The following is a 218854-nucleotide window of genomic DNA, read 5'->3' as shown; positions in this document are numbered from 1 at the left end:
CAGCCTGGTCAGTACTTGGATGGGAGACCACCTTGGAATTCCAGGTGCTGTAGGCTTCTATTTAAAACTTTACAAAGGAACTATTAAATCTATAAAATGCAGATAATCTAGTGAAGTTTCTGCCTACAGCCAAACTGCTCCGGTTAAGCCTGTTCTCGTCCGATCACAGAAGCAAAACGGAGTCAGGCCTGGTCAGTACTTGGATGGGAGACCACCTTGGAATTCCAGGTGCTGTAGGCTTCTATTTAAAACTTTACAAAGGAACTATTAAGTCTGTAAAATGCAAATTCTATTGAGACATTTCTACCTACAGCCAAACTGCTCCGCTTAAGCCTGTTCTCGTCCGATCACAGAAGCAAAACGGAGTCAGGCCTGGTCAGTACTTGGATGGGAGACCACCTTGGAATTCCAGGTGCTGTAGGCTTCTATTTAAAACTTTACAAAGGAACTATTAAGTCTGTAAAATGCAAATTCTATTGAGACATTTCTACCTACAGCCAAACTGCTCCGCTTAAGCCTGTTCTCGTCCGATCACAGAAGCAAAACGGAGTCAGGCCTGGTCAGTACTTGGATGGGAGACCACCTTGGAATTCCAGGTGCTGTAGGCTTCTATTTAAAACTTTACAAAGGAACTATTAAGTCTGTAAAATGCAAATTCTATTGAGACATTTCTACCTACAGCCAAACTGCTCCGCTTAAGCCTGTTCTCGTCCGATCACAGAAGCAAAACGGAGTCAGGCCTGGTCAGTACTTGGATGGGAGACCACCTTGGAATTCCAGGTGCTGTAGGCTTCTATTTAAAACTTTACAATGGAACTATTAAGTCTGTAAAATGCAGATAATCTAGTGAATGTTTCTGCCTACAGCCAAACTACTCCGGTTAAGCCTGTTCTCGTCCGATCACAGAAGCAAAACGGAGTCAGGCCTGGTCAGTACTTGGATGGGAGACCACCTTGGAATGCCCGGTGCCATAGGCTTCTATTTAAAACTTTACAAAGGAACTATTAAGTCTGTAAAATGCAGATATTATTGAGACATTTCTGCCTACAGCCAAACTGCTCCGCTTAAGCCTGTTCTCGTCCGATCACAGAAGCAAAACGGAGTCAGGCCTGGTCAGTACTTGGATGGGAGACCACCTTGGAATTCCAGGTGCTGTAGGCTTCTATTTAAAACTTTACAAAGGAACCATTAAATCTATAAAATGCAGATAATCTAGTGAAGTTTCTGCCTACAGCCAAACTGCTCCGGTTAAGCCTGTTCTCGTCCGATCACAGAAGCAAAACGGAGTCAGGACTGGTCAGTACTTGGATGGGAGACCACCTTGGAATACCCGGTGCTGTAGGCTTCTATTTAAAACTTTACAAAGGAACTATTAAGTCTGTAAAATGCAAATTCTATTGAGACATTTCTACCTACAGCCAAACTGCTCCGCTTAAGCCTGTTCTCGTCCGATCACAGAAGCAAAACGGAGTCAGGCCTGGTCAGTACTTGGATGGGAGACCACCTTGGAATTCCAGGTGCTGTAGGCTTCTATTTAAAACTTTACAAAGGAACTATTAAGTCTGTAAAATGCAAATTCTATTGAGATATTTCTACCTACAGCCAAACTGCTCCGCTTAAGCCTGTTCTCGTCCGATCACAGAAGCAAAACGGAGTCAGGACTGGTCAGTACTTGGATGGGAGACCACCTTGGAATTCCAGGTGCTGTAGGCTTCTATTTAAAACTTTACAAAGGAACTATTAAGTCTGTAAAATGCAGATATTATTGAGATATTTCTGCCTACAGCCAATCTGCTCCGGTTAACGCCCAGCTGCTGTGGCCACGCCCACTGGTTTTTGTTTTTGGTGCAGCACAGAGGTAGTAGTGTGATCTGCAGTGCCTCTGTGATCGTTTGTGTTTAGTTTTTTGTTTTTTTTTCCCCCTTACTTAATTACTTTGTTTCTTTAGTATTTTTTTGGGGGGGGGTCTGTTTTTTTCCCTCCCCAACAATTTTTACTGTTGGGGAGTCGTTTTTTTTTACATTATGGACACTTTGAAAGCTCAAACGACGGCTTTAAGCCAAGGAGGAAAAATGGTGGGGGATGAAGCTGGACAAGACAAAGTAAAAGACAAGTTTGAAAGTGAAAATACAATGCACATAGAGATCAATGGAGAGGATAAGATTTCAGTCTTGGAATTAATGAAGAACATTAGATTTCTTTGTGGTGGACTTTTGGCGTGTAGACTGCTGACTGATAAGAAGTATGAAATCACTGTCAGCAATGACAAAGCGAAAAAACGGCTTCTGGATGGATTCAAAATAGGTTCATCCACCATACTGGCGAAGGAATTAACAAATGACGAACTGATTGTATCTTTTCTTGGATTACCGGCGTATATTACGGATGACGAGATAATCAAGAAACTTCAAGTCTGGGGAGTGAGAGCGGTGTCAGAAATCAAGCGTCGGGTGTGGCCGGGAACCAAGATTGCGGACGGAACAAGGTTTGTGAAAGTAAAATTCAATGAAACTGTGCAGTCTCTGCCATATTCTGTGAAATTCAATACAGCTTTAGGTCCGGAGTATTTCAGAGTAATCCATGATAGGCAAGTCAAAGTGTGCAGATTATGTTTACAGCCAGGTCACATTTTGAGAGATTGTACAGAGTTTTTCTGTCACTCCTGCAGAGTCCAAGGACATTACGCGAGGGAATGTTCTGGAAAAAAGAAAGAAAATAAATGTATAGTGTGCAACAATAAAATGGATAATTCCATTTGTAATAAAAGCGAGTCTGAGGATCAAGATCAGAGTCCTGATTTGTGTCTGGATGATAAAAGAACAGAAAGTGCTGAGGGGAGTGATATAGAGAGTGAGGAAGCAGAGGGAAAGAATGAGCAAGATGAAATGAGTGAGAATGAAGGATGTGAACAAGAGTTGGAGAGTGAGCAAGAGGCTGAGCTGTATTCAGACTCAGAGGTGTCTGGTGTGGCTCATACAATTGTTTCAACTCAAGCAAAATGTCGGACAAGTGCAACTAGCACAGATGCAGTTGAGGGGAAGCGGGAAGGAGTTGTCGCTCCCCCTCTCAACATGGACATAGCCTTGTCACAATCCCAAGATTCGTCACGCGATCATCTGCCGTCTTTTTAACCTCCATCTGACGCTTCACCTTATAAAGTGAAATTGGTCTCAGATATGGAAATGGACCCTGATCTTGATCTGGCTAAAATGGTTCATTCCAGAAAACGACTCAGCACTTTAGCGACGAAGAAACCCAAAAGAAAAAATAAAATACAATGATGAAAGAAATCTGTTTCTTCATAATAATACTCATGATATTTCTCTCGCTTGATGCCCGTGGGCTCCGCAGGGAACACAAAATAGAAGCAATTATTTTCCAAACACGGTTCGACATTCTTTGCTTACAAGAGACCAAGTGGGACAGTTCAAATGCCGAAGAAATATCCAACAAATGGAAAGGGAAAATGTTTTCATCCACATCTGTTGCACAAGCAGGGGGGGTAGCTACATTTTTTAAGGAAGGTTTGTTTCATAATTGTCATTTGGTTCACAAGGATAATGAAGGAAGACTGTTGATAATCGATTTTTTCATAATAACAAATTATGCAGGTTGATTAACTTACACACTCCTAACGTAAGCACACGAAGAAGAATTTTCTTTCAGACTTTAAGGAAATGGTTCACCAATAATTGTGTGATTATAGGAGATTTCAACATGACACTTACAAAGTCTGATGTTTCCAATAACTGTACTTTTTCTGAAGACACCAGTAGAAGTACACTGTTTGACATCATTACATACAATAATTTAGTGGACATCTGGAGACTCTTGTATCCGGGGAAAAAACAGTTCACTAGAAAACAAATAGTTTTAGAGAAACTGAAACAATCTAGAATTGACTTGTGCCTGATCTCGTCTTCTCTTGTCCCTGAGGTGTCGTCTTGTCTCATCCGAGACAACGTCTGGAGCGACCATTCCTTCCTGCAGGTTGAGATGGGACGAGGCATCAGAAATGGGGGTCTCTGGTGTCTAAATGCCGCTCTTCTCCGGGAGGAAGCATACAGAGGTGAGATTGGCACCCTGTTGCAGACCTTGAGTGAGGAGATGGATCACGCTGACAACCTGTTAGAGTGGTGGGATCGAGCCAAATTAATAATTAAGAATACCTCATTAAAATATAGCAGACAGAAAAGAAAGAGAGAGTTCCAAGAAGAGCGCATGTTAAGAAATGAACTAAATATTGAATTAGATAAATTTGAAGATGATAAGGATAGGGATACAACTAATTATTTGATAATCAAAAAACAACTTGATCAATTAGAAATAAATAAATGTAAGGGGGCTATAATTCGAAGTAAAGTGAAATATTTAACAGAAGGAGAAAAGTCCACAGCTTTTTTTCTCGCACAGGAAAAACGTAAACAAGTCAAAGCTATAATAAATGACTTAACAAATGAGAAAGGAGAAAAAGTGTCTGACATAACCAGTATTCTTGAAGCAGTCCAAACTTTTTATGAGAAACTTTTCCTTAGTGAGAAGATTTCGAAAGATAAAATAGAGGAGGTTGTTGGTGTGATTGATTCCTCACTCTCTCGGGAGGATAGTCTCTGCTGTGATGCTCCAATAACAGAGAAGGAGATTCTGCATGCCATAAACTCATTAAATGACAATAAAAGTCCTGGACAGGATGGAATCACAGCAGAGTTTTACAAACAGTTTAAAAATCTTCTTAGTAAGATATTACTAGGAGTCTTCTCTGTGATGGAGCAAACGAGGTGCACGTCCAGGACCTTCGCACAAGGGATTATAACCATTATTTATAAGAATAAAGGTGATAAGGACAATTTAGAAAACTATAGACCAATCAGCTTATTGAATACAGACTATAAAATATATTCCAAAATATTAGCAAATCGATTAAAATTAGTAATAGGTACAATAGTCAGTTCATCCCAAGCGTACGGCATTCCTCAAAGGAACATCTCAGACACTATATTATCGATCAATCAAACTATTCAAACCATGGTACAGACACAGGGGTTATTTCTAAATGTAGATTTTAGTAAAGCGTTTGACAGAGTAGAGCATAATTTTTTGTGGGCAGTTTTGGGAAAATTTGGATTTGGTCAATCATTCATCGGCAGAGTACAATTGTTGTATTTGAACGCAGAAAGTCAAGTGAAATGCAATGGTCATTTTACGGATCACTTTCATTTACACAGATCGATCAGACAGGGATGTCCTTTATCCTCCCTGCTCTACAGCCTGGTGGCCGAGCCCCTCGCCATCTTAATAAAACAGGATGAAACTGTTAAGGGCATCAAATCGTCACAGGGCAATATTAGTAAAATATTTCAGTTTGCAGATGACACAACGATAACAGTCGAAGATGAAGCCAGCATGGATCGTGTCATTGTACATTTACATAATTATGGATTAGCCTCAGGAGCTAAAATCAATGAGAACAAATCAGAAATCATGTATTGTGGCGTGGCGACTCGAACACCGGGTAGATGGGAGTTCAGGGAGGTGGTTGATGAGGTTAAGGTCCTGGGCGTGTACCTTGGCAAGCAGCAGGGGGAGGCGAGAGACAAGACCTGGGAAAATGTTATTTCGAAGGTGCAAAAACTACTCAACTTATGGAATCAGAGGAAACTAACCATCAAAGGGAAAACAGTCATCATAAATAGTCTCATTATTTCAAAGATCATTTATCCGCTCAGCGTCTACGATCTTCCGGATCGAATACTCAATAAATTCAATAGCCAAATAACAACTTTTATCTGGAGAAGAAACAGAAATTTAATTAATCACAAGTCTTTAATTGCACCGTACAAAGAAGGGGGACTCAAATTGGTGGATATTTTATCCAAGAAACAAGCAATAAGAATTAAGCTCGTTACGAAGTTTCTCACTTCGTCCACTAAACACATCTGGTTTGACTATTTTCGGTCCTACTTAGAGTCCTTTGGCACAAAAACCGTTTTCAATTTGTGCTCAATTTCTAATACAAAACAAATGCAAAAGGAAAATCTGTTCACTGAATGTTTAGAGGCTTGGAATAGGATCAGATGTCAATTAAGTACGCATGTTAATAACAGGTCTTGTCTCTTGCTGCCGATCTTCAATAATCCCGAGACGGTCTGTGGTGGGGAAATGCTGAATCTCCCGTCCTGGAGAAGAGCTGGTATTTACACCTTTGGGCAGGTTCTGAATGACCGGGGTGCTGTGGACATTAATAAAATTGCAAATCATTTCAGATCATCCAAAGTACTTTGGAGGAGAAACACTATTGTACAAAGTGCTAAAAAGATCCAGGAGGCTTTGCCTTTTCACAGCTCCTCGGTCATTGGCAGGAGGAGACGACATCAGGAGGTGCAGGATGACGCCCCGACCTTCTTTTTATCAGTTGGTATTCAAAAAGTAAAGATTAACTTGGTTACAACAAAAAAGTGGTATCACATTCTAATTGCACAAATTGTTAAAGAGCCTGCTTCTCATAAACATTGGATTAAACTTTTTCCCAGCATGCCAGTGTACAGTATATGGTCAAAATCACATTTTCAATTTAGTCATCATCAAGCTAGTAATACAGACTTCTTATTAAAACACAGGAAAATTTTTACGGGCGTCATCCTGCATCAAATGGACAAGCAGAGGTATGGTAGAGATTGCACAGTTTGTCTTGCAGACCCTGAGACGTTAGAACACTTGTTCCTCCGCTGTCCTGGACACACTGCTTTCTGGATGAAGATTTGGGAAGTCATAGCCTGCATAACAGACAAGATCCCATTAAGCGGCAAGGAATGGGATTGGATAAGACTTTTTGGTTTTCGCAACTCACATGGACAACTCACAAGGTGTCAACATCAACTCTGCAACATCATCCTTTCTTTAGCACGACATGTCATCTACATCACAAGGAATCTTCGACTGTATGAGAACAAAAACATTAATAACTGGATGCTTTTTCACGGACTGTTTAAAATTCATTGGGAGACGGTCAAACATGCCAATTCAGAAATGTGTAAAGATCTTTTTGGTATACTTTCAGAGTGTAAATATTTTGACAAGTAGATTTTCTTTAAAATTTTGGTTGGTTGATGTTTTCTTTTGGTTTGTTCATTCCTTTGTTATACAAAATGTCTTTTTGAACTGTAAATAATTGCACTTCATATGTTTTTTGAAGAAAAAATTAAAAGAATAAAATAAAATAAAAAGCCTGTTCTCGTCCGATCACGGAGTCAGGCCTGGTCAGTACTTGGATGGGAGACCACCTAGGAATTCCAGGTGCTGTAGGCTTCTATTTAAAACTTTACAAAGGAACTATTAAGTCTGTAAAATGCAGATAATCTAGTGAAGTTTCTGCCTACAGCCAAACTGCTCCGCTTAAGCCTGTTCTCGTCCGATCACAGAAGCAAAACGGAGTCAGGCCTGGTCAGTACTTGGATTTGAGACCACCTTGGAATTCCAGGTGCTGTAGGATTTTTTTTGTTTTTACTTCACTAAGGAGAAAGGTTACGATATAAAATACAGATGCTCTTCTGAAACGTCCACCTACAGCCAAACTTCTCCGGTTAACGCCCAGCAGCTTTGGCCACGCCCACCGGCTTTCGTTTGCGGTGTAGCACAGAGGTAGAGAGTAATCTGCAATGTCTCTTTGTTTGTTTTCTTTACTTAATTACTTTGTTTCTTTTGTCTTTTTTGGGGGGGTGTCTGTCATTTTTCCCTCCCCAACAGTTTTTACTGTTGTGGAGGTGTTTTTGTTTACATTATGGACACTTTGAAAGCTCAAACAATGGCTTTAAGCCAAGGAGGGAAAATGGTGGAAGATGCAGCTGGACAAGAAAAAACAAAAGACAAGTTTGAAAGGGAAAATACAATGCAAATAGAGATAAATGGAGAAGAGAAGATTTCTGTTTTGGAATTAATGAAGAACATTAGATTTCTTTGTGGAGGCCTTTTGGCATGCAGACTGTTAACAGACACAAAGTATGAGATCACTGTAAGCAATGAGAAAGCAAAAAAAAGTCTTCTGGATGGATTCAAAATAGGTTCATCCACCATACTGGCGAAGGAATTAACGAATGACAAACTGATTGTATCTTTTCTTGGATTACCGGCATATATTACGGATGACGAGATTATCAAGAAACTTCAAGTCTGGGGAGTGAGAGCGGTGTCAGAAATCAAGCGTCGGGTGTGGCCGGGAACCAAGATTGCGGACGGAACAAGGTTTGTGAAAGTAAAATTCAATGAAACTGTGCAGTCTCTGCCATATTCTGTGAAATTCAATACAGCTTTAGGTCCGGAGTATTTTAGAGTAATCCATGATAGGCAAGTCAAAGTGTGCAGATTATGTTTACAGCCAGGTCACATTTTGAGAGATTGTACAGAGTTTTTCTGTCACTCCTGCAGAGTCCAAGGACATTACGCGAGGGAATGTTCTGGAAAAAAGAAAGAAAATAAATGTATAGTGTGCAACAATAAAATGGATAATTCCATTTGTAATAAAAGCGAGTCTGAGGATCAAGATCAGGGTCCTGATTTGTGTCTGGATGATAAAAGAACGAGCAAGATGAAATGAGTGAGAATGAAGGATGTGAACAAGAGTTGGAGAGTGAGCAAGAGGCTGAGCTGTATTCAGACTCAGAGGTGTCTGGTGTGGCTCATACAATTGTTTCAACTCAAGCAAAATGTCGGACAAGTGCAACTAGCACAGATGCAGTTGAGGGGAAGCGGGAAGGAGTTGTCGCTCCCCCTCTCAACATGGACATAGCCTTGTCACAATCCCAAGTTTCGTCACGCGATCATCTGCCGTCTTTTCAGCCTCCATCTGAAGCTTCACCTTACAGAGTGAAATTGGTCTCAGATATGGAAATGGACCCTGATCTTGATCTGGCAAAAATGATACATTCAAGAAAACGGCTCAGCACTTTAGCAACGAAGAAACCCAAAAGAAAAAATAAAACACAGTTATGAAAGTAATCTACTCCTTTACAACAATACTCATGATATTTCTCTCGCTTAATGCCCGTGGGCTCCGCAGGAAACACAAAGCAGAAGCAATTATTTTCCAAACACGGTTTGACATTCTTTGCTTACAAGAGACCAAGTGGGACAGTTCAAATGCCGAAGAAATATCCAACAAATGGAAATGGAAATACAGCTCTAGGTCCGGAGTATTTCAGAGTTATTCATGATAGGCAAGTTAAGGTGTGTCGAATATGTTTACAACCGGGTCACATTCTGAGAGATTGTCCGGAGTTTTTTTTGCCACGCCTGTGGAGTCCAGAGGCATTACACTAGAGAATGTTCCGGAAAAAAGAAAGAAAGAAAAAAATGGTTACTGTGTCATAACGTAATGGAAAATTGCACTTGCAATAAAAGTGAGTCCGAGGATCAAGATGAGAGTCCTGATTTGTGTCTGGAGGGAACAGGGAATGAAAGTACTGAGGAAAGCGAGTTAGAGGGTGAGAAAGAAGAAGAAAAGAATGAGTAAGAGGAAATGAGTGAAGATGAAGGATGTGAACTTGAGCCGAATTGTGAGCAAGTTGCTGCACTACAGTCAGACTCGGAGGTGTCTGGTGTGGCTGATGCAGTTGTTTCATCTCAGGCAAAAGTCTAACAAATGCAGCTGGTTCATATGTGGTTGAGGAGGATTATCTCTCGCCGGATGGACAGCTGTGTGACTGTTGTCACAGAGACCTGGCTGGATGACAACATCCCGGACGCAGCGGTGGAGATAACGGGGCGCGCTCTGTTCCGGGCGGATCGGACTGCAGCTTCGGGTAAGGGCAGAGGCGGGTTTGGCATTGTATGTACACAATGCCTGGTGTACAGCCACACACTCTGTCGGCACATTCTGCTCTCCTGACTTGGAATATCTGGCGGTGAAATGCAGACCCTTCAAGTTGGTGAGAGAACTCTCGTCCATTGTGATCGTGGCCGTCTACATACCACCGAGAGCTAATGCTAAGTTAGCATTAGAGGAGCTGTACTGCCTGATCATCGTGCAGATGAACTCCAACCCGGAGGCGGCCGTGATTGTGGCGGGGGACTTCAATCACGTGGAACTGAAGGCTGTGTTTCCCAAATTCCACAAATCCATAAACTTTCCCACCAGAGACAATAACATTTTGGATCAGGTCTACTGCAATATCCCCGGAGCCTACAAGGCTGTAGCAGCTCCACATCTGGGCATGTCTGACCACATCTCAGTGGAGCTGATTCCTGTCTACAAGCCTCTGGCCTGCAGAACTAAGCCGACCACCAGAATAGTTCAGGTCTGGACTTCAGGACCAGACCTGAACTACTTCAGGACTGCTTTGAGCATACAGACTGGAGTGTGTTCAGGGACGGCGCAGACATGGAGGAATACTCATCGTCCGTTCTGTCCTATGTTCAGTTCTGCACTGACGCTGTGCTCCCTGTTAAGACCATAAAAGTGTTTCCAAACCAGAAACCATGGCTGGACAGCACAGTACGGGCCCTGCTGAAAGCCCAGGATGCTGCCTACAGGTCTGTAGACAGGTTGGCTTATATCAGGGCCCGGTCGGAACTGAAAAAAGGTATTAAGCAGGCCAAGCTCCAGTACAAACAGCAGATTGAGGAACACTTCATCAACAACAACCCCCGAAGCATGTGGAGAGGCATCAGAACCATGACGGACTACAAACACAGCACTCAGCTGACCAGCCGCGACCCCACCCTGCCTGACACCTTAAAACCTTTTGAGGTCGACGCCCGCCCTGTGGCGGGCATGACGTCATGCATTTAAAAGACTTCTGTATAAAAAAAAGACGCCATGAGAAGTGTGCATTTCATTTCTGTTGGACAGTAGAGACTTCAAACTTTGTAAAAGTAGTGTTTTTATATTGATTTTGTTTTATATTTACTTCCAAATAAAACCAGGAATATGATCGATCATTTTAGCCATAGCGTAGTGCGCATTTTACGCATGTTGAGTGCAATCAGTGGTTGTTTTATGACCAAAAAGTGAACGAATGCAACATGAAAGCCATTTTTCCGAGTTCCTCCAAGTGCACCACATTTCCGAAGCAACCAATCAGAAAGCATTTTCGGGCATTTTGACTTGAGATCGGAACAGCAGCGCGGGGAGAGAGTTTTGTGGCGGAAGAGAACGGTGCGCTGTTGAGATTTCAGATTTTACTAGTAGTGTTTTGTATTAGATTTTTTGGAAGTAGTGTTTTGTATTAGATTTTTAGATCATACGTGTGTTAGTTAGTGTGCATTAGTGTTTGTAGACGGTTTTTAGTGTTTAGTGTGTGTCAAAATGAGTCGCTACATGACTGCGCAGCAAGCCCTGAAGTACATGTACGAATGTGAAGAGGACGAAGGCGCGCTGCCAGAAGGTTCGGACTCGGAGTTTGAGCTTGACGATGAGGTTTGTTTTTGTTTTGTTTTTTCTCGTTTTATTTCTTTGTTTGGCATGGGATATGTACGGTAAATTATTATAATCGGAGTAGATGCACACTGAAACACATTATATGCTAATTTTCATCTCCAGCTTGGTGATCCCTCCATTCTATTCAGGGAGGAGGAGGAGGAAACTCCCACGTGCTCTGTCCAGTTGAGGCCCACACATCAGAGGACACCACGGAGAGCGCAGCGAACTCGGACAAGATCCAGATCTCCTCTGACTGAGGCAGCACCAGAAACACGGGCTGGACAGTGGAACACTGAAGAGGACGCAGATGCAGCCCCTGTTGTAAGCCGCTTTCAACCAAGGAGAACACCAGGACCACAGATGGATCTGATGTCCAACCACAGTCCAAGTGAGCTGTTTTTGTTGTTTTTTGCAGCTGATACAGTCAAAACCATCTGTGACAACACAAACAGATATGCTGCAAAAAATCAAGCAAATGGAAAAAAATATAAATGGGCTGAATTAGACACAGAGGAGCTGTATAGGTTCTTTGGTCTATTGATCTATATGTCCTTGGTGCAACTACCAAGTGTCCAGGACTACTGGAGACAAAATCATTTTTTGTCTGTTCCAACTCCAGCTAAGGTCATGACAAGGGACAGGTTCAGGACCATTATGTGGAACTTGCACCCAAGTAATCCTGAGGAGGATGTCAAAAATGACAAAAAGAAGGGAACACCAGGCTACGACAAATTATCAAGACTGCGGCCTGTTTATGATGACATCCTCAATGCCTGTCAGGCTTACTACCAACCAAAGAGGGAGCTGGCAGTTGACGAAAGGATGGTGCCAACAAAAGCAAAAACTGGCATGACCCAGTATAATATGAAAGACAAGCCAACTAAATGGGGAATAAAGCTTTTTGTGTTGGCCGAGTCAAGCAGTGGCTACACTGTGAGTTTTAGCTTATACACTGGCAAGACTCACACTGCAAGTGAGCATGGGCTGTCTTATGATATGGTAATGAAACTTATTCAGCCATCTTATCTTGGCACCGTCTACCATATTTACATGGACAATTTTTATACCAGTCCTACACTGTTCAAGGACCTGGCCAGCAAAAAGTTTGGAGCTTGTGGCACTTATAGGGAATCCAGGAAGGGATGCCCTAAAGGGAGGCCAAATGCTCTCACTAAAAAAAGTGGAAGAGGATCAGTGAGATGGATCAGAGAGGGCCCAGTGGTCTTTGTGAAGTGGATGGACACACGGGAGGTGTCTGTCTGCTCAACTATCCATCCTGCATTTTCAGGTGAGACGGTGCAAAGGAGGGAGAAGAATGAAGTGAAACGCTGGATTGTGAAAGACATTCCATGTCCTACACCAGTCATGGCGTACAATAAATACATGGGTGGGGTTGACCTGTCTGATCAACTCATCCAGTATTACTCTGCACAACGGAAAACTTATCGTTGGTACAAGACTGTGCTTATGCATTTGGTTGACATTGCCACAGCAAATGCCTACATCCTACACCAAGAGTTGTGCAAAGCCAAAGGAGTGAAGCCCATGACACACAAAGACTTCAATGTGGAGATGGCCAGTCAGCTTTGTAGTGTGGACATGGCAGGTCTTCCAAGGAGAAAGGCAGCTGAACACATTCCTGTGCCCATTAGTGCTCAGCAAAATGCCAGAAATGGCAGACTGCAGTGCAGACACTGCCTCCGGGTGAACAAAGTCAGGAAGGACACGCAATGGAAATGTGAGGGCTGTGATGTGCCATTGTGCCTTCTGATTGACAGAAACTGCTTTGCACAGTGGCACAAGTAATTTGTTTTGTCTTGTGGCACCCATTTTGCAAATATTGTAAATAGTTGAAAGTGTGTGTGGGGGGTGAGAGAGACATTGTGATGTTGGAGAAAATTTGTGATGGAGATATTGACATATTTTGTAAATAGTTGTAAAAAAAACGCCTGGGAAATTACCCACAATATGGTGAAAATATGACTAGTAATTTGTTTTTTACTAAGTTTGTACAAAAGTTCTTAAAATTTACCCAAAAACTTTTCATGTTAGGCTGTAAAAATGGTTTGTTCAACATTTTTGTGAATATTATAGTAAAAATATCTATTTTTTCTACTCGGATTTTGTTTCTGTGAGTGTTTTTTGCTCCAATGTGATAATAAATTTTGTCAAAATGAAACAAACACTGTAAAATCACAAAGTTTAGGATGTTCTGAAAATAATGATACCAAACAAGGTAAGGTAAATAGTTTTTATGGTGAAAATATAAGGGTAAATTCAAAATTAGACCAAAACGGCCATTTAGACCCAAAGACTCCAAAGACATTCTGCTGAATGTCTGAAGTCTAACAGATGATTTTATGATGTTTACCGGCAGCCTGTGTGAAGTTTTCTTCTTGTCAAAGCGGGCAGTTTCTTTGCCCGCTTTGACACGGCGGGCAGCAGAGAAGCTGTACATCTACCCCAACTGGAAGAGCAGTACCAGCCTCTCGTCCTGCAGAAGTATCAGGTGAGAATAGGTGGCTCAACATCGTCCCCACTGGTCCTCAACACAGGCACACCGCAGGGCTGTGTGCTCAGCCCAGCTCTCTTCACCCTGTTTACACACGACTGCGTGGCCATCCACCCCACCAACACAGTCGTGAAGTTCGCGGACGACACAACAGTAGTGGGTCTCATTTCAGACAACAACGAGACCCACTACAGAGAGGAGATTCTGCAGCTCACTCAGTGGTGTTCAGCCAACAACTTGGTGCTGAACACAGGGAAGACCAAGGAGGTCATTGTGCACTACAGAAGGTCCAGGAGGACGGATCACACTCCTCTTCTCATAGATGGAGAAGTGGTGGAACGTGTGGACAACATCAAGTTCCTGGGCCTCCACATCACGTCTGACCTCTCCTGGAATACAAACACCTCCCACCTGGTGAAGAAAGCACAACAAAGGCTCTTCTTCCTCAGGAAACTGAGACGGGCTGGACTTTCCTCACGGCTGCTCGTGAACTTTTACAGGGCGACGATCAAGAGCATCCTCTGCCTCAAAATGACTGTGTGGTATGGTAGCTGCACAGCACTGGAGAGGAAACAACTGACACGGGTGGTGAGAACAGCACAAGGCATTGTGGGATGCCCCCTCCCAGACCTGGACTCCATTTACACAGGCCGGGTCAAGAAGAGAGCTGGATCCATAGCTATGGATTCCAGCCACCCAGGCCACAGACTGTTTGTGCCGCTGCCATCAGGCAAGCGGTACAGAAATATACGGACTACAACAAATAGACTGAGAAACAGCTTCTTCTCCACAGCCGTCAGAGCCATTACTCCCTGCCGCGCCCCCCCCCTCCCACACATATCATAACCTTTGACCACGTTTTGCCTCTTGGATTCCTCTGCCTTTTCTAGCCCACGTCGGACACTCTACTGGTTTCTGTTTCCCGGACACGATCCTGTTTCGGCCTCTCGATTTTTGCCTTCTGCCTCGCCCTTGGATTTGTCTACTAAGATTGCTTTCACGTGCCTGACCTGTTTCTGTGCCTGGTCCTCAAATTCCAGCCTGACCCCGAGATAAGTTCATCTGTCTCTCTGGTTCTGATCTTGCCTTGGCCTATCAACATCTGAGCTACGTTTTTTCCCCTGGAGGCGATTTGTCATCACAGCTTCCCTGAAGAACCAAAGACCTATCTCAGCTCCCTGCAACTTTCTGAGAAGTGGTTCCTGGTCCGGCTGCTGGTCGTCCCATACCCCCATTCTCAATAACCATTCGTTGCTTCCATTTGTGTGCTGGCTGAAATTTCGGGTCTTTTGTTGTGAGCGTTACAGAAAAATCTGGCCAAAAACGGACCCTTTGTCAGCACAACAGTGGCGTAGTAATGTTGACAATTCTATTACTTGGCTTAATGCTGGCATGAATGAGATCCTTACCATGCTTCGTAACATGTCTCATTATGACAAGGCACCCCCACAGGCACCTCCACTGCCAGCTGCCCCTGCTGTCCCGCCCACTGCTGTTAAGGAGTCTTGTCTAACCCCTCCTGAGCTATTCAAGGGAGACCGTGACCAGTGTCATGCTTTTCTCACTCAGTGTGAGATTCACTTTGAGTTGCAGCCCTCCTCTTTCCCTACTGAACGTTCAAGGATAGCATTTGTGATCTTGCTTTTGGCCTGCAAGGCCAAACAGTGGGGTATAGCAGAGTGGCAAAATTAATCAGATTCCTGTTTGACCTACTCTGGGTTTTCTAAGGAACTTATAAGGGTCTTTGACCCCATCCTTCCTGAGCGAGAAGCAGCTAGAGAGCTGTTACCCTTGAGACAGGGAAGTAAGAGTGTGGCTTCTTATATCATTGACTTTCACCTGTTATCCGCTGACAGTAGTTGGAATCAGGAGGCATTAATGGATGTGTTCATGCAAGATCTTAATGAAAACATCAAGGATGAGTTGACTACTCGAGATTATCCAAACTCTTAAGAATCTTGAAGACTTGGCAACTGGGATAGAGCTTCGTCTCACTGAGAGGAGAAGGGAGAGACGTCACAGGGAGGGCTCATCTGCTCCATTCTGCCACTCAGGCCCTCGCTACAGAGCTACAAGCTACTCCCGCCCTTCAGGTGAAGTACCAGCTCCTGAGCCGATGCAGTTGGGAAGAACAAAGATCTCCATGGAGGAGCGTTCTTGCAGAAGGCATTTATGTAGTTTATGCTTTTACTGTGGAGGCAAGGGTCACATGGCTGCCAAGTGTCCACTAAAAGGTTAGCTCAGTAGATAAGAGGAGCTCTCTACTGAGCCATAGTATGTTGTCCATCTCCTCATCATTTTCTTTCTCTGCTAACATTGTGGTCTCCTCCATCCCCCAGCAGGTATCAGTCTTCGTTAACTCAGGAGCTGATACTGAGTTTATGGATGAGTCTTTCGCCAAGGGCCTCAGCATCAAACTCCTCCCTACACTATCGATCCATAACATTCTAACTTTGGCTGGCTTCTTTTTTGTAGGCAAGAAGGATGGGTCTCTAAGGCCATGTATAGATTACAGGGGTCTCAACAACATAACTGTAAAGAATCGGTATCCTCTTCCCCTCATGAATTCGGATTTTGATCAGATTCAAGGAGCCAAATTTTTCACAAAACTAGACTTGCACAATGCATACCATCTTGTTTGCATCAGAGAAGCAGATGAATGGAAAACCGCATTTAACACCCCCACTGGTCATTACCAGTATCTGGTCATGCCTTTTGGGTTAACCAATGCCCCAGCAGTCTTCCAAGCTCTGGTCAATGATGTCTTGAGGGACATGGTTGGGCACTTATTTGTTTACCTGGATCACATTCTTATCTATTCTGGGGATCTGAAGTCTCACGTCCGGTCTGTTCTTCTTCGTCTTCTTCAGAATCATCTTTCTTGTTAAGGCGGAGAAATGTGAGTTCCACACCACTACCACCGCTTTTCTTACTACCACCTCTTTTCTTGGCTACATAATCTCCCCCAACAAAGTGATTATGGACCCCTCTAAGAATTCAGCAGTCTCAGAATGGCCCACGGCAACTGAACACAGTTACAGAGATTTCTTAGATTTGCAAACTTTTACCATCGCTTCATTCGTCACTATAGCCAAGTAGCATCTCCCCTTCATGCCATTACCTCATCCAAGGTCCAGTTCGTGTGGAGCAAACAGGCAGATGAGGCCTTCACTAAACTCAAGACTCTGTTCACCTCTGCCCCAGTTCTTCGGTCCCCCGACCCTGCAAAGCCGTTTATTGTGGAAGTCGATGCCTCTAGCACTGGGGTAGGTGCTGTCCTAAGCCAGAGAACCTCTGATGACTGGATTTATCCTTATGCCTTCTTTCTTGGACTGGACTTTATCCAGTGCTGAACACAACTATGATGTTGGGGACAGAGGAATGATGGCTGTTAAGCTGGCCCTAGAACAGGGGTTGGCAACCAATGGCTCGGAGCCACGTGTGGCTCTTTCATCCTTCTGTTGTGGCTCCCAGTGACTTTGGGAAATAGAATATTTTATTCAAATTAAATCATTAAAAAATTATAAATTAAAATCATTTTAAAATAAATTTCTAAATCTGAAGATTATGGTAAACTTGTAACATTAAAACAAAAGTTTTGAACATTTTTAGCACCCAAAATATACGTCATGTCCGCCGATGCGCGACAGGCATTCCTGGCGAACCCCACATGTCTGGCAGACCGCATTTTTTTAGCGCACTGATTTATTGACTTTTTGACCCTTGCCTGGAAGATACATCATGAATAAATCCAAGAAAAGGAAACATTCTGAAGATGGCAGAACATTTAATGCTACGTGGACAGATCATTTTGCTTTCACCGCTGATGAAACTGGTTTACCTGTCTGCTTATTATGTGGCGAAAGACTGGCAAACAACAAGAAGTCAAATGTTGAAAGACATTTCGAGAACAAACACTCTGTCTTTGCTAAAAAATTTCCCGAGGGAGAGGAGAGAAAAAGGCCGTTTCGGAGCTGATGCGTTTGGCTGAAGCGAGCAGGAGTCACTTCAAGAAGTGGATTAAGACGCAAACTCCACTACATGTGCCAGTTTCGTGGCTACTCAGGAAATAATCAAGCATGGTAAGCCATTTACAGATGGAGATTATCTACAAATATAAATACATAACTATATATTGTTAAGTGAAATAGTCTTTTTTTTAATTCAGGAGGACAGGTGACCGCACACACGAGATGGGACACAGAAGCAGACTGCGCATTTTTTGGTTTGCATTGTTCGTTCAGTGCCGGTGGATAATATTTGGATAAGTTTTGATTTTTATCTCCTGAATAAGAGGAGGACAGGTGACTGTATTCTGTTTCTATTTTCAGTGCGGGTTGGGTGAATTTCTATTTTTATTTCTTAAATACAAAGACCCAAATAGACAGAGGGTATTTTGTCTGAAATTGAGCATCAACAAAGTGTAAAATGTGTCTTGTAACATGCAGAAATAAAATTTTGTGTTCTCTGCAGCAGTTCGTTGATTTCATAAACGCAACATAGTATTGATTTTTGTACATAGCATATAGGTTTTATATATATGACGTCAAAATGGGTTGTGGCTCCAAGTGCTTTCTTTTTATTGGGAGGCTGTCATCATGAGGTGGTGGTGTAGGTGGTGAGCAAAACGCAGCAGGCTCAGGATGAGATGAGATATGGCGGTCTAATAATAGTGAAATAAATGAAATAAACAGTCCAAAAACGGTCCCAAAGCCGGGCAGCACAGCCGAGCTGAAGCCAGGGCTCGACGCCGGTAGCAATCGGTAAACGAGGGACGAGAAAACGCCAAGAGCGGCAAATACCGACAAGGACCCAACAAAGACACAGGGACACAGGTGACATTAAATACACAAGAGGTAATCAGGGAACGAGAAACACCTGGGGAGTAATCAAAGGGAGACAGGACAACATGGAGACACAGGAAACTCAAAATAAACACACAGAAAAACACAGATCCTGACATAGGCGGTCCCAAATGGCTCTTTGAGTAGAAAAGGTTGCCGACCCCTGCCCTAGAGCAGTGGTTCTCAAATGGGGGTACGTGAAGCTTTTCAAAATATCTTTAAAAAATCAGTAGGCTCCTCATAATAAGTCTTGGGAAAAATTATTTTGTAAAAAGTTCGATAAAATATAAATGTGTGTTCATGCACTGAATTATTATTTATGTATATATTTAATTTTGTACCATTACAGAGACCAATATAAATTAGCAGCGTTTTGCATATTTCCGGTTTGACTGGTTTTATACCTTCCTGGTGGTCACCGTCTTCTGTTTTTCTTTTTCGTTTAACCATGCAATGTTTGCAATATGGATGTATTTGTCAGGTTCACTGATATAAGTTGTTTGGCTTTAATTAATCAGACAGTGATTTTACAGCACTGTACCTTTTTTTTATTCCAAAAATGTTTTGCCCGTGTCAGGGGGTACTTGACTAAAAATATATTTTTAAGGGGGTACATCACTGAAAAAAGTTTGAGAACCACTGCCCTAGAGGAACGGTGACACTGGTTGGCGGGGTCCAAGGAACCATTTCTTGTATGGGCGGACCATAAGAACCTTGAGTACTTGAAGTCAGCTGAATGACTCAACCCCAGACAAGCAGGGTGGGCATTGTTTTTTGGAAGGTTTAATTTTGCCCTCTCTTTCAGACCTGGGACCAAGAATACAAGGGCAGATGCCTTGTTAAAAATCCATGAATCCTCCTATTTGAGGATTCGTGGATTGAGGACAATACTGCCCCTTTAATTTGAAGCTTAAAAGGAAACGCAAGGCATCTTTGAAATAAGGGGTGTAAAACGCGAGTTGAGACTTTGTGTTTTACAGTATGGAGTTCCCATTGAGAGAAGAGAGGTCAACATTTGTGTCTTCCCTCATTGACCACCTGAGAGACGACACAATTAAGGTCTGTGTTGTTGACCACTTCCAGAGATTTTAAATATTAAGTCCCTATTCAACAGTGCGATTGGGAAAATCTCAAGCTATGAAATATCAGAACAGTGTTTACTAAGAAATTCCGGATCTATATTTTCAAAACTTTCTGAATATCTGGAGATTTAATGTAAAAAACCTTTTGTAGGTTTTCTTGAAAAAATGTGGGATACATGCTGAAGTTAAGTTAATGAAGTTCTTTCAGCTATCTTACAGGAGGATGCTGATGTCTGCATTCAGAAGACTTTGGTGGAAGATCTAATGAAGATTTATCTTCTGCATGACCAAGAGGGGTCAGCCAAACCTACAGGCAATTGTTATTGAGGGCATAACTGTATTCGGTAATCTTGGAGATCTCAGCAGAGACTGTTGACACTTTTGAAACTAGCCCAGGCTTTGGTTTTGAAAAACCCTTCGGTCAACGTTCAGAGACTGGCACATCACATCTGTGGATCGTAGATAACATTTGACCAAGATGCTTCTAAAGCTTGCGACTTCATTTTTTGTAGAGATATATTTATTGAGAATGTACAACCAACCAAAATCGACACACATGCACAATAGTAATTTTTTTTTTTTTGATTGAAAAAAAAACAAACCCACCCACCGCACCCTCTCTCCATGTAGCAACACATAGTAAAAATTACATTTAGCACTAGGAGTACTAGGTTTTTCTAGGTTTTCGATTTCTCCCCAGACTTGCTGAAACAGTGCCAAAAGACCCTGAGTCCAAACTGATGACTCTGATGGCTCAAATTAGCCTCCATTCATCCATTCTTCTATTCCTCTATTCTTCTATTGCACATGTGGTCGTTGCAGGCTAAAGTTCTTCAGGTCAGGTCAGACGACCCATCTCTGGGCTCCAAAATGTAGAAATGTAAAACGACCCTTATCTGGTCATTACCGGGGTTTTCGACCTCACCCCTGAAAGTCCTGATAGAGGGTCAAAAGACCCTGAATACAAAAACTGAGATTAGCATCCCTTCTTCAATTGTGAATGTGGCCATTGACCGTCAGGCCAGAAGGTGGGAGTGTGAATAGTCCATGTTGGGGGTGGGTATCTATGATACCTACAACTAGTCAGTTTAGTTTTGAAGCATACATGAAGTGTTTTTGGAGAGATGTGACCTTTTGCAGCTGATCCATGATGTTGTGCTGCATTATCCAGGTCATTTTGCCAAATGTACATAGAGTTTGCAAAACATACAATCCGTTTCAAGAAATGTGCAAAGGTTTTTCTAAAAGAAATTAGTAATGTTTTTCTTTGAAATAAAGCTAAGAGGGTATAAAATGACAGTTCAGAAATAAACTAACCAAATTAATTGTGTTGATCCACCTCAAAAAAACATGAAAAAAGTGTAAGCAAAAGAGATTTGGGTCTCAGGAGGTTATAATGAATTCATTGTGCTTTGGTGTCGCGTCAGAGACCGCGAAAGATGGCACAGTGTGGCGTGAACAGCAAGTGGGGACACATCTCCATTTCACTCCTATAGAGCCATACGCCACAGATGGAGAGCCAAGCGCTAAGGCCAGACGAAGTATCCGGAGTCGCCTTCAGAGCTTCCTCTGTTTCATCACCATTGACATGCTTCGTAGCATTCAAGAATGGACTACTCAACATGCACGTCACACGGAGCAGCAGGATTGGTTCATGGGTCTCCCGGAACTAATGGCATTTATTTCCGTCGTCATCTTGCGGGAGGTGAACAAAGTACCATCACTATGTGACAGCTGGTCAGCAAACCTGGGCAACCCAAGGATCATTGCAACTATGGCCCGATGCCGCTTCCAAAACATCATGCGACACCTACGTTTTGATGACATGCTTACACGCAGAGAGCGAGCGGAGACCGATAAGTTTGCTGCAATCTCCGATGTTTGGAGAGCGTTTGTCACCAACTGCATTGCATCCTTCAACCCTGGTCGACACATCACTATTGATGAACAGCTTTATCCATCAAAGACTCGCTGCTGTTTCCTGCAATACATAGCAACAAAACCGGACAAGTTTACCATCAAGTTTTGGGTGGCTTGCGACTTGAAGTCAAAGTATATCTGCAATGTCTTCCCATATCTCGGCAAGGACCCCAGTCGTCCCAGCGGGGAGAGACTGTCCGAGTCTGTAGTGACGAGGCTGATGGAACCGTTCATGGACAAGGGCAGAACTGTAACCATGGACAATTTCTTCACATCACTGTCACTTGCACAACGACTGCTTAGCCGGAAAACCACTATCCTCGGCACAGTCAACAAGAGACGCCGGGAAATTCCTCAATCCGCTTCACAGACGGATCGCACTGCATTCACCACTCAGGTGTTTTCAACCACTGGTGCCACGCTGACTGTGTATGCACCCAAAAGGAAGAAGGCCGTTTACATTCTCAGCAGCATGCACAGCGTGGTTGAGACTGAGGATACCACCAAAAGGAAGCCAAACACGGTCACGGAATACAACAAAACAAAGTGTGGTGTGGATGTGATGGACCAAATGGTGCGGGAGTACAGCGTGCGTGCAGGAACACGGAGATGGCCAGTTGCGGTGTTCTACAACATGATTGACATGGCAGCACTGAATGCACATGTGCTTTATCAGGCATGCATTGGGGTGAAGGAGAGACGGGTAGACTTCCTTGTTGAACTTGCTAAAGAGTTAGGTAACTTTCATGTGAATGAGAAGAAGGCACACAAGGAGAAACTGCTTCGGGAACAACCTTCCACACCCAGCCCAGGCAAAAGGGCGAAGTGTCAGGTCAACCATCGATGCAAGACCAATAATGCGACTGTGAGATGCGTTGACTGCTACAAATACACATGTGGCAAATGCACCAGGGTCATACCCTGGCAGTGCCAGGTATGTTCTGACAGTGCAGACGGACTGTGAGTGCTGAAATGCCAGTCACACAAGGACATGCCACTCAGCCCCCCATGTGCCTAGTGTAAATATGTGTGGAATTGTTTTATTTCTTGTATTTTTTGTGCCGTTTTTAATGACAAGAATAAAACGCATTTAACCAAATAACAGTTGTTCTTTTGTATATTTCTCATGCTGGAATTTCAGTCCTCTTGACTTAGACACAAATACTTCTGGTCATTGCTCACAGCTGTACCTGGCTGTAAAATTTCTTATTCTCCATTTAAAATATTATAATGAATTCATTGTGCTTGGGTGCGCCAGTAATGGCCTTATTTACAGAACAAAAGCGCCTGTTGAAAACAGCTAATAGGATGATAGCTTAAATCCTTCAGGCCAGTTGGACTATCTCCAGACTGAATATGTATATGTCACAATGGACTACCTTCAGCCTTTCTAGTGTTAGGATTACACATGATATATTTTTGAAAGGTCATAAAAATATTAAAGGAATTGAAACAAGACAAATCAGTCTCTCAGGTCTAATTTAGTTAGAATGTCCAGGCAGGGACTCCATATCCGGTCAAACTCTATTAATGTCCCACATATCGAATGGAGAATGTTTTCAGGGATGCAGAATGACAACCGTTCATTGATCCAATGTTTCTGGTTTGGAGATTCCACAGACTTCCGCTTTTTAAGTATACACTTTTTTGCTGCAGATGATGCTAACAATACAAAGTATTTCTCGCAAGTATATTATAATGTCTTTAGCTGCAGAGAACAAACAAGAGTCATTTACTTTTATCAAAACGTAAAGCTTTATTTATGTCTAAAATGTTTTAAGAGGGACTCAAAATGGTAACCACTAACAGCTGACATCCAAGGCCAGGTTTCTCCTCCAGAACCACTGCAAAAATGTAAACTCACACGTGTCATGGCACGGCACACCACTGCAACCCAAAAGGACCTGAAACTGTCTGAATCACTCCACAGCAAAATGCCACCAAGGGAGGAAGAAGACTGTCCTTAATTGCTGTACTGCAGCTCTCCACAGCTATCAGACTGGTCCCATAAGCTTAAAGCAGTCAACTACAGAAGAAGTTCATGAAGGTTTTGTTTTTAAAAGACCATTGAGCTACCAGTTTGATAACACGACTCCCCCAGACCCCCGTGTGGTTTCAAATGCAGGACACCCCCTCCTCCAGCAGATGGACGCCCCACTTCCCCAGGAAAGACAAACTTTGGTCACCCTGTGGGTGGAACACACCTCAATCGGGTAGGTTAACTCTGGCTTTAAGGGCACATCTAACCCCCAATCTCTAACTGTCTAAAAGAGGCAACAACCTTCTCCTCCTAACACAGGAACAGCTCCCCTGTTTATCTGTCTTCACCACCGGCAGTGCTAGTCACTGTGAACGGCACCCTCCCACCTGGTGCCCAGCCAAAAAGCTCAACAAGAAATGAGTTTGCCTTGTCTTCTTCTTCTATTGAGTTTTATGGCAGTTTACACACGTTGCGTATTGCCGCCATCAACTGGACAGAGATGTAATCAGTTTGCCTTGTCTCCACTCCTGTTCCCTTTTATCCCCTCCCACACAGGTGAACCCAATTACTGCTCATCATCTCCTCACAGCAGCATAGATTTAAAAGAGCATGTAACTGAAGTCATGCAATGTAAGTAGTTAAAATCAAAGGGTTTGATGTAATTGTAAAGAACTGCTTTTTTGAACCCAAGAAGAGGATAGTTGATAATGATATGGACTTTAATTCTTGTTGTTCTATTGAGTCCCACCTCACATCTTTGCCATTTGAATAAATCCACATCCACAAAATACAAAACTGGGAAGCTAAATAATATATTCTGAAATTCGGAAGGTTTATTCTGCCTTTATCATAGGGAGCCTGTAAAGTAAGAAGTTTAACTCTTCTTAAAATAGAGATATTGCTTAATCCAAATCTTTAAAAAAGTCATGGGAACTTATAAGGGGATACATTGAAATAAATAAATACATTTAGGTAAAATAGTCATTTTAATTGTGTTAACTATGTCAATCAAAGATAGTGGGAGATCCATCCATCTTTCCAGCTCTGCTTTAGTTTTATTAATTACTGATGTGTTAATTCTTTTGGTAAATTTGGTCATACTAGGAATGGATATTGATGCCAAGGCATGTAAAACCATCAGTGCACCATTTAAATGAGCCAGGCAACAATTGTGTTTCCTGTTCTGTCATATTAAGTGAAAACACTTCACTCTTGGAATAATTGATTTTGTAGCCCGAAACTGCACTGTTGAGAAGGATGAGGGGTCTATAGTTACCACATCTTTTCCAGGTCTGGAAAGTAATGTTACTGTTGCAAGTTCTAAAGATTGAGGAATTGCTGTCTTTTGGAATGCCTCCTAGATTGTGTTTGTAAGGGGGGTTAATAATTTATTTGAAAAGATTGAAGTATTCAACTGGAAAGCCATCAGACCCTGGGGCTTTATTATTTTGTAACGATTTCACAGCAAGGCGAACCTCCTCCTCACTTATTTCACCATCCAGTATGTCTTTTTCAGTGGTGTAAATCTTGGGTAAATGTAACTGATTCAAAAATTGTTTTATTTTTACATTGTCTTTATCAAGCTCAGATTTATATGAGGATTAATATTTTTAAATTCCAAATTTGTCTTTTGACTTTTGTATTTTCTAGATTATTGTCTACCGTCATTAAAGCTTGAGACTTCTTAAATGGATGGGCACATTTATTCAAGGGTCTAGTTAATGCATTGTATATACCTAAGTGTTTTAGGACCAACAAAGTCTGATAAAAGAATTCCACACGTCATTTGCACGAGGGACTATCTGACCTAGTTCATCTGTCATGTCAGTCAGATTGGAGGCTTCTGTATATTTATTTATGTACTTCACTACATGAGCATTATTCTCAAGATAATCCTGAAATGATTTCGATTTGGGTTTTTTTCCCCTATATACTTAAAATCAATTTCTAAAGGGTGAGTATTTGTGATCACTGTTATCAAAATGAGGCATTGGACATCTTGGTTATTTTTAGTGGTAGTTGTTGCCATGCCATGTTTTTGCACTTCTGTTTGCTGTCATATTAATTGACATAAAGTATCACAGTTAATTGGGGACGTTAGATGTTGAATTTAAAGCCACTCTAGATTTTGATGACTTTGATAGGTAATGCGATAGTCACCTGGCAACATAAACAAAATTTTATACACAAATTCCGAGGTAAAGGACATGTTTTAGTCTGATCATTTGTTTTACTTTTTTTAAAATTATTATTTCAAACATGTCATTTAGCGTGTGTTTTTCTGGGTTTTTTCTTGTAGAACAATGTTATTTTTATGTTTACTTTCTTGTTTGCTCAGTTTGCACTTTTTCCGAATTAGCAACAAAATGAGCTAACACAGGTCTACGTAGGTACATTTCCCTATGTTCATCTGCGACAGTTAATCAGTTTAAGAAGCCAAAAGTTTTATTGTGCATGCAGTAAAGATGGCTGTTCATACGTGGTGTAAAATTTATTTTCAATGCTTAGTCGTCTCTAGATGCGTTTAAAAAAAAATAGAGCTGGAAGTTGGAGATACTGCAAAGTGTATGAAAAACATTATTTTGCGGTCCTTCTTAATATTGGAAGTATGTACATGTAGAGAGAGAGGAAAGACTGCCCACTGCCATGCCCGTATGTACATAATTCAATGAGAAATTCATATATTTTCAACTTTTTATAATTTTAAAGATTAAACCTTTTTTTCTATTGTTCCTACTATATGCCACCCTCTTTGACATTTTTCTCCACCTCCACTTCCTCCATCTTTCCGTTTCTCCTCCCCTTGCTCACTTTCTCCCAGCAAGCCAGTGTCCCCTACATGTTAAAGCCTGTGTGTCCTGGTGTTTGATGTCAGTTAATTTGCTCCAGTGTTGACAGGTGGATGACAATTTGTGTGTGTGTGGTTACATATGCAGCTTCATAACTGTGCTTCTGTGCATGTCGGGGTGAGCATGTTGGAGAACCTCTGGTCATGTACAACACAGACAGAGTGTATTATGCTTTTGTTTGGTGCCATTTGTTCATCTGGTACCATTGTGAATTATGGCGCAAGGTGCCACTGCAACACGGCGCGCATGCACGTGTGTGTGCAGGTTTCTCAGGCCGTTCACGGAGGTATAATTGCTGTGTCTGAATTTGCTGCCCCGGATTACGGCAATTTACTCTCCCAGGAGCGCCGAGCTCTGTGGGAAAACCATAACCAAGAGTGTGTCTTTGTGTGTGTGCATATTTGCGTGTTTTTTTAGCTCTGTGGGAAAAGTGTTGGCTCAGGAGACGGACACAATATATCCTTTTCTTCAGCATGCAAATCCATGGAGTCATTTAACCTTACAGACCAGAGCTCCAAACGGCTTTAACAACTGGAAGTCTTTGGCTTGTTTTGAAGAGAGCAAAAGATGTCGAAATGGATTTTAACCTTTGGGATTCACCTGTTCCAGATTCGTAGAAAGACTAGGAACAGACACCATGCTCAGTTACTCACAGCTTTAGGCGATTTAAAATCTCAAATGACCCAAAAATGTTTATACTGTATTTGGCCTGTGGGTCAGTGATTACGGATTTTATGAGGAACAGGAATATGTCTAGCCTGCCCTTCATCTGTTCGATTTTCATCTCCCTTCAGTTATCCAGTTGGGATTTCTCCCATTGATTTTGAATTTGTCATAAGGCGCGGGTGTAGGTGGTGAGGCAGACGCTGTAGACCCAGGTTGAAGTGAGAAATGATGGTTTTTAATGATGAATATCCAGAATACACAGTCCAATAATGTCCAAAACAAACGGGCAGCACTGCCGAGCCCGACGCCGGTAGCAACCGTAAAACAATGGACGAGACGACGGACTGACAGACTAGACGCCAAAAGAGACAAGAACCCGACAAAGACACACAGGTGACACTAAATAAACACGAGGTAATTAGGGAAACAAGAAACACCTGGGAGTAATCGAGGGTAGAACAGGACAACACGGAGACACAGAAAACTCGAAATAAACACACAGAAAAACACAGATCATGACAGAATTCTCCCCTAGAATTTAAATCAATCAGCGAACAGAAGGAGAAGTTATGAACAATGACTAACCATTCATCAAAGAAACCTGGACAATATGAGTTACAATATTTAATTTTCCTTTGGGATTGATTAAGTATTTTCTGATTTTTAACATAATTGTGAAGTCAAAGGAAAACTAAATATACTATGGTATTTTACTCTGTCCTCTTTTCTTGGATGCTGTCTATAAAGTCCACTGCAAACAACTGCCCCAAGAAACCACTTGATGAGGAGATACTGTCATCTGTGTAATTTAAAACCAATCAGCTTTTCTGTTTTGACTGACGAGGCCTGAATACTTGGGAACGGTTATGCATGGGTGCTTTTTAGGAAAACTGTAGTCGGTTATTTTACAGAAGAGTTATGGATTCAACATGTTGTAATGACACACAGCCTTTTATGAACTGTGATGCTATGAGAGCTCTGTCTCTAGTCGATTTTATAACATTAATTTGATCAACTTATTTTCATCAAACTGCTTTGCAAATCATGAAAGTCGCATCATTTAGCTAGATTCTTGGTGTAGTTTTGGGAGTTCCTCCTCATTGCTCTTCCTACTGGAACCTTATTTCACCGCTGATCCCAAGCACTCATTCTGCTCAGCAGCCTGACAGGCCTGCTGGATCTGGATCTTCTTTACCTGTACAAAGCCAATCGTAGCTTGTGTCTGTTGTTGAACACTAGGCCAGGCCATCTGTGCAGCCATGCTGGGCAGTCTGACCCTTTGGCGCCTGGTTCTGGTGATTTGTTGAAAAGGCCATTAACAAACACTGGCGGACAAAAACCTACTGCTGTCTTGTGAGCACAAGTCTGAATGGTTTCCAAATCTCCTTGGACTCAGTTGGCGAAGGATTTCGACAGAGATGGACATTTGCAAATGTTTCTGAGTGTGTTTCCCAGGACATTTGCTTAAATCGTATATCTTGTTAATGTATTCAGGACTTCCTTTGCTGTCCAGGTAAACACACACATACACACACACATGCTGCTACACACTCTTCACATGCTACAATCAGCTGTTGCCATGCATGAGTGATGAGCTCATGTTAATGTGGCTAATAAGCCAACAATGCCAAAGGATGCGTAATCATGTAAAGTAATGCATCTTTTCCTCTTTTAGTGTTACCATAAATCAGTCCAGAGAGGTTCACAGGGGAACGGCAGAACTCCAGTACCTGCCACTGACCAACCAACTGACTCTGCCCTTAACTTTTTGCTCTTTATACAGAACCATTAGCCCAACCAATAAGGCAAACTGACAACATCTGAGGCATAAGCATTTCCAGTGATGTACACATCTAAAGAATTACGTCTATTCTGCACAAATGAAACCCCAGATAAACCTTTGTAATAAAAACTATAATGCTCGATGGAAGAACATTGAAGTGGCTTTTATTTCAGATCCTCCTATGCAGTATTGCTGTGTAATTTTATTGATTCTAAGACATTTATCAATATTTTTCCTCCTAAAGTATTGAATTTTCATCCGCTAGTATCGATACATTAAATCCTACTCAAATCCCTGGTGTTCCAAATGTCATTCTGTTCACTGCCCAACCCCCCTCCATTCGCTTTGCAGGGAGCGATTAGGTCATCCAGCTATTAGTTTCCTCTGTAGAGCATTTCTACCAAGTAATCCACCTAGATACTTGATTTACACAGAAGAAATGCGAGCAAAGAGATTCAATGTAATGGTGGCAAACATCACTCCAGCACCTTCTTGCTTAAAAGCAGATGTGTGGGAGCACATTGGCTTTAAAAACAAGAAGAAAAGCGACTTTCTGAATAAAACAGTCTGCAAGCTGTGTCACACAAGTGTTTAATACTCAGGAAATGCCACCAACCTACAAGCCCACCTGAAATGTCCCCACCCCGACAAGGTAACTCAAGCCGCTACACTATGACTCAAAACAAACCATGCTGGACAGCGATGGCGGGTGTTTCCATAAGTTGCCATCTACTTCTCCAAGGTCACAAAAGATTACCGAGACAATTGCCTACTTTATTTGTCAGGATTTGAGACACTACCCGGTGGTTGCAAACGCAGGCTTCAGGCGCATGGTGACCCGATGGAGCCCTGCTATCACATCTCGACCCATGAACACCTCACCCAAGTATGCGTTTCCAGGCTGTATGCCCAGACAAAGGCTCACCTCAAAGCCTCCCTTACCAGCGTGGAGAGGGTTGCCCTGACGTGTGACTGGTGGACCTCGCAACCAACAGAAGTCTATGTGACCATCACGGCTCACTTTATCAATGAGGAATGGGAGCTTGTTACCTAAGTCTTACAAACTCAGGACATACCTGCCAGAAACCTGAGGAAGGCTCTCACTCAGTGGGGAATAACAGAAAAGGATCCTGTAATTGTCACGGACAACGTGTCATATAAGAATATTGGATTGATAATTAGTAAAAAGAGAAGAATCTTCTTTCAATAAGTGTCTATTTGCTATATCATTTCAATTATGTAAGTAAAAGTAATGTCTTTTCAAAATGTCTCTTTTGTTGTCAACACAAAAATCCAGGATGTGTTTACCAGCTGTTACCAACCTTCTTAGATTTCATATTGCATACACCGACATGACATCCCTTGGAATGGAAAAGGGAATAATTAATAACCAGTAGGCTTATTGCCATGACACATAAAACAATGTTGTTGTACTCATGTAAATCATTTTCAATCTAGTGCTGTCAGCTGTCTATAAGAGCAGTTTTCCTCTGATGTCAAAGTCATGACAATGCCAACCAATTGTCCGAGGGAAGACAGCAGGATACTCTCTGATTCCTGTTTCCTGTTAGATAGAGCAAAAACAAAAACATAAGATTTTTTTCCTGGCTTCAAATTATTTACTTAGAGAATACATCACTTTCTTTGGGGAAAGCCTAAATACTGTATATTAGAGCTATAAATGTATCTATAAATGCCCCCCCAAAAATTACTATGTATTTTTTTCTTCTTTTTTTTTTTTTTGCTTGCTACATAATCCTACATGCAATGAAACCATAAGATTTATTTTTATTTGACTGTGTTCAAGGCTGGTAGAACAACACAGCACTGAATTCAATTTAAAATACTTTATCTTCCAGTTGTTGAAGTTTTTTCAAAAGGTTCCTTGAAGATACTGATGTGTGTGGACAGAAAGGATGTCCTCTGGTGATCAGCCGTCTGCTCTGTCCCAACTTAAAAATCTCTTCACTCACTCTCCAGTCTGGTGAAGATTGGCTTTTCAAACAGCCGATCTTATCAAAAGCCTTTTTGTATATTCCCAGTTACCTTAATTTATCCGAAGTGTGTTTATGTCTGTCCACAGAAAAGATCAGACCTCAAGTAGTATCCTCACAGAGGCTCTTTTATTTCATTAAGTGTATGATATTGTATCTATATTTTTGTGCACAAACTAGATCCATTTGTCTGGAAAAGTAGCTGTAGATTGCCTTTGTCCATTGCCCCGTCAACTGTGACTGTGTGGGTAATCTGACCTCTGCTCTGCTGCTGTTTAGCATTGAGATGCTTTTCTTTTCTAGTGTCCCATCAGATCAGGTTTTGCAGCAAAAATGCAGAAGGTGCTTTGTTGTCCATCACTCTTGCAAAAAACTGTTGTGCGCCAGAATTGTGAGCATATCAGAAACATGCGAATACAGTTTCAGGCCTGAGCTTTGTTATGTAAAAAAAAAAAGAAAAAGAAATTGGTTTAATTAATTAAAACCTTTATACTTTATCCCTGGCATCTCTGCTTTCTTTCTTGGTTTTTGTGATGCTTGTTCACGGAAGTGTAAAAAAAACACACAAAAAAAAAAACTCGGAGGCCTTCACAGAACCATTGGATTTGTACAGAGATTAAATCCACACAGTTGGTCTTCAACTACATATTATCTTTTGATTTATTTTGTGGTTGCTTTGGATTTTATTTAGAGAAATTACAGTAGAGACACGAATACAAATACATGCCAATGAAAAACGTTGAGTAGTAATGTGACAAATGGAAGAAAACTTCAGGGGTAATGAATGCTTTTGAAATCCATACTACACTCATTTCAGATCATAATGCTAATTCTAATTCAGTTACTTGAACTTTGTAAGTGTGTGTGTGTATGAATGTGTGACTTGGCTAGTTGTCCCTATCTCAGCCAGCTTCAGTACCATGTGGCAGGTTAATGGAAGCCATTCGGAGGCCGAGCTGCCTCTTTAGTTCTGATCCAGAGGGCTTTCCAACCTCCCAGCTGGATCCTATTGTTTCTGAAAGTCAGTGAGGAGAAGACAGGCAGTTAGAGCATGATGGACGAGGTGAAAGTAGAGACAGGAAAAGCAAAATCACATAAAGCTCCTTGGTTTCCCCCCTCTAGCCCGCAAGCCGTGCAACAAATCAAACTGAGGTGTGGCTTTTGAAAGTGCATGCTGGTCCATCACTGTTGCTGAACTAAGTGTGGAATTTCACACAGAAGTTAGGCCATGATAAACAACAAAGATTTTCTGGTTAAATCCAGAAAACTATCTGTTTGTTCTCTGATTTTTCTCTTTATAGTTTCACGTGGCGACTGAAGCTATGGCTTCAGTTTCAGTCTATTTTGTGAAATGGACTGAAAAGTCTATTTCAGTCTATTTCACAACAATTACAATTACAATGATACATTGTAATTACAATGATACCTTGTAATTGTTCCTTGGGGACAAATAAAGTTACATGGATTGAATTGATGTATGACACAAACCTGTCGTATCATGTGAAAATCATGCAGAAACATGTCAGTAGTTTAGAATGATAACATCGTGTTTGTCTTTTGCAAATTAAATACCTGAAGAAACAGAACTGAGCTCTACTTATCACTACTGATACAGCCGGTGGGAAAGGCATAACAACTAACATACTGATGAAGGAAAAGATTCAGTTTCTTTCACCTGGCACCTACAGAACATGACTTCTTACATCTGCTGTATAAACAGCTGTATTTTCATTGACCACATATTTGACATTTCGAAAATTATTTTGAAATTTCGAAAAAAAAAAAAAAACCCACCAATTTTGAAAAAAACCCTTCTGTTTTGTTGCTATGTGTTGTTTTTGGCTGTATCAAAATTGGTTTATTTCACAAAACTGCAATAGAAATACGTTGTTTTTTTTTAATCACACATGATCAATGGCCGGATGTTTCCACTGGCACAAACCATGAAGAAGAGGACAACAGGAAGTAGTTGGAGGATCATGGTGCAGCATGGCTATAATGCCTTATCGCATGCACAAACTTATTCACATATGATTTTAATTGTGTTTCTTATTTAATGGAAACACCACAATTGAAAAATTTAGATTTTTCGACATTACAGAAATATTGACAAAGTTTTGTGCACACAGCTAATGTCTGTTACTATGCTAAAAATAAAATATAAATCAGCATGATGACATGTAAAGATTATATGAGGCAGACCTTGAACTATACAGTGGCTAAGAAGGTATTCACCCTGTTCGATGTTTTAAATTTTTTGTTGCTTTTACAAATCAATTGTAAAAAAAAATGTAATGTATTGTAAATGTAATGTCAAAATGAAAACTGATGTAGTCATTTAGTACAAGTTTGACCACTTTAGATTTTTTTACAAGAGTGACCGAGGTTTGTTCAAATCCCTTGATTGATTTGTTTTCACACTTTACCTGTCTCATGCTACACTGTGACTGAAAGTGTTAGGAAATATGTAAAAGAAAAAAGAATTTAGATAAACATTCTACAAGAAGTGTGGCGTTCTTGGTTCAAATATTTGTGGAATATGACTCTTTTCTTTCTGTCTGCAAAAACACAAAATCTTACCAAGTATTTTGGTCGAGATGCTTGTGCAAATATCTTACTCAATTTCAAATAACACAAAACTAACTCACAAGTGACTTTTCAGCAAGATATAGGAGCTTGTTTTAAGCCAATAATTCCTTAATATTGATGGAAAAAGTAGAAGTAATAATCTGCCAGTGGAACCATTTAGGCAATAATAATAATAATAATAATAATAATAATAATAATAATAATAATAATAATAAGTCACCACTTCCTTCTTGCTAATATATTATTTAGGCAGATTAGTACACTTACAGCTAGTACTTTTCTGTAATGTAAAGGAATTATTGACATAAAACAAACTCTTGTATCTTGCTGAGATGTAAGTTGTTAGTTTTGTCTTATTTCTAGTGTACTAAGGTATTTGCACTAGAAACTAGACAAACATTTGGTAAGATTTTGTATTTTTGCAGTGTAGAAACTTAGCTTTTTAACAAAGATAGAGCAGTTTGTCTTTGTTTTACTGATGTGACGTGTGAAAAGCATAAGTTAGAGAGACTGTAACAGTAAATACAATGAAAAGACATATGAATTTAATATTATAGTGTAAACACAGAAAGAGTTGGATCCAGACCTAGAAACTGAGCTGCTCTATATAGAAGACATACACAAACTCCAAACAAGGTGGCAGAGTTGACTATTGGATTTTTGAGCAAATAATGACCTCAAATTCTACTGCTCAACACAAAAGGGGGAAGCTTTTCTTAATATTCTTCCCCTTTTAAAAGATCCTCCTCCTGACAGCGGACATAATGAGAGTTGCTGTGAACCTTAGTGTTCATAAAGGCCGTTCCCTACTTGAGTAAACCTTTCTCACACAGCCACAGTTTCCAAAATGTCAGACGTCCTGACTGATTTCTTCCCTGATAGTGTTGACTGTTTTATTGTATGCACTAAACTGTAATAGTTTCCCATACGGTAGGAGTCCGCATGTGTGTGTGTGTATTTGTAACACCTTGTGGGGACCATTTTCCTGACACATACTACGTTGTGGGGATCCACTGCTCCTTGTGGGGACCAAAGCCTGGTCCCCACAATGGAAAACTGTGTTTTTGGGTTAGATTTATTACTAAGGTGTGAATTGAGTTTTGGTTAGGGTTAGGTATGTAATGGTAAGGGTAAGGTTTAGGCTGTAGAAGTGAATGGAAGTCAATGGAAGGTCTTCACAACGATGGCCATGCAAACTTGTGTGTGTGTGTAGTTTTATCACTGGGTTGGGTGGCTCTGGGTGTTGCCTTTGTGCCCATCTGAGGCTATTTATACAGCTTGTCATTCCCATTCCCAGGCTCTCAGCACAGGCTGGTTACTGGTTGATGCTAACATGGTGTCACAGAGGTCAGGGGCAGCACCACGCTCAGACCCCAAGACGGCTCTTCTTGCATGCATGGCAACACATTCATCAGGATAGCACAAATTGTACTATCTGTTGTAGTCTACAGCGAAATGATAGGATTCTGTCTAGACCACGTGTCGAACTCAAGACCCAGCGGCCAAATCCAGCGCATCTTTTAAATGTGGCTCTCTAGACTCTCGAGGGACACATACAAAAACCCTTCAAGATAACAGTTGTATTCTTAAATATTATTTTATCAATCAAACCATAGTAGTTTTTATTGGTGTAGTGCCAACTTACATTAGCCAGTCTATCCAGTTTTTTGTGATTTCACAAACTCCAAAGTTCGTACTAACTCACGCAGACTCAACAGATGCTTTTTTTTCTTTTGCGCTAATGCATAATTGTCAGTTTGTTGCAAATTTTCTGAAAAAACTGTCAAAAACGTCGGGTCTTCATGACTACTAATGCTCACCTGCAGGGGGCAGTGTTTCTTGCTTCTTCCACAGAGTTGTCTCAGCCTTACTTGTCCTTAGTTTAAATTTATAGCCTGACCAGAACCCGACCCAAAATTTGGATGCATTTAATAAGCCTGAAGTAGATAAAGCACAGAGAAAACCAAACGAGAATTTGCAAGATAAAGCTGTATTAATCTACTTAGTACTGTCTAAATAGAGGACTTGTCAGTTTACCTTGTTGAAGAAAGAAAGAAAAATAAGGTGTAGAATTTGCAACAAGGACAGCACACTGTTCATTAAATGCACACCCAGCCCCGCCCTGCTCCACTCCTATCAATCACACATCCCAGATGATATGCATCTGACTCATCCTGCGGTTACAACAAGCAGCATGATGGAGCAGAAAGATGTTAAATAAAAAGTAAAAATGGGTGAATAATTTCATAAAATTATTGCTTAAAAACAGAATCAGTAAACTCTATCTTAAAATATTATGTTGGGTTTATTTGGGCTTCTATGCACCACAAATTTGTAACAAGCTTCCAGAAAACAGCAAAACAGCTGAAACACTGACTGAGTTTCCAATAGAAATGTGTGCAGAACTTTGTCAATATTCTGGTAATGATGAAAAAAACTATTTTGCAATTGTGGTGTTTCAAGTAAGAAATGCAGTTAAAATCATATGTAAATAAGTTTGTTCATGATATAAGTCATGCCAAACATGACATGTTTGGCATGACTTAACTACTTCCTGTAGTTACTTCTTGGCAACTACAGGAAGTAGTTGCCATGCTTAATCAACTACTTCCTGTTGCCTTCTTCTTTGTGGTTTGCGCCAGTGGCAACATCCGGTTGCATTTATTTGATTGGTGTGTATTTGCTTGATGATTTTGATGATATTTGACAAAATGAACCATTTATCGCTTGTTTCATAATTGATGACTGTATGATGTTTTTATGATGTAAAGCACTTTGAATTGCTTTTTTTGCTGAAATGTGCCAGACTTGACTTTTTTGATGCATATATTTCTCAGAATTCTACACTGAAATCAAATTCAGCGTCATGCAAGCAGACGGCCTCATAGAGCTGGAGACTTCTGAATATGCAGACACATTTGAGAAAAAATTGGTGCAGAATAATAACTCAGGATAGTGGAGCTGTTTTCAAGATTGCACTGCACTCTCTAGTGCAGTGCAATCTTTGTGGTCATCTGCAGTGAGGAGGACAGTGTCTGCAGCCTGGGTGAGAGCAGAACTCCTGCTAATAAAACTGAGTAAAAGCAGTGTTTAGACAGTGGGAGAGTGATCTCTCTCTGGAACTGCTTCCTGTGATTTATGACCTCCTTAATGACTTTCTCTCCCCTGTTTGTGTGTGTGTGTCTGTGTAAGCTTATCACTGGCATTTATGTGACTGTGTTCAAGTACCTCCTTAAGTTTCACCTCTTTACTTTGACTAACACTTGCAGAAACACTTCAGGGACAGATTTTTTGTTCAAGTCCATGACATCTTAATCACACATTAATGTTCTGCGCGGGTGGCATTTTTTATTTTACAAACATATGCACATTTATACGATCAACAGCGTCTTTATATTTTTGTTTCCACGGCGGGGGGACTCTTCATGTGGTGGCTGGGCCACTGCAGTGGCCCTCCAATGTTTTCCTGCAGCTGACATGGACCTCGGCATCCTCTGGAGATGTGACCCGGCTGGCCACTTTTGAAGCCATACGTACAGTGGTCTGCCTTTCCATTGCTCTGGCAGGTTCTGCAGCCCCGCCTTCTCTGGGTACCGCCGGCGTCCAATGTCCTTTTTGCGTTCTGCCATTTACTGGTGTTCAGGGAAACGATGAACTTCCTCTAAATTTCATATATTTATACTTTGTGAGCTGTGAGCACTTCAAAACCAAAGTCAAATTTCTGTATTACAAGCATCATAAGCAATGATTTACACACTGCTTTCCCACAAAAAAAGACTATATTATTTGTCTAATTCAAATATTGCATGCTTGGTGTATTGTTATTCAGGTTAAAAAAAAAAATCCCATAATTGTTGGTCATTTATTTCTTTAAATATGTTTTGGCTCAAGTGTTTCTCAGTATACAATTTTGTCCCAAGTCAAAAAAAATGTTTGGACACCTGCCTGCACTATGCAGATGAAGTTGTAAATTATGTAGAATTAAGTAAATCTCTATTGTCTATTAAGTGACATCAGATAGCAGAATTAGCTTCTTTTTGCATGCGACACATTTTCTTCTTTTCCCACAATTACATGCATGACATAATCTGAATCTGAACTAGGACAAGTGGGAAAAAAATCATATACATATTGCTCCTGCTGGCACAAGTGTTTTTCTGCAGTAAAGGATCCACAGTCTTTGGGTGGAGGAATTACAACAGCTTTCGTTGCTACCTGAGAAGTTGAGCTGTGGTTTGGCACAACATACTGAAAACAAGCTCCTGAAAGCACTACGCCATCTAGCCTCATGTGGTGGAACTCCCACCCCAAACACACAGCTTCAGCAGGCACACTGCTTAATGATATATTATTTCCAAAGGCATATCCACAGATACTTCTTCTACTCTTAGTTATCATTCTTTATTATTTTGTTCATTCACAGGATTGATTCATGTCTCTCTCTTCTGTTTTGAGAGAAATTTAAAGCATGCAACTCAGGAACTGGTCATAAATTTAAAGGCTGAAAGAGCTTGGAGACCTCACACTATGTAGGGTGCAAAGGTCATGTGGGAGAGTCCTCAAATTAATGGCACAAAAATAACTGTCACAACACACAATTTTCAAATAAATTATTTGAACAAACAAGCTTAGTGGAGCTGTAAACATTGTTAGCATGCTTAATCATCCTGCTATCCGCATTCTAAAAGGAAGTGGAAGGTATTGAATATCAATACATTTACATTATGTAAAGTAAACTAAAAATCCTTGTTTGGAAATTAACTGAATATGTTGGTTCAGAAAGGTGGTAAAAAAGATGGAAAATCATTTCACATAATTTAAAGTTTAAATTAATTTAGCAACAGTGCTAATGCTAAGGTCAAGAGTGCTAGCGTAAAATCAACTTTTTTGAGTTTTATATCAACTCATGTCATTTCAAAAACATACCAAGAGTGTTTGCCTTCACTCATTCATGCATGTCTAAGAAATCATTGAATCTCCCATGGCAACCATTTGGAGATATTTTGACCCTTGTTACTTAACAATAAATCCCGAACACACAATCCATATCATTAGCTCATTTGTGGAAGCGCTATAAGAAATTCTTTTGTTATCACTAATATGTATTAATGATAGCAAGAATAAGATATTTATTTGATATTAGTCAAAATACTACTTGATATAGACAAAAATTATAATTTCCCTTGTGAATGTTTCTCTTAATTTAGTTGAAAGTTTTAACCTTAGTAGAAAATTGTGCATAGGACTTACTGGAAGTGAACGAAGCCATTCAGTCCGTTTTGGCCACACCTCCAAATGTAAAGCAATTGAAGTCTGAGCAAGAGGAATGATGAAGACATTTTATTGCTTATGGCGTTGTTGAACGTGCACACAATTTCCAGTAAACCTCATCAAACCGGCGCATTACATATGTCACGGCTAAACATTGGCAATTCGGTAAAATCTGTTGAAATAACTTAAAACTTAAACAGAGTAGAAGTTTTAAACAAGTGTTTTCAATAGCCGATGGTCCAGACCGTCTGTACGAAGCAAAGCGCAGAACAAGACACTGGTTTTTACCAGGCTGTGTTTATGGTACCAAACTCAGATATTTGAGTAGTTCCAAATGCTTTTGTTATCCTGGAGCACAATGTAGTGACTCATTGTTATTACAATATGTTTTTGTTATCACAGCATGTTTGAACATTTATTTCCTCAGTGAGTCAGTATGCTGTACCTTTTTATTTGGAACGAATGCATCTACTTATTCCCCATTGTTTTAAAAAACTACATTTGAGATCATCCTCTAAACTATCAGATGCACAACAGTCTTGCTTGTAATTAGGACCTCTCTCACACAATGAGCACTGCATCTTATAACTAAATGGAAATTAAGTCAGTGTGTCGCAACTGATAAAAGAACTACAAGTTTTAGTCATTAGATGTAAAAGTTGTCAAGGTTTCCGATTTCCCGTTGAACCTCTTTCCTCATTGAAAGTGTATTGTTTAAACTAGCAGTGGGACTTGATTAAAATTTTTAATCAAGTTTATTGTGGGGTCTGTAACTAATGACAATTTTAATCAAAACCCATACGTCAACAAAATTATTTCCAATTCAAAGACCCTTTTTACTGTTAAAATACTGAATAGACAGATGAGCTCAACAAAAAGATATTTGTTTTTAATCTGTTATTTAGATTCTTAAACCATCAGATTGGGACAAAGTGCTTCCCTTCCCATTCATCTCTCATCATTATTTTAAGTGTATTTGACAAGTTTACCAAAATATAAAAAATGTCATTCAAACTGCATTTGCTTTGTTTTACTTTTTACTTGTACTTTTCATTACATTACTTGAGTACATCCATTTTTACAGTAATTTCCATACTTAAGTACAAGAAGTTTCAGATACTTTAAGACTTTAACTCAAGTAACATTTCAGTCAGTGACTTCAACTTTTACCAAAGTCATATTTTGGAGAGGTACTTGTACTTTTACTTGACTCTGAGATTTCAGTACTTTATACAACACTGTTTACAGGTGTACCTGAGACACAACAGAAAGGTTCCAGATTGGGACTTTTGAATGTAAAAAAAAATATATATATATAAGTTCCAGCCCTACTATTTAAGAGATGAAAGTTTTAGCTAGCAGTCTGAACTGTCAGGTCACACAAGGTTCTGGTTTCATGTCCAGTTTCCATCTATTTTCTGTGATTTTTCTCATGTCTCTCTACCTTCCTTGCTTTGTTGCAGAATAAACCAATTTGCCCAGCTTGTGAAATTCAAGTGCCACCACACAGCACTGAGAGCAGTACACCTCATAAAAGGGTTCACTTCAAACAGCTTGGGATTAAAGGGCCATGTCTGTTTACTTACAACCCTTTCTGCTGCTCTTTACATTCCCACCACTTCCTAATTCAATTACAGAGGAAAGCTGTAGACAAGGCTAAATTATCAAGATGTGGACTTTCCCTGCATCGCACTGACTTAGAGCACTGGGTCACTGGTGTTTACATTGGAGTTATGAAAAGCCATGACAGGAAATAATGACATGAGTAAGTAGAATTTTGGATATTTTTATTATTCTTTCAAAATTGTGGGCCGCAGGTGGACATCAGTGTGAAAAGCACAGATGAGAAAATGTATGTCACGTGGTCGAGCCAACTGGGCGGTATGAATTACGTTTTTTGTGACTCAAAAAGACACAATGACTCATCTGTGCCAAAGAGTATACACTAGCATACCATTGGATTTCACCCAATTGCTAATCAAATTGCTAATCAAGCTTGGTCGTGACGTTTGTAGTGCGCATTCGTGATGGAGCTACGGGGGAGTAGGGCAACGCCATTTTTACCAGCAATAAAACGTCTTGAGCATTCCTCTTGCACTTACTTTAGTTGTTCAATGTTGACTGAACGGCTTCGTTCTTTTCCACCGCTGCCTTTGACAAGCTGCAGCCCTATATAGGCAGAATAATAATAATAAACTGCGCCGAAAATTGTCAGGAATCAGAAATCGACGTTAGTCAAGTTTAAATGTAAGAATTGAGTGGAACTGCATAGAAAGTAGGGTTGTCAACATTAACACTCATGATTAATCTAAAACCTTTAACTCGTTATTACATAATGTTTGTATTAGCTATTTTGACCTAAAAGCCTCTCTCCCACAGAGGGTTGCTTAGTTCAAACCAACACATTATACAGTCTTTTACTGCAGTCAACAATGCACAGTCACAAATGTGGCAAATTTAATTTTAAAAAACATTGAGATGGACACTGAGATGGATTAAATAATTAAATACTTATTGGTACAATGAATTATCCTTCCACCAAAGCACAACCAGTTTATAGTTAACATTTCTAAATTATGTTAGAAACAAAACGGCTTCTTTTAGATCTTCCTAAATATAAAAGCCTGGAAAATTAATTTGAGACAATAAAATAGTTTCTTTTGCATTTTTAGGACAATGTGTAGTTTTACATTTTAAGCTTCCAAAGTTAAGTATGGTGATTAATCACGTGCTGTAGGGTGATTAATCGGATTACTTTTTAAAAAATTGATTGACAGCACTAGTAGGAAGGAAGGTAATGGCATATGTAGATGCCTATTTGTAATGACAATAGATTTTTTATCTATCCATAATTTCTCCCAGTGATTGTTCCTCAGATAAAAGGAATTACATTTTGGTCAAAAACCAACAATACTGATCCACAGATTCCTTCAAAGAGCCATGGATACCATCTTTATACACAATCCGCTGAAAAAATGTTGACACTTTTGGTTTCAATGTTGCAATATGTCAACAGGTTAGGGTTACGAGTATTCTTGCAAGAAAACATTAGATTACAAAGTCCCTTGCTCACTGAGTTTAGTGAATCCAACAGCATTTTCAAGAATCACCTACAAAATGAATTTTATATTCCTTGTTATTGTTGGCTTCGTGTGCTTATAGACTGTGTTGCTGCTGTCAACAGATAATAAAAGAAATGAAGATAACTTCGTGAAGGTAATATTCATATGGGGAACTCCTAATGGGATTAATATCAGGTCTCTCACTCTGACATAAGACAGACCTCTGCTGACAGCTACAGCTAAAATATGGAAAGCAAGACTATAATGGGTATGAATTATAATCCTCAGGCTCACCCTAAAGAAATGGTTATCAGACACCAGCATATGTGCAGCACATATGTAGATGGAAGGGGGGGAAAAATGTGAAAACATGGACTGGTTTTCAGTAGCTCAGTGTTAATTTGACAGAAGCTTCCTTGACAATGTGGTATTTGTGGTCAGACATGAGGGTGTGTGTGTGTGTGGGTTTGTGAATGTGTGTTAATGAAACTGTAATTCCAAGTCCTATATTTTATCCTTTAGAAACAAAAAACAGAAGAAAACAAACACACACCTCTCTCTGGAAATCTACTTACATGCAATTAAATCATAATTTTTGGTCTGAGAGTAATGCAGAAATCCCACACATGGTCACACAGACACACAATCCCCTGTCCTACTCAGTTTCATTTTATTATGCAATTGCCCTCAAAATCTGGCTTTACTGTTAAACACTGTGGTGATTGTCTGTGTGTGTGTGCGTGTGCAGGGGTGTGTGTGGGGGTGTGTGGGCGTGTGCAGGGGTGTGTGTGGGGGTGTGTGGGCGTGTGCAGGGGTGTGCGTGTTTGTCAAAACCCAGAGATGGTTAAATGTAATTTCTTGTTGGTTTTAATCCAGAAGGTGTCAATCTTCATTCCTGGATAATTTTGACTGGAAACACATAAAGTCAGCACATTGCCTTTTCAGTAATCACCTTGGATTAGTGTGTGTGAGAGAGAGTGATTGCAAACACCACCGTTTCTTAAAACAATAAAACATTTCAGTGATTTGGTGTCTGAAATAGATTTGGCCAGCAGCTTCGCTTTCTGCTATGTGCAGTAAGATGCGACCATATTATATTTGCTAAATGTATTATTTTGCAACTTATTAAACTAATAAAGTGTGGCCTAGTGTAATCAATAATGTATATATTAACCCAGTCAAGAACTAATAAAACAATGGGCACCAGCTGAAACTAGCAATGATGTAGAAAGTAGATGTTAATGACTATGCAATAAATAACATTTATAAAACACATTTTTTAAATATCTAGCTATATAAAGATGCCCTGATCAAGTTTGTTTTGCTGTCGATCTCCAATACCGATCACATGGATTGACTGTTAATTTTTTTATTTAGGCATAAATGCTACTGGCTACATGAGCTGGCAAAACCATATTATCACTTTAATAAGGCAAGAACATTCAAAAAACCTGCAGGCTTGTATAACTTCTCTTCAAAACCCATCGAAACACGATTCTACGATTCTAACCCTACATTTAAAGGAATTTTATTTTACCAGATCCAGTAAAATATAATATTTAAAACAATATTTTCTCTTGAGGTCCTCAATATAGGCATCATGAAAGAACTGAGTTTTACGCTAAATTTTTGAAGGTGCACCACCTTTGAATCCATGACTGAGTGTTTAGATTGTAAAAGCTTCATATCCAAAACACTAAACGTCAGTCAACAGTTCCCATTAGGAAAATAAACCTGGAGGCACAATATGGAAAAAGATAACAAATATTTGTGCGTTCACTCTAGGGAACACAGGAACTTTGATTTATACCCTCAATTTATCATCTCAACCCTCATTACATTATGCATGGAGGGTTTTGTGTTTGTTACTTAGAGCACTTCTTGTCTCCAACTTATAAATAGAGAAGCTCTTAATAGAACAAAGTAAGTCTGAGAGGTGATTTATGGATGTGTGTGTGCAGTCTGAGTCTGGCTCTCTTGTGCCTCACTAAGACAAACAACATGATGTCACCCTGGATCTCCTGGAAGATCTGCTTTCTGATGAATGGAAACACTGATAGATATTTGGTTTTATGGGCTTTTCCGAATCATCCCTGTTTTGCGGCACACATTGTCCTGCAGGTTAGTGAAACGTGGGTTTGTCCAACAATACGACCCACAACATCCACGCAGAACTACAAAGGAATGTTTCCAGACAGGTGAGGGATATCCAGAGCGGTGCATGTTTTTAATGTGTTTCTGCTTTAGTGAATGACATGAAGTGGTCATTACCAGCCTCCTGTAGCATTGATGACACTGAGGTGTATTGGAGCAGCTAAATCAAGCTAGCTGTCGATGACCAGGAGTCCAGACCTAAAGCAAATCAGATTCTATGTAAAGTTTGACAAAAGAAATGTGATAAAAACGTCAGTTTCTTGATCTGTAAAACTGATGGACGTTTACCCTGAAAGAAAAGTACAAAGTTTTTATGCAAACAATATATCGAGTCATTTTCATCTAAAAAATCTTTTTACAAACAAGTAAACATGAAGTCCTACAAACTATGAGCACCATTGCCACTCTAAAGCAACTTAATAGTGAGTCAAACATGAACCGATTAGCAAGCTAAATATTTAGCTAATAATCTAATTATTTAGTCAGCAAACTAAATATTTATGTCCAAGCTTAATATTCAGTTTGGAAAGTAAATATTTAGTACAGCTAAATATTTGTAAAGTATACATTTAGTTTGTCAACTAAATATGTAGCTCAGATTTCACTAAACACTTAACTGAGCATTTAGTTCGAAACTAAATGTTTAGTTTGGAAATTAAACTAATTATATATTCTAATTCTGAATTAAATATTTAGTTTGGAACTCTGACATACATAAATGTATGAATAACATGGAGAAAATATAACTTTGAGAAATGACAACCATTTTTTTCCCCTATGACAGGATAAATAATAAAATACTGCTGTGTATTTCCTACTGTGTGACTTTACAAACTGCATTATATTAATGAGTGCAGCATTTTTGCTTAATCCTGTGGGTGGGGAGTGGAAGTCAATGGGGACATGGCAGGCTGCAGTCTGAACGTGTCCCCGGTCACAGGTCCAACTCAAGAGACACACGAGACAATAAAATCATTGATGGATGGATAATTTAGACAAATTAGAAACTTCTAACATTGAGTCCTTTGGGAGGAAACACTCAGAGTGAAAGAGAAAAAGGTCCAGGCCATTTGCAGGGCTTTCTTCCAATGAGGCAACACTGTTAAAGACTTTTACTCACTTTTAAAATAAAGTTGCCCTCTTTTTAAAAACACATAAAATAAAATCAGGTCAATTAGACATACTTTGGGTCTAAAATGGCCTTGTATCTGAACATGTTACACAGAGTTCACCCAAGTGAAGAACATGAATTTCTCCGTCATGGAGCTGAAGGGATGGAGTCTGACGGTCTAGGTGGAATGTTTTGCTAAACACGAGGGGCGGTGTGATGGAATCCCATTCCCACCGTTTAGCGTAAATACCTCAGCATACCACGGTTGACCAAGGCTGTTTGTTTGCCAGTGTGCACATGTCTTTGTGTGTGTGCGTTGTGTTTGTTGGAATTCTTGAAGCTTTATGGAAATTTTGCGGTTATCACATGTCAAGCTTCATATCAGGTATACCAGATACAGACCATTTTGATATGAAGGCAACATTTCTGGTTTTGCACAGGAAATGAATTCAGGGGAAAATCCTCTCAAAGAGGACACACACACACACACACACACACACACACACACACACACATACACCCCGACACACATTATTTAGACTTTAGATGAGTGCTTCATTCATGAGGAAGACCTTATAAAGGCGCGTCTATAGAGGGGGCCTTCAGTCTGTCTAACACTGATTTGCCCAACATATATAGAGAGAGTCAATCTTGTGCATGTGCTGCTCAATTTCCTAATGGCAGAAAACCAACCAACCGTTACATTAAAACCGTTTATCTGACGTGAATCTGTTATGAATCCTAACTAGCCTTAGCTACTTAGCTGTCAGGAAGAAGCTAACTAGCATAGCAAAAAGCAGCTGTGAGCAGTGTGTACATAAGTTTGATTAACAACGCTAAGACCTTCCTCCAGGCTGTGATTGGTTGTTTCTGACTGAGCTGTGTTCCTGTCGTTATCTCGTTTTTTTCACATCTCATTGTCAGTCTCAGGTTCTACTGTCACCAGATAGCGATGGTTTGATCAAATGTGTGGAGGTGCCATATCTTTTTTTAGCTTAACAAAAACAAAACTGAAGTTATTATCTTCGGACCAAAAGAAAAACGATGTAGCATTAGCATACGTTTATCCGACGTTATCTTTTATTCACGTCAGATAAATATTTGACTTTATTCTCAAATATGTAAAAAAAAAACAAAAAAAACATTTTTTTAGAAGTCACACCCAAGCTTTAAGTAATGCAGATAAAAAAAATAAGAAAACTTTGAGTCGAGACCCACAGTTTGTGTTCCACGAGCAAGTGAGTGACATCATGGGCCTTATGCTTTTATATGCAGTGGCCTGTTTATAAACTATTATGAGTATCAGCACAATTCATATCTGTGCAGAGTGGACTCATAAATCCTGACTTTTGAGTGTGAGTGGGAATGAAAGAGAGCTCCATTTTCCAGGGACGCTAACTAAAGCAGTGATAAAAGTTTTTAAACAGTTTTCTGTAAAGTGCATCAGGCTGAGTACTTTGCACTCATACAATGAAGTCCTGTCTAGCCAGTGAGCAATGCCGATCATGACTGGAAGCTTTGCAGTGCGGATGCCAATTCCTTGTTTGTTTGATTGCATTGCCAACAACTTGGCAGCAAAATGTTGCACAACAACTTTCTGAAGTGTAGTGGAGAGCAGGCTGGTGCAAGTCTATCAAAACTCCTCACATTGTCACACACTGCATGGAGATGGGATGAGTTTGGCTTCTTAAGAAGAGGAAAGTTTCTGAAGTTTAGTTTAGAATTTTAAAGACTTTGAAGACTTTTAAAACATTGCAAAGAAGCTCAGAACGACAAAGGTTCTGGCTTTGTATGAAAAAAAATGATTGATTGGGTAAACATGTTATACATTTTAAATATAGGTCATTAATTCATTTAAATTAACAAATTAACATCCCAGCCCTAGTAATTACATAATTTTTGCGAGAGAATTCAGTAAAAAGAAATTCTCTGTATTCCCTATTGGACTGTGTTTTCCTGATGTGCATTACCTTTTAATATGCAGTATATGAAAGTAGATGGGATTCATACAGATGAGGATTAGGGGCATGGAAAAATTTTTTATCTGGCTTTAAACTCAGAATTCTGAATCTTGATCTCAGAAGACTAAAGTCAGACTACAAGTCAGAATTAGGTTTAGGGCCACTGAAAAGAAAAGCTGACTTTTGATCTCAGAAGATTGAATTTAAAATCCTGAGGGAAAAAGTCAATTCTCAGATTATAGTCATAATTCTGACCTTAAAACTTAATTCTGAGCCACAGAAAAAAAACATTTGGACTTTAATCTCAGAATTCAGACTTTAATCTTATGAGATCAACAGTCAGAATTCTGACATCAAAAGTCAGATTTTTTTTAGTGGCCCTACACCTAATTGTAGCATTTGTCTGACTTTATTCTCAGAATTCAGACTTTAATATTCTGAGATTAAAATCAGAAGTCTATTTTTTTTTTTTTTTGCAGTGGCCCAGTCCTTGTCCATAGATCCAGTTTATCCATTCTTCCTGAATGTGTGTACACATACTGACAGCAGGAAAAAACTGAACTCTAAATGTTGTGGTTTTTTGGGTGTGTGGTTTTACACTGAGAAATGAGCCTGTTCTCCACCAGCGGGCCGCTGCAGCTTGTCGTAATTGACTTATCAAAGTCACTCTGACTCATTCCAGCGAGCGCAGACGTGATGACTGATCTGCACCTATTTGTGTCTGCATCGGTGTGTTTGGTGGTCAGGTGAAAGAGGCTGCTGTGACTGAGACGGCCTCATTATGGAGCCACCTGAAGCTCCGTCTGTATGGGTGCATGAGATACAGGGTCAAGGGGTCATGACTGAGTTCTGTCCTTACAACACAGCATCTGTGTCTCCCACCCTCAATAAATAGAGACAGTCATTCATTCACACCGGCCATCCATCAGAGCTCTCAGCGTATCGCCACAGGGAAAAAGAACCTGCAGAGAGAGCCTCATTGAATGAGACTGAAACACTTTAAGGTTAAGTTTCTGGGACTACAAATGACTTTAAATCGTAAAATGAACTAAATGTGCTGATTTGCTTTAAAAAGCCCAAGTAAAGCTACTCTTCATTCATTTTCTATTAACTTTTCCCCTCTGTTCAAATATAGCATTTATTTCAATGTATAGTTCAGTAGCATCTGGGATTCCAATCGAAAATACTGCAATGCTTATTTTGCGTTAGGACAGTCGATGCTAACTGTCATGAGGTGGTGGTGATCAGCGGTGAGGAAAACGCAGCAGGCTCAGGATATGATGAGAAATGGTGTTTTAATAAAGTAAATCCTGAAATAAACACAGTCCAAAACAGTCCCAAAGCCAGGCAGCACGGCCGAGCTGAAGCCCGGGCTCGACGCCGGTAGCAACCGGTAAACGAGGGACGAAAAACAGACTGGGCACACAGGAACGGAACGACAAACACCAAGAACAGCAAGTAAAGACAAGGACCCGACGAAGACACACAGACACAAGTGACATTAAATACACAGGAGGTAATAAGGGAACGAGACACACCTGGGAACAATCAAGGGGAGACAGGACAACATGGAGACTCAAACTAAATACATAGAAAAACACAGATTCTGACACTAACAACAGAACTTAAAGTTCTGCATGAGGACTGGGCCGTCTGTGAGAGCGTCAGGTAAGGGAGGAGCTGCTGTTTGAGAAGAATTAGAAATGTCTGTGCTTTCTTGTTAGTGTCCAAAATTTAACACCAAAATAAACTGACTCATATCTAGCTAGCTGATTTGGTAAACACATTGTTAAAGGGTTAATGGAGACGTTGTGATGACTTCCTGAAGGCAGAGTTTCAGAAAGAGAAGGAGTTTTTAAAGAGATAGAGGCCTAATTTCAAGGCATTAAAATACATTATATTTGATATATTTGGCATTTTTATAACCACTGAAGATAACATAGTTCCTTGATTGTGCTATCAAAAGGCACTATATGGCTGGAACACACATAATACTTCCCCTTTAAGTAATGTGACTCCATCAGGATAGTTTTTAAAAAACTAAAAGATCTGGAAGGCAAAATAACATACAACCTTTTATGTTGTGGCACAACAGTCTGATCCAAACGTTTACTTCAGAATAGAAACTTTCCGTTTTTAGAAAGCATTCCTGCTGCTAGGTACAAATTACCATCAGGTGGTTTAATATGAACTGATGGGTTATGAAAATGGATCTCATTAGCAAAGTCTTAAAGCACATAGTGGAATGACTGGTAAGAGCAAAGGAACCTTTACAAGAAAGTCTTTCAATGAGTGCCATTGGAGCTGTAATCTAAAAGTGGGAAAGAGCCATTAACCAACCAAGGCCAGATGCACCTCATAAAACTCCTGACAGAGGAGTCAAAAGAATATTTACAAGAGTCGTCCAGGAACCAAGGAGAACTTGCAGAGCGCTTCAGAAAGACTTACCAATAGGCAAGAAAGGTTCTTCTCATGGAAGAAAGTCCATGGATTGTCTTACAGTGCTGGCGCTTTCTATGACTGAAGGACGAATGAATGGAGGAATGCACTGTTGAATGTCTGGTGAAAAATCTGAAGACGAAAGAAGTGTGAATTTCCTAGCAAAACTTCCAAGCAGACAGCGTTGATTGATTTCAGAGAAAGAAAGTCAAACCACTAGAATTAAAATTTTACTGGTCTTTGAAAGGGTGAACAAGCATTATTATGCCATTACCGATATACTGCTCAAAAATGGTCTTAAAATTACAATATTATTGTTTATTTCTATAGCAATTGGGGCAATTTATCATTCAGCAAAATTTGTTGTAGTGACACGTTCTTCAAGAACCTTAAAATTAAATCAAAATCGGTTGTTAGTTTTGCATGCAACTAATTTGACCACGCAGGAGGGAAGGATGACGTTAGTCCACAGAGGTCAAATCTGGCAAATCCTCCAACTCCAACAACCACAAATTTATAAATTATTATTATTAGTGGTGGGACTTGATTATGTTTTTTTTATCAAGTTAATTGTAGGGTCTGCAATTAATTAATTTCAATTAATAATTTTAATTTGAAATCATACATTGACAAAATAAAAAAAAAACATTTTTGCTGATAAATTTTTGAATAGGAAGACATGAGCTCAAGAATATGTACTGTTTTGGTATTATTTATGTTATTCAATCATCAGATTGGTTCAAAGTGCTATTTGAGTGTTTGTGAAAACACGTCAGACGTTATAAGTGTAATTTAATATTGTCCGACGAAAAACTTTAATGTTGACCGACGTGCTCCTCATCTAAACTTACTGATTTATTGCCACTGAAAAAATCTTGAAAACCACAAGGCTGTTGTGGAGAATTATGCTTTCTCCATTAGGTTCTTGATGCAGCAGGCTGAAGAAGAGTCAGTGAGTTGAATTCATGAATTCCACTTATTAAGACTAAGATACAGCTGGTCCATTTCTCATGCTACCTTTCGGAGCCAGCAGGACACAATGGCATCAAGCAACAGTGTGTATTTCCCTTTGTTAACCTCTGTCTGATACGCCCTAAAAAGGGCGTTCCCTAGTGTGTCATTTCCTTTAGCCTTAGCTTTGCAACTAGCTAAAGGAGATAGAGGAAAACACAGAATTATTTATAGGCAACACTGTACAGTGGGACATTGCAAAATACAACATATTTATGTATCGATGTGTGTGTTTTGTACATGATACATATAGAGCACCACTTTCACAATACTACCAACAAAGGGAGGTCATTTATGGACAGTGAAGACCTCTTCCTGGTCCTCACTTTTTTCTCAATTCTACATTTAAATCTGTTTCTTTAAGTATGTCAACAGGTTATTTTCTTTCACAGTGAAAGCCCTATCGCTAACTAACCAAAGAATAAAGCAGTCATCGGTTTACCGCCATCCATTTTCCTGCAGTGAAGTCATGTCTGTATGTGGTGCAATTTATGCTTCTGCTGAATAGACCTGCGTCTGTTAGAACCTCCCTGCTGTCTCAAGAATGTACATACTTCATTTACCTCACTTTGAGGTGCTAAGATGCTAGTAAGTACAGGGGTGATTATGTATCTGGGTTAAATCAAATGAAGATGTCATCAAATGGGATGGTGCTTCTTTCTTTCAGTCTCAAGTCTATATTAACTTCATTTTTTCTGTAGCAGGAAGCCACACCTGAAGTATTTGATTTGTATCACTGGCCCCATGTGGAGATAAAAGCATGGACGTAAAACTGTTTTCTCTCAGTGTGCCCTCTTCTACCCTCAATACATTAACAACGTTTCTCAAAACTTTCATTTCTTCTGGAAAGACTTCAAATTTTCCCCATCTTCAGATTACATATGACCTTACTCCCTTACAGCTGAAAAGACCTTTTAAGGCTGTTATCAGTTACCGCTGGCGTATGTCTGAAGGAGAAAACTGGAAGTTGGACAATACATAATCCAACAATTGGAAGTAGAACATTACTCACTGTTTAAACTGTGTTCCTTACAGGTTTTAGCGTTTTGCCTTAAGTGGAATTTACATTTGATGAAAAATGTGAATCGCCAGAAGAACTGGAAAATGACGCACATACTGTGAAGGCATTCCTGTCTTCGTGCCGACCAGTTACTGATAGTGTGGAGCAAGAGAGGGCGGAGGAACAACGCTGCAAACAGGAGATGGATAGCAATGTGGCCTAAGGAAGACAAAGTCAGTGTATGAGAAGAGTTGTGTGCAGATCTGAAAAGACGCGCGCTAGTGAGGTAGCCTACAAACCTGGCCCAGTTCCACCAGGGGAGGAGCGGACCAGAACTCCAGCAATATTGTGAAGAAGCTTGTGGAGGGAATCCCAAAAAAGTTTGACCCAAGTCATACAGTTCAAAGGCATCTCTACCAAATACTGGGGGAATTATTGAATACGTATGATTTTGAAGATATTAATGGCAAAAATATCACGGGCCTGGTAAAAACCAGCCCGGTGTTCTATGCTTCACTTCATTCAGAGGGTCTCACAGGTATTAAGAGTCTCCACTTCTTGGAGGTGTGGACTCTGTTGAAGTTTGAAATTTTACCCAACCACTAACGTTGATCCATGACGTGTGTAGTGCGGCAGTTTGACGCCATTAATCTTACCTGTTGGCGAACAACCATCCGGGCAGAGAAGTGCCAAGCTGAACAACTGGTTTTGTTGTTTCTTGAAGAAGCCATTCTTTTGATTTTATCTTATCCTTGGACTCACTGAAATATAAAATCCCTCTTCATCCTCAGCGTTGTAGCAGATGCCTGAAAGTTTGGGGTGAAAACTGAAATCTGGAACTGGTGAAAATTTCTTTAATCCAAAGAAAGATAACTGTTGTGTTTGTACGTTTTTTTTTCTTCCTTATTTTAATTTTTTTGTGCGTGTGTGTGACGTAAGATGAGCTGTCCCGAACTAGCAGCAGGTGAATGTAAGCCAAAATCGGATTTTTTTTGCCCACCATTTTGTTCTTTTTCTATAAACTGTCTTTAGCCAAAGAATGCACACGAGCAAACGTCTGGAATTATTCCTTTGTTTTTATTTCCTTCCCTCAGCCTGCAGTTCTTCTCAGTTTCTCATTTCCTCCTTTTCCTCGGCCTGCTCCCGTCCCCAGCTGCCTCTACTCACCTGTGATTAGCTCCTCTGGTCTCTTTGTCATTTTCGCCTCTTCCCCAGTTTTTAAACTTTGCCAGTGATAGAAAAGTTTCTGCCACTGACAGTTTAGATCTTTATACATTAAGAACTGCTAAAACAGAGCCAGTCTAGCTGCCAGTAAGTTCAACATGCCCCTGTTGGCCCTTGTGTAGAAACGCCCATGCTAATGTGTGACAAGAAGTGTTGTGTAATCTCACAGCTTAGCAGTGAGTTTCTTTCGACTTGGTTTGATAATTAGGATAAAAAAATTGTTAGAAAACGTCTCTATGTGTTAATGTGACTGAATGGATTTCAAACTTGTGTCGGGTAAAATTACTCTGCAAATTTGACACAAAAAAACTACTAGAAAGACTGCTGGAAGGTGTTAGTGTTTAGACCTGAGGATCTAGACAGGTCTAAATGGTACCTTTTTAGACCTGGTACTGTTTACTATAAAAGGGTAAAGTAATGTTGCTGGCTGGTTCCTGCAGTTCGGACCGGACTGCGTTTCACTGGAATATATCGTCACATTCCCCACGTCTCCAGCCAGGAGAATTTGTGGTCTGCCACACATACGGTTTTATGGTGGGAGAGAGCATGTCAAACGGAACGACTGCCAAAGAAGTGATTGATTTAATCTATGCTGAGGACTGGGTTGTGTGTGTGTTTCTGCGTGGGTGTGGGTGTGTGTTTGGTGTCATGTTCTCCGCTGTGCTTTGTGTTAAAGACACATGTTTGATACATTACTTGATTTGGACCCCTCACTCTTGCATGTGGCAGACACTGATCAGAACTTTGTCAAATAACATCACCATGGTGTTAGCCAGCAGGACATTTCTAGTTGTGTGTGCGTGTGTGTGTATGGAGTGGATGTAATGGGACAAAAAGGCCAATGGAGGACAGATAAATAGAAAGCTATGAGACATTTGTTATAAAGTTTTCTGTGTGCATGCGTGTGTGTGTGTGTGTGTGTGTGTGTGTGTGTGTGTGTGTGTGTGTGTGTGTGTGTGTGTGCATGAACATTCTTTGAGAATCTCATCACTCAGCAAAAAGACGTCGCTATAACAAATCTGTCCTTCTCGTGATGCGTTCAGGTCTGATAAGCTGCAGGCGGGAAAACACTGGAGCTGAAAATAGATCTGAGAGTTTCCACCGACACAAATGTAATCGCATGATAAAAATGTGAATATTCAACAAGCACACATGAGGACAGCTGCTCTTAAAAGTGTGCAGAATCCTAATCACATTCCAGCTTTTTGAAAGTAAAAAAAAAACTGAGGCCATAAATTATTTCCAAGCTTTTTCTGTAGATTGGGTCATGTTGAGTGGAGAATGGATGACCCAAAGCACTGAAATGTAGCAGGGAAAACGTCTGTAATTAGTGACAAAACATGAAAACAAAGAGCAATAAACACACATAGTAAAACCCCATAAGGATTAACGCTCCAAGTTTGAGGCCAGACAGTTAGGATAGTCCATTGGTTTGTGTCACGCCTATAATGTTCCCTACTGAACAATACAATATCATTTATCTCATCAAAAACTCCAAAAGGTCATACTGACACAAATCTAATTACACTGACAGATGAATGTACAACGCTGTATACTATAGAGAGATGTACAGAATAGGAAAAGTGTGCAACATTTTCTATATGCTTAGCCCATTGAAGACCATATAAAGTCATATTCAATAAGTTAAACGCCATGATGACCCTCATTTGTCAGATTCAAAGTATTTTTTGAAAATTAATCTTCAAGAGTTAGAAAAACATAGTTTTTATTGTGACCACCTTTCTGTTTTTAAATATATATATTTTTGTATTGGTCTGATACAATATGTTTAATGTGTTTTTATTGCTGTAAGCGGGAAATCAGAAATAACACAAATAAAGGCTTTCAGGTCCTGGGTTGTTTGGGGGTTTGGTTCTAGTTTCACTGTTCTGTGTTCCTTAGTCTCTTTGATTGGATCAGTCTTGTTTTACTTTAGTTCTGTTCCTTCTTAGTAATTCGAGTTTATTATGTTTATTTCTTATTTCCTGTGTCTAGTTATTCTCTGTAGCTCTTGTTTAATTATGTTCCATATATAGAGGGTCGAAATAACTCATCCTTTAGTATTAGATTTATTTCCTGGTCCCCTATGCCACTTTCTCTCTCTCCTCACACCTGCAGCCAGTCAGCCAGTCCCATTGCTCCACATCCAGTCTCCCAGTACGTAAACACCTCTGTTTGCTGGTTCCTCCCATCATCTCCATGTTGTTTTCCCGTCAGTGCCTTGCTGTCCGTTTTCTTTGGATTTATGGTTTGTGTTCTGCTCTGCCTCTTTTGGTTCCCTGTGATTTTTCTAAGTTTTTTGATCATCTTTTTTTTATTTTTTTATATTAAATCTTCAATGCAACTCGACATCCCAGGTTGCAGCATTTAGGTCCACCAACGAACACATATCATAACAACCTATGTGTAGTTAGTCTTTTTTTTTTTACTTAGTGATAAATTTCCTAAAAGAAATAGGCTTTTCAATAATATTTAGATTTATTGAATGAGTGTGTAGAAGTATAGTTTAACCCACAAGTGTGCCCACATGAATCTATACACACAGAGCCTATCATGCATGACTAATTACATACATAACTACTCACCTAGATGGTAATATATCATTCATAACTCACACATACTTGACCAGAGTAAAAGTCAAAGCTTTTTTTGGTGATAGACAGAAAGGCTGCAGGTCAAGGTGAAGATGGGAGGTCAAGTTGTCTGAACGATGCTGAGCTAATTCCTGGATTTAGCAGGGCTTGTTATGGATGGAGGTTTAGGTTATAAAGCAGTACTGCAAGCTTTGCTGAGGTCTGGTGGGTTCTCCACATAAACTGTTGGGCTGAATGAAAAGCACCTAAACCAAAGAATCAGCTAAGAGGCCTGTAAAAGAGTTTAAAACTGTGTTTAAGATAAGATAGATAAGATAAGGTAAATCTTTATTGTCATTGTCACAAGGACAACGAAATTCAAAGGGTCCCATCAGTCGGTGCACATGCCCAAAAACAAAAAATAACTGTCTCACAATTCACACACAACGTTTAATTAAAGGGGCAGTATTATGCGTTTTCCTTGCACGTAGTATCATTTTGTAGCACAAGTAACTAGCAAGTAAGTTTGAAGTAACTATGTTAACTCCAGTTGTTAAAAAATGCTATATACCGTATATATATATATATATATATATATATATATATATATATATATATATGAAATAGGACTTAATTTGTTTTTACTTTGTAATCTAATGCCTTGAAGTTGGGCCTCTGTCTCTTTAAATCTGCTTTTTGTGAAAGTCTGACTTCAGGAAGTCATCATAACATAGCTCCTCTATTAACCCTTTAATGTTTTTACCAGTGTTGCTCTGAGATGTAGCTCCTATAATGAGCTCAGTAGATGCTCAGGTCCACCAGGTGTTTGCTAGTTGCTGCTGGCTAGTTTGAAGGAGCTGAGTGTACACTTTTCCTTCCAGTTGAATAATCTATAATCATACACCACGTTGTGATTTTCTATCACATAAGATGTGAGATGCACATCTCACACACTGAGATGCAGAAAAACATTGCAGTATAAAACAGTTAGCGAGCACCGTATTATGGATTATGCTTGACTCTCCAGATTGTTCAGTCTTAGATGGAAACGTGTTTCAGCTGTGCCATTTACCAATATAAGTCACTAATCACCTTTCAAGAAAGTCTAATGTCAGTTTTTTTTTCTCCACCTCAAACTCATATGACTGGCATATTTGTAAATCTGATCCTGAATCTGAATTTGAACTTTTCCTGGAGATGAAACAAGAAAATCTTGATTTGTTGCCAAATAAGACACTCCGATTTCCAGAGCAATCACACGACAAGACAGTTTTATTTTCTTTGGGAGACCGTGCATGATCGCGCCGTGCATGTGTGTGGTATCAGTGAACATCAGTGACTCAGTACTGGCTCGAGCTCGCTGGCTGTGGATGGAAAATGGTGCCTTGTAATAATGAGAAAAATATGTCATGTGAACGTGAGAAAGATCTTGTAAAAAAATGGGAATTTTCTCTTGGCAGCTATTTGAGGACGTTTTGTTGTTGTCATAGCTGTAGAAAAATTCTACACGATATTATCTGTAAATTTGATCCTTGTAAATATCTAGAATCAGTGAGCCAACACCTTTAGGAGGATGTGTTCCCTTGGTAAGAGGTTATGACCAGCCTCATCCCTTCCCAACCAAACACATATATATCCATATGTTTGCCCCAGCAAGTTCAGGCAGCTGGGCTATCTGCAGAGGTTCTTCTGGCTGCTGGCCTGTCCTGGTTTCCCACAGTTCGGTGATTTTATGAGCGACTGGAAGCCATTATAGAGAGGAGAGTTGCTGCGGAGGGCTGAGCGGTCCTCTCTTAGCGATGACAGGCCTCTCAGACTGGGTCCCCTTCCCACACAGCGCAAATTGAACACAAATGGCTCCAATACTGTCACACTCATATTTGATATGTACACAGCTTTAGTCATCCAACACCACAGTGCATGTACATGTTCTATCCATGTGCACTAAAGGTAAATATGTACATCATTCAACATTGTTCAGTCCCATTTTGAACCCTCTATCCATTTTTCTTTCATTGTTTGAGATCAGGTTGCCAAGGTTACAAGTTTGAGAGGGGAATCCTCTTACAGAGTGACACTCTTAAGGCCTCAACAAACTAGAGGTGGAATCTAAGCGGACATCTGCTGAACATGTCGGTGCAAAAATCTGTTTTTAGCATCATATATGCATACTAGGTGTTGCATAGTAAACTGCTTGGCAGAAAACAGTGTTCACATTGAACTGTTTCCCATGTGACGCCGAGCTGATAAGGTTGAGAGTTAGCATGCCCAGTTCCTTTGTAAGTTTAAATTATACATCACACACAAACTGCCTTCCAAGGTGGGTCAGGTGCAAAGTATTGGTTTTTCAATCAGATTTTAGTCCAACTTTAACTAGACCTGTCCAGATTTTTTAGTCATTCAGAGCTTGGTTTCAATATGTGGTTCTGATTATTCTGCTACTGCCTAACTCAAGTGAACTTGAACTTAAGACAGGGTGTTCTCCTTCAGGATCATATTCTAGACAGCAGAATTTCTGGTTCCACCAATTCTGAGCAACGGGACATCTCTGCTCCAAAACGATAAAATGGAAGCAGAGGAAAGAAAGAATGGTAGTTTGAACCTTGAGGAGTTAACTGGAAAGAAAGGAAAGGATCCACAAATCATTTACAAAGGAAAGGAACTTGGCTACAAAAAGCAAACAAAAAAAACTATATATATAAGAAAGCACATGAATAGTAAAGGGGCTCCACACCAGAGCATATAGGACAGGAAGTGAAATAAAAGTGCAAAATAAGGAGGAAGTATGGATTTGGGAAAGAAGGCAAGTTATGTTAGAGGAGAAAATGGATGAAGAGAGGAGATAAGAAGAAAAGAGAAGGTAGATAAGAGAATGGAAGGAGGACCTAAGAGGTAAGAAGATGGGTGTTGATAAGAGACTTGGAATGAGCAGGACAGCAAAGAAAAAAAACAAACAGAGAAAAAATGAAAAGAAAAAGGAGAAGGAAAGAAAACGATCAGCCCAGCACTCTTGATTTAAAATAAACTGTCTCATCTGTTGCCTTTGCTTGTCTTGCTATGTTAACACACAGTGAGGTGTTCCAGACCTCTCTGATATCCTGTCCTGAGAGGTACTGCAAAACACACACACACACACACATACAGTTCTAACTGCTGACACACAGGGTTCAGCGTCGGTTTTATTAGCGTCTTGTCAAGAAGATAAGGAGGCTGAAGAAGTGAGCCAGCGAGCAAAAGGTGAAATCACAAAATGAGGCTAACAGAGATGAGAATGAGTGGTAATTGCTCATGTTTTAATGAAATGAGCAAGAATGATGTACTATGGTTCTATACTGGTCATGCAAATTATTATGAAACACCTTTTTACGGTTATTGGTTCTTTTTGTAACTAAAAATGACCAATCCGTGGATTCATGAAGGTGTTGTTTCACAACAATATCAGCAGCAGATCCTTTAAGTCATCAGTGTCAAACTCAATTTCATTTTGGGCCAATTATGTATGTTCAAAAGGCAACACATTGGAGGTTCTGCTCCAATGTGTTGATGAAATCCATCAGCAGACTGTTAAAATATAAAAAAAACAGCTGACTCCGCATTCAATAGGTTCTACTTACAAATTTTATAAAATTTTAAAATCTTGATGTGTGAACCAGGCATAAGAAATGTGATAAGAAAGGAACCATGAATTCTAGAATTTTGGCAATAAATTCACCCACTAAACCTTGTGTGTGCTACTTTAGAGTGAGTGTGTGATCCGGCCACAGAGTGACCCACACAGAGACTAAACTCAATGACTTCAAAGACTGTTAAGGTTCCGTTTATCTGCCTCCATGTGAGTGTTTCTCTCCACAGTTTGACCTGTGGTCATCTTCGAAGGAACCAAAACCAGGCAGTTCTTTAAAAAGTCATTGGCTCTGTGTAGTTGATAAAACCGTTTTAAATACTTTGGGGTGAGATGAGTGAAACCTCACTGGAAAGTTTCTTCACATTCTCACGAGCATTTCCACTTAGTCTTTGTGATGTATTATTCATCTGGTGTCTTCGCTGCTGCAGCTGATGACAAGAGAAGCCACAGTAAGCATAAATAGTCCAAGCAGGCAAGAAACATATACGAACCAGCACATGGAGAGCCACAGTGTATATACACAGACATGAGCAAAGGCTTCACATAAATCGTTCATCACTCTTTTGCATCAATATCTTATACAACAGCAGCAGAGTGAATTTATTGCTTTGTTTTCGAAGGAAGGTATTCTTGTGTTTCTGAAATCAAGTGACTGATACATTAGAGTGCATTGCCATCATATTCATACCGTTTAACTTTTCAATGTTTTGTCAACGCAACCCTAGAAAAGTTTCACATCAAAACGTTTGTATGTTAGCTGCAGTTCAGAACTAAATCCAGAAAGAAAAGTTAAAAGAATGATAATAATAATAATAAAAATCTGCTTATAGGACACACTACATGTAATCTGAAGCTAATCAGCAGGGAGGAAGAACCTTAAAGCTAATTGGGGTGTTGCAGTGGTTAGAGGCCTATTAGGGCCATGGCCATGGTAGATAGAAAAGAGTAAATTTCCACTGAAAAACTCTGAAATTTTCTTTAAAAAATAAATACAATCAAGTACATTTTTGAACTCCAAAAGTTAAAAATGTAGTCAAAAGAATTTCAAAATCTTCAGATTAATCTCAGAAATTTTTAGGGAAATAAAATCGACTTTTGAAAACAATTTCTGTGATAAATTGCATTACTTCTACCTAAAACGGTGCTAATATGACGTCGTGTGAAACCAACCTTGAAACGGCCGGTCCGAGTTCCACTCCATCCTTGGTTCCTTTGCTGCATCACCCTCCCACCCCTTCTTCCTGTCACATTACAGTCGAATAAAGGCCTCTAATGGCAAAAAAAATGTCTTAAAAAGAAATCACATTAAAGCCAGTGGTAACGGTATCACGCAGCAGACCTGGGAAGAGTAGACAGAGCAGAGGCCGGAACAGCAGACCCATCACAGTACCCACAGAGCTCCTGCCTGCTGGCTGCAGAGGATTCTTCATGATGGTGGTCCAGCTGTGCAGGTGAGATGTTTTATAAACTAATAATCCTCTTATCTGGTTCATCTGCTGTGCTGCTCTGCTCTCTTCACGCTACACTACATGTGAGATACACACTCTCCTCACCTGTGCGTAACCACGCACGGTCCAGCACCTTCGTTATCTGATGCTGCCGCGGGTTTTCTCCGCCTGCAGCGTGAACGTCAGCTGGAGACACACAGGTGCTCCCACGAAGAAATCTGACAAAACAGAATACTACCATTGTTTTAAACAAACTTGCAAAACAAAAAGCAATCAACTCAGACTGGTAGAAAAAAAATGCTTTTATTGTATTTATTTGTTTTCTTTCTTTTTTCCCCAAGCTTATTTATGCGCGCGATAGACCAAAAAAAGTTCATATTTTAAAGCAGCACAACACTTATTGTAATTTACAATATCAAAATTAGCAGATTAGCAAGTACCACCTTACATACTGCCACCTTCCTAAAATAATAACCCAAGACATTTTTTGATAAAGTATTTCATAGCATTAATGGATGAAGATCATATTGTCACCTTCTGAAAATAATGACCTAATTTAAGTGAGAAAAAACATCACTTTTGAGAGAAACTATTCTTTTATTGTTTCTAAGTGTCATAATAATACATTTCTTCTTTGCAATATGAAAATAATAATGTAGTGTTTCAAGTATACAGTATATCTACACAGGTTTTACCTACATGTAGATTATAAGTGGCCATAAAAAGTTACAATAAAACTAAATGAATAGTCATACTGTACAATCATCTTTTGTTTGTTTTGCAAAGTGTCTTTTAAAGGTTCTATATTTGTATATCTGCAGCCAAAAATTAACACCACTGGTAACAGATTTTCCATGCCCATTCATCTCTTCAATTTTTGTGTTTCTTAATACAAACGTCAAGAAGCACAGTAGTGGTAAAGTTTGGATGAATTAATTAACATTTTGATTCTCTTAACCTTTTTTGTGCTGCATGTTTTGTGTTCTGGTCAGAGTTGCTTCCTGCAAAAAGGTGTTGGGTTTTTGCTCCACAGAGTTTTGAGCATAACAGCATCAAATATGTTTGTGGTCTCATTTGTCCTCAAACCGCAAATGATCACAAGATTTCCAGTAACACAAACACCTGCAGACAACACAATCGGAATGAAAATTATGTCACAAATTAAACTAAAACGTGCGTGTCTAGACAGTGGGAAGAAACCTGAGAAAGAAAATCCAACCAAAAACAAACATGGGGATCATCCAGACTTCCTGACACGTTTTAGCTCAAGAGCTTTGCTATAATAATAATAATAATAATACGTTTTTACCTACATGTAGTTTTTACTTATACTGCTATTACTTATTATTGTTAGTAGTATAATTATAGATTTTATTTATAATACATGTTGAGAACTCAAATCTTCACTAATATTTGTAGAATGACCTTAAATGATAACAGAGAAATACTGCATCTTGGATATTTATTCATAAATGTAACCTTTGAATGACCTCGATGTGCTCTATTTGCTTAACATACTGTATGTAGTTTACATCAGAGGTGTGACCAAGTCACTGTGTTGCAAGTCTCAAGTAAGTCTCAAGTCTTTGTCCTCAAGTCCGAGTCAAGTCTCAAGTAAAGACAGGCAAAAGTCGAGTCAAGTCTCAAGTCAGGAACCTTTAATTTCAAGTCATTTCGAGTCGTTTTTTTTTTTTTTTTTTTTATAATTTGCAATTATACATAAAATTCAAATAATAGACCATTTGTTCGTTTTAAAATATGTATTTATCTCAAATGATAGAACATGTGTAGCTGAACACAAAGTATAAAAAACATTTTTAAATTGGACCACTTTATTGCCCAGTTCTGTTAAACTTGATATTCAATAAAAAAAGAGGAAAATGCTGACATTTCCACAGCACAATACAAAGAACCATAACAGCAGTTTTTTCCTCTTTTCTCTGACCTGTCAAAACAATATATTGTCAATATAATTTCCCAACATAGATGTCTTCAAATACACCAACCATCCTTAGATGATACTAGACCCGGCTCATCATCATGATGGGACAGAGAGACTCTGTTCCCTGTGTTCAGGTCCAGAATCTGCTTTCTGTTCCGGAGCCCCGCTCACTATCCACCGGCTTCCTGAGCTAACACGGTGCACATTATTTGTGGAGGCATTTGAAGGACCGGATTTATGGTAAATATTCACCAATTTAACCCGGAGTACACATGCTAACACGAAGTTAGCTAAAGTCAACTATCTTACAGCAAAAGAAAAGCGCCACCTACCGATCTTTGTGAAGCTTCAAATGCCGGACAAAGTTGGACGTCGTGGCATCTCCATCCGATATTCTCTTCTTGCATGTTTTACAAGTTGCAGTTCGTTTTTTAGTCGAAAGTTCATAACCTACGTAGCCAAAAGAAATTACTCGCGGAAGCATATTGAGCGGTTATTTCGTATTTTGTTCCCTGAGCTCTGCAGCTTTGCCGCGTTTTTTTAAACGTCCAAATCCTGTTAATTTGATTGGTTGTGCTGCAGCTACGTACACATAGCCTACATACATAAGGAGAAAGGAAAACCATAGTGACGGTCTGCGCATATTGATACGGAATGAGTGACATTAATTAATGACGCCACTTTATAAATAATGTGTTTTAAATTTTAAGACTTTGAGTAAAAAATATCAAGTCTTTTCAAGTAAACAGCTTCAAGTCGAGTCAAGTCCCAAGTCAATGGCATGAAAGTCAAAGTCAAGTCCGAGTCTTTGAGCATTTTTTCAAGTCAAGTCTCAAGTCGTGATTTTAACGACTCGAGTCTGACTCGAGTCCAAGTCATGTGACTCGAGTCCCCACCTCTGGTTTACATTAATATCAGTTACATCTCTGTCCCTCACCGTCGCCTTGGAAACAGCCAGGGCTGCTGTAGAAAAAAAGGAAGGACTACACTAGATGTTTGGTGGTTTGTGTGCTCACTGGTGTGTGAATGTATGCAGCATAGGGGCAACAACTGCATGTATAAACAAAAAAAGACATCTGTACATCTGGGAAGGTGCTGTATACTACATCACCTTAAGTGGTCCACCAAATAAGAAAACTATCAAATATGAAAGGTTCCTTGTCTTACAGAGGCAGTATTATGTGTTTTCCAGCCACGTAGTGCCACTTTATGGCACAATCATGTAAGTATGTTATTGTCATTGTTATAAAAATGCAAAATACACCAAATATGACTTACATTTTTTTACTTTGTAATTTATTGACTTTTTTTTTTTTAGATTTGTATATTATAATGTTATTCCCTCATCAAAAACATACCTGGGTTGTTTCCTTAATTCTTTCATGCATATTTGAGAAATCCTTTAATCTCCATGGCAACCATTCATCTGTACAAAATGCCTTGGTGGACCTAGCTGCATCGTCAAGGCTCCTCCCTGGAGCTGCAGTTTCCAAACGTCTGAGCTTCCGTCTCCTGCTATTCCTCCACTCTGCTCCTACAGACTAGCTAGTTTGCTAATTGCTGCTTAACAGCTGAGCTCATTATAAGAGCTACTTTTCAGTGCAGCGATGGTAAAAACATTGTTAAAGGGCTAATAGAGGAGCCATGTTGTGATGACTTCCTGAAGGCAGAGTTTCAGAAAGAGCAGGAGTTTCTTAAAGAGACAGAGGCCCAATTTCAAGGTGTTAAATTACAAAGTCAAATTTCTTTTAAGTCATATGTGATATAAACTGTATGTATTTAGCATTTTAATGACAATTCAAGATATTATAGTTACTTGATTGTGCTATAGAATTACATCATGTGCCTGGAAAGTACATAATACTGTCCCTTTAAATATCAAGTCAGAACATTTTCAATTCAGGAGCATTGAAAATGTTCTAGACCTTATATAATAGATAAGATTTCCAGATTTTGCCATAAAGTTATGTTGTTGAAGACCAAATATTGCCGATGAATATTGCTGTTTATCTAAATGGGTTCCAACATAAGAAACGTATCTTATGCTGGAACCTTTCATACAGTGACTGTGTTCAGTGCCCTCTACTGGTTGCTTTTAAAAACAAAAATTTTAGAACAAATAATTTGTACTTTAGTAATAAAATATTCAGCACCTTTCAAAAGTTTTCACACTCCTTAAATTATTAGTATGTTCCATCATAACCACAGTAGTAACCGTGTTTTACCTCCTGAGACCCAGCAATACATTTTTGTCCTCTGTGGAGCACATAGGTTTTTGTTCATAACTCTGAAACCATACATGCCACTGTGTTAAATCCTGTTGGTCCTTAGAGAGGACATCCTGGGCCTCGAAATGTGTTCATATTTGCCACAAGAGAGTCCTGATGTCCTCTCCAAAGGACATACTCTAAAAAATAAATAAAAACATGTTTTGAAATTTTTTCAATTGTAGTGATGTTTTTTCACTCCAAAGAGTCATGTAGTGTAAAAAAAAAAAAAGAAATTCAAAAACTTTTTTTTCTCTGGGTCTCAGGTTAAACCAACACAAAGTTGTGAAAAATTGTCAAGTGGAATGAAAACGAGAATGTGGTTTTAAACTTTTTAATTTTTTACAATTAAACATCTGGTTTCACAGGGCGTTTGTCTCTACTTGCTCTTTACATCTACAGACTGATGTTCTTTTTAGGGTCACATTCCATTTTATTGAATTGTGAGCATTTTTGTGTAGCCCGTTACAATGGCCACTAGTTTAATCAATACATTTATATTCACTTTGATGTATTGTGAAGCAGTAATTCACAGCAAATATCATCTCCAGGCAATTCACTAAACAAATTTCATCGCAGCCTAGAAATGCATAATGTCGTTGCATACATTCTGGAGTTAATTAGAATGTCGTCAAGTACAGTTTATTATTTCAGTGAAGTTTTATATCTATGGAAACGCAGCTGATTGCATTGTCAATATTTATCAATTTTGCGTCAGTTTTGCATTTTTTTTGCACTTATCCAGACTGTAGAGAACTTTGACAGAATTTCTGTGAGGATTAGTTTTTTTTCTGTGTGTTAATTTAGCTTTCTGTGTTCAGTTGAGTCTCTGTGTTGTCCTGTCGAGCCCATTGATTGTTCCCAGGTGTGTCTTGTTTCCACTGATTACCTGCTTGTGTATTTAATCCCACCTGTGCTCCTTGTTTCGTTTCACGTCTATCCAGTCGTCAACGTTTTGTCTCTACTCCAGTTGCTACCAGTTCTGAGCTTCTAGCCTTTCTGCTCATCTGTGCTGCCTGGATTTTCTGCATTATCTTCATTAAACCAGCATTTCATTCTACAAATCTGGGTCCACTGTGTCTGTCTCACCACCTTCACCACCCCAAAACATCATCATTTCAGTGGATGGCAGATTCAAACTTGGGTAGAATAATAATATAATAATGTCATAAACTAATTAAGGACAATTCATTTTATTTATATAGCTCCAATTCACAACAAATATCGTTTCAAGGCACTTTACAAAAAAAACCTCTCAATTCAATCACACATACATTCCAAATAATCCTAGTTATCAGACTGTACAGTATGATCAATTCATTATTCAGAGTCGTCTGAAAAGTTTTTATCTAAGTAAAGTAATTTTCTTAGATAGGACTGGAGGATTGTGGATTTACCGATCATCAAAGAAACCCATCAACCGACACTCTGTGAGTTGAGTCAAGCCGCTCTGTTGCCGTCACCCTCGGCTGTCAGAGATCTGAGAGTTTTTATCTAGTCTGCAGCTGGAGCGTAAAACTGCGGGCTGTGGGCACAGATTTGTGCCAGCAGCCTCGTCTCTGGACCTGTATGCCTCCTTCTGTTTGTGTTTATTAATAAGCTGACACTGAATTGAGTGCCATGCTTATTTCACATGAACGTTTTTCACTAAACCCCATTCTATCATTGGTTCACCTTGTCAATTTGCTTAATGGACCTCTCCAACTTTTCATGTTGAGCAATTTATCTCGGTGTTCCCCGGCCAACTCTGTTCTCCCATGGCCTGAAGGAACAATATGTCGTGAGAAGACCTAACAGCCAAAGGAAAAGCGTCTGGAATGCCTCCAAATACAAGGGTGTTTTTTTTCTACTGATTATTTCTTGCCCACTAGCTTCTGAAAATCAACTTATGCAATCAACCTTGCATGTCGTTGTTCACATCCGGAAATGTCGCACACGCGCACGCAGCTGAAGGGCAAAGAGATTATTCTTTTACATGCCGTCCATAGCCGTATAGCTGCAGCAGAAGAACAATTCTGCTAACAAAATGAGACCTGGAGATTTTGGCGTTATTAATTTGGTGCAGTGCGGCACAGCAGAGGGAAAAATAAAGCAGAAAAGCCGTTGAAGAACAACTCAACTCAACTGGTATTCTTCTTTTTTCTGGCTCGGTCGACTACGCTACTAACGACAGCTCTACTAATGTATCAGGAAATAACACCAAGAAACACGCAAACATTTCCCACACAAAGAGCAGAACATTAATTCATTACAGTATTATGTTTTCAGTCTTTTAGGTTCATTTTTTAAATTTATTTATGTAAAAAAGGTCTTTAAAAAACAAGAAAACAAGCAATCAGTAGGATAGAGAAACCATGTGAATACATAACCAAGAACAAAATAATTGGTTTATCACTTTTCTATTTGAAAAGGAGTAGGAAGAAGTGAACACTTATTTAATTCTACCACTTATCTCAATTAATAATCTCAATTTTGTGATTAATAATAAGTGTTCATCTGAATATTGTGGTGATTAATTAGCTAATTTAAACTCCTGCTCTACTAGATTTGTTGTGTGGGTCGGCTCCTTTATTTTATTTTATTTTATTTTTTTACTGAACCAAAACATCAAATTCTGTGCCACATCTACATGTCAAGATTGTCAAAGTCAAGCTAGCATAAATGACCTACTTCCATCTCCCTTACTATCATTTACAAACGTTCTGGTTCTGACTGCATGTTCTACTTCATATCCGTCTGGCTGCATCCAATCAGGCGGCCGGATCCAGACTGAAGTTGGCCAAGAGTAACTGTCTCTGGCTGCTGTGAGGAAGGCCGGCCGTGACTAACATGAACCACCGTCATCATCGCTGCCAGCCAGGAAAAAAAATACAGCTGGACAAGTCTGCTGACCAAACATACCTTCCATTTACGCTTGGTCCCAGGTGAGCTTCCACAGACAAGGAGCGAACAGGCCAACACTAAAACCACACATCATGTCTGTCACTGGCTTCATAAAAATCCACGACTGCAGGCGCAGCGGATGTAATTAAAGTTTTGACCAGGGCAGAACTGTGATCACTAAAACACCCAGATAAAAATCAGAGGCCATTAGAAATGCCAGTGATTTTACTCATCGTGGACAGCACAACTCCCCATGTGAAAACAATCAGAGGAGATGTTTCACGGCTCCAGCGGAGCCCCGATGTCTGAGAAAATAACCCTGATGGTGTCACAGAGGTGACCTCAGCTTGGAAATGAGGAGTAACGGGCTATTGACAAGGGGTGTGGTGTTCAAAGGCAGCAGCAGTGCACTCATCTGGCGTGGAGAGCCGAAGCCATGAATGTTAGCTGGTTTCTCAATAGAGTGAGTCCATATTCTGACTCAATTTCTTGGTTATATTCAGGGAAAGATTTTAAAAGCACAATAGCTGGGATTCCATTCAATGGCAATGCTCTGTCTCGTTTCTAGTGGAAATATCTTGGTACACTTGAAATAAGACAAAACTAACTGACAAGCAACTTCTCAGAAAGATATCGGAGCTTGTTTTAAGTCAGTATGTCCTTTAATATTGATGAAAAGGTACTGGTTATAAGTCGGATAATTTGCCAGTGGAACTAGTACTTTTCATCAATATGACAAGTTTATTTGTGTTGAAGCAACATTAATATTACATTTTGTCAAACACTATCATGAAAATCATCAATCAACTACAAATAAAACATATTGATTGATATTCCAGTTACTGCTAATCAAAGGCATCTCTGAACAGGTGAGGTTTTAGCCTCGATTTAAAGGCTAAAACCTTTCAGTAGTGTTTTAGTTTCTGGAAGTTTCCTCCAGATTTGTGGTACATAGAAGCTGAATGCTGCTTCTTCTATTAAGGAATTATTGACTTAAAACAAGCTCCTGTTTCCTGCTGAAAAGCTACTTGTAAGTTAGTTTTGTATTATTTAAACATGTAATTTTCTTTAAAAAAATAAAATTCAAATAAAGACAATGTTTTCCCAATATTAGGCTGCTTCCATTGTTATTTCAGCAATGCATGTGTTATTGAATTAAAGTCCTTCAGAATCTAAATCCATCTAGGGTATGAATAATTTTGGGCATACCAGTAAAATGCTGTCTGTAAAAGTTAGGGACAGATGTAAATGTTCTGCAGGACATTTATTTCATTCAGTCCATGGCAGCGTCATCAGCGTCAGTTTGGAAAAGAGCTCTGATCCACAGACCATTTGAGCTCCCCGCTGGAACCGCGCTGCCCGGGCCTGTGGCGTCGGTGTGACCCGTGTCCCGTTCTCTGAGGGAAGAGGTATTCCAGCAGCTGTCACGCTCAAATCCTAAAGTAAACCCTGCTGGCGCAATCCTTCCAGCGCCGCGGCCGGAGGCGCAGCTAGAACACTGGAATCACGCACTCGCTGTACAGCGCCCGCATTGGAAGAAGCTGGAGAAGCGCAGCGGTCCGGTACAGATGTGCAACACCTGCAGCACCTGCGCACCGTTCGCGTCATGTGGGAGGGACAGAACGTCTGAGGAGGTTCGCGATAGAATTCAGCCAAGAAATCTAAGGCTTTGTAAACAGTTTTGTTTTGTTAACTGTAGCAAATTGGCTTTGGCTAAAGGCCCAGACCGCTATGATTCTTCAAACACGGACAAGCCTCAATAAATACCTGAGAGAACATTGGACAGGAGTCATTGTTTTGTCATTTATTTATTTATCTTTGTCTATTTTGAATTTGGATTTGGTGTTGATAGCATGCAACTTTTATGATCTTACTTTGAAGGGTACAAACAAAAAAAAAAGTCATATTTTGCAAATGTATCGCAGTAGAAAATAATGCAGGACGAGCTAACTGGTGTTATAATGAAGTGCTATGTAAACACTGTTACATTGGTAATCAGATCATCTCATTGGGAATATAAGATCAAGAAAATACTTTTCTGCTATAACTATGAGAAAATGTGATTGGTGCTCTGCCTACTATTCACCCTGGGCTCTGAAACTCCTGCTTCACATCAAATACACACAGCAACACTGAGTCTCACTGTCTATAAGGGTGTTTCCACTGATGGCACTAATGGCTCCGTGAAGAGTCTCAGTCTTCAGGATCAGTTCACTGTAAAGAGCCATTAAAATGATCTATTTTTGAAAATGTACATTTTATCCATAATCTAGTTTTAGTTTCATGGTTTCTGTGGGTTAAGTTCACAAAATAAGTTAAATAATCTGAATTGAGCCAACAATAAGATTTTACAGAAGAAACTATGTATATATATGTTAATAAAATATCAAATTTCAAAATATAAAAGTCAAATATACACAAAATAACAAGTGTTAATGACATTTGAGGGCTATTTGTACTATAGAAACAAAATAAAAGGAAAATGTAACAAACAGTAGAGAAAAGAAGTGGACTTGAATTGCTTTGGCAGAAACAAAAATCCTCTACTCCTCAATTAAATACAACAATTAAGGCAGCAAACTAATGATAAACAGCACTTTACTGCTAACATGAAACAAAGAGCAACAATGTAGCATCAGTGTACTGAGACTCGAGTCCTATCGTTCAGGGCAGGGGTGTCAAACTCCAGTCCTCCAGGGCCGTAGTCCTGCAGTTTTTAGATGTGCCACAGGTACAAAACACTGGAATGAAATGACTTAATGACCTCCTTCTTGTGTAGATCAGTTCTCAGAGCCTTAATGACCTAATTATTCTATTCAGGTGGTGCAGCAGAGGCACATCTAAAAGTTGGAGGACAGTACCTTGAGTACTGGAGTTTGAGACCTGCGGTTCAGAGTAAAGAACCGTTCAAAAGAATTGGATTGTTTGTGAACTTGGCATCACACCTGATAGTCCAATAGACTTGGTTCAATTCAGGATAAACAAAAAGGATAGTTAGACCTCGATAATTCTGATCATGTTCTAGAAGAAGAGCTTATCCGATTTTATGCTAGGTTTGATTCAGGTCACTTCACAGATAACTTGTCCGAATACGGGTTTGGTCCGACAAGTAGCCAGATGTGCATTTAGGAATTAATAGCTTGGAAGACATTTGAAAGGAAAAGTCAATGCCTTGATCAGAATTCCTACACATTTACCTAAACACTGTGCTCTCTATTTGTGTGGTATTTTCATATTCATCTTTGAGTGTTATGTGGAAAACATCCCTGCAATGTGTATCAGCCAGTGGCATTAGCATCTTTAGTGATGAAATTTGAACAGACAGTGAAGAAGGAATTATTGCAGATGTTGTTTCTGCATTGTATAAGTTTGATTGACCAATGAGAAGAAGGAAAACCTTGATATTCTCCAACTTCAGTTCGGTTTAAGACCTGCATGGATGAAACAGAATTGGACAAAGTCTAGTTTTTGAATGGGCACAGTAAGTTAGCATAAGCTTCCAAAAGTGTCACCGATCTGTGCACCATGTTTAAAATAAATCAATTTAAACAGTTGCATGGATTTCACAGAGAAAAATAATAAAATATTCAGTAAGATTTATTTCCGAAGCGTATAAATTGTCTACAAAATGTTTGCCGTTAAGCTACAGCTTTCTGAGGGACTTTCTAGAGGCTCATATTAGTGAAAATAGCATCATGTCAAACAAAAACAACATAATCTAAAAAGCAACCAAAAAGAGCTCTGAGAACCAACCCTTCATTTTCTTTGACCAGCTTTCTGTCAAACAGTTAGCTTAAGACGCAGTTAGCCACAGACGCAGCTACCCTGGCTTGTTCACCGAAGCAATTCTGCTGTTCTCCAGTCAGTCCGTAGCTTTTTGTCCAACTCACACATTCTCATTCTCTGTCCAACACACGCACACAGAGGAGGGACTGTGGGCGTCCTCCTCAATTAGATGTGTTTAGCTTTGACATTGTGCCGCCGTCGGCTAAGCCACGACTCCCTCAGGACCGAGCCGCCAATCTCCCTGAGTCAACACATTTGTACATACAGTGGCCCTGACCGCCCCACAAGACAAGTCTCTCTTACACACATCATTTTACACACAATTTCAATAGGTGCACCAAGTTATTTGGTACTTCAGCACAGACAGCCAGTCCCTTGAGGCCCCGCCAGTGTACACAATACACCACTGATCCGCAGAACCGATGCAAAGCAAATTAATGTGCAGAAGTGATACACTACTCTCATTCATACAGAGACACCTGGTTGTCTTGGCACGTGTTTGCGTGTGTTTTAATGTGTGTGTGTTGGTGTGTACATGTTTTGACAGCTGTCTTCAACCAAGCAGCACAATGTCCTCAGCTGTCCCACAGAAATGTCTTAATCTTTTGACCTGCCACCTCAGAGTATTGTTGGTCCGTTGCAGACAGGGAACAGGTACAGTTGATATAAAAAGTCTACCAACCCCAGCAGCCCCAGGCACATTTTACCTGACATAAAAAATTTAAACCATAAAAAATTATCTAAGCAGTGTTTGCACCTTCAGTACCACAAACATTGGACTCCTCCAGCTCTCCCCTTTGTCACCAACCTGGTGTGTGGTTTATGTGGACAGGATGTTAAGGTGTACTGTAGTGTGGCTTGGGGAAATCAGGATCTTCTCTTTGCTTTTTGCAGATGATGTAGTTCTGTTGGCTTGTTCAGGCCACATCCTCCAGCGAAAAGGTAGACTGATCCCTATGAGTTGTGGGTCAGTTTCTGCCTCAAGTGAAGGAATTTAAGGATGCATTCACAGCCCTGTTTAGTCTGCTTTAATTGAACTCTAGTTTTTTTGACTAGAAAGTCTGGTTTGTATGGCACAGTGTGAACGTGTAATTGAACTCTTACGCCGATTAAAAAAAGGAGCTCTGATCTGCCAACAAACCTAGGTCTCTGTTCAGTTCAAATGAACTGTGGTGCAGTTTGAATCAATATGTGAATGCCAAGCGAACCGGAGACTGCTCCAAAAGCAGAAGAGGCCTATGGTGCAAGGCATTCTGGGTCAATAAAACCAAAACAAATGCACGAGTTAAACACTAGGAAGAGAAATGCATTGTGGTCTTCTGCCAAAGACATAAGAAAAATCATTTTTAAAAAACTCAATTTTTGTTTACATTTTGAGAAGAAGGAAGTTTCGCTCAGTGTCTTCTTCATACATTTTTATGCAATTTACTTCAGTGGTTCTTGGTGCGGCGCCCCCACTGGCAAAGGGGTGAAGAGATTTTTCAAAGGGCTTGGTTGGTTTGACACAGTTCAGTCTGAACAAGAACCACACCAGCTGAAAATGTAACAACAGTTTCAGTTTTGGTCCCCAGTCGAACCGAGTCTACCAGACTATCGGGTATAAAAACACCAGAAGTCTCATGTTGTCTTGTCTGTGAGTGATGGTGAGATGGAACGGGACACCAGCAGACAGACTGGGGCTTCATCTGCAGTAATGCAAACTCTGCTCTGGTTTGTTGGAATGAAGACAAAGCTGAGCTGAAAAACAAAGCTATTGATACACTGGTCTGTCTAAGTCCCTCACATTGACCAATTAATCAATTAATCAAATAAATAAATCAGATTTTATTTGTGTAGCACCTTTCAGCAACAAGGCATTTCAAAGTGCTTCACATCATAAAAACACAAAAAGTCATAGAACACAGTCAACAACATTACATTTTGTCGTCTTAACGCTTCAGATTATTGTTTGATGTTTCATGATTATGTATCAATAGCAAATCTGAACAGCTGGGTTGTTAGTCTATTTTGAATGGAACTCGGTGTTTCAACTGTTCTGCAGTTTTCTGGAAGTTTGTTCTAGATTTGTGGTGCATAGATGCTGAAAACTGCTTCTTCATGTTTGGTTCTGGTTCTGGGATGCAGAGCAGACTAGAACCAGAAGATCTGAGAGTTCTGGAAGGTTGATACAACAACAGCAGATCTTTAATGTATTGTGATGCTAAGCTGTTCAGTGATTTATAAACTAACAGTATTTTATAGTTTATTCTCTGAGCTACAGGGAGCCAGTGGAGGGACTTTAAAACTTTGTGATGTTCTCTATCCTCCTGGTTTTAGTCAGAACACCAGCAGCAGCATTTTGGATGAGCTGCAGTTGGAGGATTGATTTTTTAGGCAGATCCGTCAGGACACTGTGGCAATAAAAGATAAATGCATGGTTGACTTTCTCTAGATTTTCCTGAGACATTAGTCCTTTAATCCTGGAAATGTTCTTCAGGTGATAGAAGGTCAACTTTGTAACTGTCTTTATGTGGCTCTGGAGGTTCAGGTCAGAGTCCATCACTACTCCTAGGTTTGGGGCCTGATCGTTGGTTTTTAGTTGTAATAACTGAAGCTGTGCATTGACTCTAGATCATTCCTCTTTAGGTCCAAAAATAATAACTGTTTTGTTTCTGTTCAACTGAAGAAAGCTTTGGCACATCCACACATTTATCTGTTTTAAGCATCTATTCAGTGATTGGATGGGTTCAGATTCACCTGGTGACATTGTAATGTAGAGCTGTGTGTCATCCACGTAGTTGTGGTAATTAATCTTATTTCCTGTTATAACCTGAGCTAATAGGAGCATATAGATATTGAATAAGAGGGGTCGTAGGATTGAACCTTGGGGTACCCCACATGTGACTTCTGTCCGCTTTGATGACAAGTTTCCTATTGAAACAAAGAAATCCCTGTTCCTTATGTAAGATATGAACCAGTTGAGGACTGGACCCAAGAGTCCAGTACCAGATCCAGTGTGTGACCTCGATTGTGTGTTGCTTGGTTAAGATATTGAATTAGACCAAGTTTATCAAGAATATCACACAGCTTTTTGGCCACTCTGTCTTGGGATAGTAATCAAAATTGAAAGAAACAAATCTTGGATACAAGCTGCTGAAATGAGCTTTGTCTGTTCGGTGGCTGGATTCAGGATGAGGAAGCTCAAAGTAGAGCCACTGTTTCTTTGCATCAAAAAGAATCAGTTGAGGAGATTCAGGCATCTGATCCCCTTTGGAGGTTTTCCTGGTACGTCCCACTGGAGTGAGACCAGAAGGAAGACCAGAACTTGTAGGTGGAACCAGGTACCCCATTCAGCCTGGAAACACCTTGAGATCCCCCAATTCTAAAAAAAAAAAATTATTTAAAGGAGCAATGTTATTTGTTTTCCAGGCACATAGGGCCATTTTATAGCACAATCAAGTAACTATGTTAACTTCAGTTTTTATAAACATGTTATATCAAATATGACTTCAAGCAAGTTTGACTTTGTAATTTAATGCATTGAAATTGGGTCTGTGTCTCTTTAAAAAAAAGCTCTCTTTCTGACACTCTGTCATGTCTCCTCTATTTTAACAACATTTTTACCAGCGTTGAACAGAAGGAGCTGAGAGGGGTGTTGTGGGGGAGGGCTGCTCTGCTCTGTGAAGCAGAAGCTTAGAAACTGAGGAGCTTCATCTTTGAAGCCGGGGCTCGGTGCTTTGCACAGCTGAATGATTGCTATGGGAGACTAAAGGATTTCTCAAACATGCATGAAAGAATCAAAACAACACTCACGGTATGCTTTTTTATGAGGACATAACATTATAACAGGAGGTAAATGGTGAACAAGTCCATTTTTTCATAATACTGCCACTTTAAAGAGTTAACTAATCTATACAGAAAAGCTGATATTGTTAGATAATACATCCCAACATAATTCATGGTATTTAGTCACATGACTTGTATTATTGCCTTGTTACCAACAGTGTATGAAATTCAAGTTGCACACGGATTCTCCAATGTTCCAAAGAAAAGAGTGGTTGTTGGTTGTAATCCACAATCGTTGAGCAATATTTCTGACCACAGGGTCGCAGTGTGCCTGGCCCCATGGTGGAAAACACTTCTCACTGAATGGAGTGTGTGTTCACAGTCCAGCTATCTATATATGTAAGTGAGAGAGACTATTGTACCTGTATACAATAGTTATATAACTACCAGAGGCCCAGTCCACACAGCCACTGTCTGGATGTGGGTGTATATAGATGCATGTGCCAAAAATACGAGTGAGATCCTGAGAATGATGGTATTGTTTACCGTCCTCCTGCTGGGTGAACAGGGAAACCTAAACCTAACCGGGTTTTAAGCTTCTGCAGTCTATTCCAGACAGAAAATTGGGACGTTTGGGGTCCAAATTACACTTGGTGAGAGAACGCGCCTTTGTTTCCTGCCACATGTACAGTGCGTTGAGTCTGTGTCGTAGTAGAGTTTTAATGGCTGTATGCTTTTCTCTGGTTTAGCCAGCTGTAGGAGAGCAGTGTGGCTGCGACAGACTCTTATGTGTATAATATCAACCTTATGAAAACGAAAGTGGTGTCAGAAACACAGGCACTGATGCTGTCTGAAAGGCACTTCTTTCATCCGATCAGACAATCGGTTTTTAAATTCCATAATTTAAATGATGTCTTATGTGTTGTCTGAATTTATTATTATTTTATTAACATTTCCTGAGCTTTCTACACACCTGTCACCTTAAAAACACAACTCAATACAATGTCATATGACTGACCATTTAATCAATTATTTATTTAGTCCAATTCACAACAAAGGTCTCAATGCATTTTACACAAAATAATTTCAGTTTAATCACAAAAAAATCCTAATTGATCCGAGTCAAGCAGTGCAGTGTACTCAATCAGTTATTAAAATTAGATTAAAAAGTTTCTATGGAAACCCGACAGATTGTGTCAAGTCATTGTCATGGATTTGTTTTCTGTCTTCTCCGACCTGACATCCATAAATAAAAACAAGTATTTTACACTCATTGCACATAATTGCCCTTACCAGCCTCCTATTTAGTAAACATAGCCCAAGGTGTGTGTTTAAATTAATCCCATTAAGTCTGAAGGCTGCAGAGGACGGTCAGAGAACCTCCATAGACAAGAGCAGGTCAGTGGTGAAGGTGAGGAGAAGTTTAAAGACTGAAGTTGTAAAATATTTTTCTGAACTTTGGACATCACACCCAGGCTTGTTCACAGGCAGCATTACTGAGACATGGTCGTCCACATCAGCTGATAAGTCAGGCGAGGAGAACATAAATCAGAAAATGAATAGAAATAGAAACATGTGATCGTTTTTAATTTTGCTTTGGCCAAATTAATGCATGTTTTGTGGGTCACATCACAATTTTGCTCTCCTTTTCGTCTATCACATGACATCATCCGAAAATAGATTGAAGTAATATATTTTATTTGGATTAAAACTTTGCAATTTAAGCTAACATCATGATCTTCTTTGTCTCCCTGCAGCCAATCAGCACCAAGGAAAATGAAGTTTGCTCCTGGATTGGCTGCAGCCAATAGCGTGTCAAGTAGCATTGCTCTTCAGTGTTTCAGTTTCCCATGGAGCATTTTCTTCAGACGATTTCAGATATGGCTGTGGTGGTTGTACAGTGGTGGGGGTGCTACACATCTGCAGTAGCTACAAACATTGATGTGGCCTTCGCGGGGTCAAATCCCAGCTCGTTGACCTTTGCTCTGATGGCCTTGCCACATGTCAATTCTATTTCAATTTGGAGAGACTCACACACAGAAGAAAGTAGCAGTTAAAAAGATTTGGTACAAGGTACAATGGTACAAGTTCTTTGGCGCCCGGACCCAGCAGAAGACCATGAGCCGAGGATCACCGTGAGCAGGAGGTCTGCTCGGCGAGCTCGGGAGAGTCTTCCCCCCCAGGGTCCGAAACTGGTGGTGGAGCGGAGCTTGGAGATAGGAGAGCACGGAGGGATCCTGGAGGACGTCCATCATGATGAAGGTGGAGATGGGGAGGAGGTGGGTCAAAGCACGGCTGACGAGCAGGAAGACCCCAGGGTCGCTTGACCTTTTAAAGGCGTTCTTGAACGACGACTGGCTGGAGCGGCGTGGAGCTCCAGTCCGGATTGGCTGCGGCCGGACGTGGTGATTAGATGATGAGGAGAAGCTGGGTCGAGTCTCCCAGCTTGAATTTTTGCCAAGGCTCCATTTCAATCTGGAGAGACTCACACAGAGAAGAAAGTAGCAGTTAAAAATATCTAATGGTACAAGTTCTTTGGCGCTCAGACCCGGCAGAAGACCGTGAGCCGAGGATCGCCGTGAGCAGGAGGTCTGCTCGGCGAGCTCGGGATAGTATTTCCCCCAAAAGAGGGAGCCGGGCCGAGGCCTGGCTGACCTGCAGTCGGACGACTGATAGGCGCGCCACGTTGGTAGGGCCAGTCTGATGAGACTGATAGGCGTGGGTTGGGGCCTGCAGTCTGCCAAAACTGATAGGCGTCAGTCGGGGTCTGCAGCTTGGTGAGACTGATAGGCGTCAGTCGGGGTCTGGAGTCTGACGAGATGGTGGATGAAAGGCATGATTGATCTGGAGGGAGAGCGTCCTTTATTGATAGCTTGAACCATGGCGGCATTGTCACAGCGAGCCGAGATACGCATTCTGCTCCAAAGACAGCCCCAAAGGCAGCATGCTATGGCGATAGGGACTATTTCATAAAAAGCCGAGGACTCGGACTGGGGAAAAGTGGGGGGCCACTTCCCAGCGAACCATTTTCCTTTGAAGAAGCCCCCAAAACCGGAAGACAGGGCCGCGTCTGTAAAATACTGAAGCGAGTCGGCTGAAAGGATGACGTCATTATAGAAGAATGAGATGCCGTTCCAGTCAGAAAGTAGCTTCGGCCAGAACGCGAGGTCTGAGCAGCAGCCGTCATCCAAGACGATGCGGTCTAATAGTGAGGGGACCAGTTGGCCAGATCGAGTAGGCACGAGATAAAGGACCGGCTCTGGGGGATTATTCGCATGGCAAAGTTAAGGTGGCCCAGCAGTGAGAGAAGCTGGCATTTAGAGACTATCGATACTGAGACGAAAGAGCGGGAGACTTCTCGGATTCGGGACAGTTTATCCGCGGGCAGCGAAGCGACCATGGAGACTGAATCGAGTGTAATCCCCAGAAATTTGAGCGATGTAGCAGGGCCGATTGTTGTCTCAGCAGAAAGAGGAACGCCTACTCAGATGAAAAGCTGGCGAAGTGCAGACAGTGATGGACCGGGCGAGGCGGTGGGGGGTTGACGAGGAGAAAGTCGTCGAGGAGGTGAAGGACCGCGGGTACTCTAGAGACGTTGAGAAGTATCCAGCACAGCGCTTCGGAGAGGTTGTCGAACAGACTGGGACTACTCCTGCAGCTGAAACTAAGCCTTACGGTGAAATAGAAGGAGCCTTTCCACTTGGCACCTAGGAGATGCCAGTCGGAGGGGTGTACCGGCATTACTTTAAAAGCATAGGTGATCTCAGCTTTAGCGAGGCAGGCGCCCTGCCCTCTTGCTTTAATAAGTGAGATGGCATGATCGACCGAAGAGTAACGGAGAGAAAAGGGGGGTTTTGGAATGGGGGGGCAGGGGCGGAGGCGGCTAAAGGGATTGTGGGGCAGAGCGCGCTCTGGTGGCCGACTGCGGTACATGTGAGGCATGATGAGGCCTGAGTGAACATGATCAGCAGTTCTGTGTCCAGGACCGACCAGTCCCTGCAGATGCCGGATTGGGACAGGGTTGTCGCAGCTTTGGGGGCGAACGCTTTATGATATTGGTAAAATAGAGATCTGTTGCATTTGAGATTAAGATCGGCAATGAGAGAGAGATACGAGTCGAGTTCTGTGCGGAGGTCTGGATAAACTGAGCATATGACGTCGCGATAGACGCTGAAGGCAGCCAGAAACTCTCCAATGGAGAGATTCTTCGACAGGCGGGGATCGCTGGATTTAAAGATAGCGGTGAGTCCATCTGTCGAGGAGACACGCTGATCCACTTCAGGAGACGGAAGAATGAGAGAAACGAGGTTCGCGTATTGTCCTTGCAGGATCTTAGATCGCAGTTTGGGAGAGATGAGAGCATAGGAGCGGCCTAACGGTAATGAGGAGACACAACGGTGTGTTCAGGAGGTTTGTGAGGCAAAGACGGGGAGCGAATGGATACGTCTTACCTGAGACTCGTCCAGGGAGGGAGTTGGCCAGAGTGAATTCGATCGGCTCTGCCTGCGCATGGGGAAGAGCGCTGGTGGGAGCCAGTGGTTGAGTTGGCGCGGTGAGGGAGCGCTCTTGGAGCCGATTTGCGAGGGAGGAGACGGTGTGCTGGAGGAGGTTCACTGAAAAGATGAGAGCCGAGGTAAGGCGGTGCGAATCGGGAGAAGGCTGAAGAACCGGATCGACAGGAAAGAGGTTGGGGGAGGCAAATGGATCGTCTGAATCGGAATTAGATGTGATCGAGAGCGAATCAGCGGACTAATCAAAGCACGGCTGACGAGCAGGAAGACCCCAGGGTAGCTTAAACTTTTAAAGGCGTCCTTGGACAACGATTGGCTGGAGCGGCGTGGAGCTCCGGTCTGGGTTGGCTGCGGCCAGGCGTGGTGATTAGATGATGAGGAGAAGCTGGGTCAAGTCTCCCAGCTTGAATTTTCGCCAAGGCTCCATTAGAACAGATGAAATTCTAAAAAAAAAAAAAAAAAAAAAAAAGCAATAAATATGCACTACAAAAAATATGTTAGAGGAAATTTTCTGGGAATTATCCAAAGTTCCACTGAAAAATCCTCAAAAAATGTACGTAAACTGAACTGCAAGTAGGTCCAACATACACAGAGGTTCAGGGGTTCCTGAACACTGTAAATGGAGCTGCTGCTGAAAAAATGAGTAAAGTTTTTACATGTAAAGGAATTAAATAAATAAAGTTTGTCAAACTTTATTTATGTTTGCTGAACATGACAACTTAATAAACCGAGTATATTTACTTGGAGAGGCTCAAGTTGGTTCACCTGCTTTTTTTTCCTCAGTGAAGGCCAAATGGTTGCTGATTTTATTTAGTGCTGAATCCTTGAAAGGGTTCAGAATTGTTTTCTTTTTAGGTTCTTATGAAACAGCCATGTATCTTTTTTCATCCCCCTTCACAAGTCGTTGTGAAAAAGTTGAAATTTTGGAAAAGAAGTTGAAACGTATGATTATATTCTAATTATACTGACGTGTTTTTTTAAAAGAGCATCATTTGATTACTCATGCAAAAACAAAACAATACACATTATCGCTTTACGGGTTACCATTAAACTCCTGTGATTTAGAAAGACATTTTGAATTCATATTTTAGCTGGTCCTCCATGTTTACAGCCCTGTCTCTGCATGTTTATGTGTGTGTATGAATGAGTCCAAGCTTGGCGAAAGTAAACACCGTGGTGTGTTTGGCGGATCGTTGGCGTTTAGAGGTCTGCTAAGTGGCACCTTGTCGCGGCCAAAACAAACAAAAGCGGCCTGTACGTGTGTGCGTGGGTCGCGAGGCGCGTCGGAGCGCGCTCGTGACAGCAAGCGTGTTGCTGCTAAGTGCCAGCGCGAGTCGGCCAAACCAAATAGGCTTAATGAGAAGCAGCTCCTGGGACAGAGAGGGAGAAGTGAGAGTGAGAGGCAGAGACGGGTGAAAGCCGGCCAGGCCAAACACACTGACCCCGCTGTCTCCTAGGGCGGACTTAAAGGACCCTCTGTTCCCCTTCTGTCCTCCTCCTGTGCAGCACCACCATCACCCTCATCAGCCTAACCCCGCGCTCCTCCTCGCTCCTCTTCCTGTGCCCGACTCTCGCCGATGCCGAGGAGTAAGACGGAGTCGTGTAGGAGGTGAGCGATGGCAATTAGAGGAACATTTCTGGCTGTGTGTGAGGAAACACAGGTTGGTTATGCTGAACAAGTATGTCCACACAGATGCGCAGGCAGCTGCGCATTTCAGCCTTGACCCCTTGTGGCACAAAAGCATTTTACTTATCCTGAGGCAAGACACAGATTTTAGCAGTAACAACTGATTTGAGGGAGTAAAAAAAGGTGTTGGCAAGTTAGAATTTCCTGAAAAGGCAAAATTTCTGTCCTGACTTTCCCAAAATAGATATGTTCAAGAGGCATTCAATTAGGGAGGTATGAAATAGACCTTAGAGTTTCTGAGAGTTGTGGGCTCTATCACTTTTTTATGTATAAATTTAAGGATCTCTACTTTCTACAGTTCACACCACAAACATTACAATAAAATCATGCTTTTACAAATATTACAAAAAAAACAACTTAAGACACAAACAAAATCAAAACACAAAATTCAAATCAACTGCCCCAATAATTGTAATATTTTACAAACATTATAAATGGACATCACAAAATAACATCAAACACACAATTAAATTAAATCAAAACAGGAAATTTCAGCAATTTCAAAGACAGACTAAAAACCAACAATAACAATTTTTACTTTGAGTACAAATTCATCCATTTCATCAGTTCAATGTTATTTCGTTTTCTGTTGCAGTGATTGAAGTTGGAGATATTATATTTAGAGACGTTACTGAACATATACAAAACTTAAGTTAGGCAGAATCCAGCAGTCTGTGAAGGAGAATGGGGAGCCTGATTAGCCACAGGGGACAGGTGGTTGATTGGGAACTGGGTGCAGCTGGGAGGGGAGACCAGTGAGGCAGGCTGAGGGAAGGAGAACAGTGAGCATGACAGGAGCTGAGGAAACTCTGGTTTGGCTGTTACCAAACCCTTTAAAATCTGATGGCTAGTCTTTCCCCCTTGGTGCTGTGAACACATCTGTAGCTCCTGATATCTTGCCATTTGACATTGACTAGACTACAAGGAAAATTGGGATTTTTCAGGTCTATAGATTTACACCTTAACTTCATTGTATGGACTTTGTTCATACTTAAGGTTTTGACATTATTGGAACATTTATGGGTAATAGTTATAGATTATCGACTTGCATTGATAATAAAATGTGACTAGAATTTAATTTTAGGAAATTTTCATGAATTTCTCAAAACTTTGAGGACTACTGGCTCTTGATATTTACTACCATTCTTTAAAATAATTCCTACCATAAAATTTGGATTGGAACTTATTTCCTGGACTTTTATTTGGTGAACATGAGACTTGAGTTACATTTTTTCTGACCTCCTTCCTTTACGTCTGAAGACACGGCTGAGATGCTTTGCAGCAACTTGTTGCCCCCGCAGCTCAGTGGTTGAAGAACAGTTGCAACAGTTTAGAGGGAGGTTGATTAGGGTTAAGAAGGCATAAGATCAGAAAACTGAAACCTCTAAAAGCTAACATGCGATCAGTGTGTGTGTGTGCTGTGGGGTCTAGTGTAGTATATGCATGTATATGACCTCTTCTTGTTAGGTCACATCCTGTTCATATCGTTCTTTTTTTTTTCTGGTTGCTGTGTGATGTTTGCTTTGGCGGCTCCAGGTCTTTTGGGGCTTATGTTTGCAAAGAAAAAAGTCGAACTGTGTGCATGTCTTGGCTTTACATACTGTATGGGTGTACAGTAAGTGTGTGTTTGTATGTGCCACCAGTTATTTTAGGCACATTCGCCATGATCATTTATTTTTATTCCTGAAAGACTTTGTGTGTATGGATATGTACAGGTCTACAGGGATTTGTACAAAGTGTGCTTTGGTCTCTGTGTGTGTGTGTGTGGGGGGGGCATGTGTGTGTGTGTGTTTTGGCAGGGGGCTGGTGAGTGGGGTTAGGAGGTTGTCGTCAGTTTGTATGTTCAGGTCTGCTGGTGTGAAGGAGCAGTCAGAACTGGACTCACCCCTGGAGAGCGAGCTTAATTTAAAGAACAAGGCTCCTAACTATAACTTAGCATCTAACAATAACAGGTTAGTATAGAAAAGTAAAGTCTATTTTAATAATCCTAATCATTTTGAACATTTCTTAAATCTTTCTTTGTCAATACAGATTGTAGATTTTTCTCCTGCATCACATTACTCATTTAGGCATTGATAGACAGGTTTTCTTGTTGTGTATATCACATCTTTCAGCCCTTCACATTTGAAACATATTTTGACACCAGTGGACGTCTGTATGAGGAAGTATTTTCTAAATTACATGGGATATACTGTACATAAAGTGCTATAAAATGGTACTATATGCCCAGAACATAATAAGTAACTCTTCATTTTCTCACAAAAGTTGTTGCCACAGCGACGATCTGAGCTCTGCAAAGATGGCATCTTGTTTTTTTGGAATAATGTTTTCCATCTCACTGGCAGTAAGTTATACCCCTGATTGGATAAATGGTCTTTAATGATGAAGCAGCTCAAATAGACCAGAGCTGTTTTCAAAAGAACCTCTCAACACAACAACACATGGACTTAAAGTGTGGAAACATATGAACTATACAGCACAACCACTGTGACATGTAGACGGCGCATTCATTTAAGCCTCCAGATCAGCCCTGTAGCTGCAGCTCTGCTGGCTGACAGCGTGCGCAGGTCCCTTAGCTTCAGCTGCAGGCCTACAGGAAGCTGGAAGCTTCCAGGTAATTCTGGCTAAGAGACTCCCACATCTCATGAAGATACATTTTAAATCACTGCACAAAAACTCAGACATTTTTAGTGCTTCTTGAAAATGGATAACTCATTTTCAGTTTGATTTTCCCACAAATTATTTGGAAAAAGACCACTGGAAAAGGTATGTAGAAAAAGCAAAAGAAACTAAAAGAAAACATTTCTCGGAAGATGTTGCAAATAACTCACAAGTAAAGAGGCTTGGCATAAAATAATATCATGTTTCATCCTTCTTACAAATGTTCTTAAATTAATTGCTTTTACAATGGATGGGTGGATAGATGGATGTAACTTTCGCTCAGTCATCACTGTGGCTGTTTGCGTTTTTTTACTCCCCAGAAACAGCCTGTCAGTCAAAACGACGTGGTTAGCACCGTGACGTCTTTCAGCCGGGTTTTCTCTGGGTGGCGACGGCCATGATGGCTTTTCTGACTTCCCAGTTTGTTCACTCGTGCCACTCAAGTGAACTGAAAAGTTTATTTTATGTAGAACCTACACATCATTCCCAGGTTTCTGTGGACCGCTTGTCCAATTCGTTTAAATGGAAGTTAGGGGATTTTTATGAAACTGCATGAACTGCAGAATATGAAAAGGAAATAAAAATAGGTTTTGTGATACCGAAATAAAGTGTAAATAAAGCATGTTTGACTCCTTCCATTTATCCTGTGGTGTGTTTTGGGGCAGCATGGCCAGCTGTTGTCTGCCGAGTTCGGCACCAGTTCTTGGGAGGATATTGTTCCAAAATAGAGCCACTGGCCGAGAAATCCAGGTAAACCGTTTGGTGTGCCGTTCGATTATTCTCTATGGTGTGGAGAGAAGAGAAGCGCATTTCAAACCTCCATCTTAGCAGCAGATGCTGTAAGGTTGTTTGGCACAAGAGGACAATTTGCTCACTTCATACACGAGGGTGTTTGGTTATTCTGTGTTGCCATTGGTGGCTGTTTTGGTTTCAGCAGTGGTGAATGTTTCTTGGACCACCATCACACTCACTCACCACCCAGCTGATGTATGCGCTGAGAAGGCTTCATGAGGGGGTCTGCACATCATGCACCCCGGTCCGCTTATCAGCTGACTTTTCTGATTCAAAAATGAATTCAAGAGCTAAACTAGCAGTTCATTTCACTAGACGCCTTTGTAAGTATTTTCTTTTTATTATGTGCCATGTCACATACAAGTATTAGACTGGGATTCAAAGATGATCTGTAATACAAGGGCGACATCTGGTGGTCAGACCTATTGGTTCTCCCTGATCAAAACACAAGAGAAAGTAGTGATAGCAGTTAGTTATGGCAAAAAAGTGGATTTAAGATCTTTTTGTAGACAATAGAAACGATGTTGTTAAGAAGATGAACAGAAATAATATTCTATACAACAATCCCCAAAGTGGGTTGGAAAGAGTAGTCTAGCTAAACTCAACCAGGTATTCTCTTTATCCTTCTTTATCTACTCTATTCTTATCTGTCTCTGTCCATTTAAACTTTCTCTTCCTTTCTTTTTCTTTTCCAGTGTCTTCTACGTCTCTGTGTTCATTGCATTTGAAATAAACCGAAAGCAATTGCGTTGGCGTTCTATAGCTTTATTATTAGCAATTGCTTTGAGTGTAATAATCTTTTCTTGGTGGAACTTGGGGGCAAAGAAGCCTCCTTGATAAATATTGATCAAATTTGTTATTATAACACTTTAGTTTACCAGTTTGCTAATAAGAGACTGATTTCAGTCATGGGGTAGCGGCGTCACGTCTAAATATTTTTTTCCTACGTTTTGATGCTAAAGCACTTTATATTTGCTGTATAAAAATCAAAAAGTTAATTTTCATAACAAAAAATAGAGGTTTTCAAAGTTAGAAAAACACAATATTTAAAAATTAAACCTAAAAAAATAGAAGGTCAAGAAAATTCCTGACCGGAACTAATGAGCTTTATACAGCTGAACACGGGTTTGTTTATTTGTGACACAGAGAACAGCTGTTCTGTCTGCTAGTAGCCTCCCACAGCCAGTTTTAATTCTCAGTGCTAATGAAAGCCTCCTTGTATTGCTTCATTTGACTTCGACTCATATCGCAGGTGAGTTTACCACGATCAGAATGCTAATGTTGCTAATATTTGAGACGTCAGCGTGTAAAACCAAACCGATAGCAGGCTAATGTTAGCTGAACTGACTAATACGCTAACTTTAACGACTAATAGACTATTTAGGCGTAGAACAACCTGCCCCGATAAATATTCTCACTTAACATTAATATTGGTAGTTGCTTTGACTTCAGAGTAACATGTTGCTATGGGAACGTGTAGTTTTCACATACGTCTGTTTATTAGCTTCGAATTAATTAGTTATGCTCCAAAAGCACCTGGACTTTAAGTTAACGGCGTTGCGTTGATGCGCAGGTGCAACGCCTTCAAAAGTATTCACACCTCTTGAAGTTCTTTGTCCAATTAGAGCTGCTACTTTAAGTGTATTTTAGAGTAGTGCATAAATGAACCCCTGTCAGTTTTTGTTTTGTAGAAGCACCTTTAGCTGCAGCTACATCTTCAAGTGTTTGGGTTTATGTCTTTACCTGCTCTTTTTTTGACTGAGCCATTTTCACATGAATCTGGAACAAACTTCCAGAAAACTGTAAAACAGCTGAAAGACTGACTTCCTTTAAATCTCGACTAAAAACCCACCTGTTTAGAGTTGTATTTGAAACGTAATCAATTACAAATTTAATGATGGCACTTGACTTAATGTCGTGTTTTGATTGTTGATTCTATGTTGCATGACTTTGTGTTTTTGTGTTTGTTATGATGTAAAGCACTTTGCTGCTGAATTGTGCCATGCAAATAAAATTTGATTTGATGAATATGCTTTTGTGGCTGTATGTTTGAGGATGGTGTGAACCTCAGCTGCATTTTCAAGTTCAATTGGTTGCTCTTAAATTAAAAGAAATGGAGGTGAACATATATGCATGTCACACTTTTTAGAATTTATTTTAAACAAAAGAACATTTGAAATATTAGTGTAACGTAATGCGATGTGGAAAAACCTTTGGAAGCACAGTAGAACCTTCTTCTGACTACATTTATCAATCTGTCCCCCTGTCAAGATTTTTCAGGTTAAAAGTTTCTCTCTTGGACTTTTTCAGGTGGAATTAAAGCGACGCCATGGAGCCGGCCTGCCGCAAGGACAGACCAAAGCTGAACTCGACTCCGACCAGAGGAGACAGAGCCAAGCAGAAGTCTGCACAGCAGGAGGCCAAACAGCGACAGAGAGCAGAGGTATCCCATCCTCACTGCAAATTTAAACTGTAGATACTCAAATGATGTTTTGGTTGGTCTTCTGGGCTCTTTTCCTTTTTTACTCCTACTTGTGTCTGCTTCTCTTATTTTCAGATATATGCATTGAACAAGGTGATGACAGAGTTGGAGCAGCAGCAGTTTGAGACCTTTTGCAAACAGATGCAGTCGCAAGGAGAATAACAGCAGTAGCTCCTCTTCCGCCTTCCACGTGGATCCGTTTCTGTTATTCTACCCAAATTGAACTTTGCATCAAAATGATGATTGAATAACCTAAATAACAGATTAAAAATAATAAATATCTGTGTTTTTGGACTCGTATGTCTGTGTATACAATAATTTAGCAGCAAGAAGAGGCATTGAATGGAAAATGTTGGTTATTTGATTAACATAGTTTTGCATTAAAATGGGATTAATTACAAACTCTTCAATGAACGCGATTAATCCCACCACTGCTTAAAACAAATGACATGCTGCTTTAGAGCAGTTGATATATTTCCGATCAATAAATTTTTTTTGTTGTATTTTTACATTTGTTTTATTAACTTAAAACGTAAACTGAGTTAAAGCATTTAACTGGGTCGACATTTGAAGTTCCTGGAAGTCGAAGAGAACAGTGGAACTGTCTCCTTCCTGTAGTTTGAAGCGATTCTCCCAGGTTGAGTTAACTCTATCAGAAGTTTCAACAGTAAAAGAAATGTAATTTTCTGTTTCATTTTGTTGTCACAGAACATTTTGTTCCAATGTTTCGGACTGTGCTAAAGCCCGTCGATGCAAACGTGCCGGGTAAAACCACCTAGTATTTTTTGCAGAATATACATTTTCTTTTAAATAGTTATCAAATTATTTAAGATCAGGTTAATAATTTGATGCGATATTACTTAAAGCAGAGAGACCTTTACCTCTCAGAGCTTCTACTTTTGATCAGCTTATTTTGTTTAGAATCAGTAAGTGATGTCTTCAGACTCCTGAGAGTATTAACTACTGTCTGCAAACTTCTAACATCCAAAGGCTGTAAAACCTTAAAAAATGTTTCAAAAAGGTTTTCACTATTTGATTGGCATGTGTTGTTACAAACTTTGTACTATAAAGATTAATAGTTGCTGTTGTACGTATGTTCTGTTTTGATTTAATGAAAAGGTTTGTTCGAATGTGTGATATTTTATGAACTTTGTTTCTTGCTAACATTTTAGATGATTTTATAGGAGTATTTTGGAAATGAAAACATGTTTTCAGATTTTTTTTTGCAAAGTATAATATCCAAATATTAACTATAGCATCAAACATGCTCAAAGATGACACATGTTCTCGGTATTGTAATGAAAGGTCCACCTTCAAATGGGAAAATATTTTCAGCAATTTTTTTTGTTGTCAAAAAATTGCTGACACTTCTCTTGGTGTATAAACTCCAGGTCTTTTCAAGATCTGTGAAGTAGTGTGTTCCCAGCGTCACTAATTACAACCGTATAGTTGGTTGGATGACATGTTCTCTGCAGTTTATTCAAATTGAAAATTCACTAAGTAACATTAAGGATTAATTTAATACTAAATTAATTGGAATATTTCAAAATTTAAAAAAATTAAATGTAAAAATTCTCTCAAATCAACTTGTCAGTGATCCTTTTTATAGGGCCTATTTCAAGAAGGTGACATTTTTGAACAAAATATGTTGAAATTAAACTCCAGTTATTGATGTCTAACATAGAAAAATGTATATATTCAGATTAAAGTCATTTCCAAACCCACTAACAACCGCACACGAAATAAAGAATGTTTGAAAACGCTCAACGTGAGTTACAAAAATGACAGTCAGCCCAGTCTGAATCTAATCTTCATTTAAAAAATTCAGTTTATATTTTAAATTGTGTCGTTTTCATTTAATGAGGAAGCAGAACAGAAATATAGTCAATTAGAATTCTGACTATATATCCTATAACATTATTGTTTGGTTAATTTGGCTCTTTAATCTACCTTTGGGTGTGGTTGTGTGTGAGCTCGGATTCCCATCTGTTTGGTTGTTTTTTTCTCTTAACCTAAGAATATAAAAAGAAAAGTTGCCACAGTTGATGCTCTTTTTCTCATTAGTTGTTAGCAACTCGCTACTACAGGCGCTTTCAGTGCTGCGGGGGTCTTCATTTCATGGTAACATCATTTATCTTCTTTCTCACAGTTGAGCTCTATTTTGTGTAGGTCCAACACATAAAATCCTACTGAAGTCCATGTGGCTGGAAGTAATTCAATGCCATGAATAATAAATCACCAGTGCATGTCAACACATTCTGGATTGCATGCAATAGTTTATTTTACTACTGTGATTAATATTTAAAGGATTGCTGATTAGTGCAAAGAGTAGTTAGAGGCTAATTTAAGGTTAGTCCAGCAAGCTTTGGGTTGAATATATAAAGGTTAGTAAAGTGAAGGTGCCTATTTGTGTGAACGTTAGTTTCTTGAACCAAAAGATTTCAAACAGCTGCTTTGAAAATACTGCAATTGCTACAGTATTTAAAATAAACTAAGATTAATAAATGAATGTTTTATTCTTGGCTATACTTGTTTCCATCCTCCTCTTCTCGTTTCTCCTCTGGTTCAGACGTCAAGCGTCACAGAGCTCCCAGTGACCCGAACTCCAAACCAGCCTTCCCAGTAACTGGTGTCACATCCTCCATGTTCGAATGAGATGAAACGCATTCCAGGGCCGTAGTCATAAAACGTATGAGTGACCTGGAGATGAACAAGGGAAGGGAAAGCAGACTGCTGGTTGTATAGTTGGTTGGATAATATGTTCACTGCAAGATGTGTTGGTTTTATTTTCCTATTAGAGACGAAAGCATCTGAAAACCTGTCTCCATGAGGAGTCTGCCTCGGGGTCCAGAGTCTCCGGATCATGAATGTATTCCTGCAGAACCTCTTTATTCTCATCCAGCAGACAGGATGTCATCTGATAGGTGCAGCCGCAGTCGGTCCTGCCACAGAACCTGCAGGATGACATCACAAGCTGTGTTTCCACTGATGATAAAATTATGTAATTGGAATTACAAAAATAAATTTGCTTAATGAAAGCTTGACAACTTGGGGTGGGGGCGTGGGGGAAATCATGCTTATTAACCATTTTGATATGTGTGTATTTTGCAAAATTGCAATGGAAACCATTTTTTTTCTAGTCACACCAGTTTGTATGCAGCAGCAAAGTGTTTATTTGTGGGCTCTGGCCACTTTGGACAATGTGCAGCTGGATCCACCAGGGCTCTCAAAGCCATCTCACCAGCCTCCTGAACACCTCGCTGGTGAGATGTTCAGGGCACATCCCAACAGAAGGAGATCCAGAGGAAGTCCAGACTATGACTTTGTTTCTGGGATGAACTGGGAACGCCTTGGGAACGCCTTGGGACTCCCCAGCCACTTTGGATTCTCCAAGTGGCTGGGGAGAGGAAAGTCCATGTCTCTCAGTTTAGGCTGCTGCCTCCGCAACCCGACCCCCAGATAGTTGGAAGATCTACCTGTATTCAACTGGTGCGGCTCGCTTTCACATTGGAATCTGTCAAATGATCCAGACTAATTGAAAAACTTCATCTCCTGTGGTGGTTCTGTACCAAGATCTACTGAAGGAAACAACACAAAAACCTCAGAAAAAGACCAGCACAACTTCCTTCTTCACAAAAGCTAATCAAAATGGAGATTTTGACAGTTGTAGGATTTTTTTAGTCTTTGGTATAAATGCTGGACTGTTGTATTTATTCCAGACCCAGAATGGCCTGCGCTATACTTTGCTTCCTGCTTTTGGATCGGTCACTAGTCCACTTGCATCCACATATGCATTCGAACCGAATCCAGACCGAGGTTTTTAGGCAGACCAGAGTTTGGATTTTTTTGGTCTGCATCAAAGTTGGATTGAGCATTCAGACCTCACCAAACAAACCGGACTTTCTTGACTAACTAGAATTTGATTAAAGCTGACTAAACAGGGCTGGTGTGATTGCATCCTGATGCAAAGCGTCTGTCTTACCTGTATGTTCAAGTCTTACCAGTCTTTCACTGTGACAGGAGGCTGAGCGTCCAGCTGCTCTGGGCTGTAACCCTCCTCTATCAGGTCGATCACCTGCCTTTTTAGGCAAAGCCTAGGATAATGCATGGGGACGATTGTTAGCAGTTAGCTAAATCAGGTTCAGTGGTGGGCACCGCTAACTCAAACATTAGTTGCTCTAACCTTAATGCAGTCATCATAAACATGAGTTCTGCTTACACTAAAGAATAACACCAATACAGTATTTAGCAGAAGCTCATGCTAAAGCACTAACTTCCATTCAAATTATAACTGCCATTGAAAGACTACACTAATTTAATTTTGACATTATAATTGATATGTTCTATATTGCTCATAGACATTGTATCCATGTCTATGTCTTGGATGCTGACTGTGTTGTACTTTGTTTTTGTTTGTTTCTTTTTTTAAATAAAGTTATTGGACAAAATAAAACTCGAGGAAAGAAAACGGAAGTGCTGCACAAACTGTCTTCACCCACTTCATAGTAAGAGTATGTGAATTAACTTCTAACTACTTAAAAAATAGTCGACAATCAAAACTTCAACACAGATCTTAAACTTTCAAATGAAAGTTTAAAAAACATCTAAGTAAATTAGCGCCTTAGTATTTATCCGGAAAAAATGAATTCAAGGGAAGCTAAGTACGATAAACATTTTCAAAGTTAGCAAAAGTGCTAAAGCTCTTAGCGAAGAAACAGCTCCACTGAGTGCATTTGCAGATGAGTGAAAGTTTGTCCACCGCTGATGAGAATTATAGAATCAGAGTTCAGGTGGTGCATGAGACATTAGGCGTATTAAAGCTGGTGCTAAAGACAGACAGGTCTGAATGGTAGCGTAACAGGTTTATTTACATGTGGTATAATTGTCTTATACTGTAACACAAATGATAACAACCACTCACTCAAAGGAAGTCACAAAATATTTGGTCACTTCTTCAGTGCAGAAGTCATGACCACAGTCTCCTGGCATGTCCTCCACTTTCCACTGGTTCCCACCGTTTTCTGTCAGCTCCCAGGATTCCAGCTGCTCTAGAAGGGAAATTCAGTCTCAAATGGCTAATTGTAGCACTATGTAGCTTATCTCTAAATCTAGAATTAATCTTTCAATCTCAAGACACCAGAGCTTACTTGTTCACTTTCAGCCAAAATACAATTGGCCATCATGTAAAGGTTATTTAAAACATGTATGTTTTGGAGGTCTGATTACATATTAGTCACAACCAGTACGTCACATTCCTCAGAGTAAATTTCACTCACTAATTCAAATTGCTTTGTGGGTTAATTGGTCCGGTGTTGATGTCCAAGATAAAAACTTCAAATATATATTTTTTTAATTATTAGTTTTTTTAGCTCATAGCTAAAGACATACAATATGTACAATGCTGAATCTGTACATCTTGTACAGATTTATCATTTATTTCTAAATGATAAATCTTGTACAATGCTAATGATGTTGATGCTATGTGATGCTTAGCTCTCATTAAACATATTGACTGATGATAATTGATAGTACGAATCATCTTTAGACTATCTTGAGATTTGGGGGAATTTGGTGACATTGTGTCACTCTGGAAGTGAACATTGAAACTTCTGCTAAAACTGCAAAGTATCAGATTTTTATATGGACCTTTAAAGAAATATACATCACATGTAGTGAAAACTCTTTAAAAGTTGACACACCAAAAAGGTTCACCACGACACTGTTTTGTATGAAGCTTATAAACTGTAGTTCCTCAAGGCTCTGTTCTTGGATCTTTTCCGTGTAGAGCCAACAGTACTGCCTCGTTGCTCAGATTGTATTATGTTACAATATATGCTACTATGCTTATGCTAATGACACACAACTCTAAATGTCTGTGTCACCACAACCCCTTATAGTCTAGTGTTGACTCCTTTATACATTATTGGTACAGTTTGGACCTGCATAAGAGAAGAAACAAAAAGACATCTCACCATTTCCACAGGGATTCCTTAGCAGGTTTCTAGCCATGGTTACAGGGTAAATATGGGTTTTCAAGGCCTGCAAAGAAAAATATATTAGATCACTAGCTAAACATGTCTTCTTGGTTTGTTGTTTATGAGGAGTCTGCCGCGCAGACAGATTTCAAAAACAAATGTCTGGTACTCTGATTCAGCACACAGCAGACAAAAAGCAAACGGGCAAAAGCCGAGGTATTTGGTTTCTGAATAGGAGGCATCACATAGGATCACCCAGGGTTTCAACAGATCAATCTCTGTAGGACAAACAACTGGGGGGTGGCATCCCCAAAATACCAAATCAGGTCCACACTTTGATGAACCAGTCATGCAAAATATAATTTATCTACTACCCTGTCAAAAATCAAGGTTGTATTAAACATTAGTGTCCACTATACAGTAAGTTTGCTTGGCTTTTTTACAGTTCAAAACAAGGATAGAAAAAATGCTGAGTCATCTGCCACTGCAAACTCAGAGAAAGCAGTCCATTCACATGATCAGTATGCATAAATATTAAGCTCTACTTTATCTAACTGCACAAACTATGACGTGCGTTACTCACGGCTAGAAGATGACAAACGCTTTTCTGGTTCCTCTGGATCCTTTAGTTTTCCTCTGCAGAGCAGCAGCCTCAGCAGAGAGGCTTTTATACACTGCAAATCTGCACACAGGGAGAGAGAGGTGCGGAGGAGCAAAAACAGAAACACTAGAGCTGCATGAAGTGACAGTCAGCAGCATTCAGCAGACAGCCACATGTATACACTCAGCACTAATGTAAGAGCCGACACAGCTGCTGCAGCAGAACAATCCAAGACCTGGATTAATGTTATAGCAGATGTTCTGCGAGCCTGAAAAGCTCAACCGAAACACATTAGAGAGCAAATTTATCGACCTTCATTCATAATTCACGTTCTGCATCATGAAGCGATCTCCACCGTCTCTTTTTCAGATCCAGACGAAAGTGAGGTCAGAAACAGGAAGTAGCTCTCAACTTCCTCCCTATTAATCCAATGTTGTTTGAAGCAAAGCTGAAAATAACAATATGCCATTCAACATTACACTGTAAAACATTGCAGGTGTGATTAGAAGTTGCACTCAAACTTACCATGACTGTCACAATAATTATTGCCTTTTAATATATATTTTTGGAACTAACGCTTTGTTGGGTGGACTTATTATATAACACATAAAGAACTTGCTTAAAAAAGTGTTTGAATTTTTTTCTATTTTCTAATTTGTTGTTTTGCTTTGTAAAAGTTTGAGTCATCATTGCATCTACTTTGATAAAATGGACCAGTACCCAGGGGCGATTCTAGGATCTGACCGTAAGGGGTGCTTAGCCCCCAGTAAGGCTAAGAAGATATTTGTTGGTGCAGTTTTCTACATCTAGACATTCACAAACAAAATTAAGAGACATGTTGTCAGTAATTCATGGGATAAAAGAACAATGTTCATTTTACTCAAACATATACTTATAGAGAAACTTTACATTTTTTCCAGAGGTGTACATACTCAGTTTGAAACAGAATCTCAAGATTACATCATACCTGCCAACATCTGCTAACATTAATGAGACACAAGCAGCTGTGGAGAGACACGGTCCTAGTGTGATCTGCTCTCCCAGAAATTAAAATAAAATCTACTCAAAACTGCATTTCCAGTCATTTGAAGAACATTTTACTAAATGCATAGGATTAATAAACCTAAAACCAGTTTACTATCAAGGTAGAAGTTCAGGTTAATGACTAGTGAAAACTAGTCATTAACCTGAACTTTATTTGAAAATCATTCTTAGAAATTGCATTACCCTTATTTTTGTCTGAACGTTATGCAGCTGTTGGCCTTTTTTCTTTAAACAAGAATGAATGTCCATCTATGGAAAAGTAGACATGATGAGTCGGGGTTTTAATATTTCAGTTCACAGTTCATGAAGTGGGCCTGTCATAGTTTCAGTACCAAACACCTTTCTATTCACAGACACAGAAACAATCTATCATTCTGCACTGTTCTTTAGTTTTACCTTATTTAAATGACTCCAGAGAGATTTGGGAAATTAAGTACAAAACAACATAACAGTCACTAATCAAACTTCAAAAAAGACCAATAAGAGTAATTAACAAGTCTAAGACCAGGATCAGACTAACCCATTATTTATCCAAATATTTTGCACATATATAACATTTTGTACAGAACTACAAAATACTATTCAAATAAATAAAGCCAATGCTGTACACAATTTCCTTCAAAAATATAAAAATAATTCTAAATTAATTAAGTACTGCATTGCCCATTGCAAAAAATCACAAAGCATTATAATTTGCATTGCAAATTGCCATCTGAATAAAGGCACTGATGATACAAGTCTGACCTCTTATAGCTGGTTAAAAAATATATATATATAATGGTCTTTATTGTTTTCTTTAGAGGCTGGTTATAGAGGGGGCAGTATACTCAGTGTTTTATGGAGACACCTAAAAAAGAATTAAACAAAAACACAGCAATATTTCATTATTTAACAATGTGAACCAAAGAGTCACTTGTGTCTCTGAAGATTCAGGCTGCAGATCCTGATTTAGTAGATTGAAAGTGTGATCCTATCTTCATATAGCAGTTAAAACAGAAGTACCATAATGTTTAGTTCATTAAATAAATTTTTATAAAAAATAATTTTAATGTATTTTGATAATACCTTAAAATAAAATTGTGAAGGTTTAAAACAATATCTACCACTGAATATTTAAAAAAGACATTTATTTAGTAGAATTTCTTCAGAACCCCTCACGGCCCCCGTCTAGAACCGGCCCTGGCCTACAGGTCTGGATCTGGTGCATTTGTGCTTAGCATGTTTTTTCTTCATTGATAGGAAGTCAGATTATCCAAACTGGTAAACCACATTAATACAATATTAGTGAAGAAATACATTAAATGACCACTGAACAAATTATTCATAAAATACAGTATATCAAAATTTTTGAATAAAACACACAGAAAGTAATATAATGTAGGAAATAATTATATATTTACTGTTAATTTATTAGTATGATTTGTTCTTTAAATGGCCACTTATTTTGGCTAATGCTATTATTTATTAAATATCATCCAAACTCAACATCCTAAGCAAAGAATCAAACCACAATAGTCAACTAAAATCACAATAAGAAACTGAATCAATAATAACTAAATATTTTGTACCATATCAGCGTCAGGAGATGATTGAGGATGAAGAGACACTGATTTCTGGTTCTTTAGGTTTTAGCGGGTCTGCAGTTCCTCTAATGATCCATTCTGTCTGATATATAGACTGCGCCACGACGGACACATTTTTTTTTGTCTTCCGATGTCCACAGTATCCATCCTCTCTGAAGTTGTTCAGTTTATAATTCGCGTCTTTTCACTCACGTCTGTTTTTTAAAGCGTTTTTGCTTCTAAGGACATGGAATCGGGTCGAGGACGTTTAAAATAGACGCGGGTTGATAGCAGCTCACTGCGGCTGCGTAGTGTCCGTCTCTAGGCAACCGGGACGTTCAGCGTCTGTCCGTAGAGTTCAGGGGGTCCTTTAGCTCCCGCCACGACAATAGTGATGTGTCGGTCGCGAACGATCCGGCTCTAAGAGCCGGCTCTTTGAAGTGAACGATTGGAACCGGCTCCACAATGGGAGCCGTTTTAGGATCCTATTTGGGAGCTGGGTTTTCTTCTACAGTATATCGCTGTCTCTCCGCCTCCCAGTCGTTGTGCTTGTGCTCTGCAAGTGCCAGAGCCGATAGTTTTTCCCCACATCGGTTTTTTTTTGTCCTGCGGTGCCTCGCTGTCTCTTCTCCCCCTTCTTCCTCTTCTTGCGCGTTTTGCTCTTCTGCCAGCGCTAGAGCGGAGAGGTTTTTTTCCCTCGGTCAGTCCACTGCCCTCATGTCAAGCGTGTGCTCCACACATCTGACCAATCACACATAGTTTCAATTAATAATTTGGCGGGAAAACACTGAAAAAAAGTTTATCTCCACTTTTTTTTGTGGAAACGGCAGGCAATTGGCCAAGCTGTATAGCGTTTGTCGGCAGGTGTTTATGTACAGACACTCACTCAGCGTCAAGAAGCACAGAAAGAAGGGGAGTCAGTGTGAGAACTGAATAGGTGAAAATAAATGAGTGACAGAAAACGGAGCAAGATTTGGACTCATTTTAATGCTACATCAAGCTCCAGGGTAGAGTGCAGACTGTGCAAAGTCAGCATTTCCTATCGTGCAGGCTCGACAAACAACCTGCAAAGGCACATGCGGACATCACACGCATCGGTATTGCTATAGCATTGTTATGCGGCATTTTTACTCATCATAAGTGCTTAACAATGTCAATAATGAAACAAAATATTATAAAATTAGGTTTAAGCTATTAATGAATTAATAATGTCAAAAATATATATGGGGAGCCGAAAGAGCCGGCTCTCCACAGTAAAAAGAGCCATTAGAGCCGCATCTCGAAAAGGAGCCGAAAATCCCATCACTTGCAGCTTCATCACATCATCCAGACGTTAAACCAGACAGATAAGCCCCGCCCACTCCCTGAAGGCGCTGTCCAATCAGAATCCAGAACGCCCCGCCACCCATAGAAACCGTCTGCTTCACATTTCTGGATCCTCAATTACTTTATTACTGGTAAATATTTTCTGACTGGAAAAATACTTCATTGTTAAGAGCAGGAAAAATGAAGACTTCCTGAAAAGGTGAGAGTGATGGCTTTCTGGAAAATCCCGTTGTAATGTAAAATATGACAGATTGCTGGATAAAATAAATTTATAGTTGTTCATTTTTTGGTGTCTCAATCATACAATCACACATAACCATTGAGAGTTTGGAAACGGATGCTTTTTATTTGCCAAAGTTACTTGGGAGGAACCAAACATTTCAGCTTCCTGAAATAATCAGTCCCCCCTCCATAACATGGGAACAGAGAACCAACACACGCATTATTAAGTCTGTTTGTAACATTTGAATGTTAATTATTTTTCCCTAAAATTGATCATTGAGAGAAGCAGGACTGGATCATCACACAGATGTTTGTATTTACGCTGCTGAACGAACAAGTTAGTGATAATCCTGTAAAGGGGAAAAACACGACACAGACACGACATTACTCCTTTCTCTTCCAGTGTTATTATGTTATTTCAAGAACAGTTTTAAACATTACATTGTCACATACTGAGTGCTGAACATTGTACACAAACATTGTGGTTATAGCCACTCAGTAATAAGAAATGTAGCACAAGACGCAGCTGGCCAGAAATCTAACGTGATTATAACTCTTAAGAAATCTCAAGTTATCGCAGAGACCACAAACACTCCCTGCTCATTCGACAAATGTAATGAACCAAGTACACCTCGCTGCAGCAAACAGAAAGGGGCGGGGACGGACCGCTGTCAGTCTCATACCTTATATGGAAATGGGACTATTGCATTCCGGAAATGAAGGGGGCGCTAGTGACACTATTTCCTGTACCAACCGTGTTCAAGTGGGAGCATATAAATATTGAATAAGAGGGGTCCTAGGATCGAACCTTGGGGTACCCCACATGTGACCTTTGACCTCTTTGATGAGAAGTTTCCAATTGAAACAAAGAAATCCTTGTTCTTTATGTATTATTCAAACCAGTTAAGCACTGGACCGGAGAGTCCAACCCAACTCTCCAGTCGATTCAGTAATATGTCATGGTCAACAGTGTCAAAAGCTGCACTGAGGTCCAACAGTGACCCTAAATACAGCTTTAAACCTGTATTTAAGCTTGACAGTGATAAGTCAGAATTTTACCTGTAAAGGACAAAAACGAAAGCAGATACGACACGACACGGACACGACGTTACTCCTTTCGCTTCCAGTGTTATTATGGAGGAGCAGCAGCAACGCGGTCCACTACATCGAGTCAGACAAAACCAATCGACACGATCGGTGAACAAACTGCAGATGTAGATAATCAAACCAGACAAAACCAATCGAGACACGATTGGTAAACAACTGCAGATAATCAAAGCAATTAGATCTAATAGTATTATACCCTGCAACATTAGCATCAGCTAGCATGTTGTCAGTCAGTGTTTATCACAGTAACAAAGTTAGTTATTCTAACTCTCATCTCTCGCTACTGTCTTAATGAGCCGGAAGCATTAAATGCAGACTGCGGTGGCTGCCGCTTGTAAATTATTGAATAATCCCAAATGTAAATCATTTAAATAGATAAATAGATAGTCTGACATGCTCAGTAAAGTGGCTGCTGACGCAACGTGTCTTCGTACATAATTACATAAGGCTGCTGTGCGGGCGGGTTTGATGCCTATGACGTGTGGACGGATGTCATAGGTCAGGGTCTTTATTTGCTCGTACTAGTCCCCTAAACGTCACTTCGCAGTTGTTCCTTGCAGAGCCTGTTGTTCTCACAGAAAACCTGAATTTTATCTTCAAACCTGACAAATAATCATGTCAAGTATACAGAGTTCACCAACCATAGAGACACAGACCGTCACCATGGAAGCCCTGATGGCTGCGGTCCAACCGTTTTTCAAAAGCATCTCCCCGAAGGAGAGGTTGGGACTATCAAATGGGAACCCAGAACCCAGCACCACCTGTGCTCTGCAGGAGACTTTTGGAGACATCTTGGAGTTGTTTACATGTAACGTTCTGCAAAGTCTCCACAAGGAAAACTGCACAATGAAGGACTTGAAGGTGGCCTTGAGAAACAAAGTTCCCGAAACCTTTGCTAAACTTCTGGAGATCAATGAAGACATCATTACCGAGCACACACACAATTTAAACAGGCTCATTGTGCAATATCTGATGGGTAGAGTCAATGACAGCTTGGACTCAGCTGCTCCTACAAGAGAACATGTTGAGCAAGCAGCTGGCATGTCAATAATCAGACATATGGTGGATGAAACCAGTTTGATCTTGCAGAACTTTTTGGATAGATCAGAATTCAAGAAACCAGCTGACGGTACAACTTGTGAGCCGAAATCTAAGACTGAAGGGTTGATGGGGAAGATGAAGAGATTTTTCAGAAATTTCACTGGCAAACATTCGTCAAAGGTGGCTCCATTGATCATCCAGGAACAACAGGAAACCTCTCTGACTGAAAACAAGTCAACGCTGGAGATCCAGGTGGAAGATGTCAACAACCTTTCAGATATTAAAGGATGTGTAGCAGAGGCTCAGCCGTCCAAAGATGAGAAGAAAACTACGACCACGGCAGCCGTTATTCCTCTAGACGTCCAGGGAACCGCAGATATACACAAAGAGGAGCCTGAGGTTGATCAAATCTCACCTGCTGAGCCGTTCGATCCTCTTGATGTTGATGCAGATGTGGAGAACTCTGTATCGGAGAGTCAGTCAACCGAAGAGCCACAGGAACTAGAAGGGCAACGAAAGTTGGATGAAGTATCACCCACTGAAGCCTTCTTTGAACCAGAGATCTTGTTGACTGGAAATCTGCTGGAAAACAAATCAGAACCGGAGTCCAGCTCTGATGATTCCTCATCTGCCTTCACTGTGAATGAGTGGGACAGTCAGATGTCGGCTTCTTCAGTGCTGGACGATGACAGCAATGAGGAGTTAACAGGTTCCCAAGTTTGCTCTGAAGAGGAAAGAGAGGAAATGGCTTCACATCTACCTGGATTCATAGTTTCCCATCCAGTTCAAAATTTTATCTGTGAGCTGGAACTGGAAGAACCAGAAATGGAATCCACCAGCAAGTCAGAGGAAGACCAGTCTGAAGAGGTAGACAGGAGAAAAACAGCCGTGAGAAGCCTGATCGGAGACGTGATCAAGATGATTATTGATAAATCAGGAGAGAGAGACTACCCTCGAGAGGAATACAAGGCCATCTGTGATCGACTCTTTGAAAAACTCTGGGCTGAAACCAAACCCACAGTCCTCAACATGAGCCCGGACACGATTACACGCCAGGGGAAGGCCATCTTTAAGGACCTGCTGAAGGGGTGCAGCAAGCCAGAGAACATACTCCTTCTCATGCAGGCTGGGACGCCGATAATGGAGAGAAACGTCCTCACTACGATGGAAAACCGACTTCAGCCTCTGTGGAAGACAATCAGCTACAGGGATGCTTTCAGGGAAGCACTAAAAAACCTTGGAGAAAAGCTTCGAGCCACATTTACATGTGGCTGTAAATGCATTACAGCGATATGCCACGGAGAGACACGTTGTCAGAACGTGTCAAAACTGGACGAATTTCTTAAACAGAACTTCAACACAACTCACTGGAGTGGATAATTATGGCCGTAAGAGAGCTGCTAAGTTTTGGATTTTAGAATACCGGAAGCTTTTAGTCGTCCACTGCTACAGTCAGAGTGAGGTGGGTAGAGAGTACCGTAAGAGCGCACATGGAGGGAGGAAGTAGAAGGAGTGGGGGGGTTAGCGTACCGCTACAGTCCGGGGGTGGGGGCGCAAAGTCGGTAATTCATAAAGAACCCACTTTACTCAAATCTACCTCTTAAGTAATACACAGACGTCATTCTGTGTCAGATGGCGTTCCTGACTCAATGGAACGCCATTGAACGCCATTTAAGACACTTGTTGCAGTCTTAAAAAATGTCAACCATTGAGTTTCAAAATATCATTCATAACTTCAGTATATTGCATTTCCTCCACCTACGTCATACGTTGAAAGGGCTAATCAGGTCGTCATATTTACAGATTTAAATCATTCACAAAGCTGTGAAGAACAGAGACTCAACGAGGAGAGTGGTGGATTCAGTGGATGTTTAGTTAGAAACCCAGAGTAAAGAGTTTGTCTTATTTGACTAACACATCTTCCTCAACATCTGTGCTGTGAATCCTGTAGGACTGGTTTTTATTTCTGGTACTCCAGAATCGCAATGCGACAGCTTTCGTACAGCGTAGTTCGGTTTTTCAGTCCGTCTTCCTTTAACTTCAGATCGTCTTCTCTCCAGGGACTCATCCCAGATGTTTCTCCCAGTTCTGCGTAAACGTTTCCACCTGAGACTCTTTCCAGGCTCCAAGGTGAAGCCAAGGTCATCTGACTTAGTTTTTCTCTGAATACCTGGAAGTCTGCTGGAGTCATTTCCAGGTTTTTCATGGACATCAATCACTCTTCTTGATGTTTCGTCCTCCATTGTTGCAGGAACTGAAATAGTTGTTTTGTTTCTGTTAGATTTTTCGTGTTGCTTATTGCAAACTGTAAGCCTACTTCATACTGTCAAGACAAATTCTGACCAAGAAATTCTTTAATTCTGGGATTATTTCTAGTAATCTACCATTTGTTAGCTTTATATTTATATTTTATTAGATGTTCTGAATCATTTAGGTGTGGCGAAAATGCAAAAACTAGAAGAAATCTAAAAGAAGTAAATACTTTTTCACTGCACTGTCCTGTGATGTATAAATACCTCAGCTAGTTCCATAAAATGTATTATTTTAGCTTAGTTTGACTTTTAGATAATTTTAGTTGCTTTACATGGGACTACATTTTAAATTTTTTCTGTGGAACGTTGCTCAAAATTATTAGCAAAAAATTTGCATATTTACAAATATTTTTCATAACAAATATCAATAAAATAGAGGTTTTGAAGCTGAAATACAAAGTTGCTATTAGCAAATCCAGAAGTATCATTAATTTTCATTGGTTAGCTTCTATGGTAGCGCAAAGACAAAGTATATTTGTCATTCAACTATTAAAATAGGCAGTTATAAGCATCGCTCGTCTCTTTTGTGAAAATTTCCGATTTATTAACCTTACTGGGATCATCATAACTGCTGGTGTAAAAACATGCAGTTGTGGGTTTACTTCCACTAATAGTGGAGCTAATTTTTGTTTAGCATTTTTGCTACGTTTTTGAATGTTTACCACACTTAGCTTTCCGTAAATTAAATATTCTGGATAAACTCTACAGTGCTAATTTACTTCACTGTTTTGTGAACTTCCAGCAAAATAAAATTTGACATTTGGGTTAAAATTTCGGCTTTGAACGGTTAAGAATTCTTCAAGTAGCTAAGCGTTTATATTCATGCTCTTATTTTGAAAGGGTGAGGACTGTTTACCGAGCAGTTCCGTTTCCATTCCTCACTTTATCTATTGATTTCAAACGTAAAACATACACGAACAAAATAAAACACAAGAACGAAACATAAATACAATATCTAAAGACATTATAGAACATGTAAATTATGTCGAAATTAAATTGGTGTTTGAGGGTTGTAGTCTTTCAAGAGAAGACGTAATTTGAATTGAAGTTAGCATGTCAGGATCGTGCTTTAGCTAGCTTACTGCCCGCTACTGAATTCACCGCTCACCATAAAGCAACAAATTGCACTTTTTCCAGACAAAATCATCAATAAATTTATGCAAATTTTTCATTTTTTCAAGATTTATTGAGAAAAGCAAACATATAACATACAGCAAGCCTTACCTTTAAAAAAAAATCAAGTTGAGCCCAGTGGAAGGAGGTAAGGACTAAGGGCAAAGCCTTATCGAGTCTTTTTCATTGTTATTCTGAAAAATGTGATTTTAAATCGTATTTTAGAAACGAATCTGCGGCCACAGTTTTTATTTGTGGGTTGTTTCCACAAAATAAAACCCGGTGCTTCACACTTTTTACACGCTTTGACGCCGTTTTTGCCTCAGGTGTACATCTATTAATACAGATTTAATTTACAACTCTTCACACACAGACGTAAAATCCGCTCGCAGTCGCACGAAAGCCTGAACCCGGGGACTGCAGCGGGTAAAGCTACGGGCAGATGAAGTGTCGTCTTGTTGCATATGTGATACACCATAAAGTGGGAGATTGTAATAATCATTTGTTTATATAGTCAAGAAAATGTGTTTAAGGGTATAAGCCACCACATAAATTATTAGTATTATAATACATAATATATGTTTTTTTTTAGAGTGAAATTGGCCAAAATACCACGTCAAATCAAAAGAAGAAAAAAAAAGGAACCAAATTCTAGACAGCGTTTCACCCGGAGACCGAGAGTGAGGAGCCCCGCCCTCTCGCTCCTCAGACAGAGTTTGGGGAAGAAGATGGCGGTCGTTCTCTCATTCGCTAAAGCTGTTCTTGTTCACAGGTTAGTAGTGTGAAACTGTCCCCGCTAAAATGTAAAGTTACAAGTTAATTTGTTGCTGATTTCACAATTACATGCTAAACGTGCTTAGACGTTCAAGGGGAAAAAAATAGTGATTTTTGTCATATAACGGTCGTAAAACAGCCGTTATAGAGTTTGCTACATGTATCTATAAACTCCGATCCACTCCCCGACCCGACCTTATTAAGGTTATGGTGGTATCCTGACGTGTTGTGTTATCCGTTAATAGGAAGTGTTAAGGTTACTCTCTGCTACATGTACCGGTTAGGGTAAGGGTTAATTGGCTTCATTGAGGGCAACATGAGGATCTGTTCTGCCAGAAAAATAAAAAAAGAAGCAGAGGCTGCCAGACAAGAAGAGACAGTGAAGCTTCAGAATCCAATCAAAAGTTCTGTGGAACAAGGAATGGATGAAAACTGCTCTCAGGAACCCAACACAGAAGAAACGGCAGCATTGGAAAACTGGAGAGGCCTTGCAGTCCCACCAAAGAAGAGGAAGTTGACATCATACCTCTCCCCTTGTCCCGAATGGCTCCATTCTGATCCAGCTGTAAAACAGAAAAAAAGTTAAGCTGGGGCTTTTAAAAAATGGAAATAATCAACAACCAATCAGAGTCGGCAAGGAACGATACTGTGTCACCAACACCTGTGCCTTTGATGCAGTCTGTCGAGGTCTATGCTGCGCCTTCTGTGACAGTGTTTCCGCTCAGAATGTGCTAAAAAGTACAGAGAAAAATAAAGTGTTCCAGCTTGTGAAAGATATTACTTCAAAGGGTGTCACTCCACATACCTATTCTTTGAGAACTGAGATTCTGAGCTCAATATTCAGCCCTGTTCAGTTGAAGTCTGGTGTTCATCATGTTGATGCACAGTGCCATGTGTCCACAGTTATCCAAAATACAATGACAGAAAATCCAAGTATTCACTTCACAAGACAGCGCTCCTCCCAGTACTGTAAACTTTCCATTCCAAATACAAGGAAAGTACCTTTCATTTCCATTGACTTGTCAGTCCTGGCATAGCTCACCTTCAGTCTGCTGTTGAACCAGGGCTCCACCTTGCAGAATCTCCATGCCTAAGACCAATCCAAAGTCCTGATACATGCCCAGCAGCATGTAAAACTGACATGTCAGGAAAAATTCTCTGTATGGGGACTGTTTGTCACAGTCACAGAGTGCGAGAACTTGTCTGGATTGACACAGACCTTGGACAATTCTGTGCCACAACTGTGGAGCAAAGTGTCCCCAGTCCCAAGCAGTTTTCCCTCTGTGAATTTCCATCAACCCTTCAACTTCAAGAACAGAGATTCACACTGAAAGCCATCATAGCATTTCAGGAGGGTCCAATGCCTGAAATAATTGGGCATTATGTGGCATTTTGTAAGAGGTCCCCGGGCACCTGGGAAATGTACGATGACCTCAGAAAAGAAGCAACGACACCATCTGAAGAGACCAGCATATGCCCTCACGCTGTGCTCTACATAAAAGAATAATGGTCAGCTTTCTTGAAAGAATGTAGTTTTTTGTTTTGTGAGTCAGCTGTTATTTGAGTTAATGTATTACATTTGAGAACCTAAGAAAGTTCGATGTATTTTTTTGTTCAAAACACACTTCCCTTAATTGTTCTGGTAGTTTTGTATTTTGGCAAACGGCATATTAGCACTTTTGTCCAAGTGGGTGCACCATCATGATGGCAAACCAAGTGGAGGAAACGCAGGTGAAGGACATAAATGCAGCGCCGTTATTTTCCCAGGCTTTGGATGAGTCAACAGACGCAAGCCATTTGTCACAGTTCAGTGTGATTGCAAGATATCCTGCTGGTGACACACTGCGCGAAGAAAGTCTTGCTGTTCTGCCAATAAAAGGGTCCACAAGAGGTGAGGATTTATTCAAGTCTTTCATGGAGTTCGCTCAAGAAAAAAATCTACCTATGGATAAACTTCTCTCAGTGTGTACTGATGGTGCTCCGTGTATGGTGGGGAAAAACAAAGGATTTGTGGCACTTCTCCGTGAACATGAAAATAGACCCATCCTAAGTTTCCATTGCATTCTACACCAGGAGGCACTTTGTGCTCAGATGTGTGACGGGCAGCTTGGTGAAGTGATGTCGCTGGTCATTTGTGTGATCAACTTTATTGTTGCCTGAGCCTTAAATGATCGCCAGTTTAGAACACTGGTGGATGAAGTTGGAAATAACTATCACGGTCTGCTTTTGCACAGCAATGTGCGTTGGTTGTCAAGAGGGAAGGTGCTTTGCCGTTTTGCAGTTTGCCTGGACGAAATCCGGACTTTCCTTGCAATGAAAGGCATCGAGCATCCTGAGCTAGCCGAAACTGAGTGGCTCCTCAAGTTTTATTATCTCGTGGATATGACTGAACATCTGAACCAGCTCAACGTGAAAATGCAAGGCACTGGAAATACAGTCTTATCCCTTCAACAAGCCGTGTTTTCTTTTGAAAACAAGCTGGAGCTCTTTATCATGGATTTTGACCCAGGTCGTTTACTACATTTTGAAAAATTGAGACAATTTAAAGATGCATGTACAGCAAGTGAGCCCACTCAAAACTTTGATCTCCACCAGCTAGCTGGCTTCACATCCAGTCTCCTACAGTCGTTCAAAGCACGCTTTGGAGAATTTCATGAGCACAGTCACCTTTTCAAGTTCATCACCCATCCAAACGAGTGTTCACTGAACACAGCCGACCTGTGTTACATTCCTGGTGTCTCCGTCAGAGATTTTGAAGCAGAAGTGGCCGACTTGAAGGCCTCAGACATGTGGGTGAATAAATTCAAGTCACTGAATGAAGATTTGAAAAGAATTGCACGACAGAAAGCAGAGTTGGCGAGCAAGCACATGTGGACAGAAATGAAAAAACATCAACCTGAAGACCAGCTGATTATCAAAACTTGGAACGTGCTTCCTGTCACATACCACACACTGCAGCGTGTGAGCAGTCATTCTCACATCTTAACAACATCAAGTCCAACCTACGATCACGTTTAACGGATGAAAGCCCAACGCTTGCATGAAGCTTAACCTTACCAAGTACCAACCAGACTACAAAGCCATCAGCAAATTAATGCAGCACCAGAAGTCACATTAATGGTGAGTAATATAACAACATTATTTAAAAGAATAAATTCAGAGGCTTATTACAGTATACTCACATTTAGTTGAATTCAGTCTTAAAATATATTATATGGCTCTCACTGAAATAAATTTCCAAATATTTTGCTTTCATGGCTCTCTGAGTCAAAAAGGTTCCCGGCCCCTGGTTTAGACTTTTAGTGTTGAAGTTTGGCCGCCATCCAGCAGAGGGCGCTGCTGGTCATCCATAAACGGAGCTGTTGATACAGGATTAAAGACGGCGGTGCTCTGAAATGAAACGGTCCACACGGACTGCTATGGGATGCAAAATGCACCTTATACGACCCCTTTTTTTAAAATATAAAACCTCTAAAAGCTACTTAAGTTAATTTAATCGAGCATCAATTTCTCAACCAAAATTACTGACGTGCCACGATGACGGGGGACAATGGAGGAAAAACGCAGAAAAGAACATAACCTAAAATAGAAAGACATTATACTAATAAAAACAGTCGATTTTGAGGGCTGTCTTAGAACAATAATGTGAAAAAAAACAACATTTTCTGTCTATTTAGTCACAACTGACACGTAAATATGTCACATATAATGACAAATTTAGCCCTTCGTGTTATAGAAAGATGGTCGGTTCTCTTTATACAAGAGAAAACTGGGATCTTTAAGAAAATGGCCACTTATAAATTAATTGAAAGTCGATCGTTAAGAGCATTCATCTTTATATTAGCTGGATAACTGATAACTTTCATCCCTGGTGTCAAATATCCTAACTATGCTGTCACTGTGTCAATGATAGCCTGTGATTAGCGTTTCTACTACTTTACCTGAAAGGGGAGAACTTGCCCTAGAAAATGAACCAACCGTGTTCTGCTGATCTCAGAGAAATGGATCTAAAAGTTGCAGCAAGTAGAAAAAAAATGGACAATTTGCAAGGATGTGTTCACACCACTACTAGCAGGAAGCGGACTACAGCACAGGGCATTCTGGGTAAATACAACCAAAACAAACACGCTAGTCTAGCACTAGCGGCAGAGATGTCTTTTTACGAAAGACAAAGGAGAAATCCTACAACCGCTAAAATCTGACACCACTGTTCCTGTTTTACATCTTGTGAAACAGGAAGTTGCGTTCATTGTCTTCTTTTAGTGTCGTTTTCTTCAGTGGTTCTTGTCTATCATTTTAAATCCAAATAACGTGTTGCTGGCCACATCCCCAAACTCAATGTTTACACTTGTATGTGAAAATGGCTGCCAGCCGATGGACAATTATACAACCATACATCTTTGAAAAGCATTTTGCAGCCTCTTGCAATTACAACAAGACTGCAGCAAGTGGTTTCTGGATGGTAAGTCAACAACAAACCACTTGTTTTTTCCAGTAGTCATTGTACAACGCATACAGCGGTAAAACCAGCTGACCAAGCATACTGGAGCTTAGCTTATGTTGCTAGGTAACAGGTAAAACTTTGCTGGGGTTGCTAGGTAACTGGCGGAACTCTGCTAGGGCTGCTAGGTAGCCAGCGGAACTCTGCTACTTTGCTTTTGAAATTGTGGCACTTTTGATGGGTCAGATAGACTTACGAAACTTTAACAGCAGCTGTGCAGCAGGAGCCCAATTAAATTTTTTGTCACGGGGCCCAAGATTCCTGGCGGCGCCCATGCTTCTACCAACATACTTCTGGCCGGTTGTCATTGTGGCCAAAAGGCATTTGGCTCATCCAAGTGAACAAGCATCAAATATTAGTAAAGATTAAAAATGGGTCAACTGAAGTTGCCGATTGTTTCCTTTCTCATCAACATTTCAGTCCACAAAGATGTAAAACTCATTTTACTTTTTACTAGTATTAAACCTTAGTGTATATCAACTCCTTAGTGTTGATTTATTTAACTTAGGGAAGTGCAAAGCACCGACTATACACTACAGATAAACTGACTTAATTAGTACCATGAAGTACCTTATATGATTGCTTGGTGCTGACTCTAAAATATAGACTTTAATTCACTGCTATGTCAATAGTGCTTTTCCCATAGGATGATTCTTCCTGGATACATTCGATATGAGGCATTTGGGAGGCGACTGGTGACCTGACAGCTTCCAGCAGACAGTTCTCGAAATCCTATGCAAGGAGGGAAATCTACAAAAGACCATTGCTCTACAAAAACTGCATGTTTAGGCAACGCTGTATGTGCAGCCCGAAAAAATTCAGTTTCTCAGAAAATCTGAATGTTAAATGTTTAAGAAGCGCAATTAAAGCTACAGTATATAACTTTTTTTGCTGCCACCGTTAAAAAGATTTTTACTTTTTTTTTTTACATATTTGTTAAAACCGTTTCTCTGTATTATGAGACAAATAATCTGTGAAAAGATTAATGTTGTCCATGTCCTCCCTGAGCTACGATTGTAGTTCGAAGAAAAGTACCACTCCCAACCAAAAACAGCCAATCAGAGCCAGGAGGAGGGGTTTAGCACAATCAATCAATCAATGCTGCTAAACTTGCTAATGGCGCAAAAACAGGAAAGACAGTTTATTTGCCGTCATCGTTGGCTATTCTAATTAGCATTAGCATTCACAACAGGGTATTCTAGCTGTAGTGCAACAGAGAGCATGGGAAGGAGAGGGAAGATGAGCAGTGCCACAAGATATTGTGATTGACAGCACTAAGACCCGCCTCCTGGCTCTGATTGGTTGTTTCTAGTTAGCACTGAAGAAGGTGGAGGAGGTCAATTTTGTTCTGATTATCTGTCTCAGACCATACTGTCACATCATACTGACAGTTTAAACAAACACAAAAAAAACTATTTTTAAACATGTTACATACTGCAGCTCTAAGAAAATTATACAAATAAATACATACCTCTGCTCATTGTTTCCTGAAGACCTTCTGGTCTATAGACCAGCATCCTCATTGTTAGCAAGAGTCTGCTCCAATTCAAAATCCAGGTCACTCACAGAAATCATCACATCATCTGCAAAGAAGTGGAGCAGCATCAGACTGGACACCCTGCGGTCATCCAGCCTAGAGTTCCTCCACCACCACTTTGAGCAGCTTGAAGTTCTCTTTGGGTTTTGTTTCCTCACAGCTGAAAATCATGAGACCCATTTTAGATGATTATACAAAATTCAGCTTTATTCGGAGCCACAACACCAATAAGGTCAACACAGTGAATGAATACATACATACATAAAACCTCCCAATATGGGAGAGGAATAATTCAAGTCAGACATTGCAGTTTGATCAGGTGTTCCCTGCAGACAGTACAGAGTAACATTCAACAAAAATCACTGTGCCATAAATAAGTGGTGATCAGATCAATAAAAAAAGCAGGAATTTCAACAGATATCAAACACGAGGGCCAAGCTTGGTTAAAAAGTCAACATTTTTGGAAAGAAGCAAAGCTGGAACTTTAGTGCTGTTTGTTGGAGATGCATTTGTTTTCTTTGGTTCGCATAAGATTAGCCTTTTCCTCAAGCCTGAGCGTCCAATTAGGACCTGACTGTCCAAACTGGTGTCCAAAACAGCAATGCTTCTTTAGCTGCACTGACTCAGTCTCCTCTTCTTTGGTATTTTAGTGCAGCACCAGGTTAACATTATTCCAGTGATACAGCACCCATAAATGACCCTGCACAAATGGGGTGCCAGCTTACGATCAGTGAGTTCCTTCCCTCGCCTGAGAAGGCGGCGATCTTTTCCAGTTCTTTGGAACAAGAAGGAGAAACTCCTTCTTCGATCTAAGCTTCAGAGGACGCCTGGGGTTTGAGGTGGGCCTTCTCCATGGTTGTTCCGTAGGGGTCTGACCTTTTGAAGAAGCCCATCTGGAAGGAAAGGTGAAGAGGTCACATAAGCAATTAACTAACTTCAGAATATCTCTGAATGTTTGGGTTGCTAGAGCTTTGAATCAATATTTTGTCCCAAATTAGACTAAATTACATTTATTACATGAAAATATTGTTTTGTTAAACCTAGATATGTCTTGAAAATGCATCAAGTGACATTAGTGGGATGCAGTCCACTTTGGCACCATTAAGATCGGAATCGGTTGGAGTTGAGTTTGCTATAAAGCCTTCAAGAAATTAAAGGTATTAAGCAATGAACTAAAGTCAGAAACCCCTTCTTTATATTATTGTTGTTTTTTCAGTGTCTGAAATTTTCCCAAACCTATAGATGGTGCCGTTCTGCATACTAAACACAGAACAAATCAGTAAATACTCACAGTTCATTATTTATAGTTTCCTAAGAGGTAATAGAGTATTTGGAAGAAAGCTTTTATGGTTCTGTGCAGTTATTAATATTAATTATTAATATACACTGATGACAGAAAAAAGTACAGACTAAATCAACAGTCTCCAACCCTTATACTTGACATATACAGTCCTGCACACCCACTAAATATTTCCTTACATATCTTTTAGGAGTTAAATTAATATTCATAATTTTCAACTTGGTGCAGATCAGATGATACATGAGTGCCATGGACTGGCAATACACTACACCAAGATGGCACTGCCCCGCCCGCTTTTGAAACCTCTCAGTCCTGTACTCGTCTTCTTTCGATGAGCACAGTTAAATGTTTTTAGGTGAAGGGGGTCAAATATGAATCTTTTAAATTACACTTCCTGTTTTCAGGGGTTGGAACTTGGATGATGTCAGCATTTGACTGTTAAGTCTTGTTTCACATCAACTTTTGTTCCTCTGTGACTTTCTTTTCAGGAGTTATAGTTTGTCCTCCGGTCTGGTTTCTATGCTCACCACAGAGCCAAGGCTGCCCTCGTCAAAGTGTTCAATGACATCCATATAAATACAGACTGTGGAAGAACCACAGTGCTGGTGCTGTTGGACCTCAGTGCAGCATTGGACACTGTTGACCATAACATATTACTGAAATGGCCTTAAGAGTTGGGTAGGATCTGGTTCAGTACTCAATTGGTTCAAGTCTGACATAAAGAGCAGGGATTTTTGTGTCAATACATAACTTCTCATTGAAGCAAACTAAAGTTATATATGGGGTACCCCAAGGTTCAATCCTGGGACCCCTCTTATTCAATATCTAAATGCGCCAGATAGCTGAGGCCTGCTAAGCAAATGATACACAGCTCTACATTACGATGTCACCAGTTGACTCTGAACCCTTGCAAGCACTGAACAGATACTTAGAACAAATCAATGTATTGATGTACCAACCAGGAACTGTAAACTAAAGTTGGCATGCCTTCCCTGAATGTAAAGCTCTTATTGGCCTACTTCCTATTTATCTATTTAATGTTCTTTGGAGAACCAAAAGCGTACAATCAAATAACTTTTTATATCTCTATGTTCCACATGTGTGAATGAAAAGGGGGAAGAAGGTTTCAGTTTCTTTGCCTTCTTTGCTTGGAATCATTGCAATCTGAACAGAAACTGACAGAACTTGTTCCACTGAACGCTTCCCGCTCTATTTTAAGAAATCAACAATGGAAATCCTTTCAATAGTGCTAATATTTTAAATCTTAAATTTTCCCTGCTTTTGTTATTCTAATAACTACTACACTTTACTGTCAAATGCACTTAAATATTCTTAATGTTTAGTTTTGTTGTTCATTTGTCTTGTCCACTATGTCGTGTGCTGCTGTCTCTCTTGGCCAAGTCAGCCTTATGAAAGAGTTCTTGATCTCAGTGGGTTTTTATGTGGTTAAGTTGAAATGTAAGTAATAACTGGAGGATGTTGGGTTGTGTTTTCCATCAGCAGATTCTACCTTGTACAGCAGATATATGAGCACCGCCAGCAGCAGCAGCCCAGCTAAAACAGCCAGGATGATGATCCACACTGGAACTGAGAACTGATTGTCTGGCTTGCTCCACATCACAGACGCCAGCACCTGGCCAACAGCAACACCATCACACCTCACACTGACATCCACATGTACAGTAGAAAAACACTCAGAATGACACAAACTTCAGGAAGTTACCTTCTTTGACCCGGATGACTTGAATTTGGGAGGAATGGCGTACGGCATCTTGTTCACTTCATACCGGACTGAACACTCCAGGATGTGCTGCTTGTATGGGCGCTGGGGACGAGCAAACAGAAGGGATAACATGCAGCACCAAGACAGGTTTCATCATACAATCATGGCTGTTACATAAAAAAATGAATATCTAGTGTGACTTCATAAATATAACCTACTTCACAGACTGCTGATATTTGATCTGCTTCATATTCTGTAATCACAAACCTCCACAAGGGGGCGGTATGAGCAAACGGATGGCTTCAAGCGGAGTTCTGCGCTTTCACTGAACTTTATGTAGGAATCATGAGCATCAGAGCTCCACCCTATGAGCACTGATGCTCAGTTACATTTACTTGAGTAACCTTTTTTGAAAAATATACTTTCAGGAGTATTTTTACTATGTTGTACTCTTTCTTGAGTAAAAATTCTGGATTCTCTACTCACTGAATGAAAAACAGACATGTTTTAACCAAAAATTCACCAAACAGAGACACACACCTGCAGTTTTTGTTAAAGTTTCAGAGGTTTTTATTTTAAAAAACTGATTTGGAAAAATTCCATTCTGTTATTTTTTGTAACATATATAAATTATTGTCATTTTTTTTCTCAATATACCAAAATTTCTACTTAACTTCATATTTTGATCCATCTGATGATATTATTTTTAGGTATTAAATGATTGAAAATTTGATAGACTTTTTACCAAATACTTTTTACTCTTGAGTAATTTCTTGGTGAGGTGAAAAAATGTGTATAGGTAGCTCTACTATAAACGTAATCCTGTCAGTCTGTCAACCTGTCGGTCTGTCAGTCTGTCAACATGTCAGTCTGTCAGACTCACCTCCATGAAGGTCTCAGCCCAGAGTCTGGAGCGTACAGTCAGGATGACGCTGCTGCCTTTCTCCAGTCGGTTCACATCACAGTGCAGCTTCCAGCATTCCACTGAGCTGCACGTCTGCAGGAGGTCAGAGTTCAACATTACATGTTTTCTTCTTCTACTGAACCTCTAAAACAGACACAATGGATTTAAAAATCCACACCAGCATGTTTAAATATACAAAAACTCTGTCCTATATATTCTTCATTCAAGCACAATCAACCCGTCACAAGTAACTGAAACATCTTAATCAGACTAAAGTCCAGACTTGCTGACTGACGGCCAGACATGCTGGAGAGTAACTGAAGCAGCAACTAAAGCAGCCCAGACCATCATTCAACCCTCACCATGTTTTAATGTTTGTTTGATGGACTTTATTCTGAAGTACTGTTAGATTTACATCACATGTAACAAAATGCTCACTACTGTCTCGTCCACATCACAGATTTTTACCCAAAAGTGAAGTCTTTTTACAAAATTTAAAAAAAAACCTACAGAGGCAGTATTATGTATTTTTCTTCCGTTTTGTTGCAAAATCAGGTTTTGTGCTACCTTAAGTTGATGTAACTATAGCACTCATAACTTACTTTGTAATTGAACTCCTTGAAATTGGGCCTCTGTCTCTTTAAGAAATTCCTGCTCTTTCTGAATCTCCGCCTTCAGGAAGTCATTACAACATGGCTCCTCTATTAACACTTTCACAACGTTTCACCAGCATTTCACTGAGACCTAGCTCCTATAAGGAGCCCCTTATAGGAGCTGATGTGCAGTTCCACCTCATGTTTGCTAATTGCTGTTCACTAGTCTGAAGGAGCTGAGTGAAGCTTTGTCCTCAAAGGCAAGGTTAGGTCTACCCAGGCATTTTGCACAGCTGAATGGTTGCCATGGAGATTAAAAGATTTCTCAAACATGCATGAAAGAATCAAGGCAACACCCCAGATATGTTTTTGATGAGGGACTAACATTAAACATGGTGTGCAGCCCAAAACGTCAGTTTTACATAACACTGCCACTTTCAGTGTATGGTTGTAATGTAACAAAACACAAAATGTTTTAGGGGTGTGAATAGTTTTGGAAGCAGGGTTGTAAACTCCTAGCTGAAAAGTGACTGAACATTCAGTGTTCAAATAGTGAGAGAGCGTCTTCATGTGGCCGGATTTTCTCTTTTCAACAGGCTTCTTATGAATAACAGGGATGAGCTGTCAAACATTACGGTCACTGACGCAAGTCGCATAAATCACTGAGCTAATTAAGGTCGTTTCATAAACAATTACAGCTGACAGCGGGAGACGTTAGCCGGGACTCGTCATATCTGCTCCCACTTCCTCTGTCAAAAGAAATAACCTCATTAGGGTTTAAACTTAGAGTGGAGGGCAGAACCTCCAGCAACATGTTGTTGGACCGACTGCTGTCAACAGAACCACCATGAAATAAACAACAGCACCATGACAAGCTGGGACTGAACACCCAGTGGAGCGACTTTATGTGAGGGCCTTTGTGACGAGGTAAGTTGACTCTAACATCAAAACTCACTTTCTCTGACTTGTTTATTTTGTTTACATTTTTTCTGTTGAATCATTAATTGTGTTAAATTTGATTGATATCTGCCTTTTTATGAAATGGTGCAGAAACATCTTAATGTACTTTGATTATTAAACCTTCTCCCCATGTTGCCATATTTGGGCTTCCAGTTAACTACAAACAGTTCACTTCCAATCAATTGGACGTCTTAGCATTTACTTCCTTATTGGCAAGACGCTGTCTTCTTTTCCACTGGAAATTAACTAAACCACCCTCTAGCAATCAGTGGCTAAAAGACACCATGTCCTTTCTAAAACTGGAGAGAATTAGATATTCAGTGAAAGGCAACTCAGCCAAATTTTATAATTTATGGTGCCCTTTCATGACATTCTTTCACTCTCTTCAGTCTCTTCCCCCGGATTGAATGCTACACCCCATCCCACCCCTTTTTTTTTTGTTTGTTTTTATTAGGTTTGTTCTTGTGTCTTGTTCTCGTATGAAAAAGAAAAATACTCATAGGAGGTGAATTGTATGCCTTTTGTCAGTTAGGTACTTTCTACCTCTTCTATTTCTGTAACCTGTTCGTTTCTATCGATGCCATAAAGGAGATGTATATCACGGCATACTTTGTTAAGAGTAAAGATTTTGCCTGTAATGTCTCTTTCCCTTCTAATAAAAATATTAAATAAAAAAAAAAAAAAAGTACTTTGATTAATAAACAGTGATAAACTTTATTTACAAAGGGACCATGTATAGCTTGATCATAAATGACACCATTTGATGAGCTGCACCAGGTTATAGCATAAGTTGATTCACCTCAGCAGGACTCAACATTTTAAAACAGAAAATGTAACTCTACGTTTTGCTTTCTAATCACAATACACAAACACACACATACAGACTGAACTACTGGCACATACACACACACACACACGCGCCTACAGTTAATGTATCACACTTATCTAAGCAGTTAGCAATATTTCAAGTTAGATTTGAAAACTACACAGTGGAACATCCTGCACTGTTTGATCATTAGGATCAATTTAAATGAATGTGTGATTGAACTGAAATTCAATTCGATTATATTTTTGTAAAGCCCCTTGACACAACATTTGCTATGATTGGCGCTAAATAAATAAACTGAATTAAATTATTGTTTTATAGTTTTTTCTTTTGCTGTTTTGTGTTTCTTGTTCATGACCTGGAGTGACTTGAAAGGCACCTTCAAATAAAATGTCTGATTATTATTATTATTATTATAAATGTGATTTGCAAACCCATCCTTCATTCCTGGATTGTCTCTCTCTTTCACACAGAGTCTCACCAGGTTTCCGTGTTCAGCCAGAGGATCCCTGTTCTCCTCCCTCCTCCAGACGTAATGCTCAGTGCTGGACTTTAACAATGCAGGACTTTCTGACACTGGAGCCTGAAGCTGCATACATGGGCAGACTGGTTAGCAAATGTGATGTCATGTTCTTTAGGCACAACAACTCTCGCCTCTATAGTGACGTTGCAACGTGATCCCACACACGCAAGATCCCGAAAAAAGGCACAAAAAGCTGACTTTATTGGTTTTAGCTGTCAATTTGTCAACATAATGCACTAAATCGTAAATGTAGGCCAGGTATATACAGGAAAAAGGGACGCAGTGCTTTGCTACTAATTGTCAACATTACAATAACTAGGTAACAGGGTCTGGAAATAGTTTTAATTAAACAAAAATAGTGAGGGAGGTAAATAGGTCAGTTATGCTAGCTTAACTTTGAAAACGTTAACTTGTAGATGTGCTGTGGAATTTGGTGTGATATGATTCCATTAAAAAAAACAGGCGATCCACACACCAACTCTCTGATAGATCATCAGTAGAGCAGGCGTATAAATCAGCTGATCAACCACCGCTGTGTTCAGACGATCACTTATTAATAATTGCAGAATAAACATCAAACCTGAAAACATGCTGTAATGGCCTGAATGTTCTGGTCTTTGTGTGGAAAATGTTTGTGTGGTTTTTGGTGTTGAAATCTGTTACACTAGTGGAGCTGTTGTAGGTCAGTTGCTATGGCGACACCTGTCACACAGATATTGTAGCCGACACAGATAGTGAGAAAAATGAAAAATACGAGTGGTTTGGAGTTGTTCTTAAACATTTTGTTTTTTTTTTCATTATTTTGTGGCGCACTGCACTAAATTATTACCTACATCTCCCAGTTTCAGCAGGTCCGCCATTTTGCCCTCCAAACGCGAAACTTCCATATAGAAACATTAGCATGAAACGTGCAGATGTGTGTGTCCTAACCTTGAGTTTCAGTGCATTGAAGGTTGTTTTGGAGGAGCAGCTGAGTGGGCCCACAGTGATCACCTCCACAGGATAGAGCAGAGCGTGGCCCTGGTTCCTCAGGGGACACCTCACCTCTAACGTCGTGCGGCTCACTACACTGGGGCCGTTGTTCACCAACTGTGAGAGGACAAGTTTCGACATCAGAATTTCTAAACATCTTCTTCCTTGAAATCACAACACAGCTGGCGCACTCAGAAGAGCTAAGAATAAGAGCCATAAATCACGTCTAACCTCATAAACCTGCTGCAGCTCGGGGCCAACGTCCTGCTCCGCCCCCAGGCTCTGACGGGCGCTCCAGCTGGGAGGAGGGAAGATGACTTTGTCTGGCCGAGAAACACTGCAAGAGCCACAGTTACGTCTCAGCTGCAGGCCCAATCATTACCATTTGAAACATAGTGAAAGGTTATGCTGGAAGGCTGGTGATGAAGCTTTACCCCTGCAGGATCACCTCAGCCTTGGCAGCAACCTGCACCTCCAGCAGAACCTCGTTACTGTCAGAGTTATTGAAGTTTTTACTGCAACAGACAGAAAACCTCCATGATTAACATGTTTTTAATCAGCTCCAACTACTGAAAGAAAATTTTATGAATTTCAATTTGGAGGCATGACTCCCAAGGCTCCTTACACAACTGCTTTACTTCCAATATGATACCGATTTTGCAGATTTGAGTATTGGCCGATGCTGATATTGACCCGATATGATATCAGCATGAATCATACATATCTTTATTACTTATTTTGAAGTGTGGAATGTTAGAAAAGGCTTGATCATGTGATATTACTCAAAGAGAACAATAGTTAACAACAACAGGTATGAGAAGAAATACAGCAAATACTGGGGCGGACTAAATAAGCCTTAGAACCCACTCTTACCTTTTGCTATAGGATGAAATAATGGAAACGAATCTCATCAGACAGTATCAACCTACCTTCGTATTTGGAGCTGAAACTGGACAACATCGTTAGCGTCTGTCAGTCTCGGCACAGTGAATCGAAGGCCGGCCCATAACTACAGATGAAAAAGACAAGGCATTCATTTCTACGGAGCTTGGACTCTTAATGATCAACAGGGTAGACACAGATAGACTGTACTCACAGCATACAACTTACATTTATGATTGCATCGTTTATCAGGTTAGATAAACTTGTTGAGCTTTCATGTATGTTAGTCATTAAAGGCGCAGTATTGCACTATTCTCCAGTGACATAGTGTTACTTTATAGCACAATCAAATAACTATCTTACCTTCAGTTGTTAAAAAGGGCTGCGTATACCAAAAATGACTTCAAAGAAATTTGACATTGTAATTTAACACCTTGAAATTGGGCCTCTGTCTCTTTAAGAAACTCCTGCTCTTTCTGAAACTCCACCTTCAGGAGGTCATCACAACATAGCTGCTCTATTAACCCTTTAACAGCATTTTTACCAGCGTTGCTCTGAGAAGAAGCCAGCATAAAGACCAAAGTTCCACCAGGTGTTTGCTAATTGCTGCTGGCTAGTCTGAAGGAGCTAGTGGGGTAATTGCAGTGGGGAGAGCTGCTCCGTGAAGCTCAGAAGCTTGGAACCTGCAGGCCTGAGGAGGAGCTTTGTCTCGGAGGCGGGGCTAGGTCCAGCCAGGCATTTTGCACAGCTGAATGGTTTCCACGGAGTTTAAAGGATTTCTCAAACATGCACGGAAGAACCAAGGCAACACTCCAGGTGAGGGACTGACATTAAACATGAAAAAAAGTTGATTTTACATAGCACTGCCGTTTTAAAGTTGACTAAATGCATACAGAGAGTGAAAACAGAATAAAGCAGGAAGCGGTTCTTACGCTGCTGCCAGATTTCATGGGGTTTCCCAGATCGCACACAAGACGGCGGGTCTGGTTATCGGCCTCGTAGCTGCAGGTCAGCTGAGTCAGACTCTGGAAAAGACATCACAGACCGAAACAAGTGATGATCCTTCATATCAGAGAACTTCATAAAAAACTTTGCTGTTGCGCTTTCTTGATAATGACATTTCAGAGATGAAATACAGATTTGAAAAAAATGACAATTAAAAATTACATGTACAGTTTTCCAGCAGTAAAACAGCTATGACCATCAGGGTTATTTATTGTGCTGAGTGTTCGCCTCACCCCGTTGTTGCGTGCGATCCCACTGTAGTCGGCCTCTGGAGGCAGCACCACGTACAGCTCCGCCTCATAAGCCCCTCCCTCTCCCTCGTTCCTGGCATTAAAGATCAAGCTCAAGGCATTTTCGTCGCCCAGGTAGACCTCTGATTTGTCACTGGAAAAAAGAGAAGACCAACATCACCGCCATGCTTCTATACGAAGCAAAACTAATTATAATATTATAAAGTAACTTTTTGGGAGTTGTGGTAAACCATCATGAGAAAGTTATATCACGTTGCATTATATTTTTTGCACAAAATCATTCTCAGCTAATGAGATTTTAGTTCTGCCTAGTTTGATCTCCTTTCAGAATGAGCTGGTTTAAGGTCTCCTGTCACTGTAAATGCAAATAAGCTGCTGCTGGCCACGCCCCCCACTCCTCAATTCCATGTTCAAACTCACAGGTGAAAATGGCTGCAAACAGAAATGCAATAATACAATAATACATCTTTGAAAAGCAGAAGGGGAGCCTCCTGAGCTGTTGACCACAAGTGTCAAAGTCAACAACAAAACACTTGTCTCTTTTTTTTTATCCACAATATCAGAAGACTGAAGTCAGAATTCTGAGTAAAAAAAATCCTCTTCCTTAAAAGTCTGCTTCAAAAGTAGTGAAGTTTCAAATGGGAGACGTGACGCACTGATGATGAGCAGCAAACTTCCCAGTAACACAATTCAATAGTTATGTTTCGTAATATTATGTCATTTTTTTAACTTTTCATGCGCAAGTCAAAAGAGAAAAAAAAAACACACACAATTCTGAAACAGAAATACAAGACAAAACTAATACAGAAATTCATAAACAATATTTAAATTCCTGTCAGAGGCAAGAACACTGTCCTGATGTTGGCTGGTAAAATGTTGGACCCAACTGCAGAGAAGACGGAGACAGAAGCTGAGTTTGATGATTCAATGATGAGGACAGAAACATCCAACCAAGAGACACCAGGACAAACACAGGACTGATGGGAGAAGACATGAGGATCTGGCAAGTTGTGGGTGAGACTGAAGAGCTGAAATACTGGGGAGTTGTGAGTATGACAAAAGAACCGGGCTGATGAGTTAATTGATTACAGGTGTGGATGGTTGGAGCAGCAATCAGGCTGATGGAGGAGAGAAGGTGGTGCAGGGAGCTGGGAGGTTACACAGGGGAACACAAAGGAGCTGGGAATAATTCTAATATTAAAGAAACACTAAAACTAGAGACACCATGATAAACTATGAAGGAACCAAAACAGAGACAAGGCTGATCTAAAAATAATAAGAATGAAAGAACACAGAGCTAGAGTAAGTAGGACTAAACAAAGAACTAGAATCACTGAAGAACAGACGTAGACTCAGACATAAAAGAGGAACTGAACCTAGAGCTACGAAATACCTAAGAAATAAACATAACTAGAAACACTATGAAGGACTGAAATAAAGAAAACTAAAACAAGACAAATCTAACCAAAATAACGACACTACCCTGAAAGGTATAACTAGAGTGAACTAGAAAATAGGTGATAGAACAGAAACACACAGAAAAACAAACTTCCAACCCAAAACCCAGAATCCTGACAAACACAAAGTGTGAAGAGTGAAAAAGGTGAAGGTGTAAAAACAAGTTTTTTACACCTTCACTTAGTTATATTTAAAGCATCAAAATCAAAGCAGCACAATCTTTCCTGTACATTTTTCTAAAACATATCCTGGAATTCCAGATAAGTCTGTAGACAAACTCATAAAATAAAACATAATCAAACCTTATTTGTTTTGCAAATTGATTTTTAGACTTTTTCTTTTATTTAAAGAGTGAAAAACACCATTTTAACTCCTCACAAAATCATCCCACACCTGAATCCCTTTAACTGAAGTACAATTGTTTTTGATATTCATCCCGACAGCAAAGCACAAGAAATCACCTGAAAGCAATGACTTAGATAAGATAACACAGAGATAATACTACTAATAAACTCATCCAAAAGAATAAGATTAAAACAAACCATGGATAATCAGAATCAGTTTCATGACAATTAGGCCTGTAGCCAAATTAAAACCACAAATCAATTCATCACATGACAAATTAAAACATTTCCATTTAAATGATGGATTGTTTTTCTCTTTTCCCTCTTTCTATTTAAAACGGGATGATAAAAGTCTTCAGTCTGATGTTTTGGTCTCCACTAGAACATCTTTTTGAAGGACCACTTTGTTTAAGAGACTTTATCATTCATTTTATTTGTTGTTTTGTTTATGTATTTTGGATATTTAAAATTTACAGTTCATTGATCTTTGACAATGTGTTCTTGCGTTATCATTATGCTCTTTCCCTCATATTACTTGAAAATAACTTCAAAACAACAATATTATCGTTTATCACAATATCCCCTGAGACCATGTATCGCCCAGCAACATTTGTCACGGTGACAGACTCATAAACAGTGCGCCTTTCTTTCAGCCGTTGCCGGTCGGGAACCCGAGCCGAACCCGATCCACTGTGATTTGTCTCAGGAAATCGACCCCCCATGCAGTAACGAGCGCCAGCACATTTTAACTGTCATGATAAATTCTCTCCACAACCTCCAGGGCCGTGGCCACTCCCCGTCTGCCGCCGCGCCGTAAATCCACGTTTCTATTGAGCAGGAGAAGGAGCTACGAGGTCCGTGGAGGGTTTGGACTGGGGGTCTTCTTTCATTCCCCCTCTTGCCCCCCGGTCTGGACGCAGTGACCCTTCTCTAGGTAGAATAACCAGATGATTTTAATTAGGCCAGGAAGCAACACTGATGGAATAGCACCAACTCTCAACAGATGCCGAGAGTGAAAAGGGAACTGCAGCCCACCGCTGAGACGCAACACAGTCACTTCATTTAAGAAAAAAGAAAACCCCAGGGTGAACGGAGGACGCTCAGTCAGAGCGTAACAAACACAGTGATAAACCTCGGGGTTCATCCTGGATGTTAAACGGCCCATCATTAAGGAATGTTGGCCCAGGAAAGCAAACTGCTGATGTTTTACAGCGAGGAGGAATTCTTCTCATGCGTGTGCTGAATCACTTGGCCTTGAAGCGGATCCTCAGGCAGAACTTTGGGCCTTGTAGCGTTGATTGGATTTCTGCTGTGAAGAGGAATCACATGGCCGCATAATTCAAAACACTCCTCATAACAGAGTTGGCTGCGTGGGAGGAGGAGCGAGAGCCTGCGTGTGTGTGTGTGTGTGTGTGTGTGTGTGTGTGTGTGGGTGTGTGTGTGTGTGTGTTCGCTCCACGAACTGGAGGGGAAACACACCGACTCATATCTCTCTGGTGTTCATTCACAAACAAAGAACGATTAAATATCCATCCTACCAGACTGATCCAAGAGTATTAAATCATTCTGGGACTTGCACAACCTGCTGCAGAAAATCTCAGTTCAGATGTGAAACGTGACACTCTGGGCCTTGGCAGCATTCAAAGCGGCTAATGCTCTTCTGAAGACGATCTCTTCTATTACGGCGCTTAAAATGACATTTCAACACATCAACAACTCTGGTTCAGTCCGCCATCTGTGTGCTGAGCTCAGATGCTACTAGAATTGATGTAGCTGAATTTGGGTAATGTCTCTTTAATTTTTTTTTTTTTTAACCCCTTCAGGGGGTCTTTTTGTGGGCTCTAGTGTCCCTTATATGATAGTAGGCTGAGAGGAAACGGGGAAGAAGAGGGGGGAAGACATGCGGTAAATGTCGTCGGGTCCAGGAGTCGAATCTGCGACGGCCGAGTCGAGGACTGAAGGCCTCCAAATACGGGTCGCACTAACCGCTACGCCACGCCCCATGTCTCTTTAATTTTTGTGTCTTGGAGCTGCCGCAGTGGTCGGCCCAGTAACACCAGTAACACCAGTAACACAGAATCAGAATATACTTTCTGAATCCCAAAGGAGAAACAGATTATTTGTTGACCAGTTACTTCATCCAAACTGTTATATATAAGCAAGTACAAATATAAAAAGATAGATACATATGAACAAAGAAATACAAATAAAATAAAAAATAAGTATGTACACAGAATTATCTGAATCTCTAAATAAATCTAGAAATTAGACAAGAGTATTTTTTTAAACTTATAGAAACTAAAAAAAGCCACAGCCAGAGGAGCGGCCACTAACCTGTTCTAGTCTGTCATCCATGAGATGATGCAGAAAATCATCTCATGTCAGATAATATTTTGTTCAGAAAGCACTCTGTGGCGTCTGCCTGTACGTGTTGAAAGGTTTAATATTTCCACATTGGTTGTGAACTTTCTGGAGTTCCTCCCTGCACCATCTGTGCTGCTGGAGGATTCAGCGACCGGAGCAGTTAGCACCGACGATGAGCACGGCGGGTTCTTATGATTTTGGTTTATATTGGACTTCTTACTGAACTTTACATGGGTATTTATGTAAAAATAAACATTTTAAAAAAAAATGCCTCTGGTACATATTTGTGGGTCAAAATTTCTAATTTCACTTATGAGCTCCAGACTGTATCAGAAGTAGATATAGTGACTGATGTCGTGTGAAAAAGCTGTAACATGGTGGAAGAGGCTACTGAGCAACAATCTGACAACGTGTTCAGAGTCTAAGCAAACTGGGTTTTAAATATTCTCCTTTTAGTGTAGAAATGTCTAGTTTGAGGAGTCTGAGTGTTTGGGGTTTTTTAACTAGAGCAGATTAAAGATGCTCAAGGTAGTGAAGTTTTTTAAAGATTTTTAAAAAAAGGAAAATTATGGCCTACACAATGTTCTCACCCAATAACAGCCAGTTTGAGGTCAGGGACACAAATGTTGTCCTCTCCGCAGTCCAGCTGAATCTGGGCCTGATGGGAAAACACAGAGACAAACGGCTTCAGGTAAAACAGGAAGTTCATCAGTTCTTTCACTTCATAGCTTTCTAATATTTCTGTTGACATTCAATTCACAGCAGATGTTTAAAATAATGAAAGAAATCACAGCAAATTATGGAGTTATGGGTGCAAAAATGAAATAATGAATGAAGTACACCTACAGAAATATATTAGATATTAGACGGGAAAGCCTGTTTTTTTTTTGGGTAATATCAACTTTAAGACGGCTGCTGCATGAAGAAGCTGCTCAGGCGTAACTTTCTCATAAATCGTTAAATCTGAAATATTCTGGGATCCTTCAGATTTTCTCTGCTCTTCAGTTTTTTCCATACAAATTTTCAGCAGCAAACTTTAAGCAAGTTTCTTTTTTTTTTCTTTTCAGCAGTGAGTCTTGTGCAGTGGCTGTGCATAGAGGACATTGCAGTAGAGTGCAGTACTTCTTATTTCTAATGAACAAAACACTGTACTTGTTTTTCTCTCTGGTTTTGAGTATTAAAAGTTTTGAGAACAAAAGTTATGAAATCCTGAGCTCCTGCCTCTTTTATCCTTGATGTCACAGCGTCACAATTTTCAGAATCGTCCTGGCAATAGCGGGACAAAACCCGCCTCGCCCTAAACACAGAAATGCTTCGGCTGCAGAGAAAACGTCTGACTTTAACTTCATCATTCTGCTAAAAGCCCGGTTCACTACAGGCAGTCTGAGACGGTCCACTGAGAGATATAAAGAATATCTGTCTTTATATCAGACATCCTGATATAAGACAGGGTTGTTTTTAGATGTATTTCCAACTGCAACTGTCACTGCGAGTCGCGACGCAGCTCAAAGCCCCGGTACCACCTGGTACCACCTGGTACCACCTGCTGACTGTTCACTCTGCTTCTCCTTCACGTTTCTACCAGGCGGGTTAAAGCCGCTGCTGGCGGGATCTGGGCTGGAGGTTCTGGGCTGTAAATAGAACTTTTTATTGCAGAACCTCAAGTGTTAAAGAAAGATTCGGCCCAGAGCATTTAGAGTCACAAAATAAACATCAGAGAAAAAACTGGAGCAATAATTAGAACCGCAGCAAAAAGCCAAACATGCCACAATGAAATGAATCAAAATGTCTAAAGCATCAGGGGACTGACAGGGGCCACCGGGGGATTAAAGGTGGATTCCTGAGATGCTCATCGCAGCAGCTGTTCCTCCAGGGCCGGCTCAAGGTAATATGGGGCCTTAGACAGAACCCCCCTCACTCCGGAACCCGTCCTAGTAAGAACCTCAGCATCGCTAACATGTTTACATATAGATAAGGTGAAGTATGTGAGAGGGAGACCAGGTTTATTGGCCGAGTTTAAAATCAATCACTGATTATTGGTTATTTGCTGTGATGTATTTGTGAACAAACCCAATTCAAACACAACGATCACACCATATTGTAGCCATGGTAACACAACAATCAAACTATCAAAAATGATTCTTTAAACTTTTACAAAGTAAACTTCCTAATTAAATCCTAAATGTACAATTTTTTTCTCAGCTGATGCATTAAATAAAATTTAATAACATTGACATTCTCTATAAATGATGCTACAGGTTTAGATCTATAGTCTGTGTTACAATTAAACCATTTCTAGGGGCCCCTGAATGTCTGGAGGCCCCTGAATGGCCCCTACCAGCAGCTAATGAGTTTTCTTTGCCTTGATATCTCAGTCTTATAATTCTAGATCTAGAGGTTTACCATCAAACTATTATATAGAACAGTGGTTCTCAAATGGGGGTACGTGTACCCCTGGGGGTACGTGGAGGTACTGCAGGGGGTACGTGAAGCTTTTCAAAATATCTTTAAAAAATCAGTAGGCTCCTCATAATAAGTCTTGGGAAAAATTATTTTGTAAAAAGTTCGATAAAATATAAATGTGTGTTCATGCACTGAATTTTATATTCAGTATTTAGTTTCAATATCCTTTAAAATAAAACGGTTTGACTGGTTTTATACCTTCCTGGTGGTCACCGTCTTCTGTTTTTCTTTTTTGTTTAACCATGCAATGTTTGCAATATGGATGTATTTGTCAGGTTCACTGATATAAGTTGTTTGGCTTTAATAAATCAGACAGTGATTTTACAGCACTGTACCTCTTTTTAATTCCAAAAATGTTTTGCCCGTGTCAGGGGGTACTTGACTAAAAATATATTTTTAAGGGGGTACATCACTGAAAAAAGTTTCTGATATAGAGTTAACCCCTTTGAGCTTTTTGGATCTATAAATCAGTCTGCAGTCAGGTTGTTCTAGAGATTAAATAGATATTATTAGGGCTTAATTAGTAAAATGGCTGCAAATTAGCTCATTTCATAACTTTATAACCTTTGACCTTCTCTCCTCTGGTCTGTTTAACAGCTACAGTCTCAGATCAGCTCAGCCCTCCAGGACTGTCAGCAGCAGAAACAGAAACTTTATACCTGTTGGGGAAAATATAGACTAGATTTGCTTTGCATGATGGCAATGATATAGTAGGATCCAATTAAATGCTTGATTAATATAGGTTGTTACTATGTTGTTGTACGGTGTTTTAAGATCTTGTTCAATTTGCCCTTTTCTAACTTTGAGCCCCTGGCCCTCCAAAGGTCTCTGCACGGCCCTGAATCCATTCATATACTCTCTATCTGAACTCAACCAGCAAACGTTGCCACAAAGCTCAGAGTGAACGACCATTCATCACTGCAAGATAAAAGAAACTTTTGCTTCATATGTGGAAAGAAAGCAAAGGAATAAGATGAAGGAGAGTCAGAAGATGAATTCCATCAAAACAATGACATTTCTGCGGAGAGCCTCCATCAAGAAGAGTTGGAACCTCAAAAACACAACTGGGACTCATTTCCCTTGTAGTTTTCTGGAACAGCTGAGTTTGTAGAAACCAAAAGGAAAACATGAATGGGATTTGATTTGGCAGGACTGACGTTTCCATATGAGCCCTTGATCTTTTCACGTCCTTCGGTCCTCTCTGCTCTTTGCTCTCATCCATCCGCAGCGTCGCGCTGTCAGCCACGCCACGGCCTCGTCTGCTCTACATGTGGGAAGCATTAGACTCCAAAATGAATGTCAGACAGAGCGAGGGACAAGGTCGGTGGAGGTTAGTGCCAAACTCTCAGTGAAGAATCCTCCTCCAACTTGTTGCTTTTCGATGTATTTACAGATTATATGAGTGAATCTTTTACTTCCAGTCGTCTTTACTTCAAGCCCACTTTCTTCTCTGTATTTAAGCATACTGTCATGTTCTTCGACCTCAATGAAGAAAATGAAACATGAGGAGAAAGGAAGATTTGACTTTAATCTCAACGTAAGCAGCATAAACCTAAGAAGCCCTGAAACTCTGAGCTGTAAGATGTGCTGTAAGATGAATCGGTACTCAGCATGCTGCGTTGACGTTTGTCAGGACTTATTGTGTCCTGTTCTTCCACTTAGTGCTTCTTTAAGCCTGCAGTGGTAAAAGTTGTCACTGGAGTTTCTCTCTGTTCTCCACTCATGCTGAACAGTGCCTAATGTTCCTTTTGTGCTCGGAAAGAATGTCTAATGTAGACGTGAACTGGAACACCTCGTAAAGTCAGAACTCAGAGTGGAAAAGTCTGAAGTTCTCCACCGACTCCGAACTCCACGTCCGAAACGGGGAGCAGAGGTGAAGTTTAACTTCTGATGGTTTGTGTCTCGATAAATCCGTCAGACATGTAGTCCTGAGCAACCGTTGTCTTTTAGCAAACTCTGGTGGCTCCATGCATGTGTTTAAAGGAGTTGAGGGGATTTGAAGTGGGGTTCTGTAAGGAAGGGATAAGCAGCCAACATCTTTCCTTGGAGTAGATGATTCTCTTTGCTTTCTATGGTTTGGTTATTGACATGCAGTATGTGGTTATTACTCTGTTATCCCCTGGTGAGACATGTGAGTAAGAGCCGATTTCACACTCACTTAAACCAGTGAAATTCTTTTACACAACTTAACTTTAACAACAATGTAGTTTGTGTTTTAAAAAGTGTTTTTTTCCCCCCAACCTTACTGGTTGGTTAAGGTCCTAGTTAATGTCTGTTCTCTCTGCTCAGCTCATGTTTTCTGTTTGGAGGATGGCTGCGCTGCCAGTGCCGCTCCTTTGATGCCCTCACTTCCCCTTCACTTACCTTCTCTCCACTTAGCTGTTTCCACTCACCTGTCTAATTGCTCCCCCAGGCATTTACCACTTCCTGTTCATTCCTGTGTTCAGTCATGTCAGTCCAGCCACATTGTTTTAGCTTCAGTTAGATAAGATATGATGTTATTGACTCCACCACAGAGAAATTCAGATGTTTAAAACCGCCAACGGAAGCAGACCAAAGAATAAAAGAATAAAGTTCAAAAATAAAACGATATTTTGAACTGCAGAAGTTAGGATAGACTATGGAGTATTTTAAATAAAATGTAAATAAAAAGAACACAAATTCATTGCTAGTACACAAACAACAATATAATTATATTATCATTTGTAATCACTATGATTTGGTGTTTGATTATTTATTTGTTCTCGTTGACAGAAGCTTCAATCAGCCGTCTGTATCTGAGTTTCTGTTACAAATGTGAACAAAATGTTGTCCATATTCCACTAATGTCGAAAGAACACAATTTTGCAATTGCAGTGTTTGCACTAAATTAAAAAAATGCTATTAAAATCAGACATGAATACATTTGTTCATGCGATAAGTTCTGTAACGGATAGTGAACTATTTAAAATAAATTGCCCAAATAATTTATATTTGTAGACTATTGTTGTAAATTATTCAAAGTGAATTTTCTAAATTAAGATTGTCGCAGATTGTTTATTGATGTTTGTCTGTTTTGATTAGCATTGTTGGTGGTTTTTATTTTGTTTTGTTTAATGGTATTTACACTTTGTAATGTTTCGGGGGGTTTGTATGTACCTCACGGGCTGCCATAGCTAATAGGGCAGGCCCTATAAAGCTGGTAGAATCATTGTGCCAATCAATGACTGGAACTGTAAAAACGCGAAGAAATCAACTCTTAGTGTTCCCCAGTGAAAGCAGCGAGGTACGTTTTGTTTTGTTGTTTGTATTGTAAGTTTATGTTTTGTATTCTAATATTTGTATATGTTTTAGTTTTTATTGTGATTGAGGTGACTGTGATGATCATGGTGGATCTGAATCAAAGAAAAATAAAACGATAAATTCACCCGTTGAGACTGGCTGAGTAACTCAACTGCTGGTGAGCTGCTACAAGTCCTTAAAAAACATACTGCGCCATCATCCTTCAGCTACTTCCTGTCGTCTTCTTCGTGGTTTTTGCCAGCAGTAACATCCGGTTGTTGGCCATGTGATTCGTGCGATGCAACAAAAAAAAAGCATTTCTATTGCAGTTTTGCGACATAAACTAATTGCAATATGGCCTAAAAGCACCTCATCCCGGGACAGAAACTTTTTTGTCCGAATTTTTTCTTTTTTTGTAATTGCAACGTTTAAGTAAATTTACTTTCATAATTGAATTTGCACAATTATATTGTTGTTATGGCTTCGATGTGACATGTGAAAAAGTTCAAGGGTCAGTGGTGTAAATACTTCTGCAGAGCAAACTTTCTTCATCAGTGCAAAGATGCATCTAAGGAAGATCAGACCTTTTGCCTTAGAGGGGAAACTTTTATGCCTGAGTTTACATGCAGCGACTAATGTGTGTTGAAACTTCTCAGTCCTCCAGCTTCCTGATTATTTTCCACTTCACATGACAGATTTTCCATGTGGCCTCTGACCACATAACACTGGGTGCTGGGATCATCTGATCTTACATTTAAACTGAAAGAAGAGGGTGAAATTTCTGGCACGTCACGAGAAAATGACAGATGAGGCGTTTAAAAACCAATCGCGTTCTCGCTTTGCCGTGAATCGCTCTCATAGCGTTGCAGGTTGTGAGGCTGGGCCTATCACCTCACGCAAGACAGGAGCCTGCACAACAAACCAGGAGCAGATGTGTGAGCAGCGAGCAGCGCCCCACCCAGATTGAGCTGTCAGAGCTTCCTTTGTGTTTGTGCAGAGCCGTGACCCATGTGGCTCCGCAGACACTCCCCTTCTGTATGTATGAAACACAAACAGGAGCAACGAGACGCCGCCTCAGGTTTGGGATGCACCGATCTACTATTCTATACCAATATAGGTTTGGTATCGGCCAATAATGAGCCGATACTGGAAAACAGCTAAAATTACTTAAAATGTTTCTTTTTAAAAAAAACACAGACATGAACATAGTGAATTACACATTTATCTGATAACTCTGCACCAGTAGAACACTTAAACACACCAGTAGCTTCACAAGCCTGGTCAAACACACAAAAACACCTGGAGTTTGTTCAGTCAGTGTAACTAGGAAAATAACATCCAATGTAAAATCAAAAATAAAGGAACTGAAAACGACAAAAACAACAAGTTGACTACTTTGATCAAACATGTAACAAATAAACTGCAACAAACCTTCTGTCAAATGGTTCAGTAAGTGTGATTAGGAATTCTAAATGTAATGTAAAATAATTAATAAAAAATGGCGTTGCTCAGAGCACAAAGCATAGAATTGGACTGACTAGATCTGCCCTCATGGATCGCCACCGATACCCAACCTAGAATTTTGTTCAATATCAGGATCGATACAGATATTAATATTGAATCAGTGCATCGCTACTTCAGGTGTCAGCATCAATAAAAAAAATCCTTTAACTTACTCTGCTTTGAAACAACAATCTATTCTCATTTTAATCCATTTTCTGCATTAACAGGATCACAGGGCGTTCTGCCGGGGTGAGCAGAGGAAGTCACAGGCGTGTGCGGGGCGGGCGGCTCTATTTTTGCACGTGGTGATGTTTATGACATCATCCGCTGTGCTCTTGTGGTGACCATCAGTTTGGTTCCTAAAACTCAAGCTCTGTGGCCGTGTAAGTGGTGTGGTCTCTGGTTTCACTGTGGTCAGTTAACGTTCAGGCGTAACTCCTCACAGAGCTGCGCTCTCTAACCTCAGAGGTCTGAGAGAAGGCTGGACCAAACGGATCATTCGAGACAAATCATCTCCTATTTCACTCCTGCTGAATCAGAAACCACTTTTATTCACCGGGTTTGTGCAACAGTTTGATCTTCATGGAGAAATGAAAAAAATCTGGCAAATCAATGTTCAGAAGGTTTTATTAGGAAATAGAGGTAAAATCTGTCTACACAGCAAAAGCTTTTTTCAACATGATGTGGGTCGTCTTCTCTTTGGCTACGTTCACTCTGTAGGTCTAATTGCATAATTCTGTTTTTCTGTATTTTCCAGGCACATACAGTCATTTTATAGCACAATACCTATTTTAACTTCAGTTGTTATAAAAATGTTTTACATAACATATATGACTTAAAAGAAATTTGACTTTATAATTTAACACTTTGAAATTGGGCCTCAGTCTCTTTAAAATCTCCTGCTCTTTCTGAAGCTCCGCCTTCAGGAAGTCATCACAACATGGCTCCTCTATTGACCTTTCAGCAACGTTTTTTTTTTGCTAGTGTTTCACTGAGAATGAACTCAGCAGATGTTTGCTAATTCCTGCTGGCTAGTCTGAAGGAGCAGAGTGGAGGAGTGAGGTGGCTCGCACGCTTGGAAACTGCAGTTCAGAGGAGGAGCTGCGTCACCAAGGCAGAGCTATGCCCACCCAGGCATTTAGCACAGCTGAATGGTTGCCATGGAGATTAACGGATTTCTCACACAAGCATGAAAGAATCAAGGCAAAACTCCAGGTGTGTTTATGATGAGGGAATATCATTATAACATGATGTAAAGCTCAGAAAAGCTGACTTTACATAACACTGCCCCTTTAAAACAACAACCTTCTAGTCGTGTGAGTCCCTTGCCTGCAGTCTGTGTGTGTGTGTGGGTGGGCGTGCGTGTGTGTGTGGGAGCTCAGTCAGCTGAGTTCAGCTCCACTAATCGGTTCTCTTTACCTGAACAAGAGTCAGAAAACAAACAGAGTGAATGAATGTGGTTACGGCCAAATGAAGCCGGTTCTAAACGTGTTTCATTGGACTGCTTCAACTTCGCCAGCGATAAACGGAGGCTTGGAGACTTGGACGCGTTTTATTCCTCTGAACTGTAGAAACACAAAGAGCCACACGAGATGAGCAGCTGAACAGAGACTGAGCCAGAAAAAAGCACAACTATGCTAAATGTTTCTAAAGCTCCTGAATTCACCGAGGTTTGATTGATTATCTTTGCTCCAGAGTGTGTCAATGTGCAGACACTGTGCAGACGTGGGCAAACCCAGGATAAATAAATGGCCTTGTGCTGTGCAGATGCTGTTCTTTAGCAGGATCAAAGATCCCAACCATGCATTTTCAATGATTCAGTTAATGTCCAGACCTAGAAGCAATTTCAAATCTGTGGTGAGATAAAGACACTGGCCATCCAATCTGATAGTAATTAAGATATTTGAAAAAGAAGAATGAGCAATAATTTCAGTCTATAGATAAACAGAGCAGGTAGAGACCTAAAAGATTGAAGCTCTAACTCCAGGAAAAGGTGGCACTGACTCACGGAGGCTAACTAGAAATGATTTCCAGACTTTTCTGATTTTTTATTTATCGTGTCATTCTCCTTCTACTTCATAAAGCACAATATGTTCTCACAATCACTGAAAATTCCACCTCAATATGAAGGATGAGGATTGATGTTCTGCTTTAAAGCCCAGCAATAGTAAAAATCTGAGTGTGTATTCACACCGGCCCTGTTGATTTTGTTGTTAATGGAACTCCAGTCCGTTTCCCGGGGAAATCCCGTCCATTTGGTGAGATGTAAAGGCTCAAGCAAACCCTGACGAGGACCAAAAAAGTGAACTTTAGTCCACCTACAAACCTCAGTCCATGGTTTTGAAAACATTTAAAAGTCATGGAGTCAATAAATGCAACAGAGGATGTGAGAGCAGCGCAGCAGACTGAGCACTTCATGTCCTCTGAATGAGAGATAACTTGTGGTAATTTCTGCTTTAAATGCCATTTCCACACCAGCTGAAAATGTAACAAATGTTGGAATTTTGATCTGCCATGGAGCCAAATGTAGCGAATGTGACAACACAAAGCTTTTACAATATTCACAGAATCGCTGCACTGTGAATCTTGTGACTCAATCCCCTGATGGCTGTGGAGGAAAATCACTCGCAAACAGCAAACTTTACAATTTTATCAAACTTAAAACATTTAGAAACCTCAGAGTCGATATATGCAACAGAGGATCTGAGAGCAACGCAGCAGACTGAGCACTTCAAGTCCTCTGAATGTCAAAGAAACCGCTTTGACCCGTGCCACCATTCTACCAGCAGTGAGAACAGACAATCCATTCATTATGTTGGAACAGTAATGTTTATGGTGGGTCCTGCGCCAAGCAGGACATAATGATCCTACCTTCTGCTCCACACGTTGCTCTGTCTGGTAGTCGAGGATGGGACTGAGGCCGTGTTGATCCGCCGCCACCCGACCATCCAGACTGAAGTTCAGGCTGATGTCGATGGGAGAGAGTTTATCCCGAAACTCGTCCTCGGCCTGCGGCAGAGACAGAGACAGTGAAAAACCCAGCAGTTACAAGCTGGAGAAGGAGACGGCAGAAAAAGCATGCAGAAGAAAAGAGATCGCAAACTGTAGTTGAAGTCAAAACACTGAGTCACTGTGGGGAGTTTTTACAAATGAGGGGACTGAACTAGTGACTCGTGACTCCAACCCCCAGCCAGTCAGGGACACAAAGTTTTCTGATGCTGCATTTTCAGCCTGACTCCACAAAGTAGGTTTTAAAAAAGGTGTTGGTACCAGGTAACCATTATTGGTGTAAAACTATTATACCTGAGTCCAGCTTCACTGAGTAGGTACTAGAAGAAAAGGGTATTGGCTCACTAAACAAATACTTTGTTTATTGCTATTGCTGTTTTTTGAGGGGAACACACAGTTCAAAGACTCACCCGCAGGTAGATTTTGATTTCATGGCAGAACCTTTGACCATTTGTGAGGTTTAGGGTCCTCAGCAGGGTGGGCTGCTGGCTCTCCAGGAACAGCGCCCTCCTCACAGACTCCTTCTGGTTCTGCTTTGCTCTGTCTAGCTGCACTTCCACCAGGAAGCCTTCAGAGTCCACACAGTGGTGGAAACACGCATAGAAAAAAAAAAGTCCATCATCTCATTGCTTTTGGAATGTCAACGTATGCATAGCCACAGATAAACACTCTGACTGAAGGCAAACACACATGCACAGATAAATCCTCTTTTCTCTTCTGTGCTTCTACTGAGAAGCGCATAAAACATCATCACACACCACATTAAAAACGCAGCAGAGACAATACAGAACACCATACTTTAAATAAACACACACACACTTCTCTAAACCGTACCCTGTATTTACACAATTGCTCTTTCATCTTGATCCTAACTGCCAAATTGAATGCAGAGAGGTCCAGCATACTTGTGGCTGCACAACAAAAGCAAGGTAATGGGGACCATGTGTGTGTGTGTGTGTGTGTGTGTGTGTGTGTGTGCCACTGTGTAGGGGTGAGCATGTCTTACCTAAATGAGAGGGGAGGTGCTTCCCATAGGCCTCCAGACAGAACCTGGTGCTCACACTGCAGGTAGAACAAGAAGAAAAGCTACTGCTGTTCATTCATTCTCCATTATTTAGTCGTTGTTCAAGCACAAAGTTACAGTAATCTACAGTAACTGAACAGGCTGATGTTCCTCCTTGATATGGATATGTGGGTAATGTAGTTGGACATGGTTTTGGGGAGGTGAAACCGAGCTGAGAAATATATTTACAGGGATGTGAAAAAGTGTTTCTTCTGTCCTGATTTCCTTTTTTTTAAAATATCTGTCAGACTTCAGTGTTTCAGAACATCACTCTAAATATTAGTCAAAGGCAACACAAGTAAACAGAAAATACATTCACCGACTCCAGGCTCAGGCCTGAGTACTGCCACACCTTCTGTTTATCAAGGCATCAACAGGACCTGCCTGTGACTCGATGGGCAGAGCTGTCTTACAACTTCAAGGTTGCAGGTTTGATTCCAGCTTTCTCCCGTAACATCAGGATGTGGCGGGAGAAAGGAAAAACACTCAACCTCAATCTGAAACCAACAATGATCCAAAACACACCATCTCTGAATATGTGAAGAAAAACTAAGTGCAGACTTTGGAGTGGCCTAGTCAAAGTCCTGACTTGAATCTTATTGGTTCTGTGGCATGAACTTAAGAAATGCTGGTTCCTTGTGGCTGAATTAGAACAATTCTGCAAAGATGGGAGGCCAAAATTGCAGTTGTTGCTGCTGCTGGAATCAAGTTTTTCCTCCCTTAATAATAAACAACTGGATTTACAAACTGCATTTTGTGGGTTTTTTGTTTTGTCTTTGACCAATATTTAAATTGGTTTGATGTTGTGAAACACTGATGTGTGGCAAACGTGCAAAAACAAAAAAAAAGGAAATCGGGAACGAGACAAACATAATGTTACACCCCAGTTCACAGAAGTTTTAAATTCAACCATGATCTGGATTTATTTTTATCTAGACTGATCAAAGCTTCAGAAAAACTCTTATCTTAATGTTGTTCATGTGTGTCAGAAGTGGAAAATAGTCCAGACTGACGCTTATTCACAAACTGGTTTCTGTGGTTCTGACTGACAGCAGCAGGTTGGAGCAAGACCTAAGGGAGCCAGCGAGGGTCAGGAAAACAACCTGTCTTTTCTTACTTATATCTATCTATTTCTCTTTCTCTCTCTCTTTCTTTCTTTCTTTCTTTTCATTTTCCAATCTATGAAAAGCCCCCCCCCTTGCAGATTTCTTTGTATTTTACTTTCCTGTTGCACTTAAATATTTCAGATGACCAAATAAATGTTTGTATGACACACAAAGACAACCTGAGTAAACGGTGATTTCATTCGTTTATGGAGAAAAATCTCTGCAGCCCAGCCTGACCCTCTGTGACCCTAATGACTGGTTGTTCTTCTCTTGCTATCAGGTGGAATTTTGGCTGACTCTGCAGAATTGTTTTCATTAAGCCACATTGGAGAGTTTACCAGCATGAATGGCCCTTTTGTATCATCTCAAACGTGTTTGTGTTCGTACTTCGACTAGGCCACTTCAAAACATTTATTTTGCTTCATCAGAGTGATTCCAAAGTCGATTTGCTGATGTGCTTTAGGTCATTATTCTGGCAGCTCTAGACTCGCACTATACCAGACCGTGTTTGGTTCAGGGCAGACCTAAGAGGATGAACACCTTCCAAAAAGTTTCATTTTGACTCATCAGTTCACAGAACAAGTTTTAAAAAGTCCTAAAACATGAATCTTTGACGTTCTCTCTGGTCACTTGTGGTTTTGGTTTTCCTGTATGGAAGCCATTTTTGCCCAGTCGCTTTCTTATTGTTGAGTCATGAACTTTGACCCTAACTGAGGCAAACGTTCAGTTAGTTTGAGTTTTGGTCATACAGCACCACTTGAAAATAGCATCCTAAGAGCAGGTGTTAAACATATTTTTTTACTAAACCCACATTTCTGTTTTACAAATGCTTTTCTTATTAGTCTGATGCAATATTCTAATTTAGTATTTTTTTTATAAGCTGTAAGTGAAAAATCAGCATAATTAAAAGACGTAAAAACCTTCAACATCCATCTGTGTTTAGGGTGTGAATAGTTTTTCACAAAAGTCAAAACACAGATTGCTGACAAAAGTCAGGAATCCGTGTTAAGCTCCTAACTGCACAACTATTTTCTGCTCTTTTTCCATTTTTCTTCCAGCTGTTCTGCCTTTTTTCGTCCTCACATCCTTCTTGTTGCCAAGGCAACAAGAAATAACAAGAAGCACTAAAACAGTACTTCCTTGTATTCGCTTAAAGAGGCTGAGATTAAGACGCCTGCCAATTTGGCTGACGCCACACATCAAATCTAAAACTGTTCCACACTTACGGCTAGGAAGTGGAAACTGTGGAAAGAGACTGAAAGCAGAATAAGTTCTCCCACTCTGAACAAAAAAAAACCATTTATGTGTTGGACAAAAACTAGATAAAATGGAAATAGGCAGAGTCCATACCAGGAAACGGAGACGTTTCTCTCTTCTGTGATGAGCGAACAGGTCTTCTCCTCCGGGCTGAACATGGCCGGCTGCACGGTGAGAGAAGCACCGGCTCTCACTATCGGCCGCGCTCTGATGGGGAAACACACAGCACGACTAAATGGCAAAGGAAATGTATGGAAACATCTGAATACGGACACAGTATAAAAAATACGTTAAGAAACAAATCCTCTTGGGACGTTCTACCACTCAGCATTTGGGAATCTCTCTAGTAATCCTATTTTTTTTGTAATTTATCAAATATCACTGTACAAAATAAATTGTACACTACATTAGAAAAAAAGCATAAAGTAAGTGTGTGTTTGTAGTTTTCCCACAGTCAGTAAACATATGGAAGATGAATCACCATCCAGTGTTTTTCAGCACTTTTTCACAGAAGAATAAAGGGAAGGTTCAGTCTCATTTTGCACAAACAGCCACTGCTTTGTGTTGGGTCCATTACATTAAACCCTATAATTCATTCAAGTTTATTAAAATGTGACAAAATGTGAAACAGTTCACAGAGTGTGCATACTTTTTGTCAGACACTCACTGTAAATGTGCAAAGTGAGGAATAATACCTGTACAGGACGGCCTTATCAAGGCCGAAAGCACCAACAATCAGATCTGCAAAAAGCAAAATGAAGACATCAAAGTAGAGGCTTCATAGGTAAAAGTTGCATAAATGACGAATCCCGCTCTCTCGTACCTGGGTAGCCGTTCTGATCGATGTCCATGTCGCCTCGCAGAGCAAAGCCGAAGCTGGCAGGGAAAGAGCTGGAAGCCCATTGGCCAGAAAGAACCTGAGTGGGCGTGTCCTTCAGACCTCCTGCGTGACCGTTATGGATGAAGACCACGCCCTGCTGCTGGTCTCCGCCGTACGGACAGCCGACGGCCACGTCTGATTTCAGACAGCAACAGAGCAGCATTAAAGCTCTCCATTCATGTGTTTGAACTGGAACGTTGCCAGGCAACATGATGTGGTTGTAAGTGTGAACAGGCAGCAAAAATTCTCAGACGATATCAGGAGATACTGACTTTTTCCTAATGGGATCTACTGTTTTTGACCTTTCACCTTTTCTGCGTCATACTCATTCAGGCAAAACATTCCGTTTTCTCATCTCTACTAACTTCAAGTTTGATTGAGGAATATTGATTTCTATCTCTCTTCTTCTATATCTTGAACTTGTGTCTCTTTATGTGAGAGACTCATCAGCGGTGGTGAAGCTCCTGCTAATCTGCTAATAACATAGCAAAAAATGTCCCAAGTCTTTTCTAAAGAAGTAGGTTTATGTGAATGTGGCAAGATAAACAACTTCTGACCAAAAACCCACAATTTTGCACATAGTTGTGGTGAGAAACCGCAGGCAAATAATTAGATATTGTATCATGGAAGTCAGGACTTCATTAGGTAAAAGGTGCAGGCGTACCGTTGAAGCCATCCTGGTTGAGGTCACCCAGAGGAGCCAGAGAGGTGCCAAACCGACCGAAGACCTGTGAGCCCAGCAGATGGGTCTGAGCCGGCTCCAGACGCAGCGGGCCCCTCTGGAGGTAAACGTACACTTTCCCCAGCTCCTCCAGACGCCCGTTGAACCCCGGGTGCATGAATGTCGGCGCTCCAACAACCAGATCATCCAATCTGTCAACAGTGTGGAAAAGACAGGATTCTTAATAATAAAGACAGAAAGATGGATGCGAGAGAATATAAAGATGGAAAGAGAGAATATAAACGCACTTTGGATCGTGTTTAAAGGAACCAAAGGAGCTCAAGGACTCCTGAAAAACAGAACTGAAACACTGACTCTTTTCATGTGACGTCTCGCTTCAGAAAGTGGCCCAATGTGCCATGGCGGACATCAGAAAAACATATGAGTGATTATTCCTGTAAATTGATTTCAGTATAAAAGTAGCCATAAGGCGCTGCAGGGTTAACAAAGACAGAGGATGGTGACGGATACCAGCCAGCAGTTGTAAGAACTGGCAGCGCTCTGTGTATTTGTGTATTTGCAGTGAACGCTTAACGTTTGTATACTTCATAAGTCAGTAAAATTACTAAGTTGCTATTAAGTATAGAATTTTTACCAAGGTATGTGTTTAATCATTAGTAGCCATGGGGGAAATGCCTGACCATCATGTAACCTAGCATGTACATAAAAACCCAGGTAGTATCTAGACTTTTGTACACTTTTAAATCTGCTCTGATGTAAGGAGAAACACTGTTGACAATTTTAGCTAATCAACAGACACTCAGGAGGGAGAAGGTCTGCGTTCATAAGCTAGCTATTTCCAACTTTTGTAAATACTGTTAGCTTATGAACCCCAAGCAGGTGAGCTACTTCCACAGACAAATGTAACTTCACTGCAAAAACACCAAATTTTACTAAGTATATTTTTCCTAGTTTTAGAGTAAATATCTTAATACCTGTGAAATAAGAGAAAACCAAATGAAAAGTAACATTTTAGCAAGATATAGTAGCTTTTTAAAAGTCAATTGTTCCTTAATATTGATGAAAACGTTCTAGTCATTGGCAGATTATTTCACTAAAAACATGGGCAAAATATATTGTTATAAGAATCATTGTGTGCAAGTACTTTTTATTCAATATTAAGGAATTATTCACTTAAAACTAGCTCATAAAGTTTTAAAGCATAGATTTCTGAATCAGAAGTCCATGCTTTAAAGTTGTTTGTATGTTAATTTTGTCTTGTTTCAAGTGTACTAAGATGTTTGCACTGGAAACTAGACCAAAAGATAGTTGGTATGATTTTGTATTTTGTCTGTGTTGACTTGAACAAGTGGAAGCCTCCATCCTGGCGCCTCAACAGGGTGAACTGTCATGGTTACAAAAGGTCAACAGAAGGAAGGAAAGTTCTTGGCCTCTTGGAAAATATAAGTCTACTGTTCATCTGCATGGGAAGTGTTCAAAACTCCCTCAGTCGACAGCCGCTCCAGTGAAATCCACACACACACACACACACACACATTTATCTCCTGTTTTAGCGTATTCTCCCTTTGCTCTTATTTCAACCATTTTACATGCCACTACTTGGTGCCACCATGTGCGTCACTGCGCCTCCCTTCACTTACCCGTCGTTGTTGATGTCAGTAGCCGCCACTGCGTAGCCGAAGTAAGACCCCATCTGGAATACATTTCAAACAGGGCCGAGTTAGCCTGTAATCACACCACGGTGCACAGATCCTTCTCTTTTCTTTCATTTTCTCCTGCCTGTCCCTTTCATCTCCTGTCCCCTCCACCACTACCACTCCACAAGATTTGCTCCAAATCTCTCAATACCACAATCCCCTGGAGTCTTTTTTCTCCCCTTTCATGGAAGCTCAGTGTTTGAGCTCCTGCAAGACTGAAGTAACACAAGGAGCTGGAGAACTGGGAGATTCAAAGTGTTTCTGGACGACAGAACTGGTCCCTGGTTTACTTTCTTGGGGATTAAATTCAAACAAATTAATTTTGTAAATTGTGTTATCCTGAATATTGTCACCTTCCTAAAATAATTGCACAACTCCTTTACTTGCTGTTTTTTTTTTTTTTTTTTTTTTCAAAAATAACTTTTGCTAAAAAATGGTTTATGCCATTATTTTAGGAAGGTGATGTGTAGCTACAGAATGATTTATGTTGAATTCTGTTGTAAGAGAATCCAAATACAATATTTCATCGTATTCATGTAGAAAATAGCCAAACTGAAGCTAAAACTAAGAGCTAAAACATTTGAAGAGTTCAAACGTTCTCAGAAGTTTCTGAGAGATTTCTTTTAATGTTAGGGACAATTGAGTAGAAAACACTTACACCATAGTTTTCAAATGTTCTCTTTTTTCACAAATCAAAACACAACATAACCTGAAGTGGGCGTCCAGATTACATAAAATTCCAATGCAATTGCATTAAAGTTTGAGATTATACATGTGAAAAAGTTCATGGAGTAAAAATATATTTTCAAGGCACCACCATGTTGTACGAAGTCATCCTATAAATAACGGTGATGCTAAGCCTGTCACAATAAGCCATCAATCAATCACATGACAAATTAAAATAGGCTCAATAATCTCCTTTTGCTGACTTTCCTTGTTTCTCTCGTTCCACTATTAGTTTACAAAAGTCCTAATTGGCAGTTATGTCTATTTTTCCAGTGTGAAGTGTTATTTAGTAATTATATTGTATTGATTTTGAGAGAGAGTATTTGTATTATTATGCCATTATTATAATATTACTTAAAAACGGTAATAACGTCACGTTCCTAAAATAATGGGCTAGGTAATTTTTTTACCAAAATGATTTTTTCTTTTTTCCTAAACCATCTTTTGACAAAAAATGACTTGAGCCACAATCATTTCCAGGACAATATATTTGTCAAGCAAAACGTGTAGGTGTTGCTATCAAAGAGAATTTAAAGCAGTCTATTAAAAATTGGTAAAGCACATATGACTTCAACATGTAACCCAAAAACCACCTAAAGCAGAAGGTCAGGGGTAGGAAGTTTCCCTTACTAAAGCAGAATGAATCTGAGTATAAATGGCGAACTTTGTGCTGCTGCTAAATTAAGCCAGTGACATTTCAGTCACTGAAATGATTCATCATCCCTGAGTGTGTTTTCAGAATGTTGGTTTAACATCCAAACCCGCCTCCGTTGTGAAACCAGCACCGTATTCTGTTTTTGGATTTAGTTTAAGGCTTTTCAGGAACTTCCAGCAGTGCTCACTGTAACCTTTGACCCCTCTAATGGGTCAAGCTCTGGAAACACATACCTGTTCACCCGTCAGGTTCAGCACAGACTTCAGGTCCTTCCCACTTAAAATGGACACCTACAACAAAACACGGATTTCTATTTTATTAAGAAGAAAAACAGCAATTTGACATCTTTAAACTGTTTTTAAGCTTCCATTTCAAAATGTACGGAACAGTAATAAGAAACTCCTTACTAAACCATACAGCATGAGTCCTTTCGGAACTCCTGCGATGAAATCTGCAAACAGAAACAGGCAATCAGTCCTCGAGTTTTCAAAGGCTCCCGTTTCCTGAAAAGACTTAATAATCCCCTTCCGTTTCAACACAAACATGTATGTTGTTACTCCGGCTCTCTGTACTGTAAATATGACCCTCACCTTCCTCAGCGTCCCCACTGAACTCGCCGCTGGTCACAGAGTAACCTGCAGGAGAGGCGGAGTGGGAGGAGGACAGAGCAAGGCATCGGAGATTCATTACAGTGGCTGCAGGATTGCACAGTTTTACATTTCAAGAGTAAATCGGCTTAATGGAAACACACCAGTATAAAAAAAAACTTTGTTTTTCTATTAAAAGTTTTGCTGCTAGGATACGGTGGTTTTTCAGCCGATTTGAAATGTGTTTTTTTTTTTTGCAAAACTGCAATGGAAACCCTATTTTCACATGACACGAGTCACATGATCAACAACCGGAAGTAGCTGGAGGATGATGGTGAGGGGTGTTTTTAATGACATTGTGTGAACAAACGTATTCATGTGATTTTAAATGTGTTTCTTAAACACCAACATGGCAAAACTGTGTCATTTTGACATTATACTCGCATCAGTAACGGAAACACAGCTGATGTCATCGATGACAACACGTTGAATGACTTGAAGTTTTCTCTAATCATGATCAACAGTTCAGTTTTAGATGTTATACAGAAACATTTCTTCCTCTAGAAGCAAAACGTTTCCAGTTAGGACTGAAACAGTTAATCGGAGTAATAGTGGTAAATCGATTATTGAAATAATCGTCAACTAATTGAGTAATTAATAGATTTTTAATTCAATCAACGAATTAACATTGATTGAAGTGCACCTTAAGTTCACTTGCTTAAAGTGGACTTGTTTTGAGTCCACTTTAAGCAAGTGGACTCAAAAAGAGGAAACTTGCTTAAAGGAAAACATAGTCGGAGCAGGGAGGAAGGCAAAACTGAACAGAAAACAAACATTTTAGATTTAAAAAAACTTTGTCTGTAAATATGTTCTACCCTGAACTCCTCAAATGGCTTTAGCTTCAAATTCTGTCACAAAAATGATCTTAATTATCACCCACTGCACTTCAATTAACTGATCAATTATTAATCAGTTAATCCAAAAGTCACCAGATCTTTCCTGCACTGTACTGATAACAAGAATAAAAGGAATTGTTATTGTATTTTAGGCAATAACATGTTCATTTTCTTATCCAGAAAAGAACTGAGTTGTTTATTTAATTTTTAAATGTATCTCTATAAAATTAGCTTATGTGGCAAAGTGAAAAATCTGCAAAATGTGTCAAAACAAAATTCCAATTAATTGTCAATTGTCAGAATAATCAATAGTTGCGCCAGAGTTGGTTTGGAAGCAGACTGTGGGTCTCGGCCCGGTTGCTTGGAGTGTGTTCACAGTTCACAGCTGCATGTGTGTGGTGTGAACACAGCCAGAGCTTTCCTGCTGACAAACCCCTGACTTACTGAGTAGGTGGTTACATTTATAAATGAAGGAAAAACATGCATCACCTTCACTTTATGTTCTACTTTGTGGTAAGCCAATAATATAAAGACAAATGCTTGGAGCAGAGTAAAGCACACAAAGGTTAAGCGATTTATTAAATATTATATTTAGCTACAAGAATGCTGTCACCATCAAATAAAAAACATTTTCTGACTAACATTAGTTTTCATATCCTAACAACATAAGACTGCATGTAGGTTTTATAACGTGAAAAATAAAAGGTATTTTATTCTCTTAATAGTGATAAAGTTTGTATTTCCACCATGGGATATTCCAGGCCGTTGCTCCTGGCCAGAGGAGAGGATCTCAGTGCTTACTGAAAGCTGACCACCAGATTGTGACATGAAGTATCTCGAGGGACGTCATGAGTCACTCATGCTGCTGATGGAACCGGCAGAAAGGTCAAGCAGCAGATTTTAAAACAGCATTTTGGGAGAATTTTCTATTACAAACTTACGGAATAAAAGTCTTTTCTCTGCCTACATCCCCCAGAATGCTGTGCAGTTCTTTATTGGAGTTGAGTGAAATTATTGAATATTAACGGACGTATTATCAATTGATATTGTCTGAAGCTAAACTTCGTGTTGGAGCCTGATTTGATTCAAATGCGCTTTCTCACCCAGGTAGCTGTCGTCGTAGCTCCCCTGGACCTGCCGGGTCTGAATCTGTCCAGCGACCGACAGCAGGAAGTAGGACGGGTAGTAGGCCTTAACGATCTCCTCTGCAGTGGCTGAAATCAGCTGACCTACAAAAGGTTCAATGACATTTGACATTTTAGGTCGAAATCGATTTTCTGAAAGGTTTTCATGTTGCTTCACACTCATCTCAGCTCACCTTGCCAGTAAAAGCTGCCAGGCCCTCCAAGAACAACCCTTCCATCCTGTAACACACACACACACACACCCACACACACACACACACACACACACACAACAGTAGCAGAGCAGTTCCTCCTGAGGTCCAAAGTCTGCAGGAGTCTTTATATTCTGCCTCGTAAAAACTTAATACACCTTCAAGTTTTCCACGTTATTTTTATTAATACAGTAAGAAGCTTCAGTGTATATTTTATTGGGATTTATGTGATAGACCAGAATATATGGGGGAGGGGCTGCAAATCACCGAGACATACTCAGCCTCTTTTATTCCACTTCTAAAAATTTTAATCCAATATAAAAACTATTCATTTCATAAGCAACCAATCGTTCACTGGATCACACAGACCTAAAATAGCATCTCAGAGCTAAACATGTAGCAGCTAATGCTAATGTCAGCAGTCACACAGTCAGCATTTCTATAGAAGTTCTTGAAACTCTGGAAAGATGAATGGATAGAATAATACTTTGCTCCTGAATCTGTTTATTCATTAATTTGCTTATTTTGTTGATATATTTAGATATTTAGATTAAAATACAATTCATTCATTAATCACAGACCCTGCAATTAACTCAATAAAAATGTTGCCACTGATTTTTATGCATAAAACACTTGAAAATCTCTCATTATGTTTCTTCTACTTTAGTATTATATACTTATTTCTGCTTGTCTATCAAAATAAATCCCAATAAAATGATGTAAACCCTTTGAAAGGCGCTCTACATGTATCACATGTCATTTTCAAACAGAGCAGAAACATTATTAAAACAATAAGTGAACAGCTGAGCACATAACTGCTGTACCTTGGTAAAGTCAGCACTGAATCCTCCCTGACAGTAACCCTGTCCAGCAGGGCCGTGTCTTTCTGCAGCGAGAAACACCAAAACATGGCCACAGCTGTTACTTTGTGTTGCAATGAAACAGCTAAGAGTGGGTGCGGTTGTATATACGTAATATCAGTCCAGAAACCCGCCTGTTCTGCACGGGGCGAACTCCACAAAGGTTTTGAGAGCGTCAACAGAGAGGTAGCAGGTTCCTGTGATGTCAGAGAACGGCGTGTCGTGTTCTGTCCTCCAGTAATACCTGGGAGCACAGGCCTGGACACAGCAAGAGAAGGACCGGGTTCATTATGAAAGTAAAACTGAAATGTGAAAAAATAACAAATCTGGCATTGTTAACAAGAAGAGAAGGTCCAGAAATCCCAAATTAGCCAAATTAAAAGTTTTAAATAAGCCTACAAGAGATAAAAAGCTGCCAAAACTGGAACTAAACTAGGGAGGCAAACAAATTTTGTGGTTTATGAATAATAATTTATTAGATTAAAATTTGTTCAATTCAATGAAATAACTTCCACTTCAACCCTCTTTCAATATTGGCGTGTACATTATATATATATATATATATATATATATATATATATATATATATATATATATATATATATATGTATATATATATATATGTGTGTGTGTATATATATATATATTCAGTGGTTTTAATCACAGCTACAAGTGTTACTTCTCTAGTCTTACCAAGATGCTGTTACCATGGGAACGCACAATAGCGCCAAACCACTGATGGGACTTGAACTCAACTTGAGTGTTCACACCATTTATGTAAAAATGGCGGTCACCTGCAGAAACACAGAGGAGAGAAGTAGAGTTTCATTCAGGCAGCAGCCATAGCCTCTTTCATCAGGACCCCTGGTAAAGACGTCTACTGAAACCTTACAGCCGTCTTTCACTGCAGCAGCACAGAACAGCTGAGTCTGTTTGGAAACAGAATGGCAGTCTGGAGGAGCCGCTCACGTCAGACCTTGAAAAATAATTAAAACAACTTTGTTCTGGTATTCTTTTGTCTTTATCTTGCTAATATTATAACTATATATACAGTACAGACCAAATGTTTGGACACACCTTTCTAATTCAATGGGTTTTCTTTATTTTCATGACTATTTATAAGGCAATAAATCCCACTTATTAACCTGACAGGGCAGGTTGACCTATGAAGTGAAAACCATTTCAGGTGACGACCTGTTGAAGCTCATCAAGAAAATGCAGAGTGTGTGCAAAGCAGTAATCACAGCAAAAGGTTGAAACTTTGAAGAAACTAGAATATAAGGGCTATTTTCAGTTGTTTTACACTTTTTTGTTTAGTGCATATTTCCACATGTGTTATTCATAGTTTTGACGCCTTCAAATCTACAATGTCAATAGTCATGAAAATAAAGGAAACTCATTGAATTAAAAGGTGTGTCCAAACGTTTGGTCTGTACTGTATGTATATATATATATTTAAAGACCACACCTCTTAGTTCAGCCCTAATACTCACCAGGGTTGCCAGTAAGTGAGTCCACATCTGTAGATGGAGGCTGCTCTCTAATTTAGTAACCATGTCATTGCATGTTGAAATATTCATTAATGCAGGGTTCTGCATGTGTTACTGTTTTCTTTGCTTGTTTTTTACATGGAGTTTGTTTTTTACATACATATTATGGCTTTATTCCAGGGCTCTGCAGCTTTAATCTGCTTTCTATGACATCAAACCTCTCGCAGAGATCATGCTGTTCCTGCAGCCCAAATGGCTGTTCTTCATAGTCAGGTTCTGTTTTTAGATGGGGCCTGGCAGTAACACAGGAATAATAACTTTAGGGAGAGTTGGAAGTAAGAAAGTCTGTGTTGATCCCTGGCAACCATTTGGAATTAAGCAACTTGATTAAATATCACATCTCCACAAAATGTTGCTTTAAAAATAACATTCTGCTGTAGTGGTGGGCAATATGGACATTTATCACCATATGTCATGGTGCTATTGTGATAATGATGATAAGAACAACTTATTACTTCTTTTATTAGGGAACTGTATGACTGTGACTGCATCACAGCAATCATAAGTAGTGCTTTCGAAAAATATTCCTATTTGTGAAACGCTTCTTTTAGGACACCAGTCACAGAAAAGAAATGTGCCTTGAATCACTAAACTGCACACAGTAACTGCATTTAATCATGTTTTCATGTTTATTGGTATTTTTATATCATTTCAATGAAAAAACTGCGGAGAAAATAGCAAAACTAACAAACCAGACAAAGCAGACAGTTTTGGAGGGTTTAAGCAGTAATGGTGCGTTCACAGCAAACGCGTTACGCACGTCAAACACGCGTCAGACGCTCCACGTTCACTGCATGTGCACTTTGAATGCAGATGCTTGAGCTGTTGCTCTACGCCTAGCATTTCACGCATCTGGTTTACATTCAACGTCTATGTGGAGGGCGTGTCAGACACGTCAAGATCATTCTAGCCGTTGTTTTTTGTTGCCGATTTATTTGTCGTACGCGTCAAACGCTTCAAATCGCGCCGTGTTAGATGCGTCTCAGTGGGCCCTCGATGCGTCTCCACATAGACTTTGAATGGAAACCAGACGTTCTCTCAGAGAAATTGTAAAATTTATCACGATAAATGATAAACGATACAATAGATGTCCACCCCTGTTCTGCTGAAACAAGTTGCATCAGAAAGTTTTCATGTGTTAAACAAAGTGAGGGTTGGAAAAGCTTCTGAAACTGTAAGATTAACGGCAGAACGCTCAGGATGTAAAAAAAAAAATGACAAAAACACCAGAAATCTCCTCAGCGTTGTGTTTCATTTCCCTCAGACTGCCTGTGTTTGTAAACATTTTTTGGGTGTGTATTTATGCACGCTGGGTTTGCACTCGCGCTGCGTAAACTCCATGCTCACAATAAGCTGCACCCTGTGATCCTCAAACAGAGGGCCGTATCGCTTCCTGCTCTGCTGATGGAGCCAATTATTTTCCCAGCGGCGTCGGACGCGACCCACGTCATCCGGGGTCTTTGGCCCATTATGAGTCTGAGATCATTTAACATGTGGCTCAGCAGACAAAAAAACAAAACTTAAAAAAAATCTCCATTCATAACCGTTTCACCCTGGCTGGGATTTAAGAATCATTAAAACGCAAGAAAAACATAAAGAGCCGGTTTGAACCTGCAGGTGAAGGGGGCAGCAGCTGCACTTTCTGACTTCTGGGTCAAGAACAGTGGTGGTTAACTCTGGACGGTTCTGCTTCTCTCAGCCACTTTTATGGCTGAACAGACAGAGATGATCAACACCTAGTGTAGCTGACTTCACTATAAAGTGGCATCTTAACGTCCTGGATGGCAATATGTGTTCTGAGAAAACAAACTGCTGGAGCTTAACCTTACATGTAATCGTACATTTTATTTGAATGACTTCATGAATATTTCAAGACATAAATTATAACTAACAGCTAAAGCAGTTTTTCAAAAGCATGTTGCTATCTCAGAGGAAAACAACAAGCTAGCATGTGAATATTTGCCCAACAACCTCAGCAAACATGTTTCGTTTACTGGTTAGCTCACATAGAGCTAGTAAGTCTGACCGTCACTTTAGCGTTAGCTCTGTCGCTAAGCTGTAGTTGGGAATAAATTTAAATTCCTGCTCAACCAGTAGTGTTATTAATGATTACTGACTTAATCATTAAGTCAGTAATCATTGATGAGACTAATAATAAAACTTATTAATAGACTTAATAGTCTATTAATAGACTATTAATATAATCTATTAATAGACTATTAGGTCTATTAATAAGTCTTATTATTAGTCTTATTAATGTTTACTGACTTAATATAGTCGTAATACTACAAATGTTAATCAGTAATAGCTAGAGTTAAATTCTAATCTAAATGTTGCATTTTTTTAAAACAAAGAATAGCTTTGAAAACATATATTTACAAACTTTTCTGCTTTAGAAAATGTGCATAATTTTACTATGGAAGAAATATAGTCTAATTAGAATCTGACTTTTTTTTTTTTACACTGAATTTATTACCCTGAAATTTTACGTTGTCTATTATGTGCATGAAATTTTTATTTTACTTTAAAGATTTGTGTTTCTTAAGCGTTAACTGTGACCCAATGCAATGGTGTCACATGATCAAAAGAGTGTAATCTGATTGGGTAAAAAGCTGGTTGGCTCCATCTATTGCTGACCATTTTGGCTGGGTCACCAGAAGGTCACTGCATTTGCAGCAAATTTAAAAGAAAATCATATTCATAAAAGTTGAAAGTCAGATGAAGGGCTGACTTTCAGCTTTAATTCAGTGGGTTGAGTAGAAATATGAGGAACTAAGGCACATTTTAATGCCATTTCTTCTATTTGGCAGCTCAAAAGTAATTGGACAAATTAAATAACTCAAAATAAAATGTTCATTTCTAACACTTGGTTGAAAATAACTGGTTGAAGTCTCAAACCCATGGACATCACCAGATGCTGCACTTCTTCCTTTTGAATGTTGCGTTCTCCATTCTTTCTATTGCACCACAACACATGGTAAGGTAGGAAACAGTCTGCTGCCAACTCAAGTTAGTTAACATTTGCTTTCCTACAAACATACATTTATCTGTTAAGCAGAGAAGAAGTAATTGACTGGTAGTCTGAATAAAACCGTGGTACCTTGCTGGTCAAAGTTGATAACGCTGCAGTTGTTCTGGCTCCAGGAACAACGGTACACAGCTCCTCCCTCGGTGACGTTCGGCTGACTGGTGTTGGCTTTTGGAGCTCCAATAAGGACACTGATACTGGACAGCAGAAAAACAAAGAAAGTTTAACAAGCTGCTGGAAAAAACACAAAAGTGCACAAACATTAAGGCTGCATGATGTCTCACGAATGTATTGTTACTGAAGATCACTGAATGCAATATGCATATTGCTAAGAAATGCCTGGACTGCAATAAAGGTTAGCTTGAATTACTGTATGGCTGTAATATATTTGGTGACCCTCGTTGTTAGAAGCAGCATTAAGATTTAGTCAAGATTTGGTCAAATCAATAATAAACAAAGTTGTTTTATTGCCCAAACAGCAGATGTGATCCAAAACCTCATTGTGATTAAAGTATTTGTATTTTTATTTTACTGTGCCTAGAGGAGTGTCTTTCATGTAAACAGTTACATGAATTATATTCATAATTCAGCCATGCTAGTGCTCATCATCTACCAGCCAATCAGCGACATCAGAGTTTTATTGAACCGTTGGAGCAACAAGCCCCACCTACAGGGGAGCGGTATGTCGGGCAAATTATATTTTGCGATTTTATAGAAAAGTTATGGATTCAACACAACTAAAAACAAACCATCATCCTCCTCCTACTTCCTGTCGTCTCCTACGTGGTTTTCATCAGCAGTAACATTTAGCTGTTGATCACGTCACTCCTGCTATGTGAAAAAAACCATCTCATCTAAGTACAACATTTTTTTATCGAAAATCAAATTTTTGTTTCAAAATTGTCATGTTTCTACTAGACAAATTTGTTTTTGTAATTTTGCTTCATAGTTAATGGAAACGCAGCTACAAACAGCTGGCACTTGATAGACGTCAGGTTCGGGGTTTGTGTAAGTTAATACTATCACAGTGGATTGTTGGAAGCAGTGGGGCCGTACCCATCAGTCCCAACATTAGAGCACTGTGACATCTGTATAAGCCATATGTTGGGCAATTGGGCAGAAATCACCTGGCAGTCAACAACAATTCCATGAATCATCATCCCATCATTTATGCCCACTTTGGCCACAGTTGGCGTGTCGGCTCCAGAACCATAACTGGTCTGTGTGAGTACAAAGGTTCATCCAAATCTGGCCAATGTTGGGGTGCTTAACTGTTACCTTTAAGTCATTTACATTTGCACTCACAGTACCGAGAAGTACAGAAAGGTGGCTTCAAATCCAAACCAGAACTAATGACATCAGGGCTTTGCTTTTAGGTGCTTGTAAGTTTTTTCACAACTACTTCATGAGGTTTTAAGAGAGCAGTTTCCAGCTGTCACATCTGTGTTTGGGTAAATCTCTGCCGCTATTGCTAGGTTGTTACAGCTGGACTATTAGCATATAGTTAAAAATTACTGTGCCTTAAAGTGACTGTAAGAAAGAACTGAGACAAACAACTCCTTTAAAAAGAGCATAAAAACTAGAAGCTGATTGGATGGAACATCTATCAAACTCAGAGGAGGCGCCTCACATCTACTGCTCTGATATGCAACATATGTCATGTTATGGCTGCCTGTAAAAGTCAAGTCAGGGTTATTTATATTTCAGCAACAAGGCAGTTCAAAGTGCTTTACGCAGTAAAAACACAATACAGTAACCAATCATGAAACAAGCAATAAACATTACATTTGGTCAAATGTCATCATCAAAATCATCAAGCAAATATATATTGATCAATGTTCCGGTTATTTGTTATGAATCAAAGCAACTCTGGACAGGTGGGTTTTCAGCCCTGATTTAACAGAACTCCATGTTTCAGCTGATTTTGTCATGAATTGTGTTAATTGAGGTAGTTCTGGTTCTGGGTATGGATGCAGAGCAGAACCAGAACCAGAACAAGAAGACCTGAGAGGTCTAAAGGTTGATACAACAGCAGATCTTTAATGTACTGGGTTCTAATCCATTCAGTGATTTATAACCTAAAGTTTAAAGAGCTGTTATGACATTCATCTGTCATAACCTGGTATCTTAAAATTAGCATCAACAAAAGATTCAGCTGCCTAAAGGACTAAAATCCCAAAACAGATCCCATAATTACCCTGCAATCCCACTTTTAGCATTATACATGGTTTGAAGACATCAAGGAGGAGGTTCTGGAGTCTGGTCTAGTCAAAGCACAGACCTCAAAGTAATAGAGAACTTGTGGTAGGACTGACAAGTGCTGTTCACAGCTGATCTCATTGCAACCTGACAGACTGAACAGCTTAGCAGAAAGAATGGAGGAAAATGGCAGGTTCTATGTTAAATACTATATTTAATGTAAATCAATTTTAACATTGACACTAAAGGGACTTTTTTGTTAAATTACTTAGTCAAAAAAGCCTAATTTTGTTGACAATAACTTATGATTTGTGACAGCAATACAAAGAGCAAAACATCCAGAGCTGTCCATAATATGGACGTATTAGAGTTGCTTTTACAGACCCAGCTATTGTCTTTGGCTTTTGAATTAAAATGAGCTTGATATCATTTTTTTTAACTAATGAATTATTTCAATAATATCTTCCATGATCTTTTTTTCTTTTTAAATACCCTACCAATTATTTTGTTCTTGCTGTGTACCACGCTGGTGCAATTAGTTTGCTGTGAAACTCTAGAAAATGCAGCTGAGATTGACACTGACCAAAAACAGGAACAGAGTTAGTCTATTCAACGCCAGAGAGTCAGGAAAAAACTCACTTTACTTTTTCTACCGTGTGCGTAAACATGTATTCGGCGGCGAATAACGGATACTGAACTGTCAGCATTTATACAATAGAAGTGTTTCTTATGGTCATAATGGATCATGTACTTGTCAGGCCAATGTACACATAGGAGTTGCAGACGACAAACGTATTTCATGATGCAGTCAAACAGAGTCAGATTTCACCAGACGTTGCTGTAATGTGACATTTTACAGCCCACTGGCCGTCTGTCCCAAAGCTAAGCTACCTCAGTCTGTCAGCTCTGGACAATCCAGAGGGAAAAACTCTGATACTCAGAGGTTAATGTGGACCAAACTATTCTAGTGGCAGGAAACATCACCAAATCCACTTCCTGAAAGACGGTTAAAAAGAAATTGTTAGAATTATTGCTGGTTTACAGTTTTAAACACTGTAACACATTTGTGGTCATGACAACATATTGTAAGACTTGTTGAAGCTTTTCACTGGTTTTTCTTCCGCAACAATTTTTCAGTCACAGTTTACATTTTTCTTACTTTCAATTTTACCTCAACGTAGTAAGAGGAAACTTTGCTGTGTGTTTCTATTGACCATATAATTGTGCAAATAGGAATTACAAAATAAATTTGTTTCATGGAAAAACTGAAATTTCAAGAAAAGTCATGTTGTTCTATGAAAGCATTTTGCGCTAGAATCAGGTGGTTTTTCAGCCATTATATTTTTCATAAAATTGCAATGAAAACACTTTAATCGCATCATAAGAATCACAAGGCACTGGCATCCTTAGACAATGAGCATCTGGCTCCACCAGAAGTCTTATTGGGTTGTGAAGTTTACTTAGTTCAAAAGTGTTGAATCCATAACTCTGCTGTAAAATCAGCAAATACAATTTCTCCAAAGCGCCGCTCCCACGTAGGCGGGGCTTGTCGCTCCATCACCTGAATAAAACGCCAACGTCTCCTCTGATTGGCTGGTAGATAATGAGCGCTAGCACCACGACTAAATTGTTAATATATTTCATGCAACAGTTTACAGTTTACATCCGTCGCTGCCATGATTTTTAATGACTTATGAACAAACTTATTTAGGTGTCATTTTAATTTCATTTCTTATTTAACAGAAACACAGCAATTAAGAAACTGTGCTGTTTCTACATTAGCAGGACAATGACAAAGTACTGCACACATTTGTAGTGGAAACGCAGCTACTCTTATGCTAACTGTATGCTAGTATTTAACCGCCTTTTGACAGACAGTTAAAATGATGCATGAGATTGCAGACAAATGCTAGCTTTATGGCCAACAGTGACAGTAGTAGAAATCCACCAGACTGTTTTCTCTGCCCATTCCCCAGCATGTCTGGAGATCATAAGTGGAATATTCACATGGCAGGATAAGCTCACCTTATGTAAAGTGCTCACTCTGCAGACACTGAGGCAGCCATGGCACAGGCCTCTGTTTCAAAACCCACTTGACTTAATCACCCTCACCTCCTGTGATCTCTGCACGTGTGGAGTCGTAACTTACACTGTCGAGTCAATGAAAAGTGCTAGCAGTGAAAATTTAACAGCCAACGATAGGCTCCTTGACAATAAGCTGTGTATTAGAGGAATGATGGATGCCTCTGTTGAGACCTGAGAGCAAGATTCCTTTCCTTTAGCTTGTGTTCACCAGGAACATCTGCTCATGGGGAAGTGAGTCACAGGCAGGGTGAGGTCAAACATGTACCGTGCAATTTTCCCCTGAGTGGATTTCAAGACAACACTTTGGCATACAATGTAAAAAATATATATATCATTAAAGGTTTTTAAGTCTCACATTCATCAGGAAACTATTTGTGATGCTCATTTCGATGAGGATGTCAGCCACTGAATACTGTGCAACATGACTCCTTTCAGGGTGTTTTCATGCCTGATAGTCTGGTAGACTCCATTACAGACCAAACTTGAAACATTTGTTACATTTTCAGCTGCTGCTGTTCTCTGTCACACAGCACTGAGTCAAACCAACCAAACCCTTTGGAAAACCTGCTTATCCCTTCTCCCCTGTGGGGGCGCTGCAGCAAGAATTGCTGAAGGAAACGACACAGGAACCTCTGAAAAATTCCCTCTCACTTTAGACTTACCTTCACATTTGTTTTGGCTGTATTTACCCAGAATGCCCAGCGCGATAGTACGCATCTTGCTTTGATTGCGATCTCCAGTCCGCTTTGCATTCACATAAGTATTCGAACCGCACCAAAGTTCACTTCAACCGAATCCAGAGCGAGGTTTGTGGACGGACCAGAGTTCACTTTTTTGGTCTGCAGAGTTTGATTGAGCGTTTACGCCTCCCCAAACAAACCGGACTTTCTAGGCAAACGGACCGCAGTCGGATTAAAGCAGACTAACCAGCACCCTCAAGATGTAATCTACAAGAAACCTAAATGAAGTACACTAAATCATCCAAGACTGACTAAAATGTCGGAATCAATTTCTTTTTTATGGTTCAAACTAGTTTTATACACTGCAGTAATACAGTATGTCTCTATTAACTCTTAGTTATGCACCTCACAATTCTGGCCATCATGGTCAAGTGTATAGTACGCACCACAGTCTGGTGTAAACAAGCCATCACAGCAAAACATGATGGTGTTATGATTATGTGGGGATGGTTTTCTCTGAGATCAGAGTTGATGGGAGGATGAGTGGAGCTAAAGACAGAATATTACTGGATGAAAACCAGCATGGCAGCAAAAGACTAAAGGCAACAGGATAACAACCCTGTTGCCTTCAGTAGCAGGGTTGTCATCCTTTAGAATGTTTTTGTGTGTCAGAATGGCCCATTAAAAGGCCAGACATAAATCCAATTTATGATCTGAGACTTGCAAATTGTTTTTCCATCCAATCTGAATGAGGTGGTATTTTGTGGCAACATTGCAGCATGTCAATCTCTGGATGGTGCAAAGCTAGTTGACAAACACCTGCAGCAATAACAGCAGGTGGTTTATAAAGTATTTTCAAATGGGGGTTAAATATAAAAGCACGTCACACTTTTCAGTTTTTACAGATAAATAATGCTGAAAACCACAAATCGTTTTTATTTCCACTTCACAATTATACAGAAAACACAACTAAAATAAAGGGAAGGTTATCATATAGCAAAAAATGAAGAGATTACTTTAGCGTCACTCCATTATTTTTACTGTATTGTTTTAATGCAGCCAAACAGCCAAAGCTGTAGGAAAACCAAGGAGCAGAACAGTCCTTCACCGTTAGCAACATACATGCAGAAAGAGGACTAAAACAGATGTGCAATAATTTCCCACATGGCTTTGCATGGACACACTACCTTCCCACACATGCTGCATCTAACCTTACACTGAACAGTGAAAACAGAGCTAACCTGGAACCAACAAGGGCCGCTCTTCATAATGCTAAGTATGGATAAACAATCTAATAAGAGTCAGAATGCATGGCAGCCAGAAAAAACAATGCTATCAGCAGAGATGTGTTCAGGAGAGCTTCACTTTCCCACAGACCAGCAGTCTGGATTTATGTTCCGCAACAATTGTAAGCTGTTAAAACACATGAAGCTGATTGAGGACAAAGCGTAGCATTGTTCCAAATAATAAGTGCTGCGAGGGGAAAAAAAACCAGCTCCCTCAAAACAAATGGGTCTAAATCAAAATCTTAGTAATTAGCTCACAACATGCCCACTAACCACCGCAGGTTTAACAAAGCAAGCCCAGAAAATCTAAACCAGTTTCCAATGATGTAAACATTAGCCCAACATGTTAGCCTGTTAGCCCCCAGAGGATGATGGTGAGAGGAAACCTGATGGAGAGCAGGCAGGATTTACTGTAGGCTCTCCTGTTAGCTGTTGAAAGCTAAATCTACTTCAGCAGCGTAATATCTATTGTATGTCACCTGTAAAATTACACAGTCAAAAATTAACAACCTTTTGATTTTGATTACATGGCCCATCATAACACCAAAAACTGGGGTGTTCATTTTTCAGTCATATTTTCACAATTTTTAAATGTCACAGCTTCAATCTAAATATTTAATTAGAGTAGATTAGCTATTTAGCTTCATACTAAATGTTTAGTTAGAAGGCTAAATATTTCTAGCCTCAAACTGAGTATTTAGTTTGCCTAGCATTGGAGGGTTGCCGGTTCAATCCCCACTCTGTCCGCCTCTGTCATTGTGTCCTTGGGGAGGACACCCACCAGCCTTGCCTGCTGGCAGCCTGTGGCTACTATCCAATAGCTCATCATTATCAGTGTGTGAATGGTTGAATAACTGACTGTAGTGTGAAGTGCTTTGGAGTCCTCTGGACTTGATAAAGCTCTATGCAAGTACAAGCCATTTGTCATTTCCCACAGTTCAGAGTTAAATATTTAGCTAATATGTAAACTCACTTGCCAACAACCAGAAACATTAAATAACTGTTAAATATATTTTCTTTGTTTTAACGGTTGTTGTGATGATTACAGAGTGATTTCTGTTATTAAAAGGAAGCAATGAATAAAAAAAAGTTGTTAAAGTGTTTGTCATCTCACATATATCCAGCCAGTAATACATTAGGAACTTGACGATGGCTACAAAAAGTAACAGTTATCCAAATGCTAGTGGAGGTGTTTGTGCAATATTGACCTTGAATAAAAGAAAATCCCCAGTAAATTCAACACTGGGAACCAGGTCTTTTTTGTCTCATTAAATCCATCATGAAAATGAACGTCTTATAGCATCAATAAAAGCCCAGAGAGAGTATTAAATTCATGGCCACAACGAGTGAATGGAATCTTACTGACCACAACTGTGCAAAAAGATTTTAGGTGTTGAACTGAGTCCTCTGGAGATTTACAGCAACTGTGGAAAGCAAACAACAAGAGTGGCGAGACAAGCCAATCAGCTTTTGGCTTTGGCCACAAAGCTAAAACCTTTGATAGCAGTCAGGTTGTTCTGATGGTTCTGTTAGTCTGGTTCTAGCTCGCAGTAGGCTTGTCTGGTTATTACAGCCTTGAATCTTAAGTTGTTCAACTTTAGGTTAGCCAGGGAATGCTGAAGTAAAGCCAACCACGCTGGTTCAGTGGTTTGAGTGTCTGTTTGGCATTAGACTTTTGTCTCGACCAGTTCTGGTGCCGTAAGATTGGCACAACCTCGGCTCAGACTGAAGAACCACAAGCCTGAGGAAAGAACAGGATCCATAATGTTCTGAGGTCTGGATCATTAGCTGTCTTTCCCTAACAAATATGCGCAAAACTTTGTCTATAATCCGCTCATGTAGAAAAAACACAATTTCGCAATTGTGGTGTTTCCAATAAATAAGAAACACAATTAAAATCTCGATATGTCACTAAAATAAACACCATGCCATGAGTGTACACCACACCATGCCGGTTGTTGATTATGCAGCTGGTGCAGTGTTTCCACTGCAGTTTTGCTAAATCAACTCATTTCAATACAGTCAAAAAAAAAAACACTTCAGCCTAGTGTCAAAATTTTTTATTGAAAAACAAGATTTTTGTTTTAATTGGCATGTTTCCATAGAGCAAATTTATTTTTGACATAATTGTCAAACTGAGCGATTATGTTGTCAACAAAAACGCATCTATGGAGACCAACAGCCAATCAAAATGTTCCAGGAGCCAAGTTTAGGACCAGACATGTTTTAACTCTGGAAACACTGGAGAAACTTTGGTCTGAAAATGTTTCCCAATCTGTTTAGATTACCCTAGTGCTGCTAGTTTATTAGTAGCGTTTTTTGTGTGTGTCTCTGTGATGGACTGGGAAAGCTGTGTGCTGACTCCAGATCGGTCCTCTTTAGGTCTGAAGATAATAACTTCAGGTTGGTTTCTGTTCACCTGGAGAAAGTTATGGCACATCCACACATTGATTTGTTCTAAGCATCTGTTCAATGCTTGGATGGGTTCAGAGTCAGTGAATCCTGTCTATTCTGAAGATACACAGATTATTTTGTGGAATGTAATTCCAAATTATCTGGAAAAAAAATCTTTATTTTATTTTTCTTAGTGGAACATATCTCAAGCATAAATGAAAGAAAATGCATCTTGTGAAACCAAAATAGCAATCATACTTCACTGGCTAATGGATGGTGTTTGCAAAGCAGCCAATTCAGGAGCCCAATTCATTTTCCTTGATGCTGATTGGTCGTACTCCCATAAAGTGGATGCTAGCTTCTACCTGTGCTAACATAGTTTCCACTGAGCCTATTAATGCACATTAAGGTATAATTTGTGTTTTAACTGGTAGTTATTAGTGTTTTCTGAGGGGGTCTTTGAATTTACTTATTATGGTCCCTAACTCCTGCAAATACAAGAGGTGCACTGTAGACAAGCACAGAAAAACCACTGCATGTGGTCTAGTCAAATTTCAAAGGGGGTATTCCTACACTCATGACACTTTGTTTTAAAAAACAGTTTACAAAACCGTTCTTTGAAACATTTCCAAGGAGAATTCCTAAAACTCGTCTCATCTCGTGAACTAAATATTGTGCAACATTTTGTTACGTCAGCTGCAGTTATTTATTTACTGAATACAATATTTTGTACAGTGTTGCACATAGACTCCCCCTATTTTCTTGTAGCTTTATTTCTTTCCTTAGGCAAAGATTTTTTTTTTTCTACGGGCCTTAAGACAGGTCCGTAGAAAGGTCTGATTTCCATATATCAATCAATCAATCAAATTTTATTTGTATAGCACGTTTCAGCAGCAAGGTATTTCAAAGTGCTTTACATCATAACAAGCACAAAAATACAAAGTCATGGTGAGCTACAAACCAATTCTCATCTCGTAAATGCATTATTTTTTAAGATTTTTTCAGGTGAAAGCAATCTGAAGCCATCAGGTTGGGTTAATAGACTTCACACCTCATTCATCCCCTCTATTGATCTTGAGTCAAACCAGGTAATGGACCTTTCTGAGTGTAGAACAAGAAGAAGACTTTTGATCTCTGACTGCATCTTTCTCTCAGCAGTTCCTGAGCTGTCAGAAAAAAAAAAAAAAAAAGCCAAATGAAAAAGCTCCACTGTCCTCTTGGAGCCCTGTTCGGGGTAAGAGTCGTGTTTTTCTTTGCTGTGGGTTAACCCCCTCCTCTCTGAATCACACACAGACTCGTGCGTCTGGTTCCAATCAGACTCGTGCAGGAATTCCATCTGAGTGTGCACGTGTGTGGAAAAGATCAAAGTGCAAATGAAGGCTGTGTGTTTTAGTAGGAATATCTACAAATACGAAACAACAACTCAAAATCATCTTTGAAATGGATTTTTACAATAATAACTTACAGCATTCAGACGGGTTGGGGTCTTTGTGTCTGTGCTAGAACAGAAGACCGGATGTAAACCGTAAACAAAAGACTCGGATTAGGAAAAAAAATAGGATTTGTAGTTATCTTTCGTTGTTTTGTTTTTTTTGTTGTTGTTGTTGTTTTGTTTTGTTTTTTATTAAGGTTGTGCTTCGCGGAGTTGTGCTGTGACTTTACCTGGATGAGTTCCCGAAGAATTCCACGGAATATCCGAAATAACTCCCCCGCTTTCCCGTGAAAACGGAGCGTCCCTCCGCGTCCAGGTTAAAAGCGACACAAAGCTGAAGCGCGGCCGCCACTACAGGTAGCAGCAGCGCGGCGCGGCGGCGGCGGTCTCCCCGCGGCCGGTACGAAGGTGAGAGTCCAGGAAGGGCGCCCATCTCAGCTGCTGAGAGACTCTTCTTTCACGGAGGAGGCTCGGCGCAACACGCATCATCCGTCCTGGTTCCTTATCCCGGCCAACTTTGTGCTCTTAACCCGAAATCAGAACCCTGAACAACCCCACTTCTCAGCTCCAACAGGTCCGGTGTGATGCTGCTCCAGAGTGGATGGGGACATGTAAAGACTCAGAGAGAGAGAGAGAGAGAGAGAGAGAGAGAGGGAGAGAGGAAAGGAGGAAAAGGTTGTATCTTCTTCTGGGGTGGAGCTGTAAGTGTTCCCTGGTCCCTAGTTTTCACATTACAGCAGAAAGGAGAGTTTATGTTTCAACTTGTGTAAAGGAAATCATACAGCACATCCCGTTATATTACTTTGCAAAAGCTTTCATAACTCATGTATAACATTAGTCAGGAAGCCTGGATAAATGCTTGGTAGACCCACCTTCATCTGTGATTCCAGCTCTAAGTCTTCTGGGGTTTTTATGCCTGGACCTTACACCTGCAGACTGAATTTGTTAACAAGGGATAGCAAAACAACTCTGGCTCACTGAGACTGGATGAGTGTTTACATAATGTATGTATCCACTAATTTAACATATTTGACACAGACTCTCAGCTTTGGCTTTCACTAGGTCATTCCTAGTTGATTATCCTTTGATGTGCATCATTTTCTGTCCCTACACAGCATGATATTACCACCACCATGTTTCACCATGGGGATAGTACTAGTGTTCAGAGCCACACAGCGTCTAGCATGTTGGCCAAAGAGTCTGGCATTCACGGACATTTTGGACTCATATGTTCTCAAAATTAGGCTCTTCTGATATGTTAGCAGAAAAAGTGGAGGAAGGAGACAAAATCAGCCATCTTGAGACAACAAGGTTCAGATATGTGGAGCCATTCATCCATATGCAAGATATGGACAGAACAATTCAGTGTGACAATCAAACGATTGACTGATTAAATGTCCCAAAACTTCACCTTACAGTTTTAGAGGCATTCCTACTATTGTACCATAATATTCACTGTAACACTTAACATTTAAATATGATTATGCAATGTGTTAGTGTCGCAAAAAGGAGGGAACTGACCTCTGTCCAAGTCTTCGTTTGTCTCAACCCGAAGTTCTCTGAACTGTGAGCAAACCCTCAGCAGACAAATGACTGTGAAAGCTTGAAGTGTTCTGTGAGTTTGTCCTCAGTCAGAAAAGGATCATTTTCCCCAACAAAGCTAGCATGTCAAGACAATTCAACACGACTAAAGTGAGAAATCCCACGAACTGATCACATCTATTCTTGACTTTGCTGAAGCTAAGCTTCTCTCTGTCACAGCAGACAGGCAGGTATGCAGTGTGGGATTATTTATAGATGTATTCGTGCACGTGCGTGTGTGCGTGTGTGTGTGTGTGTTGGGGGGCAAGAAGGGTAACCGATCAAGGAGAGCCTCTGATTTGAATAACACTAAGCCATGCTGTTTAGCCGGCCAAAGGCAACACCACTTGTAGACGGAAAGTGTTCACTCTGTAAAAACACGACTCTAAACGGCACATTAAACTGCACCCTGTAGCTCTAGCTGATAGAAAGAAGAATGATATAAATTATGGCTTATGTGTTTGGTTGCTATTTCAACTGGCAGTTCATTTCGTCATGAGCTGGAGTTGCGTATGTAACCAGGACAGACTGTGCCACACCGTACAACCAAGTGTTACATTTTCTTAGTACAACTTGTCCCCATCAGTCAAAACCCTAACTTTCATCTCCATAATCTATTCCTGATTAAAGTAATGGTACAGTGGCACCTTTGCTACCTGACAACAGAGCAAGTAATGAGTCCCATTGGAGCTCTACTGGCATAAAGTATGAACTACCTGTTAACACAACATGATCATCTGTTCTACAAGACCTTGGAAATGACTTCACACCCCTTGAACTTTGTATTCTACAATGCTACAACCACTAGCCTGGTAAAAACCATCTGCTTTTGCTTTGTACAGAGTCAGAACCTTGAGAAGTGATTGCTTGTTGGAGGCATAGGCTTGGACTTCTCATGGAGCACATAAATTCTTATAAAAATGTAAAGACTATGAAAAAATTCATCATCACTATGACACTTGACCTTCCACCTAACAGGCAGGCAGGATAAGTAGAGCATTAATCACAGAAGCAGCCACAAGTCACTATAAATACAGCAAAATGTGGTTATAGAATCACTGATTCATATGCAAACCTAACTTTTTTCTTTCCACCTCTCCATCCATCCATCCATCCATCCATCCATATTTTCTTTCACCCTTGTCCCTAGTGGGGTCAGGAGGTGCTGGTGTCTATCTCCAGCTAATGTTCCAGGCAAGAGGCGGGGTCACCCTGGACAGGTCACCAGTCTGTCACAGTCTTTCCACCTCTCAAATATATTTAATCTTTTGTCAGTCTATCACGAAACACTCACATTAAACATATTCACTCTTTAACGTATCAACATCTTTTTTTTAAAAAGTGCTAGAGGGGAAGTCAGCATTTTTCAGGCCGGGCCTGAAAGGGGAGCGCCACTTGCAATTAAACACTTTAATTATGTAAACTAGATGAATGGTGTCTGAATGGTTTTATTTGGAGATTTGTAAAACCATGAAGGAACTTTGGGAGAGGTCCTCTTTACCCTACGAAATGTTTGTTTTTCTGTGGTATCCACTATTTGGTTAACTTCTGAACCGTCCCTTCCTGTGGTGTGGCTCTGCATCCTGAAATATGTCAAATTACGGTGGCCAATCGTCAGCGTAGTGCCGTAAAATCCCAGCTGTGCTTTTAAAATGACTTATCAGATGCGAATACATGCCCTGCTCTAAATCGACTGTTGCTTTTCCGAACCAGGAAATGCACATCAAGCTCAAATGAAACACTCGCTTTTACCATTCTTCGATAACAGAAAGCGAACTGGAAGAACCTCAGCAGCAGAGGTTATAAAGATGGAACAAAGTAATCGTTTCAGAAAGATTACTTTGTAATGATTAATCCCAGTCAGCCAGAGTAAGCTAGTAAACAACAAGCTTACCAACTTGAAACATGGAGACAGGAAGTTATATTCCCATCAGACGTATGGACCCTGTGGACTGCACTGTGTCTTAAGCTAATTTTCAAAGACGAAACGAGGAGGGGAAATGAGCATCGGGTGATCTTAACAGATTTGGCACCAGCCTGTGGAAAACCAGTACGTTTCTGGCCGAGGCGGCTGTGAAACTGCAGAAAAGCTTAATGGCTGCTTTTCCAGTTACGTTAGCTAGCTAATTGGAAAGGTCTGAGTAACAGAAGCTCCCCGAAACACCTCTTCAGCTTGGCTGCAGTTACTTTTCCACACGGTGCTTGTAAAGTTTAAATATTTCATTCTCCAATAGCCATGGAGCCAGCCATGTGGAGAAAATTAGAACATTTCACAGCCAAAACCGCCACAGACTGCCAAAAGTTACCAACCAACCAACACACACACACACACACAGAGGACATGTCTGCTTTATGTCAGAAAAAGGGGCGATAAGAGATACACACTTCGAATGAGTCAGGCTGCATAACGGAGGACTCTTCCCTGCACACTTACAAACATACACAGGGCCACCCAAACACGCAGGAAGCCACATGATTATCACAATTAAAATAGCGATGTGGTTACTAATGTGGGAGTTTTGAGGGGGTGGGGGGAATTCTGCTGAGTACTTTCTAAAGTCAACGTGTGGGTATTTTAAAAAACCCTGAAATTGCTCATGTGTGGAGCCATGACAACAGGCTAGGGGTCTGGGAACTGGATCTCTGGGGCCCAATGTGGCTCTTAATTACTTAATTAGCCAAAAACATGGGAAGAAAGAGAGAGTTCATATTTAAACTACGGGGAACAGGGAAGCCTATACTTGTTCTTCTATCTGTAATGATCTAATCTGGCTTGTTCTACACAAGGAAGGTTTTCTTCTAATACTCACAGCATGAGAAACAGTTTTCCTTTTTTAGGAATAAAAGTAATTGTAGTTTTCTAAGCTCACAACAAAACAAAACCGTGTACAATACAGTCCAGCGAAAGAGTACTTACTCCTTTAAAAAAGGAAAAACTGAAAATCTAATTACTTTTCAAATTATTGGATTAGTTTTCTAATTTATCTTTCTTTCAACAGGTCGTATTGGTTTTGGGATTCTACACAGTTTTAACTTAATAAGAAATACTGCAGAAATATTCCTTTAGATTGAAAATATTCCTAAACCTCTACATTAATGTTGCTTCCTTTAGAAAAGGAAATAATATGTGACCATTTCAGATCAAATGTATTTAGTTCTAGTTTCTGATGTTCACATTTGTTTGCAAGCTTTTGACATTTTAGTGTTTCGGAACATCAAACCAGTTAAAGTATTAGTCAAAGACAACACAAAATGTAGTTTCAGGATTGTTTTTAGATGAAGGTGAAAAAAGTGAGCCAGCTTGTTAGCCTTCCTCCACTTTGAGAATGTATTTAATATTCCAACAACATGCCAACATTTGTCAACTGCTAAGAGAATTATTCCTGACAACTCCACCGAAACTCACCTCTAAAAGATCTGAACTAACCCTTCATAATATGTAGAAGAAACTACCAGTCATATAGTGCCATTTTGTAGCACAAATAACTATGTTAACATCAGTTGTTATAAAAATGCTACATATATCAAATATGACTTAAATGAAATTTAACTTCACAATTTAATGTCTTGAAATTAGGCCTCTCTCTTTAACAAATGCTCTTCCTGAAACTCTGCCTTCAGGAAGTCATCACAACATGGCTCCTCTATCAACCCTTTAGCAACATTTTTACCTGCATTTCACTGAGAGATAGCTGGTTTAATGAGCTCAGATGATGCACAGTTCCAACAAATGTTTGCTAATTGCTGCTGGCTAGTCTGAAGGAGCTGAGTAGAGAGGACTCCTCTGTGATATGGAAACCTAGAAGCTTGGGAATTGCAGCTCCCAGGAGGGGCTAGGGTCAGCCAGGTATTTTGCACAGTTGTAGTCTGTAAACACTAGCATAACCAGTCAGGAGTCATGTTAGCTTTAGCATCAGTTTTTCAGGTAGGAGATGAACTGTGTTAGCTCCAAGCAGCACCGAGCTGCACACGCGTCCATTCCTGCTAATGTTGTTTTTCTGACTGCGACCTCTGACCTCACCCTGACCAGTCGTGTCTCTGCCCGCGGTGTGGAGGAATATCATTTCAGGAAGAAACGCATATTAAACATTTCCTCTGTTCATTTCCACAGAGAGTGACTTGTTCTCCTGCGGCCTCCCATGTGAGGCGCTTTGTACCGCTGCTGCCAGAGGCTTGTTTAAGAGATGTTTAATCGATGTGAAATGGAAGTTTAAATCACTTTTTATATCACCTCAGGGTGTTTACACAGAGTGAACTCTACAAAGGTAAAGAATGCGACCGTGCTGGGGTTGAGACACCGTAGCTGGCAGGGGAGCTTTTTCTGTGTTTATCCACCGTGTGCCTCTTCACGTTAACGCTGCGTACTGATGGAGCTGCGTCATGGCAGCATGGAGCCCCGAGTGACCTCAGAGTTTTCCTTCAGCCCGAAGGAAAACTCACTGCAAACAAGCAGCGCAGCGCAGAGCAGAACAGGGCGAGGTCAGCAGGGAGGAAACAAACCTCTGACATGTCCTCACCCAGTTAGGGCCTCGCTCTGGAAAAAAGTACAAGACAAGTAACAATAAATTAGATTCATACTGGAGCAAAGCCCAGAGTGCTCCACTGAGAATATCTCCTTTTAACATTAATCTCTTCATGGCTGTGCAGGTCGATGAAGTATGCAAACCCCCCTTATAAAACAAACAAACAAACAAAACAAACGGATCACCAGCTGTTTTGCCACATGGTCCAAAATTGTGAAGTTGAAAGAACTTGAGGGGGAGGGAGCATAATCCTTTTCTTTTTTTTTTCACAAGAGAATTTAAAAAAATAAACATTAATTTGCTCAATAATAAACTAACCATGCAGGATCTTATTCAAATAATTTTTGCAGAAATGCGATCTGTAAATCATCGTAGATCTAAAACATAAAAAGGTTTTGCACCATCGGGTTGTTCTACTGCAGGGTTTATGCAGGTTTCACCAACTCAAATCGAAGACTTTTTAAGGCCAATACTCATAGAATTTAAGACCTATGTGTCCAAGGAAGCGTAATAACTTCATCCAGATAACTGCAGACAAACTGTAACTCACACGAGGTAGACGACCCAACAGCTAGTTAGCTAGAAAGAGTCTGTGACCAGTGAGTCACCGAACGCAAAAAAAGACGTCTGCGTGACTCAACCTTGACCCTTACGAGAAAACAAAATACATAGAATATACTCTAAATAAAATAATCCTGCCAAAAGAAAATTTTAGGCCTGTGATCAACATATTCAAGGCCAACTTGCTTTTTGAAATGAATTTGTCATTTTAAGGCCTTAATTTGTTGCATAAATTTAAGACTTTTTAAGGATTGGCGGACATGTTGTCAAGATAAATGTAACTGTTTTTACCTTGGACCTTTTCAAGTGAATATCCATCTTTCATTATGACAGTTATGGTTTTATAATTTTGTTGGGTTTTTTCACGTGAATTCCCAATACAAATGCAGGCCTACGGTGTTCGTCTCTGAAAATAAATGGTAAAAATAAAGTGTCCATCTGAATCAACTTTGCTCCATCCAGGATGGTGGTCAGGGGCTGAATGAAATACTTCAGGGGACCATAGATGGCCCCCGGGCCACACTTTGAGCACCCCAGGTTTAGCACAACTGAACAAGTTGGCTTTGTTTCAAAATTCTATCTATGACTTGTAAATGTTCAGTTCACTTATTTTAAATTGATCCTTTTTTCTAGCCAAACTAAAACCATCTTATTTACAAATGTGTCCTGGGCTGAATGGTTTTTTTCTCTTCAGCCCAAATCTTCTGTGTACTTTATTGAAAATTTGTGTAATAAAACAATCAGAAAACCAAAACTATCATAATTTAGAAAAATTAAACATGGTTGTCTTTACAAAGACAAACATGACATGCATGCAGAGCTCTCATGTTTTACCTTCTTTATTGCTTTCAACAAAATTTGGCTTTTTTTGACCAACAAATTTTTAGCTCAATCTTTGTTCAGTTTTTATAGTTCAGCTCCCCCCGGTGTGTTTCCAGAGTTTTGGAATATTTTCACATCCTTGGCAAATGCTGATGAGCTGAAGTGTCTTTGTGTTTACAGTGCACATAATTTCAGTTAGTCTGTAAAAATCCACCATTTATATAGCAGCACATAAATCTATTGGTGTATTAACCCAGGTCTTACTTTAAAAAAAAAAAAAAAAAACTTCCCCCATCATTTAGAACTTTATTGATTTTGTTGTAAAACATTAAAAACAGCTTGAAAAGATTGTTTCACAGTGGCTCGTAGAAATCTTGTAAAAACATAAAGAGGTGAAAATACTGGAACATTTCCAAACACTTATGTAATGTTCGTCAGCTGGGTCCCGTTTGTTCCACAGGTTGCATCATCATCATCATGTGTGACCCAGTATCAGCTCAGAGGAAGGAGAAAGGTCAGAGTGGCGGCGGCCTCAGTCCGCCTGCAGCGGGCCGACCAGGTTTCCTGAGAAGATCCCAGAGTGGTGGTCCAGATCCTGGTGCTGCTTCCAGCTCTCCTCCCTGATCCCCATCAGCAGGCCGTCCAGCTGCCAGACACACACAGATGGAAAACCCAGCTTAGAACACACACCCACTGCGCATGCAGTACACACTCACAACCACTTCTACGACCATCATGATAAATTATGCTGGATGATAAACTGTCCCAGAAGTTATTGTGATAATCGATAAACTTTGAGATCATTTTCAAGTGGAATAATGGCAATGGTGTAATAATGCAGGAGCATGTTCTAAAAGAAAACCGTTCTTGCCTTCCTTCATCTCTTAAGTCGAGTTCATTTGTGTTTCAAATTTCAGCTGCAAGCGAGTTCAAAGTGACTTACATCATCATGCAGTATCCTACAAGTAATTATCAAAAGCAACTTGCAGTTTTCTGGAAGTTTGTTCCAGATTTGTGGTGGACAGAAGCCGGATAGAATGATGCTTCTCTTCATTTGGTTCTGGTTCTGGGGAAGCAGAGCAGAACCAGAACCAGAAGAGTGGAAGTGTGAATACAGAGAAAGAGAGCAACTAAGAAGAAGTGGGACGATGTGAGGACTGAAGAGAGTCACCAGGAGTATAAAGGGACATACAGCATAAAATGAAGGTAGAGGAAGCAAACACCGACTCTGACAGGGTGGACAGTAAGGAAGGATGATTTATATCGGTTGGCAAGGCAAGAGATGGAGACGGGAAGGATGTCCAACAGGTAAAGAGGATTAAGAATCAAGATGAAATTGGTCTGACACATTCAAAAAGTGTTAAAGGAAGATGGATGGAGTACTTTAAAAAGTTGATAAATGAAGAAAATGAGAGAACCAAAAGGAGAAGAAGTGGCTTCTGTAGATCAGGAGGTAAAGATTAGTAAGGCTGAAGCAAGAGAGACATGGAAAAGGATGAAGAGTAGAAAGGCAGTTGGTACAGATGATATACCTGTGGAGGAGTGGAAGGAGAGACAGCAGTGAGTTTTTGACTAGTGTTCAGTGAGAGAGAGAGAAGAGGCCTGAAGAATGGAGGAGAATTGTGCTGGTGCCAATTTTCAAGAACAAGGGAGAAGTCTACAGAGGTAGAAAGTTGATGAGTCAATCAATGACGTTATGGGAAAGAGTTGTTAAGGTTAGAGGTTAGAAATGGGCATCTGTGAGTGGCAGTATAGTTTTATGACAAGAAGTTCTCTTTGGGAGTGACAAAAATGGATACATTTCTAACCTTGAGCTGTCAGTCAGCATCTGACTGACAGCTCATGTCAGAGGTTGGAGATAAAGTCCGAGAAGACAGACTGAGATGGTTTGGACATGTACAGAGGAAATACATCAGTGAAGGATGCTGAGGATGGAACCGACAGAGAGGAAGACCAGAGAGCAGATTTATGGATGGGGTGAAAGAGAACAGGAAGGTAGTTGGGGTAAGAGGAGAAGATGCACAAGACATGGTTACATGTAGACAGATGACTCGCTGTGGCGACCCCTAAGGGGAAAGGCTGAAAGGAAAAGAAGATTTTCATTCCACTTTACAATGACACACTACTTTGTACTGCTCCATCACACAACATTCCAAAAAATAAATAATTTCATACATAATACAAGTTTGTGGCTGTAACATGACAAAATGTGTAGATGAGGCAAAGGAACTAGGAACTGATCAAGGATCTGTTGAACGTACGATGGTAAACAGAGAAGCTGGATTGTGTAAAATAATAATTAGGATCTAAACACAATTTTTTCTTGTTTATTTTATCTGCAGGGAAAATTATTCTGAGAAAATGGCAAAGACTCCTCACGGGCATATGATGAAAAGCGGGGGGAAAAAAAAGTTGAATGCTTACAACTGAAGGCTAAAAACAAGTTTCCACAATGTCTTGGTCTGAAATGACTTGTTAGGTCAAAAGTTTACAGGAAGGGTGTCATCCTCAATGTGAGCAGCAGCATGATGTAAGGCGAGATATGCTCTTTGAGAACACACACACACGCGTACACACACACAAAGAAAGAGAGAGAGAGAAAGATTAACCTCTTGGGTGTCAGCTAGCACCAGGATGACGTCTCCTTGTTCAAACTGCAGCTGGCCTTCTTCAGACGATTCATTGCTCTCTGTCGCCACCGCCTGGTGGAAAATAAGATAGTTTTATTGTTTTGTTCAAAGGTGGCTGAGAAATTTTCACTTCCAACTCAATAAACACAAGAACATTTTGCTTTTCACAGGAATCTTTTGGTTCCCTTGCAATAATGTATTTGGTAGTCAGTTCATGTGGCATTATTAAAGTCCTTCTGCTACGGAATAAAGTTTTTGCAAGGGTTTCCATTTCTCTTAATATCTCAATAGAGAGTTACATAGAGTTTTATCTCTTTTTTGATAAATGTACCACAAACTTGAGCACAGCAGTTCAAACGTGGGCTTTCCATTCCTGCTCTAAAACAAACATGACAGAAACTTTCTGTAAGAAATTATTTGAACTATTTTTGAGTTATTTTCATGGGGTAATACTATCTCCTGTTTTGGTTGTGTCCGTTACTCGGAATTATTAATAAATGGACATATTCTTGTGCAGTCCCGTCTCCAATGAAAGATATGACACAAACAAACATCAACACACAGTTAAGAGATCAGCTTTCAACCCGTTTTCTGCTCCAAACGGTTAAGAACCTATAAACACGTTTTCACTGGGGATCTTTAAGGTGTATGTATAATTTTAAATTGACATTTGTTATCAATGTGACTTTATACAAAATGGTGCGTTTGTGAGTTGATTGTGAAGGAATGCCTCCGGTCCTCTATGGGGCGTCTTACTATCCAATAGAGAGTATATGCAACTTCTTAATAAAAAAAAAAAAATCTGAATTCTCTCTTCTCTTTGACGATGGGTCTGGTTTTGGACTCAGATATTTTTTGGGAGAACATGTAGAAAAGTAACTTAAGATTAATTTTATGTTGCTACTGGACAGCAGTGATGTAGACCTTGTAGAGAAAGCCAGGTGGATTCTGAGAACTCAAGTCATCCCTCTCCTCTGTCGTCTCTGGATTGTCCGACGTTTCCATCTGGTCCTCCCCTTCGGCAGGTAGCAGAGGCTGCTGGTCTGTGGAGTGGAAGGACTGGCGGGGGACCGGAACAGGCGGAGGTTCGGGTTTGGCCTCCTCTGACGACGGAGTGCCCACAGCGCCCTGGTCGAGACTCTGCACATCATCGCCATCCGCCATCTCAGAGGGGTTGGACAGTTCCTGATTCGCCACTTCAGACTTTGGCACCCCGAGTCCAGAGTCATCCGACTGGTTCGTGGCGAGCTCCACCTCCAGGTCCTCCGGACTCTCATTGCGTGTGCTCTTGCTGCTGTTCTCATCGTCGCACACAGATTGCCTCTTGGGTGTGTTCACACCGCTGGAGCTGAGATCCGAGTCTGACGAAGTGATGCTTTCGGATGGGGCGCCGCTCTCCTCTGGGGCGGTGTCTTCTTCAGAAATGCCCTGAGTCTGTTGGACGGGGGAAGTTGGAACAGCCTCTTTGCCGTTTTGGGTGGAGGAGTGGATGGAGACGTGGTCAGCTGGGAAAGCCGTGTTGCAGGGGATGGGGTTGGAGATGGCCAGGGACCTTCTTTTCTTTGACTTGCCAGTTGAGCTGTTTGAGAAGAAAGAGGAGAGTATTGGCTCAGAAAATAAGGGGCAAATGTGAGCACATCAAACAAAAATCACACTGATTCTTTAGCACACAACACGGTGTGATTTACAAGCCAAATTAAGGATAGTGAGACAAAGAATTCAACAACTTGTAAAAACTTTGTTGATGTAACAACAAGAAATTGTGAAGGACTTTTAATTTCACTCTTCTAAAGTCTCACTCAAAGTTCTTTGACTTTGTGTTAACAGGGATGGAAATTAAACATTTCCTCCAGCAGCCGCAGCGGCGGGTAGAGACATTTTCTTAGCAGCCACTAAGACGTCTCAACAGCCACAGTTTTTCTTTTTTTGTGTGTAACATTTCACTTGATTACAAACCCCTCCAGTACAAGCAAATTATACTGAACAAAATTATAAACGCCCCATGTCAAATATTGTTGCTATGAGGAATTAACGGCTGTAAATGAGCATTTGCTGACATTTTATTGTACAAAAGTAATATTTCTCTTTAATATTAGTAATATTTGTGTGGAATTTTTAATCCAGCTTGCCGTCAGTGAGCAATACTCAGTGAGTTGTGTTTTTTTTTACTCAGTGCATGTGTGGGGCATGTCCAGTGGGTGGTCAGACAAAACGAGCAACAGCTGGACAGTCCTTGGACCATCCCAAATAGTCAAACTTTTTCACAAGTATATGAGTTTGGACAGGAGTTCAAAATGCCAATGGTGGGTTGGCATTTCCTGTTCAAAATGCCAACCCACCACAGTGGCGGGTGCACTGTTCAAATTCACACACCATGTCATACTGTTACCCGCATTTGGCCACTAGGGGGTGCCAATTTGCAAACCTGTGTGTTAGGCATTAGTTTATGGAAGGGCACTCTGCTGCAGTCTCGGACTCCCACACACTCCCAACATGCTTCCCAGAGTAACTCGGTGTATAAGGGAGTCCAGCCTCTCCAAAAGCAGAGCTTCAGATGCTAAAATATTTGTGCAGACAAGCTGAGCTGCTGCCTGGTTGGTGTCAGTTGACCTTACACCTGCAGAGCGACTGCCTCCAACCTTTGAGGTTGCAACAATTCATTGTTGCAAGCATCTGTTACTACAAGGGTGCAAACACTTCTACATGTTGGCTTTGTTGATTAAATATGCATAAAGATGATTTGACCTTTTTGTGAGCACTATAATAATCATGAAGTCTTGGTCATTTTTATAACATTTTTGAGGAATAGCCTTGCTATGAAGCACAACCTTGATTTGTGAGTACTCAGCACTCTGACATTTTCAGTGAATCAGCATTTGTGCTAAAAAAAATATTGAATTGTTATACAAAGACCTTCTTCCTTAAAGTGTTTCTCAAAGCATCTGCCTCGTTCTATGACAGCCATACGTTTAGCAAAATTGAACATAAGCCTAGCCCAAACTGGATTACAGCTTTTTACTGTCAGAAAAGAGCTGCTACGCAATATTTTGGGTTATTATCTTTAGGAATAACAGCCAGAGCTATGAGTCAAACACTACAACATGCTTCAGAAATCCCCTTGTAATCTTCCTAAGTCGCTGTATCCTGCAGAGTCAGGCCAGCCTGTGGCGTACCCAGGCATCATGCCGAGCCCCTCCCATGTTTCACAGCAAGAATCTTTTCCATAAACAAAGCTCTTAACTGATTACCAAAGCATTGTGGGTTCAGGGACAGCCTCTCTTCAGAGAGGAGTCTCTGCCTTGTAGAAGCAAAGCAATGTAATTATTTAAAGGTGAGACACTTAAAAGAAGAAGAGTCAACAGCTTTACGCGGTTTTGTGTCCAAAGTTCGGCCAATGGAATGATGCTGTGTGGTACAAAGGTCCACATTTGGCATTTGTGTCTCCATTGGCAGTGTGTTCCTCAGTATGTGGGCGTGAATAAGGGTGGGGCCATGAGAGCCCATGAGAGCGTTGATGATGATGTCATTTTGCGTGTGTACTCTTTAGTGGCCAATTTCTCTGAAATCTCTCTGAATATTTTTTTTATTGCTCCACCCAGTAGATGCTGAATATGCTTCTCCACGATAACTGATAAAAGGTTTGATCATGGAATTATCAATTTGCTTCTCGCCGTCTACTTGGCTCTCAGTGATGATTGAACTGATGGTTGAGATGTTGTTCCAGGAGTCTGACCATCTAGTGTTAAACCAAAGTCTGGTTCATTCTGGGCTTCACAGCAGCCATGATTAAAACAAATGTAAAAGCATTGCCCTACCTACTCAAACCCTTGATGATGAAATTTTTGCCTGAGTGCTGAGTCTCCAGTTTCTTCATCACATTGTAAAGTTCCCGGTTTAGCTGTAAAAAGAAGAAACTCAAGATGATTACAGGAGGACCTTCTGGAGTCTTTCGTTCACACAGCAGCAGTGAGATTTCCTACCACGCTCATTTCTTTATAGAAGACATCTCTCAGGTTCGAGATGTTCTGGAACACGGTGACGTAGCAGCCGATCCGACTGCAGACAGAGAAACCAGATCAAATTTGAACTTTGTCCATGAAACAAAGTTTTCTTTCTTCCCACACAGATTCCAGCAAAATCTGAGTCTGTGTTGAGTTTCTGCTGCTGATACCTCTGGTAGAGAACAGGCAGCTCTTCCCGCAGCTCGTTATTTATCTCCTCAAAGACATTCTGGGCTTTGTTGAACTCCTCCTCTGCCTGATAAGCAGGATTAGAAAGAATGTTGGGAAAATAAAAAAGTGAAATCCCAGCTTTAAGCCGCCATGCCTATTTATGTTACCTTGGTGATTTTGGCTTCGTCCTTTTTCTTGGCGCTCTGCAGAGCTTCCAGGTGGTGACGAGTCGAATCGTAGTCCACCAGTTTGCGTCCCCGCTTCGCAACCCGGTCCTGAAAAAGCAAAAAATAAAAACCCACTCATCACAATGACTCCAAAAGACAATCTGTTAACAAAAAATTATGGAAAAAAACAATACAGTGATAGGACACAGATCTGCACACCCAACAGCAGATATGTTGAACATTTGTTGTTTTTTTTAATAACAATTGGATAAAATGTTAGACGCATGTTTTGATGTGTAAATTAGGATAATTTTTATATTCATTAATATCCATCAGATTTATAACCGTAGAATCTGTTTTGCTTCGCTTATTTGTGGAGAAAACAAACAGTTTCTAGAAAATCTGAGAGAGATAGATCAGGCACATCTGTACTGGAAACACAGCTGCTGAACGCCATTCCTTCCCACAGCAAAGTTGTTTTGTTTTTTTTATAGCAAACTTAAATGATAACATTTAATTTCCTTTTGGGATAAATAACGTTTTTTTTTATTATTATTTCCCTTTACCTTGACCTCAGGAAACTGGCTGGTGTAGTTCTCCATGGTGCGGACGAGCTGGTCACTTATTTTCTCCTCAAAGTCGTTCCATAGCAAGTCCTCACTCTGAAGCACAGGAGGAGAGTCAGTCAGTTCAAAAAACTACATTAAAAGAATAATTGAATGGAAACAACAATCTTGAATTTTTTAAAAAAAGTCTGTCTAAAGCCTGAAAACCTGCAATATAGCAAACGTATAGATAAATGTTTTTGAGTTAAAAATGGGCAACACTTTATTAGACGAGCATAAGACAGACATGACACTGTCATAAACATGACATAACACCTGCTATGAACATGAAGGAGTCTTTATGAATGTTTATGACTATTGTCATTCAGTAAATAATGACTCTTTTTCTTTTTAAGAAAGATAAAGTAACACAAAACTTTTGCAAACAATCGAGTTTTAAAAACCACACGCAGTCATCTAAAGCAAAGTTGCTTTAAAAGTTGCATGGAAAATCCATTAAAAGTGCCGACTTTGCATTAAAGTGTCATTATTTACAAAATAATGCAAAGTCGGCACTTTTAATGGATTTTCCATGCAACTTTTAAAGCAACTTTGCATTAAAAGTGTCATTATTTACCGAATGACGCATCAAGACAACAGTCAGACATTCATAAAGACTCCTTCATAGTCTTTATGAATGTCTATGAAGGAGTGTTCATGTCGGTCTTATGCACACCTCGTCAAATAAAAAATGCTTAAAGTTGACAAGAAATTTTAAAGTATCACTTGATAACTATGTGTTATTGAAAGACTGCAAGGTTAATACCTGAACACCAAATGTAAAGTCTTAAAAAATGCAAACATTTTAAAAAAAAAAGAGTTAAATAAACAAGCAATGCTTAGCCTGGTGGAGGCACAAGTAAAACCTGGTGGCCCGCCAGGCTTATAATACACCGAGGGAAACCCTGCATCATTTTATATAGGAGTAGCAGAATAAGGAGGTCCATGAACAAATGCAATTTTTTTTTAATGAATAAATTTCAATCACCATATGTCATTATTCCACTTCATTTTCACATTAGGTATGATAATGAACAAAAGCCTCACCTCTGTAATAACGGTGAGGTCGTCCACGCCGTCCCAGTCTGACTCATACACGTCTCTCAGGGTCAGAGACAGTCGCTTGGATGTTTCATGCACAGCTGTGGAAAAGCGTTGCAGGTCTTAGAAAGGTCATCATAAAACTTATCGCTACTCCACCAGCTTCAGCTGCACAGAGCCCTGAGGAGGCATTGTGTCAAACAGCTTGTTGTTTCCTGACTGGATGAGTCATACATGCAGCGCTGCTTCTGCTGAATTTCTTTTTGCTTTTTTTTTTTTTAAACACAGTTGGCTTTTGCTTTTCTGTCCTGCAGCCCAACAATGCAGACAGAATTGCAAAAGTCATCAGAATTTAGGAATAGATCAAATTCACTTCTCTTTTCGCCTCACTACTGGGGGCCGACGTCCAGCCTAAACGCAGCACATGCAATGTGTTTAAACTCACTTTTCACTGCCGCATAGTACGCCTTCACGTCTTTAAACAACCTGGTTCCGTCGACCTGTGGCCAGAGGAAAAGCAGACAAAACCAAGAAGTTAACCGAAGTCACACTTTTGCTTCATCGTTTCCTTGGCAACCTCACATTATTGGTACTATGTTTCAAGTGTGCTGCATGTTGCTTTTTGGAGCTTATTCCTCATGAGTAAACAGAAAGTATCTTTTATGTTGGGAAATTATGACAGCATATTAGAGTATATGGTAGATAGAAAAAAAAAAGGAGTAAATTTCTGCCAAAAAAACCCATTTAGATTAAACTCGAGACATTTTCTAGAAGAAAACTTGGAATTCTCTAGTCTTGCAAGAAAAAGCTTTGAAACTTTTAGGTTAGTCTCAGAAATGTTCTAGAAAAACAACTTAGAAGTTTCAATAGTCAAACATTTTCAACTTTGAGGTCAGAAAAGGTCACATTTTTCCCTAGAACTTTTCTGAAATTAATCAGAAAGTTTTTTTTCTTGCAGATGTTCAACTTTTTGAGCTCTGAGACTTTCCAAGTTTTTCTAGAAAATTTCTGAGTTGTTTTTTTTTGCCCAGGTTTACTACCATCTCCCCTTATCTACACTGGCCATAGCAAGCCGTCGTAGAAAATTCTTGTGCAGTGGTCGATATTACTGGATAGGACAACGCCTACTAGCCGCTGTAGCTAGTGACGTGCTAGCAGCAGCTAGCTCTCCTACAGGCACCATTACTATGCATCCAGTCATGTCCACAAAACAACCTATACAGTTTAAATGTGGGATGAGCTGGAATCTGTGGGACCCTCTTTTTTTTTTACATCTGATTTAAAAATATGGCGTAAATTACAAATGTTTTGATACATAAAATATGAATTCTCCTATATCTCTAAGCAGTTTGATTTCTGTCAGTTCTGTCAAGATGCAAGAGGACCAAACAAATTCCTCCTTTATACTGAATAATTAATTTACTTTTAAGTAATTGCTACTGTAGGAGACATAGTTTGTTAAATACTTTATGAAATATTTATTGTATTTGTTATGAACATCACAACTTTCTACAAACAAATGAGACAGTTGTTACAGGTTTTGTCATTTATTGAAAACACACTAGTCACAGGGTGTCCAATCCTGGACAATATAACTCAGAAACTTTTCGCTGTATAAATGTTTCATATCAGCGATATCAATAATTCTCGATAGATAATTGTTTTCCCCAAATACCTAAAGTATTGCCAAACAGGTGGCATAACATTTCCTGTTTTATCCACAGTTTTCACTCCAAACCGTTGTTTTTAAATTTTTAAGCAGTTATGAGGCACAGTGGCAGTGACGATCGCAAGCATGCATATTCACACAAAGCTGAATAAATAGAAAAATAAGCACAAGAGACTGTGTAGTATGGGCAAATTTCCAACATACAAAAATATAAGAACAGTACAGTTTTCGAATAAATCATCATCAGATTTAAAGAAATGAGCAACTTGCAGTATAATTTACAATGTGCACATACTGTAGGTTTCTGCATAGAAATGAGAAATGGAAAAAAAAAAAACAGTAGCAGGGATGTAAACACTGGGTTGAGGGGGAATCATAGCAGTTAGCGTTTAAATAGTTGCAACAGTTGAGATAATGAGGTGAAAGCAGCAAGCAAGTCACTCTGTGAACTCCCTTCCTGTTGCTCATTGACACTTTTCTTTACAACAGCCCTTTACTTGTTATCTCTCAGAAATACAAAAATTAAAGAGGTACTAACAAAAGAGCCTAGCTAAAAGGGGCAACTGGAGAATACACCAAACGACACAACAGTTAGCAACAAGAGAAAGGCGAAAAAAGTGAAGCTTGTCAGCAGGTATAAGCAGAGACCACTTTGCTAGCATTAGCCAACAAGCTAATGGTTAAACTAGCTCAAATAGAGTAGCAGACACAGATGAACAGATGTCAGAGCTTCAAGGTCCCATAAAAAACAAGTAAGCGTCTCCTCCATATAATGAGTGGTGACCTACCCATAGAAATCAATACAAGCAGCCTTGAATGCAGTTTTTTGTTTAGATTTTTTTTAAATAAAGGACTGCAGAGGTTTATATTCCAATACATTTGGTGAATTGTTTTATTACAGATCAAAAATGCACATTAAAGGATTGTATTGGCAGCCATACAAACAAGAAAATCAATAACAGCAAATACAACAAAGGACAGAATAACCTATATAACCTCAGGAGCTTAAAATACACTTAAACTTGCTTTGTTTACCTCAGAAAATTATGCTAAAACACTTGATTTGATTCAGTTGAAATTAAAACAAATTGAACTGCATTTAGGTTACCTACGCTGCTTTTAAATGTTAGTCATTATTAATAATAGTCATATTATAAACAACATCCATCCATCCATGCAATTTGTACATCTGCTCAATTAGTGTTGGGTCGCAGGGGACAATAGTGCCCAGCCCACAACAATAATAATAAATGACTTAGAACTCAATTAGTTGAGCTTGTTTTATAGGAATTCGGAGTGGGGGTGCACCCTTCTTAATTTTGGGAGATCAGTGATCGAACGATTTTTACATGTGAAGCCGATCTTATCCACCGATGTTATCAACCTCGACAAAGGTCTAAAAATTAACCACTGTGCTTTTCTTTTCTCCTGTGAGAGAGGTTTGACTGACAAACTGGCCGACCAGGTCATGTCTGCACATCTACAGTTAACAAAAGTCACCCCATTGTTGCCAATTCAGCAACTTTCTTGATATACTGAGCAACATTTCAGACAAAAATATTTCATCAGCCAAAATCGGAATCGGTAAGTTAGGCTTTTTAAAAGATCGGTAATCTGCGATCAGCCAGAAAACTGCTATCAGTGCACCCCTAGTTAGGACCAATTATGAAAAATTATTTTGTCTGATAATTGCCGATTCTTAAATCGCATTCTAAACAGTTACTGGCCACTATACTGGCCTCTGGACCAAATTGTTATGTTCAGGACTATCTCAGTTCTTACTGGGAACAGATTCAGCAGCAAGCTTATGGAAACAATCCTTTAGAGATTTTTTCACCACATCTTCTATTAAGCTGAAATCTGGTTACCATGGAGTACATTGGGCTACACTGAACTCATTGTTATGTCTAGGAAATCAGTTTAAGATGATTTGAGGTTTGGGACATTGTGTATTATCCTTCTGGACGAAGTCACCAGATGGTGAGTAGAGGTGTGGTCCTAAGAGGACGGACATGATCAGCACCACTACTCAATACACCAGCAGAAGTTGGACTACTCCAGGAAATGGTATTCTGCATACTTTGGTTGTTATTTGACCCACTGCTGACTTTATATTTTCTCAGACCACTTTGTGTATTCTCTGACATCAACAAGGCATTTTACTCCTACTCACTGAATATTTATGTTTGTCCAGGAAACTCCCTGGAGCCTCACTGCTGCAATAGACCAGCAGTTTATGAGCTACTTAGACCAGTTCATCTGACTACAGCCATGTCCCATTCAATAACCCTTAAAGCTGCAGTATGTAATTTTAAAAATGTTTTTCTTTTTATACATTTGTTAAAACTGTCACCATGTGGTGATAGTTTGGTATGACACAGATAAAATGTGAAATTCTTTTGCTCCTTTACCTTCTCCCCGTGCTAACTAGATACAACCAGTCAGAGCCAGGAGGCGGGTGTTAGTGCTGCCAATCATGCCTGTTCATCCCGTCCTGCCCCTCCTCTAATTTGCATGCTACAGCTTCTTCCTGACAGCAGAGCCTATCATGAATGCTGAAGCTAGTTAGCATGGCCACGGTTCTTCTGTAGCAGTAAGTCGTTTCTCTGCCATTAACACATTGAACAAGGTACACAAGGTTGATTGACAGCACTAAGCCCCTCCTTCTGGCTCTGATTGGTTGTCCTTGGTCAGAGTGGTGCATTTCTTCAAACAGCAATAGTGGCTCAAGAGAGGAGGTGGAGGAGATTGATCATTTCTCAGACTATCTCATGTCTTATTGTCATGACATGGTGACAGTTTTAACAAATATGTATAAAAAACATGTTTTATAAAAGCTACATACTGCAGCTTTAAGTTCTTTCTTGCTCCGTTTGAACCTGTTGTCATTACCCCTTCTAGATACCTGAACGCACCGAGTTGTTGTCATTTAATGAATTCAACAGGTGTACCTAACAAACTGTCTGATATGACTATATAAATTATAATATTTGGTTGCAGAAGTTTTGTGCTGCTAATCCCTCACAGTAACACTATACAGTTGCACAGCTTAACCTAAAAGTCTTGGAATAAAACTGGATCACAGCATTTTTTTTTGCATTTGTTTCAACAAAAAATGCCACTCAATATGATCACATTTATCACATCACATCAAGGTTTCCCCCAGAAAACTTGCTAAGCCTGGTGGTTGGGCGCTACGGCACTCATTCAACCAGAGGTTAAAAATGTTTAAAGTTGACAACAAATTTGAAAATATCACTTGATGGTTATTATTGAAAGATTGGAAAATTAATACCTGAACACCAACTATGACGTCTTAAAAAGTGCAAACATTAAAAAAAAAAGAAGCAATGCTCAGCCTGGTGGGGGCAGAAGTAAAGACTGGTGGCCCGCCAGGCTTTACTGGCACTCAGTGTCGACAGGAATCATTTGGCTAACATAAACTAAAAAGCTAACGCTAGACCACTTAAACAAGGCTGCAGTAATAAGTGGGGTGTTCAATTATTTTTGCCTAACATACCGAAAGATTCCTCTTCCAGAATTAGTCTGAATTTGCAGAAAACTAAAAAAAACTTTTGCTTCCTAAATGACAGTAACCTCTTCACATGTCTGCTACAGAGAACTGAAACTAAGCAAAATGAGACGAGAAGGAAAAAAAGTCCTAGAATATGTTCCAAGTCCTCAAATCAAGGCCAAGCTGATTGCGTGAACTTGTGTGTTGGCTCCATTGCAACATCAGAAACAAAACACTGATTGTTTAGTCCCCATGGATCGCTAATCGCAAGAAGATTATTTGTGAGGAGGCTGTGAGACGTGCCGCTGAACTATTAAAGCTAGTTCTTAGAACAGACTGGAAGCAGCAGCTGATTCTGATTGGCCGGAGGTGTGGCAGTACCTGCTGCTTGTTGAGGTTCTGGAAGCAGAGCTCAAACTGTTCATCTTTGGTCTCCATGGTTTTACCCAGTTTCTGAAGAACCTGGGAAACAATTGGACATTTAAATGATTAATGTGTGATACAGAGTTATACAGCTGCAAATTCAACATTTTGTCTAGAATGTGAAGAAAAGCAGGACAAAGTGCAGAACTGTATGTATTCTTAAACCTTTAAAGTCGCCCAGTGAGGCAAAGACTTTTTATAGCCTCTGATTTTGCAATAAGTTCACTAATAATGTTAAGATTTGGTACATTATGGCATATAGCATCAGAAATCCTAAAACAAGCTTCTTACTTTTTAGCCAAAGACACTTCAAATAGGAAAGTCAGGTTAATGTTATTTAGACCATTGCAATGTCATTAAATCAGGATTTCCTTAACCTTGCACATTTACGCAAGTTCAAATTTTACATCTCAGTATAAAACTTTGATATAAAGCGTTTGTACTCTTGAAAAAAAGAACTTTTCCAACAGGTGAGATTCTTCTGAGAGGTTCAAGGAAGCAGCTTTCTCTTAGGAAAGCAACGTCTAATCTCCAGGTATTTGCAGTAGAGGTGGGACTCCAGTTCATTTTAGGGGCTCTAATTCATCAATTGCAATTAATCACACTTTAATAAAGCAATTTAATAGACAAATTCAAGCTTCCATTATCAAACAGATCACATAATTTTTTTATTGCTGGTCTTTGCCAACTTGTGAAGTTTAACGCAACATTTTTGAAGATAAGTTCCGGCTCATCTACTGGTTTCCAGTTTTTAAGGATTTAGAAAACAGGATTCAGGTTCTTCTAATGCTTCAGAGAACATGTCTCTACGTGTTATCAACTGTTTTTTAAATTTCTGTTTTCAGTAGATTGCTATATGCTCCTGATGAAAATGCTTAGCCTGGAACTGTTGTTCTTAGTCTGGACGCATATGAAACTAAATAAATGGGATATTTCAGTGGAACCTGTGGACGACCCATCAGAACCGACTGCCTGGCGTCTCCACTGCTGCCTAACTCATTGTTCAGAAAGCAACACAAAGAGCGGAGCCCCACATACTGACCTTTAGCGGCTGCCCACATATTGTCTGTTTTGTTTGTTTTTTTTAATAGTAGCAAATGGCTGATATTTATTTTATGGCAAATATTGACCTAATTTATCAGCAGATATAAAATTCCAGCCCAGCTATTAATTAGGTAGTAGATAGGCTAAGCTGGTCCAGCCCTGCTTATCCTGACACACCGATACTCAAACATGCCGCAAATTCTTAGCCAAACAAGATAAATGTGGCCTTTACCTTCTATTGAATGCAGATGGTTTTCAGCTTAACATGTAAAACAAAACTTCGGAATTTCCCCTCTGGCCCCCCATTTCATTTTTCTGTCTGGAAACATATGTATACATCACATAATCCCTCACCAACGCCTCTCACATATAATACGCAACATTGTTGTTTTTCTATAGAGGTGGAGCACCAAAAATCAAACCAGTCAACCACAAACTGAGTGAGAAAGACAGCAACAAGAGGAAGTGAACAGACAGGAAGTGGCAACTTTTGTACGTCCGCACAGTGGAACAGCTTCTAACTTCACAACACAGAACAGAGCAAACCAGTTTTCTTGTTGAGCAGCTGAAAGTGAGCAAGTTAGGATTTTCATAAGCTGAACTCTGAGAAGATTAAGTTTGGTCTTTTCTCTGGAAAAAAGAGAAAAGAGGAACAGATAACCTCCATGATGAGCTCCTGCATGTTTTAATCCGAGTCAACTAGAGTGAAATAACGGCAGCAGCTGCTGCATGCCCAGCCTGGGAGGGCCCGTCCAGAGCTACAGTTCTAGAAAAGTTCTGCATCCCAGCAAGATTCAGCAACAGGGCTGGTAGAGATATCCTCCAGCCAACTGCTTCATGACGGAGTTTAACGCATATTTATGAGAATAAATGGAGACACACACAAAAAAATAAAAAATAGTAACCGGTTTCAATTTACCTTCTCCTGTGCTCTGTTCAAGGACTTCTGGACCCGCTTGGCGAGGAATCCCGCTCCAGCCTGGAGGTTCGGACCCACTTTATTCTCGGCCATCTCTCAGCTCAGTTCTCGGCTCAGTTCTCCTCACGTCTGCCGCTTCCTCGGTGCGCCTCGACTGCGGGCTCCGCTCAAGGCGCTGGGAGGTGGAGCAACAAGACACACTTACGAAATAAACACAGCAGAGATCAGGACCTGCTCAGCGGGAGCGGAGTCATTCTAGCTGTCATCATCATCATCATCAACACCAGCGGCTGTCTCCGCGTCTTGTTCGAACTTGTAGGCGCTTTCTGCGAGTCCCGATCTGTCCCAGAAACATTACTGTCGTTGTTGAGAAACTTTTCCCACCCGTGGGGCCTTTTCTTCTGGTAACAGCAGCGCTCACCTGGAGGCGACGGCCGTAATTGACGTTCCTCTATAGTGACGCGGTTCTGATTCAGCAGCGTGACGCAGGCTTAGCTTTAGAATGGGTGGAGGATACCATTAGTATAAGTAAAATAGTAGTTTGTAATGATTCGTTATCAGCACTGCCGAAAATGGAAGTCCAAACAATCACCAAAATGTTTTGTCTGAGGTTCTGAACTAAACAAAACACACTCCTGATCATGTAGGTGTTTTGGGTAATGAAAGAGCAGATAGGTTGGCTGGAGACTGTTACAAAAGTAGTAAAGTGATCTATATCTGAAGTGTAGTTTGGAAAGAAAGTAAGAAGTTATGGAAAATTAGGTGGTGTAATGAAATAAATGGAAGACATTTATATAAGATACACAATACAGTCGATGTTCTAGAGGAATAAACAGGAGGGAGGAGATAATTATGCATAGAATAAGAACCAGCCATATTTTTTAAATGGCACTCCTTTTAAGATGGGGAAACATTTTACTGGTTAATGTAATTTATTTAACTTTGATTTAACCAAAGTCACCACTGAGATTTATGCTGCTGCCTATCGTTGCCAGGTCTCTGTTAAAATTACATTTTTAAGGGAGACCTGGCAATGAACATAAAACAAAACAGTTACAGACATTACATACAAATGATATTGTGATATATATCATTATCGTTACCCATCCCAATGTATATTGTGATATGAATTTCATTCTATATTGCATATCAATCACAGGGAGAAGATGCAAAGTGCCTGCAGAAAAACACCAGGCTGGGGTTAGAACCCAGGACCTTCTCGAAGCAAAGCAACTGTGCTACCAACTGGCCGACCATACAACCCAATCTGAAGCTGTCACTTTGGATTGGCTTTGCAGTATCAGAGTAATTGCCTCAGTGTGCATGTGTGGTTGTACTACCACAGACTATGTGGTCAATTTAGAAAAGTTAAAAGTGTCGTTTCAGTTATGGCTGAAAAACTAGGGCACCCTGTTTGTGTACGTGTGTGTGTTTTCTTTGCTTTCTTTTTTTTCTTTTTTTTTTTTTTTACATATTTGCTCGTATGAACATTTAAATTATTTCTGGTAAGGGCACTGGGCAACACAGGTCAAACAACCAGACACCCATACTCACACTTAGGGCAATGTGGAGAGGCTAACTGACCAAACGGTCAAGTGGTTAAAGCCGGAAAACCGAGATTTACTGGGACTTCCTTACAAAAATCGTTCTTAATTTCAGTGGGACATTCCTGGTTAAATAAAGGTCATGTAAATAAATTAAAGCTAGAGTACCCAGAGAGAACCCACACATTCACAAAGAGATGGCTGCAGGCAACTTTAAAATCTGATGCAACTGGACCTTAAATTCCCTTTAGTACATGAAAAGCAAATTGTCCTGCTCTCCAAATATTCTGCATTTTTAGATGTTAACCCTGTTATCTATTACATAAATGTAGTAGTTTTTGTTTCTTACATTAAACACATTCTGTGCCTTTGTGTGTTCACAAAAACCTGCATTATAACTCTTATGGCTCATTTTTGTAATAAGTTCAGTGTAATGAACCACCACTAATGTTTCCTCAAAGCTCCACCTAAATACATCAATACCAACAACACAGAATCAAATGAAGCCTTTACCCAGTTTCACATGATTGAAAGAAAGATTGGAAGTCAATATTTTTGGCTCTTGGCCAAAAATGAAGTAATTGCTGCAGTGTACAATTTTTGTTTTAGCGTGTTTTAAACAGCAGGTGGCGAAAGACTCCACTGTTTCGAGGAGTTCATCCATTGAAACGAGTAGTGCTAAAGTGCCATAAGCGTTGGTCATCTCTGACGTTTTTCTTTCTTACCCTAAACAATATTAGTTAATAACAAAGTAAAGTTTACAGCTTCGGTTTTTTCTTTTTTACGCTACTTTTATAAAGTTAGGATATTTTACCTTTATCTTCATATGGCTCTCATCACCAGTAATTTCTTATATTATATTTCTTTACATAATTGAATTTATTTCCACGGTATTCTCACTTTAACGTATCAGTTGAGTAATTTGTTCCTACATGGGCGTGTTTTAATGGGCGACGCTGTGACGTATCTCATAGTACCTTCGTTTTGTATCACACTATTTGGTCCGTGGGCGGGGTTGTTCCAGTTCCCTACAGATCACTATGAACCGCACGGTGAACACGGTAAAACATAACAAGCGCACCCTTAGGAGTTAGACAAGAAAATGCTGGAGACTGTTGGCGCCGATGATAGACTACTACCTGCTTTCAGAGCAGCGACAGGAATCGAGGGCAGATTCACTGTCCTCCTGTGTCTGGTGTTTTATCGCCCCTTATAGACTTTAGGGGCGTTATTAGAACGGAGAAGTAACTGATGCAGGTAGTTAGCATTTAGTTTATTATTTTTGGAAAGCCGTCTATCGGAGCTTGCTTTGCGCAAGCCGACGGAAATAGCTGAAAAATGCCTCCCATCGAAAAAGACACCGGCAAAACTGAACTCAAAACTAAGATACAGAAGCTTATTGACTCTAACCAAGTGGTGGTCTTCAGCAAAAGCTACTGTCCGTATTGTATCCAGGTAAGTATTTTTCGCTTAACCTAATTGAGTAGACCTTGCTTATTAGCCCGGGTCGGAAACTTCGATATTTCACCCGCGAACCTCACGGGGTGGGCTCGGCCTTATTGCTGGAGCTTTGCGTCGATGCTGCCACTCGGCCTCTGTCTCTTTAAGACGCCGTCCAAACTTAATATAGTTTATCTGCCTGTTCACATCTCTAAACGCAGTGGTTAATCTGAAACCGAGCAAACCTCGTATTCGCTTTGGGGAGTCTGTAAATGTGGCAAAACCTTTGCTTGCATAATATCTCGCTCTTGGCATACCTGACTATATTTTTCTTTTTGTTCTTTTTAAATCTGAGGCTTTAGACAACCTGTTTTCACACATTGTTTCTCTAGTAGTGGAAGTCAACTGTCACGTATTTTTGTAGTGACGTACCATAACGCATATGTCATGCCATTAGTTGCGTATTCTATATAAAAAAACACATTTATTTGAGCATTTTGTCATTAATTAATAGTAACCTAAATAAAATATGAAACTCCTCCAGAAGAAGACTTTTCTGTAATTCTAGTTTTCTTTAGTTTTTTTTTTATTTATTTCCCTACAGTTCATGAACCATGATCAGTATTTTTATTTTATAAAGTTTCAGGGTTAACATTATTATCCTGATAGAGTATACCCAAATAATATTTTGGCTAAATATTAAAACCTAACAACAAAAAATAAGTTTTACACTGTAGCTGAAAACCTCAATGTATGTAATATAATGATATAACACACAGAAGTCCATAAGTGTGAAGCAAAAAGAAACAAACATGATTCTCAACATTTTTTCTTTTACAAATAAGTCTTTAAAAGTGTGGCATAAAGTTGTTTTCATCCTCTCTTTACTGCTGTTAAGACTTGAAGTGTTTTTGGGAACTCTACCGGACTAACAAATTAAATTAAATGTAAAAAAATCCTTTTATTTATCCCAAAGGGAAATGAAATGCTTTTGTAGCTTTACATCATCAAAGTATATTCATTTGATTTCCATCTGGAATCAATAAAATATTTTTGAATTTGAATTGTGGATGGCGACACGGGGGTGGGGCAGGAAGGATCTCCAGTAGCAGCCAGTGTTGTAATGCATCTATAGAAGTCTCTGACTAAAGACTGTGCTGTTCTGGATGACGTCATCGGTCGTTACCAAGCACTGCTGATCCGCCTCACTTGCTTATGCCACTCCTTTTAAATCGTTGTCTGGCTGAATCGCAATGAACTGATTTTTTATTTTTATTTTTTTAACGCTAGTCAGCTGATTTAGTAATTGATAAATTGTTAACCGAAGTATACAGACTGAAAAAAGGCAATTTGCTGAAAGAACACACTCAGAGCTGTAGCTGAGCCAAAACTGTACAAACATATCTACATTTTGCATTTAAAAATAATAATAAAACACTTGATAAAAAAAAATTATCCTCATTTGGCAAAGTTTTAGCTTCGCTTTTCACGTTGATGTTGGAGGTATGTTTTTTTTGTTTGTTTGGTTTTTAGCTACAGATTTATTCTTTACTACATTTCAAGCAAAAATGATTTTTTCTTATATAAAAATGGCTTTAATTTGCTTATTTGAATTTTTTTAAATGCATTTTCTAATATTGTATGAAAAAGGTTTGGATGAAAAATCAGCAGACTTGACTTTTTAAAATCAGGTTGTCAGAATAATGTTTAGTTTCAGTGATGCTCCTGACACGTTTGACAGATTCTCCGATAGCTTCCTAGTCTCATTTATTCTCAGATTAATTTACTCGTATGTGGGCTTCTTTCCCAAACTCCTTAAGTTTGTATTTGATAAAAAAAATATCAATTTCCTTTCACTCCACAGTAAATATAATATTTTATGTTGTTCCATCACAAAAAAATCCTATGTGAAGTCCTTATGTGAAGCACTGCGTACTCCCACAGCTTTATGGGTGGAGTGAGTTGCTGTGTGCCAGATGTTGTGCGGTAACCCTCTGCTCACAAAAATGGTATTTTTTTTAGCCCACAAAATGCTGATGCATGTTTGGATTAGACCAGAGCTGTTTGCCCTCAGTCCTGCTAAATAGAGCTGCAAACCTGAAGACAACTTATTTTATTATTTCTGTTTTTTGTTCGGTGTCCTCAAGTGCTTTGAAAGGTTCCGTCAGATAAAATAGATTATTGTTGTTAACTTATTTTTGAGGAAATATCTACAGAAGAAAAGAACAGTTTTATTTCTGTTTACTTTTTAAAATAACGTAAAACGTAGGAGTTTTGTGGAAGCACTTTTTCCATTTCACTGTAACTGGGAATAAGAATCATGAAAAAATCTTAATCTGATCATATTGATATCAATATGATCAGATAATAAAACCGTAAAATAACCGTTTTATTATCATTTCAATAAAAAGATTTCCATAGCTTCCATCTTTAGTACCGTTTAGTTTTTTTTGGACGTTTGGAGTCTCTGGAAAATTGAAAAAAAAAAGTTTAATCTTGTATATAAAAACAATCTGCCTAGTTTTTGCACAACGCTACAGGTTGGTAGGCCTGTCATAACAAATTTTACTGTATAAATTATCTGTTATTGCAATAAACAATATTGTCGTTTTGAGACTATTTTCAAAAAATACTAATGATAATGCAATTTCACGCTCGCAAAAAAAACAACTTTAATTTTGTAAAGATCACTGCAACTGGAAGATATTTAAAATATCCAAAATAATCAAATAACCTGAAACGACATCCAACAGAAGCCATAAATAAAATGGATTATGAAGTCTCTGTAAACAGAATTGCCCTTCAAAAAGTATGAATCAACAGAATGGAAATCATCAACCCAATTTTAATTCATCATTTGATTAATTGGTATTGTGACAGGCTTGTATGTCGATTCTGTATGGTACTGGTGCTAGTTTGTCTGTTGCCATTAGAAACCACTCCAATGGTAACAGATCCCTTTTGAATATTTTCATCACTCGTAAAATGTTTTTATTTCAAAGTGTAAACCTGTTTTGTGTGCAGGTGAAGGATTTGTTCAAGGAGCTGAAAATCGAGTTCAATGTGATGGAGCTGGACCTCATGGGTAAGACTCAACGTTTTGTCCTGACTGCAAGCCAGTTCAAACCTAATGCTGACCTTTGAACTGGAGAAGGACCAATATTAACATCTGTATCAGTCCAGATATTGAATAAAGTATTGTATTTGTTCTAGTATGAATCCGAGCAAAAGCTCCAGCATCAGATTAGGATGATGTGGTTTGTAGGACAAACAGCTTCAGCTTCACTCCTTTTAAACACAGACAGGGAGCAGAAAATACCTACTAAATCTGCCAGAATCAACTCATTCTTAAAGCTGCAGCCTGTAGATTAGTGGATGGATGGCAGTTTTGTTTTAAAGTTTACAGCCACTCGATGAGCTGTGATTGGCTGCTTTTAATTTGGGTGAAAGTGTGAGCCAATCAGCAGCAGCAGGTGCTGCTACATGGCCGCTGTGTGTTACATGGACAGTGAGCGGTCACATGTCAGACAAGTTCATCATGATCTATACTAACTGCATGCTAAGTGAGGCGTCTCTGGCTGAACATTGTTTTAACCTTTCCTGATTATGCTGAGAGTAGAGAGTTGGTTGGTTAATGGAGCTGCTTCCACTAACTAGTTTACTCTGCTGGAAATGACCGTTCAGCCATGACAGCATGACTGATGTTCACATCCTTTACCAGAACTGTAAAGCTCTGAACTCCGGCTGACTTCCAGATGAAGAAACAGTTTTTTGTATAAATGTTAGCATTAGCTGTCAGTTTGAGAGCACTGATGTGAGACGTTCAAGCTGGCAGACGAGCATTTCTGGTCCAATACTTTGTTCATCCAAGGCTGGAGCAGGAGATGAAGCAACTACTGATGACTTGATAAACTTCCTCCACCCGGACCGGTTGTTGCACCCAGAACTATTTCTTAACTCCCACATCTGTGTTGACATTTTGGCTATCGACTCTGAATAGTTGGACGTCTATGTCGGCCTGTCCCAATAAGACAGCAATCAATTAATGGCACGATAAATTAAAACGAGCTCAACAATTTCCATTTGCATGATTTATGGGTTTTTTCTTTTTCTTCCGAAAACTGTATGATAAAAGTCTTCAGTCTGGTGTTTTGGTCTCAACTAGACCTTTGTTTTGAAGGACAGTTGTGTTTACAGAGACTTTATAATTCATTTTATTTGTTGTTTTATTTATTTTAGAAATGTAAAACTTCTTCCATTTCCAATGTTAGATGTTGATTAGAATTTAAAGTTTGTTGATCTTTGAGGATGTGTTCTTGCATTACTATGCCATTAGAGTTATATTACTAGAAAATGGTCTCAAAACAATATTATCATTTGTCACTGCAACTTCTGGGACAATTTGTCATCCAGCTAAACTTATCTAGACCTCCGTCTATATTCCTACTTTTATTTAGAAGGACGTAAAGACTGTTTAGGAGTTCTGTTTCCTCTTCTTTATTTTCTTTGTTTTTCAGTAACTTTATATCAAACAAGAAACATAATGGAACAAAATAAAAAGAGTGTCACTAGGTAGAGAAGAGCTTGTTGTTCTGCTGCTCTAAGTGTTTTGCATTTCGTTGGCACATAATCCCAACAAACCTGCTTTCTGCCCCACACTGACACCATGACTTTTTTGTCCAGAGAATGGATCCAACTACCAGGAGATGTTGCTGGAGATGACTGGACAGAGGACAGTTCCTCAGGTCTTCATCAACAAGACGCATGTTGGTGGTTGTGACAAAACCATGCAGGTGAGGGTCAAATGACTTCAGTACAGATGATCTTATGGAGGGTTTGAACAAGCCTGACATCCCTGCAGCTGTAGCAGGTGGTTTATTGAGAAGTTGCCTGAGAAAAGGCATCAGATCAGTTAGAAACCAACTTCAGTCAACTGTCTGAATTCATGATTTACTTTATAAAATAACAACTGATTGGACATCAGATCAGGAGCCAAATAGTTGATTCATTTCCAAATGAATCAGGGGTTTACCTGCAACAAGGGCTGGAAGACATGACTGAAAAACTTATCATGATGAAAGCATTTCATACCAGTCGATATTGATGATTGTCAATAATTATCGATTAGTTGTTTGATTTAAATATGTGAAATACTGCCAAACTGGTGATGTGATTTGTCCCATTTTGTCCAGTTTTCACTCCACTGTGTGTGTTTTTTTTTAAGCAGTTCTGAGATAACAGTTGCAAAATCTGTTGCTGTTGCGCAAATTACTCAACAGGTTGTTGCTAGGTAACCAAAGAGTGAGTTAGTTGATGCCACAAACCTTGTTTAGTTTGCTGTGAGAGGTTGACTGGGTAAAATATTTCCTCTGCCAACATCTCCCAGAATGCTGTGTGGTTCTGGATTGGAGTTTAGTGACTAATCTATCAGATGTAGAATCTATTGACTTTGAATGTGTGTCTAACGTATGTATTTGCTGTTGATTGGTTAATAAGCAAACTTTTGAAATGTTGCAAAGAAGAAGTTGGTTTGGTGCAACTCAACCAGGTTACACAGTGTGATTTATCAGATGTTAACATTACACATACTTCTACTTCCTGTGATAGACAGGAAGTACAAGCTGCAAACTAGCACGGTCCACTGGACTTTGAAACTAGAGTTTCATGCCTATGGTAAGGCACGGAGCATTCGCTACGCTGGGACTTCTTGGGTAAATGTTTTTCCCTGTTAGCTCTTTTCTGAAAATCAAGCAGATTATTTTGAATGTTGCCATTTTCTCAACCTTTTCGAATCACATTCTTCAAAATGCACATAAAAAAAAACATTTGTCAGAAACACAGCTACAGAGCAGTTCAGTTTAAAATCATCTGACAAACATATTCCACTCCTTATCGACTGAGGAAGCTGTGATGGTCTCTGTTGAAATACTCTGAGTTGTGTACAGTCCTCAAACATCCTAATTGATTTGCTTTGCTTTTATCTACTGCAGCAAAACAAAGTGTACCTAAAATTGGAAATTGAAGAGAACAGGCACAAACTATAAATGATCTTTGTTTCTCAGTTCCATTGTGTGAAATCTAACTTTTTTCATTTTTGTAACTCAGTGGGATACAAACACATGGTTGACTGTTGTAGTTGTTCCATCCCTGTGTAGTGTGATCCTCTGGTTTTCATTTGACCAGTGCATTGTGGAACCTTTGTGTTCATGTTTGCATCAGGCTCACAAAGACGGCAGCCTACAGCAGCTCCTCAGCGGGGAAAAGGAAGCGTACGATTACGACCTCATAGTCATCGGAGGTGGATCAGGAGGCCTGGCCTGCTCTAAGGTGATCTAGTAGATTCTGCCGTTCTGCTCCGGTTACTAGGCTACTGCTGTAGCAATAAAATGCCAGCAACCTCTTGAGCCATGCAACTTCTAGTGCACTGTCAAATCTGATGTAGAAGAGGACTGAAATATGCAACTCAATGACAATAACATTGGGTCTACTGCTAACAGGAAGCGGCCATGTTGGGGAAGAAGGTGATGGTGTTGGACTACGTTGTTCCCACACCAACAGGAACCACATGGGGTGAGATGCTTTGATATAAACCCAACTAGTGAATTCTGTCATGGGCAGCCATTGTTAATCTGAACCCTGTTGTCTTCCTCAGGTCTCGGTGGAACCTGCGTGAACGTTGGCTGTATCCCCAAGAAGCTGATGCACCAGACGGCCCTGCTGGCTACAGCCATCCAGGACGCACGAAAGTTCGGTTGGGAGTTTGACGAGTCGGGTGAGGCTGCTGACCGCTGAGATCCCAACACCCCAACCAATCTCTAAAAGAGGAATCTGGCTTTAACGGCGTCTGTCTGTCTGCAGTGAAACACAACTGGGACACCATGAAGACTGCAGTCAACAGCTACATTGGCTCTCTGAACTGGGGCTACAGGGTGGCGCTGAGGGACAAGAACGTGGACTACGTCAACGCCTATGCGGAGTTCATCGAACCACACAAAATCAAGGTGAGTGGTGGATAGTTACGTAGTCATGCATCATGACCTTTTTTAATTTTAGGCCACAACAATCACAAAAAAACATTGCAATATCCTGGAGGGGGTGATTATTGGAGTTGTGTGATAAACTAAGTAGTCAGTAACTGAGGAGGAAAATAATACATGAACTAATGGAACCTTAGGAACCGCCTGCACAGATATTCAGCCCAGTTTACCCCGGCACCCCTAAATAGAGTCCACTACTTTGAACATGAGTTAACCAAAGTCATCATGAAGACCAAGGAACACAACAGACATGACAAACACACACAGAAAACAGTGTTTTACATCTTGTATGTGATCAGAGCTCTGTGGTGTAAACATTTTAAATGGTTTTCTTTGTTCTGTCAGGCAACAAACAAACGAGGGAAGGAGACGTTTCACACAGCAGCCAGGTTTGTGTTGGCCACAGGGGAAAGGCCGCGTTACCTGGGAGTCCCTGGAGACAAGGAGTACTGCATCACCAGGTGAGCACACACTCTTGTTCTAGTCTGGGGCAGGTTTGTTGGGGGTGGGGGGGAGACTGAAGGTGTGCTCTGCCCAGCTGTCAGTCCTGTAAATACAAACCCTTTATTATTAAAGGTGGACTCTGTCTGTGTCTGTCTGGTTCACTCATAGTTCTGGAGGCTATGCTGTCCCTTGATGCCACCTGCCTGTTTTTTCTTTTCCCAGTTTGAAATAGTTTAGACAACTCCAGTCATTCTGTTTTTGTTTTTTTTTTTTAAGTAGGATCCTATGATGCTAATTCCAAAAGGGATTTTTTTGCTGAATTTCTAAATGTCTTTCCAAGCCAGTTTAAAACCATTGGTTCAGCTGCAGTGTTTTGCTCTGTTTTAATAATGCAGGTCAGTGGACCGACATCCTGCTGCTTTATGAGCTCAACATATAAATCCCATTTTTGCAGTCAAGTTTTTAAACATTGTTTGGTCTTCTAATATCTCTAGTTGTTCATGAATCTTATATAAAATTGTTTGCATATCTAGTCATGGTTTGCTTTATTAATGCAGGTGGATTAATAAAATAAAAAACTAACATCCGTTAGTCGATATTAGTTATGCATTACCAGTCCAATAAATAAAACTGTGAGCAGGTTGGTCATGCGGTATTTGTTTGGTCATTTGATATTGATGCAGCAAAGGATTGTGGGAAGTTTAACTGAAGCAGAGAAGCATTGGTCTCATGTTTTCTTCCCCAAAGTTTAATGAAAAGTACTCATATCTGTTCTTGGCCATAACAGAAACAGAAATATTAATATTGGGTATTGATATTAAATTACTGTATCTGTGCATCCTTATGCGTTATTTTAGGCAACAGACCACATACATAAACTTTCACAAAAGTTTTTAGCTGAATGTATTTAGTTAATTGTATAGATGCTTTGGTCTTCTAATATTACGAGCTGCTACTAAATATAAATCTTGTATGAAATGGTTTACATAACTACAGCCTGCAAATCTATTTAGTAAACATCCAGAATGTACAGATAAACTCACTGCTCTTAAAACAGTTTTTATGATTCAAAACAGAATAAGTGACATGTTTGCTGGTGATGTGAGCCTAAGCTTTATAGTTTCCTCCATCTGTTAAATCCTCTTAAACAAAATGCAGCAAAAGGAGATTCAGCATTTATTAGATGAAATGTTTTAAATTACTTAGTAAATGCTGCTTGCCAATTTTTTTAAGTGTTGGTGTTAAGATGGCTGCTGGTGTTAACTTGCAGTTTGAATTCAGCTTTGAACACTAGAATATTCCCAGAGCTGGAAACTGCTGCATCATTTTCATTGGCACTGATAAAGTACCAATGAAATTGACATTAATTATGGATGCCAGATTTGTGGATCATAAAACTTACCGTTCTGCAGAGTTCATTAAACATTCTAAAAATGGGGGGACAAAAAAGTCATACAGTTTCGTCTAAAACTACTTCAAGCTCAAAATGAGAAACCTAGTGATGCACCGATCCACTTTATTTCAATTTCAGTTCTGATACCAATATTTGAGGTTTAATATCTGAGGTTTCATATCGGCCAATACAGGAAAACGTAGCTCAAAGCTCAAATTGTCATTGATTTGTTTCAATATCTGGACTGATACAGATATTGTCAGATATTACAGATACAATACAGAATTAACAGACTGCTAATTCCAGTCTGTTAAATGGGATTTAATAATTTCCTGAGTTGCGGTTTGTGTTGTTTTTGCTCCGTTCACCAGTGATGACTTGTTCTCGCTGTCCTACTGCCCGGGGAAGACGTTGGTGATCGGAGCGTCCTACGTGGCTCTGGAGTGTGGCGGCTTCCTGGCCGGCCTGGGCCTCGACGTCACCGTCATGGTGCGCTCCATCCTGCTGAGGGGCTTTGACCAGGAAATGGCCAACCGCGCTGGAGCGCACATGGAGACGCACGGCGTCAAATTCATCCGCAAATTTGTGCCAACGAAGGTGTGTGTATGGGCACATGTCTGTGTTCTTCTTGCTGTCTCCCATAAAACGTGTCACTCTTGTATATTGTGTAATGGAAGTTGCAAATTATCTCTGCTGTTGCAGACTTTGCACTGTGCGTAACTTCTAATTGAGTCCTGTTTGATCTTTTTTTTTTTTTCAAGCTGTAAATAAACATTTGTTTGTGTGTGTCAGATCGAGCAGCTGGAGGAAGGCAGCCCCGGCAGGCTGAAGGTGACGGCCAAGTCCACAGAGACGGACGAGACGATTGAGGACGAGTACAACACGGTGTGTAGATCTGTGATCAGCTGATCAAACATTCTTCACCTTATCAGTCCGTTTGTTTGGAATCTGAACCATTTCCTCCTACATCTTTTCTCCCCTGCCCCCTAATGAAATCCAAACTATTTTTTTTCCTTTTTGTTTAATTTGTCCTTACATTTATTTTATGACCAAACAGGTTAAAGTTTGACAAGGTAATTTTTGTGGGTCTAATTTTAGCAGCCTTGCAGCTTCTCAGGGGAAGGAAGTGATTTACTACCAGGGTTTTTGTTTTTTGTCTCCATTTAAATTCGGCCACTCCTATGCAAATAAATGAGCAACCCCGGAGGACTTCCTGTAACTAACCAGGCCCTCTGTCTGTCCCTCAGGTGTTGATCGCAGTGGGTCGGAACGCGTGCACCGATAAGATCGGTCTGGACAAGGCGGGGGTCAAAGTGAACCCAAAGTAAGACTCCTTTGCTGTGCCGCCTCTCTCTGTGCTGTCCCTTTAAGACTGGACATACAGTCATGGTGATTCAGCACTTCTGGCTCTGCTGGGGGAGCTGAAGGGTGCTGGGGGGAGGGAGTTGGGTTGAGGGGGTTGTTATGGAGATATAAAAGGTGACTTGTTGGTAAAATGAGAATGTCAGCATGTGGTTACTAACAGGAAGTGAACTGCTAAAGTTTGATGATCAAAACCTTCCTTTTCTCGTTTTTTTTTTTTTTGCTCAGCTTTTCTCTCATGACTTAATGCTGAAACAGATGTGAGCGGTCTTTGACTGGACCCCAGGATCTGTTTGTGAATGACTTGGCAGCTGAGCCTGAAGCTGTTCTCAGTCATATGCTCTGGTCTTATGATCATAGTAACATACAGTCTGAGCTGCTGTGTGTATCAGTGAGCCTGGGAAATATTAACACTCTTCATGAAATCTAGTGCAGTGTTCAGGCTGACCTTGGACCCAATTTTTTATCTTTGCTGTGTCATGGTATGCAGTTCTCCAGTCTATAGTAAACCATGAGGATAGAAACTAAAGCTGATTTGTTTCTGCATTACTGGCTCATGATCAGAATGAAAGCATGTCTGATGCAAATGAGACATTTTACTGACAATGTTTTGAGATGGAAAGTTTTAGATTCAACACAAAGTATTAATCTTTTATTGCTTTATTTTTGCTTTCTTTTTTATTCGAGTAAATATAAATATTATCACTAATGTCTATCAACTTTGACTTAAAATCAGACCTTGGAGCTTCCAAATCTGCATTTTATTGACTTATAAAACTAATCAAAACTAAATGCAGCAAAAGGTTTTTAAAGAAATTGTGACCAAATTATGTTCTTGTTGCTAAGAATGGACAAGAAAAGTAAAAAAAAAACCAGAAAAAAGTGGCCCTGGCCCTCGGAACAGTTTGAACTTGATGATTTTGGCCCATTCGCTAAAATGTTTAGACATCTCTGCATCCAGTATATCATCTGTGTGTGTGTGTTTACTGTCACTGACCTGCTGGAAGGTCAATGACATTGATGAGATATAAAATATTGCGACAAAATTGCTAAGTTGGCAACTACAGGGTGACTATTGTTGACCTCGCATGTGTAGATGGGACCTGTTAGTGTTGCATTGATCAATGTGACTAAAGTTAAACTCGGTGAGTTTCTCTACATTTTGTTAGGACAGTACTCCTTAAATCCTAGAAATGTTCTTCACATGATGGAAGGCTGATTTTGTAATTGTTTGTGTATCTGTGAAGGTTCAATGAAGGAGCTTTATTGTTTGTATTATTCTAGTTTTAATGTGTCTAATTTGAAGTACCTGATAAATGTTAACACCTCATTGATGATGAATGGTGACTTGAACTTGTCTTCTGCCTTTGTTATATTTAGATGAGTTTTAATCTTGGCGTTTCTTCCTTCCCTCCTTGTCAACCTGCTGAACTATTTTCCCAGAAATGGAAAGATTCCAGTGAACGATGAGGAACAGACCAACGTTCCCCACATCTACGCCATCGGAGACATTCTGGAGGAAAAGTGGGAGCTGACGCCCGTCGCCATCCAAGCTGGGAAGTTACTGGCGCGTCGTCTCTATGGCGGATCCACCGTCAAGGTACGGCCTGGTCTCTAATGCCAACTGGACGGTTTCTAAAACGGTGCGGGGCCCCCTGATAAACGTGTCCGTCTGTGCGCAGTGTGACTACATCCACGTTCCCACCACGGTTTTCACCCCGCTGGAGTACGGCGCCTGTGGCCTGTCGGAGGAGAGAGCCACCGAGCTGTACGGCCCGGACAACATCGAGGTGAATAATTCATCAGATCTGATCAGGTTCAGCTGACTGGGATCCTGTCTACTTTGTCTCCCTGTCAAATAAGAGTTCAAATAAAATCCTGAAAATATTTCCAGTGATAGTCAGACTAGTTTCCTTTAAGAAAGTCTGATTTAACCAGTTTGTCTCAAGATCTGTAGACTTGCACTCATTCATTGTTGTAAGCAGGAAATTTAGCAGTTTTAGAATGACTTTTTAAATATTTTTGGAACGTATTAAAGGTGCAGTATGTAACTTAGTTTTTTTTTGTTTTTTTTTAAAAAGCATATATACATATTTGCTACAATTGTCACCATGTTGTGACAGTTTGAGACAGATAATCTGTGAAAAGATGGCTCTTCTCCACCTCCTGGCTGAGCTGCTGTTGCTGTTTGAAGAAACTCACCAAAAGCAACCAATCACTGGCAGGAAGAGCATCTTTGCGCTGTCAATCAAGCTCATGTACTTGCAGATAAATGTGTTAATGGTGGAAAAACAAGTTAATGTGACAGGATGACTGTTTACCTGCTGTCATTGGTAGCCATGCTAACTAGCCCAGCACTCACAACATGCTATGCTAGCTGCAGCGTAACGGAGAGCAGTAGGGGGATGAGCAGCACCACAAATGGGGGTGATTGACGGCGTTAAGACCCGCCTCCTGGCTTTGACTGGTTGTTTACAGATGTGAGTGGGAGAAGGCAGAGGAACTTTGCTTTTTTATTTATTTTTTTTAGATCATCTGTTTCTTACCATAGTGTCACAACATAGTGACTGATTCAGCAAACATATAATATATACTGTATATATATATATATATATATATATATATATGCTATATAAAAGCCTATATATTTTTAGGCTTTTATATAGCCTAAAAATATATAGCTATATTTTTAGGCTATATTTAGCCTATAAATATAGCAGTTTTAGGCTAAATGTTGTATTTAATGTCTCCACATACGTGTCTGACCTTGTTTTTTGTGCAACAGGTGTACCACAGTCTGTTCTGGCCTCTGGAGTTCACTGTGCCGAGCCGCGACAACAACCAATGCTACGCCAAGATCATCTGCAACAAACTGGATAGCGTACGGTTTCAGTAGATTTATCCTCCTCTCTCCACTGTTCTGTCCTCTCAGTTTATTGTTTTCATTGTCGCCTTTCAGGACCGAGTCATCGGGTTCCACTACCTGGGGCCAAACGCGGGGGAGGTGACGCAGGGCTTCGGTGCCGCCATGAAATGTGGAGCGACCAAGGAGCACTTTGACGCCACCATCGGCATCCACCCGACCTGCGCTGAGGTAGGAGCAGCAGTGCAAACTTTTTTATTCTCTCTGATTAAAATGTCAGTACAAATTGAGTCCTGAAGCGTAAAAAAGGGATATTTTACTTCCTGTGTTAGCATCCTGATGCTTCTGTTATCGTCTCCTAGACGATCTCTAATTGTCTTTAAGATGTTGAGTTGAATTATGGATCAGTTCTATTGTTGTAATGGATAGGGTGTATTAGCTTAATAATGGAGCAGCATTACGCATTCATTATGTTAATGTGTAACAGGGCTAATTGCTGCACATTAGGTTGTTCTGTTTCCTTGCTGATGTTCTTTGAAGGGCAATTTTGCTTAGAGACTTCATAATCCATTTTATTTATGATTTAAGTTACAAATAGTTTTACAATTGTATTTATTTATTTTGGTTTTTATTTTTGATATTGAAAATATTTTCTGGCTCCAGTGCTTGTATTTTTTTTTTGCTTCTTTTTTTTTTTACAAAATTTACATGTATTGGTATTTTCAGAGGGCAAACTTGGATTATGCCATTATCAATACATCACTTGAAAATTATCTCAAAAAACTCTTATAGGCTATTACAATAATTACTGGAACAATAGATCATTTAGGACAGTCATCGAGTGTTTGAGTCAAATGTTTAAAGTTGAGAGAAAATAAAAAAAAAAAGACTTGGTAATCATGTGTTGAAGACATTAACAAGACCTAATCACCAACTGTGAAGTCTTAAAGGCTATATTTAATTAATTAATGCAATTAAAATAAATCTTAATTTTTGCAACATCTTTTGATCCTTTATCTATGACTTGTCACTTTATTTGCTGACAAGTCACAAATAAAGTGGGAAGTTGTTGATGTGTAGACCAGTAGAGATGGGAAGTAGTCAGAGGTCTGGTGAATTTAAAAACAAATGGAAAGAAAAACCAAAAAAAGACACATGACCTTATTCTCTCTCTGTTTTGACATCCTGACCATACTGACGCTGTACTTCAAACCGTTTCACCAGAGAAATTATAATAAACACTTAGCCTGGGGGGAGGGGAGTCCCCCAAGTAAAGCCTGGTGGCCCGCCAGGCTTACAGTACACTGAGGGGAAACTCTAGGCCTATTGGCTGCTACATTAAATATGAATTTATTTTGAGTCTTTTTACAAATCTTTCCCTGGAGTGCCAATGATTCTGCCTGCTTCTCCAGGCCTTTTACCAAGCAACATTCCCGTAACGATTGCCTCTTCCTCCTGCAGGTCTTTACCACCTTGGAGGTGTCAAAGAGGTCTGGTGGAGACATCACCCAGTCTGGTTGCTGAGGTTAAACCCCGCCTGTTTAGCAGGCTGCTCTCATATTGGACTCTATCCTGTCCTGCTGGTTCCCAGCCAGAGGTCACAGGGTCAAAGGTGCTTGTTTAGACATCATACAAAGCACCAAGTGTCTGATGTGAAGGTAGCCTGCTGATCGGCGGGGTCACTCTTCTGGCCTCCATCGGTCTGTCTGCTTCTCAGAGGAGCTCCAGCACACACACCTGTGGGAACCTACATGTGTGTTTGGAGTGTTTATGACGTCCTAGCCCGTAACCTAGCACACTCAGGTGGGCGAGGATCGATGTCCTTCTGCAGAGGAACCCGATGGTGGCTCCAATCCTTCGTCCAAACCCCTCCCAACTGTTTTCCACTTCTTGCAAGCAGAGGGTGCAAAGACTGAAAACGGCTTAATGTGTGGCTTTAGTGTGTGTGAACATCACCATCATGATTCCACGTGTTTTCTCTTCAATTCAACATCAGTCTGAAATGTATGCTTGTTCAACATGACCATTTTAAGTTTAGGAAACTTCTAAGAGAACATAATCTCTTCTGAGCCTGCAAGCTTCAAGATCTGCTTTTACCATTTTCAGTCTGAACAGCTGTGTTGGCCTGAGTTGTATTGACAGTTAATTTATCTTGTGTGTTCTGCCTCTGCATCGTGTATATAAAGGTACATTCAGTCTTCAGTCACTGTGGGACATTAATAATCTGTATAAATGACAAGTTAGTGTCAACTTGTAGACCACTGTTTTTCCTTCATACTTAATAAAAGATTTATTCACATTTAACATGTGGTAACATGTTTTTCAGAGTCGTCTTTGAACACATCTTGAGGGAGTTTACTACTACTAATGCAGGAATGACCCCACTGTTATGTTTTGAAAAATACAAATAATGCTCACTTATGGGAAGACAGAGCATATTATTTAAACATTTTTTATATAAGTAAACATGTTTTAAATGCTCCAGTATTCATGTTCTATAATTAATCGTATGGTCACAATATCTGAGCTATATTTCCATAATATTACTGGTCAAATATTAGTGTGTATTTGACCGTCTCTCTTTCAATTTGTGTTTGTTCCCCTCGTGTTAAAATGCAACAGCACATATTTTCACATTACGGTGGTCACAGAATATGGTTTAACACCTGTGTGTTGCACCTGTGTGTTGCACCTGTGGCTCACGTGCTTCTGAGCTGCAGTTTGCCAGAGAAAAGAGAGGGAACCTTTCAGCTTTTTCCAAACAAACCGTGTAAATTCAGTAGTGCTGTTTCATACATATGTTAGCTAAATTATGCTAAGCTTGTTAGCAAGATTGCTAATGTTGACGTCACTGGTAGAGGCAGCCTGCGGCGCAGTGGTTGATGGGATATGAGCGCCATCTTGAAGGGCAACAAATAATATCTGTCGAAAACAAAACTTTAGCAGATTTTTAAAAAATTTAAGTAATTTAGCAATGGTTCGCACCTGTTGTGTTGTTGGCTGTAACGTCCGGTCACACGACCGCAGTGGCAAAAAGATAGAAAACGGACTTTCGTTTCATTGTTTCCCTGCCTGGAAACAACGGGAGGGAGAACATGTATCTGAGCTGACCAAAAGAAGACGACTGGCCTGGATATCAGCGGTGAAACGTCCTGATATAAACTTCTCCAACATTCCAAGATACATACAAGTTTGTTCCAAACATTTCCATTCTGGTGAGTGTCTAAACTCGCTTTGTTGTGTGAGTGCTCACGGTTCGTTCATGTTTAGCTCATAGATGGTAAACACGACCTGGTTTATATATATTTTTGTATGTAACGTGTGTTGTATTCCAATGTGTTTCTATCGGTGGTTTTTTATGAATCCCGTACAGCACTTTGGTGCAGTTAATAGCTGTTTTTAAAGCGCAGTATCAGTAAAATTAACAATAAATGAAATAAACTGCTTAAATCGCTCTAGTGTCGCCAGTTTTACAGTAGTAACACTGATCTGTGTTCTCATATGTCCTCCTCAAGGCAAACCTTCATATGAAATGGATGAGCAGAATCCAGACTGGGTTCCAACTCTGTTGATGAGCCCCCCCTTAAATATGTCGAAATCAGACGGACGTTCCCGTCGGTTAAAGAGGCACTGCAGCGGTGCAGCGACGGACGTGTGGGATCGACAAGTGGAGAAGCAGGTTCCAGAGACTCCATCAGAAACCCCAGAAGAGCCAAATAATAAACACACAGCAGTGCTAACTATAGAAGAGGAGCTCTGTGAGGCTGCAGGTCAGGAAGACCAACATGAACCAGCAGCAAAAAGGCCACAAATCAAATGTCAGCTGTGTGAAGAGAGGATGGCAGAAGTAGACCGTCTGTTACAGGAGAACAGGGAGCTCAGGTCCGAGCTCAACAAACAACAGCTGGCCGAGAGTTTTTTTAAGGACGACACAAAAAAGGTCACATATTACACAGGACTTCCTTGCTTTGCCGTCTTGTTGTCGTTGTTTAACACCGTTATGCCTTTTCTGCCAGCATCAAGAAAACTTTCACAATTTCAAATGCTTGTACTTACACTGATGCGTCTTAGACTCGATCTGCCTGGTCAGCATCTTTGCCACCTTTTTAATGTGTCACACAAAACACTGTCTGATATCTTTAGTGACACCCTAGATGTGTTGTACACACACCTTAAGCCGGTGGTGAACTGGCCCGAGAGGCATTGCTTACAAGCTGCCATGCCGCCTCAGTTTTTGAAAACATTTAGAAAGCGTGTGGCGATTATTGTCGACTGTTTCGAAATAGGCACAGAAAAGCCCTCAAATTTAAAAGCACGCGCACAATCCTTCTCTGAGCACAAAGGCAGACACACAATGAAATACCTGATTGGTATCACGCCGCACGGTTCAATTTCTTTTATTTCTCACGGATGGGGCGGGCGTGCATCAGACAAGCACATAGCAGAAAACTGTGGCCTTCTCTCCAATTTATTACCTGGGGACATCGTGTTAGCTGGCAGAGGCTTCGATATTAAAGACGGTGTAGGAATGATGTGCGCCGAGGTCAGAATGCCATCATTCACTAGAGGGAGAGGTCAGCTCTATGCTAAAGATGTCGAAGACACGCAGGCTGTAGCTCACCTCAGAATCCGCGTGAACAGAGTGATCGGTTGCATGAGGAACAAATTCAAAGTGTTACACGGAACTGTGCCGGTAAGTTTGCTGCTCACATGTGAGGGAGAAGAGACGACACTCCTTGATAAGATTGTGTTTGTGTGCTGCAGTTTGGTGAACATGGTTGTAAAACCAAACACAAAAAACACCTCCACATGTTAACATGGAAAACATAGACTGGAGAAAAAAAATGTTTGCTGCACTCATTGTTTTGAACTGTTTGTAGCAGCTGGCAGTACTGTTTAATGTAAATATGTACGTTGTAAAAAAAAAAATTATTTGCACAAATTGTTTTGTGTTGAAATATTTGTACAGTTTCTCTCATTTAATAAATGTTCATGTGGTGAACATTCCTACGACGTTTTATTCAAACACCTCAAGTTTAATATTTCAGGTAACAAGTATACATGTCATGAAACAGATCCTATTTTTAAATGAGCATTTTGTGGAATTAAAGTAAACAATTATATAATCAGACATTTCACAGTAAACATTTCACATAAGCAAAATGGAATATAGTCCGTCTTTAAGTATGGATCTGATGTGATTAAATATTTCAAAGTAAATATTAAAGGTGACAGGAAAACGTGATAAAAAAATCCCAAATGTACATTTTGACATAAATACATCAAATCTCTGTATGTACATACATAAACCAAATGTACATATAGTGCATTTTTGATGTACATCATGTTAAATACATCAGGTCAGAAGTAAACAGGTAATGAAGCAGATCCTATTGTTAAGTAAACATTTTATGTAATTAAACATTTCAGCTAACAAACATTATTTTATAGAAAACTTGCTACACTACAGTAAGTCTAAGCATTATTTACATTCTGTTAGATTATTCTGTGTCCCTTGAAGCTGGAGCTCTGATAAATATCTACCTACAAACTCTGGGAGGTAAATATTCTGAAAGAAGTTCTGCACTTTTTGCAGTCGTGGTCCCCAGGATTCCTGATCAGGAAAGACACAGACGAGTCGGCAGCCGTGTCTTTCTGGGTCAGTACAACCAGGTCACGGCGGTTTGATGTTACAGTCAAATCTGAGTTTGGACCTGTTTATAGGGATGATGTTTCTTCAGGTGAAGTTTGTTGCCAGACAGCAGGATGGAAAAGTTTTTGTCGTTCAGAAATCATACATTAAAATTTATGATTTTAAATGTATGATTTTAATCATTCCTGATTATCTGCTACACTTACAATGTTTGACAGCTTCCTTACTAGAGAAAACCAGATGTTAGATTTGTTTTGTGCACATGTTAACGATTCATACATCTCCAAACAAAGATCGCTTCTGGGAAAAAAACACAGATCATATTCTTATTTTCCTCTGCTCAAGAATGTAAACCCTTTTTTCAGAGGAAACTTGTAATACTAAGAACTATCAGAAGATGGTCGCAGGAACCTGAGGGTCGTTTTGAGGCCACAGACTGGGCTGCACATCAATGAAATGACTGTGTGTGACCAGCTACGCAAACTTTCATAAAGTCAACACCGTCTCCATCAAAACAGTGAAACTCTTCCTCACAAACCCTGAATCAGCTGACAGAACTACTAAACAAGAAAAAGAGAAAACAGAAACAACTTAAAATAAAGATTACAGACAATAAGGAGATAGAACAGAAAGATGCTAGAGAGCAAGTTCACCAGGAACCATGTCAGAGGTTTTTATCACCAAACCACTGATAAAATAGAACAATCAGGACAAATCAGTTTTGCAGAATCAAAGGCTGGCGTCCAACCACCCACTGATCAGCAAAATTATTGAAAAAGCTGTTTAAACAATTAAACAGCTTTCTAACTATAACCAACTGCTTTGATGTCCTCCTGTCTGGTTTCTGGTCCCACCCAGTTCTAAAGTCCCTCCACTGGCTCCCTGTGGTCAGAGAATAAACTATAAAATACTGTTGCTAGTTTAGAAATCACTGAACAGCTTAGCATCACATTAAAGATCTGCTGTTGTCGTAGCAACCTTCCAGACCTCTCAGATCTTTTGGTTCTGGTTCTGGTTCTGCTCTGCACCCTCAGAACCAGAACCAAACATGGAGAAGCAGCATTCAGCTTCTATGAACCACAAATCTGGAACAAACTCCCAGAAAACTGAAAAAGAGCTGAAACGCCTTTAAATGTAGATTAAACCGATTAGAGCTGCTATTGAAACATAATCGATTGAGAATGTAACAATGATTGATTAAATATAATGTTTCGATTGCTGATTCTATTTTGCATAACTTTGTGTTTTTATGATGTAAAGCACTTTGAAATGTCTTGTTGCTGAAATGAAATGGATTGATTGATTGGTTGGTTGATTGATTGATTGGTTGGTTGATTGATTGATTGGTTGGTTGGTTGATTGATTGATTGATTGATTGATTGTAGTGGGCAAATTACTTAACAGTACTAATCCTATTATTATTAATCAGGTGTGGTCAAACACACCTGAACCAAATAGTGTACTTACAGTACGTCGTCAGTATGTAGTGAAGGCTATTAACAAGGTGAAAGGTCAACTATCGTCACCTAACATGGAGCTTTTATGGGGAGAAGCCGGAGTACCCGAATAGAACCCGCAAATGTTTATGTTTTATTGTTTGATTATTTTGATCAATTCTTTTGCATATTTAATTTGTTTTGTGCTTGTCTGGTTCATTGATCAGGTGAATGTTATGTGTGATGTGAAGTTATTTTAGGTGTGAGTGTGTGGGGAGGAAGTAATTGCAGATGGTTTCAGGTCTGATGAAGGTGACGATTCTCCAGATTTCCTGTTTGTTTCGTAACGACCCTGAATGGAGCCGATTGTGCAGTTTGCTGATAAGCAGAGATTTTAGCAAAAGTCTCACTGAGACTCAGCTTCTTGGGCATATCTCAGATCACCTGGAGAAAACTTGAAAATGTTTTTTTGTGTGTGTGTATGTGTGTGTGTGTGTGAGCTTGGTCTTATTGTTTGCCAATAAAGTAATTGTGGGTGGTTTTAGGTAAGGCAAACAGCATGTTGTAGAGGGACACATTCCACCGTCTCTCCCTTTGGTTGGACTGCTGTGGTTCAGTTCCATCACAGGTCTCATCTGCACTACATCCATGATCCGCAGTGACTTCGGTCTCGTCCACATCATGGTCAGGTGAGGAACTGAGACCTGAGGAAACTTCCATCCTGTCGTCTCCTTTCAAACTCTCTGAATCTGTCTCTGATTGTGCTTGGATGGATTCTGCTTTATTGTCGGTATATTGGTCATCAGGATGTGGGTCGCCCTGGCTGAAGGAGTCCTCTGTGTCCCCCACTGAATGGACAGGTGAGGTGGAAATAACATCCAGCGTTTGTTCAGGTTGGCCTCTTTCACGTTCATCGGTCTTTGGTGGACAGGCTGACTTTCCAACTTTGTCTTCCGTGCTTTTAAGATTCTGCAGTTCCTTTCTAAGTCTTAGATTTTCCAGCAACAGAAAGGCATTTTCTTCCTCCTTAGCCTGAACAACGGACTGAATTTCACCATGTTTGTCCTTCAACCTTTTAGCTTTCCTCAGCTCAAGCTTGAGCTTCTCGTGTTCTGCTTGAAGTTTGCTGTTGGTCTCACTTATATCCCTCCAATGACTTTTGATATTTTTCAGTTTGTCAGTCCAGTACTTTTCGTCCTTAAGCTGTTTTTGGAGCTGGCTGATTTTAATCTGGAGGTTTTGGGTGTAGCCAGTCATAAAATTGGTTTCTTTTTCCCAAAGTTTGTCCTCTAGCCCTTCAAGCTGTTTCTCCAAAACCTGGATGTTCATTTCTAAGCTTGTGTTGCACCGTTCCTCTTCTTTCCACTCCTTTTCCATCTGGTTTTGTATTGAAAGCTGTTTTTGGACCTTCTGAATCTGCATTTCCAACCTGGTGTTTTCTTGTGTCAGGATTTCTTTCTCATCTTTTGCTGCCTGGTAGTTTTCTTTCAGTTTATTGGGATTCCTTAGTTTCAAAATTAACTCCTTAAGTACTGTTTCAAAAGCTTCGTTGCTTTGGTTTATTTTCTCAAGTTCTTTCTGTTTCCTCTGGTGTTTATCCCTCAGGGTAGCTTGAGCTTCCAATTGTTCTTGCAGCACAACAAACTCCTCTCTTAAATGTTCATTTATCGCACCATAAATGAATATCTGGCTCTTGAGGTACATATAATCTTCTTCAAGACATTCCATGTCTCCTATTTTCCTCTGCATTTGCCTCGTTTGCTCGGTCAAATCCTCCTTCTCCTCCAACATATCGGTCGCCTCCAAAAGCAGAGAGAGGACTTTGTGAAAAATGGTCTCGTTATCTTTCTCCTGCCGGACGGACGGCTGTGGAGTCTTTTCAAGATGAAACATTTTCTGAGTGCTTTCAGCGATTCTTGTTTCGCCAAAACTGAGTCTGCAAAAGGTCCCAAAACTTTGTGAGATCTCTGTCAGAAACAGCAGCAGTGTGAATCTGGAAAGAATTCCACCAGAGAGCAAAGGACTCAGTGACATCATCAATGACATCATCAATGACATCAGACCCATAAAACCTTTTTTTGTAGTCAGTTAGGTGCATGAGTTCCAAACTAGTCTTTACTCTGGCATATTATGTGTTGTGCATTGTTCCTGTTGAAATAAGTAAGCAACCTGGATAATAATAATAATAATAATAATAATAATAATAATAATAATAATAATAATAATAATAATAATAATAATAATATATTTCAATAAGTTAGGATAATGTGTGTTATGAATTATATTTCTTATTAATCCTATTTTTGATTCAGTTTTTATGTTTTCCTTTTTCTTGAAGACCTAAAAATGGAAACTTAAGGATGAACAAATCCTACAATTTATGAATGAGTGAATAGGAAACATTTATTACATCATTCTAATAACGTCTCAGCTTCCATATCACATACCACCTACCTGTACTTTAAAACAATTATCACTTTAGTAACTTCTACCATCATGTTATGCAATCTTAGAAGTATAGAAGTGCAAACAAATGCTTTGTAATAATTCAACTCCTTTTCTAAATAAGAAAAATAATGAAATAACATCACATTCCTTGAGTGTAAGTTTGATTATTTGTATCAAACGGTGCATCTGCAACTTTCTTTAATTCTTTTTTTTTTTTTTGACATGAAAATGTGCTTGCCTCATCATCAATACAGTGGAGATCTGAACTGGTGACAAGTTTTTTAGTTCTGGGTTGAACATATTTTCAGAATAAGCTTTTTTAAAAAAAATCTTAATTGCAAAATGTATAGATTTTGTAATTACTGCTCTGAGGGTGTTTGTTCAGAGAAGGGCATGTTTTACAGCCTGTATGCTTGAGTTAGTGATGAATTGATTGATGAATGAATTAGTTAACAATTATTTCAATAATCAATTCATCACGACTATTTTGGTTAACAGTGACAAAATAGTCCTTTTCTACTTTTCTTTTTAAAAGTAGAAAAACAGTTTGCGGATGGCAAAACTCTTTCATTGGCGAGTCACATGGAGAAACAGTCTCCTGTTTGAAAAAGTTTTCCATTCCAAATACGGTTTAGTTTCCACTCATCTTCCACACAGTTTCAGTAAACCTCTCCTCGTCCTGCAGCAATGACAGAACAATGAAACCATCCGGTGGGAGGAGGTTGTGTGCACATTTTAAAGGTTCACGCCATTGAAGTCCTCTCACATCATCTGCATCAGAGAAGCCGGGCGCCAGAAAGAATAGCACCGTCTCCTCTGCGTCTCTGTGGGACTATTCAGCCTCAATCGCGTCCAGGCTGGTGTGAAGCCTTTGTTCAGCTCAGCTGTTCTCATCTGAAAGCTCCATCACCTGCAGGCGCTGCCATGGCAACTGGCTCTTTGATGAGTTTTTATTTGGCAGATACCCGTTCAGGACGAACGATGGGAGCTAATTGATTCTCTGGCTTTTTGTTGTGCAAATACAGACAAGGACTGATAGGCTGATTGAAGTGCAGCTAGCATTCTGACACATTCTCACAGCTCTGAGGAAACTGACTGAAAGTGAAACTTGCAGACAAAACTATTTTGTTTCTCTCAGTGTTTATGATTCATTTGAACTCAGCCTCTCATAGCCTCCATCCATTAGACCCGCCTGGTTCCAGTGCCACTGATCACCTCCCCAGCAGTTACAAGCTGGTCAGATCCGCCTTTTATTTGATAAATATCTCCTCCAACACGAGGCTCCTGCTGTCTGTACTTGGAGTATTATCTTGCTGAACTTCAGGTATTCTGGAAACAAAAGTTTCAATTTCTAAATGTGGAACATCTTCAAGTTGTATTTGGAGCAAAAGAGTTAAAAAAAAAAAAAAACATCCCCACTTTGCAGTGACTTTAGGAAAATGACTAAACTTCCTTGGTTTATTACTTCTTTGTGTCATCTTCACTTTACTCAATGTTGTTTCTAATTTGGTTTTCTTGGAAACTTCTCTTTGTCATGACTTTGTCTCATTTCTGATTGAGGATGACAGCTCAGTTTGTGGGGCTTATTATAAAATCTCAGCTTTTTTTAGCACCTCTGTTGTTTTACGTCTTAGTCGTCATCTGTGTGGTGTCCTCTGTCTCCCTTTGGTTCTGTGATAATTATGACACAGGATTGTTGGTCTTGTGCCTCTGATGATATTTCTGATCTCATGATTGTTGCGGTGCTGACAACAATGTTGATGTTTTGACCTGCATCACAAAGCCCTGATTTAAACTCTGTAGATAATTTGTTTTGAAGATTTGAAAAGACGCGTCGGAGTGAGGTGGAAACCTACAAACCTGACCCAGTTCCACCAGTTCTGTCTGGACAAATGGACCAGAACTCCAGCTGGCTGTTGTGAGAAGCCTGAGGAAGGAGACCTAAAAGAACAAAAGAAATATATCTACACTTCTGATTTTGAAGACATTAATAAATAATTTTCTGACATATTCTCTGTCATTGTTATGATATTCATATAATAGAAATAATTCTGGTCATTCTAAATGCTCTTAAGCAACATAAGACTGGTTTGATTTAAATTTAAATCCACAGTGGTATAGTTCAAGAAAACACTTGGTTAAAGCTTTTGTTTTACAACTTTTCTTACAAAACATATTACAGATTAGTTGCATCAAGTTTTATGACCTGAACATTAACTTAGGAAATATCTTTACTTGGGCATAAAAGAACTCAAATTAACTGTGTGTATAGTATTTTTATTCAGCGTGTGTAAACATCTGGTTTATAATAGCCGTGTATCGTCTGTAGGTGTCTGTATCTGAGTAGAAATGATTTCAGGGTCAAAGGTCTTTTTCTGCTCTTATTTTCAGGGTCGGAAAATGAACAATTTGGGAATGTCCGTGTTAGATGGCAGCTTCTGGTGGATGTTACAGTTAAAACACATCTTTACTGGAAATCTAATTTATATTTCAAGGTTTTTCCAATCTAATGGGGTTCTTTTCACTGGCCACCCTGAAACGACTGCAAAAACAAAATCTCTAGATTATAGCAACCATCAGTAAGGAAGTGATACCTGGAAACGTCTACCAGGCAAACACAAACCACAGTGAAGCTGACTTAGATGACTCTACTTCCTTGTATTATGCCCACTTTATCTAAAGGAAACTTGGAGCTTTCTTCTCTTTGCTTCCTGGTTAAGGAGGACGAAGCGTCCCGGAACGGCTGAAGAACTTTCCAGAAGGACATTTAAGCGTCTGCTGACGCAGTGGAGCCTAATTACCAAAGCCATTAAAAATCAACCTTGTCTCACTATGACTTGCTGATTTCATCACTGGCCGGCACAAGCCACGTGGTGGAATCTGTAATTATGCAATCAAAGGTCCCATTGCTGCTGACACAGATCTCCTTTTGTATTGTACATTCTGCAGATCATTAACCCACCTGAACATAAAAGAAGTTCAACTAACCGCATGTCATTTTCATTCATCTCACCTTGACTGTAACAGCTTATGTTCCTCAGTTATTGATTGATTTTGAAACACAGGTGGGGTTTTTTTATTTTTGCAGGAAACAAACGGATTGTTTCCTGCAGGGAATCAGGAAAGTCATGCATCCTGTATTTTATCCCTGCAGGATAAGCCCTGAGGAAACACACTCACAGCTTACTGCCGGTGAACCTAACAGTCATGTTCTGTGAGCGAAAACCTTCAAAAATGAAAGTGAACAAACATTTCCCACCTTCCACAGGGATCAGAGTGGAATGAAACGGTTGTACACCAGCTGGAGGGTTTTTCTCTATTCTTTATGTTTGTGTGTGAAACTTTTTACAGCAGGCACCGCAGGACCACCTGGTGTTCTGACTCATGCATTGGTCACACAATGATCTACAAAGTTGTCTCCATACACTGTGACTGTACAGTTTGGATGCTGACAGTCATCAGCCTGTAGAGGGCAGACTTGTCCAACCAATCTCTGCATCCCATGTCTGCACCTTAAAGAGGCAGTATTATGAGTTTTATCATTTTAGAGCACATTCAAGTAACTATGTTACCTTCAGTTAACATAAGAAATACTGTATATATCAAATATGACTTAAAAGAAATTAGACTTTGTAAATGAATACCTTGAAATTGGGCCTCTGTCTCTTTAAGAAGCTCCTCCTCTTTCTGAAACTCCGCCTTCAGGAAGTCATTACAATAATCTTTCTGTTGTGTGCTGTTTATAACCGTTCTTTGAATTGTTTCACTGCGAAGTAGCTGGTGTGATGAGCTCAGCAGATGTTCGTTCCACCAGGTGTTTGCTAACTGCTGCTTCCGCTAGTCTAGAGGAGCTGAGTGTGGGAGCGGAGCGGTGGGCTGCTGCTGTGTGAGGCGGAACCTCAGCTGGAGACTGCAGCTCTGAGGAGGAGCTTTGTGAGAAAAAGCATTGAGGAACTCCCTGAGATACAAGGATTTCTCAAAAATGCATGAAAGAATCAAGGCGACGCTCCAGGTCTGTTCCAGAGGAGGGAATAACATCATGACATGATGTTAAACTCAAAAATGTTGATTTTACATAACACTGCCCCTTTAAGATGAAATTCTGGAGTGACTCTATGATCTAATACACAACTATTTATGACCACTAAATGTTTTACACACCATAATGAAAAAATAATTTAAGCAATATCTGGTGAGGCGCAGCAGCCATCTTGGATTTTTACATGGCTAGCAGTAGTTTTGAAAATTGTGAACGTTGTACAAATCACCATGCCTGCATCACCATTTGATGGACTCTTATAAAATTTGCGATAGTCTGCCACACTATGGGGAGCTGGTAGCAGGTGTGGCAGTTGCTCAGTCTGTGAGCAGCAGCAGGTTGCGTTCTTCTTCCTCGCTGTAAGGGGGTCACTTTCTCTCTCCATCCCTGGGCAGAGGGGTGGGCGTGGTCTGGCCCTCTGACCTGCGGGCGCAGTGTGGGGCCTGCAGCAGGTAGTGCTCCAGCAGAACACCAGGTCAAAGAGATTATATCTCCAGATTTTGATGGAAAGTTTCTTCTTGAACAAGGTATTTTTAAGAAGGCCTTTATTTGAAAGTAGTTCAACAGGAAACCGGGTAATGAGAATGGGGGAATACATGCAGCGATGTCGCCAGGCTGGGAATCGAACCTGCAACCACCGTCATGAGGACTAAGGCCTCAATACGTGGTTCATGCTTTGCCCCTGCGCCACCACAGCGCCCCCTTGAACATGGTATTTAAAATTCATCCTTTACATTTCAGACTTTTGAAGCTTGCTCTGGAGGAGATTGATCTATTCACAGATTATCTGTCTCGTATTAACATGACTCGGTGACAGTTTTAACAAATAAATACATTTTTTTTTTATATAAGTTACCTCCTGCAGCTTTAAAGGCTTATTAATGCTTATGTACAAAAATATTTCAGACTTTTTCCCATTGTCATAATAGGATTTTTTTTTTTATTACAGAATTTTGGGGAAAAAAATATTTCATCTTTTTGGATCCAATAAACTGTTCTAATACGTGCTGGGGGTCATCGTGTTGACCTGAACTCGTCTGTCTGCCTCAGGCAGTGTTACAGCAGGAAGCCAGGGGTCCGGACCCCGTGTCTGTCTAAGCCTGTTAATTCACCAACTAGATACAGGCTGGCAGCTGTTTGTGCCAACCTCTGACCATGGAATGACTCTGCTTGACACTTCTCGTTAGACCGGCCGGCTTCTTGGAAAATGTGCTCCGGTTTGTTGACCTGGCAGCCATTAGCCACCATTCCATCCTGAGACTGTAAACACAGACAGGCTTCACACCAGCCTTCCATTAGGTCTCAGGTTTGATCAGTTGTGTGCTTTCAAACCTGTTCTGACTTCTCCTGGGGATCTTGATTTGTGACTCCCGGGACGATGGATGTGAGGAATGCAGGGGAGGCCAGAGGTCAAAAGTAGCTCTGTGGGCTCTCCTGTACTGCTCTAATTAGCTAAAGGTGGACTCTAGTTTCAGGGCACAAGGAACCTTGAGATGTTCCTTCCTTTGTTTTAGGGTCTTGAAGGTTCAGGAAGCGTGTTACACATCATATCAATAAGATTATTGCACTTCATATACCTGTATAGAAAGCAGTTTTACCATTTAATAAACAAAACACACTTTTTGAAGAATATTAATACATTCTTACTTGTCAAAATCAAGCTATCAATGATTACATTACTTGCATGTAACTGCTGGTAAGTAAATTTGAGTATATTTGTATTTTCAATAACATAATGAAAATATATTAATGAAATGTAGAAATCCTCAATCCTTTAGGATTTCTAAAGGTTCCTATAAACAGGAATGTCAACTCACCTTCATTGTGGGCCATGTCTAGATCATGAATGTTCTCAAAGGCTGGTTGATAAAACCGTTTATGACTCGAGACAAAGTGAAGCAGCAGTGTAGTAGAAGTAAGAAATACTGCCGCCTGCAGGTGGAAAGTAGCAAAACTCAATGGTTTGACATTTTTTTGTTGAAAAATGTCAGAAACATAAACTCACACTTATGCATTAGAGGGAAAAATGTGTAGATCTGTTGATTTTATGTGAATTTCCACATTTTCGGAATAGCATAAAATTCATATAAAGCAGAATATGATATCCACAAATACATACTGCCTGTCTAGAATGAACAATATGAATATATAATCATAATTATTACCAGGAGAAAACGTCATTTCAGATCCTATACAGTTAGACAACAGAACTCTGGAAAATAAATATTCCAGATTTGTCTAATATAATTCTGGACATTAAAAAAAGACTTGGTTGAAATGGTTTTTTGGTATTAGAAGTTATTCTTTTTCTTTCTATACATTTTAATTTTGTGCTTGCTAACCTTACCTTACATGTCACTGACAGACATAAACATGTTTGATGATGACAGAAAGTGTGCAGGTTGTGTCCCGCATGGGAAGCAAAAACTGAAAACAGTTTATTTTCATGTTGTGTTTCTTTCTGACAGTTTTTCCTCTTAATTTAGAGACTGATGTTCAATGTAGTCAACTATAGTATATAGCAGGTCTGACAATATGGATGACAACATGTAAGTGTCAGTTATCACAGGATAACAATGTTTGTGTGTTACAAGAGAAGACAATTCTTGCATTGTCTTGAAAAGAAATTACAAAAAAATATTTTACAGCAAAAACCGACATTTTCATACTCCAGACAGAAACAAAGAAAACTTGTATCTTGTTGTCATTATGAAAATAGCTTTCTAAGCTTCTATAAGTCGGTTCAGGATGTACAGTATGCTAATGACACGCCTTCTACCATCCTAACTCTGAATTCCTTCATTTCTCTAAACATGTTTAGACATGTATAACTCTAGATCTTCTTCAGTTGCTAGTTTTCTCTAGCTTCACTGAGATCCATTTTATATTTTTAAAGTTTTACTACCTCGTTTTTTTTTTTTTACATCTGGGTCTGACTGCAACACATAAAGCCCCTTGCCTGTACTTTGCAACAAAACATTATTCTGATGATGAAAAGCTTTTTTTGTCTCTTGGTTCTGTGAATAGAGAAGAATTACGTGTGTATTCCACATTAGATGCTGAAGCCCTGGCACAATGTGAAGATTTAACAAAATGTGTTCTTTTAAAATACTGCTTACAACTTTTAGCTCCTGTTAGAAGACAAAGGGGAACATTTTATTGGATAATTTTAGAACAAAAACATGTTCAGCAAAGCAGAACAGAAACAGAAGCGCTTACTGTAAACAAAACTCTAGTTACCATAACCGCTCCTCCACCCATCGCTTTGTTTAAGTGCAGTGAGTAGTTTTTCCTTTTTTGTGACCTTTGGCTTTTGCTCTGACCCCTGGCAGAGAATCCAGTCAATCCCTAAACTGGGAGGAATGACCCGACCAGCCATTAAATTTGTCACACTGAGGTATAACACGTGTGAGTGTTTGCAGGGCTGGAGCTTAGTAAAGAACAATAGAAATACCCCGGATGAGGATTTGTTGTGACTTCAAATTTAAAGCATGGAACATTCTTATTGAATGTTTATTTTTTTTCGCTTTTCCAACTTTTTCAAAGCTTTCCGTAAATGCAATTTATTTTTGTTTCCTAGAAATTGCTTGGTAACTTGTGTTTCAGTTAAAATGATACATTTCAAAGTAAATCATAAAAAAAATATTTATAATTAATTAGTTGTTTTTTTTATGCAGGACTATTTTTATGTGTTTATAGTATTGTTTTTGTTTTGCCTAGGATGATGTAATCAATAACTGTATATAAAAGTCTCATTACGGGAATGCATAATGTTCTTTTATTTGCCTCGGTATAACATCTCACCTAATTTAACACAGTTACTGATATAACTTGGAAAACTAGTGGGATTTAACTGTAGTCAGGCAAGCTGCTACTGGCTACACCAGCTAGTAGAATATATTTCACACTTTTTTATTCATTTCATCGCTGAACAATAGTTTGTTTCTGTTATGAATCTGTTTCATAAGATATGGCATATATGCACGGCGGACATGTAAATTACATGACATATTCATGTCACATACATTGCCCGTTGGACCGGTCATACTTTAGAACTTTGGGTAAAAATTCAAAGAACTAACAAATATTTTTTAATGTAATTTATATGATAAAAAATCAAGTTGTAGTATTTTAAAAATTTTTTAAAGAAATAATTGCACCGAATATCTGGAGTGAAAAGTATCAGTAATGTAGTTTTAGATAATTTTTTATAATTTTGCAAACTGTGATTTTTTTTTTTTTTTACATTTTTCAAAGAAATACCAACATCCCATAAAAAACTGAAACCCTTTGATTTCCCCTTGAGATGGTTTTAAGGGGTTATCCTTGAAATAATAAATAACTATATTCATCATCATTTGAACATATATTTGACTTTATT

At 39.9% G+C, this 218854-nt stretch overlaps 7 protein-coding genes, 3 long non-coding RNA genes and 10 pseudogenes across 12 annotated transcripts; 15 read left to right on the top strand and 5 right to left on the bottom strand.

The window, feature by feature from the left end:
• Nucleotides 1-121: 121 nt before the first annotated feature.
• On the top strand, nt 122-240 carry LOC114136309 (uncharacterized; annotated as a pseudogene).
• A 65-nt stretch (nt 241-305) lies between these two features.
• LOC114136310 (uncharacterized) lies at nt 306-424 on the top strand (annotated as a pseudogene).
• Nucleotides 425-489: 65 nt separating this feature from the next.
• LOC114136328 (uncharacterized) lies at nt 490-608 on the top strand (annotated as a pseudogene).
• Nucleotides 609-673: 65 nt separating this feature from the next.
• Nucleotides 674-792, top strand: LOC114136327 (uncharacterized; annotated as a pseudogene).
• A 66-nt stretch (nt 793-858) lies between these two features.
• On the top strand, nt 859-977 carry LOC114136312 (uncharacterized; annotated as a pseudogene).
• A 65-nt stretch (nt 978-1042) lies between these two features.
• Nucleotides 1043-1161, top strand: LOC114136320 (uncharacterized; annotated as a pseudogene).
• A 65-nt stretch (nt 1162-1226) lies between these two features.
• Nucleotides 1227-1345, top strand: LOC114136311 (uncharacterized; annotated as a pseudogene).
• Nucleotides 1346-1410: 65 nt separating this feature from the next.
• LOC114136325 (uncharacterized) lies at nt 1411-1529 on the top strand (annotated as a pseudogene).
• Nucleotides 1530-1594: 65 nt separating this feature from the next.
• On the top strand, nt 1595-1713 carry LOC114136313 (uncharacterized; annotated as a pseudogene).
• Nucleotides 1714-7370: 5657 nt separating this feature from the next.
• Nucleotides 7371-7489, top strand: LOC114136314 (uncharacterized; annotated as a pseudogene).
• Nucleotides 7490-10727: 3238 nt separating this feature from the next.
• LOC114135732 (piggyBac transposable element-derived protein 4-like) lies at nt 10728-13266 on the top strand. 2 transcript variants are annotated; one of them, XM_028003271.1, is made up of 3 exons: nt 10728-11410; nt 11534-11898; nt 13153-13266. In XM_028003271.1, the coding sequence occupies exons 1-3, from the start codon at nt 11300-11302 to the stop codon at nt 13217-13219; spliced, it is 543 nt and encodes a 180-aa protein (XP_027859072.1). In that variant the 5' UTR covers nt 10728-11299; the 3' UTR covers nt 13220-13266. The 2 variants fall into 2 exon arrangements, with proteins under 2 accessions (XP_027859072.1, XP_027859071.1); XM_028003270.1 differs by having other exon boundaries at nt 11534-13266.
• A 59477-nt stretch (nt 13267-72743) lies between these two features.
• LOC114135533 (uncharacterized) lies at nt 72744-95571 on the top strand. The gene is made up of 3 exons (XR_003593609.1): nt 72744-72754; nt 78336-78337; nt 95202-95571. It is a non-coding gene; the product is annotated as an uncharacterized LOC114135533 (long non-coding RNA).
• On the top strand, nt 85909-88406 carry svbp (small vasohibin binding protein). Its single transcript, XM_028002894.1, has 3 exons — nt 85909-86058; nt 87117-87249; nt 87364-88406. The coding sequence occupies exons 2-3, from the start codon at nt 87136-87138 to the stop codon at nt 87448-87450; spliced, it is 201 nt and encodes a 66-aa protein (XP_027858695.1). The 5' UTR covers nt 85909-86058; nt 87117-87135; the 3' UTR covers nt 87451-88406.
• fbxo2 (F-box protein 2) lies at nt 89545-99187 on the bottom strand. Of its 2 annotated transcripts, none has more exons than XM_028002891.1 (7): nt 99078-99187; nt 93847-93945; nt 93261-93327; nt 92210-92336; nt 91290-91382; nt 90107-90242; nt 89545-89988 (listed from the first exon to the last, which is right to left on the bottom strand). In XM_028002891.1, exons 3-7 carry the CDS (start codon nt 93295-93297, stop codon nt 89854-89856), a joined length of 528 nt encoding a protein of 175 aa, XP_027858692.1. In that variant the 5' UTR covers nt 93298-93327; nt 93847-93945; nt 99078-99187; the 3' UTR covers nt 89545-89853. The 2 variants fall into 2 exon arrangements, with proteins under 2 accessions (XP_027858692.1, XP_027858693.1); XM_028002892.1 differs by having other exon boundaries at nt 92210-92331.
• An 11395-nt stretch (nt 99188-110582) lies between these two features.
• LOC114135751 (integrin alpha-5-like) lies at nt 110583-162877 on the bottom strand. Its single transcript, XM_028003300.1, has 30 exons — nt 161374-162877; nt 151140-151264; nt 147183-147283; nt 146624-146747; nt 146454-146515; nt 145612-145657; nt 145397-145522; nt 143401-143445; nt 143218-143261; nt 143044-143100; nt 141373-141425; nt 139715-139923; nt 138994-139185; nt 138866-138911; nt 138264-138377; nt 135751-135806; nt 135155-135312; nt 134607-134744; nt 125099-125166; nt 120325-120475; nt 120019-120111; nt 119134-119213; nt 118639-118719; nt 118436-118541; nt 118163-118321; nt 117191-117298; nt 114310-114423; nt 113427-113528; nt 113214-113336; nt 110583-111296 (listed from the first exon to the last, which is right to left on the bottom strand). The coding sequence occupies exons 1-30, from the start codon at nt 161574-161576 to the stop codon at nt 111213-111215; spliced, it is 3168 nt and encodes a 1055-aa protein (XP_027859101.1). The 5' UTR covers nt 161577-162877; the 3' UTR covers nt 110583-111212.
• LOC114135752 (uncharacterized) lies at nt 114858-117184 on the bottom strand. The gene is made up of 2 exons (XR_003593646.1): nt 116587-117184; nt 114858-116003 (listed from the first exon to the last, which is right to left on the bottom strand). It is a non-coding gene; the product is annotated as an uncharacterized LOC114135752 (long non-coding RNA).
• A 5754-nt stretch (nt 162878-168631) lies between the features above and the next one.
• bin2b (bridging integrator 2b) lies at nt 168632-185224 on the bottom strand. Its single transcript, XM_028002259.1, has 12 exons — nt 184815-185224; nt 182810-182890; nt 177691-177745; nt 177252-177346; nt 176166-176261; nt 175600-175707; nt 175432-175517; nt 175241-175316; nt 175076-175158; nt 172185-172839; nt 171240-171332; nt 168632-169276 (listed from the first exon to the last, which is right to left on the bottom strand). Exons 1-12 carry the CDS (start codon nt 184905-184907, stop codon nt 169163-169165), a joined length of 1635 nt encoding a protein of 544 aa, XP_027858060.1. The 5' UTR covers nt 184908-185224; the 3' UTR covers nt 168632-169162.
• On the bottom strand, nt 169387-171232 carry LOC114135201 (uncharacterized). Its single transcript, XR_003593558.1, has 2 exons — nt 170506-171232; nt 169387-170433 (listed from the first exon to the last, which is right to left on the bottom strand). It is a non-coding gene; the product is annotated as an uncharacterized LOC114135201 (long non-coding RNA).
• A 2238-nt stretch (nt 185225-187462) lies between the features above and the next one.
• txnrd3 (thioredoxin reductase 3) lies at nt 187463-203211 on the top strand. Its single transcript, XM_028002258.1, has 16 exons — nt 187463-187813; nt 190823-190883; nt 192482-192591; nt 194018-194125; nt 194296-194368; nt 194451-194570; nt 194657-194799; nt 195181-195296; nt 197044-197269; nt 197465-197557; nt 197920-197996; nt 199478-199634; nt 199717-199824; nt 200820-200915; nt 200994-201128; nt 202359-203211. The coding sequence occupies exons 1-16, from the start codon at nt 187697-187699 to the stop codon at nt 202419-202421; spliced, it is 1803 nt and encodes a 600-aa protein (XP_027858059.1). The 5' UTR covers nt 187463-187696; the 3' UTR covers nt 202422-203211.
• Nucleotides 203212-203763: 552 nt separating this feature from the next.
• On the top strand, nt 203764-205777 carry LOC114136227 (uncharacterized). Its single transcript, XM_028004084.1, has 2 exons — nt 203764-204112; nt 204413-205777. Exons 1-2 carry the CDS (start codon nt 203872-203874, stop codon nt 205711-205713), a joined length of 1542 nt encoding a protein of 513 aa, XP_027859885.1. The 5' UTR covers nt 203764-203871; the 3' UTR covers nt 205714-205777.
• The last annotated feature ends 13077 nt before the right edge of the window (nt 205778-218854 follow it).

Source organism: Xiphophorus couchianus, chromosome 20 (assembly GCF_001444195.1).
Source record: "Xiphophorus couchianus chromosome 20, X_couchianus-1.0, whole genome shotgun sequence".
Lineage (NCBI taxonomy): Eukaryota > Metazoa > Chordata > Actinopteri > Cyprinodontiformes > Poeciliidae > Xiphophorus > Xiphophorus couchianus.
The sequence above is the reverse complement of the archived record's forward strand: the minus strand, read 5'-3'. Positions and strand labels throughout refer to the sequence as shown.

Bases quoted from the DNA above. Each gene is read 5' to 3' on its own strand.
- LOC114135732 (XM_028003270.1), top strand. From the start codon at position 11,300: ATGAGTCGCTACATGACTGCGCAGCAAGCCCTGAAGTACATGTACGAA. The intron at 11,411-11,533 runs GTTTGTTTTTGT...TTTCATCTCCAG, and splicing joins AGTTTGAGCTTGACGATGAG to CTTGGTGATCCCTCCATTCT.
- svbp (XM_028002894.1), top strand. From the start codon at position 87,136: ATGGAGCCGGCCTGCCGCAAGGACAGACCAAAGCTGAACTCGACTCCG. The intron at 87,250-87,363 runs GTATCCCATCCT...TCTTATTTTCAG, and splicing joins AACAGCGACAGAGAGCAGAG to ATATATGCATTGAACAAGGT.
- fbxo2 (XM_028002891.1), bottom strand. From the start codon at position 93,297: ATGGCTAGAAACCTGCTAAGGAATCCCTGTGGAAATG. The intron at 92,337-93,260 runs GTGAGATGTCTT...TTTCCCTTCTAG, and splicing joins AAGGAATCCCTGTGGAAATG to AGCAGCTGGAATCCTGGGAG. The intron at 89,989-90,106 runs GTTTTCAGATGC...GTTCATCTCCAG, and splicing joins CAGACTCCTCATGGAGACAG to GTCACTCATACGTTTTATGA.
- LOC114135751 (XM_028003300.1), bottom strand. From the start codon at position 161,576: ATGGGCGCCCTTCCTGGACTCTCACCTTCGTACCGGCCGCGGGGAGAC. The intron at 143,101-143,217 runs GTAAGGAGTTTC...GTTTTGTTGTAG, and splicing joins GACTCATGCTGTATGGTTTA to GTGTCCATTTTAAGTGGGAA. The intron at 113,529-114,309 runs GTGAGTCTGACA...GCTCGTCCCCAG, and splicing joins GGGCTGAGACCTTCATGGAG to CGCCCATACAAGCAGCACAT.
- bin2b (XM_028002259.1), bottom strand. From the start codon at position 184,907: ATGGCCGAGAATAAAGTGGGTCCGAACCTCCAGGCTGGAGCGGGATTC. The intron at 171,333-172,184 runs GTCTACATCACT...ATTTTCCACCAG, and splicing joins CACCTGGCTTTCTCTACAAG to GCGGTGGCGACAGAGAGCAA. The intron at 169,277-171,239 runs GTTAATCTTTCT...TGTGTCTGGCAG, and splicing joins TGCTAGCTGACACCCAAGAG to CTGGACGGCCTGCTGATGGG.
- txnrd3 (XM_028002258.1), top strand. From the start codon at position 187,697: ATGCCTCCCATCGAAAAAGACACCGGCAAAACTGAACTCAAAACTAAG. The intron at 194,369-194,450 runs GTGAGATGCTTT...TGTCTTCCTCAG, and splicing joins ACCAACAGGAACCACATGGG to GTCTCGGTGGAACCTGCGTG. The intron at 199,635-199,716 runs GTACGGCCTGGT...GTCTGTGCGCAG, and splicing joins ATGGCGGATCCACCGTCAAG to TGTGACTACATCCACGTTCC.
- LOC114136227 (XM_028004084.1), top strand. From the start codon at position 203,872: ATGGTTCGCACCTGTTGTGTTGTTGGCTGTAACGTCCGGTCACACGAC. The intron at 204,113-204,412 runs GTGAGTGTCTAA...GTCCTCCTCAAG, and splicing joins TTCCAAACATTTCCATTCTG to GCAAACCTTCATATGAAATG.